Genomic DNA, 239,865 nt, shown 5'->3' on the forward strand with positions numbered 1-239,865 from the left:
ATCACCCCCAGGCGCTGATTCAGACCTGATTGGGGCAAAGCAGACTGCATGTGCTTATTTTTATCCACGTCATTTGGGACGTTATGTCGCCAAAGGAACCAAAAATGTGCGGCTCTGTTGCCAAATTATCACCTATCCTTTGATCAGACATCAACAAGTTGTGCGACCTTAGCGTAACAGCAATGTCAGGTCAACTTGAGAAAGTGAAGAGACAGCCCCAAACACAAATAAAAAGAAACAACCAACAATCCTTATAATTATCATCATCTGCTGCTTTTCCCTCTTTTGGCAAAGAAACACTCCATCCATTTGCAGAAATCGCCCGCGGAAACGTTACATCAAAACTAATCACAACGATTAAAATCAGCTTTTCTGTGCAAGAGGAGGGTAAAAAGCAAGTTGGAGGCTGGAATAAGATTGTTTTTCCACCCAAAAAAAAACTGGAAAAAAATTTCTTATATGTATATTTATCTATACGTATACGTAGAGCTTTATTTTTGAAGGAGATCAATTGTCTGCCCTGTGATCAGTTAATTTGATTTAAGTTTTATTTTGGAGATTGATTTAGACTGGAGGTAGAGGCATGAGCTAATTGTATCCTGATCCTTGCCTTGAGGGGTTTCAAAGCCCTGGAGCAACTCTTCTCTGTATTTTGTTCTGTCTACCTTAGCCAAGCTATTGCATTTCTCTCTGGTGTGGCGAGCCGAGCAGATCGCTGGGAGAGAAATCGGAAAAGGGGGGAGAGGAAAAGGAAAAGGGGACTTGGAGAGAGACTTTGTGCTTCAATGTTTCAGGTAAGATCTGACGGTTTGGGTTTGTTATTATTTGCTAAGGAGGGTATGGCTGGGACTTTGGGCGCAACTCGCTTTTACGCATGTGCCAGGCATGGGGCGAGAGCGCGGCACACTCGCACACACACAGCCCGCCGCGGCGCCTCGCGATCCGCTCTGGATCCGCTCGGGCCGGCGGCGGGGCCGCTGCTGCGGGCTCTCGGCTTTCTTCCTCGAGCAGGAGCGGGCGCGAGCGGGGCGGAGCGGGCGCGGCCGGCGGGGCCGGGGCCGGGGCGGCGGGAGCCCGCGCGCCCGGGCCCGGTTCCGGATCTGGGAGCGGAGACGCCGCGGCTCTCGGAGCCCGTGCCAGCGCCGCCCGCCCGCCGCTCGCGCGCCAGCCTCCCCGGCGGCCGCTTCGCCGCGGCTCTCCCCCGCCCTCCCCTCACCCCTCCCTCCTTGCCGAGCCGCGCGCGTTCCTTTCTTCCCGGCGCAGAGCTCCGCGCCCGCACAGCAGCCCCGCCGAGAGCCTCCCGGCGCCGCGGGCCCGACCCGCCGCCGCCACCGCTGCCGGCCGAGCGCAGCGCCCTGCGGGGTGCGCGGGGGCGGCGGCGCCCGGGGCTCGGGTCCTGCCTCCTGCCGGGGGTGGGGGCCCGCCGCCCCCTCCTCGCCCGTAGCCTCGGCGGCGCCCCCGGATGCCCCGTGAAAGACGCCATTGTGGCTGCGGAGCCGATCGGGCCCCGAGGCGGTTTGTCCTTCCCCTTTTGCCCGGGCCCGAGCGCGCCGCTCCCCTTTGTGAGCCGCGGCCGGTGCCCCAGCGCAGTCCGCCGTCCGTCTCCGGCCGGGCTGATCCGGATCCGTCGCCTCCGCCCACCCGGGCGCCTTTAAAGCCCCCTCCCACCACCCCCTCCTTTTTCCAGCCCCCCCAGCCCCCACCCCCGGGTGCAAACGTTTCATTTATTTTTAAAAAGCTCTCATTCCTCTTCCTCCCCACCTCCTCCCCGATAAAGGGCACGGCACATGCTCCGGATTAGAAGTCTCCTTGGGAGGCGGGGACGGGGGAGGGGGCGCTCGGGTGGGGGAAGGATGTGAGCGCTGCAGGTAATGGCTGTGGTTTTGCTGCGCTCGCCTCTGCTCCGCGGTGCCTGCAGCGCCCAGTCCGAGTCCGGAGCCCGCATCCTTCCCTCCCCTTCTGGCGGCCAAGGTTCCCTTAAAGGGACAGAGTTTCCTGGCCGCCTCCGGTCTCCGCCGCCCGAACCAGCGCTTGGGGCACAGAGGTGGGCGGGAGGGATGCAGTTTGGCTCCTTTCTGACCTCTTTCCGCCCCGCACCCCCCACCCCCGCCGCCCCTCTTTATGGAAATGTGAAGTGTGCTTCCTCTCCCGCCCCCCAGAGGGACCTGGCTGGAAAATAAGAGTCCGAGCCTCCAGGAAGAAAGAACGCGGGGGGGGGGGGGAGCGGGGGTGCGTTCTGGTGAATTGGCGTTAAAAGTGAGGTCGAGCCCCCAAAACATCCGGGAAGAGGCCACCAGACGTGCGATGCCGGAATCCCTTACCTGGACGCGTGCTCCACCCAGCCGCCCGAGTACCGAAACTTCCTAGCTAGAGCGGGTCGGCAGTGTCTGCCTTTGTGCTTTCGAACACTTGCACTGTCGTGGAAATGATTTTCTGGGATCAGAACGTTTTCACCGTGACCGCGCTTCGGGGGCTAGCTGGGCGGGCGCCAACTAAGTTAGCCAAGTTGCAAATGGGGCCGTCGGCTTTGTGCGTGGCGAACAGCACACAGGAACTGTCCAGTGTCCGCCTGGCACGGGCTTCCTCGCTAAGAGGGGCACCGCGGTAGGCAGCAGTAATTTGGTGTAAATGCTGCATTACCTTTTAGATCGTAGAGAACTGGCGGCTGCTTTCAAGCAAATCCTTGACACGTGTGTGTGTGTGTGTGTGTGTGTGTGTGTGTGTCCTTGCTGGAACTGGGAGAGACATAACAGTTTAACATACTCATTCTTTAAGAAACGTTTGCCTTCTGTTTTCAATCAACTAAGCTGGCAGCTAGAGATACAAGTTTATTTGAGAATACCCTCTGGGTACCAAGCATGCTTGGATTGTTTTAGCAAATTAAAAATGAGCAAAATGCTTTTACCTTCTCAGCAGTAGACTCCTTAAGAGACCTCCTGTTTTGTGTGTATGTGTGTTTTTTAGAGAAACATCTTCTGTGTTTATCTCAAATGTGTTTTTAATGTGGAAAAGGAGAAAATAAGGGATTTTTAAAAGGCTGAGGCTGATGCCATAGCCTGATTCATTAAATCTGATTTTGCATCAAGGAATTTTACCTGCATATGTGGGAAATCTGTGGCAACTAATAGCTAACATACTTGGTGAATGTGAAATAGTAGTGGATCAGTTTGTCTCCTGGATAATGGGCAATGTGTCGGTGTATCCCTTGTGTTTATTTTTGTGTGGCATTTGGCTTACCATGAGGGGCTGGCGTGCAGGAGGACCGCACACTGGCGGCCACAATTTGGCTCAGGAGTCCTGCTGCTGCTCCACGGCAAAGAGTTGTTAGCGACTGTTCTGATGACAGTAGGTTTCATGTTTACTGATGAGGCTGCAAAGGTGACCGCTGAATTTTAAAACTTTGCATCACGGAGAAAACGTCATTGGTTTAGGCACTATGTTGATAAAAAAAGAAAGTCACTAGGCAAACATAGCATACATTTGCTGGGAAGAAATGTTGAAATGAATTGAGCGTGAATGCGAGTTGGCAAAAACTCTGCCACCACAGTGTTCAAAATGACTGCAGTGATTTTGCTGTATTAATTATGCCTGAAGCACAATATAAAGTTCTCCAACACACACTAGAGGTCTCTCTTCTAGCTGTAAGATGTTCTTGTTTGTAATTCTTTGCCAGGGCTTGCGTAGTAGGGGTGCTTGGTGATAGCTCTGTTCATCCTTATTTAAGTAATAGTGATTTACTGACCACCCACATTACTCTGATGTGAGGTATTTATTTCAGAGAATATTCAGTAATTATGGTACGAATTATACTACCCAAGTACTAGGAAAGTAAATGCATTAGGACTTCTACTAGATGATGATGAAAATGTATTATTCCATTTGTTGAATAGCATTGTGGACCTTTCGGCATACAATTATTTATCCAAAGCAATTTGTTCTTAAATGTAAAAGTAATTAGCGAAAGATGTATTGTATCCAAGAACTTTCTGAAAATTAAACTTCCATGTAGCTCTGGGTTTAGCAATAAGTTACTTGCACAAATGCTTTCTTGTCTCCACATTTTAAAATCAGAATGATTGTTTCCTCATTCTGAAATGTGATGTTTTCTGCTAAGATCTTTTCCATTTACATCACATTTGAGACATCAGAGAATATTTATTTGTGAACCATCAACTCATCAGGCCTTTTATTTAGTTGGATCTTAAACTGTATTTCTGAACCTTCTTTGGGATTGCCATTTACAGTCTCCCAAGCGAGGAGGGCTCTTAGTCTCTCCATCTTTAGGATGAACCATCTTGGGAATGAAAATGAAAATTTCAGACGCAAGCACGTTTGCTTATTTTAATAGCTTACTCATGCAGAAGTGAGAAACAATTCAATTTTCTTAGTCACTCTGGCTTTTCATTCATAAGAATGTACTAGATGTAAATCATGTTAAGCGTGTTGATGAGTTTGATTTGAGATAACTGTGCAGAAAGCAACACCGAGAGATTATCCTTTAAGAATAACAAGGCAGTATTCATTCAGTTCATTCATTGATTTCAACAGCTATTGTTTTGTGCCTGCTGTATACAGAACCCTGTGCTGGATGCCAGAGACACGACGGCGAGAAAAAGGCATTCAGAGTCCCCGTCTCCCCGAGCTTGTGATTCACATAGAGAGACAGATGTTAATCAAACAGGTGAACAACAATTAGAGCTTTGAAGGAAAAGGGACATAATCAGGTCTGTGTCTTAAAAGGATAATTCTGATGTCACTGTGGGCAGTGAATTGTGGCACCAGGAGTGGGCGAGGCATAGTCTTTAGGAGGCTCTAACCATCATCAAGAGAAGACAGAGCCAAGGTTCAGGTAGTGACAGGGGAAACAGATGGATGGAAGGATTCAAGGTGTTTGTGGAAGATAAAACTTGACAGAATGTAGTAAAAGGATTGGTTTAGCGGTGCACAAGGAGTGAGACAGCAAGCGGATGCCTCGGTTTCTGACGTGGTAACTAGAAAGACGCTGGGATTCTGAAGACTGGGTAGGTTGTGTACCTTTCACGTCACTTGCGGTAGCCAGGATGAGGAGCGGTGGTGCAAAGGGAGCCTCATTCACATCCCGTGTAACTGATTTCATGAGGGAAACCTGCATCACTCCTGACTCCGCCGGTTGGGACAGCCGCGTACGAAGCCTCTGTTGCGGCGGGCACTGATCTCCCTGCTCTGAACCTCGTTATCCAGGGTGATCAAGGTGATGTCCCCCTTGATCCGACACCAGCTAAGTTGGAATTCATCATTGGAATAGGCTTATGTTTCACCTTCTGCAAGAAAATCAAGTCTGTGCCTTATAGTGCAAAGAATTAGGTTAAAAATGTCATAAGCATGTATTAAATGATTAGAAAACTCCTTTGACCATTGCTTTTTAAAAGCCCATTTACATACAAAGAGGTGGCACAAGGATCACAAATCGTTCACTGACAACCTTGAAGTACCTTAACACAGTGACGCATGTTGGGTCTGATTTTGAGTTGACTCTGCTCTGCTTTCTCCCCCTTAGATTTCAGGGCACGTGTCCCCCTCCCACGTCCCTAACTTTTCGTCCTGATCCTTGGCTAGTGTTGACCCAATACAACACTTTCATAGTGAAATGGGACACGCTCTGTGGTATTTCTAATACCTTGTCCATTCTTTCCATTCGTTTCTATTTCTCTAAAGCTCCTGGCCTCACATCACACTTCCCAAGCATGTACAACAACCAGGAAGTAACGTTTTACCCAGTATGGAATTCACCACCAAAATACCATTGGCTGATGAATAGTTAAGTTTAAAGTAATCTTAAAATTAGATATTCCGTTTCTCTTTCAACATCAGAACTTACAAGAAAGCAAATTTCAGCAAAAGAAACCTGCCATGAATGCTTAGAATAGCTTTCTTTTCTCCTTTCTGGTGGTTTTCCTTCCGGGACATCCCAGGCTGGAGCTCCTACCTAGAAATTCAGCTTTCATTTACTACCAGGAAACAATCTGAAAATCACTCTCAGCATAGGAGTTTGATACACAAATGCATTTGCATGGGATGCTCTTTGCAGAAGGGATTGGGGAGTTCTCATGTGGTTGGTCCTGAGGGCAGGCTCTGCTTGGAAAGACATCTTCATTTCAACCAAAACACCTGGAGATGCATCTCTTCTATAAATATGGGAATGATGATAACTGTCCAACCTGCCTTATAGGATTGTGGAGAGACAAAATATGAGTATGTACAGCAAACGGATGTGGAAATAAGTAGCATCAGGCAAGCCTAAAGGGCACATTTTTCTGAAGGATCTGTCCAAATTCTGGCCCCTTGCTGCAAGGAGCAGAGGGCAGTCTGGACTGCTTCACTAAACCTCCAGAACAACACCGTGAGGCAACCCCATCTTCCAGGGGAAAGAACTAAGGGACAGAAAGATGACGTGACCTGTCTGAGGTCAAAGGTTAAGTCTACTGGCGCTGCAGGGATTTTAACCCAGCAGGCTGATTACAAACCCCTACTCACCACTTGTCACTCAACTGTCTCACCTACACGTCTAGCCTTCCATCCAGTAGATGCTGTTCGAGCACTTTTCATAGGCACTGGCACAGAGTGCTTTTCTTCTCTGCCATCAGCTTCCGTTCATTCCCCCCCCTTCTTCTCCCTGCCCCACCTGCCCTGGTATCCCCCACCAGCACCTGCCCCTGCACCCCACTATTACATGTGAGAGAGAACAAATGAGTATTCTTCCTGCCCACCACGATGGGGATTCGTTTCCCAACTGGTGAGAACCAACTACAATTCAGGGCTTGCTGCCGACACCAAGCCTGCTCTTCAGAAGAGTTAAGAACTGAAGAGAATGTTAACTGGATAGATTTCAAATGCTTGCTAGAGGAAGGGATAGCCTTCCCGATCAATCTTTCCAAAGCTTCTGCTGCTACATTACTGAGTGTTGTGTAGCACTTTAACTTTGCTGGAAATCTGTAGCTAATGGAACAGAAAATGTGTGTGAAATGAAAGACCTAGACTCTCTACATGGGAGGAAAAAAAAATCTATATTGTTTTCATGTTGTCGGCCCTTCTCTCCACCCACCCACTCCCACTGCCCACAACCAAATCTTACTCCCGCTCTTTGTGACCGTATTGTTTCTTAATCTCCCTAAGCTTCAATTTTCTCAACTGTAAATGACACACGAGTAGTCACTAGAAATGGGTTAATAATATAAAATATTTATAAATGAAGTAAGATCATTGTCAATGAGGTAATAAATCCTAGGGTAGTTCTGAGGATGGGATGAGATGTAAAGGCATGCATATATACCTAGTGCATACTAAGCACTCAGAATATATAAATGTAATATCATTAATTAAACAGGGACCGCATTTATTCCACTTTGCTTCCTTAGTTCCGGATATGTGCCTGGCACACAGGCTAAGTGCTCAATAAGTCATTGTTGGATACATGAACAGGGAATTTCAGAGTACACAAGAATAAAGCCAGATGGTGATTTCACTTCCCTGTAAGTACTTTTTGCCATTGACACAAGGGTCCAAGTTCTGTCAGGCTCTTTTGCTGGATAGTTATGGGCTGATTCTACCAATTAAATCAGCCCTTTGGAAAGAGAAATTTGATCTGGGGGACTAGGCATTGCTTCAAAGATGTCATCGGTTTACCTTTCGATTATTCACATGATAATCCTGTGCACAGCTGTCATGAGATTTCCAAAATCTGCAGATATTTAGAACTGGCGCGATGAAATGATGAAACCACTAGGTTCTAAACTGTTAATGGGGATCTGTGACTTTGCTATTACATAGCAGAGAAACATCGGAACAGGTCTGATACCCATTCCATCCAGCAGATGGCAGTGGTACACACTCACAAGCAAATTCTTGGACTAGCCTCGGGTCTTTCTCTTCACTTTCTCACCATTGCCTCACCCTCGGTGGCAAAGAAAGTCTGAGCCAACTTGAAAAACCTCCCTTGGCTCTTTCGCAGGAACAACTGAGGCTCCGCGGGGGCGCGTGGAAGAATCCACGCCTCGGAGTCACCCATTTCCCCCTGTGCGGTTGTCCCGGGAGGGGAGAAAAGGCAGGCAGGGTGATCTGTTCGAAGCCACTCGTTGCCAGTTTCCCGGGGATCAGGAAGAGGTCTGTGCGCCTGTGCATTTAAGCAAAGCTGTACAAGAAAGTGCTGGCAACCTCTGGCATGTAGGATGCTAGCACATGCTGGGGGTCGAGAGCATCTGGGTTGCTGATTAGTAATCAGGAATACTAATGAAGATGACAAGCCATCTGAAGCAGGCATTGCCACCTGGGAGTGGAACCGTCACATGCAACTGGAGACCCACATCTACCTCTCTTACGGGGGCGGGGGGGGGTAGTCGCTTGGAACTGTGAACCCACTGTTAGCTGTTGGCTTCATTATCTGTGTAAATGGGGGTACTGACAACCAGCTCTGAGGACTGTTGCAAGAACTAAGTAACACCAGGACACCGCCTTCTCTGTGCCAGGCTGTTTTCCAAAGACTTCGTAATATAGTGTCAGATCAGATCTTCATTCATCACCCAAGTGGGTGGTACTTTGGTACTTTCCAATGAGGAAATCAAGGCCCAGAGTGATTAAGTAACTTGTCCAGGGTCACATTCAGGTAAGAAAGTCAGGATTTGGACGATGCTTCCGACTGCCACCACTAGCTGGTAACTGTGAAGCACTTTTCTTGTGCTGGAAACTTCGTTCAGGTATGTTAGTCTTCTAACCTTCTCAGCCACCTGTAAGGTGGGTGTCATTGATTCCCCCATCTTAGCAAGTGAAGAAAAAAATACTCTGTGTCCTGCTCTGTAAGAAGCACAGGAAAACAAATGGGGAGACTGTAAAGTACTATAGTGCTAGGTGGTGGGCCCTGCAGTAACTGCTAAAGGGATTCGGAGCTTATCTCTCAACCAACAGTGAAAACACACCGGGGTTTTGTTCAGTGGTTTGAGAGAAGGTACCTGGGGAAAAAAAGAAAAAACAAAAAACTAAAAAAACAAAAAAAGTTCAATGTCTTATTTTACCCTTCAAAATTTCCATCAGGGTTCTTAGATATTTATAACTCAGAACCATTTTGAGAAATGGTGAGTGGCCCACGAAGATGAGGGTTGGTCCCATTTCTGTTTAGCCCTGCTTTCCTCTCCGGAGCCATCGCTCCTTATTTTTTGGGGGGACGTAGGAAGAGCCACGGGCTTTGCCAGATGGCCATCACCCTCCTCTGCATGTGAGGGCCAGGCTCCTAGCTCAGCGCCGGTTGCCTGTGAGTTCCAAGAAGTCACAACGGTGAAAGAAATTCACCAGCTGTGTGAACTAAGCCTCTTGCTGATCAGAAATGCCATTCCAACTCTGGGAACAAAAGGCAGGTTTTAGAACCTGCAGTCTAATGACTTTGGACCCGACTTCTCAGCAGTATGCCCAAATGAAGTTTGGGAGAACAGACGGTTCTAAACGAGGGCCAAAATTTCAGAAAGAAGCCTTACTCAGTGCGGACAATACTACAGTTCAAAGGTCTAAAGTATCAAGAAATGGGTCATTCTGAGGTTGCACAAATTAAGCCAGCTAAGAGCTGTAGGGGGTTTTCTGTAGGAAACACAGATCCTAATTTAGACTGACCGACCTCTAGCGTAGCTCATCCCCACTTAGTCGAAGGTGCATGGGAGCCCACAACCAGTGGAGTCACGGGGACCCTGCCGGTCATGTCTATTGCCAGGGCAGTGAACCATGGCTGAGTAAGTTGAAGACAGAACAGAAGTTCTGCAAACTTCTACCTTAAAGAATCAGAGACATTTCTTACCATTTTTTCTTCCAATTAAGCCTTTGTGCTCATGCAGATTTTTGAACAATGTTATTCTTTCATTTCTGATATCTCTTTATGTCTAAATGCATTAGAAACCAAGACTATTTCCAGCTAAGGCACTTTAAAAAGCTCAATCATTTAGCTCTGTGTAATTGTTCAAGGGGTCTTCTTTGTTTCTTTTTCCCTCTCACGGAAAATTCCGAGTCAAAATGCATTTTAAGATGTAGACTCAGATTCAAATTTTACTTTGAAAACATGCACACAGATTGCTTTGAGTCACACTTTTTTTTTTCATTGTATCATTGAAGCATTCATACATCCTGAGTTATTTTTGACAGCTCTTTTGCAAATTACGAATGTATGGTAAACACCTTCCCAAATTGTTCTGATAAGGAATAGAACAGATATACTTTTTAACACTTGAAAATTATACCTTCTGATAAATTTGTGCTAACCCCATAACTGTTTATTATAGTAGATAAAGTGCTCCTGAGCTGACTGATTTATAAAGTTCTTTGTGAATAACTGCTTTTATTTTATTATTATTATTATTATTATTTTAATTTATTTATTTGTCAGAGAGAGAGGGCACACAAACAGGCAGAAGCAGAGAGAGAAGCAGGCTCCCTGCTGAGCAGGGACCCCCCCCCCACACACACACCCCCGATGCAGAACTCGATCCCAGGACACCGGGATCATGACCTGAGCCTAAGGCAGCAGCTTAACCAACTGAACCACCCAGGCATCCCGAATAACTACTTTTAAAATTGAGTTTAGATAACTAGACATATAATACAGATTCTTGTGGTCAGTTTTATGTGACTTAAGGAGTGATGGTATAGCTTCCATATGATCTATCTTCTCTTCTTTCCATTGCTCTCTGCCTTTTGGCCTCATAATTACTTTCCGTTTCAATGTCTGCCGTCATACAGTATGACCTCAGCATTAACATGAATGACTCAACTGACTCCTTAATGAATAGTCCCTCCCAGATTTGAGCATGCATCGGTCTTCTCTAAAGTACTGACTAGTTTGGTGGTTCGTATGTAGCAGCATTGCCTGGAGAGCTCATTCAGAGGCCTGCCTCCACCCAACTTTCTGATCAGACTGGTGTGGGATGGGAACTAAGGTTTCGCCTTTCTAACAGGTCCCCAGTGGTTGCTGATGCTGCTGTCCCAGGGACCCTCCTTTGAGATGCTCTGCTCTCAGGAAGAGTAGGCCCTCGGGATGTTCCTGGAGAGAAATAAGGATTCATCAGTCAAGCAGATTTGGGAAACACTGTACCTTTCTTTGACACATGCAGGGCATTTTCATCACAAGGCACCTTTCCAACTCAGCAAACTCTGGCTTTCCTACTCACTCCTACCAAACCTGCTTTTCGAGCCTTCCCTGGTTCCTCTCTGCTTACTGCTCTGAGCCTCCCTCCCGCCCGCCCTGCCTGCTTGTCATCTCTCCTCTTCAGCCTGGGCTCCGTGGACCACCATTTCTACAGCGCACTCACTAGCCCGCTCAATGTCTTTTTTGTGCAGCCCCTGTTACTCCCACCTTGCCAGGGCAAGTCCCAAGGAACCTTTCTCTTTCCACACTTCTGATCCTGGGAGCCTGAGGGACACAGGAGAAAGGTCACAGAATTCTTCTCACTGGTGCCATTGCATAGTCATTTCATCTTTGCAGCCTGTGGAGACTTCCTTGGTTTTTACTGTGCCAGGCACTACCCTAAGCCTTAGCAACAAGCAAGGCAAAAAAAAAAAAAAAAAATCCAGGGTCCCCTGGAGTTTACACCCTAGAGGGGGGGGGGATGAGAACTTCATCAGACACAGTTAAGTGCTATGCAAAAAAATTTAAAAAATTAAAACAGTGGGCAGATGAGACCTCCAGAAGGAGATGACATTGACCCTGATGTTTGCATAGCAATCATGGTAGCCCACCTTGTCGGGAACCCTGATACTGCATGACAGCCCCTGGTTTATTTCTTATCTCATATCCCCCCCCCCCCTCGACTGGAGGCTTTTCTGGATCTTTCTTACTGTTCTCAAATTCCAAACCCATTCCCACTTATCAGATAAACTGGTCTCATGATTTATTGAAAAGTCGTCCACTCTCTCCACTTCCCGGACACCAAAATTCCCATCCACGGCTCCACGAGTCCTCTCTGCCTTTCTTGCTCTCACTGGCCCCTTCCCCTTAGTCTTGCCAAACACTCCATCTGTTTTTGTCCCCCACACCCCGGACCCCAAATTCATGGGTTGAGCCCTAACTAACGCCTCGTGTGACTGAATTTGGAGTAGGGCTTTTATGGAAGTAACTAAGGGTAAATGAGGTCATAGAGATAAGGCCCTGATCCAGAAGATCCAACAAGATTAGTTTTCTCGGAAGAAGAGACGCCAGAGAGCTTGCTGTCGTAAAGCCATCCACGAGCCAGAAGAGAGCTCTACCCCAGAAGCCAAATCCCTCAGCCTCCAAAACTATGAGAAATAAGTTTAGCTCTTTTTCAAAACCACCCCATCTATGGTATTTTCTTAGGGCAGCCCAAGCCGACTAAGACACGAACCAGAAAACCCCTCGGCCTCATGCCCACTGGCTTTCCTCGCCGGCACAGTGGGCTGTCCCACTCCTCCCTGCCGCCCTCCTTCACGGGTCATCCTCCTTGAGTCACCTTTTATTTCAGAGTGTGTTCTAGTGCCTTTTCGAAATGGAACAGCACTGCAAGACCTAGGATGTTCTAAAAGCCTTTATTTTTAACTTCTCTTGGGATCGGGACCCGTGCAGTCGCCCAGCGTTTCATGCCATTTCACTGACCTTAAACACCGAATTCAGTATCTGCTCGTCCCCACATCCAGTCACGTCATTCGGTGAAGGTCCCCCCCCCCTCCTTTTTTTTTTTTTTTTAAGATTTTATTTATTTATCTGACAGACAGAGATCACAAGGAGGCAGAGAGGCAGGCAGAGAGAGAGGAGGAAGCAGACGCAGAGCAGAGAGCCCGACTCGGGACTCTATCCCAGAACCCTGGGATCATGACCTGAGCCAAAGGCAGAGGCTTTAACCCACTGAGCCACCCAGGTGCCCCCCTCTCCTTTTTTTTTATTTTCTTCAACTGGATGTTTTTTCAGACAATTTAGAGAAATAGGGAGATGTTCTGTTTTGTATTCCTCTACATCCACACCATTGGTTTCTACCTCTTCCCACTTAGAATGCTGATCGCCCTAAGCAGGAGTAGAAGTTTGAAAGGCAAAACTGGGAAAATCAATTCTTTTTAAGAAAACTTTCCTGCCTGGACTTTGTCTTCTCTAATTTAATTAGAATCCCATCGAGCATTGCTTATTTAGTAGCGTTGTGCCTCAGACCCATGCTCCACAGGCACAGCATCTCCAGGGGAAGGTCAAGTGTCATTGCTTCTCCAGATCGACTATAGCATCCAAACCCTAATCTGGCTCTGCCGAAGGAGGGGTGATAAGGGCTGGAGATGGGAGAAAATCAGGTCAACGCCCTTCATTGCTGCCATGGATTTCCTCCGAAGCTTCTGTGCTGATCATAGAAAACTTCTGGGTCTACCCCATCCCACCTGCACAGGGGAAGCCAAAAATTCCTAGCCAGCACCTCAGCGATCTAAGAGCAAGTCCAAGATTCCACAGCACGTGGAAGAGAGGCAGGCCGAGAAGGGAGAGCTGAAGGAAGCTGTGTCTCCAAGGCACTTTGCACAGGGCTTGCCGTGGAGTAAGTGCTCCAAAAATGGTTGTGATGATCCTCAACGCCATTGTCGTTGTAATCTCTGCTATCGGTCATCACACACACATACACACACATGCATACACACTAGTGTATGAGTGAGGATTCTTTCTGGTTCTACGTGGAACCCACAGGGGTCTGAAGAACTCAAGACGAAGTTGTGCAGCTCTTGGTGGAGATCTGACACCTGCCGTCAGAGCTGCCTAGAGGGCTGGGAGAGTCACCGAATTCATGCTGCAAAAAGGGCTTGGAGCAGACTATACCTGTTGTACTTACAGTTAAGTGTCGAGGCAAGCATGGGACGCCAGAAGGAAAGTACCGCAGGATCTAGGATGAGAACCAGTTTATGAGAACCATGAACTGAGAGTGAGAGACATCTGCTTTAGAGACCAGTGGGGAAGCGAGAAAAGACAAGGGAACAGAAGATGCATCTCAGAGCTCTGGCTGCCTGTCGAGCATTCGAGGAGCAAAATGCGAAGCCAGTAGGGAAGAAGATGCCATGGGAAGAATTCATAAAGCTGAGACTGAGCTGAAAAGGGCGAGGAGATCCTGGTGTAAGGGAAGTATATTTTAAAAAATCCAAACCATCCAAGTAAAATAATAGAGTCTATGTTATGGGTTATAAGCAACCAACATATCAGACACTGTGGGGCTCCAAGGCGGGCCAACCCCTGCCCCACAAGCTTGGACTCTTGGGAGAAAACAAGATAAGCGACTGGAGGGGGTGGGCAGGGGGTAGTAGACAGAGGGCTGGGAGCCTAGTAGTGAGCAGGTGGGAAAGCTTGCTGGAGGAGGTGGGGGTGTAAATCCGTCTCAGAGACCCAGAAGTACAGCACGCCGGGTTAGGACAATGAAGGGGACCAGGGAAGCGGGGTGGACATGCAAAAATGAACTTGAAAAGTTCGAAAATGAGAGATTAGTCGATTAGTCCATGGAAACAGGGGTTTGGGGAGGAGAGCATTTCGTCTGCTGGCCTCCTCCTCCTGATCGCATCCCTTCCAGCTCTCTGACCTCTCCGTGTTGGCCGCTCTCACATCCAGCCATCTGACTCCACCGTCCTGTCCAACGTGTCCCTGAGCTTCCTCTGCTGTTTCCTCTTTTAAATATTCCATCCGTTCTTCCCAGGGAAGCTCATGTTCCTAGACTTCAGTATGAGCAACGCAGCCAACACCACTGTTGTCCACCTGTGCATGTCTGTCTGTCTGCCCTAGGGAACGTGTACAGCTATCAGACAGCACTCTCTCATGAGGTCCCCGAGGAACTCGTCCCCTCCCGGGGAAAGGCAAAACTGGGCAAAACTCCTGACCTTCCTCCCTCCTGTGACAGCTTAGCCACCCACGCAGGTGTGCAGTAAAGAATCCTTAGGATTTCCCTCATTGCTTCTTCTTCTTTTTTTTTTTTTAAAGATTTTATTTATTTATTTAAGAGACATATCACAAGTAGGCAGAGAGGCAGGCAGAGAGAGAGAGGAGGAAGCAGGTTCCCCGCTCAGCAGAGAGCCTGATGGGGGGCTCGATCCCAGGACCCCGGGATCATGACCTGAGCCGAAGGCACTGAGCCACCCAGGCGCCCCCCTCATCGCTTTTTTTGCCTCAACTACCTCCTTGACACACACCCACACGCGTGCACACACTCACGGACACATGTTCTCAGGTGCACACCACTGAGTCGTCGTCTGTTCTTTCCACCTGGAGCAGGCCTCCAGACTCATCACCTCCACCCCACCCCTACACTCGCCGCCGACCCTCGTGCATCTCCTTCCTGTGGGCACCCCACTTGTCTTCCCCAGTACGCTTTCTGAATGACTCCCCACCTACACAGCTCCTTCATACACCCACCAAAATTCTTTTGAAAGATTTTATTTATTTATATGTCAGAGAGAGCGAGCGAGCATAAGCAGCGGGAGGAGAAGGCAGGAGGAGAAGCAGCTCTCCCTGGTGAGCAAAGAGCCCAACATGGGCTCATGACCTGAGCTGAAGGCAGATGCTTAACCGACCGAGTGACCCAGATGTCCCTCAAAATTCTTTTTAAAACCCCAGTTCAGAAAACTCCATTTTAAACAAAAACTTTACTTCTCTCTAAGTATATGTGCATCTGTGTTGACCGTGTGATCGCCAAGCAGCCCTGTGGCCTAGGGGTGCCCAGCCCGTTATCTTGTCCAAAGCCTAACCCTGCCACTTCTCACTTGCTGAACCCAGAGAAGCTTCGTATCACTTCCTCATCTGTAAATGCAAATAATTGTTTTGTCTACAACACAGGGCCATCATGAGGATTAAATGAGGAGCGCTCTTGTAACAATGCCTTGTACAGGACGCCTGGGTGGCTCAGTGGGTTAAGCCTCTGCCTTCAGCTCAGGTCATGATCTCAGAGTGCTGGGATTGAGCCCTGCATCGGGCTCTCTGCTTGGCAGGAAGTGTGCTTCTCCCCCTCTCTCTGCCTGCTGCTCTGCCTCTTGTGATCTCTCTCTCTCTCTCTCTCATGCTGTTAAATAAATAAATAAATAACATCTTGAAGAAAAAAAAACAATGCCTTGTACACAGTAAGCACTCACTACGTGGCACTCACACTGAGAGAGAAGGAAGGAAAGAATAAGAAGTAAATACAATAATGTTATCAATGTTTATCTCCAGGCCACAAGATTTTATTTTCTAATCTTTTTTTTTTAAGATTTTATTTATTTATTTGACACAGAGAGAGAGAGAAAGATCACAGGTAGGCAAAGAGGCAGGCAGAGAGAAAGGGGGAAACAGTCTCCCCCCTGAGCAGAGAGCCCGATGCGGGGCTCGTTCCCAGGACCCTGAGTCCATGATCGGAGCCGAAGGCAGAGGCTTAACCCACTGAGCCACCCAGGCGCCCCTATTTTCTAATCTTTACTTTTCTGTTTTTTCAATATTTTCTGTGTTTTTCCAGTTCTCTATAATAACCATGAAATCCTTTTATGACCATTCAACTGCTCCTTTCTTTAGAAATCACACGATATTACTCCACCACGTTCCAAAGCCTTGTGCTGGCCTAGGGGGCCCAGCACCACCTGCCCCTACCTCCCACCACCACACTTGGGCCCCAGACTTCAGCCTCCCCAGACCTCTTTGCCCCCGCACCGTGCGTCCTGCCATCATCTTCTCTTTTGTGTCCTTTCTTGCCGGAAACTCTCCTCTCCTCTGACTCGAACTTCCCCCCAAAGAAACCCCTGCTCACCCCGGGAGGCACAGTTCAGATCTCCACTTCCCTGGGGGCGTTCATTTCTCCCCAAAAGTCTGTGGGCTGGGTGGCGGGCCTGTTGGCGTCGCCAGATATTTGTAGAATCCTCAGATGTTTGAAGACAGGTGCAGGGACGTGGAGGCAGAGGAGGCTGAGAAAAGAGAGGGAGGGAATTGTGAGGCTACTGCACGCAAGGGCTCTAAACGCAAGCCTCGTCAAGGGGAAATTTTTGAAGGGTTTTTTTTTTTTTTTTTTTTGAGTAGAAGGACAGCATGATAAAAGTCACATTTTAGGAATAGAAGTTGGCAACAGCATGCAACATGGATAGTGTGGGAGACCAGAAAGTTGGTCAAGAGGAGGTTGGCAGGAGTTAGGCAAGAAGAAATGAGGCTCGTTCCAAAGTGGACTGGCCAGTGAACACGGCCACCATGGCTGCCTCGGCTCTCGGGCCTGGTCTTCCGGCCAAGCACTTCCGCCTCTGGGCCCCCTGATCTGCTCCAGCCTCGTGGCAGGTCCTGTCACACCCACCTGACACGGGACGGAGTCACACAGCTGACTGCCGCATGGTAGAGACACGAGTCAAGCCTAGATACGTCTGACCCCACAGTGAGGGCGGCTAACTACTGTTCCCTCAACAGCCCACAGTGCAGGGCCTTCCGAACAGAAACGCCAAGGAAGAGGAAGAAAACTGGAGGGCGTGCTCAGCCCTGGAATATTCTCACAGGTGTGCTTTAAGGAAGTCTTGAAGTTACCGCGCAAACACTCTGGTGAGTGAGAAACACAATGTTTAAAGAGGAGAAGGGAGATGTTCAAGTGTCAAGGAAATTAAGAAGGTCCGGCATAGAGTGAAATCTGAAAGGGAACCTTCTGGATGAGAGAAAGAAGCTTCCATGGCACCGAGCTTTTGAACTTCATTACGTGCAGGGATGGTAGAGGCTGAACATGGAAAATGGGCGCCAAGGCTTCGGACATATTAATGGAGGCTTCATTTGTAACTGATTTTTATTTTTATTTTTTATTTTATTCTATTTTTTAAAAAAGATTTTATTTATTTGACAGAGAGGGATCACAAGTAGGCGAAGAGAGAGGAGGAAGCAGGCTCCCTGCTGAGCAGAGAGCCCAATGTGGGACTCGATCCCAGGACCCTGGGCCGACTCAGATCATCATGACCTGAGCCGAAGGCAGAGGCTTAACGAGCCACCTAGGCACCCTGTAACTGATTTTTAAGAACAAACTGCATATAGGTGGGAGAGAGCTGTCTAAAGTATTGAAGTGACACCGGGGAGAGCCAGCCCATGGTCTCAGTCACCCCCAATAAGCCAGTCTCAGACAGAAAGGGTACAAGTACCCACAGCATAATCTGTACCAGACGCTCTACTGGCATCATCTCCTTCAGTCCTCACGATAGTCATCTGAGGAAGAAATTATCTCCACTCTTCAGATGAGGAAACCAAGGCACAGAGGGCTTGGGGAACTTCCACAGGGTCACACCCCTCCTGTACTAGGAAGGCTGGGATTCCAGCCCACAGCAGTAGACCCCAAAGTCCATGCGCTTTCCTTTATAGACACTGTCTCCAACGTGGACTGACTGCTGAACTCACACAGAGGAGTGTGAGTTCACCACTAACACTGTGGTGTTCTGGAATCTTCTCTGATGACATGAACCAGGTTCATCCGACCGGAGCAACAAGACCATCTCTCCCTGTGGTCTTGTGGAGAGGGCACTAGCCTCTTAGTCACGGCCCAACTTCCCTCAGGTTCTCGTTCTTGAAATCGGCGGTGGGGAGGGTGACCACACTGGGTGGGCTGACCCCATAATAGAAGACTTAACACATTTTGCTTCCCTGCCCACATGCCTGTGCCGCCTCCTCCTCACAGCTAACCTCAGCACCACCCCCAGCAATCTGGATAGTACCCGTGCCATTTGAGAGAACATTCTTAGTTGTTCACAGTCCCTAGTGTTCACATAAAGCCAAAGTTAATGCTCTGGAGTGTTTCCATCATCCTGTGACAAATCTGGACTGGGTATCAGTATCAGTCCAAAGGACATAGCGTCAGGAGGAGGCAGGAGAGAAAGTGCAAAATATGGGGGCACATGCGGATTTACAAGTACCATGCAGGGAAAAAAAAAATTAAAGACCATTTAAGTCATTTGAAAAGCAAGAGCCGTGTTCAGAATGTCAGCAGTGTATGGAGCACAGATGATGGGAGGGGGGTGCCATGCAGTCATCCAAGGTGCCCTTGGAGTTGGCCACATGGCCAAGGGAGCCCAGGGGTTAGAGCCACAGCCTCGGAACACAGCTCACTGGAGTCTGCGTCCCTGCCCCACCGTCCAGCAGCCGCGGAATCACGGGTGAGCTGATCGACCTCTGTGAACCGCTGCTTCCTCTTCTTTACAAGGAGGGGGACAATACTTGAAAAAGTGAAGAATGGCCGCCGCAGCCGCCGGCTAGGCTGTGATGGGTCCAGTCCTTGGATGGGAAGGGCCCTAGGCAAAGATCTTCTGTACAGAGATATCTGTTCTGAACAGATAAACAGCTTGAGTGGAATCTTTAAAAAAAAAAAAAAAAAAGTCAGCCTGAGAAACATTGTTGAAAGTGGTTGCCAGGGGCTCGGGAGGGTGGGGGCATTAGTGGAAGGGAGGTTAGTGGAAGGGGAAGACCTTCAGCTATAAGATGAGTAAGGTCTGGAGACAGAAGATATAACACACACTGTATTGTGTAATTGACATTTGCTAAGGGAGCAGAACTTAAATGTTCTCACCAAACAAAAAGAGATGCATATGTCAGGCGATGGGCATGTAATTAACTAGATGGGGGGGGGTGATGCGTTGACAATGTACACATCTATCAAATCATAACGTACACTTTCAATGTCTTACCGTTTTGTCAATGATACCTCAATAGAGCTGAAAAGAATGTTTAAATAAAAACAGGCATTATACAATAAATCAAACATGAAATATAGAATAAAACAAACAAAAACCAATCTGAGTCACTGTGGGTCAGCTAGCACCCTTCCAGCACCCCGTCTCACCCAGCTCTGCCAAAGAGACCCTGGGTCACTAGTGGGGGGAACATGTTGCTTGTCAGGACACCCTCCTGGGACAGGTGCCCAGGCACAGGGCCGAAGATGACCACACGCACCTGAGTCCTCCGGCTCCTCGGGGCATCAGCGTGACCCCACGGTCAGGGTAGAGACCCAGAGAGTGCTCTGAAGGGGAGAAACAGGACCCGGAGCCCACACGCGCTCCTGTCCAGGCTCAGGGTGCCCCAGCCTCATTGCAGGGCCAGCACCAGCCAGCATGGGCACTGGGGAGGGGCTTAGAAAATTCCAGACAAGTTGCTCCCGGGTGAGGGGCCCTCAGAGACACAGGGCCTGGATCAGGGGCCCAGTATCACCCAGGTCTAGATAGCACTGGCTGCAGTGTTCATCACTCACAGAATTAGAACAACAATCAGAAAAGGTCAGTCTTTAACTCTGTGGAAACAAATCAGCCACAAGGCAAGTCTGAGTATGTATGACCCAGAACAGAGAGAAGGACATTCGGCAACCATAGATGTAATTAATGTGCCCATCTCCCGACTGATTTGTGTGACTACTGCTGTTCTATGATGGCAGCTCGATGTACTTTAATCTTTCATCCTCCTGAAGGAAAAAAAGAAAGGAAAGAAGGGAGGGGGGAGGGAGGGAGGGAGGGAGGGAGGGAGGGAGGAAGGAAATGGTTTACCAAGGTGTCCAATCATCACAATCCTCTTGTGCCTGGGTGGCAAGCTGAATAAATCCAAGCTTGTGTGACTAGAGGTGTATTCCTGGTGGTCTCCAGTGGGCATCAGCCCACCTCCCAGGGCTCCTATAAGGATTAAAATGCTTGCACCATTGCTGCGGTGCGCTGCCCTAAGTTATTTCGGAGCACTTCAGCCTTGCAGACCCATTCACCTCATGTTCTGCTACTGCTCCTTGCTACTCAAACCAAGTGCGGTCTGTGGACCAGTCATATGGGCCTCCCTTGCGAGCTTGCTCCACATGCAGACTCTGGTGACCGCCCCCCCCAGGTTGACCAAGTGCAAATATGGTTTTTAACCAGATCCCCACACGATCCGTGTGCACATGCAAGGTAGAGGAGCACAGGTGTCGCTTAACAGGAACGAGCTAGTGCCACCTGTTCAGACATGGGGGACAGCGTGAGAGATGAAGGCTACTGCACCTGCCAACTAGCCACCCAAAGATTAGAATTACAGAGGACTTTCCAGCAGTGGGCGTAGGCCAGCCACCCCCACGACAGCCTGTCCGAGCCTGGGGGATTCAACTTGCTTATCCCTTTGTGAACCACTCCAGTAGCAAGAGTGGGTACATTTCACAAGCACTGGCTTATCCATGTCTTCTTCGTTTCTCACCACAACCCTGCAAAGTGCGGCAGGGAAACCATCATCCCCACTTTACAGATGAGAAAACAGTCTCGCATATACATGGTGCTTGGCTTAGTTTCACACAGTTGCCTAATGATGGAGACGGCTGAGGTTAGGGGGAGGCTGAGAGCAGGGGCACTACTTTTAAAGGGGTGCCCCAAAACTCAGTAAGCAAGATCGATAATGTTTTCATACAATATTTTTTTGAAATCAAAATTAATGTAAAATACTCTATGATGAACAAAATATCAGATTTTCAAGAAGAGCAAATCCAAGGGGTTTGGGGTTCAGGTGAGGCAAGTGAGATCTAGCCATGAACATGCAAGGTCAGATTCTATCTTTATTGAAATTGTTGATAATTTTGTTCAGGTGTGGGTTGTATGTGTGTGTGTTTTGTTTTGCTGCATTCTCTGGCTTTCTGAGTTTCTCAGCACTTCCTTAAGTTTTGAACCCAAGGCAAGTTTTTGACTTACCTCTGCTTAACCTATGAGAAGGCATTTAGCAAGTAGGTGTGTGTGGCTCATGGAGTTAGACCACCTGCTTCAAATCCGTGGTTTGCCACTTCCTCGCTGAGTTCATTGGGGCAAGTCGGTTAAGCTTTACGGCTTTAATTTCTTCTCTGTAAAATAGAAAGGGCTTTTAAAGTTCCATTCTGGACAAGTAAAGAAGAACCAATATGCAGTCCAAATACATAGTTGGAAGATCTAGTTTAACCCAAGGATCAAATTGAAAATATCAACAAGGGGCACCTGGGTGGCTCAGTGGGTTAAAGCCGCTGCCTTCGGCTCAGGTCATGATCCCAGGGTCCTGGGATCCAGTCTCGCATCGGGCTCTCTGCTCAGCAGGGAGCCTGCTTCCTCCTCTCTCTCTGCCTGTCTCTCTGCCTACTTGTGATCTCTGTCTGTCAAATAAATAAATAAAATTTTAAAAAAGAAAAGAAAATATCAACAAGACGGGCAACATTTTTTTGGAGAAATCCTCCATAAATTTTAAATGCACAAATGTAATCATTCCACATATACTGTTGTTTTTTGCTCACTCTTTTCTCTTTTAGCTTGCTGCCCCTTTCCCCATCTTCTCCTTCCATTCTGCTTCCTTTGTAATCCATATTAACATACCTAACATGTATGTTTCCGTGTTTGCCTCCATATCCCTATAATGAATTGCAGACCCAACATACACATGCATATACATGTATGTATGGACATTTGGATATGGGGGTGGGGTCATCATTTCACAAACATGGGATCACATCATTAATGCTTTTCTGTACCTCGTGCATAAACAATCCGTTGAAGAAATCCCTCCATGATGTTTGGTATACCTCTGTGCCTTCCTTTTTCATTGGCGGTACGCTAGTCCTTGGTATGGACTACAATCGCCTATTCTGTATTCATGAGCACTTATCTGGTTTCCAGGCTTTGCCTCTCTGAACCCTGCTATGAATAGACGTCCTGATACAGATGTCCTAATAGCATAGCTTGTTCTCAAGTTGGCATAAATGGGAACATACAGGTCTGGACTCTATTTCATATCTGGATTATTCTGTCAGCATACTGGTTTTGAAATTAAACCATGTTGTTGGAGCGCCCGGGTGGCCCAGTCATTAAGCATTTGCCTTCAGCTCAGGTCATGATCCCAGGGTCCTGGCATCAAGTGCTACATTGGGTTCCCTGCTCCCCTGCTCAGCAGGAAGCCTGCTGGTCCCTCTCCAACTCCCCCTGCTTGTGTTCTCTCTCTCACCCTCTCTCAAATAAATAAATAAAAATCTATAAGTAAATAAATAAATAAACAAACCAAGCATGTTGTTGCATGTCAAACAGTTCCTTTTTTACTTCTGAGTAGTATTCCACTGTATGCATATACCACAGTTTGACTGTGTAGTCTTCTGAGTATATATATATTTTCAATTTTAATAGACAATGTTCGGTTTCTTTCCTTAAATGCTGTAAAATTCACATATCCACCGATGGTGTATGTTTCAGTTGTGTTGATTTTGACTGGCCTGCTGATTATGAGGCAATGTCTTGTTATTACTTAATTTGTATTTCCTTATGGTAAATTCAAGCATCTTTTTGGACACTTTTTGGCATTCTGGATACATGTTTCTATAAATTGTTGTTTGAGCTCTTTGATCATTTTTCTACTGAGTTGCCAATTTAAAAAATATATTTATATAAATTAATTCCTATATTCTTATATACTTAATTCCTATATTATATAAATACTCACATACTTGACCCTACCGGTGTCTTTTTTCCCCCAAATCTGTCGTTCATATTTTGATTTTGTTTATATCTTTACCCGTACACATTTTTTTAAAGATTTTTTTAAAATTTTATTTATTTATTTGTCAGAGACAGAGGGAGAGAGAGCGAGTGAGCACAGGCAGACAGAGAGGCAGGCAGAGGCGGAGGGAGAAGCAGGCTCCCTGCCGAGCAAGGAGCCCGATGTGGGACTCGATCCCAGGACCCTGGGACCATGACCTGAGCCGAAGGCAGCCGAAGGCAGCCGAAGGCTTAACCCACTGAGCCACCCAGGCGTCCCATACCCGTACACATTTTTTTAATGTGGTCAGAGATATCTTTTCTTTTAGAGTCTCTGCGTTTTCCAATCTTCCTAAGGTTTCCCTGTCCACGGATTGTACACAAAGTCTCCTGGATATTGCTGCAATATTTTGTCTGGTTTTGTTGTTTACCATTAAGACCTTACTCTCTGGGGAATGTATTTTTGTATGTGGTGTAAAATAGGCATTTTATTTTATTTTATTTCAGATGGATAGATGGCTATACTGGAATCATTTTTTAAATAATTTATTATTTCCCCACTAAATTGAACCACCACATTTGATATACAATGTATATTAAGTTCTCCTACACAAGATTACTTCTGGATTCTTTTCTTTGCCATTGATCCACTTCTCATTCCCATACTACTATCGTATTTATTTTGTAATGGTTTTATAGTATAGCTACTCTGATGTACAGTAGGACAGTTCCCCTGTTGCTGTTCTTTTTTATTCTTTTCCTAGTTGTTCTTGAGCATTTATTTTCCCTTATGAAGTTTAAAATCATTTTATCCAGTCTCCACTCACCCTTACTAAAAAGACTACAATCCTAATTGTAATGGTATCATATTTGTGTATTTTGGGAGAGACTTAATAGTGTTGTGATATTCCACATTCCCATCCAAGGTTATGGTCTATCTTTCCATTTGTGCAGACTTTGTTTTGGGACCTGTAATAAGATTAGTTATATTCATATAAATGTGCCATTATTATTAACTGTATTCCTTGATATTTTTGCCCCCTACTTTGTAAATAGAATATTTTCCTTTTCCATTTCTATATCCTTATTTTCAGAATAAATAAAAGCTAGTAATTTATGTATATTGATCTTATAGCCTCAGATTCTTAACTTCTCATATTAATTATAATGTTTTTAAAAAGTACTAGGATCTCTTGAATTTTAGATCATCAGCAAAACTGCACAGTATTTATTTCTTTTTTCAAGTGTTTTTTGTTGTTGCTGTTGCTGTTGGTACTTGTTTTCTTTTTTTATTACCCTCACTAGCTCCCCCAAGACAAAGTCAAACTGCAATGGTCACAAAAGGCTTTCCTGTCTAGATCTTGATTTTAGAAGAAAGGGTTTTATTGTAGCCATGAAGACAATTAGTGGAGAGTTTTTTTGGAAATATTTTTACTCTATTTAAGTGTTTTCCTTGTAGTCATCTTTTCTTAGAGTTTAATTTAGGAATGTCTCCTATATTAAATGCCTTTTAAGCATCTATTGATAAGATCATATCAATGCTCTCCCTTAATTTAACTAATGATATGTTAACCAATTTCCTGATATGAAAATACTTTTACATTCCTGAATAAACTAATTGGTTTATTGATATGGTGTTTGATTGTATTCTAATTAGAATTTTTGCATCTACCTTTATAAATAAAATGCAGTTTTTCACCAAGGAGATGTTCATAAATTTCTGTGGAAGAATTATATTGTCCAACGACAACCTCAAATATTACCACCATCAATCTTAGGAGTCTTTGTTAAGTATTGGGAAAATACTCAGATCAAAGCAGCAGATACAAATTCTCCAAAATTCTAAAATTTTCGTTTGAAAGCTTGAATTTTATCATCGGCAACAAATAGCGTGGGTTGCTTGCCTTGAAGCGATAGGCATCTTTCATTCATTTTCTAGAAAATGTCTGCTGGTGACCCAAGGATTAATAACCTCAATGTGCCTGTCGATTGTTCTCTCATGTAAAAGTGGCGTTCCATGAAAAAGTGGCCGGTGCATCTCACAGCTGAGTCACACAGCTTTTCCTTGGGACAACCTTCATTCTTCAGTGTGCGGCAGAAGGGCTTTCCGCACACTCGGCCGCTAGCCGCACAGAATACTAAAGAGACGTGTACTCAAGGGTCGAGATTTCATAAAACTAATGATGTGGACTGCTTCATCAAGGGCGTTCTTCAGTGACCTGAGCGTGCAGCAGTGAGAGGCAGTGGCCGCTTGGACTTTTGGTGGCATTGCCTTTCTTCTCGGTCAGGCTCTGGCTCTGTCACCCATTGTTGCTTTTACACTGTCCGCGCAAATGTCAACACAGGGAAAGAAGCCGGTAACATCTCAGCGTTCTTTTGATTACAGTTTTGACCTTGCAGAACTCCTGAAAAGGTCACAGGGACCCCCAGAGTCCCGTGGACCATACTTTAGAAACCACTGCTCTAGCCAGACTGAGCTCCATTTCTGTTTTTTGGAGACAGCCGAACTCTGTCCCACCTCAGGGACTTACACACATGCTGGTCCCTCCAGCAGGAATGCTGATGGCACACTTGGTCCGGTCCACTTTCCTCCTCATTCTTGAGCCTCCAGTTCAAATGTCTCTTTAGTATTTTTTTTTTTTAAGATTTATTTATTGGACAGAGAGAGATCACAAGTAGGGAGAGAGGCAGGCGGCGGGGGGGGGGGGACAGGGTCCCTGCTGAGCAGAGAGCCCGATGCGGGGCTTGATCCTAGGACCCTGAGATCATGACCTGAGCCAAAGGCAGAGGCTTAACCCACTGAGCCACCCAGGCGCCAAATGTCTCTTTCACAGGGAAGCTACTTCTTGCCTACTGCTCGGTTAGGTTTCGTTCCCGTGTTCTGTACTTGCAGTTCTGTACCAGCATAGCTCTTATGCCAGCTTTAATTTCCTTTTACTCATGGGTTGATCCATCAACTCTGCTCTCCCAAGAATGTAAGCGTCCTGATCCCGTGCCCCTTTTCTGCTTCGATGTCCCCCTCCCCTAGCACAGTGCACTCAAGCAGTATCATTGAAAAATGCAGGATGGGATGATCTGGTTTGCCTAGGACTGGCTGGCTCAGGTGGTAAGCCTTGAAGGGCTGAGGCCAAGGTCACGGGTTGGACCACCTCACTCCAGCCGTCATTGGCTTTTACTTCCTGAGGCTGCATGGCCGGTGAACTGGGATAAGGGCTGCAGGTGAATGAAGGCCAGTGGGATCCTATTCATAGGAAAAGCACTCAAAGCTTCCTCCCGAATCATTTGTCGTGGATGTGTTGTCTTCTGCGAAGCCAGGAAGACAACTCCAGCACTTCTGGATCTTCGGAGACCTACTTAAACTTCCGGAGACTGTAAAAGCTTTCTTATTTGTTCATTTACAGAAAGTCCCCTGGTCCCCCAGCAAATACATGCGCCTTGCAGAACCTTGAAAAGTCATCAGAAACCATCCGGCAGTTATGAGCCATAGTTTAAAAACCTCTGAACTAACAAAATTATCATTCCGTCCCAGATTTAAACTGAATTGTGGTGATTATAGCGTATACTCTGCAGTTCTGCTTGAGAGGACAATTTAATTAGAAGCCTCTATCTGGCGGCTAACTCCACCCCAGAACCCCCCCACCCAAATAATTCTTTAGGATGAAATTTCTAATGCTGTCTCTCAGCCTAAAGGTATGTTTTCTTGTAGAAAGTTGAGTAAGATTCCATTTAGGCTATTTTTAAAACTCAAGAAAAAGGGCAAAAGGGAGGATTTCACCACTTAAGAAATCACTCAGATACTTTTTTGCTATTTTTTCCCCCAAATGCAAGCTGCTCTCTTTAGAACTTTCAAATTGTCCTCTATAGTGCCTTTGTCCTGTTCAAAGAAATTTGGTTAAGCTGTAATGAAGTCGTTGACAAAGTATGTATTTGCTCCTATGAAGATTTTCCACTCCTTTTAAAATTTTTTTAATTTTTTAAGAAGATTTTTATTTATTTATTTGACAGAGGGAGATCACAAGTAGGCAGAGAGGTGGGCAGAGAGAGAAGGGGAAGCAGACTCCGTGCTGAGCAGAGAGCCTGATGCGGGGACTCGATCCCAGGACCCTGAGATCATGACCTGAGCCGAAGGCAGAGGCTTAACCCACTGAGCCACCCAGGCACCCCTTATTTCCACTCTTTAGAAGACACTTGCATGCAGATGCTACATGGGGAATTAGGTTCAGAATCAAATCTACGAATAAACGTGTGTGTGTGTGTGTGTGTGTCTACAACAGACACATAACATCTTACCGATGAAACATCATTGGTTAACCACGGGGTGTTTGCTAGAAATGACCTTAGAGATCATTTGGCCTGAGTCTTTTTTTACAGGTAAGAAGACTGAGGCCCAGGGAGGTACAAAAATGTGTTAGCCAAGATGAAAAATAAACGAATAATCCTGAAACGTATGCCCTTTTACAGAGAACATAGACTAATAAAGCAGAAGTGACATCTACAGCCATTTACCATTCTAGAGGGAAAGGAGGGCCCGTAGCTCAGGAGGGTTGTAATTCTCACCACTCCTGGCAGAGCACAAGCGACGAGGTTGGTGGGAGAGCCAAGGGCGTCATCCTGGCAGCAAGAAGATCCCTGGGGGGGGAGGGGGTGGTATTGCTTCATCTTCTTTCAGTTGGGCACAGGAAAAGAATTCTGCCAGCAAGTTCTGGGGCCCAGAGAAAGGACCAAGGGCCTGCCTCCTTTATGGGTTCCTGAGTTCAGTCGTGGCTTCCTCAAAAGTGGCTGAGAATTTGGGGCCTAGATCTCACATGTACTAAAACGCACCACTCTTTTCAAATCACACCACTAAAAAGCAGTCACATACATAAAATTCAAACCCAGCATTCGAACCTAACTTCAACTAGATGTTAAGCTGCATTGTGTCTTTTTAAAAAAAAAATAATCTGCTGCCCACAACTAATGTAGGGGATGGTCAGGTAATCAAAGGTTCAGTTCCCTGCAAAGGGGCATTTCCTTGGAAGGCCCAGGTTCCACCAAGTGAATTCTTCTGGAATCATGACCAATGCATTTGAGTACGGATAGATAGCAAATGGTCAAGTTGGCCTAGGGTGTAATTAAAGATGGTATTATATGGGTTAAACCAGACAAAACAGCCAAAGTTGGATGGTTTTGATTGCCCCCAAAATTACTCCATCTGGTTCAGTCTCCTCTTACAAATGCTCCCTCGGAGGGAGGCTGTGAATCTAGAAGCATGGTGTATCTCCTAACAGTTAAAGTTGATGAGCATTAAGCTTTGTGACACACCAAAAACATAAGATGTCTCAAAGGCTAGAGTCAAATTAAGGAAAGTCAATAAAATCATAAAAAATCAGAGGGCCACAGAACACAGTACGATGGAGCTAATTTCCAAGTTCTAGTTTCCAAGTGCTCTAGAACTAGAACTCCAAGGGGAAGGGGTCCTTAGTTCAGTCAGGGAAAGTTCGAGAAGGGGGTGGGGCGTTAAGACAGGCCTTGAAATCTTCAAAAGATTCATAGAAAGAGGGAGAGGTAATTAAGGGAAGAGGAAGAAGCATCTGGATGTACTCCTCTACCCCAGCTGAGCCACAGCCCTCTGGCAAGCTTTCCCACTGGCTATTCCCTTCAGAATCTTCTTCCTCTTTGGCTACCCGTGGCTAACTCCTGTTTCTCATTGAATATTACGTGTTCCTTCCTCAGAGAAGACTTTCCTGACTACTCGATCTGAAACAGCCTTCCTCTGCTGGCCTTTCTGTATCCTTTCCTTTCCTTTTCTTTAGAGAACTTGCTAGTATATCAAATTACCTTGTTTATTTACTTCTTGGTTTCTGTTTGTTTGTTTTGGGGTTTGTTGCTGTTGTTTTGGTATAGGCAGCAGCTAGCCTCATGAGAGCAGGGCTTTGCTGGAACAGTGCCTGGTCTGTAACAGACTTCTGTGTTAGGATGCTCTCCACCACCGGGGACGGAAAGTCCTATCAAACTAGCGTAAGCGAAAAAGGGGTTTCATGGGCTCATGTACCTGTAAAGTCCAGTGTCCCAAGCCATCAAGGAAGGATCTCATTTTTTTTCTCGTCTCTGCACCCTGCTTTCCATGATACCAGCTTGACGTTCTGACGGCAGAAGGAGCTCCGCAGTTCCAGGCTTCACATTCGTGCCCACCTCCTCCGGGAGAGAGAGCAGCTCTGTCCCAGGAGGCAGGGATCCCAAATGCAGTCTGACTGGCTGGTCTGGGTCACTCCGCTGGTTCTCCCCAAAGCAATGATGGCAGCAGGAATGGAGACGTGCTGGGCAGGGTGGGGCGGTGGGGGGGACTATGTGAAGAAGTGGAAACCAAGCAGGACGTGCTGGATCCTGTCAGGAGGGAGAAATGGGGGGGGGTTGAAAGCGCCTGTACATCACCCCCAAGATGCACATGCATGAGGATGCCTGGCACTGAGAGGAGGCTTCTTAGAGTTGGGGGGCGGGGGGGTTGCAGTGTCATCAGGCACTAAGACAATGTGGAGAAAATGGGGTGGTGATGTTGAAGATCTTAAAGGAGAAGAATGTAATCATCATCCCAATAGGCCACAAGAAGCCACTGAAGATTTGAAGTAGGGGCGTAGCAGCATGGAGGAGGGTTGAGGAAGATTTGGTAGGCAGCGGTCTGCAGACACGGCGAGACAAACGTGGGGGTGGGGAGGTCCATGAAGAGACTGTCCAGGCACTCGGGAAAGGCCCAGGTCGGACTTGAAATATGGAAGAATGTCAGCAATAGAAAAGATGTTCAAAGCAGAGATGAGCCAGATTTGGTGACCGATGGGATAGAGCTGAGGGAAAGGTGGCCTGTCATCTCCCTTAGAACAAAACCAACCCTGGTAGGCCTGGAGGGTCCTGTGTGCCTCCTCCACGCCCGTCTTGCTTTCTCACTTGCTCACTACGCTGTGTCACACAGGCCTTCTTTCAACTCCCCTGCTTCTCAGGCGCACCCTTTCCAGCCCTCCCCACGCCCCTCCCAAAATCTTCCCAGCCCTGCTCTGCGCCCCTCCCCCTCTTTTCTTCACTGTAGAACTCACCAGCACTTAGAGTGGTCTGTGTATTTCTTACCTCCTTATTTCTTGCCCTCCCCACCAGACTGGCTCTGAGATCCATGGCCCGCCGGGCACCCGGGGCTGGGTTCGGAGGAAGGGTCCTTTTGAATGACCTGTCAGCAGGCAAGATGCTGGGAAGAGAGAGGTTTATGGGGGAAAGGCAACGCCTTTGAGGTGGGTCAGGCTGGGTCTCTAGGAGACACCCAAGTGAAAATATAAAGAATTAGAGTGTTAGAGATCTTAGTCCATTGTTTTTCCAAAATGAGGCCCATGTGCTTGGCTTAACCTCTCTTACCTCTGCCTCCACTCCTTTCACTCGTCCTGCTGGTTCATCTGCCTGCCCTCTTTCTTCTTCTTGCTAGTAGAAGATTACTAAAATCTAGTAGAGATTTTAGATGACTTGCTATTCATACTTTCATTGGATTGAGAAATGCTCAATCCCTTTATTTTGCAAATTAAATACATACATATATATGTATTCCAGAGATGCTAAATGACTTACTCAAAGCCACTCATCTAGAAGAGAGAAAACCTGAACTAGAATCCATGCTTTTTTTTTTTTTTTTTTAACTGCTGTTCATTAGCTCCTGTTCAGTACAGAAGCGTAAGTCCAGCCTTGGGAATGGGTTGCCTGAAATCCTGAACTTCTTGATTCCTTTCTGGAATCGATTTTATTCCTCCACAAAGAGGCCACAGAAAGTACACAAGAACCCGCGGATGCATATTTGGTTCCTTTTTAACCTGGATGAACATGTGCTTTGGGAAGTACATGATGACACTGTCAAAGAAGGATTTAGCGTTTTCAGTGAGAAAGTGTGCTTACACACCAATTCTGCAGTAACGGTGATTACTTTAAAAGACGTTACCCAGGGCGTCTGGGGGTGGCTCAGTGGGTTAAAGCCTCTGCCTTCGGCTGGGGTCATGATTCCAGGGTCTTGGGATCGAGCCCCACATCGGGCTCCCTGCTCGGCAGAAGCCTGCTTCCTCCTCTCTCTCTGCCTGCCTCTCTGCCTACTCGTGATCTCTGTCAATAAATAAATAATAATTTAAAAGTCTTTTAAAAATAAATAGATAAATAAATAAATAAAAGACATGGCCCAACATCGCAATAGCCAACAGGTTGGTGCTCCCAGCAGCTCTGGCCTGCCCCCTTGTGCATACTTCATATTAGTGCACTCTGTCAGGACAGCTTGGGGCGGGGGTCAAGGTCAGAGCCTTCCCTGGCTTTCACCTTTCTTCCTCTCCCTGCACATCACCCTTCCTTCTCTCCTTCCTCCCCACAGTCTAACTGACAGAATCCGCTCATGGACGGCTTGGATTTTGTGTGACCGTGAAATCCCCGCCACCCCACCCTCCTCAGTTTTTAGCCATTCATTCAACAAGTATTCAGTGAAACAACTAGAAAGTGCTGAATTCAGGAGTCAGGGCATCCCCTGTCCCTGACTTCAAAGAGTTCAAGAAGTAATTGCCACCGGCCACTGGGTGGCTTTTAGCCACAATAACCCCACCAACAGTTTCTTCATCCCCTCAAATCTTGGTGCCTACATTGTGCCAGATATTGTGCCAGGGTGTGAGCGTGAGGGAAAAACAGAACAAAAACACCTCATCAAACAAGAATCCCCAGAAACTCCAGTCTCCCCTCAGAGAGCTGAGAGCTCAGTGTACAAAGGGATGTAAGCAAACAGATCATCACAACCTTGTGGAGTTGCTTTTGAGGACCACTTTATGACAAGGACAGTGTACGCCATATTCCACAGAGAAATGGAAGCATGATGGGTGGGATGATTTGGACTACAAGTGACAGCAACACAGCTAAAAGTGACTTCAACAAGAAGGCCACCCTTACCTCACAGGACAGGAAGTCTAGACATGCACGCAGTAGCCGGTGAAGTTGGTGGTTCATCGAGAGTCGCTGTGTGCTTCCATTCTCTACGCCACCATTTTCAGAGTTTGGTGGTGCCTTCCCTATGATCCAGACAGCGCCTTGGCCATGAGGAAGGGATATTTCCTCCCAAGCTTCCTATTTTACGAGTCCCCACCCACCTGCAGCCATCTCCTCTGGTCCTGCTACCCGGAATTGGGTTCCATACCCTGGATACTGCCCCAGCAACACAACACCCGGAGAGTTGGCTCCAGCCAGCCTCCCTCAGGGGCAAGAGTTTGGGAAGCCTGAACACAAGCCGTTTCTAAGAGCCACGGAAATGGGGAGATACGGCTACTCTTAGACAACCTGCAGGATCAACCACATATCTGTGTCACCCTTTCCATTTTCTTTTTTTTGTTTTTCTATTTTCATTTTTTGTTTTTCTCGTTTCTCTTTTCATTTTCTTCTTTTTGATTTTCTATTTCCAAATCTTCAGAAGTTAGTATATAATCTTTTTTATAATCAGAAGTAAAGAAACAAGCACTACTTTGAAAAAATTGTTAGGAAAACACCCAACCAGGAAAAATGGGAGCAGGAACACAGGTAGTTATCTGGAAGAGCTTCTGCCCCAGATGAGCTTAGCATCTCCTTAGGACACACGAAACCATCTGTAAACAAGTATAAGGCTTCCAGTGTGTGGGTTTGGGAGAGTTTCCCACAACAACAAGCAACACCAGCGGGGTGTCCTACAATTCAGTACAATTCTCAAGCTACCTTCCTAGAGGTAGTGTCAGATCCCACAGGTTAAGAAATTGGTCCCATGAGACTGCCTCTTCCTTCAGACACCAGTCGCAAGCCTGGGTTGTCACCTGTGCTTCTGCCCCTCAGCTCTAAATTGGAGGTTCCCATGACCCCCTCCTCAGGTCCAGTCAGTTTGCTAGAGCAGCTCCCAGAGCTCAGAGGAACATTTTACGTAACAGATCGCCGGTTTATTGTAAAAGGATACAACTTACGAATAGTCAGACAGAAGAGATACACAGGGCAAGGTATGTGGGAAGGGGGGGGGCAGAGTTCCTATGCCTTCGGGGTGTGCGATTGTCCCCAACACCTGCATGCCTTCCCTACTTGGAAGCTCTCCAAACCACGTCCTTTTGGGGTTTTCTGGGGGGCTTCAATGATTAAATCGTGGACCCCTGGTGATAGATTCAACTTCCACCCCTTATACTGGGGGAGGGTAAGGAGCTGAAAGTTCCAGCTCTCTAAATAGGTGGTTGGTTCTCCTGGCAATCAGCCCCCATCCTTAGATAGAGTCCCGAGGCCATCTCATTAACATAACAGAAGACAACACCTTCGTTGTTCTCCTCGGAGGAAAGTCCAGGATTTCTAGCTGGGTGCCTGAAACTGGGGCAGGGTTGGTGCAAAGACCCAACATTTATTTCTTGTAAGTCACAATACCACAACAACGAAGGCATAGATACACAACATAGCTAGACTAAGGGTTTTTTCCCTACTACTGCAAATTAGATACCAGGACAGTATCAATTATGCTAATTATGCCAATTAGGCGTAATTTTGTGAGAATTTAAGGAGGACAGAGGACAAATGGAGTTTCCATCTATAGGCAAGAAGAAATAGGCACGGACTTTCCAAGGAGGACTCTAAAATGCTCATCTTCCTATTTTTTTTTTAAATGTTTTATTTATTTTTTTGACAGAGACACAGCGAGAGAGGGAACAGAAGCAGGGGAAGTTGGAGGGGGAGAAGCAGGCTTCCCGCTGAGCAAAGAGCCCAATGCTCATGACCCCAGCCGGGGGTGAGGGGCAGATGCTTAATGACTGAGCCACGCAGGCGCCCCTCTTCTTCCTAAAGAAACACCGGGAAGGATGGCATCTGAACAAAACCCCAGTTCTTCCACGTGTGACTTCCCAAATGTCAATAGGCTACAACTCCTTCAGTTCTAAATCCTAACAACCTGAATTGGGAAACAGCTGGAAGGGGACACTAATTGGATTTGCAGCCCAGCAAGTCCTGTACGGGACTGTAAATAAAATGGGCTACCGGGTCAGTCTTGAAACACTTTCTTGCCTTCAGGTCCTTCCGCATTCGTGTTTATCTCTGTCACAGGATCTGAGTGTCTGAGACAAAGAGGAAGATCAAGGCGTTGTCTATTCTGATAACCTGTTTCCTTGAGTCCTTGACCTGTGGTTTTCTAAAGATGGACTTAGAGGTGTGCGGTGGCCTGTGGGCTCTGGTCCTCTCCATGCGTTCAACTTCTCTGGAGGTACAGATTTCCTCCAGTATCTGGAAGTTGGCTTTTAGCCACCTCACTTTTACTAACAGAGAAAGGACCTACATTAGTAACTGAGTTCCCTAATAGAAGGAAACCCAAGTAGGATTTTTGCTTCTACGAAATGATACCTGCGTCTAGTTTAGGTCATTTCGTCTCCACGGCGGTTTCATAGGAACGCTCTACTTTCAGGTAGTGGGAGGAACCTATATATTTTCTTTTGGCCCCATGGGAATCTCTTAACTTTGTATAACACTTGATGATTTCCAAGGGCATTCCCACCTCCTCTACACAACCGCTTGCAAGAGAGCTGCCCCACTTCTTGTACAACTGAGAGAAAATAAGATTTAGAAAGATAAAATGATTTGGTCAAGATTACACAGCTTTAAGCGGCAGAATCTATTTTTTTTTCTTGACCTTGGCCTTCTTACTCATTCAAGTTCCTCATGAACACAGTCTTGATGCTCAGGCAGAGGAAGAGCCAGTCAACAAAGTAGCATTCAGTTTTTTTTTTTTTTTTTTTAAGATTTTATTTATTTACCCAACAGACAGAGATCACAAGTAGGCAGAGAGGCAGGTAGAGAGAGAGAGAGGGAAGTAAGCTCCCTGTTGAGCGGAAATCCTGATGTGGAGCTTGATCCCAGGACCCTGGGATCATGACCTGAGCTGAAGGCAGAGGTTTTAATCCACTGAGCCACCCAGGCGCCCCTCAGTATTTCTATTGTGTTGAGAAAGGTTAGATTTCAGAAGTTCACACGGACTTCCTGTCTTTCTTCCTTTTCTTTTTTTTTGATTTTCCCATTTTTCCTCCCTCCTACCTACCTGTGTCTCATTGCTTAAAAAGTGCCTAGCTGCGGTGCTTGGAATAAAAACAAACACATTAAACCAAGTTCTCTTCTTCCACCCACACCCGCTATTGCCTTACCCATTTTAGGTTCAATTATAACCAACATATGGGAGACACGGACACCGCATTCCAAATGCCAAAACCACTTTCTACCACATAGGAGACTGTGGCATAGTTTGAAAAATTAAATGCATTAAAATTATATTGTTGGCCACTTAAAATACCTCTCGTCATCTATAAAACATCATCCCCTTCAGTTTCCTCACGGTTTTAGTTCAATAAATTTCCAGTGGAACAGAAGACTTATTCACTGAACCTGGTTTTTTCCCATATCGCATTTTATAAGCTAAGTTGTTGGTAACCCCGCTTACTGACAGCCTCTGCTCCCCAAAGAGAGCATGGGAGAGAAGTGTGCTGAGAAGCTTGAGCTGGGATACGCATCTTTGTTTGGCCGGTTGGCAGAATACATTCCTCTTGGCTGACATCACTAGTGTCGTGGATTAGTCCAATGCCTGTTTCTTGACCCTGAATATAACAGTACTCAAGACATAACCTATTTTTCCAGCAGTGTTTTGGAATGGGCTCGGCCTAGAGACATGACCTTGAACGTTTATCTTGGAATGGCCAGTTTGTTTAAAACGCATGGCCCACCACTCAAAGGTGTTAAGTGAGCAGAGAAAGACAAACTGAGCCATTCCTATCCTCTTCCTTATCCTCACTCCACCGGATCGAGGTCAGACAGAGGCCACTTAGCAGTCTAATAATAACACGGACAAGTTTTTTGCTTGTTCCTCACGTTGATGAAACACAAAGAATTGAATTTATATATAAACTCTATTGGACTGGGTTGAGTATCCCATTCCCTGTGAAATCGCCTCCCCACCAGGCAATCTCTGTGCCATGATTGGGAGAATAGGTAACAGAACGTGGGGAGTTCAAGGTTGCACTAGAAGTAATGGGTTACATATAATGTAATGTAACGGATGGGACTGAAGAAATAGTACAAAGTAAAAAAAAAAAAAAAAAAAAAGGAAAGAAAGAAAAAAGGCATATGAAACAGCTGTCCACATCTGGCAAGAATACATACAGCAAAGAAGGGGGCTTGTGGAGGATGGGGTGTGAGGAGGGGCATGTGGGTAAAAGTAATCAATCTATTTTTTAAAGATTTAGAGATAAAAAAGATCTAAAGATAAAGAGAGCAAATGCGAGTGTGGGGAGGAGCAGAGGGAGAGGGAGAGAGAGAATCTGGAGCAAACTACCTGCTCAGTGCGGAGCCCGACTAGGAGCTCCGTCTCCGGACCCTGAGATCATGACCTGAGCTGAAACGAGACTCAGCCCCTCAACCACCTAAACCACTCAGGCGTCCCCTCAATCAATCTATTAATCCCTCAATCGAGAGAGGACCACGCACAGATCCAGGACGAAGAGCCATGAACTGAGGACCTTAGCGCCAGCAATTCAACTAGGAAAAGCAGGGGAAGAAAAGAAAAAAAAGAATTAAGAAGCACTGAGGATCTCAATTCCCACTTTAATGAGCTAGTTCTATAATATTTTCCCTAGAGTCCAGGTCATATCTTTGGGATTTTCTTTTGTTTCCATCCAACAAAAACACCTCCATTTTGAAACAAGTAAGTGTCCGTGTTCCAACCACAGTGGGGCAGACTACTGTATAACTAACTTTTTAGGTGACCAGTACATTATGGGGACAGGTATGCAACTGGAGGAGACATTCTCCAGACGTCTCCTGTTCCAGCTTTAAAACCAAAGTCGATTTTGCATTCTACTCACATTAGATCCTTGTTTGAACATTAAAATGCTCCAGACTTATGTCTTCAATTATTTTACTCTTCTCCTCTTCCACCAAGAGCCCTCTTCCCAAAAGTCCCGAGTAAAACTGCCAGACTGGCAAAGTGTCCACATCATTGCTGTGCTTTCTAGTAGCCCTGATGTAACCCACTTTGACCACATTGCTGAGAGAGGTTGGAAGGAATTCTGACCTAACTCAGGTCTGACCCCTTGACCCAGCCATTCCATGGGGCCGGGGCTCGGTTTTCTCACCTATAAAGTGGTGGGATTGGTTTGACCTGGATGGTGTGGGTTAGGAAATTGTTTACAAAGCTTTAATAGTCTCTAAGATTCCCAGCAGTCCCTGATATTTCCTGCCCAGGTGGGGAGAATATAATAATTTATGTCCCACTTCTCTGTTCTCCGTGATCCCATGGAATTTATTTGTCACATGGGATCAGATCCAGAGGTTTCCTTGTAGAAAATGCTGGGTTCATTTTTATACAGGAGCATAAATGAAGATCCCATATAAGGTAAGTTTATCATTAAGACAAAAAAAGTAAATGAATCAGTGAGCAAATTGTCAGTGAAAGCTCTTAATTACCTTACGGTGGTGCCATACTTTAATGGTGTAGAACTGCTAAGAGAAAAGGTGTCGGTACCTATATTTAGGGCAACAAGATAAGGGTAGTCACCACATTAATGAGTTCAATGGTGTGCTAATAGACATCCCGGTTTCCCTGGGTGGGAGCTGGACTAGCTAAAGACGGTTGTAAAATACTACCTCTCATAACTCCTTTAAGATCATTCTAAAAGCTCTACTGGCTTTCCAGGATCAGACCCCAAAACCTCCATTCTCACCTCTTCTCCTACATCCTCACAAACCCAGCCATACAGGTCTCCTCTTAGGTCCAAAACAGGCTTGCCCCACCAAGGGCTCCAAGCAGGGCTCACTCTGAGCCTTCCTACTCAATTCCCCAGTCTTTCCCTCTGTACCCATCAAACTTCTGTGGTAGGGGTCATCTCAAAGTCCACACTGCCTCTCTGCACCCCTTCTTCCTCTAGGCGCTCAAAATACGTGGTTTCATCCATTCGTTTGCTTTGTAGCATAGCCCTGGATTCTTGTGCCTGTCCCCCCTCCAAAAGAAGAGCTCCTTGAAAGGAGGGATTGGGGCGATTTATATCATAGTCCCTCTGGTGCTTTTGCACCAAGTAGAAAATCAGTAAATATTTGTTCATTCATTCAACAAATATTGATTGAATGCATACCATTTGCTGGATACCAGTCTGGGTGCTGAGAATATAGAAAAAATATATATAGTAGTAATATATATTACAGCATATATACTCTAGCCAGGGGATAGACAATAAATAAATTTGTATGTGTTGAATAAGTACGTATCAGAGTATGTATAGGTATGTGTTTTTTTGACTGTCAGATGGCAAGTGGTAAATGACATGAATAAAGCAGGGTAAGTGAAAAGAATGTCATATGGAGTGGGAGCAGGGGGCTGCAGTGCTCTTTTAGATAGGGTCTCAGGGAAAGTCTGTCTCTGAAGGTGACCTTTGAGCATAGGCTTGAATGAAGTGACAGAGTGAGCCTCGCAGATAGATATCTGAAAGAATAACAGGCCAGCAGGAAATGTGTGTGCAAAGGCCCTGAGGTGGGGACGTGCTAAATCATTGTTGAATGAAAGCATAAAATTATGTTATTAATACATTTAATCAGCAGTCTGGTCCTATGAAAATGCCTTTTTTTTTTGAGAGAAAGAAAGCAGAAGGCGCAGGGGCGGGTCGGGGGAGGCGGTGGTGGCAGAGGGAATAAGAGAATCTTAAGCTGTCTCCATGCCCAGCAGAGAGCCCACACGCAGCTTGATCTCATGACCCTGAGATCATGACCTAAGCTGAAAACAAGAGCCGGACGCTTAACCAACTGAGCCACCCAGGCACCATCGAAAGTGCTTTTTTATTGTTGTTGTTGTTGTTGTTCAGAGCAGGACAAAAATTTCTGCTTGCCTTGTAAATGATACAGGAAAGCCAAAAATCTATAGCTATACAACTCAAAGAGCTTACACTCCAAAACTCCTAGACCTGAGTTCCTGCTGTATCCTTTATGTCTCAGTGGACACTTCCCATTAGCAGTATAAGAAAAAACTGCGTGACTTTCAGTCTCCAGAATGAAACCAAAAAATGTGATTCTGTTATTCCTTTCATGCCCCTCTCAGGAAAAGCCCAGGTCCCACACAGTGTTAAATCTCTCTCTGAGAAGTGCTGAGAGACAAGCAGAAATGACAGGGAGGAAATCTAGATGAGCAGTGACAGGCTGTTCATTTTATTTCACAGTCTGAGTGGTTCGGGCCGAAGAGTTTCTTCCGCAGCTCGGTGCTGTAACGTCTGTGGCTGTTAATTTCAAAAGGAAGTAGTAGAGTGTCACTTCTTGGAAAACAAGATAGGAACAAAAATATTTTAGTTTCAGGCTATTTTTCACACACTAAAAATATCAAGTTGAATAAGAAATTTCACATCCATTGATTTTTCATCATGAGTCAATCCTCAGTGTGCTGAGTCCGAGGAACCAAAAATATGCTGGTTGCTGGTTTGCTGGTATGTGTAGCCCTCCGATTGTGTGCAGGTCGCTGGCCCAGGCTTTGTGGTTAGCCCAAAGACATATTAGACGTGGCCTCTGATCTCAAGGTTTATACTCCCATTGGCAGGCCAACGCACGACCGTAAAATATTAAACCGTGATAGTGGACACCGCGCAATTAAAAATCAAATGGATGAGGACTTCTCCTTCCAGCCAAGAAGGAGGAACAGGGGTCGGATTCTCCCTTCCACCTGAAATAACCACAAAAATCAATGACACTGGTTTTTAAGACGCTAGTTCTCGGACAACAAAGAACAATGATCCCGGAGAGATGAGAGACAAACTCCCAGTGAGCCCCGTGATTGTTCCAGCCTGCTGCCTGGAGAGAATCTCTAGACTAGAGCATCATGATAGTGACCTTGAAGACAGCAACAGAACCTACCCAAAATGAAACACACAGAAAAAGGAAAATTGATTTAAAAGATGCAGAGAACATCGTGAGATGTATGTGACAACTTCCAGCAGCCTAATCTACCTGTAATTAAGGTATCCAAAGAAGAGACAGGGCCAGAGGATACAAAAATATTTGGAGAAATAATGCCCCTAAACCTTCCAAACTTGATGAATACCATGAATCCATAGACCAAATTAGATCAATGAGCCCCAAACAGAAGAAACATGAACAAAACTGTATCAAGATATATCCTAATCAAGTCACTCAGAATCAGTTATAAAATCTTAAAAGCAGAGGAAAAAAAAAGAAATGTTATTTACAGAAGAACAAAGATAAAGATGACATAGACTTCTGGTCAGAGGGTCCAGAAATCGACCCAAATATGTATGTACACTGATCACTGACAAAAATACAAAGGCAATTCAGTAGGAAAAAGTGTTTTCAACAAACAGGGCTACAAAATTGTATATTCATATGGAAGGGGAAAAAAAGAACTTTGACCATACCTCACACTGTATACAAAAAGTAACTTGAAATGGACTATCCACCTCAACTGGAAACCCAAAACTATAAAACTTCTAGAAGACAACAGGAGAAAATCATAGTGACCTTGGATCAGGCATAGATTTCTTCAGTGCAACACCACAACCCCAGTTCATATAAGAACAAACTGATAAACTGAACTTGAAAAAAAAGTAAAGTTCCAATCTTCAAAATAATAGTTGAGATTTCTAAAACTGCCCATAGACTGTAAGATCATATTTGTGAAGCATATATCTACTAAAGTACCTGTAGTCAGAAAGTATAAAGAGCTCTCAAAACTCAAAATTAGGGCGAAATAACCCATAAAATGGGAAAAGATCTGAACAAATACTTCACCAAAAAAGATACTTAGATGACAGATAAGCACATGAAAAGATACTCAATGTCATTCATCATTAGGGAAATGCAAATTAAAACCATAATCAGATACTACTACACACCTACTATGATGATTAAAATTTAAAAGATTGATCACACCGAGTGTTGGTAAGGATGTGGAGGAACTGAAACTCATACAATGTTGGAAGAAATGTAAAACGGTACAGCCACTTTGAAAAATGGTTTGGCAATTTCTTTTTTTATTTTATTTTATTTTATTTATTTATTTGACAGAGATCACAAGTAGGCAGAGATGCAGGCAGAGAGAGAGAGGGAAGGATGCAGGCTCTTCTGCTCTGATGCAAGGCTCGATCCCAGGACCCTGAGATCAAAACCTGAGCTGAAGGCAGAGGCTTTAACCCACTGAGCCACGCAGGCGCCCCTGGGTTGGCAATTTCTTAGAAAGAAAGTTAAGCATACTTACCAGTGATCTAGCCATTCCATCCCTAGAGAACTACCAAAGAGAAAATAAAGCATACATCAATACAGAGACTTGCACATGAATACTGATAGCAGCTTTATTGATTAAAACCCCAAACTGAAAATTACCCAATGGCCATCAATACGTGAATGGATAAACAAATTTTGGTATTTCTATACAATGGAATACTACTGAGAAATAAATAAATAAATAAACAACTGATACAACAAATTGATGAATTTCAAAATAATTAAGCTGAGTGAAAGAAGCCAGACCCAAAAAGGTACATACTCTATGAGTCCATGTATATAAATTTCTAGAAAATACAAATCAATGTACAGGACAGAAAACAGTTCAGTGATTGCCTGGGGTAGGGGTTGGGAGATGAGTATGAAGAGATCACAAAGATTGGGAGGAAACTTTCTGAGGTGATGGATATACATTCATTATCTTGAGTGTGGTGATGATTTCACAAGCATATACATATGGAAAAACTCATTGAATTGTACACTCTAAATATGTACTGTTATTATATATCAATCATACCTCAATAAAGATTTAAAGAAAAAAATCAAGTGAATGATCCAGATGATGGCTTTTAGAAAGGGTCAGAAGGGGAGAGAATGCCGAGGACCAGAGTGAATGGGGAAGGTCTGCTTTGGAGACGAACGCTTACAGTGTAGGTGAGATCTGTATGGTCAGGAAGAGTGAAGGAGTTCCAGATGGGGAGCACAGCACAAGCAAAGATGGCGGAATGGAATTAAAGAGTATTTTTCGTTGTCTCTTTAAGGGACTCCAGTGAGGATGTAATATATATGTCCACATAGAAGATGAAGCCTGGCTCTACATTTTGTGGTGATTTATACCCCATATAAATATGATTGTTCTTTCTTCTGTTTGGGTTATCTATTGCTGTGTAACAACCCACCCCAAAACTTAACACATCTGTTGGTTATTGATTGTTCATGATTCTGTGTGTTGAGTGGGTGATTTCTTCTACCCTGTGTTCTGAGCTTTGGGAAGGCTGGAGGGTCCTTTGGGCTGGAACATCCAAGATGGTTCCTTCAGCTGGCGGGGAGTTCAGCTAGGGCTGGCTACTGCAGCACCTTCATATGGCTTGGGCTTTCCAGAGCAAGGCAGCTGAGTTCCAAGGGAGTGTCTCAAAAACAGGAGAGTCAAGAAGGGCAGGTAGAAACAGCAAGGCTTTTTATGATCTAGTTTCAGAAGTCCTGTAGTTCTTTTGGTCAAAGCTAGTCTCAGGCCCAGGCCAGACTCAAGGAGAAGGTAAATAGATCCCACCTGTCATGGGAAGATTGCTAAGGCACTCCTCACCATCTTAGATCTACTACGCTGTCCCTTTCCTGACACAATTTGCATTTATATTTACTTATACATAGGGTTACAAAGTCAATATGGAAAGGTACCCCATATGTCTTACATTATACCTCACTCTTGGCTTCCCCTCCAAAATTTTTAAATGAAGCCTTTTTTTAAATTTAGGCAACACACAGCATAGTCTTCGTTTCAGGAGTAGAATTTAACACCCAGAGCTCATTCCAACAAGTGCCCTCCTTAATGGCCATCACCCTAAATGAAACACTTTTGAATGAGTTGTTCAATGCTCAGTAGATAAATACCATGTGAGTGTAGTGCAGATATCCCCATTATGCAGATCACAGACCAAAATCAGCAAGTTGACATACTTTATATATTTTAGGTGGGAAATCTAGCTCACTTTTGGCAATTTCATTTTAGAAGTTTATCATTGGAGACTTTGGAATTAAAAGAACTATCCCAAATGAAATATAGTTGGTTTTATGTTTGTAGAAGTCACATGGTGAAGGCTTCTTCTAGAATTTGAAGGCTGGAGAGGGGGTGGGGAGATGGGGAAACTGAGGGATGGACATTAAGGAGGGCACATGATGTAATGAACACTGGGTATTATATAAGACTGCTGAATCACTGACCTCTACCTCTGAAACCAATAACACATTATATGTTAATTAATTGAGTTTAAATAAAAATTGAGAAAAATAAAAAAGAATTTGAAAGCTATAGTTTCAGCCATTGAAAGAACAGAAAATCCCATTGATTATTAGATTGATAGAAACATTGGAGTTGATCGAAACAACCCCAGAAGCAAATCTTCCATACCATTCTGAGAAACAGTCTTAATGGGGGTGGGGGAAATCAGTTAATACTTTTAAAAGTAAATTGTACCCAGAATTTTAAAGAGCAAAATATTTTACAGAAGACATCCCCGTTCCTTCAACTGTTAGCAAGATACCACTTGTAGGGACGGTGGTTCATCATCCGATAGTATGGCCCCATTAACCTCCTGAGGGCTGAACTTGGTGCTGAAGCAAGAAGGCTTTTGCCTCATCACAGCTGGCTTCATTTGCCCAGCATGGCAGTGTACTGTACCGTAGAGGCGAGAGCTGAATTCATTTTAAAATCTCAGCCCATTAGAGAGAATTAGGCCATGATGTGTTAGTGTGAGACACTTGAGATGTTTACTCTTTTCATTAAATTTTTTCTTCTTAAATATTTAATGCTTAGGGATTTTTACTTAAATGTCTCATACAAAAACTCAATGGCTGAAGGGGCAGGACTTCATCACATTATATGAAGTCTTGGTACTACTTTAAAAATTTATCTTGTGAATCCAGAGAGGTCTCGTGGTCAGGGCACAAGAATTATAACCCCAATTTTGACATCATCTTCTGCAGCCTTGGGCAAGTCACTCATCTCTTGTCTGTATTTCAATATCTATAAAACAAGCATCATAATTTACTGAGCCCCACCAGAATACAGCAAAATATAACTAATTAGTATTTACAATCTGGGTTGATGAAAGGCATTAAATGTTATTGTTGTTGTATTGCTATGTAAATGATTGTTAACTTTGACATCAGAAGCAAGTGGTTTGTGACAGCAAAGCTTTCTGATGAAATCCGATCTTACAAGAGGGACACAACACACTTCTTGCTAATAGAATTTCTTCTCCAAAATAATTAAATATACTGTGCTCAGTAGAAGGCCGATGAAGCATTACTGTGCACAATAAGATGAGGGCATGATTAATTACATATATTCCGATGTTTGGGGACTGACACATAAAATACAATAAAGGGTAATGAAGGGGCAGTGGGCCAGGGGGCAGCACAGAGGATTGGGAACTGCACCCAAAACCCTTCCGGAGTGTAGGTAGACTGCTTTCATTGCCCAGGCTCCTTCCAGGAATGCCATGGCGATCAGAAGGGTCATTGGTGCCTCTCTCCAGAACCATTCTGTGACAGCTTTATCATTTTGCACTAAGGAGTGGCAGTGAGTCGTGCCCAACTGGTCTATGACAAATGCAGCTCCGAGTGAATGGGGCATTTTTGAAAGAAGGATTTCGTGACCTAACCATAGGTCACAAAATCCTACCTAGTTGCCACTAAGTCCATGGTTAGAATGATTTACCCAGCAATCTCTACTCTCACTTAGAAGTGGAAAACTAGTGAGGTGAATAAGGTGAGAAATCAAACAGACAGGATGACTCTTAATCACTTTAAAGAAAGCTGATGGTAAGACATTAAAAGCAAATGGGTAGATTTTTTGACTGTGTACAAGGGTCGTGATGAATGGGATTAAAAATTAAATTGAGGGGCGCCTGGGTGGCTCAGTTGGTTGGACGACTGCCTTCGGCTCAGGTCATGATCCTGGAGTCCCGGGATCGAGTCCCATATCAGGCTCCCAGCTCCTCGAGGAGTCTGCTTCTCCCTCTGACTTTCTCCTCGCTCATGTTCTCTCTCATTGTCTCTCTCTTAAATAAATAAATAAAATCTTTAAAAAAAAAAAAAATTAAATTGAACAGGGGTGCGTGGGTGGCTCAGTGGGTTAAAGCCTCTGCCTTCGACTCAGGTCATGATCCTAGGGTCCTGGGATCGAGCCCTGCATTGGGCTGTCTGCTTGGCGGGGAGCTTGCTTCCCCCTCTCTCTCTTCCTGCCTCTCTGCCTACTTGTGATCTCTGTCTATCAAATAGATAAATAAAATATTTTTTAAAAAATTAAATTGAACAATCAGGCAACTTTTGAGAAATTGAAAATTTCAAAGTGTACTTGCAACTAACATGACTGTCCACTATGGGAAATTACCAGTCAAGGAAAATACGGCACTTCCTAGCCTTAAAAGAAAAGAGGCATAAACACAATGGCCCGTATGTACGAAATGACTGAAATCTGGGGGGAGGACCTAGGCATAAGTGAACGTATATTTACAATTTGGAAGAGACAGAAAAGAGGAAGGATGATATATTGTAAATAAGCCAGGGTTCCTTTATTCATTCCTGCAACAGATTTTGCTGGTGTACTTCATATAATGCATTATCCCTGCTTCAACTAGCTTGGCCTTAGGGACAAATGGAGGTGGGAGGAAAAAACCCCATGGTGCATGCTATAACAGAGGCATGAAGCTCATTAAAGAAAGTGGCTAGGTCTGCCCAGATAAGGACAAGAAGCTTTCTCAGTTAATATTATATTTGATCTGTGTCTTGAAAGATAAATTTAGAAAGTCACTAGATTTAAAAAAAAAAAAAAAAAGGCATTTCAAGGAAAAGGAATAGCACACATAAAAGCACTGTATCTTTGAGCTATTACCACAATGAACATTGCAAACAAGCCTCCCCAAAACATAGTGACTAAAACCAGAACCATTTATTATGTTTTCCCGAGTCTACAAATCAGTGAAGCCATTCTGCTGATATGCGTGTGGCTTGGCTGATCTTGGCTGGGCTGGCTCACAGTTCTGAGGTCAGGTGACACGTGAGCTGAGGGCTGGATGGCACAGTTGGCCTTGGCTGGGATGACTCAGCACCACTTAGCTTGGTCTCTCATTATACACCAGGCTAGGTCAGACTTGTTCTAATGGCAGAGACAGAGATCCAAGAGGCAGCTGTACACACAAGGCAGCTTTGCAGGCCGAGGCTCAAAACCCTCACATACGTATTTCAGATACATCCCACTGGCCTGCACAAGTCATGAGGCTGCCCAGAGTCAAGGACTAGAGGAATAGATTTCATCTCTTGATGGGAAGAACTACAAAGGCACATTGTAGACAAAGAGGGGTAAAACCTTGTTGTCATCAGTCTAGAACAGTTATACTAAGATGTAAAAGAATGTAGTATATTCAGGAAAAAGCCAGGATTTAGGTAGGTATGGCTTGAACAGACAGCTCCAGGAGAGCATGAGATGAACAGAAGATAAAGCTGTTATGCTGGAGTTGGTAGTTTAGTTGAGAATTGACTAGACTTTGTACAAGAGAAGGAGGAATGGAGAAGGAAATTGAGTGTCAAATTTGGAAACCTATTAGAACAGAATTGACAGATTGAATGCGTGGAAGTAACTACTTATGATCACTCCTCATTTCCCATGATAATAAACCCCCTAATTTTTGTAAGCATATGTTGACTCTAAGAATAAAGACCATACTCCCCAGCTTCCCTTGCAGCTAAAGAAGACCACATGAGTACCTCCTGGCCAGGAGATGGAAACAGGTACATCCTGTTGCAGTCTCCCAGAACCTTTGCTAAAAGCCAGCTGAGGCATGCCCTTGGCCTACCAATTGCCTGGAATGCACATACCCATTTTAGGGCCTGGAGGCTAAGCACTGTACCCTGGGGATGGCAGAAGAGTCAGCTGAAAGGAACTTGGGCTCCTGAAGAGTTCATAGAATGAAGCCACCATATCCACTCTGGTAGCCCGACAACATCCTGTTTTTTTAAATGAAGGAGAAATAAACCACGATCACATTTAGGCCTCTGTTATTAAGGGTCTGTGTTACGCACAACTGAACCTAATCTGAACTGATACAAATGTGGAAAGGAGAATTTAAGATTTGTTTGGATCATGAAGCCAGGAGGAAGAGCAAGTCTCCTAGGAAAATTCAGGAGCTGATATATTTGTAATGCCTAGGGGAAATAACAGATAAAGATTTTTACTTCTGGGGGAGGAATTGTAGGATGAGAGCCGCAGGGAGAATACCAAAAGACTTCTACTAAAACATTTTGGTGTCTTTAGAATGTATTTTGTACCATTCGCTTGTTTTACGTAAGCATAAAAAATACCAATATTTCACAAACACTTCACAGAAATAAAAGAGGAGAGAATCCTTCTAACTCATTCAATGAGGCTAGTATTATACTGATACCAAAACAAGGCAAAGGCATCATAAGAAAAGAAGACTATACCAATATTTCTAATAAATGTAAATGCAAAAATCCTCAACAAAATGCTAGCAAGCCAAATTCAGTAACATATAAAAGTATGATTAAGTGGGATATATTCCCATGAAATATGCTGGATTTAACATAAGAAAATCAATTGTGTAATATACCATATTAATAGAATAAAAGACAAAATTTGCATGACCACCTCAATCAGCACATAAAAATGATTTCACAAAATTCAACACTGTTCCATGATGACAACACTAAAAAGAACTTCTTCAACCTTATAAAAAGCATCCATGAAACACCCACAGTTAACATCATATTTAATGGTGAAACATGGATGCTTTCTCACTAAACTCATTAACAAAACAAGAAGTGTGTGTCCTCACCACTTTGATTTAATATTATACTGGAAGTTCTAGCAAGGGCAATTAGACAAGAAAAAAATAATAAAAGCATCCAGACTGGAAAGAAGGAAAACTCTTTCTCAGATGACTTGATTTTTTACATAAAAAATACCAAGTAACCCACCAAAAATTATAAAAATAAATAAGTTCTGCAAAGTTGCAAGACAATTACAAAAATCAATTGCATGCGCCAACAATGAATGATCTGAAAATGAAATTAAGAAAATTTCCATTTACAATAGCCTCAGAAAGAATAATATACTTAGAGGGCACCCAGCTGCCTCAGTCAGTAGAGCACGCAACTCTTGATCATGAGTTTGAGCCCCATGTTGGGGGGTAGAGTTTATTTAAAAAAAAAAAAAAGAAGAAGATGAAGAAAAGAATAAAATATTTAGGAATAAACTTAACAAAGGAAGTGTAAGACTTGTAATCGAAACACTTCTGTGCAAGAAAATAGGAGATTTTTTTCCCATTGTAATAACACCTCATGTTTATAGACTGAAAAACATAATTCTGTTAAGATTGAGATTTTTTCCCCCAGTTGATCTGCAGACACAGTGCAATCTCTACCAAAATCACAGCTGTGTGTGTTGCAGAAATTCACAAGTTCATCCTGAAATTCATGTGAAACTGCAAAGAACTCAGAATAGCGAAAACAATCTTGGGGGGTGGGGAGAGGAATAAAGTTGGAAGACACACTTCTCCATTTCAAAACTTAATTCAAGTCTCCAGTAATCAAGACAGTGTGGTACTGGCATAAGGAAAAGGTAAAGATCAATGGAATAGAATTGAGGGTTCATAAATAAACCTTTACGTTTATGGTCAGCTGAATTTCAGTGAGTCAAGACAATTCAACAGGAAAAGAATAGTCTTCTCCACAGATGATCCTGGGACAACTAGATACCCACATGCAAAGAATGTGACAAAATTAAATAAAAGGGGCACTTGGGTGGCTCAGTAGGCTAAGCAGTTAAATGTCTGCCTTTAGCTCAGGTCATGATCCCAGAGTCCTGGGATCAAGCCTCACATTGGCTCCCTGCTCAGCAGGGAGCCTGCTTCTCCCTCTCTGTTGTTCCTGTCTTCTCTCTATCTCTCTAAAATAAATAAATAAATCTTAAAAAATAAATAAATAAAAGGTATCCTACCTCATACCATATACAAAATTATACACATACCATGTACAAAAGAACCATAAATACAAGTTAACCCTGACACCAAAATGTAAAAACTAAAACAGTTAAACTCTAAGAAGAAAATATAAAAGTAAATCTTTGTGTTCTTGAATTTGGCAGTGGTTTTTTGATATGACACCAAAAGCACAAGAAACGAAAGAAAAGACAGATACATTGGGCTTGTTCAAAATGAAAAACGTTTTTGCTTCAAAGGACATCATCAAGAAAGTGAAAAAACAACACACAAAATAGGAAAAAATGTTTATAAATCATGAACTGATAAGGGACTTATATTCGGAATATATAAAGAACTCTTACAACTCAACGATAAAAAGACAAACCGATCAAAAAATGGGCAAAGAATTTTAATAGACATTCTTCAAAGAACATATATAAGTGGCCAATAAGCATGTGGAAAGATGTGCAACGCCATCGGTCATTAGGGAAATGCAAGTGAGAAATACAAAGAGATATGATTTCACACCTAGAAAAATCCCACAGACAATAGCAAGTGTTGACGAGGATGTGAAGAAATTGGAAGCCTCAGACACTGCTGGTAGGAATTTTAAATAATGTAGCTGCTTTGGAAAGAGTTTGACAGTTCCTCAAAACGTTAAACAGAGAATTAATGTACAGCTTTGTAATTCCACTCCTGGGTGTTTACCTCCCCCAAATTGAAAACAAATACACAAAAGACTTGTACACAAATGTTCATACCAATCTCATTCGTATTGCCTAAACACAGTGGAAACAATGCAAACGCCCATCAGCTAGTGCATAGATCAACAAAATGTGGTATATCCATGCAATGGAATATTACTCCACCATAAGAATAAGTGAAATTCTGATACTTGCTGTAATATAGATGAACCTTGTAAACATTGCATTAAATGAAAGAAGCCAGACACAAAAGGCCATATATCGGGTGATTTCATTATATATATTTTCAGGATAGGCAAATCCACAGAGACAGAAAGAAGATTCTTGGGTGCCTGGAGCTGGGGGGTGGAATAGAGAATGGGGAGTGACTACTAATGGTGTCTTGGAATCAACCTTTTGTCCAGTGAGTCCTAGTTTCTCGCATCTGAGGAGTATTTAGAAGCCAAGATTTCAGTGCTTGGAGTGCTTGGTGTGCTCACTGCTACTGGGTTGGTGTCACTCCCAGACCTTCTCAGTAGAAAAAGAATAGGGAGCTTATACATTATATACATATGTTTGCATCTGTATTTATTTTAGTATCTTACTATATTGAAAAATTTGAGGTCATACCAATACCTACATTCCAGTCCCCCATTAGAGGGTACTTCTTTCCCTTCCCATATTCATAAACTCCCTTTTTTGACAGTGAGAATCAGCTCCTACTGTCCTCAGTATATTTACTTATTTGATCCATCCCCTGCATGTAATCAGTGTCCTGTCACCACTACTGCCTATCCCTGAATGGATGCCCTTCTCCTGGTTTCTAGCACCACAAGGCAGTCCACCCTTGCTTCCACTCTGACAGCCTACACTGGTCACTGTTTTGCAGGGCTGCTCTCCTGCCCTCCCCCCAGGCTCTGACTTTATCTCCGGCTTCCTCTCTCTAGGAGTGCCCTCCTCAACCTTGCTTAGGTTCCAACAGCCAGCACCAGTCTGCCTACCTCGCTCAGCCAGTGTTCTACTTCCTCTGATAGGCAACCATCCCAGGCATTTATCCTCTCTAACCCTGGGGCTCTGGTGCTGTGCTCCGGGCCACCATAGCTGTCCCCAGGTGGGCTCAGATGCCCACTGTACTCTGCCCTAATGGCTTTACAACCACATTTTTCAGGAAGGAGAATCACTGAGAAAGAGGAAAGCAAAGAGCCATTTGTGATTTTAAGAGGTATTTCATCAGTAATCCCACCAATATCTCTGTTCTCTGTGAACTAGTTCGTGAGTTTCCTCCTGAGAGTAAGGATGACGGAGATGGAGCTGGAGGCTGGAAGCAAGAAGTATGTTTAAAATAACTATCATGGGGTACCTGGGTGGCTCGGTTAAGTGTCAGACTCTTGGTTTGGGCTCAGGTCACGATCTCACGGTCCTAAGATAGAGCCCTGTGCCAGGTGTCAGGGGTCAGGCTTGGTGCTCAGCAGAATCTGCTTGAGATTCTCTCTCTCCCTCTGCCCCTCCCCCTGCTCATGCTCTCTAAGTAAATAAATAAATAGATAAATAAAATAAAATCTTAAAAAAAATTATGGGGGAAACAGGAATAGTAAAAACAATAGTGATGGCCACTTGTCATTCATTAAACCATTATTGTGTGCTGGGCACTTTGATTTAATTTAATCCTCACAACAACCTTGTGAATTAGATATTAATTATTACCTCCATTTTGCACAAGAAGAACCTGATGTTTAGGAGAGTAAAACAACTCAGTCAATGTCACTCAACTCTTACGGGCAAAGTAGAATCCAAATGTAGATCTGATTTCAAAGCACAAGCTGTTTAATCGACAGACCATGAGCCCTCCCAAGATTGGGAGGACACACTGGCAGGATTGAAATACTGCCCCCATACCACTTGCACCGCCGTCCATCCACATCACATTGTGCTTTTTGTTTCCGTTTCTCTATCATACAAGTAGCACAATCATAGCACACTGTTTCTAACATTAAAAGCCTAAGATGTTAAAAATAAATTTCAAGATTTTTAAAAATTTTTAATTTTTTTTTTCAGGATTTTTTTTTTAAGATTTTATTTATTTATTTAACAGACAGAGATCACAAGTATGCAGAGAGGCAGGCAGAGAGAGAGGGAAGCAGGCTCCCTGCTGAGCAAGAGAGCCTGATGTGGGGCTCGATCCCAGTACCCTGGGATCATGACCTGAGCTGAAGGCAGAGGCTTTAACCCACGGAGCCACCCAGGCGCCCCTCGGGATCTTTTTTTAAAAGAATATTTATTTATTTGAGAGAGAGAGAGCAGAGGGAGGAGCAGACGGAGAGCGAGTAGCAGGCTTCCTGCTGAGCCCAGAGTCCAACATGGGGCTGGACACAGGGTTCCATCCCAGGACCCTGAGATCATGACCTGAGCTGAAATCAAGAGTCAGATGCTTAACCAACTAAGCCACCCAGGCACCCCTAAGCTTTAGGATTTTTAAGGGAACTCAGTAAGAATCACTTCTCTTCCCCTGACTTCTAAACACTGGGTAAGAAATAAGAGTCAGCATATGGATGCTAAAATTTTCTCTTTACTACTAAAGAAGCTTCTATTGGGGAATGCGGTGTGCAGCCACAGGTAAATGAGCTTCCTGAAGTTGATTTAGGCAAACTTACCCCACCCTGTCACTGGCAGCACTTAACCCCAGCCTTCCCAGCCTGAGGGGAAGGAAGCTACCCCTTGGAAACTGTGGTGTAGACCAGCGCCGGGAGCACAGATGCCTGATTCACAGAACAGGAGCTGTCAGTGCCCACTTTCTGCTCAGAATCCACCACGCTGATAAATGGCCACTTGTTATGCTAATGGATTTTCATGGCCCCGGATTGGGTATTTCCATTATATAAATATAAAATGTTCCATAAATATAAATATTTAAATAGTCCAGTTTGGGGGTGGTTTTTGTTTTTGTTTTTTTATTTTGTCTCGTCCTCCTCTCCTTCCCCTTCTTCCGCCACCTCTTTTCCCCTCCCTTCCTCGCTCGAAGTTTCCCATGTATTTATTACATGGGAAACTTCAAAAATAAAAATGCCCAGAGCCTCCTGGCCAAGCTGAAGGCCTTCAGCAGTTTGGGAGACAGGGTGAGCCACAGAACTGTCCTACTGGTCCAGGGTTGAGTGGGAACCTGGACTGTGGGTGGGACATCAGAAATGGGACATCTGCTGTAGGGATGAATCAGTGCATGACCTTGAAGCCCAGAGGGCATGAGACACTGGGAGGTTCGCAAGACCAGACTTTGCTATGAGGCCTAAGAAGGAAGTTCGTGGGAGTGGGAACCAGGAAGAGCCAACGGAAGGGGAGAAACTAGCATTGCTGAGTATCAGCTAAGTGGGGTGTTTTGTGTTCTCAGTCCCAGGTGTGTACCCCACATCGAAATCCTGAAACATAGGTGATGTTATCCCTCTTTCACAGATAAGGCAGATGAGGCTCAGAAATATAGTCATTTGCCTGAGATTATTCAACTAGCCAAGTGGCAGAGACCCTGTTCAAACCCTCAGGTTCCAGAACCTGTGTTTTATTTGCCCGTGAGATCAGCTCCCGCCAGGGACATGAGAATACTGGAAAATGGGAAGTTGCAGAGAAAAGCGAATTGTGTGGAAGCCTGCCATGCTGGAACAGTTTCCAGTCAAGGGTGTAGCCGTGGGGTTGGCATGCTGAAACGGTGTGCCGGTGAAGATCTTTGGAGCAGAGAAGGTCAAGAGACTATGACACTCGTGTTGAATGAACCGTCAGTGTAGACACTGAGTTTATCCGAAAGGCTTGTCTGAGTGGAGGCAGAGTAAGCAAGTTAGGTCTGAGTCGAGGCAGAGTAAGCAGGTTAGGTAGAAACCCTGAGTGGAGGTTGGGGACAAAAAGTACTGCAAATGCACAATCCCAAGATAACTGCAGAATTCTGTTTTTATCCTTTTCATGTTTCTCTTTTTTTGGTGGTGGTGGGGTGGGTGGCGACTGCCTACAGGGGGTAAAGTTCTTGTTTGAATGTCTAAAGAGAGGAACCCATCTGAAATCTTAACTGTGTCTAAGCATGCCTGTCTGTGGCTGCTCCTGGGGACCACGGCGGGGGTGGAGGGGGGGTGTCTGAGGCAATCAGAGACGGGCAACGTATCAAGAAGTGCCTTCACGAGAAGGCAAAAAAGGGGGTGAGTAACAGTCACTGTTCTTTAAGAGCTCATGGTGGTGTGAGAGCAAATGCCTGCTGGTCTTGGTCCATGGGGACCAGATTTGGGGAACCTGGGAGAGCATCCAGACTCCCTCTTAATGGCTATGCAAGTTTCCTCAAGTTACTACTGACAAGTCACTGTGTTTATCTCTGCAAAGGATATGGTACAGTTTAACAGGAGCACAGAGCATCTTCCTATACTTCAGGGCAGAAGAATAAAACAGTTTTGAAGGATTATTTCAATTCTTTTTCCAGCAAAGGCAAAAAAAAAAGTTTCTAAGTTTTTGTAATATAAGGGATTTTTAAAAAGATGGCTTTTAAGAATGGAGACAATTCTACTTTTCATAGATGGAAACTGAGAGCTTAATCCTTTGTTGGTAGAGTAACAAGGTAACCAGTAGTTATGGTTACTATATGTTAGTGGGTGACTTTAGGCTCCAGTATTAAAATAATTCATTATCCGGAGATTTTTGTTTCATTGCTTTCCATAGGGTTTAAGAGTTACTGGAGAATGTGTACAGCTAGCTGATGACCAGGCATGGAGATTAGGAAGGTGTTTTGCTAGTATCCCTCCTTCTGTGCAACTCCTGATCAGTTTCCTACTTGTTACAGTTTCTGCAGGTGAAGCAAAGGGGACATTCCGTATCTTGGACAGAGTTTCGGGTGCTTTTGAGTTCTGCAGTCAGGTGGACCCAGGATTCAGTCCTAGTCCAGGGTCTCCTTTTTACTAGCTGGGTGACTTTGGCCAATACACCTTCTCTTTCATCTTCTGTTACCTTCTCTGAAAGAGGCTAAAGTAACCTTCAAAAATGGGTAAAATAGGCTGAAAATAATTTAGTTTCTCCAAATATTTTCATATATATTCTCTATGAACCACTGATCTTTATATTACCTTCAGTGTGGCTCATCAGTGATTAGTTCCCCCGCTCTGTCAAATAAAAAGCACTGATTTGGACATTACCATCGGGACTGCTGAGCATGGGAATTTTAAAAAATCGTTATTTACATAGCTTTCATTTAAAATTAGTTCCCATAAGAGGGACGAAATGGTACCTAGCCAAAATCGACTATACACATGATAAAATGCTATACTTGTGTGTAACAGATCCAGATTTCTGGAATCAGGAATACCAAAAATGCGTATAGGCAATTTCTACCCATTATGGACTACAAACCATAACCTGAATAAATGAATATCTGCGACTGCATCATGAGACCTTTTAACATCTGTTCTGCAAATAGTTGTCCATTCTTCAGCAGGTACAGTAGTGCCAGGCAAGCAGAAAAGAAGGGCTGATTGAGTTTATAGTTTGTAAGTGAAGCCTTGTTAAAACAAAACAACTAGGACATTGGAAGGTATTGCTTGATTGGCTACTTTTCTAAGCAGAGTAATATAAGTCACAATGTCATTTAGGATGCTTGGGCTAAAATAATGAGACTGAAAAATAGTCTAATATATTTCTAATAAATAAGAAGAATATGCTGTCACTTAAGAAGTACAGAGACTGGGTTTTTCCAGGGCTTGCTAATTGAGCAGGTCCACAGCAAAAGCTTTGCTTCCCTTCATTTCTGCCTTCTCAGACTGGTGTCCCTCATGCTCACAAGATGGCTGCCACAGATCCAGGTATCACATGTAGAAAGATGACATGAAGGAGCTGTTTTCTTCCCAGGCAAATCTTTATCAGCAGGAGCACATAACGATTTCCTAGTGAACTTCTTATCTCTCACTGGGTGGAATGGCTAACCCAGCTAGGGGATGGAATCATTCTGTTAAGCTTAAACCAATCAAGATCGATGTTCTAGGGCTGGGGAGGAGCTCGACCTCTTTTCATATAGATGGCCACCAGATATTTGAATAAAATTGGGACTCTGTTAGCAAGCAAGAAAGAGACTGGCCAGTAGGTAGGCCATTAGTAATAACTGGCTGCTGGCCCAGGGTCCAAGATTCAAACTCCCCACGTCCAGGTCCCATCTCCTCCGTTGCCATCCTGTCCTTCCCCAGCTCTAATCCCACAGCGACAGGTCTAGTCTGAGCTTTTAATTCTGCTATAGCCACACACCCCTTCCCAGGCTGCCCATCCCCATCTCCCCACACATGGGCCCAGGATGGGAACTTAGGACCACACACTGTTCTGCGGATTGTTGACTGCTACAGTGAGTGGTTTCTTTTCCACTTTTCCCGGAAGTCTGGGGATAGGAGGCCACGTCTCAGGGTTGACTGTGAGAGCGGGAAGAGGAATACGTAATCCAGGCCACATGGTTGCCTTCCCCTACTTCAACCAGACTGTTCGATACTTTGTGTTTTAGAATCTCATGTTAGATTCTCCTGAAAAAAGGAGTTCCACTCCTTGTAGAAAATCCAAAAACCAATGCGCTGGATGGATGATCTCTCCAGCAGGCTATCAGGAACCTTACAGAACCTCTCTACAGTCCAGTTAAGAAAATGCAACAGCCCCCAGACCCCTGTTTCCAGCTCTTTGATGATGGGTTTTATAAACCTCTGCTAGCTTGCTTCTAACATCAGCTGCCCCCTGAGCCATTCCATCCTTCAGTGCCGCACCCAGCTCGTCTGCGGCTGTCCCCCAGGACCAATGTCTCAGCCATTCTTTATTACTTATCCCACACTTATTGATAAGCTTCATCTATGTTCAAAAGTTTTCCACAAGGTACAAATTCTTTTGAGTTCATCTCTATGCCAGAAGTTCTCAAAATGTGATCAAGGGATTCCAGGTGTTCCTCAAAAAAAAATATCCAGGGGGCCTGTGAGTCAAACTATGTTCACAATCATACTAGACACCATTTGCCTCTTACTCTTATTCTCCCACACTTGTTGAGAGTGGGGTTCCAGAGACCACCTGACACGGGATATGGCAACAGACCGAATACAGAAGCAGAGCTGAGAACCCAGCTGTCTTTTATGAAGCCAGACATGAAAGAGTTTTGCAAAAATGTAACATAATACCACATTTCTCACAAAATTTGTGTTTTGAAAAATATAGCTATTATCCAAAAAATACTGTATATGATAACATGTAATCATTTCGTTGTTTCCTTAAATGAGTTTATAATAAATGTTTAAATGTTTTTTCCATTACATTTCTTAGATAATCAACACTGAAGATATAACTCACATAGACAAAAGTTTCGGGGGTTCTTCAATGACTTTTGAGAACATAAAGGCATCCTGATCCCCAAAAGTTTAAGAACTACTATTCTACGCTATGCTGTGTTATTTCCCAGCACAGTGCACTCTATTCCACAGTGGAATCTGCAAAGTTCCACACAAGAGGTCCACGGTGGCTGCTGACCATTGAGTTGGGCTGCAAAAACCTCCACAGCTTCTGTAAACTCTTTTGGATCAAAACTGTGCTAGTTTTCTTAACTTATTTAATGTTTTTATAACATATTTTTATTGGATTATAACATTTTTTAAGTTTTAACCACAGTTAAACAAATTTGGGAGATTTAAAAATTATCAGGAATCCCACGTCCAACAAGTTTTTATTGCTCTCGTTTTGCCAATTTTGTCTAAAAAAAAAAAAAACAAAACAGCAATAATCAGATACCTCCCCTAGCATCTTTCAATCAAATGTGACACTTTGAATCATAGTTGTAAAATATGTCATTAGTTCTCGGACTCGAATAATTAAACTGAATGAAATCCCACTGTGGTCTTCTTGCCACGATCCCTGGGTTTTTCCTAGTTAGAGAAGTCTTTGTGGGTTTGCATACCATGTACCAGGCTCCATGAAAGTTAGAACAGAAAAGAAAAGAGAGGTCATCGAGTTGAAACTCCTCATTAGGCAATGAACAGTGGCCCTCGCCTGTTGACCGACTCGTTGAAGGTCACTCAGTAAATAGCAGAGCACAACTTCTGGCCCTGGTGTGTACTGCAGGGCCCTGGTCAAACATTTCATTCTTTGTACAGGTAAAGAGTTCCATTTGAACTTGTCCTTTAAAAAGTTGTCAGGATGAATAGCGATCTTACCCTCACTAAAAAGGTGTTTGTTAAAAAGTACCGCTTCCCATAAGCAGGCCAGAAACCAGCAAGAGCATGGGGCGAAATCTTCCAGCTTGCGGGGCGGGGACAGGGGCGAGGGCGGGGGCAGGGCGGGGGCGAGGGCGGGGGCGGGGCGGGGGCGGGGCCGGTCCCGCGGGGGCGGATCCCACGGGGGCGGGTCCCAGCTGCACAGGCTCCCGCCCAGTTCACCTTGCTCCTCACCTCCCCGAAGACCATCCTCCAGCCTAGTATGGGGGACAGAGTCAGATGAGGGGAAGGAGGGAGTCACCAAAAATCAGAAGAGAAGACACTTGGAAGCAGAGGTCCTGGTCCTCTGAAGCTGCCTGCGTCTTCCACAGCCCCTTCCCTCCACCCCCACATCCTAGCCGTGCCCCTGATGTTCCTCCAAGGAAGTCACCTTTCTCTGCCTCCACGCTTGCTCCTACCTGAGGCCGCCCCATGCCTGCAACCCCTTCACCCGTGCTCCTCCTTTGGCCCGTCTGGCTAAGCCCTGCCACTTCTTCAGCATTCGATGCGTATTTTGTCTACCCTGGGAGCCCTCTCTCCCCCAGGCTTCCCCAGCACGCCTCGTCCATTGCACTCCCAAACCGCTGGTGAATTAAGGGCCTGGCACTTCTCTCCTGCATTCTTACCTTCTCTGTTCTGACACTAAAGCTCCTTGAAGCCGGGAGCTGAGTCCTGTTTCTCATGGTGTCCCCTGGGCCCAGCACCATGCCCAGCCTATGGTCATCTCTTTGGGAATAATTGCTGAATGGCCAAGTGCCTGAGTCATGAATGCTCTAACCCCGTGCGATATGATAGAATAGAAGGCAAGCCGCCTACACAGGTGTTTATCTTCTAGCGGACCCATGGGGGGAAATTTGTTTAAGAGAAAAGAAACCGATGAAACTAATGTTAATAATACATTTTGTGTAACCCAGTATACCCAAAATATTATTTTTCAGCATGTACTCAATATAAAACATTATTAATGAGATGTTTCACTTTTTTTTTTTTGTATGGCTTCAATCCTCAAAATTCAATGTGTGTTTTAGACACAGAACACATCTCGGGCTGTGCTAGCTGCGTTTCAAAGCTAGTGCTACTGTCCTGGCTATGTACAGGTAAACTCTAGGAACTTCCGCCCAAGGGGTTGTCCAAGCCACCCAGGGTGCACCAGAGGCTCTTGTCAATCCCAGTGCTGCTGAGAATCTTGTCTTCCAGGCCAGGAATGACGTCAAGTTTGATGAAACATTTCTGGGTTGGCACCAAACCTGAGGGGCATCGGCAAATACAGAGAGGCCCCCGTGTGGGCAGTTGTCCCTTGACCTTTGGATTGATGTTAACTGAGGATTTAAAACCACAAGCCAGACTCAAAATTGGGGTAAGGCTGGCATTCATTTGGAGGAAAAACTGGACGCTGTCCTATGCAGTGAGAAACTAGATGCCATTACTGAGCTCTCTTACGCTTCCTCCAGAGTCCTGAGGAGCTGATCTTGCATTTTAATAGACTGAGAAGTCTTTTCTTAAACAACTTTTTTTTTAAAAAACAACTTCTTTTAAACTGAAGTATAGGGGATATACAATATTATATTAGTTGCAGATGTAGAGCATACTGATCTGACAATTTTCTATATTCTATGCTCACAACAAGGTGGGTAGTTACCATCTGTCACCACACGAAGCTATTACAATGTTATTTACAATGTTATTGACTATATTCCCGGTGCTATACTTTTCGTCCCCACGACTTATTTATTTTATAACTGCACATTTCTACCACCTAATCCCCTTCACCTATTTCACTCATTCCCTATCCCCTCTTCCCTCTGGCAATCGTTGGCTAGCTCTTTATGAGTCTGTTTTGGTTTTTTAAGTTTATTTTATTTTGTTTTTTAAGATTTCACATGTAAGTGAAATCGTATGGTATTTGTCTTTCTCTGACTTATTTCATTTAGCATACATAATATGCTCTAGGTCCATCTTGTTATCACAAATGACAAATTTCCATTCTTTTTTTACAGCTAAGTAATATTCCAGAGTGTGTGTGTGTGTGTGTGTGTGTGACATCTTCTTTTTTTTTTTTATTTTTTTTAATTTTTTTTTTTAATTTTTTTTAACATCTTCTTTATTCATTCATCTGTCAATAGACACAGGTTGTTTCCGTAACTTGGCTTTTGTAAATAATGCTACAATGAATATAGGGATGCATATGTATTTTTGTTTTCTTTGCATAAATACCCAGTAGTGATCATCTGAGATTTCTCTTTTAAATTTTTTAAGGAACCTCCATACTGTTTTCCATCATAAGTTGGCTGCAACCAACTTATGTTCCCACCAACTGTGCATAAGTGTTCCCCTTTCTCCAAATCCTCACCGATATGTGTTATTTCTTGTTGAAGTAGCTTTCTTAAACAGAAAAGATATTTTTTAATTTCCTAAAACAACTGTTAAGAAAATATGTAATCAGAATGATAGTGACCTTGCTGTATCTTTGTTGTGCTAAAGATACACACGATGACTGGATCAAGAGGAAAGAGTGTTAGGGCGCCTGGTGGCTCAGTCGGTTAAGCATCTGCTTTCAGCTCTGGTCTTGATCCTGGGATCCTGGGATCCTGTGGCAGGATCACTGCTCAGCGGGGAGCCTGCTTCTTCCTCTTCTTCTGCCCCTCCATGCTCGCTTGCTCTCTCTCTAATAAATAAATAAATAAATAAATAAAATCTTTTTTTAAAAAAGTAACCATAGGGAAGGGCCATTTGCATTCCTTTTCTGGGAACTGCCTTTTGATATCCTTTGCCCTCTTTTCTATTTCATTGCTGTTATTAGTCTTGATTTATCTGAGCTTATTAAGGAATAGGCTCTTGAATTTTTTTTTTTTTTTTTGAGGTTTATCATTAGCCTGTTGACTTTGCTCATGGTGATTTTCAGCATGCCAAAAAAAATGTTTTTTTTATTTTTTAAGTTTTTGTGTAGCTAGATTTATAAATCATTTCGTTTATCGTTCCCTAGACGTTGTGTGATAGTCATTCACTTATTTATTCGACAAATATTTACTAAGAGTGTATCATGGGTCGCAAAGCTCTAGGTGTAACAGTGAAGAACACAGACCAAGGGCTGCACTAATGGAACTTACATCCTTGGGGAATATTTGGAGCAGCTCAATCTATCACACTCACATTGCTTTTGTTTGTTTTACTTAACACATTGCAAACATCTTCCTGTCGCAATTACAGAGATTTATCTAAATCTTTTTCATGCCTGTAGTATTCTTTTCTCAGCACATATCATCAGTGTTGTAGGGCGCCTGGGTGGCTCAGTTGGTCAAGCAGCCCACTCTTGATTTGGGCTCAGGTCATGATCTCAGGGTCCATAGATGGAGCCCTGCGGCGGACTCACGCTTGGAGGGGAGTTTGCTTATGGACTCGCTTTCTCCCTCTCCCTCTGCCCCTCTCCTCTCTCTCTCTCAAATGGATAGATAAATAAATATCTACCAAGATAGATCAATAGGTAAACATTTTTAAAGTACTTTTAAAAAAAAAACAATAACAATAAAAATTAAATGTTGTTGCCAGTTCCTTGCAGAGCCCATAATCCTAATCAAGGGTCAGCTGACTCTTTAGGGCCAAATCGTAAGTATTCTAGGCTTCATGAACCGTACTGTTGTAACACATCAATAATACCGAAAAAAGTGAGCCGAGCTGTCTTCCAGCAAAACTTTATTTATGGACACTAAAATTTGAATCTCACATTATTGGCACGTGTCACGCAAAATATTGTATTTACTTTTCTTTTTTTAACCAGTCACTTAAAAATATTAAAAAAAAATGGAAAAGAAACGAAAAAGAAAAAGTAACAGAACAAATACACAGCCTTCTAAAACAGACACTGGGCTGGGTAAAAACAGAAACTGGGCTGGATTGGGCCTGTGGACCACAGCTTACTGACCTGGGCTCTCAACCATTGTGTTGCATGGCCTCCCAAATGTCCTCTGAGCTATGAATTTCAATGGCCTCTTTTAGATTCAGATTATGAAATAACGGAGAATTCACCTCGGTGATAACAATAGTCACAGTAATAACAATAATAATAAATCACACCCTCAGTTGCAGTAAAGAAAGGCCTGATCCCAGTCTCTGCTTGTCCAGCACTGGGCTTGACGGTGTGTCCTGTCCTTACCACAGCAGAGTTCTAGTTGAATGACTAAGGTGCCAGGTTTATGCCGGAATCACACAACACTGGTCCCTGAGCCCTGGCACCACTGGGTGTCCCAGATGCCTTTCACTCATCCGTCTGTCCACTAGTGCTGTTTCCTTTCTTCGCAATCCACTCAGGACACCTGACGTTACGTTATATATTCACATGTTTCTTGTCTGTCCCCCCACGCCAGAATGGGGGTAGGAACGTTGTCTGCCCTACTCATTGTTTACTCCCAGAGCCTAGAACGGGCTTGGCATAGGGTGGGTGTTCAATATCCCTAAGTATCAATGATGAACTAGTCCAGAAATGGCCAAACCAGAGCCAGAGAACAATAGGTAGGCACCGAAGTGCTTTGCTTTTGACTCTTAAACTAAAAGAAGCAATTTCTCTGCTTGCGTGCCCAAAGCAATGTTATTTACTTTGACCCAAAGTCAAAAACAAAGCACTTGGGTGCCTACTTATTGTTCTCAGGGTCTGGTTTGGCTATTTCTAGAGGTTTCTACATGCTAATGAAGAATGAGAATATGACATTTTCATGGTGGGAAATAACTTCCGGTTTTTGCATGTAATTTATGGAAAACCAACTTTTTTCCCCCAAAGATATTTCTATGTAATATTTATATTTTAAATAGGACACAACTAAAATTTAAGAAGAAAATTAAGCCTCCTCAAGGAAGCAGCGCAGAAAATCCTAAGTCAACTTTATCTTTATCAGGTGGGAACTCCAGATGGTGGCTACTGAAACTGCTACAGTTTTGTTTTCTCTAGAGTCATCTGCAAAATAGTCGGCTAATTTAATTAGTTCCTAAGGTCACACACAAAATAAAACAATACCATTCTCCAGATACGTTGTGATTGCCCAGTGTGTAAGACCGCAATTTTAGACACTACCTGGGGGGTACATATGGGTTCAGGGCACCCACAAGAGGAATGTCTGACAAAGTGTTCCCTTGCAGAGCCATTCCAGTCAAGTAGAGATTGTAGGAATCTAGGAAAAAGGTTTTTTGTTCTTACCGTCACACTGTCACATGGAGTGTCATTTATACCCATTGTGAAACTGGGCGGGGAGGGGGGGGACCGGTGGAGGAGATTATTAATCACTCAAGTAATTTCCAGGTCTAACACATTTTCTAAATTTAAACAGCACCCTAGCACCTCCAGGCCTTTCAAAGCCTGTTCTGTGATGGCAAGAAAAAGCCCCTCGTTGTAAAAAATAAACTTCCGTTCTACTACAGGTATTGAAAAGACCCATTAAGTGTGTTTAGAGCACCTGCCGTGCTCACTGCTGGGTCCTGAAGATACAGTGCAGTAGGACAAATAAGGAATTTGTCTTCTAGTACATCTACCACGTTTTACATCTTTGTCTTCCATATGTATTCAGTATCCGGTGGAGTAAAAAAAACAGGTAAGAACAGATCCTGCGGGAGCTATATGGGACATATAAAATAAGCCTGGCTTTGTTGAAAAGCACTCTTATTTCCTATGCAGTTGGCATGTGGTAATTATATTTGCTTTCTAATTCCTAATGAGCACTTCTTAAGTAATTGGCACCCTGTTCGTGCTCCCTACTACTAAGAATTATGCTGGATAACCTCCACGGAAGTGGTGTGTGTGTATGTGTGTGTGTAATTTGATGCACTGGGAGGGGGAAGGCATCCACTATAATTGAAATCAGTTTCCCTGTTGCATTTAATATTGGTATCCTAAGAAGGGGGAAAGAAGCCACGTATAATTGTGATTAAAAGGGAGTTTCTCAGGCATTTCAAGGGCTCCTTCCTACAATGACCTAGGGACGAACTGGGTAAAGTCATGCTATTCCCATGGCGTGGAGCCCAGAAGTCTGCAATAGAGAACCAACCGCGGAGGGCAGTTCACTTAAATTCACCGAACCTAATCAAATGCCAGCTATATGACATGCACTTGGCGAGGCACGAATTTTTAAAAGAAGAAAAAAAAATGCAGCCTCAGAAACTCTTGGTGATTTTTTTCAGAGTTTACTATTTACTTGGGAAGGTAGGACACAAGAACAAATGGTGACAGCCGTCGATGGATACAAGCAATTTCAGTTCCTTGATTATGGGAAAGCAAAAATAAATCACTATTTGTAGAAGAACTTTGCTATTACTGCGTATGAGGAAGCATGCAGAAGTGGTGAATAGGAAAAACCGCAGTGAGTTACAGTGAAGGCATGGAAATAACAATCTTGATTGACATGTTCCTAAATCCTTAAATTCCTTCAAACACAATCCAAATCACAGTCACAATTGTACTTCTGGGCTCTCAGAATTAAGAAATGCTAATACATTTGTTTGAAAGAAATAACCAGCTTCAAAAGAAGCAGGAGAGCCCCAGCCCCAATTCAAGATGACAGGCTAAGTGTGTATCTCTACTACCGCCCCAAACCCCACTGAGATAATAAAAAAGATATCCTAAAAAGAATTGGTTTATAACAACTGTAATAACAAGATAGGTGTTATTGACCAACAAGACATCTCATCTGATTTCTGGACACCAAACGCAGAAGCTTTGCAGGGGAGAAGTGGAAACTGCTAAGGCCCAGATGTCAATATCATAAACCCGGAGAGCGACAGTGTAACTGAGACAAGGTGGGGGTACGGGGGAAGGGAAGATGCTAGAGGATCTGCAAAGCGCACAGCAGGCCGAGGTTTTCCAAGAGCGAGACAGAGTTGTAAGGACTTGATACAAGGTTATCAGTGCAACCACTAGAACAACTAAACATAAAGACAGAAAATCAGGAGCTGAGGGGAGGTGAGAAAAAGCGCTGAAGTCTTCATCTTTCTTATCAAGTTGACAGATAGAATCTCATGTTAAGAAATTAAGAAGTAATTTGGAATTGTTGGGATAACCACCCAAAGTAGTAAAACTAGGTGTGATTACAGCAGTTTACCTCTGAGATACGGACTGCCCAAGAGGAGCATCGAACATTTTTATGACGAGTAAATAAGAAGAGGAATGCCAGAACAAATAAACACTCTGGACTTATAAACAAGAATGAGATACTTTATATATTAGGTGGGGGGAAAAAACAAGACCAGAACAATAAAATATAAGCCTGTCGTGTTTTTCAAAACATTTTTGTTGATGTATTAAGTGTATGTTTATAAATGCAAAGAAAGGACTTGAACAGCGGTTCCGTCTGGAGGAGTGCAGCAGGACTGATGAGAAAGAATGCCAGAAGATTCATGTTTTTCCTCTTTCTGTACTTCTGAATTATTTGAAATGGCCACCAACAGCTTCTATGACTCTCAAAAGCTTAAAAACAATTTATGAAAACCAAGAATTATAGAAATCAAGAGGATGGGAAAAATACAGTAAAATCCTAAAATTGTTCTACACACATAGGTATCCATTTCACAAACATATTCCTGATTTCCTATTATGGCGTGGCATGGTATTAATCATAGGGCAATAAACACTAACCTCTGCCTTCAAAGAATTCACAGACAAATGGCTCAATGGCCAATTAACACACAGTTCTACTACAGGGCCATCAGTGCTCTGATAGATGTGGGCTTGGACTGCTGGAGAAGGGTAACAAAAAGACTCCTACCCCAAATGAGGCTTGTGGGGGCAGTGTTGGTAAGGCTTCCAGGAAGCAATGGTGTGCAAGGGAAGGACAGCTAGATGGGTGTATGTGTCTGCAAGTATTCGTAGGTGTGAGTATTTGTAGGAAGCAAAAGCAAGCAAGCTGCAGTAATAACAAAACGACAGCGAACCTTGCTGTAGCTGATGAGAGCCTCCAACCTTGGCTCTGTTTCAGGAGCTCCAATAAGGGAAAAATAGGTGTATTAATGAGGCTTTGCGGAGGGTACAGGGAGTAAAGGAAGGCAACGCTCTCCCACTCCCGAGATCCCAGCTGTCTGAGAATTTGGGGACGCACTGGAAGGTGGGAAGGGCATAGCCTAAAAGAGATGCTAATATGTTAATAATGGGTGCACATCTCAGCTTTGAAGATCCTGAAGCTCTTTTGCAAATAAAGACTCTCCTTACAGAGGGTGAGCCTGGGGCTAAGACAGCCACTTCCCAAGCCCCACAGACAGGGACATGCAGAAACAAAGCAGACACACCGTTCCTGGCTTTGCCCCTTTGTCCTGATGGGCAGGGGTGGGGTAGGGTTTGGGGGAGGGGAGCTCCACCCCTACCGAGGCTAAGCCAACTCTGGAGAGGAATTTTAAAAAGGGTTCTGTTCCCGGGGTTTGGGGGTTCCGGGTTCACAAGCTTTGTTCCTGGGCCGGTGCGCGCGCACACACACACACACACACACACAAACACACACACGCACACCCACTGTGTGCTTCGCGAGCCACCGCATGTGGTTTCCGAGGAAGGCAGGTTTTGGCCTCCTGCTCCTTGTTTTCGAGTCTGCACGTGTCTCCCAGTTGCCACGACTGGGCAACGCTTCGCTGGTAGGTCAGTTGTGCCCGGCAGTACTTTCGGTTGGTTTTTATGGTCTTTAAAGCCACCATGAAAGTCAATGGGCCCGGCCTTCCCACTTCTGAAATTACGGTGACCCTGTTGCTTGGATTTCGGGTTTTAGGCCTGTTGCTGTTTGCAACAGGAGGCCTCAGCGTTTAAGACAAGATAAAGGTGATAAGACAATGGCAGAGGAAATTGTGGGTTTATGTCTCCAGGTGGGCTAATTTCCAAATTACACTAGAGAAAATTGCTTAGGATAATTTCACAGGTTTCCTCCGTGGTTCACCGAGCAGGATTGTTGCACCTGCAAAATTTAATTACACGTTTATTTTCTTTTCTTTTCTTTCTTTTTTTTTTTTTTCCACAGCAAAGTTATCATTATAATTGGGGGTTGCTTGCCTTAGCCAAACTTGTTTCTTGCAGGGCCCAGGAGAAACAGTTTTATCCTGGGAATGAATAAATGATGACGTGAGGCTATCTGACATAATTACCGGGCAGATTTAAGGTTATTTCATTTTATCTGCAATGAAATCACTGGAAGAATAAGCTACATGGAGAGTTTTGATCTTCACGATGACTGACTCACATGTGTCTCCATGGATTGTGAGATGATGACAGAGTTGAAGGTGAAATACTCAACATTAAAATTCGTGTATCTGAAGGGATTGAAGCTGGGGGGGCACTTGATTAATTTGGTATGGGTAGTTACTAGAAATATCTTACGCGGACACATTCAGTTCATTTTGACAGATATTTGAGGGCCTGCTGTGCTCGAGACGACGTGAGAGGTGTGTGAGAAATGGAAAACCGAAAAGGCCTGCCTTCAAAGCTCTTGCTTTCTTGAGAATTACACATTTTTTAGCGAAAAGAACACAGTAAAAGTACCTATTAACTTGGACCCATTTGGAATGGGAGTTAGTCTTCCTTAATGATTGCAAGCAACTCAGGACACTGTACTCGCCTCAAGGGCCGTGGTGTGGAATCCATGGCAGTACCCACCAAGCATCAATTTTTAGAACCAACCTTGGACGTAAGCTACTTTGTCCTCTTTTCTAAAAGTAGAGAGGAAAACGTGTTCAAGATTCTTGGTTATTTGGTTTTCAGCTAATTGGGCAACACTCTTAAGAGTCCTTTTTTGACTTACTAATTATGATCGATAAAAGACCATTGAACCATGAGCTCCAGAAAGAAGGGAACCATAGTGAAGTGACCCGCATGACACAAGGCCATGAAAAAGGGGCTGGATCTGCAGCACCTCAAGTGTGGGCAGCCTTCATCACTGGATCTCAAGAAGGGGACTTCTGGGGCTCAAAAGGACTGTATGGGGGTACTACTGGTATTTGGTGAGCAGGGCCCAGGGATGGGAGGTGACCTGTAGAGCTAGGAACAGTTTCCAGTAGCAAACACCCGACCTGGGTTCTTCATGACGTTCCAGTACAACCCAATATATAGGTGAAAAACTTGCTCCTGTTTATCTAAGAATCCAGCTTACTTTACATAGAAGCTCACTGTATCTTTTGCACAATTTTAAATATGCTGAATTTTCCCACCGTGCACCTACCATAGACATTAAGAGAAAACTCTGCCTCATTTTGTGCAGAACTTCCCAAGCAAGAGTCATTTGCCATTTGCCACAGACGTCCTCCCCAGGAGCACTGCTCTGGAAACACACATATCAGGCCACATACAATTCGCTCCCATGCATGATGATTCCACAGATAGGTGGCTTCTAACCAATTCCTTAGGTCTTCTAGCATAATTGCGCCCAGGCATTAACGATTTGTTTAAAAATAAATGACTTTCCCTTTATCTCTCATATCACATGTAAGCCAACACAGTGATTTTTTAAAAATTGTGGCAGGAGGGGCGCCTGGGTGGCTCAGTGGGTTTAGCCGCTGCCTTCGGCTCAGGTCATGATCTCAGGGTCCTGGGATCGAGTCCCGCATCGGGCTCTCTGCTCAGCAGGGAGCCTGCTTCCCTCTCTCTCTCTGCCTGCCTCTCCATCTACTTGTGATTTCTCTCTGTCAAATAAATAAAAATAAAATCTTTAAAAAAAAATTGTGGCAGGATACATGTAATATTTACCATCTTAACCAATTTTAAGTGTACAGTTTAGTATTTTTTTTTAAGATTTTGCTTATTTATTTGATGAGAGAGAGAGCACAAGCAGGGGGAGCAGCAGAAGGAGAAGGAGAAGGAGAAGCAGGCTCCCCGCCAAGCAGGGAGCCTGATGCGGGACTCAAGCCCAGGGTCCTGGGTTCATGACCTGGGCCAAGGGCAGATGCTTAACCCACTAAGCCACTCAGGTGCCCCTGTACCATCGTCTATCCATAGAAATCTTTTCATCTTGCACAACTGAAACTCTGTCCCCATTAAATAGTAACTTCCCATTCCCTCTTCCCCTAGCCTTTGGCAACCACTGTTCTCCTTTCTGTCTGTCTGGTTATGACTAGTTTTTTTTTTTTTTTTTTTTTTTAAGATTTTATTTATTTATTTGACAGAGATCACAAGTAGGCAGAGAAGCAGACAGAGAGAGAGAGGAAGCAGGCTGATGCGGGGCTCGATCCCAGGACCCTGAGATCATGACCTGAGCCGAAGGCAGAGGCTTTAACCCACCGAGCCACCCAGGCACCACTGATTATGACTAGTTTAGTACTCACAATGTAATGATTCTTGAGAATCTGTGTGTGGATAGGGCTGTATTATCTGTAAATTGCGTTGCAGGACAGCAAGGAGGTATTTCCTACTTTTACAAAAAAGGACTGAGTCTAACAGGGCTACTGCTATCTACGAATTGGCTAAGACTACGTTTGCATGGTCTGTATCTTAGAATCAGCCTTTAATTTAGTAACATATTTAAGATAAAATAAACTCATATCCTTCAAACCTAAGCTGTTCTGAGGAGAGCCTTTGTGGACTTGAGTTTCTCCGTATTATTTCGACTCCTCCACAAGTTTGACCTGATCTGAGGAACATGACAGCCATCTTGAAATTGAATTGACTCTAGTCAACAAAAATGGAAGCTCCTCACTTAGACTGGGATACACCTTATCCACTGTGACAGGGCTCGCCACCACGCTTGGCAATTCCTGAATAAATAACTGCTGGCCAGTTGATTGAAAGACATTTTAAAGAGAAGAAAACTGGAGTGTTTGGCAGCCCTACCCCAAGGGGCTCGTCGGGATCCTCCCGTGTGTCCCACTTTGCAGTTCCTGCTTCTGGAAGCAGCCGAGCACTTCACCTGGTGTCATGACCCCGCATACTGACCAGTTTTAATAGGAGCACGGTACCGTCACAGTTATCCTGAGTTGACATCCATTAGCCCTTCTCATAACTTTAGCCCCAGTAAAATGCCATCCAAAACCAATAAAAAAAAGAACTTTCTATAATCTGATGCATGTCCTTGTTTGTGACTGTGACTTCACTTTCCTTGAATTACCTGAGGTAATTTTTTCACACCAAGAGCGATCTCATTTGTCATTCGTTAATGGTGCTACCACTAGCAGGAGGTTTCAGCATTTTTAAACGGATACAGAATTAAGTACCATCTACCATTTGGCATTCAGAGTCAACTCACTCAGTGAGTTAATTTGTTCTTCTTGGCTGCCACACCAAACACTTCCTGCCCTCATTTAAAAAGGCGTTATGAAACAGTATATAGGAGGTACATTTTAGCAAACTTTACATATGCTACCCTGTGATTATTTTTAAGGAAGGTCTGTTTGAAACGGGTCTCACCAGGACTGCCAGTTAATATGCACAATCACCATACATGAGTCCAGAATACCTATGTATAGTTAATCGTCCAGATGTGGGTGTTTTTTAAAAAACTACGATAGGAAGTATTCTTGATTAATGCTTCTTTTTCTGGTTAAGGTTATGGCAGTTTCCCCACCGTTTGAAGGCCTGGAACTCTGTCATTCTTGTAATTATTAATTCATTCATTCATTTGTGCAACATGTATTAGATTCACTGGCCAGATGTACACAAGGAACAACACTGGTTCCTGTTATGCAAAGATGAATGAGACTCAGTCCTTGCCCTCTAACTAGTGAAAGAATTGTGTATATATATCTTTTTCATATTCAGTGATTTACTTAGAAATTTACTCTTGAGCCCGTATATTCTGTAAAAGAAAGCTGAGGAATTTTAGATGCGATGGCTATTTACCAGTAGAAGTATTTTGTGATTAGTAGCAATGGAAGTAAAGAATTTCATAATTTCGTCTGGCAGAAATATCCTTAGAACCATGGACGTGCCTGGAGCACACTCAGGGAGGAGCGATGGTGTTACACCTGGAATGGGACTAGCATCTTCACAGGGTGATGGAGTTCTACTCAGGAAGTGGTGGAGATGTTCTCCCAGAGTAGTGGCGCTATCTTCAGACTACACTGGGGCAGCCTCAGAATGGAGTCACACAGTCCCCTGATGAGAAGCCTTTATCTGAATTTCCTCATTTCCGTCAACTGAAGCACCATTTTCCCCTCTCCCTGAGGTACAACCACTGGACGCAGAATTCTTTCATGTTAGAGAAAGAAGCCAACTCCAGCATTTTCAGGAGAAGGAACTAAAGCCCAGAAAGGCTTGGTGATTGGCCTCAGGTCAGAGGTCTCATAATAAATTAGGAGAAACACTCAAGCTGGAGTGCAGTTCCCTGATGAGGATGTCCTCACTGGATTCCTTCCAATTAATTGTCCATTCTGGTAACTGTTCCTTGCAAAGTTTGTCAGATTTTACCCTTCCTCTTTTCTGGTTCTTCTAAGCATCTTTTTCCTCCAAATTCCTCTACACATTCTTGCAAAATTAATATACTCTGAACACAGCTTTTTCAGTGTCACTCCCTAGTTGGAGATCAGACACTTCCCAAAGGGTAACACAATGGCCCGCTTCCTCCATGGAGCCCTCCCATGTTGTTCCAAAGTGCATTTAGCTTGCTTCATTTGGAACTTAGTTGTTTTACTACCTAGCATGTGAGGACAGCCTGAGTATATAGCCTGATTAGTATTGCTGGACAATGATTTTACCAATATGTCTTCTCTCAATATTGTAGTCAAGGATCTTTGGTTGCCAAGAAGTTAAGTTCTTCCTGCACATGGGTTGTCTGTCCTCATCCTGGGCCCCTGGCTACCCTGTACCTTTGGCTTGCACTTGATTTTGGCCTTGGTGCCAAATCTACATGATCTTTTCGTTAATTCAGTGCTGACACCTAATTAATTCTGTTCCTCGGACAATATATTACTTTTGATTATCTGGAAGTGTATAACTTTATGAGCTATGTGTCTCTCTGCCTAAAACTTAGTTCCAGTCGGTGATTTGAGGTCTGAGCCAGGAGAAGGTTAAGATCAAGTTAGGGAAAGTATTTCATAACTAGAGGTGAGATGGGAATTATCTGTTCTCTGTGAATAATCTGTGCCCCTACTTCCCCCTCAACAATTAATGTAACAGTTTGGTTGTCATTGCCATGAGAATCAAGGCAAGGTGCCTCCCCCCTTCCCTGATTTGAGTCCCAAATGCCTTGCAAGAAAAATCTGACAGCCTGAATAGAAGAGAAGAGTGTTGTCGGGGGCGGGAGAAAGGCGAGAGAGGTAGGAAGTGTTTCTTTTCCGTGACATTTGAGCTGTGAGTTGTCAGGAAAGGAGAGATCTGAGTGGGTTTTTATCAGTTACAGAGTGAAGCTCTGCTCAGAGCGCCGAGCTTATTTCTCAGAGCCCCCTTGGGGTTCTACAACTTTCAGGTGGTAGCTCAGTGTAGTGAAGGAATACAGGCTTTGGGGATCTAAGTACTGGGTTCAGTTCTTGACCCCACATCTTAAGACCCGGGTGAGATAATTTGGGAGCAAATTGTTTAAATGCTCGCTGTCTCAATTTTCTTATCTGCCAAATGGGGAATAATCATAGCACTTCTTGGCCGTGAAGTTTAGATGAGATGAGACAGACAAACCTGCTTTGTAAGCTTTAACTCACCATCCAAAGCGCATAGCATGAAAGATGCCTCAACTCAGTCCTTGCCTGTGCAATGCAGATGGGGTTAATGGGCTAATTGTCTTTCTAAAGTGGGTTAAAGCCTTTGCTTTGGTTCAGGTCCTGATCCCAGGGTGCATGGATCTAGCCCTCTGCTCAGTGGGGAGCCTGCTTCCCCCACCCCCTCTCTCTCCACCTGCCTCTCTGCCTACTTGTGATCTCTGTCTGTCAAATAAATAAATAAAATCTAAAAAAAAAAAAAAATTTAAATTAAATGTTAAATAGTAAATTCTCTTCCTTCCCCCAACCCAAACCAAAGTTTTTACCTCAACAGAAAAAGGGGTGGGGCAGCGGGAGAAGAAGGACGGACATTTCATTTTCCCAAAGAAGATACATTTGGAATGCAACTTTGGCTTTTTCAACAGTACCAACATGAAGGTCAGCTTAGCTCCAGAAGGTGTCAGGGCTCTGTGCTGAAGTTTCCAGGATCCACCTCCATTCTATATTGTTCAGTCTCAAAGTGTATCAACGGCAGCAAATTAGTTACAAATTAACAGGCAGCAAACAGTGTTGGCCTTGATTAAGCTCTCAATGGATCATGCTAATTACTCTATTTTTTTTTTACTTCTTTTATTCTATGGTGTAACGGTTTTAGATGCAATGATTATATAAATGACTGCCTTTACACCTTACCTACCTCCTTGTTTTTGTTTCATGTTGAAGAAACGAAATCATTAAAAATGCATGAGCTGCTCCATTTATATTGAACTCCTCCACTCACTCAATCCCCCTTGATAATTCCACTTACATTACTTTTGCTGTATTTGGGGTTTCACTTAGCATCACCTTGTGGACTCTGTTAATCATGTCTTATTTTAAATCGAGAGGAAGCAGGGAATGAATTTTCAAGTGGTCACAGAAGAAAATAATCTAAAAAAGTCCTAACTTAAAATCCTACAGATGTTTAAGAAAGTAAGGTTTTGATTATCTTGGCTTTGATTTCATAAACAGTATTTTTCTGAAAATACATCATTTCTTTGTTGGTTTTCTTCTAATGGGATCACATTCAGAGACAACGGCTTTTTTTGACATGGATTAGAGGAAATCACAGTCATCATCTTCAAAGTGTGTATTCCATTCCATTCTGCTATGGTGGGAGTTTTAAAAGGAAAAGTACTGGACCAAATGTCCAGAACAACAGCAGTTCCCTCTCATTCCCACATCAGCCCTAAGATGGGTCTTCCTTTGGAGCCGTAACAGTTTACTCTCAAGAAAGCATGTTGGGGTTGCAAATAAATTCCAGGATGGTTTCATATAATTTCTATGCAAATAATTTTCCAATATCCACATCTTAGAATTAGTAACACATTTCTGGAAACATTGACAAATGCCTGGAGATTTCTTATCCTAACATAGAGATGAGCAGAAGCCATCCAGTGCCCTGTCCTGGGAGATGTACCAAAAGATAGAGATGTCAGTGTTGTGCGGATATATCTTCTTAAAAAAGTAATTTGTGTTGGGGCGCCCGGGTGGCTCAGTGGGTTGGGTCTCTGCCTTCAGCTCAGATCATGGTCTCAGGGTCCTGGGATCGAGCCCCGCATCGGCTTCTCTGTTCTGCAGGGAGCCTGCTTCCTTCTCTCTCTCTCTCTCTCTCTGTCTGCCTCTCTGCCTACTTGTGATCTCTCTCTCTCTCTGTCAAATATATAAATAAAATCTTAAAAAAAAAAAATAATTTGTGGAATAATAGGCAACTAGTATCACAGGAAGCCCGATGAGTATTTGAGAACCCCTGGGAGAGGGAGGGCTGCAGGGGACTCTCAGAGTCCTTTTCCTTCTTCCCTAGCTCCCAGAGAGCTTTCTGCAGCAGGGAAGGAAATCTTCCCTTGTTCTCTTGTCTCAGGAAGCAGCCTTTTGTGGCACCATCCTCGAAGCTGAGGCCCGAAGTGGCCTGAGGACAGAAGGGCAGAGATTCCTGGGTGCAAAGAAACAGTTGGCTTCATGACTGCCCTTCCCTCTCCCCTTCAAAATCTGGCCTCCGAAACAGAGCTTGGGGATTCTTGTCTGAGGTTCTCCAAGCCACCAGGGGAAATGCCAGTTGTGTGGGCTGTGACTTTGGGATGAGACCACAGAGCCTGCAGAGTCAAGCTGAACCGCCAAGTGCCGGCCTCGTGAATTCAGCACGCAGGCTGCTCCAGCAGAATGTTCACGCAGACGGTCCCTGAACAAGCTCGCTCCCCAAACTGCAAATTCAGACTTCCCAAACAGATTCATCAAGTTGGAAATCTCTATATATACCCGCCCTCCCCCTCTGTAGGCAGCAGCAATTTCAGAGCTGTCTTCTCAGTGAATTGTTAAGCACCTCGGAGCCTGGCGGTGCCCCACGCCGGGAGTGGCAAGCTTTTGTTGGTTTGTTTTAGGAGAGCCAGAAGGAGCTCGGTGGAACTGGTCTGGTGCCTCTGCAGTGCAGGTGTGGACCTGGTGGGGTAGGAAGCGCAGCCAGGGAAAACATAGGGCAGGAGGAAGCCCGGCGGACTCGGCTGTCCTTCTGGAATCCAGCTTCCTGCTGCCCTGCTCAGACCACAGACACCCCGCTCAGATCTTGGGACAGATGCCTTTAGCCTGGAAAACCAGATCCTTGAGAAGAAGAGTGGTTAAAATTGCCAAAAAGCCTGCGTTTTTATTGAAGAAGACACAGTATTTAATTATAGCTGTTTGATCCCATTTCAGAATGGCAAGCCATCAGATTCCATTCCGTTCAACCGGTGGTGGTTGGTCCCTACTATGACCTTGGGTTTGTGTTAGGCATGAAGTATAGGGTGAAGGAACAGATGGACGGTATCCCATAGGCTTCAGACCCTACGAAGCTAAAAAGCTACTTTCAGTGAGAAATCTAAGGAATGCCTATGAAAGAACCATATTTTTCCTAAATAAAACTGAAGATATCATAAATTCAGAAAGAAAATTATTCAGTAAGAAAATACTCTTTGAATGGCAGATTCCCACAATAATAACAAAAACAGTGATGATATGTATACTTAGTACAGATTTATTTTTGCCTTTCATCTAATGATTTCAAAGAGTTTAGCAAGCACTGCTGAGTTAATGCTTAGTACCAAACCTGATTCTTCCATCTCCTTTTGGGGAAAAAAGAAATTGGCACTAACACTTCAACATCCCACAGGGAAGAAGTTCTGGAAGCGAAGTACGCTCACCCCCACAGAAGCATCAAGCAGCAAATTAGAGACAGTTTAATTTATTCAAAAAAGTGAGTTGGGACTCACAAGAATCAAAATGATGCCCACAAAATGAAAGTCCTCTGATAAAGACATGTGCATTTATTTCTTGCAGGTGGGCAGGAAAAACTCTCGAATGCACCTTCTGGTGTTCTTGTTGGGCTTTCTCAGAGACCTAAGGCGCAGAGTCCATTCTGGGAAGGTCCCTTCGTTTTCTTTTTTCTGGTTTTTTTTTTTTTTTTTTTTTAGGTTTTTAAAATTATTTATTTATTTGACAGACAGAGATCACAAGTAGGCAGAGAAGCAGGCAGAGAGAGAGGAGGAAGCAGGCTCCCTGCTGAGCAGAGAGCCCGATGCCGGGCTCAATCCCAGGACCCTGGGATCAGGACCCCAGCGGAAGGCAGAGGCTTTAACCCACTGAGCCACCCAGGCGCCCCTCCCTTCGTTTTCAAAGAGAGAATGGCTTCCTCCCGTTTGGAAAACAGAAAGGAAGATAAGGATTTCATTTTCACCACCTCATATATAAAGACAACCTGATTCAAATGATGATCTCCAAGCCCTTTGATGTGTCCCCTAAGAGCCATAATCAAATGAAGGGAAAGGTTATGAATGAAAGAATTCAGTTGTTTGCAAAAATAAAGTGAGGCTGTGCCAGAGATGGAGCTGATCTGGAATAGACCGGATCCCTAATTACACAGAAATCTGATACTTAATACTCTTGCCTGGCTGTCTTCATCTTCAAAGGACCTTACCGGTATTAATGAATTCTTCGCCTCCTTTCCTCTCATTGACTCCCAGAATAGCTACTCTTTAAAGAAAAGTTGGTCTGACTTTTTTGAAGACTGAGCCCCCATTATCATATCAATCTACAATATAGCCATAAGTATCTTTTTCCTTTGAATGTTTCCTCTGGCTTGTTTTAAATAGATACTGTATGTTCTACAACCCTGCAAACTGATCTTTAGGAACATATGCACACATACAGGTACATCAGAGCCTCTCAGTGGAGATACTATCATAATAAAAGAATACAGAAATGGGGCGCCTGTGTGGCTCAGTGGGCTAAAGCCTCTGCCTTCAGCTCAGGTCATGGTCCCAGGGTCCTGGGATCGAGTCCCACATCGGGCTCTCTGCTCAGCAGGGAGCCTGCTTCCTCCTCTCTCTCTGCCTGCCTCTCTGTCTACTTGTGATTTCTCTCTCTGTCAAATAAATAAATAAAACATTTTTTAAAAAAAGAATACAGAAGTATTAGCATAGGACAAAGAGCGGGGATGGCTTCATGAAAGCCTCGAAGACCCGTGAGCTGGGTCCTACAGTTAAGCGGGAATGGATCAAATGCATAAGAGGGAAAGACACCTGAGGCAGTGGGAAACTGCATAGACAAAGGCCCGGGGCGTGAATGGTCACTGATGGTCCAGACATAAGGCACGATGCAGTGAACTAGAATCCATGCTGGGGGTAAGGGTCAAGTTCATTGGAATGAGGCTGGAAAAGTGGCTGGTTCATGATTGCACAGGTAGGAAGTGGCACAGCCTTGATTTAAAGCAGGATGTCTGGCTCTGAGCCCATGCTCAGTCTAACTTACCACCACTGCCTCTCCCTATACAAAGCATAAGATGGATACAAGGACATTGCTGACTAATAGATGATACAGACAAGTAAATTTGAAGTTGTAGCACAGGCAACAGACATCTGCTGAGTATTTTCTGGGTACCAGTAACTATACTGGGCAAAGTGAGTACTAATACTAGTATTAATACTAATAATAATAATCATGATCATCTCCTGTCTTTTAATGAAGTCCAAGGAGTCTGGTTAAGGAGAGACCAGCAATTATAATACATGCAACTGCTAAAACAGGGGTCTGCCCAGAATGGCAGGAAGCATAGGGAAGACTGGCCAGAGACAATCAGTTCTAGAAGGTGCCTCAGAGGACTTGAGTTGAGACCAAAAGTCTCACCATCCAGTGGTGGGTGTGACACGTATTGCACAAGATCATGACGACTGCTAGCATTTATTAAGCACCTACAGTGTGCCAGGCACTGTTCTAAGCTTTTCCTCTGTATTAACTCATTTAATCCTCACAGCAGCCACCGATGCTATCAACAAAGACACAAATATAAAGAGGCAAAAAATTTTGCCTAAAAATAAAGAACACGTAAGTGGCAGAACCAGAATCTGAATCCAGGTTTCCTGCCACCACTACGATAGACTCTCTTATTACAGAGAAAGAGCCCCCGTGAGTCCGCTGAAGGCGGGGAAGGCTTCCAAACGGAGGTAACATGTGGAATCATTCCAAAAAGTTCAACCATTTAAGCAAGGGGATGAAGAGAATGTCAGGCTGAGGGTGTACGAGCCAAGGTATACAGGAGAGAAAAGCGTTTTTAAGGAAGAGCGATTACTTTTGTTAGCTAGATAACAAGGTGGGTGGTAGGGGGTGGTGGGCACCACTAAAGGAGTTGGCAGCGAGCATGTTTTCGTCTGTGTTTGTTGTTTCCAAGAAAGAGGAGCCTGCACAAAATAGGCCAAGTTAAGGGACCTGAAGGCATCACGTGGACCTCCAAGGACAGGAAACTAATCACAGCCAGGACACCTGTGGAGGCTGTTCCTTCGACCGTGGGTGGCACTGCCTCAGCCTTGGCTTCTCCTCTGTTCCCTGAGTCACAGAACAGCAGGGTTGGTGTGGATTGGGACTGGAGAGCCCTGGCTGAATGGGACAGGTGGGACCTGAACCTGAGGGAACAGTCATGGTGACTCCTGGGCTCCTCGGTTGAGTACACTGCAGAGACGGGAAATAAGGGAGGATGAGCAGGTTTGGAGGGAATTATGGACTCAAGTGTGTACCCCCAAAATTCATATGTGAAGCCCTAACTCCCAAGGTAGCTGTGTTTGAAGATGGGGACTTTAAGGAGGTAGTCAGTTGAGCTGAAAAGGGTGGGGTCTTGATCCTGTAGGACTGGAGTCCTTTCGAGAAGAGAGAGACACCAGAGATCTGTATCTGTCTCTCTCCGCACATGCACAGGGAAGGCGCTGTGTGAGGACTCAGGGAAAAGGCAGCTCTCGACGAGCCAGGAGGAGAGGTCTCACCAGAACCCTGACAGCACCATGGTCTTGGACTTCCAGCTTCCAGAATTGTGAGAAAACACATTTCTGTTGTTTCATCCACCCAGTTTGTGATACTTTGCTACTACAGCCCAAGATGACTAATACAGAGGGAAAGACAATTAATCCACATTTGGATGAAAGACAATTGATGGATTCAAAGGCATCGTGAGGGGCACCTGGGTTGCTCAGTCGGTTAAACGTCTAACATCAAACTCTTGATCTCAGCTCAGGTCTTGATCTCATGGTTGTGAGTTCAACCCTGGGCTTGAAAGTAAGTAAGTAAGTTGAACTTACTTAAAAGTAAGTAAAGTAAGCTAAATAAAAGAATAAATAAATGCAAGCAAGTCGTGAGAATTGGCAGGGCTTTTAGGGCTTTAGGAGAAATGGAGCATGAGAGAGAGCATGACAGAGGAGGAAGAAGAAGGGATGTTGTCCAAGTTTCAGTTTTGGATAGAGGGTGAATTTTGGTGACTGTCACTAAGTCTGAGATTTGGGAGATGGACCCAGGCTAAGAGTGAAGGCACAGTTAGGATTTTCTGGTTATAAGCAAGGGGTTAAGTGTAGGGATAGAGGGGGACTATCATGGAAGTGGAACCTCACTAGAAACCAAGGTCAGGATTCTAGGAGAGTAGGACCCCCTGGGGGCCAGACTGGAAGGGAAGTCTGGGTACAGGGCAGCTCCCTGCCCTTCACTCCCAGGGTTCTCAGCCCGAACAAGCTCTCAGAGCAGGTCTGGGCTGACTCAGTGGCTCTGCTGCCTTTTCTTCTCACTCTTGTCCTGTTTCCTATAGAGAGAGAGAGAGACTGTTTGGCTCAAGAGTTTTAATCCAGGGTTCTAGTTAGCCTAGAGATTGCTTGTCCCAAGGACGTATCCTTGATCCAACCCATCAGGGCTGGTGGTCCTATGAGAGAATACTTGGCTTAGCAAATCTGTCCCTTCATCAGTGGCGTGAGCAAGGCAGCATCCCTTAGAAAGATCTGGGGTATGCCAGGCAGTGTGATGGAAACATCTAGAATGGAGGGTGGGGAGGGTAGGATCATTGTTGTGATTTTAGACTTGCTAGACTCATTTGTAAAATGTGCACATATGATTTTAGTTCCGTTTTTTTCAACAAATGAACTCATACTTTGCATTTTTTGCCAAAAGTCTACTGATTACAATATTTTGAATTACGTCATACTTTAACAGTTAACCAGTGGTACTGAGTTCATGGAAATATACCCGAGTAGAAAGAGTGTTTTTCCTCTGAGCACCGGAAGTAGTACTTCCAGTCTGGTGGATTGTTAAGAAAGTGTAGGTGCTTCGGAGTGACCCTCATTAGCTATGTGATGTTGGGTGGGTTATTTAAGTCCTCTGGGTACCTACTCATCTGGAAAATAGGAACAGCCTTCACATATATTCACGAGAACAACCCGAGAGAGTGCTAACCCAAAAAACCAGACCCACAGCAAGAATTTACCAAATGTTAAAGAAGAAATATGGCACATATATATTTTTCCAGAGTTCTGTACTTTCTGAATCTTCTCCAATGAAGACTCACTGCTTTTATAATCTGAAAAGAAGGACAGACCCAGTTTTGCCCAATTGTTGTTGTTGTTGTGTGTGTGTGTTTTTTTTTTTTTTTAAGAGAATGAGCCATAAAGAGAGAAAAGATGGTAAAACAGATGCAATCATGGACAGAGGAGTCTGCTTTTATTTGGAATAATGACAACATGTGGCCCTTGGGGTATCCTAATCAAAGCAGAGACTGTAGGAAGAGTAAACACGAAGAATTACAAGTTCTGTACTGGTATCATCTGTGTTCAGGCCCTACAAACTTAGATTCCCAAAATAGAGCGGTCATAAGGTTTCCTGTTTTCCCACCCCTCTCCAAGGCTGTTCTCTTCCATCAGGTGCAAAGCCTGGATCTCCAGCAACAAATTAAAGAAATAGAACACCCCCCCCATCCCAGGGCCTCTTTAAAAATTCAGATAAACCCATGTGCCCCTATCACTTAAATTAAGCTTTCCTAAGAAAAAGTAAGTCAATTAGTTCAAAATGTGGGTTAGTGCTTCTGGGTATTTAAAAGGGGATTTTTTTTTTCTTTTTTAGTTCATTTAGAAACATAGCCACGGGGCAGGTATATACCCACACCTCCACACGTCCTGTGAATTGCCAGGATATGTCTAGATACCAATTTCTGGTATCTAGAGCTTCAAAATCCAGTCCTTAAACTTCTCAAAGTTGTGAAGGTATTGAAATGTGAGCTTTAGATTTTATTTTGCTTTATCCTATCTTATATCCTTTACCGTCACCATCATTATCCATATTCATCCAAGGGCGCTTGACATTGCTATAGAACATTGAGAAGACATGATTTTTACCCTAATTGAACTTTTTCCTTCCTTCATTCAACAAATAATTACTCTCTAAACTTTGTAAACAAAAGCAGCCTCCAGGACATTAGGAAATGTTGTTCTAGAGCAAACTGTGTGACAGCTTCCGCGAAATTCATTTGTCCAAGTGGGCCACATGCAAGAAAGCAGACTTCATCAAAATGCAAAGAAAATGAGGTATTTCTGAAGAAGACAATTTCCAGAAGTAATTTCTGGGTCATAGAACATGAACATTTTTATGGCTTTTGAGACATTGCCTCATTGCTTTCTTAAAAGGCCATGTTTCTTGATATTAACAATTTAAAGATATGAGAATAACATTTTCATACCAACATTTAGGTATAAAGTGGGTTTTTACATTGTTGTTGTTGGTTTTGCTTTGCGTTTACTGAATAGGCTACTATTTTGAATGGTAGCAAGTAGTTTCAGGAATATTTTATGTTCCAAGACAACTGTAAATAGCTCCTCCACTATTTAATATATATGTTTCTGTGACATAACACTAACACATATCTTTACTTCTTTTTCTACCTTCGCTAGTATTGGAATGCATAGAAATACATTTTATTAACAAGAGGACTAACACCCACTTCAAACGCACTTATCCTTTAAAGAGATGTGAGTAGAAGAGAAGAAACAATATCACTGATTTTATGTGTAACTTTGACAGCCTTTACATTTGATTTTTTATTAACCAAGTGGTTTCATTATCCCATTATTATAACAAAGAGCACACTTTTAAGCTCCACAAAAAAAATACAATTTACTTATGGAAAACTACATTCCCCTCATACATTGCTTGTTTTAAAAACAGCCCAGGGACTGGTAGGTGATTATTAGGTAGAAAGATCAAGAATTGTAGTTACCAGGTGGCAATTAGAAACTAAAAATTCTACTCCTGTCACTCACTATGTTAAGTTCACGCTGACCTGTTTTGTGACAAAGCACCAATGATAAAAATAGGTAGTACCCTCCTTGTTCCCAGGAGATTTAGGCAGAGCAGCTCAGAATTTCAATAGAAAACACCTCATTCTAGTCTAGTTGGGTTTGTGGGCATTCCTTTGGCCTCAAACATTCTTGACTGTCATTTCTTCTAAGACACAGATGAGTCCTTATTTCTAACAGACCAGGAAAATAGTACTAGTGTTTTAGGTACCGAGTGACAAAGACGACAGTTTCCTAGGGCATCTCTGCTCTGTTCACAATCCAAGCTTAGGACTCAGCTTAGTACTATGTTGGCTTTGCAAAAATTGATTCCCAAATCAAATGACACACAGAAGTATTTTAACGGTAGGTGATTGCTCCCTCGAAGACTTCTTCTCTTTCATTCTTTGGTTCCCAGAAAGCTGTATGTAGTCAGGTGGCTAAGGGGTGGCCTATGAAGCCAAGCTTCCCTGCCCTACCAAGGTCTGGGAGACCTTGGGCCACTGGGTTAATCTTTGTGAACCCTCCTGGCCTTGCTTTTCTTTTTGATAAGCAAGCCTGGAAAATAGAGCTTTCATAAATAAAGAGCTAACAATTGAATGTTTACTAATGTTCCAGACGCTGTATTATATAGTGCTTTATTCTTATTAACTCATTCAATTCTTTTTAAAGATTTTATTTATTTATTTATTTGACAGATAGGGATCACAAGTAGATGGAGAGGCAGGCAGAGAGAGAGAGAGAGAGAGAGAGATGGAAGCAGGCTCCCTGCTGAGCAGAGAGCCCGATGCGGGACTCGATCCCAGGACCCTGAGATCACGACCTGAGCCGAAGGCAGAGGCTTAACCCACTGAGCCACCCAGGCGCCCCAACTCATTCAATTCTTGAAGTAATCCTATGGGTAGTAGCTAGTAACTACAGATAATAAAATAATGAGAGAATCAACACATTAAAAAAAGAAACTAGATGAGGCACCTGGCTGGGACAGTGGGTAGAGGACGTGACTGTTGGTCTCGGGTTGTAAGTTTGAGCCCCCTGTTACATGTAGAGATTACGTCAACAGATAAGATCTTAAAAAATAATTAAAAAATTAAAAAGGCAACTGGTAAAGCCAAATTAGGATTCAAATCCATGCAGTCCTTTTTCAATGATGACGTTTTAACCAATCTGCTATACATCCTTTATTGAGGTTAGCTCTCCCCCCACATACAAATATTTTGTGTTTACTGAGTGCCTACTATGTGCCAACCACTCTGCTAAAATATGCTAAGGAATTTGTTGAAAAGGAACCAGAAATGCCATAATATATAAGACACAGTTTCCACTCTTCTGGAGTTATTTTTCTTTGCTTCCACTTTACATGGGTTCTGTTTTTCATCGGAGTTCCAAACATACTACTCAAGATGATCTTCAAGTGAATTCAACAGACTTTCATAGTGAAACTTGGAAACAAATATATATCAGAATAATTTTAAATTTGAAATACGATTTAACCTCCATTGTACATTATGACTTTTTTAGTCATAATGTAAAAAGAAATAATGTAAAATTATTTCTAAATTTCTAAAAAAAACATTTCATAATGTAAAAAAGAAAGCATGACTTGAACGTGATGAACCAAATGCTTTTTCTGGTCTCTGGCCCCAAGAGCCCACAAGATTTCTTGAATTTATCAATTTAAATCCTTTCCAAACGATCTCTTTTAATACACTGATGTGTCCATTTCTCTGTCCCTCAATCTACTTCTGCCGTCACTTCCTAGAGTATGGTCTACCAGAGAGACGATTATGGTAGGGAAATAGCAAACCAAAGCAGTCGTTACAGTTATTTTAAGTTGCAAACAATAACGTCTTGCAGTTGCTTTTTGTCCTGATTTTTAAATGTAGAAATCCAGACCCATGATATTTTATGATTTTTTTTATCAAGAAGTTTCTTGCTAAATATAGATCTAACTAAACACAGATCTGTCCATTCATTCATTTAATGTAAATGACTGGAGTGCTCATCATGATCCAGGCTCTAACCTATACTACAAAGGTATATTGATGTAGCAGAGGAAATGGGCAGATAAAAAGCAACTACACCAATGATCTAACAGATGTTGCTCTGTAGATTGGAAGCAAAAAGGGAAAAGAGCTGAATATGTATCTGTGTGGTATAACCTCTCATAACATGTGAATATGAAACCGGAGTAGATGGGTTATAAAATGAGGGTGAAATATTTGGAGTTTTTCCTCCCAAAATAACCATATCTCTACTTTCAAGTAATCTAAGAAATGGAGCAGCACACATACACCGATGGTACTTTTTAATCATTAGGAAAGAGCTAAAAAAATGGGGAACATCTTGCTGAAGATACAAACATCTCGGCACAGCTTTTATAATAATGAGTTGTGACAGTGAAATAATTATTATAAATGTTTCCTACAGGACTGCAATCAGTTTATGTAAAGAAGCTATTCATTCTGCACAAGAAATAAAGAAATCATCCTTACAAAAGAGCCATCAGTCATAAGTGGTGGGGGAGTTCAGGGGACTTCATGATAGGGCAGAGTCAAAGTGGATGATCCCAGCGGGGCTGATAGAAGACAACCACTACAGCCTCCTTACCAGATAAGAAGAAGAAAGCCTTTATGATGCTCGCAGTTTGGTACCAAGTGTATGGTACCACAGGATATTTTTAAGGAATCATTTCCTAAAGCTGGGATTGAACTCCTTTATGAATTCAACTGTAATTTTGCATCACCCGGTTTTAAAAATTAAGCAACTTATTTATTTATTTGTCTTTGGTTGTGTCAGGAAGGGCTTTTCTGGGTGTTCTTCCTGATAGCTACTGTAGGTTCTAACCTGAAGAGGTCTTTTCCCATATTTGATGAAGAATCATTAATGGGCAAGGACTTTTGGTAGCTGTTCAGGAGCTGCTGCCACGAAGGGGATTCATAGCTGCCAGAAAATCAGTCCAAGGCGTACTTTCCAAGGTGCGTTTTTCCTGATGCCTGCGAGGGTCCTGCCCATTGTTTGCCAACTGTCCAGGCAGCATCTGAAGCAGTTGTTTTGCTACATCCGTTAAAAATTTATTTGCACTTGGGGTTTTTTGGTTCTGCCATTGCCCATCACCCCCCTCTCCCCTTTGGCTTTTGCCGGTAGAGACCTGCCCTGGGGGGTATTTTGTCCTGGGAGCACAAAACTATTTTCTTTTCTGGAAATAAGTTGACGTCAACTGGGAGCTGTTTTTGGTTGCTTTGTTTCCCGGAGCGTCCAACCCAGCACACCGCCTCCGGCAAATTGCAAGCAATTCAAAGCAGCTCGCCCAGCAGGGAGGGGAGCTGGGCTGGGGGCGGGAGTGGGGCTCACCCGTTTAAGCTGGGAGACCTGGGGAGCACGGCTCTGGGGCTGGAGCGTGGGCCGGTATCCCCCGGCCCCTCCGGGAGCGCGGCCCCTCCGGGAGCGCAGCCCCTCGGTGCACTGCGCTGCCCGTGAGGGCCGCGGGAGAGCAGCCCCTGGTAGGTAACTTTCTGGGTGCCCACCTGAGGGTTCAACACTGCTGCAATTCCCTTCCCGGATACTCGGGCGTCCAGAAAACCTGGGAGCATCCTGGGACAAAGGGCCAGCCCTCCGGAAGTAGCCCAGTGCGACTGGTGTGGTGTGCGCGGGTTCGCGTGTGCAACTAACTTAGCTATTGCCCTGAGCTCCGGGAAACAAACGCCTTCCTACATATTACTGGGGGCACAGTGCATTTTGGACAAAGCCTGCAGCACCTCGAGGATGTTTCCGGAAGAGTGCAACCTACCTAATTTCTCACCTCCCCGGACTGTTCTCTGCGGACTGCAGGGCGGATGAAAGCGTGTGTCGTGTGTGTACGGTGTGTGTGTATATGTGTGCGTGCGCGCCCGAGGAGCGGGAGGGGGCCCAAAAGGCACCGACTTGCTGCAACTTGTTCACACCTGGCGCGGTTTCCCCAACGCTCTGCCGCGTCCAGGGCCGAGGAAACACGCGTAGGGCCAGCACTGATTGCTGAAGACACCGTCAACTCCCACTTAGGCACCCACACGGCCCAGAGCCCTAGTCTACCCGCCCCTTACTTTTTATTTTTTTTCTTTTGTTTTTAAATTACAAATTGACGGATGGGTTTCTATTGATGCATAAAACTATAAACTGCCCTGAAAGCAAGACGGGGAATCCGGAAGGGAGCGGGGGACAGGCAATTGACAAGACTTCTACAACCGAAGTGCCTAGAATTAGGACTCGGGGGCAAATCCGAGGACCCCCTGGAGAAGCTGGCGAGGCTGATTTCACTGCAGGGTCGGCACGCCCCGGGGTCGCGCTGCTAGGACTTGGCTAAGTTGGTTCCCCCTAGCCCCTGGAATTCGAAGCTGGCGGGAGCGCTAAGGGACATTCGGGCTGCCCGAGGAGGAGAAAATTAGGATGCACCGCGAGCTCCGGAGGTGGCCAGTGCTGTGCAGCCAAAGAAAACAGCCGAGGTCTCGGGCGGCTCTGGGGGCGCTGCCCCTGGGTCCGGAGAGCGCGGGAGGCGGCGACGCGAGGACGCGCCCAGAGTCTGGGCGCGCCGGGGGCGGGCGTTGGGCTGGAAGTGGGACAGTGTCTCCTATGGGAAAGCGGGACCCGGCGAGCTCTTTGGCCGCCTTTCCAGTTTCGGAGGTATCCGCCCCCGTGCGCCGGAGGCAGCGCAGCCCCGAGGGCGAAAGAATGGCGGTTGGCAAACTTGGAACGAGTGCGCCCGGGATCCGAATTGCCGGAATTGTGGCGGTGGCGGGGGCGGCCGAGACCCAAGTTCACTTTTTCCGCCCGCTCGCCCGCCGACGGGCCTTAGGAACGGGCATTGCTCTAGCTCCAACCAGGTGGAGCGCCTCGCCAGAGGGAGTTGTGTCAGAGTGCTCCGAGGCACGGAGGGCGGCGGCCAGCGCGAGTGGGGAGGGGTCCCTCGGGTCCGGAGCGCCTCTCCCGGTGTCTCCCCTCCCACCCGCCCCTCCCAGTCTTTCTTTCTTGCTCCTTCCCCAGGCTGGCGGGACCCGCGCGGACTTGCCCTAGACCTACGGGGAGCGCCCCAGGTCTTTAATGACAGCTTAAGAGGCTGTTGGAAAATTCGAAAGGGATGAGGCTGACGTGGGGCGTGTTTCGCTCCTTTGCAAGAGTCGGAAAGGGAGCTGGGAGCCGTGCGGCTGGCCCCAGGCCCCCGCGCCTCGCCGCCAGCAAGTAGGTGGGGGAGCAGCCGCCGCCAGCCCCATCCCGCTCCCAAGCCTCGCCCGCTGCGCCCTGGCCGCGGGCGCAGAGAGGGTGCGGGGCCTCGCCGTGCCTCCTCCACCCTGCTCATTAACCTGCCTGCTCCGCTCCGCTCCGGGCGGCCCCAGACACGGGCTTCTCCGAGCAGCACCCGCGGCCGGCCCGGCGCTGCCGCCTCCCGGAACCCCCGGCTCCGGGGGGCAATGAGGGGGCGGTGGAAGGGGCACTGCTCCTCGGGCATTACTTAGAGAAGCGAGACCGCCCCGCCCTCCCGCCTGCCCTCCCTCTCTCCCGCCCGGGCCCGCGCGCCACTCCGCCAGAGGGTAAGTTGGGAGTGTTTCACCCCCACCGACAGCTCTCCCTCCCCTTTCTCCCCCCCCTTCAAAGTTTTCTTAGGAGTGAGGAGAGGGGTTGGGGAGGAAGAGGGTCCAGCCATCCCCCGTCCTTACCCTTCTCCCTGTCTAACTTACCCCCGCCTCCCTTCCCCTCCATCCCCTGCGCGCCGCTGCCCCTCCGGAGCTGCGCTCCAAACTGACAATTGGAGCGCGGCTCCTTTAAGAGCCCGGCTTTGCCTCCCGGTAGCTGAAGGTCATTAAACACAAAAGCTCTCAGCGCTGCGGTCCAATATAGCGCATGCGCCCTGCCCGAGGACTGGCAGAGAGACGGCAATATGGCGAGAATGCCTGGCAGCGGGGACTGTAACACCAGCGCGGGCGGCAGCGCCAGCGCCGCCGCCGCCGCCGCCGAGAACAATGGGGAGCGGGGCGAGGGCGAGCGCGGTGCGGGGGGCCGCGGCCGCCGCCACGGCCGCCCGCACTACTGCAGCGCGGGCGAGGAGGAGGAGGAAGAGGAGGAGGACGACGAGATCCAGGAGGTGCAGATAACGGGGGACGAGGAGGAGGAGGAGGAGGACGGAGGTGGGGGGCTGGAGGAGGACGAGGAGGAGGAAGAGGAGGAGGAGGAGATGGGGCTGGACTGGGATGAGCCCCTGGAGCCCGAGGACTCGGCCGGGGAGGAGCTGGAACCCGAGCCGGTCCATATGATCAATATGGACCAGAGCGCCGCGCTGGAGCCCGAGGCGCCGCCGCGATTGCTGGCGCCCCGGGCCCGCGGCGGGCCGCCCGGGGACAGCGCCGAGCTGGACCCCGACGTGCTGCAGCGCCCCGAGCGGGCCCGGCTGAGCGAGAACACCCGGCTGGCCACCCGCTACGCCGTGCGCATCTTCCGGGAGTACCTGAGCGAGAAGGCGCAGAGCCCGGACTTCGAGACCATGGACAAGGGGGCGCTGTGCCGCGTGCTGCGCTCTTTCTACGCCGAGGCCCGCTCCAAGAGCGGCCAGCTCTACAGCAAGTCGTCGCTCATCAGCATCCGCAGCTCCCTCAACCGCTACCTCAACGAGCCCCCGTACTGCCGCACGCTCGACCTCACCAAGGACCCCGAGCTGCGCAGCGCCAACCTGACGCTGGCCGCGGTCATCCGCAAGCTCGAGGAGCAGGGCGCCGGGCCGGTGGTGCAGAAGCAAGCCATCACGCGTGCCGACCTGCGCAAGCTCTACACCTCCAGCGTCTTCAGCACCAACACGCCCTTCGGGCTGCTCAACAAGGTCTGGTTCGAGACGTGCATGTACTTCTGCACGCGCGGCCGCGAGAACCAGCGCGAGCTGGAGGAGGACTCCTTTGGGCTGGCTATGGACGAGGACGGCCGCAAGTTCGTCTACTTTAAGTCCCTCGGGCCCTACCACAAGTCGCGCTCGTCGTCGTGGAGCAAGAAGCGTGCAGAGAGCAGCGACGAGGAGAACTTGCCCCGCATGTACGAGACGGGCACCGAGTTCTGCCCCTACGCCAGCTTCGTGAAGTACCTGTCGAAGCGCAACCCACTCTGCAAGGCGTTCTTCCAGCGGCCCCGGGACCACTGCAGCGAGGGCGATGTGACCTGGTACGAGAACAAAGCCATCGGCAAGAACTTGCTGGGCACCAGGATGCAGATGCTCTCGAAGGCGGCCAAGCTCTCCAAGACCTACACCAACCACTGCATCGGCGCGGTCTCCATCGCCACGCTCAACAGCATCGCTGGCATCGGCACCAAACTGGGCTCGCCCGCCCCGCAGGGCTGCTACGCGGAGGCTCTGAACGGGGCGGCTCGGCACCACTCCCACCACCCCCCCACCCATCCCTCCCACCACCACCGCCCCCAGCCGCCCTCGCTGGGGAACACCTATATCCTCCCCAAAGACAGCCAGGTCGGGCCCGACGTGAAATCCGAGGCTGCGCCCAAGCGCGCTCTGTACGAGTCCGTGTTCGGGTCGGGGGATATCTGCGGCCCCTCTTCCCCCAAAAGACTTTGTATCCGCCCCTCGGAGCCTGTGGATGCGGTGGTGGTGGTTTCCGTGAAACACGACCCCCTGCCTCTTCTTCCAGAAGCCAATGGGCACAGAAGCACCAATTCTCCCACAGTAGTTTCACCTGCTCTTGTTTCCCCCACCCAGGTAACCAAACCAAACTCTATGCATGAAATGTTTCTGCGGTACCATTTGGGACTAACTTTTGCTAATGCAGGTCTGGGTTGGGGGCGGGAGGACTTTTAAAAAGTACTAAATATACTGAATCAGATTGGAGCTCACTCTTAGAAGCTTAACTCTTGGAGCTTTTCAGGAAAGTTTACATGTAATCTTAAAATATGTGAGAAGGCACGCTCCCTAAATCCCTGCTGTGCAGTAAGGCTAAAACTTCAAAGTTTGCAGAACAAAAGGGTTGGAGGCAGCCGGCCTCTCCGTTGAACGCTGGAGTTTTCTAAGGCAGGGTGGAGGAATACCATGCATATAAAGGAAGCAGTTACTTAAAATATATTTGAATAAAGCAACCATTAAAATACTCTTTTGCATATTACCCATAACTTAGGAAGATTAAAAAAAAAAAACAACAAAAAACGGTTCCTTACTGAAAAAGAAAACATGCCAAGCCCACTTCCTGTATGTGGGTGGGGAGTGGAGAGATTGGCAGTCCAGTGCCAGTTTATGCTGTAACAGGTAGCTGAATGTAAAGTGATGTTTGGGGTGTAGTTTCCAGAAACTGAAGTCACTTGTTAATAGAACAGGTATCTGCACTACCAGCGAGACTCTGTGCTCTGTGGTGCCCAGCACCGCGGTTACCAAACCTTGCTGCCCGTGTCTTGCCCCATGAGGCTCACCATCTAGAGGGCAGATAAGACTCAAGAATGGAGATATTTAATTAAGACCCAACAGCACAGTAGTGTGGCAAGAACACCCACAGTGACAAGCTGTACATAGCCCAGAAGCTGAGCCACCTTGGGGCAAATCAGTTCACTTCTCTGGGCTTCAGAGTCCTCATCAAGGATTAGGGAACTGTTTTAATATTAAAATTATTTAATTCTAAGCAGTACCAAATTATAGGTGGAGATTGAGGGCTTCCCTGGATGCCTCTGGTCTTATTATTTAGAGGAATAGGTTCATATTCTTAAAATTGTGTTCCTCTTTTAGAGACTTCTCTAGGATCCAGAAACCAGAGGTCTGTGGGGACTGTGCTCTATTCTTTTTTTTTTTTTTTTTAAGATTTTTATCTATTTATTTGATAGACAGACAGAGATCACAAGTAGGCAGAAGGCAGGCAGAGAGAGAGGGGGAAGCAGGCTCCCCGTTGAGCAGAGAGCCTGATGTGGGGCTCGATCCCAGGACCCTGAGATCATGACCTGAGCTGAAGGCAGAGGCTTAAACCACTGAGCCACCCAGGCGCCCCTGTGCTCTATTCTGTAGGCAGCGTAGCCCCTGGAGGTTTTACAACTTTGACCTCCCTGCCATCAAGCAGAAGTAGGAATTTACCCTGAAAGTCTGGAGGTTGTAGTGCAGGCCTTCAAGGAACAGATGTCAGGTACCTCTGTGCTTTTTCCGAAGTGGAAATTCCAGTTCTGGACAGACTGACCCGTTCAGAGGTTTACCAGCTAATCAGCAAGCCCCAAGGCCAGCAGAGAAAGGGGCTGTGAATGGTAATATAAACACCAAAGTTCTCTAAAATACACAAGACCTGCAGGCTATGTGTCTTTCTCTACTTCCAGTGTGCATGGTACATTTCCGATAGATCAGGGGGTGGCTTTCTGCAGCTGTGAGGGTCTGGAGAGGAGAGTTCTTCTTTGGAGAATGTGGATTTGCTTTTTCTCTGAAAGCAAAAATAAATGTTCACATTCTTCTGATCAAGTAAAACCCTTAAAACTTCCTGGTTTAGAGTAGCACCTGATGATTAAGAGTTAAACGCCTGAGAAAGTTTATTAAAGTCTGTGTCTGGTTGGAATAATAATGAAACAGTTTGTCTGCTGGCATCTGTCTGGTATATAGTGTCCTATAGATTCATGACTTAAGATTCACAGAAGATGGAGGAGGGAGTTGCTCAGTGGGTTTTGTTTTGGTCTAAGGAATGCACTTGCCCCGTCATAGTCTTGTTTCCACTGAGTGAGATAAATCAGTTCTCTAAACCTGACTACGGATTCTTTTCTTTTTCTGAGTTAGAGTCAGATAAATATAGATTAAACTTAAATATAGATTTGAGTGTCCATATGTTGGCTAGATTGTTATTATGCAAACATTTTTGCACAAGTTTCTTGTAGTTAAAACACTACGAAAAGTTGTTCTTTTTGCACATATTTAAGTCAGCTTTTTATTTATGTTTAAGTTTTTTTAATCAGCTTTAAGAAGTTTTAAGGAAACTCTTTAGTTAACCCCTGCAGAGCTTGCTTTCTAAAGTCTGAGTATTCTAAGAATGAAACGAATGTTTAGTTTTATAGAAAGCCGATATTAAACCTTTTCCTCTTGTATTTATTAAAATCACAGAACCATTTGAGGTCCAGGGCATTTCCTGGGTATTGTGGACCGGCTGGGGTTACTGGCCCAAGGCACTGCCTTAGGAGGCCAACTCCTCTTGCCGGTCAGTAATCTTCAGGAAATGCTGTGTATAGCTTGAGCTTCAGTCATTATTACTTAATTATAAACATAAGCCATCTGACCTTAGTATCAGCTAAGCCCATCAAGTGGCATTGCACGGAATTCCACTGTTGGCCATATTTTTCTCGACTTCTTGACAATACTCACACCCTGATGCTCTGATCTCTTCTAACAGTGCAAGTTTCTCAAAAAGGAATAGCCTATTCCTTTAAGTGCATTTACTCTTTACGTTTTGAGACTTGACTTTTTGAGAGGGTTACTAGGTGTGTCATTTGTGCGACTGGTTGAAAAACGAATGCATTCAAGGGTTAATGATTATGGAATTTGTGATTTTTATTCCTGTGAATTTCCTGGCTTTTGTTGGTTTTGGGGAGAGGGTGGCAAGGAGGAGTTGTGATAGTTGTGATGGTTGCTTTAAGGAGTTCACTCTTTAATTCTCTGGAGTGGCTGTTAAAAGCAAAGGGCAATTCTTGTCTCCCCGCCTCCTGCATAGCTGTTGTGACCTAAGATGATCCAGTTACGGTGCAGCTTCCTAGCAATCTTGGGAGATCACATGGTACATTTAAAAAGGTTTAGCATAGCCCATCCTACATTTTTCAGAGCTGTTCTCCTTGCACGAAAATACAGCATTTTTCCTGCCTCAGAGAACAATACTTCAGCTTAGATATCCTGGCACAGAGATTTCTAACTTTAGTCTTTAATACCTACTTGAAAAGAATATAGTAAGAATTTAAATTCTCTAAATATCATAGTTTTGTTGCTAAAGCTTTTATAGACCGTGCCTCTCTCCAGCACCAAACAAAAATGTGAAAATCAGCTCCCTAAAATAGACTTAGACACATTTGTAAGCTCGTGCCAAAGGTGTCTTCAGTTCTTATTTGACTTTAACCCAGATTATTTCCAGAAATACTTTTAAGGAATTCTGCAGGTAGGGAATAAGTAGTGGGGAGATTCTAGGGTTGGTGGAGCACATGGTCTGTGTCTTAGGGTCCTGAGTCGGTCTGTACAGTTTCCCAAATGAAAATTGGAGCAGCCTCTCTGTGGGGCACATGCGGTCTTTAGTGGCATTGCCTTTGAGAAGTCGGATGTTGATTGCGCTGGGGAAGCAGTTTTCCTTCAGGTGCTTAGTGTGGGAAGGAATAATCTGTCTCTCTGCTTAATAGGAAAAAACCCCGAACAAACAGACATGCATTTTATGTATTACTGAAATAGTCACCAAAGTCTTATTTTTAATTTGGGAGGGCTACTCTCTTTCTTAAAGAGGGAATCAGACTTCTATAAACGTGAAGGGAGTGTAGTGGGTTTAACAGCCAAAGCAATTGTAACAGAACTTTCTTATGATGGTTATCTGGAGCTGTTAGGATTAGCTACCTTATTTTAAAAAGGCATTTTCCTGATTTTTACTGTTAGTTTATGGCTATTTTCCTTTTCCTGCTACAGGAATATTTGCTCTCCCATTCAAATTGGTGGAGAAGCTAGGTGTCAGTTACATAACTATGTAACTTTTTTTCACTCATGCAGGAAACAGTTATGGAGCATCTCCTACTGTGGCTTTTGTACCAGGAATCTCTATAAATTAATCCATTTTCCACTTGGCAAGTAGTAGCATTGGCAGGATTTTGGCCTCATTAACTATTAAAACCAGATCAGAATAAAGAAAGTTAAAAGGTGAAGAACTTACTGTTTTGCAGCAGTCGTTTTGGGAAAGAAATCTATATTTTTAACTCCTGTATTATTACTGCAGTCATGATATAAGTGAATTACTCTAAATTGCTATGAACCCGTATGTATGTCAGCTCACTGTTAAAGCTAGTCCAGGAAACAGAGAAAGAAGTATTTGCTGCGGAATGAGAAAGTGGCTCGCATTCATTGAACGCTTAAATCTTGGTGTCCCCCTGATTTTAAAACCTGGCTCCCCCAAACAAATGAAAACAGTCCTCTTGTCACTGCACATGAGAGCCCATCTGCAGGTAGGACTGCTCCTTGCACATGGGACTGTGGAAGCAGGTTCGGCCTTGGTCTAGGCCAGTTAAATCCCCACTTCAGTTATTTAATAAAAAGTTGTTTCAAGTTCACCTTTGGTATCCTAGATGCCATTTGCAAAGCAAAATTGATGTAGAAATTGCGGTGCAGTTGCCCGTGTTGATAATCTTGGAAACAAACATGTAACGTGAATCTGTCATGTGCTAGACCTTTATTTCTAGGACCTGTTCTTTCTTCTCTTGATTGACCCTTCACTGCATAATACCAGTTAGTCATGAGCCTTTTTATTTTTATTTATTTATTTTTTTATTTATTTGACAGAGAGAGATCACAAGCAGGCAGAGAGAGAGAGGAGAAAGCAGGCTCCCTGCTGAGCAGAGAGCCCGATGCGGGCCTCGATCCCAGGACCCTGAGATCATGACCTGAGCCGAAGGCAGCGGCTTAACCCACTGAGCCACCCAGACGCCTAGTCATGAGCCTTTTTAAAGACTTCTTTGGACAATTTAGAAAGAGGAGAAGGTAGGGGTTGGTCCAAAGGGGGCTGTCGATTGACCTTGAGGAACCCAAAATGAAAGAAAACGTAGCTTTCAGATTTGAAACCTTGCAGGGGCACCTTTTTTTTTTTTTTACTGAGTTCTAGTGGTGGTGTAAGGACACCGAATTCAAGTCAACCGTTGTTGATCAAGCTCTGTCCACTTGCTAAGTGCTTGTCTAAAGGGGCAGGATTTGGCTCTTGTCCTCAGCGGGAGATCACAGAGAATGAACAAGTTAGTGGACTTCAAGCTGGAGGGATTGTCCACTTGATATGCACACATCACCATGGAAACAGATGAACTTTTAAAGTTTTAGGTTCTGTAAGATTTGAGGCCAGTTGGGTTTTCAGATTTGTAAAAGTGTCTCTTTGTCTTCTGTTCTCCGAGAGAGGACGGGCTCGGAAAGGTGTCAAGTCTTTACAATGGGGAATGAGTTTCTGCATAGTCTGGAAATAAATGAGTGTTTAAGCCGGTCAAGATACCTCACCATCGCCAGGGCTGTGTTTCCAAATGTGCGTGGCTTTAAACTAGACAGCTGACCACAGTATAGCCTCTTTACTGCAGGAGACCAAGCCTCATTAGACGTGGTTCAGGTTTTCAGTAATTCTCCCCATCCTCCTCTTCAGCTTTCTTTACAGCCAGACTTCGTTTCATCTTCTATACTTTAACAGCGAACAGAGCCTGTTCTTTCTCCCTGAAAAAGATACATTTATATATGACCGTCAACTTTTACTCATCACTCATTTTTTAAATTCACATCCTATCCTGAACTTGGCCCATGCAGGGGATTTTTCAGAAACAAAAAAGTAGGCGATCTCGTATAGGACTGTAAACAGTCAGGAGTGTCTGACCTTTTGATCACAGCGGTTTGGTCACAGAGCTTTGCCCTGGGGCTGCTTTGGGGACCCCCGTGGGAACTTCCTTCTGGAAACCCACTGCATTCTGAGAGCTGTGATTCCTGTTGAGTGCCTGCAAATACTTGAGCCCCTGCTGGCTGTCCAGGCAGTGAGTTTGGGTGTGTTGACTGTGCAGGGTGCAGGGAAGTCACAAGCCGCTCCTCATACTGGAAGAGAAGTATGAGGATGACGCAGGGCTCCTGTGTTGATTGAGTCCGTGTATGCAACCCAGGAAAGCTGACGGACTCAGAGCAGCCTTGAAGGGAGAGGATTGGGAGGCTGCCAGAGCAGCTCCGTTTTTTCACACGTCACCAGCCCATTCTGTGCCTCCCACTCTTCCAGGTAGGCATTTGAAAATCACCTTTCTCATGCAAACCTTTCTAGCAGCATTCACACCTCCGATCAGCTGCTTGCCCCTGATCACCTGGCAGCAAGCCCTCGGCAGATGGGCGTGTTGATCCCGTCCTGGAGGAAGGAGGTAAAAATGTGCTACCCAAAAGGGCTGACAGATTTTAAGAGAACGTTAGGTTGTGGGCTTCTAGGAAAAAGGGGGAGAAATTCAGAGAGGAATGCTGAAGGATGGCAGAGATCAATGGTGCTTCCTTTGTGAGTAATGATGGTCACCAGATTAGAACATCAGGACTAGTTTGGAAGCTTTTAATCATCATTTTCTAGTTTTACTCTGCGTCTCCACTGCTGGTTTACCCGGTTCAGTCAGGTGTCTCACCATTCAGCCCCTACCCTTCCTCTTAACCCTAGAAAAAGGGAACTGTTGTTTATAGCAACTGTCCCGCGTGGTTGCTTTCCGCCACATGCTAGGGACCAAGCTAGTTTGAGACACTATATATGTACAGATATATTTTTTGGTATTTGTCATTTCTCTACCCGCCCCCCCCCCCCGCTTTAGACAACATGGTCATGGATAGTAACACTCATACAGATAGAGATGCCCACATATGTGTTATATAAACTTGATACATGAGAAAATGAGCTTACAGATAAGTTAGGAGACTTGAACTTGCTATATTGGTTTTTGTGTTTTTTTTGTCTCTTTGGTTTTTTTGCCCGGTAGTTTGAAGGAATATAGCTTAGACATGAGAGCTGTTCCAGCATTCCCAGCTTCCCAGCTGTTCAAGGTGAGCCATTGGCCCCGGTCCAGGAAGGAGGGAAAGAGAAGTGTGCTCTGGCCACAGAGTTCTCACCCTGTTGGGCTGCAGTCTTCGGGGATGAACAGGACCCCCTCTTGCAGAGTTGTGATGTCCGCTGTCACAACCTCTGACCGATTCTGTAATTAGGAAGCGAAGTGTAATCATGAATAATGACCAAGACATTCCAGGGTGGTTTTTTGTTTTTTTCTGTGGTCTTCTGACTGGCTGCCTCTACATCCCTGGGGAACTTGTCAGAAATGCAGATCTCTCCATGCCGCGCCCCTGAATCAGCTCCTGAGCACAAGGTCTAACAACGGATCAGTAGCTATCCCTAGATTCAGATCCAGACCTGGTTGATTCTGAGCATCTGCTTTTAAATCATAGTCTGTTTTCTCCAAAATTCTTACCAAGCGTTCAGATGGAAAAATCCAATAAAGAGAAGGTGATATAACATTGGATTCATATTACTACTACCCGAGGTGCTTTCCTGGAGCAACCTAAGAAGAGAGAACTTGTTTCCGTCAAGCAAAAATAAGTAAATAAATAAATAGCAGGGAACCCAAAAGAGTATTTGCCATGAGTCTGTGCTTCTGTGTTGCTGTGTGTGGTCCCCCAGCCCACGGTGGATCTGGGGACCCAGCAACCTCTTGAGAAGCCCTGTCACACAGCAGGTAAGAAGATGCTGGTGCCAGCCCCCCCCCACCCCCCATGCCCGTGGTTCAGTTTCCTCCTAGGTCAATAGGGAAGGCAGTCACACCCACCTGGCAGGGTCACCTCTTCTTCAGGAGTCTACCCAGACTTGGGCCCATAGCAATTCCTCTTGTCTCCTAGCAGCTAGGAAGTCTCCAGGCATCCCTTCTGCTCTGGCTCTCCAGGACCTGCCTGTCTCTCCCTTACCTCAGAAAGCTTTTAGGATGCCTGGCTGGTTCAGTCGGAAGAGAATGTGACTCTTGATCTTAGGGTCATGCGTTCGAGCCCCATATGGGGTGTAGAGATTACTTAGATAAATAGAACTGTAAAAAAAAAAAAAGAAAAGAAAAGAAAAAGCAAGCCATCTCCTCCCCATGGATGCTTTACCCCAAAGCTTGTTTATTTTCTCTCCCGTGCTTTTTCCTTAAGATTTGCACATGCTGTGGCCCCAGGCAGGTTTGATCTCTATACCTTGTAGGTTTATTCTGCAAACTGCTCCCCTTTCTCTTTCAAAAACCTTGGAAGTTTTCAAGTGCTAAAGGGGTAGGGAGAGTTCCTGATGGCCATATGCCCTGACTCCATCAGATTTGCAAAAGTTGGCTTAGAAGGAGATCAACAACTTATTATAATATATGGAATTTTATTTGGAATGGTTTGGGATTCTGGGAGTGATCATAACACTGGAGTTTTGACAGCATTAAAAAGGTCATTATGGTAATAACTTCTAGTATTCTAGAAGTAGGGCCTGTGGTTGGCTAGATCCTGTGTTGTGGTATTTGTATTTCCTTAATGCATAATTGGACGATAATTTTCTAAAACTCAACTTCTGTCTTGGGGGGTATATAAATCAATAGACATTCCACTTAAAGTTGAGGTATAATAATAAATATATTTATTAGTTTTTTTTAAGACTTTATCTATTTATTTGACAGAGATCACAAGTAGGCAGAGAGGCAGGCAAGGGTGGTGGTGGGGGGGAGCTGGGCGGGAAGCAGGCTCCCTGCTGAGCAGAGAGCCCATGTGAAACTCCATCCCAGGACCCCGGGATCATGACCTGAGCCAAAGACAGGGGCTTTAACCCATTGAGCCACCCAGGCGCCCCAAATATATATTTTTTAAAGATTTTATTTATTTTTTTATTTGACAGAGACAGAGAGAGCAAGAGAGGGGACACAAGCAGAGGGGGCAGGGGTGGGAGTGGGAGAGGGAGAAGCAGGCCTCCCGTTGGGCAGGGAGCCTGATGCGTGGCTGGATCCCAGAACCCTGGGATCCTGACCGAAGCCAAAGGCAGAGGCCTAACGACTGAGCCACCCAGTTGCCCCTCATAATACATGTTTTGAACAGCCTGCAGAATCAGGGTAATTTTGGTGGTGTTCTGATGCAGTATTGCTGACCAGTTAATGACCTCTTGTGATTTAAGTTTGACAAAGTGCTCTTATAAAATAGAGATGATTGACACAGCGACGCCGGGATTCATTACCCCTAATTTAGTTTGCCCTTCAGTTATTCACAGCCGTCAGCCACATGGTCCTTTCAAGAGGATAACTTTGTGCGCTTTTAGAATTGTATTAATTCTGTTAGTTAATAAATATAATTATATATCTGTTAATTTTATTAAGCCAGCTCATTTGGAGTGTTGGCTTCTATTTTATGATAATTCTGACAAAACTATATCTAAATTGATTTTAGATATTTTTTTTCCTTTGTGAACAAATACCTCCTTTTTTTTAACTCCAGAAAAAAAAAAAAAGAAAAGACATGCAGGATGTTTATTTTTCACTGGATTGAGGTAGCAGTTTAAAATCATGTTGCTATAAAGACACATGGTTTCTTGTTATAAAAGTATAACAAGAATATTAGAAAGCTGATGGAGGTAGCTTCATTTTCTTTGCCTTAAAATTCTGTGTTCGTTCATGTGCTGATTTTTTTTTTGTAATTAACAATAGGATATTCATAATGCTGGTGATTTTGCTGTTTTCTGGATCATTTCATAAGAGGAAGGAGGAGTGATGAGGTTCTAAGTGTGTCTCTTGAATTGCTTTTATTTTAACTTACAGAGAGGGTCATGGGGATCATAGATCCTATCCCTGAATTTAACTACCATCTCAAGTGATATGTTTTAGAACCACCTCTTGGGAGATGAGTGATGGTCTAAGAAGAGAAAAGTCAAGGTGAAGAATGTTATACAGGAAAACTCTCAGAATAGGGTTTATTCATAAAACACATTTATTGAGCACCTGCTGTGTACAAGATGGGAATTTGGAGGTAAGGAATAACTTAGAAATAGGCAAGAGAAGACACTGGAGAAAACAGAATGGCAATACCTAGGTAAAGTCAAAAGAAGGAGTAGGTGGGAGAGAAAGCAGAGGGTCCTGCCTCCCTTAATGACTATCCACAAGTAAACCTTGGAGAGTAAATGGTATGTATCACTGTCTAAGAAATGGGACTGAAGGTGGCCTAACGAAACTGAAAGACTAAACACTGAAATCTTAAGTGTATAAGGAGAATGTGAAAACTTGGAAAAAATAAAATCTTGCCTTTGTCAAAATTTAAGCCTTTTCTTTGCTATCACATTGAGAACATGGCTATTTCCAGTGTCCTAGCACAAAGCGAGGTGCCACGTTTCACTACCTGTCAGCTCCTCCAAATGTACACCCAGTTGTCAAAGCATGTATTTAAGGTGGAATATCCGTGTAGTAACCCAAAAATTCCGAAGTGCTCTGTCACCATTTACATTCTAATTACCATTTCTGCAATCACGAAAAGCCCTGCTCCTTTGGTGCCCAGCTTTATTTCCTTCCCATCTTGGGACCGTGGGACCGTACTGTGAATCCTTGGTTATACTCAGGTACTTGTAAATAGTGCTTTGTGGATTGTGAAAAGGGCTCTCTTGTGTGTGACTTCATCATAAGGAAGCCATATAGGGCACTTTCTAGTTTCGGGTACTGGGTTAGCTAGACAGTGGGGACACAGATCAAGTCCTTGTCCTTGGAGGACTCACTCACTGTCTCCTGGAGGAGGCAGACAAGGAACCTGAACATAAACCCTGCCGTGGGATGTGTCCTGTGACAGTCTCTACACACAAGCAAAAGAGGGGCAGGGTGGATAGGAACTGTCATTATACCCATGCTGTAGGTGAGGAAAAGGGACCCTCCAAAAGGTTAACTTCACCTCGCTAGGAACGATCAGAGTTAAAAAGTTCCAGTTCCAACCCCAGGTCCAGGCCTCTTATACACTGGTACTTTTCTGGCTGTGATTTATAACTAACGTTAAAAAAGTAGTGCAGTTACGGGGTGCCTGGGTGGCTCAGTGGGTTAAGCCTCTGCCTTCAGCTCCGGTCATGATTGGGACGGAGCCCAGCATCCTGCTTTCTGCTCAGCAGGGGGCCTGCTTCCTCCTCTCTGTCTGCTTCTCTGCCTACTTGTAATCTCTGTGAACTAAATAAATAAAACTTAAAAAAAAAAGTAGTGCAGTTACATAGCACTAAAGGAAAGAAAAAGGACACTGAACCACAAGTGTCCACATGGATGTGTCTTTTTTTTAAGACCATTATAATTTGAGAGAGAGAGCATGGGCAGTAAAGGAGAGAACGAAGGGGGCGAGGCTCAATCCTGGGATCATGACCTGAGCCCCCAAACCAGACACTTAACCACGGAGCCACCCAGGCATTCCTGGAGCAGGCATTCCACAAGCAGGCGGAGCCGGAGAGGGAGAAGCAGGTTTCCTGCGGAGCAGGGAGCCTGATGTGAGGCTCACCTGAGTGGAAGGCAGATGCTTAATGACTCACCCAGGTACCCCACCATGGGTCTTTTAAAAACTAAAATGATCTCAGTGTGATTCCTGTGCTTTTGGAGTTTCAGGAAAACAAAAGGCTTAGGGTGAAATGGAACGGCCCAGTCTTCCAGATGCCAGCATGCAGTCAAGACAACAGGGGCTGAAAGCTGCAGTTGGATTGATTTAGGGACCTTCCGTGGGGGCCTCTGCTGTGGTTGAGGGCTGGCGGCTCCCCAAGGGGTCCCGCGCTGGGGCAGGTCGCAGGGATGGGAGTGGGGGGGGGGTCTCCACCCGTCTCTGCCGGCCTCTCGCTGTTGGCTGCCGCAGAGGCTGAAGGCGTGCTCCCCAAGGCCTCCACGCTTTCCCACTTCACTCAGAGCACTTAATTAAAAGAAAAAGTGAGCCCCGTTCTGATGCAGAGTTATGACTAGTAAAAAGAACCAATAAAAATGACTATAAAGTGCCTGACAAATAGAAACTGTTTAATAATACCAAGGCGCTTTATGGGGCCAGGCTTTACCTCTTGGCGCAGGATGACAGACCTTCCCGCAGAGGGGCCTTTCCCTTGCTGCTGCTCTTGGCAAGGCCGTTCCTGCTCCGCCAGAACCAGCCCGCAAGAAAGACTCTGTTGGCCTCAGGTCACCTGACTTTATTCCTGAAAGGCGATCGAAGGGAAGGGACAGCCACTGACATGTGGCCCTTTTGTGGGTAACAGCAGATAACAGGAGGGATAAAGGACGCTTGGGTGACCCAAGAGCAAAAGGGAAAACAAGGAAGAGATGCAGGAAAGAAAGGGAGGAAAGGCTTACAGAAAGTTTGGAGCAAAACAGCACTCTCCACCAGTTCTAATTAGACCTATTGAAGGACAGACCAAGTTAGGGTTAGGAGAATTATTACCGTGAATGGCCTTGGGCAGCTGACTTAGTTTCTCATCTGTTAGAGGAGGACGATGGGAATACTGGAGTGAGTAGTAAAAGCCCAGAGGACAGGCGCAGTAACAGTGACTTTGTTAAATATTCTGTTGGTTAGAGATTATTGACAAGCTAGAGGAAAAGTAGAGGAATGGTTATCATTTACAGCTGATCCTCAGGAAGCTCTTTCATTTTTTAAGATTTTTTTTTTTAAGTAGGCGCCACACTCAGCATGGAGCCTAGCACGGGACTTGAACTTACAACTCTAAGACTGAGACCCGAGCTGAAATCAAGAGCAGGACATTTAACTGAGTCACCCAGTGCCCCAAGATATTGTTTTTTTACATAACCTCCACACCCGTTTGGGGGCTCGAACTTATAACCCCAAGATCGAGAGCCCCTGCTCTACCAACTAAGCCTTGCAAATATACTTTATATCATATGTTTAAAGGATTAATTTTGGACTAACTTTATTTTTTTTTAAGATACTATTTATTTATTTGACAGAAATCACAAGCAGGCAGAGAGGCAGGCAGAGAGAGAGGAGGAAGCAGGCTCCCCACTGAGCAGAGAGCCCGACGTGGGGCTCGATCCCAGGACACCAAGATCATGACCCGAGCTGAAGGCAGAGGCTTTAACCCACTGAGCCACCCAGGTGCCCCAATTTTGGACTAACTTTTTTTTTTTTTTTTTAAGATTTTATTTATTTATTTGACAGAGAGAGAGAGAGAGAGATCACAAGGAGGCAGAGAGAGAGGCAGAGAGAGAGGAAGGGAAGTAGGCTCCCCGCCTAGCAGAGAGCCCGATGTGGGGCTCGATCCCAGGACCCTGGGATCATGCCCTGAGCTGAAGGCAGAGGCTTTAACCCACTGAGCCACCCAGGTGCCCCTGGACTAACTTTTTAAGTAGGTTTTAAACAGCAGAGTTGAAATGATTTATAAATATTGTCAATATAAGTAAGTCTTCAGTGTTCAGTGAAATTATCCATCTCATTGAAAAATACACCATTTGATTTTTCCTAATCAAAAGCATTGATTTTCTAGAAACTGATCTCTCTTTATTTATAGTTTTCATCAGAGCATACTGATACCAGTAAAGCATATTGTAAATTTGTTTGAATAAACAAATATCTTAATCCTACAGAATATATAACTAGGATCGTCTAAACCTCTATCATTAAAAGCAGTACATATGACAAGATGCTAAACTGCAGCATCTTTTTTCTTTTACTAATTTAAAAAAACATTCTCATGGCTGCTTTACAACCCCAAAGGATCTCATCCAGATGCAATAAAGAATATGAAACTTTCTGGCAATGTATTGCATAGAACAGTGGCACTCTGTGTTAAAGTGCTAATTTGAGAGAGATTATGTCACTCTCTTAACTCTCTTTTCCTGCCTGACAAATAAAATACTTGCATAGCTGTCATAAATCATGAAATAATTCACATTTTACTCTTAATTTAGCTATACCAACTTGTTTAGCAATGAAGTCAGTAAACATTGTCTACATCATGAACTATGTATTAATTGTAAGTGTTGGGTGCATCATTTGGTGGTAGGGCTACACCGCTCATTCCTGCAGAATTCATCCCCATGGGCATTCGAATTGCTAACATACATGAACAACATGTTCCTGGAAATACTGAGTGCACATTATTCTATCTAATCCCCATGACAGTCTTTGAGTCTAGAGAGATGAATAGCCTGCCCCAAGAAGGACAGGCAGTACGTGGCAAACTCAGGACTGGATTCTGGGTCTCTTACTTGATATATTTATTGAGCATCTAGTATTTGCTAGTCTGTGACAACAAATAAAAAGCAAGACAGAAGGTCTCATTTTTCATGGACTTGACTTTCCAGTAGGCGTGACATTAAAACTAATGAAACTATTTTTAACAGATTAAATTGACTGGGTGGCCATTCCCTCCTTCTGATGTGCACTGCCTCCCGCACCCCTCCTCCATCACTTGGGTCCCCCTTCCTACAGAAGCAGGCCACACACACTGGCCACTTGTGTGTCCTAATCGCAGGTGGGCTCTGCATGAACCCAGGGCAGACGGAGCTAGCTGTTACTGGCTGCGTCCACTCTTCTAGATAAAGAGGCTCACTCTTGGGTGAGCCACAGTGGACGTCAAGTTTTCCTAACAAGATAGTAGGGGAAGGACAGTAAACGATAGCATGGGGGTTAGTGTGAGGTGTTTTTTTTTTAGATTTTATTTATTTATTTGACAGAGATCACAAGTCGGCAGAGAGGCAGGCAGAGAGAGAGCAGGGGAAGCAGGTGCCCTGCGGAGCAGAGAGCCTGACAGGGGACTCAGTCCCAGCACTCCAGGATCATGACCTGAGCCGAAGGAAGAGGCTTTAACCCACTGAGCCACCCAGGCGCCCCTAATATGGCTTTCTTAAAAACTCAAGTGCATAACATCTCTGACCATCTCAATTTGTTAGGTGGGACGAGGAAATGGAGGCTCAGGGAGCTTGAATAGCAAAATCTGGTCTAGAGTCAGGAATTAGTCCTGATTTACAGGCTCAGAATCTCTCTCTTGGGCGACAAAGCCCCTCTCTCCTCACCTGCTAGCTTACCCATAACCTTTACGATATGATTGCTTCAGCCTTGACTCAGTTAATACTTGTGCTGGGCACGGTTCTCTCCTGCCGCCCCCGTGCAGCATGAGCCGCTGAGGAACTGAGGTCGGTCTTCTCTGGGGTGCCCACTCACCCCTGGACTGCCTCTCTGAATGGGTCTGTCGGAAATCCTGCTTTTCTCCCCATCCCATGAAAGGAAGCAGCTAAGGTGTTACTGTTGGACTCAAAAGAAAGTATCAGACAGGCGGGCCCTTGTTTGGGAAACCTTTAGTCCATGTTGGCGATGCTGAGGAGTCCTGGGATTAGCACCCGAGAAGGAGAGAGGAGCTGGCGCAGCGGCTGGTTAAACTCAGCCGAACCCTAAGCTCACCTAAACCAATTTACGAGAAGCCCTTCTCAGTAAAACGGCTATGACAGGAATACCTGGTCAGGCGACCTTTCCGGCTTCCTTCTCCTTAATCCTCCTGTGATCCTGTCCTGGCAAGAAGGTCTGCACACCAGATTTTTACAAATCAAATGTTTATAAATTAGATCACATGAAATGCGCTGAACGAAATTCTGTTTTAGAGCCTTCACTGCTCCTTGACGTAAATTCCAATGTCACGTGGGTCTGTTGAACCACATGCTGGCATGCTGATAGCCTGCTACCATTTCTCTTTGGGGCATTCGTGTGTTTTAAGGATGTGTATACCTATATATTTTTTTAAATCAACCTAATGTGCTGTATCAAGTCATATGTCTGACTTAATTTATGTCAACCTGTGGTTGAAATTTTCTAACTGATTTAGGGTCATTTTATTTCTTACTTGCCATAGGCAGAGTACCCCTTCAGAAAATAATGGCTGGATATTTTTAAGAGTGAGAGTTAATATTTTCATGATTTTTATTTGTTTTATTCTTTAAATAACATCCATGCCTAGGACATCGCCTCTTTTGCTCGCTCCTTTATTCCCCATGCCTGGTACAGTGGTTGGCACATTTGAGGTGCTCAAAAATATTCATAGACATGAATAAAATTATTTTATGTTAACATTTTAAGGTTAATTGATAATCTTTGCCCTCTTAGCTTTGAGCAGAGAGGAGTTAGCTGTTTCACCTTCATTTGAAGGAATGGAAACGAATTCTCTGGCTGTGAAGATTAGAAACAAAAAGTTCCTCCAGTCACACTAAAAACAAAACAAAACAAAAAACAACTTTCCTTAAACTTTTGTTGCACACCTATGTGTGTCTCACTGTTCTGAGCATCAGATGGTTAAGACTATGCGCTGGAGATTAAGTCAAGTTCTGTTGCTTGTATTCCACATTTAATTTGCTCTCTTCTGTTGATCCCTCCTCCTTCTCCTTCTCTTCCTCCTCCTCCTTTTCCTCCTCTTATTGTTATTATTTTATTTATTTTTTAGAGAGAGCACACAAGCAGGGGGAGTGGCAGGCAGAGGGAGAAGCGGGCTCCTCACTAAGGAGAAAGCCCAACGCGGGGCTCCATCCCAGAACCCTGGGATCATGACCTGAGGTGAAGGCAGACGCTTAACTGACTGAGCCACCCAGGCGTCCCCCTTCTCTTAATTTCTTAGCACACATGGGAAGCACATATACCCAAATGAATCACCACCTGGTGATAACTGGTGATGGGAGCAGTGCTGGCCTCATCGATGTGTGAGTCTGGTTGGCAAGGTTGTGCACTCTGGGGATGAGGGAGGGGTAGGAGTAAGATGGACTTTGCCAGGGTCACCAGACCTGGACTTCAGTCTCTTCCTCTGTGTTGTAGGTGGGGACCAGTGTTCACCTCTCCACCGCAGACCCAATCAGACTGTCTTCTCTTTCCTTTTTTCCTTTCCCCATCTCCCTCATTTCCCCTTCTGTCTCTCCTAGTCTCAACCGCCAACCTCATAAAACCCTTTTACGAAGGCACGCATTTAATGTCACAGAACCATGTGGTCTATAGTATTTGCTCACATTATAGAGTTGAGAGTATAAAAATGAGAATTTCCCAGGGAACTCCAACTTTAGGGGTCAAGAGTTACAATTTGGATTCAGGAAGAAGAGTTCCATTCACTTTGTGTCTGTCTGGCTGGCTTGCTACCTTGGGTTTTGTGGTGGTTTAGTCTCTTTTTGCTTTCCCAGTGTTAATTCTATTAATATTAAGAGATGTCAAACATACACTGTGTTAGGAAATCTCAATGACTATTGTCACTAACCCCATTTTACTTTTATGAGATATGTTCATGGATTCCAGATGCCTTTCATTGTCCACAGCTACAGAAAATAAAATCAGTCCTCTCAAGGTTCTTGAATATCATTTGGGAATTTATGTCTGTTCTGGTTTTAGGCATAACCTCCTTGGGTTATAGTTTCTTTTAAATATAAAGGATGGTCTAAGAGGATCAAGTACAGTTCATAAAAGGATACAAACCTATTTTTCCTTTTCCTTGGTACTTTTTTTCCCCACATGTCTGTTACTCTTGGTTTTTCTTTGGGCTTTACTCTTTGTTTTCACTTCAAGGGGAAGCAGAGAGAACAGAGAAGGGAAGAAGGATTTTGATCTAAGAGACATGGTAGACAGAGGGAAGTGAATGCACAAAGGCCTGAGGCAGGAAAAAGCATGGAACATTCTAGAATATCCCAGGACTGAAAGGAAATCTGAGCTTTGAGCATAGAGAGTGATGGGGGGGGATGGTGAGAGAGAAAGCTACATCATTCTCAGCAAGGACTTTATCCTGTTTAGGCCATGTTAAAGGTTTCAGACCTCATCCTATGACCTGGGAAGTTATCGAAGGGTTTTAAGCAAAAAAGAACAGGGTCCAGCTTACTTTAAAAAACAAAAAAACAAAAAAACAAGTTCTCTTCAATTAAGATGTGGACCATGAATTGCAGAGAAAGCAGAACAAGGGTGGACAGAGGTGATGGTACCTAAGGGCTGTAAGGTGGTTGTAGAGGGGGAGAAGAGAAGCAGTGGATGGTTTTGAGATATCCGAAACGTAAAATCCACAGGGCGTGGAGACTAATCCTGGGTTGCTGGGGGTTCGCAGAAGTAGTTCAAGGCAAACAGTGGTGCTGTGTATTAGAAAAGGGTCTGCTAGAGGGAGAGCCCTGGGGAATAGGGGAAGTTCTGCTTTGGAGATGTTGAAGTTGAGAGGCTCATGGGACAGCCAGCTGGAAATGTTGGATAAGCAGGTCTGGCAGAAGTCTGGGCTAGAGTGTAAAGCTTGGAAGTTCATCAGCTTATTGATGATACTTGAAGCCCATCAGGGTGGATTATTTTCCTTAGAAAGAAATGGTACTGAGAGAAGAGGGCCCCAAGACACTTAAATATTCCCAGGCAGAGCAGAGAAGGGGTAGCCGGCATGGAGCCACAAGGAATTTGCGGGGTAAGGTGTATCAGGAGCCAAGGGACTGGTGGTTTTGTTAATACAGCTGGGATTTCAAGTAGGATGGGACCTCAGTCTTTGTCTCTGGCTTGCCTACAGGGGGGCTGTTAGTGGTCTTTGCAGAGTAGCTTTGTAAACCGTGAGCAGAAGTCATGCTGGAGTGATCTGAGGGTCCCCTGAGAGGCGGTGAGGGAGACGCTGCTGCTTCCAGGTTTGACCTGCAGGAGAGGGAGGGAGCAGGAGAGTCCGCGCTGGAGATGAGGGAGAGGATTTTGTAGGTTTTTAAGATAGAAGAGCCCCAGACATGTTTACCTGTTGCTGGAAAGGAAAGTCCATCGAGAGCAAGAGGGATGGTGGGTTAGCGGGATCCAGAGGATGGGTGCAGTGACTGGCTTTGGGTTGTTTTGTTAATACTTTCATGTACTTTTCTCAAATTCCCGACTGACCCAGGTTAGACTACTAGGACGCTGTAACCTCACCTCCCTCCCACAGTGCTCAGAACCCCCTTGCCTGCCAGCCTCCCAGGGTGCCTCCCCGGGAAGGCTGAGTTCCTGGTCAGTGAAGGATTCCAGCTTCCCATTTGAAGGACAGTCCTCCATCACAGGGTCCTCCCCATTTAGGAGGAGAACATGCATATCCTTTATCCTTCCTATTTGAATGGAGTAATTGACAAAGCAGAGGATGGAGTTCAAGATAGAGCCCCAGTGTATTGAAAGAAAAACTTGATTAAATAGGAGCACTGTAGGGGTGCCTGGGTGCCTCAGTCCGTTAAGCATCTGTCTTCAGCTGGGTCATGATCCCAGGGTCCCGGGACCAAGCCCCATGTTAGGCTCCCTGCTCGGCAGGGAGTCTGCTTCCTCCCCTCCCTCTGCCACTCCCCCTTCTTGTGCTCTCTGTCTCTCAGATAAATAAATTTTAAAAATCTTTAAAAAAAAAAAAAAAAAGGAACATTGTATGAAAATAGCTCTCAGACCAGGGAGGCAATGGACAAGTTACATTGTGTATAGCCAGCTTGCTGGGTCTTGAGTTTCCTGGAATTCTGCTAGCTCTTGCTGGTACCACTTTACGGGGTTGTAAGTATATTGCAGGTATGCAGAGAGAGATAATTTTTAGACTCCAGTCTGAATGAAGCCTGAATGAAGTAGATGCTTCTATTTGCTGGCTTTTTCTGGGGGAAAAGATTATTGTTATTTGCAGCAAGTACACATTTTTAAACTTATTTTTTTTCCTAAATAACCTTTATTTTTTAAGAGCAGTTTTGGCTTCCCCGCTGAATTAAATGGAAAATCCAGAAACTGGCCACTATAGTCTGTCCCCAAGTAGTGTACCCTTCCCCCGCTGTCAGCCTTCTGAGGCCCAGTGATAGATTGTTACAGTTGATGACCCCCATCTGACGCCTCCTTAGCACCCAGTTCCCTCCCTATGTTACCTTTGTGTTCCTGCTTGGGGCTGCACGTTCTGTGGGTTTGGAGGAGTGATTGCAGTATCAGGGGCAGAGTAGTTTCACTGCCCTGAAAATCCTCTGTGCCCCACCTGTTCATCTTTCCCTGTGCTCTGTTTCTGTACTTGGTTGCTTGCAGTAATTCTCTAACATGGAAACATACAAATTTAGTTTTCAGATGTCTCCTTTCTGACGATCTTGATAGAACCCTAATCGTAGCTTCGTTTTGGTTTGAGTACTTTTGTACAAAACAGAAGAATTCAGCCATTGACCTGGAATCATAACTTTAAAGTAATAAGGCATCTCTAATTCCAGCTTTTTTCTTCTCTAAGTATTCCTGCCCCCCACCCTTGGTAGTTAACATTTCAACGGAAGCTTTTTTTCCTTTCCTTTGTGGGAGGGATGGAGAAGGCAGACCTGCCCTTGACTGTTGCCTCCCAAATCCCGAAGGGCAGTCAGCTGAGCTGGTGTGCTTTGTAGTGTTGCGGAGTAGACTTCTGTTCCTAAAGAGCCTAGAAGAAGCTGTGGTCCTTCAAGTTACTAACCACAGTGTTCTCATCAGGGACTTTAAAAGAAAGAGGGGGAAAGGTAGTTTGGGGATTAAGGGGTTAAATCATTAGCATTCTGGGCTCTGCTGTTTACTCACTGCTACTTTATGCAGAAAATATGTTGCTTTGAAGCCTGGGGAAACTGCGGTTGTAAATTCTGCTGTGTGAGAGTCCTTGGGAAAGACCCCCAAATGTGCGGGGTGGTTTGGACTGAAAAGACTAGTTCTTCAGGGAAGGGGAGCTCTCCACATCGGCTTTACCGGCGCACAGTGTTCCCCATTACCAAGCCTTTACCAGCGTCTCCTCCTTTCCTGTGTCCTTCTGGGTGCCTCGGAGGAGACAGGAGTAAAGCAGGCATCCCTTTTCAGATTCTGCCCTGCACCATTGTCCTGACTTTGTCCCCCTCTTTTCACCCGTATTCATATTTGCCTAGTATTTTTCCGTTGACTGTTTTACACTCGTCCCAGGTGATAGCAGGCATGGACTCACAGGTTTGATGTGCTAGCTATATTTTCTAATACTTAAGAAAACACACTTCTGAATATTTAGGAACAAGAAAGTAGTCACCTGGGTACCGCGTGGACTAACCCGGCATCTCCACAGTGATGCTATCTGTTCCACTGTTTGGAACACAGCATCACACAGCTGGAGGGACCCCCACATTTCCTGAAGCTCATGGATTGAGGTCTAGGGAGGTTTGTTGCACATTTGAGACACCATCCCCTTCATTCCTGGGTACAGGGAACCATTGAGGCCGAGTTAGTTGCTCTATTGCTGGTCTCTTCTCAGGAGTGTGCATTTTCGGGTCTCCCCCTCCCCCGCTTTCAGGGCAAAATGCTGGTAAAGACTGGTCTCCTGCTCTGCCTGCAGGGTTGTGTAAACTGAGGCCAGAGCTCTGGGGGTGAGGGCTTAGAGATACCTAAATAATTTGCATATCTGTGCATTACGCTTCCTTAAACGCCCACCCCAGGTGCTGTGTCTACCCTGGAAATTGCTGCTGTCTCCCAGACTGACGGGGGCCTGGCCCTTCTGGAGTTTACACTCCAGGGAGAATGAATGAGAGGGACGAAACAGGGAAATGATGTCAACAAGGAAATTCTGGATAGTGGTCAGTGTTCTACAGGAAATGGAAACACAGGGACATGGCACATGGTTTGGAGGGAGTGGGGCTGCTGATGAGATGTGGCCTTCTGGAAAGAAGTCTTAGGGCATAACGGGTCCTACCCTCTGGGAAGAGCAGTTCAGCCAGAGGGACAAGCTCAGGCAAAAGTTTTGGGAAATCTTTGGGAAAGACCAAGCCACTTCGGTTTAACTCTGGGCGGCAAAGAAGGGAATGAGGTAGACCAGCCGGTCGGATGTCACCGAGGGCAGTGGGGAGTTAGGGCATTGGCTCACGCCGCCGAATCATACCCCAGAATTCAGACACAAAGCACATTACAGAGCAAACCAGACCAAGGGTGTCGTTAGACTTTGTCCGAGGCCTCAAGTAGGTTAAGGACATTTCATCAGGGAGACAGCAGTACTGGCTGTCCTGTCTCACAGAGGGACAGGTGCACCATACTTGGCACAGACGTGCCGAAGCACCCAGGACAGGTGCCTTCCACTTTGCCCCTTGGGCCTTCTGGGAAGTCCTTACTGCTAGAAAAAGAGTTCCATTACCAGAAATAAGCCAAGAGTTGTTTTTGGTTTTTTTTTAAGTTTGATTTATTTCATTCATTCATTCATTTCAGAGAGAGCATGCGAGACAGCGTGTGCACATGCACCTGGAGAAGTAGGGAAAGAGGGAGGAGCAGGCTTCACACTAGTGTGAGCCCGTATGGGGCTGGATCTCAGGACCTTGAGATCAAGGCCTGAGCTGAGATCAGGTGTCAGGTGCTTAACCAACTGAGCCACCCAGGTGTCCCCAGAAATAAGCCAAGATTTTAAAAGTTGGTGTTTGGGTAATTCTGACCTTTGCTTACCAGGTGTGAGATCAGGATCTGGAGCGCCTGAGTGGCTCGTTCTGTTGGGTGTCCAACTCTTGGTTTTGGCTTGGGTTGTGCTCTCGAGGCCCCCGATGGGGTCCCAGCTGGGCATGGAGCCTGCTGCTTAAGGTTCTCCTCCTCTTTCTCCCTTCCCCATCTCCTCCCAGCTCCTGGATGTGAGCTCTCTAGGGGAATCTTCTGGAAATTCAGAAAAAATTGAAAGGCGCAAAACCAAATATGCTCTTCCAGGGTTATTTGTCATAACCACCATTTCTACTCCTCTTCCACGCAATGTCTTGATCTTTTCTTCTTTTTGAGAGAGAACGTTGTTAAGAATGAGTACTTCACGCCCAGGTAGGTTCCTGGGTGCTCCTCCTGAATGGGCAGGGGCTGGATGCCTAAGCAGGTGGTCCCAGGACATTTGGATTAGAAGCCATAGGTCACAGCTGAGAAGCTCCTTGGTTACCACCTCCCAGTCCCACCCCAGAGCCACTCCTGAATTCAGGGTGTTCCTAAACTGCAGAGTGGGGTCTGTTCTCTGCTGGAACCACTGCTGCTGGCTGGGTGAATATTGTAGGATGAAAACATGATTTATCCATATTTTTGGTGGGGCGCCTGGGTGGCTCAGTCAGTTAAGGTTCTAGTTCTTGACTTTGACCCAGGGCATGATCTCAGGGTCATGAGATCAAGCCTCACTTTGGGCTCTGTGCTGGCCATGGAGCCTGCTTCAGATTCCCTCTCCCTCTCCCTCTGCCCCTCCCCCCTCTTAAAAAATAAATAAAAATAAAAACATTGGGGCAATGGGTGGCTCAGTCGGTTAAGCATCCGACTCTTGATTTTGGCCCAGGTCACAATCTCAGAGGCGCGGGATCAAGCCTCGTGTTGGGCTCTGTGCTCAGTGGAGAATCTGCTTGAGATTCTCTCTCTCCCTCTGCCCCTCCCCTTGCTCTCACTGATACTCTCTCTCTAAAATAAATAAATCTCTTAAAAGATAAAAAAATATATATATAAAAACTTAAGGTTCCCAATGAGGTAAGTTTAGGGTACAGTCTCATCAACTTGGAAGCCCAAATAATGAAACCTGTTTATTGGCGTTTCTCAAATTCATTTGCTCATTAACTTGCCATCTTCTCCCACCTGATAATGTCTCTCACTACCATTTCTCACAATACTTTAGGAAACACAAGACTCCAACACGACTAGGAAAAAAAATGTAATTTTTGAGGCGTTTTAAAAGAAATACATGTCCGTAAGTTGACTTGTTCTCTTTTTAGCTCTAATACAGAGACTGCGAAAGTGAGCCACATGGCCATCAGCCACTAATGCTATTTTCAGATTCATGGAGCTGCGTGCATGGCCCTGGGAGATGCTTGAAATCTACTTTAGGTTAGCTCTTGGCAACTTACCGGCGTTGTGACGTGACCAAATTAGTTAACCTCTATAAACCTCAGTTTCTCTCTCTGAAGATGATGTTATATTAATTCTTTACAGTCATGGCAGAGGTTAAATGAGTTGACTCTTGTAAAGCACTTGGCACAGTGTCTGGCATGTAGTAAGTGTTTGGAAAATACAGTCTGTGGTTCATCCACGAGCTTGACGCAGGTTTGCTGTTCAGCAGGGTTTGGTGGACTCTGTCTTAGGGATAGATGTCCTCAGGTATGGATTAATGAGAAAGTTGAGAAAATTAGAGTGGGCTAAAGTGTCCGATCCTAATGTCACTGAAGAAAAAAAGATGGGGGTGCCGCCTGGGTGGCTCGGTGGGTTAAGCCTCTGCCTTCAGCTCAGGTCATGATCCGAGGGTCCTGGGATCAAGCCCCACATTGGGCTGTCTGCTCAGTAGGGAGCCTGCTTCCCCCTCTCTCTGCCTGCTCTGCCTACTTGTGATCTCTGTCTGTCAAATAAATAAATAAAATCTTTAAAAAGAAAAAAAGGTGGAACCTTATTGGATTAGGTTCCTAGGTCTGCCCATAACAAAGTACCGCAGACTATGTGGCATGAATGACAGAAGTAATATTGGGTCACAACCCCAGAGGCCAGAAGTCCAAGATCAAGGTTTCTGCTGATTTGGCTCCCTCTGAGAGCTGTGCAGGGTATCTGTTCCGTGCCTGTCCTTGCTGCTGCTGGTCTACTGGCCATCTCTGGCATTCCTTGGCTTGTGGTGCGTCACCCTGATCTCTGCCCCTTGGTGCTCACAGCACATTCTCCCTGTGTGCACGTTTCTCCTTTTTATAAGGACACCAGTCATATCGGGTTAAGGCCCAGCTACCCTGCTCCATTATAACCTCATCGTGGCAAATTACGTATGCAATGATCCTTTCTCCAAATAAGGTCACATTCTGAGGTACCAGAGGTTAGGACGTCGGCAAATGAGTTTTGTGGGGACCCAGTTCAACCCACAATAATGATACAGAAAAAGTCAGTCCCAGGGAGAACATGCAAGAGAAAAGAGATTTGTAAACATCCAGTTGTAAAATTTTTTCTTGCTTTTTTCTCCTTGGAACTATCTTTTTTAAAAAATCACTTTTATTGAGATTATGTACATATAACAAAATGAATCAATTTTATGTGTACAATTCAGTGAATTTTGACAAGTGTATATACCTGTGTATCCACCCCCTCAGTCAAGATACAGATTATCTCCTGGGGGCCTGGGTGGTACCACCAGTTAAGAGATGGACTGTTAGTTTCAGCTCCAGTCATGATCTCAGGGTCATGACATCCAGCCCCACTTCAGGGTCCTGGGCTCCCTGCTTCCGGATTCCTGGGCTCCCGCACTCAGCAGGGAATCTGCTTGAATTTCTCTGGCCCTTTCCCTTTGCTCTTCGCCCATCCCTGCCATGTGCTCCCTCTGTAAATAAACATATATTAAAAAAAAGATACAGGGGCGCCTGGGTGGCTTGGTGGGTTAAAGCCTCTGCCTTCGGCTCAGGTTATGATCCCAGGGTCCTGAGATCAAGCCCTGCATCAGGCTCTCTGCTCAGCGGGGAGCCTGCTTCCTCCTCTCTCTCTCTGCCTGCCTCTCTGCCTACTTGTGATCTCTGTCTGTCAAATTAAAAAATAAAATCTTCAAAAAAAATAAGAAGATACAGATTATTTCCATCATTTTGGAAAGTTTCCTCCTGTCTTCTCCCCCATTCACCACCCTTGTCTTCATCTCCAGCCCACTGGCTGGTACTGGCCTGCTTCCTATACCTGTAGATCAGTCATAATGTGCCTTTGCTAGCATTTCATAGAAATGACATTATACATAGTACATGTGGTCTTCTGTGCTTGCTTTTTTGCTTGTGTCTGCTTTTAAAGTGAACCATTAATCCACAGGAATCTAGTATAGAAGTGTTTAATATTACAGAATTAAGAATATTATCCATATAATTATAATAACTAATATTATCCAGCCTTTAAAATTCTGTAGCTAGATGGAACACAATCATGATGGATTAAAAAATTATTTCCTTACTATGCCCATGGCCCTGTTTATTAAGTAACCTGTATTAGAGGAAGTTCTTTCAGGTGTTTTTTTGTTTGTTTGTTTGTTTTTTGTTTTTAAGTCATTGATTACCGCTACCAGGAAAATGGGTTTAGTTGAGGGAAGGTGAGCTTTTGCCAAGATCAGAGCTTCAGGATATTGGCGGGTGCCTGTTACGGTATTTTTGGTGCAGTGTTTTGCAGTTCATTGTAAAGATTAAATGAGATGGTGCATTTCAAGAGTTGAATATGACTGGGGCCCAGCACACCAGAAGGGCCCCCAAAATGTTACCTGTCACTGCTGTTACTAGTGGACTCAGAGGCTAGAGCCCCAGGGTGATGATCCAGGTCCGAGCTTGTTAACCCTTCAGCGTCCTGGGTGGCCCCACCCTCCTCTAGGTGGGGAATGGGCCTGTCCCCTTCCTTCACCCCCTCCACAGTACACTGCCATGAAAGTGCTAAGCTTTCCTCTGAAAAGAAAAAGGTCCCCTGTGACCGGATGTGGGCCCTCTCCCGAAAAAGTTCCTCCTCCTCATTTTAAGGTGGAGGAAAGTTTTTAGCAACATGGGGCAGCCGGCCTATGCAGGAACGCTCTAGTGCAGCTGCCCACACTTCCAGCCTTTGGGAAATTAAAACAGTGCCAGCCGGACACTGAGATGTTGAAATGTCGTGCTAGTTCAAAGTGGGGACTGTTGTCACCCATCTCAGTATTTAGTGCCAGCCAGGGTGGAGTCGATGTTTGTAGGCATCAACGGAAAGTTAATCATCTTACAGTTTCTTGTTCAAGACATACTAAACACTTGAGAGCTAAAGTAGGGAAGTGGCTGACACCATCTTTCCGGCAGTGACTTTTTAGTTTTCAGTTGTTTGGGTTCTAATTTGTCATATTTTTCTCATCCCTTATCCTTCATATCATTTTTGAAATATGTGTGAATTAAGGTCAATGAGCATCTGTGTCAACTCTCACCCCAAACAGAATCTCTGAGTTATCTTCATATAGATTTTGAAGAGGTAGTAATTTTAGCCTAAGTGGCAATTAAAAAAGCGAGGTTATACTTAATAACCTCCACGGGGGTACCTGAGGTCTTCTGTTTGGGAATCTTCACAAATGCTGTTCATCATCAATAATTTAGGTGGGATATCGTCTGACTTCCGTTTAGTTTTTACAAGGTGACAGAGGACTCCAGGTGTCTCTCGGGAGACGGCAGGGAGAAAATAGCTGGGCACATACAACCACTGAAGCCATGCTTTCCAGATGTTTCTCAGCTGTGAGCCCCTCATCCCGAGCCTCAGTTTCCCTTTTGGGAGAAACAGCCACAGTACAGTTCTTTTCCAGCTCTGGGTTCAGTTTGTTATCGAAATATTAATATGCAGGGTCTGTCTTAGAGCTGCTAACTCAAATATGATCCTGTGTTATGGGATTAACATTAATTTAGTTAAGTGTATTGTCAGATTTGACATGGAGGACATATTCATGCTAATTAGAACAGGTACAGTGAATAGGCTGCTGCTGGAGCTGTCTCATTAAGACTGAATTGAATTGATTTTGATGCCTTTTTACAGATTTTTAAATTAAGAGGACTAAATGACAGCAGTTGGCTCCGAATCTATAGACTTTTGCCTGGAACCACTGTAGTCCCTTTCCACGATTGTTTTTTACACTTCAAGTATGCTAATTTCTTGCCACCTACTATCTCCTTCTTTATTATCATCCACCTAAATTACATTAGTGCAACCGAATATAGCTTAATACAGCTTTGGAGTCAGTGCTTAATTTGTTTAACATTTTGATTTCCATATACCAACTGTATAAACAGGATATCAAGTACATTATTAGCAGATAAAATAATTCCAGTGATAGGATTTATTTTGAGTCTTTGTGTATATAAATGGTTGAGTAAATATTAATACCTAAGTCATCTCCTCTAACTAGGACTAGTCAGGCCAGGACGCTAAGGGTAGTTTTTGTTGACTTCAGTTGATTTACCTTCTAGTGTAGGCTTTCCAGGAGAAAGCCAGCACATTTCAAATGTAAAGTTTCAGAATTCTTTCTGTTTGTTTCCTCAAAAAACACTTTTCCAAGTAATACTGGACTGCACTAGAAATTAGGAATTAGTAATATGTTAATTACTCACGTACCAGAGTCTTGTCTGGCTTATTTGTCGTGCATCAGAGCTACAGGAAGGAGTCTCCAAGGGCACTTACACTCAGATGGGGGAATCTTTATGCAGTCGCTCTCCAAGGCCATGGTCAGAGTCAGGAGCTTCTGGAGACAGGAGAAAAGGAGTACTCCTGAGATTCAATATCATTGTCAGGCAAATTTTTATTCATCAAGTGTCTTCATCAAGATAGACGTTGTACTTCAAGAGATTTGAGAAGTAAAAGGAATAACTGCTTATTCTTTTTTTTTTTTTAAAGATTTTATTTATTTATTTGACAGACAGAGATCACAAGTAGGCAGAGAGGCAGGCAGAGAGAGAGAGGAGGAAGCAGGCTCCCCGCTGAGCAGAGAGCCGAATGTGGGGCTCGATCCCAGGACTCTGAGATCATGACCTGAGCTGAAGGCAGAGGCTTTAATCCACTGAGCCACCCAGGCGCCCCATAACTGCTTATTCTTGATGCTTGGTAATAGCAGAAGTTCCTTGATACACATTATGTATATCACGTCATGTGTATTATCTTTTTTATTTATTTATTTATTTATTTGTCAGAGAGAGAGAGGGAGAGAGAGCGAGCACAGGCAGACAGAGAGGCAGGCAGAGGCAGAGGGAGAAGCAGGCTCCCTGCCGAGCAAGGAGCCCGATGTGGGACTCGATCCCAGGACGCTGAGATCATGACCTGAGCCGAAGGCAGCTGCTTAACCAACTGAGCCACCCAGGCGTCCCCATGTGTATTATCTTTGCTGAGTTTCTGACTCTGGGTATTTGTGCGGCACTGCCCACCGCCTCGTGTAAAGTCAGCTGCGATTTCACAGTGAGTTCAGAACCAGTGGGAAATAGCAAATAAGAAGCGTTAGATGAGCAGTGTATTTTGTAAGTATCCCTTAAACATGATCGATTTAAAAAGAACAGTTGTCACTTGTAACATCTTTAAAACTATCTTAAAAACAATAGCTTACATATTTTTTTTGGTTGTATTCCAGGAACTAGGCAAGTACGTGTCATTAACATTCTACTTTTTATGTGAATTGTGGATTTTTCACAGTAACGATGATGTTAATACCATCTGAAAGATGGAGAAACTGAGGCACCAAGGCCTGAAGGCGTGTGGCGTCTCCGGGACTGAAGCCCAGCCCTTAGGCATGGAGCTCATGACTCTGTTCTCCCTCCATATCCCACTGGTAAAATGTTAGGGATGTTTTTCTACGTAGAATTTAGAAGGAGTAGCTGTGAGTTCCTTTTTTTTTTTTTTTTCTTTTTTTTTAGGAGTTTATTTATTTATTTGACAGAGAGAGAGAGATCACAAGTAGGCAGAGAGGCAGGCAGAGAGAGAAGGGGAAGCAGGCTCCCCGCCAAGCAGAGAGCCTGATGCAGGGCTCGATCCCAGGATCTGGAGATCGTGACCTGAGCCAAAGGCAGAGGCTTAACCCACTGAGCCACCCAGGCGCCCCTAGCTGTCAGTTCTTGAGATTATACCGTAAAATAGTTTACTTCACTTAAAAACGCTGTTGCTTCTATTACAGAATAAATGTCCACCTAGGTTATGCTTAACGCCTCTGTAGTCTCGGTGTCGAAAAGACGTGTGGTTGCATTGCTATGCTCTGTTACTTCAAGCGTTCCACCTGCTCCAACGCCAAGTTCATTTTCTGTTTCCCCTTCTGCTCCTGTTCGCTCTTTGAAAGTGGTTTCAAAGGAGAGCAGAGAAAAAAGTCTGTGTGAACAAAGGAGAAAGATGGGGGGGGGCTGTGGTGTCCCCACCTTTTTTTTTGCATTTTCTCCTTGGAATTCAGTATTCCGTTCTTCAGCAGATGTTTATTTAGTGCCTGCTGAATGCCCCGCTCTGTGCTCGAGACTGACATAAAGTACATACAAGCCAGTTCTTGTCCCCCAGCCTGCAATCTGGTGGATTCCCAAGGGGGATTCCGAGCACATTTCATTTGTGGAAAGTGCTTGATGGGACTTGCTGGGCTTTGGCTCTGGGGTCCTGGTCTGCCCCACCCCACCTGCCCCAGTGTGTCCCTCAGAGCTGATCCAGAGTCAGGCAGCCCCACGGAACTGGCCGGCCACCTTCTTACCATTTTGCAAACCTCGAGAAACAACCGCCAACCCTGAGCTGCCTCTGTTCTTCACTGGGCCGGGGCGGGGGGTGGCGGTGTGTGTGGGGGGTTCCTGTATGGTGTGACAGCATCAGGCTTCTGTATTGGGAAGTAATGTGCATTTATTTGCACAAAATTCCTATCACCTCATTAGTGCTCCGTGTTGCCTTAATGAAAATGTGTGCCTACTGAAGCCATGAGATTGTGGGTTTTGTTTATTTTTTCTGGGAGGGGTGGGAGGGGTAGGTAACAAATCAGAAAGTGTTTGAGGGCCACGGCCCCAAAGGAAAAACCACGGAGGTCGTTTACTGGAAGATCAGAGCACTCAATTATAACTTGCTCTGTCATCATCAGGACTGTTGATTCCTTTTCTACTATGTGCAAAAAAAAAAGAGTATTCCATTTAGTACTGTGAGGAGTTGATTGGAAAAATAACCGAGTAGTGCTTACCCCATTTCATTTTGACGAGATCTGAAGGCTCTCAGCTGACGGCTGTGATCCTCCAGAGCGTGTATGGGCCAGAACCATTTATCTGTGAGCCCATATATCCGTGCACTTTCTCTCCAGGTGAAGGATCTACATGGTTCTCTAAAACTTGGGCTTCAGCCCCACAATCTTTGCAAGGAAGCAATACAGAGAGGGATGCTGTGGGTGTGTTCTAGAGAAGAGCCAAGCAAATTGCAAGGCCTGGAGAACCTTTAAACTCCTCTTCCCAAAAAAACAAACAAAAACAAAAACAAAACCCTCTTCCCAAATCTCCGTCACAGCTATCTACATAGAGGGACCGGTTAAGATCCTAGTTGGAATAAACAAGAGAATAAACAAGATGGACAAGCATCAGAGACTGACCTCCTGAGTAGATAAGTGGGGCTGGGAAAAGAGGGAAAACCAGTCTGGTCCCATCCCCTGAGGACACAGGCTTTTCCTTTTCCTCCCTCTTCTTGGCACTGTCCTTTCTATCCCTTTCTTTCCCATCTCCCTCCCGCATCCCTGTGTCCCTTTCTCACTTTCTGCCCCTTTTTCTGTTCCTTCCTACTCTCTTGTATCTTCTCAGTCTGTCCTCTGTCCCTGTCCGGCTTCTCTACCCCTGACTGCTTTTCTTGCTACATGAAACTCCCATTTACCCACCTCGCTCTGCCACCTCCGTGGTTGTCCGGGCATTCCGTACTGTGTCTTGTGGTTAAATAAGCATCTAATAAAATTAAGCTGGGGCTCTTAAGAATACCAAAGGCATTCTGCTACGTGGTTTCCTTCCCACTGGCGGATATGCTCGGTGGAGTGCCGTCTGCTGCCACAGGCAAATGAAGGGCCTGTTTTCAGAGTCTGATCCAAGTCCTGGTGGGTCAGACACTACCAGATTGCCCCAGACGGGGAGACAGCACATTCGAGATGAGAGAACGTAGGCTGAGCTCCCAGAACATTTTGCTTCTAACTTTAAATCAGCTGCTTTTTTTTTTTTTTTTTTTAACCTCGGGCAGTTCATCTACATAGTCCTGCCTCAGTTTTCCTTCTTTGCAGAAGACAGTATTGGCCTTACCCTCCTCTGTCGCTGGACCTCTTGGAAGGCTGTGAGTTATGACTGTCCCTAAGGCCTTCGGAGTTCTGGGATCTAGTAGGTAATTTCTGTGTATACATAGGGCAGCATGTGAATTCCAGGTGTGATTTTTTTTTTTCTAATGCATTTCTATTTTTGTACCAAACTTTTCTTGCCAGTCAGGTTGATCTTTTAAAAAGTTGGGTTGTTGTTGTTGGTACTTTTTTCTTTTTTTTTTTTTTACTCTTGTTGGTATTTATTTTAAGATACTTCTCCAAGAACACAGATGTCTCCTTTACGGCGTGAAAATTGTAAAGAATAGCTCATTGCAGTAAAGTAGCGAGAAGGATGACTGTTTGGCTGCTGTCTTTACTGCTCATTCGCCTCCTTGCTCATCTGTGTTTTCAGTGCTATCTTCTCTCCCATCTGCTCCTGAGCAGGAAGTTTCATCAGCCGAGGTACCCTCAGAAATAACCCGAGATAGGAGTGCGCTGTGCTCATTCCAGGCCTGGTGTCAGCTGTGGGAGCTTTCGGCCCCCCCTCCGCCCTGCTTGGCTGCCAGCAGACCCAGCATCAGCCAGGTCCCCAAGGAGCAGAACCAGAGTACCCCACTGTGTCACCCGGGCTCCCACTAGCCGCTCAGAGTCATGTGATAAGCACCCGGACGACCGAGGCACCCTCAGGAGAGTCTGCATCTTTTTACTGCGGAGATTGCACCCAGCCCCAGATCTCACCCGGAAGCAGCCTTTTGGGCAAAGGGCTAGGTCTCTGGCATGCCTGTCGGCGCCACACCCCACCTGTTGGTTGTGGCGTGGGAAGACCAAGACTGCTTCCCTCCATCGCCCCCTACTTGTTTTTTTTAATCACCCGATACGTCTTTTTTGAACTGATACTGCCTCTAAGAGGCTGTTACTTTATTAAAAAGCATCCATTTTATATCACTAACACAAGTTTTTTTCTATTCTGCAGGGGGATCTCAAGCTGCTTTGTGACAGCTCTCGTAATTTAGAACAATGCAAGATATAAATAAATAAACAGAATTCCCATTACATGGTGTCGAGTGAACAATGTCTGAAGTAGGCATTCTGTTCATTAAGCACCCCGTTTTATTATTTCCTCCTGTCGGTGAGGCAAATAAAAAACTGTACTGATTAAAATTTAATCTTCCGGGGGCGCCTGGGTGGCTCAGTCGGTTAAGTGTCTGGCTTCAGCTCAGGTCATGATCTCAGGGTCCTGGGATTGAGTCCCACATCAGGCTCTCTACTGGGCCTTCTCTCTCTCTGCCTACTTGTGAGTTCTATCTGTCAAATAAATAAATAAAATCTTTTAAAATAAATAAATTTTAAAAAATAAACTTTCATCTTCCTCGTCAGCTAGAGAAAATGCTGTGACTGTGAAGGAACCTCTCTGTGCTGGCTTCTTTTTTTTTTTTTTTTTTTCTTTTTCTTTTGCATTCATGCCTTTGGAATCCCTTTTATTTCACGGCCAGTTCTTGATTTCAGAAAAGATTGGAATTCCAATTCCGACCTCCTAAAATGCCAGTAGCTTCCATTAGGGATTGGAATCTCTGTAGTCGATATATATTCTTTTTAAGTTACAGAATAGTCAAAAAATCAAGACTGGAAAAAGCATTATACACCACCTGGTCCAACGGTGTACACTGTCAGTGGGAAGACTGAGGCGACATGATGCGGCTTGCCAACGCCTCAGAACTTGGCAGTGACTGGCTCCGGCTGTAGCTGAAGCCGCACCTTTGTCCCCTCTTCTGAAGAATGCTGGGTTTAGAAACCGCAGTCAGTGTCAGTACTGCCAGACGTCCTACAGGAGTTCCCGCTTTTAAAAAATAATTGGGTCAAAAGTTGCTCTGATCCTTGTCACGTGGCATGGCTAAGCATTTGTATGTGTTATTTAACAGTAATGTATTCTGGGTTCATATCATCAAGAGAAGTGCAGTCCTTGCTGTCCCAAAGCATCACTTGCCCTTAAAAGGGTTTGCTTAAGAGTGTCAGTAAGTACTTCTTAGAGGATTTACTGTTTTTTAAATATTTATTTATTTATTTATTTGAAAGATAGAGCAAGAGGGGCGCCTGGGGGGTTCAGTCAGTTAAGTGTCTGCTCAGGTAATGATTCCAGGGTCCTGGAATCAAGCCCCGGGTCAGGCTCCCTGCTCAGCGGAGAGCCTGCTTCTCCCTCTTCCTGCGCCACTCCCCCTGCTTGTGCTTTTTTTTTTTAAGATTTTATTTATTTATTTATGTATTTGACACAGAAAGAGGGAGGGAGGGAGAGAGACAAAGAGCAGGCACAAGCAGGGGGAATGGCAAGGGAAGAAGCAGGCTCCCCACCCAGCAGGGAGCCTGATGCGGGGCTCCATCCCAGGACCCTGGGATCATGACCTGAGCTGAAGGCAGAGGCTTAACCCACTGAGCCACCCAGGTGCCCTGCTTGCTCACTCATTCTCCCTCTACCTCAAATAAAGACATAAAATCTTCAAAAATAATAAAATAAAATAAATATTGAAAGATAGAGTGAAGATGGAGAGTGAACACAAGCAGGAGGAGTAGCAGAGGCAGAGGGAGAAGCACACTCTCCACTGAACATGGAGCCTCACATGGGGTTTGATCCCAGGACCCCAAGATCATGACCTGAGCCGAAGGCAGATGCTCAGCTGACCGAGCCACCTCAGTGCCCCTGTTTTTTAAAGATAATCCATTTATTGGAGAGAGAGCGAGAGAGAGCAAGCGAGCGAGTGCAGGCGAATGAGGGGAGGGGCAAAGGCGGAGAATCTGAGGAGACTTCCACTGCGCATAGAGCCAGCCGTACAGGGGGCTTGATCTCACAACCCATGAGATCATGACCTGAGCCAAAACCCAGAGTTGGATGTTTAACTTACTGAGCTACCCAGGTGCCCCTCTTCTGCCCACTGCTCCCCCCCCCACCCCGCAATTCTGAGAGCATTTAAAGCATGATTTGATTTAAATTTTTTATTCACCTGCAGAACTCTTGTCTTTAGGAACTCCCTGTGCATGTGGCTAGTTCCCAAGGAAGACTGCCAACTCCCTGGGAAATTCAGTCCCACCTTGCCCTAGCCACACTCCAAACAGAACAGCCCCCCAACATTTTCTGTATGAATGAGCGTGTGAGCAAATGAACCTTTTGTACGTTAGAGAGTTAGAGTAGGCTAGTATATTTGAAAGCTGTGTATAATTTTTTATTTTTTAGCACACAGAGCTCAAGCAAATAGCCATCTAAGAATCTTAAGAGGAGGTTCTCAGGGATGCAGTTAAGGTTCGAAGGAACAGATTTAGCTTTTGACACTGCCAGACAGGGAATTTTTATGACCACATCCAAGAAGTCAGTAAGTGAAGTTTACTGTCTGTTTAGAGGCAGAGGTGTCCCGTAGTCAAGATCTAGGACTAGCAGTTAGAGGAGTAAATAAAATGCCGATTCCCTGTGGTGGGGAAATACAGTATCTGTGGGGCTGGGGGAAGGAGTCCACACGCCGGGCCAGCTGGCTCCTGCCTTCTGCATGACCACTGACGGTCCTCCTAACCCTCCAGCCAGTTGTGTTCATTTCAGAACAGGCCAAGTGGAAGGACGTGGATGGAGCAGGGTAAATCTGTCCCTTCTCTCGCAAACGCCAGACTCTGGAGAGCCTAGTAACAGAGAGTGGGAACCTTATCTTGCTACACAGTGGCTAGTGTGTAAAATACCGCCGTAAATTCATTACTAGATAATTATAGGCTAAACCACTTGACCCCACAGTCAACTTCCTTCTTTGTGAAATGGTGATAATACTTAACATTGTGCAGAGGTTTCTGATTTCGGACCAGAAGGCCGTCCATGAGCATTAGATACAGTGTCATTGCCAACCTCTGCTGCTGTCTGTGTTCTCCTTCCAAGAGAGCGCGTGCAGGACACCAATCTGGAAACAGGGAGGTGTGCCTGCACAGCTTTTATCGTCTTGCCTTTGCTGCGTTTTAGATCTGGGAATGGAGGGGACCGGGGAAGGGTACAGATGACCTGATAGTTCCCGAGAGTGTGGCAACCATACGCTCTTGCCCCGTTCTTTCAGGATCCAACTAAATAGACTTCTGTGTCAGCTAAATATGAGCTTACCATGACCTGAGGCCCATTTAATTTTCTGTTCCGCACATTTCCTCCTGGCAAGAAAATAAAGGGAAAGGAAGCATTATCCCAAACTTCAGTTCCATTTCTGTATTTCTTCATTCAGTCGTTTTTCAAAAATGTCAAAAGAATAAGAATCCTGATTATGAAGGTAAAATATAGCAGTATGCCAAGAGTATGTACTAATTGATTTAATTTGACATTTTTTTCTTTTTAAAAATAGCTTTTTTAAAAAATGCCAGGAGTAATAAATGTTCAATGCCACAAAGCACAAGAGAATAAAAACAAACATAAAATTTGCCTGTCACATCATCAGCTAGTCCTGACCCCTACTAATATTTTGATGTGTTTAATTCCAGAGTTTTTTATTGCATATACAAATATCTTTGAAAAAACCTTTCCCTGTAGAACTGTTCTGTAACCTGCTTTTCACTTTAATGCTATATTTTATTTTTTTTAATTAGTAACATCCATAGTTGAGCTGTAGTGTGTCTTCTAAAATAACGCTGATGTCTTAAGTATATTTAAAAATATCTCAGAGGTCCTCTCTGCCTGCCTTCTCTGCCTACTTGTGATCTCTCTCTCTCTCTGTGTCAAATAAATAAGTAAAATATTTTATTTTAAAAAAGGGGAGGGCACCTGGGTGGCTCAGTGGGTTAAGTCTCAGTGGGTTGAATCTCTTCAGCTCAGGTCATATCTCAGGGTCTTGGGATCAAGCCCCATATAGGACTCTTTGCTCAGTGGAGAGCCTCCTTCCCTCTCTCTCTGCCTGCCTCTCTGCCGTCTTGTGATCTCTCTCGCTCAAATAAATAAATAAATGTTTTTGTTTTTTTTTAAATCCAAGAGATCTAATTTAACAAGTAGTCCAACTCTTTTTGCACAGCAAAATTCTGTCAAAATGGTCTCTTTTTTCTAGTCACTTTCCTTTTGGGGGGAAAAGGAAGTGGGGAAATTTTGGCAAATAGTTTGTTCTTTTTGTGGTCCCAGTTTGGTAATCTAATAAGGGAGCTTCTCAGATACCTATTCTATTTGAAAAAGAAAAATAACAAAAAGGCACGTTGAGGGTACACACTGCATCTTGGGCCGACAGGATGCGCTGAAATAGAGAAACATTAGTAGCCTCTCCCCTTGGCCAGCAGCAAGGAGAGTAACATTTTGCTATTTCAGATTAAGAAGCAACTGCAGATTAGTTTAACACAGTTGCTAATCATTTTGAAACAACTTGGAAGCCTCCTATGTTTGCTTTCTAAGTTTTGTTTGTTTGTTTTTTTAGATTTTATTTAAATCACAAGTAGGCAGAGAGAGAAAGGGGAAGCAGGCTCCCCGCTGAGCAGAGAGTCCCATGTGGGGCTCAGTCCCAGCACCCTGAGACCATGACCTGAGCCGAAGGCAGAAGCTTAACCCACTGAGGCACCCAGGTGCCCCTGTTTTTGTTTTTGTTTTTAAACTGTGAAATTAAGATTTTAATCTGAAAAGGAAAATCCATACAATTCAAGTGCCATTTCATTTTGCGGACATGTTACAATGACTTCGTTCTCGACTTCCTTTCACACGCCTGTCCAAAGCACATAGCTGGCATTTCTGTTTTGTTCTTCTCTATTTTCCTTCTTTCTTGTCTGCACCTCACCAGGTAATCCTTCTATCAATGCAAAATGCTGTCTTTTTCACCCACAGAGCTTACCTCTTCAGCTATTTTTTAAAGTTCTCCATAGTTCTCAGTAGGTCCATAGCTGTCTTCTCTGTACATCTGGTTTACTGCTCTGTGAGATTTTATTTTTCATGTGCAGAAGGAAAGAAATGTCCTTCGTCCTTCTCTGTACCAAGCACTGTATTGTACACCTTCACAAACAAGTCTCATGTGCTGCAGGCTTGATCTTTCTGTAGGGTGGGAAGATTCAACCCTGTTCTAGAGATGAGGAAACTGGCGTCTGATAGGTTTGGAAACTTCTCCAAGATCACACAGAGGGAAAGGCTGAGTTCATAGCAGGTTCGAAAACCAGGGCTCCTGCTCCTGTACCCATAGGGTGTCCTGTGTAGGAAACTTTTCCAGCTATACAAAGTTTTGAAAGTTGTCTTACCTTAAGAACATGTTTTCCTTTACTACTTTTGGGCAGAAATCTTTCTTCAGCATATTATACATACTTTCTACTCTAAGCTAGAATGGCATTTGATTTGGGGGTGATACAATATTGGATGACTTTTATAAGTACATATTGTCCCATGGGCTAGAAAACCAGTGACCATACACACGTGTTTTAAATGCCTGGATTAAGGGGCGCCTGGGTGGCTCAGTGGGATAAAGCCTCTGCCTTCAGCTCGGGTCATGATCCCAGAGTTCTGGGATGGAGCCCCGCTTCAGGCTCTCTGCTTAGCAGGGAGCCTTCTTCCCCCTCTCTCTGCCTGCCTCTCTGCCTACTTGTGATCTCTGTCTGTCAGATAAATAAATAAAATCTTTAAATGCATGGATTAAGACTTAAGTAGGTACTATGAGTGTGAAGGGGGCTCCTGCGATAAAGTGAATGGAAGATTTGATGTCAAATTTGGATGCCCTGAAGGCTTTGGTGCCTAATTCTCAGGTGTCTTCAGAGACTGACAGAAACTGTCCCCTGCATAAGGTATATGTACAATACTCATTGATTTTAAAGCACTGCTGGGCCTTTTTTATTTTATTTATTTACTTAAACTCGTGAAATTGTAAGGTTTTTTTCTCTCTCTCTTCAGTGTCATTCTGCTATTTAGTTAAAGTCTCTAGAAACCACAAGCTTGATACATGGTCAGAGCCCAGTTGAGTATTACCTGAATGAATGAAGAAACAATGAGCTCTCTCACAAAAAAATATGTTGGCATTATGGTTAGGAAGGAGTCTTTTTATACAATTAAGTAACTGTGGTCAGTATAGTCATGTTTTCCCACAGGAACCCTTACTGTGAGTCCAATGGGACTGTCTCATTTCTAAAGTAACATTCCCAAGGCAACCATAGATTTCTATCCAAGGAACTGTTAGGGTCCATGCCTAAGATACTGTGATCACAGTTCACATACCCTAAACAGTTGGCCAACTGTCAGAAAACAGAATTAATGGGAACACTCCAGTCTCTGGGAATTCCATACAGTATAGATGCTCCTTGAGTCTGTGTGTGTATATGTGATATAAATACATATATTTTAAACCCAGGTCGAAATTTGTGGAAAAGCTATGATTTATATTATATTCCTTCGTCCCTCTATTAAATGCTATGAATTACAACATCAGATAATAAAAGTAAGTATTTTACTATCGACATGCTTTTCTAGAAACATCCCCCAAGAAACCCGTTTCTTTCCCCAGTGAAAGAGGCAATGTAGTCCAACTTGGTAGTGAAACGTGACCTAAGACAGGAGCATACATTTTTAACAAATAAAGTCATTCAAACTTTCAGTTTAAACTTCAGCTCATTTGTTCTAGGCAGTGCCCCTGGGGCTCCTGTTTGAACAGCGCTCAGCTAGGTTAGATTTAGAAGGCAAATTTTTCATTAGCTTCTTTTGAAAGATGCCTGAAGTCAAATCCCTTGAAGGACTCTCCTACCGAAAAATCATTGCTGCTCTGCTGGGTAGGTGAGGTGGATGATTAAGCTGAGGAATCCTCATACTGAAAGCAGCCAGGAAATGGAAATTTTAAAGGTAAACTGATCAACGTACCTGGAAAATCCATATGGGATAGAAATGGGGGAAAGAGGAATTTGAAAGAAAATTTCAGATGGCTCTTCCCTGTCTGAGTACTGGAGTTAGACTGATGTATCCTGTGTGAAGAAATAATGAACATGTTTTTAGCTTTTAAAAAAAAGGCGATATTGGGCACTGGGTGGCTCAGTTGGTTAAGCGACTGCCTTCGGCTCAGGTCATGATCCCAGAGTCCGGGTATCAAGTCCCACATTGGGCTCCCTGTTCAGTAGGAAGTCTGCTTCCCCCTCTGACCCTCTCCCCTCTCCTGCTCTCTTTCTTTCTCTCTCACTCTCTCTGTAATAAAAAAAAATAAAATTAAAAAGGCAGTATTTCACAGAAATTTACACGAGCATTTGAACAGTAAGTTGTTCTGATTGAAGTTTTTCCAGGATTATTTTTGGTTTATTCTCTTTCTGAATGAAACTGAGAATAAAGTGAATAAATCGTAAGTGTCCACATGTGTACAACTATGGGACCTCCCAGATAAAGATGTAGAACTTGTCTAGTAGTCCCAAAGGCTCCTTCTTACCCCTCTCAGTCAGTAAGCCTCCCCCCGCCCTGCCGGCACACCCAGGTGGCCAGTGTTCTGAGCTGTGTCTTCACGGATTCACTTTGTGGTCTGTAGCTTCGTGTGAGTGGAATCCTACAGAGCGAGCCCTGGTGCCTTTTCTCCATGCACTCTCCGAGAGAGCTGTAAATGTTGCGTTTTCCTCACTGCATGGCTGTTAATTTCATTAATTTTCATAAAATCAGCCAAAAGAGAGAAATAGTGCTGTGAGGTCCTAAGCTGTACTATATTCCCTAGTGCAGTAACTGCCTCTCCATGTAAACATGGGGGGAGGGCGGTGCCACGCTGGCTAAGTCTGTGGGACATGCGACTCCATCTTGGGGTTGTAAGTTTGAGCCCCACGTTGGGTGTAGATATTACTTAAAAATACAATCTTTAAAGACTTACTTTCTTTTTTTCTTTTTTAGATTTTATTTATTTATTTGACAGAGAGAGATCACAAGCAGGCAGAGAGGCAGGCAGAGAGAGAGAGAGGACGAAGCAGGCTTCCGGCTGAGCAGAGAGCCTGATGCGGGGCTCGATCTCAGGAACCTGGGATCATGACCTGAACCGAAGGCAGAGGCTTAACCCACTGAGCCACCCAGGCACCCCAAAGACTTACTTTCTTAAATAAATAAACATACTTGATAAGTTCAAGTCTGTTGTGATTTGGGCTTCCACATATTAAGAAAAATTCAAGCGAGATTTACTGTGCTGTCTGGTGGGGTGTGGCTATGTGGCTATGTCCGTTACAATTTAAATTAATACAATTTAAAATTCAGTTCTTCAGTTCTGTTAGCCACACTCAAATGCTCAAAATAGTCACATGTCACTAGTGGCCACCTTACTGAATGGAGCAAATCTAGAACATTTCCATTGTGGTAGAAAACCCTTTTGGATGGCGCTGTTGAGAAAGCTGGCTGTTAGCTGTCTTCCTCTGCCCTTTTCCCCTTTGCAGATATAAGGATGTTGTAGTGACTCTAATTTTTCTCACTTTAGTTAACATTTAATTCTGTGGTTCTCAGACTATCATCTTACAAGCTTCTGTTTACGGGATTGTCCCTCCAGACCTTGGGGGAAAAAATAAATGGGAGAATTGTTAAACATGCTGCACTTTTAATTTCTAGAAGGTTCCATGCTCCGACATTGGGGCCTTGGCCGTATCGCTTGAAAACCTCCTCCTAGCATCCCACTGTGGGTTGATTTCTCATTTGTCAGATCTTAGCTTAGACTGGCTTTGGCTTCAGGAGATCTTCCCCAACTGTCCTCCCAGCCCCCAAGCCTGGGTTACATGTCTCCTCAATTCAGCTTTCATACTGACCTGTCCGTGCCTCACTTCTGGTAGCAGCTTCTTGGGTCTTCTGGTAGCAGCTGCTTGGGTCTTGGCTTCCGTCCACACTGAACAAGCCCGGTGAGGTCAGGCAGCATCCTGTCATGTTCAGTGTTGCATATCTGTCTCTGGTACAGTGCCTGGCTCTTGGGAGAGGGTAGCAAATACTGTGGAAGGAGAGAACAATGGGCTGCACACCGAAGGGCCTGAAACCATGTAGCTTCATGGTAGGGTTCCTCTCTCCCAGGTAGAGAGAAGGGTCTATTCCATATGGGAGTTGCTCTGAGACAGCTTTCTGTCCGGGCCTCTTACAGAATACGCATCAGTACCCACATTTGCGCCCTTCCCGGTTGAAGTGTTTGGTTTGCCTTTCATCGGAAATCACAGTAAAAAGACATCCAGACTGAGAGGATGCTGGGTGAGCAATCAGAGAGAAAGGCAGATGGGGAAGTGGAGCTGCAAAATGGTCATAATACGGTAGAAAATTCTGCATCTGTCAGCGGGCAGCTGTTCTTGGCATCACAGGCCACGTCTCTCCAAGCCAGATGATCTCACGGGGAGGCAGCGGGGTAAGGAAAGGAAGGGTATCCTGTCAGGATAGGGGACAGAAAACTCTAGCTTGAAATATGAGGAACTTGGTTTTCCCCCGTAACGAGACATCTCGAGAGAGGCTCAGGGTTGGTTGAGTGGGTGCGTCAACAACGTCCCCGAGAACCTGGGTTTTTTCCAGCTCCGCTTGGGCTCCGGCTTCCTCCCGAGGCTTCCTCCCTTCTGGAAGCTCGGGGTCGAAAGAAAGAATAGAAAGCCATAGGCGAGGAAGGGGGTTGTCAGAATGTGTATGATGAAGCATCGGAGTAGAGGCTGGGTATCTGCTGTCAAGGCCGAGACGGCTCAGCCCCAGATACCCTCCCTCCATCCCAGCCTACGGATTTTCCAAGTTCTTTCCGTCTCCCTTAGACTGAAAAGTGCCTTAGAAGCCATCTAACTAAGGGGGCACACACAGATCAGGGAAGGCTCCCAGAGTGAGAAAGAGGATGAAGGGGAGGATGAAACGGCTAACAGTCCTGCCAGAATCTGGCCTGAGCCCCCTTCCTGGCCCTTAAGGGTTCATTCCCCTCCCCAATCCCCGCTGCCCCGCCGCTGAAGAAAACACTGGCTTAATTTTAAATTTAGCAATATCCATACATTCATGATTTACAGTGTAAATGCTATATATTCTGGGAAATCTGGAATCCTTCAACCGATCAGTTACGCTTTCATTTTTTTTCTCCTTCTATATAGACCTGGCAGTATTGGAGCTGTGCTGAATGAGGTCACAGTCTAACTACAGTATTAACCCTGCAAATCTGTTCGTTTTCGCCTGAGCACCCTCAGGCGGGATACAGAATGTGTCCAATTGAAAAACTATTACAGACACTGCAGTGCCGTGATGGGATAGATTGTAACGGGGCGGGGGACACGGAGTGGGGGAGGGGGTGTCTTTAGCCAGGTAGGGAGAAGCTCTTAGAAGTAGACGCTATGGGATTGCATTTTTAAAGGAAGAATGTTGCTCTTTGTCATTTGAATTCTAAAGTGCTAACTTTTAGTGTTTTCAAACCCGAACTGTTTGATATTTTCTACCAACCATGTCTTTGTTTCTTGTTTTTTTTCCCCCCATCCAGTGCCTCTTCACATTCCCTCCTCGGTGTGCTACAAACATCTGTTTATGCGTTTTTTTAATATCCCTTTGCATTATTAAAAATACGTAGGAACGTGTAAAGAATAGTATAGTCAACACCCACAAATCGACCACCCCATTTAAGAAGTAAAACATAATCTCTTGTCCTATGATTGTTTCTGGACCCTGTTTAATCCAGCGTGGAGCAGAGCACAACACAGATGGTCAGAGTTGTGTGTGAAGGCCCCGTCCCGCCCCATTCACGGTAGCTCAGGGTTTCAGGAAGCTCGTGCATTCAGTCTTGCCTGGACATGTGGTTAATGCTAAGTAGTCTAACAGTTGTGCCCCAGGTAACTCCTAGAGCTGTTTCAGGTCATAAAATCTGATGTTTTGCAAATTTATATTTTGTCGTGCTGGGTTTTATACACAAAAACTAGATGACTTCCCTTTTATAATCTCCATCAAAGGCCTTTTTCAAAACCCCATTAGCATGCCTTCTCACTGACTTCGTCATGCATTGTTTGCATGTTTGAGAACAGTTTTGGGCCAAATGATAAATCTGAGAGTATTGTTGTGGCACTCGTCTTGCAGAACTCGGACGTAAATGCTAGTTTAGCTTTCTCCTCAATTGCGGGCTGGAAATATTTGACCCCTTCCTGGAGTGCCAGGGACTGGACTTGACTTGTCTGTGGTTTGGTCTCTTATTTAAAAGCAATTGACCATGTTTGGATAGTAATTGAAACATTTATATTGTATCCATGGAAAGGATGTGATATTTTATTTCCTCAAGAGGATGCTTCCTTCGGCATGCTCTTGCGCCCACCCCGGGATGTCCTCTCTGCGCTCTTCTCCTTACCCCGCACCCCTGCCCGTGGGACGGCTCCATTGGCACCTGCCCCAGGAGCTTGATCTCTTCAAGAAGTCGGGCGTAGAGAAGAGCACCTTGCTCGTGGCTCCCAAGCACGTATTTAACCACTGAAGGGTACAGTCTTTCCAGAGTGTCCCCAGACCCACGGTGTCATGCATTGTTTGCATTCTCTCACAGAGAGAGAAGCAGAGAACAAATGGGTAGCGTGTGTGGGTTGTTTTTTTTTTTTTAATCTCTTGACGGATGAACTCGTGGTGCCTGTGTACAAGGTTGCTTTCAGAATATGTGCCGATGGCCAAGCTAGTCCTAGCTGCCTCTTCCTGGTTGGAAAAATAGAAATCAAGGAAAATGTTTTGCAGAACACAAGTGCTGAAAGGTCTGTATTTATCCCAACTGCCTAGCAGTAAGTTTCCAGAGAGAAAGATAAAGCATCTGTATTTTATTTAGGCGTGGGTTGTTTCCAGCATTGATTGTCTTTTCATTTGGAGTGAGTCGTAGCTCTCCACGTGCCATTTACCAGTTGTTAAATGCGAGAATTCATTAGTGAGATAAGCCATCATAGAGCTCAGGATGATTGGAAATGAACATTAGTTCCCCTCCTTGACTCTGAGCGTGGGAAGTTGTCCTTTTCTTCGTTGCAGATTTTGTTTTCCTGATACTCCTTACAAAAAGAATGAGAGCCCGCTGGTTTGGGGAGATGTTACTGCGGGATGAGCGTCGGCGCTAGTCGCTGGCTCGTTCTTGATGATGCATGTGTTTCCTTTCTCTCCACTGAAAAGATGAAAATGTGTCTAAACTTGCTTATCTCTCTGTAGGACAGTCGACCCAATATGTCAAGACCTCTGATCACTAGATCTCCTGCATCTCCACTGAACAACCAAGGCATTCCTACTCCAGCGCAACTCACAAAATCCAATGCGCCCGTCCACATTGATGTGGGCGGTCACATGTACACCAGCAGCCTGGCCACCCTCACCAAATACCCCGAATCAAGGTAATCCGGAAAAAAAAAAAAAAAAGGAAAAGTCACGCTTGGAAGTGATTGTGTTTGATGATATGTTTTTCCTTTGACCCCCACAGCAGCAGCATGACCTCCCCGGGCGGGGGCGGGTCCGAACGTGAGCGCCCAGCTCCTGCGGCTGCTCTGGGATGTGGCGGTGGGGGCCTGACCCACAGCTTAGGGGCATACGAGTAGACCTGTCACAGGGGAATGGAGTTTTGGGGTATTTCGTCCTGCTGCGATTTTTGCGTTTCTCCATGTAGCGCAAAAAGAAGGATGATTTCTACCTACCACAGACTTTTCTTCTGTCCTCTTCTTCTAAAACACACATTCTTATCAGTTCTTAGAATTTTCTAGGAGATCATGTGGCCCACCAACTTGTGAGCTAGAGAAAAAGAAAAAAAGAGAGAGAGAGAGAGAGATACTCTTATCGGTGAGTGTGTCAGTATATTTAGAACAGTATGCAAAAGTCCAGGAAGCCAAGATAGTTTTGCCCTAAAAAAAAAAAAAAAAGAGCAGTGGGATTTCTGAGCATGCAAGGCAGATAAGTAAATATAGAAAGTGTCTGAAGAGGGGAGAGTGTTTTACAAATAGGCATTATACACTTGATGCTTATGAGACACCCTGTCCCCTGTCCCCTCCACCCACGTCTAGAGGAGCTCCAAGGAAACAGTTTGCTTTGTTATTGTTGCTGGGACACCCCTCCTGGCTCTGCCTGGATTTGGGGGCTATGCCCAGATCCTCTAAGGGAGCTGATCTTCCCAGCTGTGCTGGTGGGTAGAGGAGGAGGCAAGAGCCTGTGTGGGCTCTAGTCAGGAAAAAGGGAGTTTTTCTGCGTGGTGTTGATCGTCTGAACTGGAAACCCGCTGTTTGGGCTTTGGGAAGGAACCAGTTGCTTTTTCAAGAACTTCGGACAGTGACAGATAGCGGATAGCAGCACTACCAGGCAGGACTGACGTAGAAATCGCTGGCGTCTTGATCACTGCGTGAAGACCCATTTTTTTGTTTGTGTTTTTTAAATTCTCACCCTGCTGCTTATTATTTTATGAAAGAAGGGGAACGTTGAGAAGAAAAAGGAAATATTTTCTCTCTCTCGATTTCCAAATTCAGTTTCCGCAAAGTGAAATGATTTTTTAAAACACAAATGACTGTTAATTCAATTATCAAAAAAACTATGTCTTTTTAAATGAAATGGTCCCATCAGTCAGTTATTCCCGTCACTGAGTCCCCACTTTCCCTAAGCGCATTGTAATAGGTGCTCCAAAGTCATGCTACATGATGGCTGTATTTCCCAAGAATATCATGATATAAGCAAGTAACGTTTCTTTTAAAAAATACTTATTTCCATTTTCTCTAAACTAATATCAACATCAGCAAAAGAAAATCACTGTGCCTCTTTCAGATGAGCACTGAGTTCTGGGGGGCAAGCCACAAAACTACAGGAGTCCAAAACCAAATCTTTAGCTGTAGCAAAATTCACCGATCTGATCTGATGGCCTTTGGCTTCAGTCCAATTTTTTTTTTTTTAAAGATTTTATTTATTTATTTGACAGAGAGAAATCACAAGTAGATGGAGAGGCAGGCAGAGAGAGAGAGGGAAGCAGGCTCCCTGCTGAGCAGAGAGCCCGATGCGGGACTCGATCCCAGGACCCTGAGATCATGACCTGAGCCGAAGGCAGCGGCTTAACCCACTGAGCCACCCAATGCTACTCCAGGAGGGAAGTCAGTAATGACCCCTTGTGCATTTGACATTAACTAGGAGGTTTTCTTTGAATGCTCATTGCACCTAGGGGCATCCTCTTACAGATTAAAGCCCCTCGCCTCAGACCCCCATCCCTCCCCCGCCCCCCCCCGGGGGGGTTTGGGCTTCTCTGAAGCTCTGTCTCACTTAGCCTGTTGCAGTGATAGGACATAGCAATTCATTGGAGGCTCTGTTTATTCAGTTCCTCTCTCAAATAGTTTGCCACTTTTCAAGGCCTCAAACAGTGTCTCATTGGGAAAGTCTCCCTCTGGCCACCTGTGCATGGGCATTTCTAAGAGTCTACTTTTGGTTCCTCATTCTCCACACCCTGAGGCATGCATCGCATTACGTGGTCTCTGGACTCTGGATATCCGCACTGGCTCGAATGGCAGCCCCTTGCCCTGTGCAGCCTTTGAGCACTGGAAACATAGCTGGTCCAAATCAAAATGTCCTCGATTGATTGTAAAGAATTAGGACCCCACCTCCCAAAAGTAAAGTATCTCAATGGTTTTTTTATTATTGATTTCATGTTGGAATGAGAATATACTGAATTAAATAAAATGTGTCATTAAAATTAATTTCACCTTTTTCCTTTTACTCTTTTAATGTGGCTCCCAGAAAACCCCAAATTACACGTATCTTGCTTTTTTTTTTTTTTTTTCCTATTGGGCAGCACCAATCTAGGCACAGATTTTTTAAAAAAATCTCATCCAACCTACTTGTCCTCCAACCTGATACTTCCAGGCATTATAACTTAAATTTCTCTTTCACCAACTTAATTAGAGAAGGTGAAATGGCTTATCTGCCTTTCCCCATCTTTCCCTGCACTTCCTTGTCACCACCGGGCCACAGTATCATGGGAGTGACATCAGAAATAATTCATGGTTTTTCAGTCCCACGTTTGAATGCTGACTCTGCCATTTAGTGGTTGTTTGGCCAAGGACAAGTCCAGTTTCTAAGCCCTATCTTCTCTCTTGTAAAATAGACACAGATATGTCTTCTCACAAGGTTATTGAGAGGATTAAATGTGATTAGGAAAAGCACGCCATGGCCCGGTGCCCAACACATACTATTGCCTTTATGCTTAATCTTCTGCCAAACCCAGCAATTGTTTCTTTTCGGACTGCCTTCCAAATACCAAATATATCCCATTCCTTCATTTCCTAGACCGTGAAAACAGGCTCACTTTTGGATTCTTGCCTGAATTACTTGTAGGCTCGAGGGACTCCTAGCTGGCACCTTCTGGTCCTTAATCTTGATGCCCCTACCCTACCTGTCCCAGAACTGCTCAGCTGTTCCAAGATCATCTTTATTGTCAGGGAGATATTTTTAAGCCTGTGTCAGACTCTGAAACAAGCCTTAGAAAGTGACTTCTCTTTCTTTTGCTTTCCCCTAAAGCAGAGGACAGTGGTTTAGATGTTGAATTGACCATTCTGCTCCCTCTTGGATTGTGTGTGTGTGTGTGTGTGTGTGTGTGTGTGTTTGTGTGTGGGGGTGGGGGGAGGGTGTGTGTGGGAGGGTGTGTTTTGTAACTCACCCCATGTTCATTTCAAGGCAACAGTCAGTTGAGTGGGACCCATACATAAATGTTCATAGTCAAAGATACAGGGAAGAAAGTTTCATGCTTTTCTTATATATGTCAGCGGCTCCTTCCAACTTCTGAGAAAATCTCTTTGGGGATAAATCCTGGGAGATTAGGTTGCCCATAACCTGGAATTACAAATAGCCCTAGCTGCAGTTCACTTTGAACGCTTCCCACCCTGTGGGACCATTCCCTGCCCCGTCCCCTCCTCAGCGTACCTGGTTCTTCTCTCATTTGCCTTTCCCTTGGTGTAGCCCAGAGGGGAGGAGGGCTTTTTCCTTGGTTTCATTTCTAGGATTTCAAGGGGAAACTTGTAGTGTAAAAGTCCTAATTTGTTTGTAGTTAGGGATCATAAAAGATGTCATGTTTTTCTACAATTTCAAAGGTCCTGCAAAGAGCCTTTATTCCACTTTGAAATATTTCAGGTGACTTTTTATTCTGTCTCTGTATATCGCCTTCTTGGCTAAAGACTACCCTTAGAACCCCAGAAAGTGGTACAATGGACCACACAGCGGAACATGAGAAGCACCTGGGAAGCATTAAAAGGCCATGCACAGTCCTGCCCCAGACCAATAAAAGAGGATTCTCTTCGATTTGCCCAAGAGATCCTGATATTCACCATCTGGCTTTGAACAACACTGAGACGTATGGTCCCTCCCAGTGAATATAGGCTTCTTCCTCAATGAATGGTTCGTGCTGTATCATAATGGCCATCCCGCCAAGAGAAAATGCCTTTTGATCTTTATTTCCCTGATGACCAAGATCACCTGGTTCCATTGTGTGTGGGTACCCTCGTGCTTTTATTTGGGGTGGGGGGGGGTGTTGTAAGCCCTGAGTAGGGATTCAAGGAGCAAGCTGACTTCTGCATCTTACAGCAGGGTTCACCACTCAAATTACTCACGTCCACCATCAAGTGCTTTCTAGCTGAAGGGACTGCACGTTTCAGAGTAACTGCCGTAGCGCGTATAGCAGTGATGTGCTCCGTGTTACTGATGTTTTGTGTAAGATGCAGAACTGCTCTTAGTGGGTATTTCTGAGGCCGTGGTTGATCCACACCACCTCGGGGATCAAGGAGATTCCTGACCGGTCCCCTGTTCCAGTTGGCCATTCGGAATTGGAATCACCCAGGAAAACAGCCGGTTCAGGTCTGCAGTAATTTTCCATTAAATAAGTAAAACAAAACAAAAGTCAGAAAAACATATCACCATTATGAAAAGATTTGTAATGGCTTTACCAAGAAGACAGAACATTTTTTATGTGACGGTTTGCCAGCTTGATTGAGAAGTTGTAAGGATCTAGACATGAGAGGTGGGCCTCACTAGGACTCTTGCCTGGGGCCCTGCACATTTAAACGACAGACCTGGTTATATCTGATTTAAAAATCTTAGGCCTCCATTATTAACATCATTGATAACAACAAAATCTAGATAGCTAAGTCATTTGTCATAAGGAATTAAGATTGGTACCAATGGCATGGCCTCTTTAAAGTCTCCCACTGTTGCCCTTGAAATACCTCTCTAGACACCCGTGTGTGTGTGTGTGTGTGTGTGAGATACGAAAGCAGCATCCTGTTCAAGGCATCTGGGAGGCTCAGTCGGTTAAGCGTCTGGCTCAGTGTCAACTCAGGTCTTGGATCTCAGGGTCATGAGTTCAAGCCCTGAACTGGGCTCCACGCTGGGTGCAGAGCCTACTGGAGACAAAACCAAAACGTTCTGTGCTTTAAAAGAAGACATGTGTCTGAGTCCAAAGTTAGGTCCGTTTCATCCTTTACCACCATCTCCAACAAAGCCAGCACTACTAGAGGCTGTACTGACGGTTATTCACACATGGGATTTTTAAAACCGGCAAGTGGGCTGTTAGGGTAATGAGTGAAGCCTCTGGGGCGGTCATAAGGCAGGGGTCTTGACCGAAAGAGCTGGTCAGCCGGCGACCTAGAGGTGAAAGACAAGGTCTTGTGTTACAGTCCCCTGAGCCATCCGATCTGACTGCTTGACAGCACTTTTGTGTATTTTAAACACAGTACATGAGTTAACTCCCACATAAGTGGATTATGCTGGATTGATCGCCCCTAAACAGCAGCGAGTCAGGAAGCACGCTGGCGTACGTAGGTAATTGCAAAACTCAAGACGCTGGGTTTTCAGCCTTGCAGTCAACCCCCATGGCCACCCAAGGGCTGTGTGTATTTGGAGCTTTAGGACAGAGATGCCAAACGTGTGTGCCTTTGCCAGCAGAGATCCAACTCCTGGCGCGACTTCACTCTCTGCTGCGTGAGCCATTAAGGCATGGTACGTGGGGAGCTGCCCTGGGAGGGAAGTTGGATGAGCGTACACTCAAGGGATTGGTGCACACGCTCGCGGGACGACTGCGTGCGCTTGTCTGGAGTTCCCTGTCATTGTGCGAGGCCAGACCGGGAGGTGTTCTGTAATCCTGGGTCAGGGCTGGGGATTCTGTGCCATGATTCTGTGACTTCGCGGTTTCAGTTTCATATGACAGGCCCTAGACACAGGTCCAGTCCTGTTGGCATGCAAGCCCGCATTTTAGGATCCCAACAAAAATGTCCCAAAACATAAACGCATCCTTCTTGCCACACAGTTCACTGAGTTGTCTTGCAGAATTATTGCAGGGCACTGAACAGGGGGCTTTTGATTATAACCCACTCTTTAGATCAGCATGAGTTATAATGCAGTATCTGTGGGGGCAGTCGGTGTCCGGACTCTTGGTTTCAGCTCAGGTTGTGAGCTGGTGAGATTGAGCCCTTATGGGGCTTCGCACTCCGTGTGGAATCTGGTTAAAACGTCTCTTCCTCTCCCTCTGTCCCTCCCCGCTGTGCTGCTTTCTCTCTCTCTCTCTCTCTCAAATAAATAAATCTTACAATGCGATGTCTATCTCAAGTCAAATATATATATATATATATATATATATATATATCTCACAGAACAGATTATTGGGGAAGTAGAAGTCATCCTGAGATGTGAACTCTCAGATGGAAGGAAGGCACATATCCTTGCTGCTTTGAAAACGCCCATGGAAATGCATAAAATGAGGACAAGCTAACCTAATGGTGAACAGTTGTGATTGCTAAGATGGGTTGATCTTTTAAAAAAGAAAATTAGTTTATGGGGGGAAGGGGAGTTGAAAAGGAGGTAAAGCACCTGGCAAATGAAAAATGGAAAGTTTCTCCAGGGTAATCGGGGCAATTTTCCTCTTCTCTGTCTCTTCTTGTCATCTTACAATATTGCTTTTCCAAAATTGCTCCTCAGTTATATAGGCAAAGAATAAATGAAACCAGCTTCAAAAAGCTTTTTTTTTTTTTTTTTAAATGATGAAACTGGACTTTTCTCTTCTGTACTGAAAAGCCAGGAACTTAAACTACGCTACTGGTGGATTCAGCAAACTTCCCTTTGCCCCTTGGGAAAAAGCTGACCTCACTTTTAGAGTAATTTAACTTATCAAGTCTTGTCTTAGAGAGGACTTCAGAGAAAAATGTACCCATGCTATAGCCTGTAGTTTTCCCTGTCCTGTTCTTCCATCCACTGGATTTCTTCTGTGCTCCCCAACAGCCAGGGCGGATACTGGCCAACCAAAGTCCTTGCTCTTCTGTGGTTTACGTGGGGAGCGGGGAGGACAGACGATGAGTAAACAGTCAGTTAATGGTATTTCAGTTAGGACCAAGTGAAGTAGTAAGAATAACACGGAGAATAAATATGCCCACTTTGGGATAAAGTTTGCCCTTGTATTAAGCCAAAAGATCATTTTATTCCTACCTATTTGCTCATCTAAACTTTCCAAGACAAAATCTGGTCGACGTGCTAGTGCAGATTTAGAAGCAGACTTCTGCCACTTGGGTGTAACACCTCAGGTCACCTTGCTGGGGTACGGACCCCAGTACCGTTCCTGATCCGTTTTCTTGTAATTTTTGCATTCGTTGGTCACGGAAGTGATCCTTGGTTTTGATCAAAAGAGTTAAAAAATAAATAAATGTGGGCAGAAGCCCCTTGGTGGCAGATAACGAAGCTGGCTTATCCCGTGGCCAGCTCCTGACTCAGGCTCAGAAGAGGGTGAAGGCCACGTGCCGGCCTGGGCCTCCCAATGACCAAGCCGGGAGGGTGAAGAGGAGCACTGGGTGTCCAGCGTGAAGCAGGTCAGGGCTGGACTGTGGGTCGTTTTCTCGATCTTTCTGAACTTCTCCCTCGCCGGGAGCTCTGCCTCATTTTCAGTAGAAACACTGTTCCAAGAGAGCTCTTTCTTCCTCAGTCTCTGTCCTGTATTTTTCGTGCTTAGCGTTGTGCCTGCCGCTGAGTAGACTTTTAGAAGTTGGCTTGATACGTGAATTAGTTCTTGGGTAAAATATTGTGCATGGGGGGCCAGGTCCTCAAAACAGTGGAAGGCAAGAAATGAGTAATGGTGTTCCAAGGCTAGGCTGGGCTCATTACCGGTGTTTCTTATCTAACGTGCCGCTGATATTAGAAGTAGGGACTGTCATTTACCCTCGCGCACAGCTAAAACACCACCCCTCTGAGACGGGGTAGGAGTCTCACTTCCACTCCACTCCAGGCCCTCTGTGGTTTCGTTTTCTCTAGCTGCGCTTCTCAACCCTGGGGGCAGGTGAGAATCTGTAGGAGCCCAAAGCAGGCCACCAACCTGGACCTCCCCACCTTCTGGTTTCATTGGTCTGGAGCAGGGCACAGAGTATTCTCATGTTTCTCATGGCCAGCTACATAGTCCTCCTTACCACGTTCTGGAACTATGTTCTAAAGGTGGTCGTAAGCCAAGAAGGCTGTTCATCCACAGTAAGTTCAAGGCACTTGTTTCTTAAGGTGGCCTTCACCTAGTTCTTTAGGTGCTAGGTTAATGTTGAGGACCTAATGAACCTTGAGGACCTCATCTGATTGGAGCGGCAAAGAAGTACCTGCTTTTTCCTTCGAGGCAGAGCCCAGAAAGGGATTTCCTAGTCTAGTTACCTGAAGGGAAGGAGTCAAGACAAGGGAATAAATCAACCAGGCAACAACCCAGATACCAGTGAACCAGATGAACGGAGAGGGGGACACCTGTCTTCTGAATGTTTTCCTCCACCAGAGTCAAAAGATCCCTGGGCCGCACCCACCGTTGGCGTGACCAGCAGGTCAGGATCCGAGACGAGTCTGTGGTATCCATTAGCATCAGGCCATCCACCTGACGCTCAAGAGTTTGGGCAAAGGTCTGAAGAGGGGGGTGTAGGAGAGAAACGTGTCAACATCCCCAGCAGGGTGGACACACGGTGGCTTGACAAGAGACAGGTCATTAAAGTGAGACTTTTCTGTCTGATTCTGGCTTGATTCCTGTCACTTGGGACAATAGTACTGACGGGACTCCTTTTGATGTATCATAATGAAGAGTGTCATTGAGCAATGCAAAGGTCATTTTTACTCTGTGTTTTTTATTGTATTTTCATGTTGCCCCTCATCATACAAGAAAGTACTTTATAATAATAAACTCTATGTTCTGTTTACTTGTTTAAAAAGTTAATTTATAGGTAATTCGTAGAAGATTCTGGTAATCTTTCACAAAGTTAATAATGTAAAAAATACACTTCCCTTTGTTGTGTCTTAAGGACAATTCCATTAAAAGGACTTAGAATTGACAGTGTTATTTCACACAACCCAGCTCGTGGATCTCATGTGACTTTTTGGCTCCTCAAATCGTGTAGTTTCTTCAAAACAAAACCAAGTGTAGCTTCTGTCAGCCGCATAACCGATTCTGGCGGAGTGCTTCCTATGAGACCTACTTTATCGCAAACGAGGACCAACACTGAAACATATTAGGCAAATTTCCAAAAGATTGAACTGCACTTTTGGTCATGGAGAGAGTTGTGTGGGCAGCAGTATTACACCCCACAGTGGTGTTCTCCTCTCTGCCGTGTAATTGTGGCTAGCCTCTTCCCAGGCCGCCATGATCCACTCTAAAAAGAGACGTGAACTCTCTTTGTATCAGAAGGGAAGACACCGTGAGGTGTCCATGCTGTGTGTGTTTGTGGCTGCAGTAAAACAATGCAGATTATTCTCAAGTTGGGGAAGTCTTCTGTATTAAGCCATTGCAAAAAATAAACATTCCCGTCCACCTTAAATTCCAAACAGAACCATTTATCATTCAAAAAACCCAAACACATGACATTGTAATTGGCATTTGAATTTTGAGAATTTAAAAAATAATAAATAGTACAGCCAAAAAAAGGGGCACCTGGGTGGCTTAGTCATTCAACGTCTGCCTTTGGCTTAGGTTATGATCCCAGGGTCCTGGGATGGAGCCCCGGGTCAGGCTTTCTGCTCGGTGGGAAGCCTGCTTCTCCCTCTCCCACTCCCCCTGCTTGTGTTCCCTCTCACTGTGGCTCTCTATGTCAAATAAATAAATAAAACCTTTTTTTATAAAAATAAATACCCCCCAAAATAAATAAATAATAGTAAACCTCAGAAAGTCACACTGAGGGATCCCTGATGGGCCCACTGTGCACACAGATGCCCTCTCTGAAAGCTGAGGTATGTCCATAGAAAAATCCGGTTCACTATATCTGCCAGACCATTTGCTCTATTATCATTATGGAAGTAACCCATTAAAATGCCATTTCTTTTCAGTAAAAATGCGGGATTTATGTCTTCAACTAGATTGATTATTCATATTCTTCCTCTGAAAGATTATTCTCAGGATGCCTGGAGATAGGAAGTAGAACAGTTGGGGGCATCTGGGTGGCTCAGTCGGTTAAGTGTCTGACTTCGGCTGAGGTCATGATCTTGGGGTCCTGGAATCAAGCCCTGTGTTGGGCTCTGTGCTCAGTGGGGAGTCTGCTTGTCTGTCTCTAATAAATCAAATCTTAAAAAAAAAAAAAAAAAAAAAGCAACAGTTGGTTCCTAAAAACAGTTGGTCCTGGAGAAAGAAGGAACGAAGTAGGAGAGGTAGAGGGGTTGAGAAAGGAGTTGTACTTTACAACTGTATACATATATTCATGTTCCAAAGGCAGGCATCCAGAAGCTCCAATCTGGTGGCAATCCCATTTGCAAAAGAATTTTTTTTTTTTTTAGTTTTATTTATTTGACAGAGAGAGCGAACACAAGCAAGGGGAGTGGGAGAGGGAGAAGCAGGTTTTCTGCGGTGTGGGGAGCCTAATGTGGGGCTCGATCCCAGGACCCTGGAATCATGACCTGAGCCGAAGGCAGACACTTACAGACTGAGCCACCAGGCGCCTCGCAGAAGAAATTGTTAAAGGAAAAAAAAAATCGGTGTCTCCGTCCCCCAGTGATACCAGCTATTTGCTGGGCCATCTGAATCTAATCAAGATCCTGTGTCGGTGGAAATGACGCTGTCACTGGGTAATGGCTTCCTGCTGCTACATAAATGCCATGTGTCAGTTTGCTTAGTAATGACATTGCCGCTTATCTTTTTCGGTGGTAACGATTATTTCTACTTCTGCGCTCTTTTTCTTACTGTGCTCCCATATTCAGAAGATAAATTACGACTGTGCATTCCAGTAAGCACCGCTTTCAGACAGCGGCGAACCTTGCCAAGCCAAGGGCTTCGTCACTGGGAGGTGGATCTGAGCGCGCCCAGACTTGCTTTCGTGCTCTGAGCCCGATGTGTTCCAGAACTCCTGCCCAGCTTCGTTAGACTTGTCAAGGCTGCTGCCATCCCTCCGAAAATTGATTTTTTTTAAGAAACAGTTTAGGAGGCCCTGAGGGCTTGAGAGCTTACCTAAAAAATGAAAACTCCTCCAGTCTCAAAGCAGTGAGAACAGTCAATAGCAAAGCAGAGAAGAAGGATCTTTTGAGTGTATCCCACTGATCTGTAATCTGAGGGACCCTAAGGAAGGTTCTTTATCAGCATGTCACCCTTTTGACAAGACATTGCAGAAGGAACAAGACGGCACGGAGGGTGGGATTCGAGAGCGTTGTGGCACACATTACAACAGACTGGAATAAAGGTTGAAACAACCAAGTGAATCTAGAGAACCGTGTTGAATATGGATGAAGCTCTGGTCTTCACCATGGCTACGTGTCTAGGCTGGTTACAAACACCAAACAGTGACAGTACAGTTTATATTCCAAGTGCACCTTCTGTGGGGCTCTTAAAGAACCCATTTGTAATCCTTTATGTAGATTTCAGAACTTCGCAAAAGCACTTCTAGTCAAATGAGCTCTGGCTTCAGTGTGCTTTGCCCCAAGGACTTTGAAGTGGAGCAGCAAGTAAGAGAAGCAGTGGCCTCCAATGATGACTGTAACTTGTCACCTTCTGTTTAATGATCATCTGAAAAGGAAGAGAAAAAAGAAGAAATTCCTGTTGTTAGCCAGAACATTCACTTCTTTAAAGTTTTGCAGGCTAGGGCTTGGTTCTGAGTTTTGTTGGAAGGGGCAGGGAGAAATTCAGACAGCTAACACCTACTGCTAAGGTGTGTATGGACCGGCTTGGGGCCCAGGGGTAAATTCTTGCACTGCGATAAACCCCAGCAGGGCGGAGATGGTTACACCAGACGCACACCTACAACAGCGCATTGTTGACCGTGGCATAGCCAAAGGCAGGATGCTGTCAGCTGTGTTCCCTGTTTCCCAACCACACACACCCAAGAATGTTGTCTTTGAATCAGGAGCTGATAGAAACAGTATTTTTCATATGTCATTTTGACGGTGATTATTTAAGTACTCTTGTGACATAATTTCAGAATCTTAATCTTCTCAGAATAAAAGGTCTACCAGACACATTGTCCATCATGATTTGAGGAAGCAGTTGGAATTTAAAAATTTAAATTTAAATTTAAATATTAAATTTAAAAAAAAAAGGCAGTCCGTCTTATGTGTTATTTACAATGTTGATCTACTTTTGAAGCTGTGTAAATGGGACTCTTGCCCAATTTGCAACTTGCTTTCCTTCTATAGAGGGGTAGCTTGCAGAGCTAGATCTCCTCCCTTTGGCTTTGTCTGTGAAAGCCTAGTTTCAAATCAGGAGAAAAAAGGAGTGTCAGAAACTTTCAAACTTCCTAGTCACTCCGAAGTGAGGCAGGGATGGAGAAATTCAGTAATTTTCATTCATCCAACCACTTCCTTACTCTTGAGCACTTGAACTGTTCTCTGTTTCTCCTGTAAGACCTTTGAATGATGTCAGCACTGGCTGTGTGTGTGTGTGTGTGTGTGTGTGTGTGTGTGTGTAGAAGCGGGCTGGGGGTGTTACAAAGGACACTAGGTAGATTCACTCACTTTCTTCCGTACATCTTCTGTTCAGTTTTGAAAAAGCCATTTACCTCATTTTTAGGTAAACTGTATTTTTTTCTCGTTCTTTCTGTTTCTGTTAAGCACCATGTTAAGTCCCTGGTTTTTCACTTATGAGTACTCAGCAAAATATTGAAGTACTTTATTGTACACTGCCGTTTTGCTGGCCCCCAAGACAAGCAGGCAAAAATTGTCAGGTTCAAAATAGAAACAGCTGGCTTCACCATAGTCCTCTCCTAGTGGCATATAATGAATACAGCGCTTTTATTTGACGTGACTATGATGATATGCTGTGAGCCAGCTCCTAGAGTCTGGGACAGTAAAACAGCAGAGGAGATGAGGACATGTTCCCTTCCACAGGCTGTTGTTACTGACAATCTCAAAGTGCCCCGGAGAGAGTGGCCACCAGCACCCCCCCCCCCGCCCTTCACCCAGACCACAATCCCAGGGGGCGGGGCTGAGTCCATTCTGTTCCTTAAGAGCCTGGTAACCAGACAGACGAATCAGGACCCGTGTCCACGTAGGAGAGCCCTCGGTCAGTCGTAAAGTCTGCTAATATTCAGAAGCCCAGGAGCACAGTCCCTCAAAAAAGGGATTAAAATCAGTGTCGGGGGGGCACCTGGGTGGCTCAGTGGGTTTAAAGCCTCTGCCTTCGGCTCAGGTCATGATCCCAGGGTCCTGGGATTGAGCCCCGCATCGGGCTCTGCTCTGCAGAGAGCCTGCTTCCTCCTCTCTCTCTGCCTGCCTCTCTGCCTACTTGTGATCTCTGTCTGTCAAATAAATAAATAAAATCTAATAATAATAATAATAATAATAAATCAGTGGGAACACATTGGGAAGAGTTTGCTTGTGTAACAAGAAACTAGAAACAGGAATGGCACTGCAAGGTGCATGAAGGCTCGTGGGAGGGGCCAGAGCAGGAAGGGGAAGGGGGGCAGAATGTTCTGGGACAGACAGCCACTGAGGGCTGGGACAGCACGGAGCATGTGGGCTGGCTCTCACTCCACAGGGAAAAGAGCCTGCAGAGCTCAGCGCCCCTTGGTGAGTTATCTGATGGTTCTGGCCTCCGTTTCTCCACCAGTTGAATTAAAATACTACTTCATGGAGTTGTGAGGTATGACTCCAATAATCTATAAAGTTGTTGTTTTAAAGATTTTATTTATTTACTTATTCGACAGAGAGAGAGATCACAAGCAGGCAGAAAGACAGTCAGAGAGAGAGGGTGAAGCGAGCTCCCTGGTGAGCAGAGAGCCCAATGCGGGGCTTGATCCCAGGGCCCTGAGATCATGACCTGAGCAGAAGGCAGAGGCTTAACCCACTGAGCCATCCAAGCGCCCCAGTTTTTAACATTGTGTCTAACAGGCTCAAAAAATGTTAGCTATTATAACTTTTTTTCTCTGAAGAGTAATTATTATTGTAGAATGGAAAACATATTCTAGAGTTTCAAATCAAGAGAAAAAAGGAGTGTCAGAAATCCCTCCCAATATAGAACAGACTGTTGGGAGGAGGGCGGGGTGGGCGATGGGGCAGGCTCGTGTGCACCTGTGCACGGCGTGCATGCCTGCCCAAATAAAAAGCAACAGCGAACCTAAACAGGAACTGCTTGAGCCCAAAATACCCATGTGGGCTCCCAGGGGAGGATACCATGATCTGATCCTGGACTGATCTTAGAAAAATAGCTCTAGAAAGCAGGCATTTGCTCAAACCAGAGAATAGGACCACGTGACTGTGAAGGTTTTCTTTCAATTCCAGATGCGTAACAGGATTTCATATACAGTCAGAATTCCGTCTTGGCATAGCCCACCATCGCCGAAGGACGAAAATCTGTCAGCATCTCCTGAGCCCGTGCCAGGCAGGCTCAGTGCTCTGCCAAGGAGCAGAGCGAGCGCCGGGCGGTCAGGGAGCGGCTCGGAGCTGGGGTCCACAGTCCAGCTGCTGGAGTGTCCGTTCTGGCCTCAGGGCTGAGAAGCTGGCCACGGCAACCCCACAAAACGGAGCTGATAGTGTCCCCCTCACAGGCGTGTTGTGAGCACTCAGTGCTATGACCTGCACAGAGTGAACTCTCAGGAAATGTAGTTCTTCCTGGACATCCATTTATTCGCCTAAGAATTCTTCGGGTTAAGTAGTATCCCGTTTCTCAGATGAGGAAATCAAAATTCATTGATTTGGTCTGAAAGATGATAGTCAGGAATCAAACCCAGGTCTATGAGTTTTCGGGCTGAATGTGCTGGGGCCTCCTAAGATACTCCAGAAAGCACCGTGCTCAAGCTCTTGGGAATAACAGTGCCCTTACATGCTCCCCGAGCTCCGCACTTTGAGAGAGCTTGCTGTGTTCCCATCGTTATGTTCCTTCTTGCCTGAAATCCCTTTTCCGAGCCCCTGTGCCCATCTCCTTATACTTCATGATCCCTACAACCCTGCACAGACATTGCCTCCTGCAGGAAGCCTTCCCTGCCTGCCCTGGGCTAGCTAGGTCCCCCTCTGTCCGTCCTTGAGTCCCAATGGGACTTAATCATGCTCATTTGAAAAGGCCTGGCAGAGCAGCAGGAACACGATCGGCACTCAGTAAATGCAGAAAGAAAAAGCCTGCTTAACATAAATTCTGGTGGTTAAAAAAAGAAATCATATTAATTGTAATAATACATTTTTCAAAGTTAATAGTTAATGTAACTCTCTGAATTTAAAAAAAAAAAAAAAGGTTCTAATCAGAGTCCTAGCTGGGGGCACTCATGAGATTCCTAGGGGATTAGCAGGCCCCTGAGTGGCCCCGAACTCCCCCTCAGCCGTCAGTAGTCCCAGCAGTGATCGGTTCTCCAAAATGCCAAGTTCCAGAGTTGTTTTGCTCTCATAGTTCTTCTTATATTTTAGACTTGCCTTTCCTTTTCCCCCTGGTTTCTTCAGTTCTATGTATCATTTAAGAAAATGATGCTGCCTCAGGGAACAGTACTGGAAACATTACTTCCCCATAAGTAGACACAATTTGTTTTGTTTGTTCTTACCAAGAAGGTATTTTCCCCCTTTTCTTAAATTACTTCTGTCCATTTCTATAACAAGCTTTGAATTAATTTGTATCTGTGTTCATGAAATACAGAGGGAATTTCCCACGTGTGGGAACTATAAAGAACTCTTCCTAGAATTGTTCTGTTACAACAACTTGAAGCATATTAAACACTGTTTATGATAGTTCAGGCTTCTAAAACAGGAAGTGGACCGGTGATTTCTTTCTTTTTAAACATTATAATCATACCCAGCATCACCCCCCCTTTTTTTTTAAAGAAAACATTTTTATTATGGAGAGACTATAATATTGAACTTCCAAGGATCTAAATTTCAGGTATCAATTTAGCATGTCTCCTTCCACCGTTTCCCTCCTTTCCCATCACAGCGGAAAAGGGGAAGAGGCGCCCCACTGATTGCAGGACTGCCTCCTCTCTCCGTGTCTGCTGTCCTGAGTCTGGTTTTCCTGTAGTGACAGCTGTCCACACACCTCTCACGTGCAGACATACCCCCACACCCTCAAGATTGTGGGGGCATGAACACATGCACCTTCACCCAGCTCTGTATCCCATTTGCTGTCTTTCTCACATCTCAAATACTAGGACAGAAACTTGGTTGGGAATGTAACTTGGACCAGTAGACATCACTTACTAACATAACAGTCCAACTTGGAATAGTAGACATAAAGTATAAAGGTCCAAGTGCTTCTGAAAACAAAATTATTCAAAGAAAAACACTCTTCAGATGGGATTTTTTAAAAGTAATGTCCTAATGGGGGGACTAATGGCAGATTGTTTTTCTGTTCTGCTGCTTCTGTGTCCTCTACTCTACACTTTTCCAATTTTCAACATGGAGTGGGTCTTACTTTTATAATTTAAAAATATCTCCCAGATGCTAAAAGGGGTAATTTGTCAGTTGCCTCTGAATCTCTTCCCCAGCAAAATAAATCTGGACCAGAAACTAAATGAGAGCTTTTCTTTGAGTCCAAACCATATTTTCCATGGCTTGGAAGCCCAGGAGTGGAGAAAAGGCGTTTCTTGGCAAAGGGAAGCTAAGTGGGTGACAGCCCAACCACCTCTCTCCTGCCCTTTTCTCGCCAGCTTTACCCCTTGGTCTGTCTGTGGCACTTGGTTCTCAGCCCTGGGCCACTGCAGATTTCTCCTACTGCCTCCCTCACTGTATGATCACCATGTGCATTCTGGCTCTGGAGAACAGAAAGGATTAACCCGCTTGCCTTGGTAAAACAGGGCCCAGTGTCATATTACGCGCCATGGTGCTTGATGTCACGTGGGTGTTCACCAGGCGGCAGGAGGAGGATGCGGTGTGTGGAGGCTTGGAAGTGTTGGAAACCTCTCCTTAGCTGTAAAGTGCCAAATCCCACAGGGGTGTGTCAGAATTAAATTAGGGTCATAGCACATAAGGGAACACAAGAGCAGCAAGGTAAATGGAGTTGGAACCTCATGTGTCATTCTTCTCCCCAGAAATTTTCATGGCCCTAAGAATGCTCACTTCTCCATCCCATTTTATGCCCCTTCACCTTGTACCAACAGTTTGGAAGTAACCTCTGAAGTCTCCGAGTGTTTTGATTGGGTTCCATTGAGTTTAGGGGACCTACTCAGTACACCTGCAATCAGCCCCTGAGTCTCAACTTTTTGTTTCACAGCTATTAAATAGATAGTTTGTCTATAAAGTTGATAATCATCAAATTTTCATGGGATAACATTCAACATTAGCAAACTCCAGTGAACTATGAAAATTACGTATTCCTCAAGGAAAGTTGTTAAGTTGTCATTTTCTTTGTTGGAAATTGCTCATGAAAAGGCATTGTAAATTAATGGTCAAGGACAGAGGCTTTTGAATCAGACCCAGGTTGTAACTTGAGCCAAGTGACAACCATTCTGGGCTTCAGATTCCTCATCTGTGAAATGAGAATAATATGGCCACCTCATAGGATCATTGTAAAACCAAATGAGATCAAGCCTATAAAACAGCCAGCTCACTCTTTGGCACATAATACAATTCAATAAATAGTAACTAGCATTAGAGCAGTTGGCCTCCATGGGCTTGAACGTGACCTCTGCCCATCACCCCAGGGACAGTATGGTGGGTTCAGGGCCAGCTCTGTTGTCTAGCCAGCTGTGCATCCTTGAGCATTACGTGTATGGGACTCCCATTTCTCCATTTGTAAAATGGTACGTTGACCTAGGTCATTCTGGAGATCTTTGGCTTCTACAAGTTTGGTTGGCAGTTTCAGAAGAGGTGCTCTGACAGCTCAAAGCGACTGAATGACTGAAAACCTCTCAAGTCCATGATGTTGACTCGTTCTTCTTTAATCTATGCTCATCCTCCTTCGCACTGGTTCTCAGCTCAGCTGTTCATCAGACTTACTCGGGGAGATGCCTGGGCCCCAACCCTAAGCGGTAATTACATCAGACTATCTGGTGGTATTTTTAAAAAGCCCCTTGGTGATTCCATGTGCCACCAGGTTTAAGAACCATTGCTGTATGCAGACAACACAGTCAAAAACAAGGCAGAGGAGAAGGGATGTGGATAAGCCACAAACTGCATCTTCAAGATGTGATTTCAGATTGGTGTTTTCATTCAGTCTCACTTCTAAATTGCTCTTTTCCTTAACATGACTGGAGAGCATAGCCTGACATCAGCCCCCATCAGCCTCAAAACCGAATCCAAACTTCTTGACGTGGCTTATGCAGCCTTTCATGATCTGACTCTGTTGCTCAAGCCTCATTTTTCAGGTGGCCTGACTGTGCCCCAGTAGGGAGTAATCACATGCCAGGTTTCTTCTAGCTTCAAGACTTTCTATCTTTCCTGTCCCTCTCCTTCCTTACCTGACCTTACCTGCCACCCTGGCACGTGCCAACTTTTGCTTGTCCTTCAGGTCTCCACTGAACTTTCTCCTTCTCCCATGCCTCCCCAAAGTTCAGTTGGGTGCACCCCCTACGTACTCCCATAACCCACTCTACGTACCCAGTGACACACTGCGCTCGATCTGTGTTCCCAACCCCACAGACTGGAAAATTCCACGAAAGCAAGGAATGTGTGGTTTATTCACCACTGCATTCCCTGTATTTCACATGATCAAGCTCAGTGAATATGGGTAGAATAAATAATTGAATGACTGCACAATAAAGGGAAATTCTTAAAGAACTGAGTCACAGTAAATTAAAGAAACCAGATCCTATGAATGAATGCACAAGAAAAAATAAATTCTTGATGACAGAGTCACACTAAGGTATATCAGGCCCTATCCTTATCCTCTTTTTCATTTAAGACCATTCTTTAATACCAGAGAGAGGGGGAGCCATAGTGGGAAACCAGACTTAACTTTCCATAAGAAGGAGCTTAATTTCCTTGGAGACTTGATCCTGTATTATTTGTTCCATAAACAATAATCAATAGTGTTAATATTAAAAAGCCAGAGAAATATATTTCAGTATCTTTTAGTGCACATTTTTAATGAAACTTTATAATCTTACTAGTTAATGAAATATTTACAGATAAAATGACAGGATGTTTGGGGTTTACTATAAAAATTCAACTAGGAGAGAGGGAGCAATAGAAGTATCCGTGAAACAGGCTTGGCCAAGAGTTGATAGCTTTTGAAGCTAGATGGACAACTGGGGGTTTATTATATCATTTTCTCTGCCTTGGTCTAACTTTGAAATTGTCCAAAACGTTAAAAAATAAATGTAAAAAATTACAACCGTGGAAGGACGTTTTTCTCAGCATTGCTCTTTGATTCAGTGAGTGTCAAAAACAAAACAACACGCCAAAAACCAAGGCGGCCGTACATCATCCGGAGCCAGCTTGGTCTTGGTCAGTTGGAAAACAGGAATGTTCTCCAAGGTTAGTAAACTGTAATCAGTTCCACATAGTTTTCAGGCACCGGAGTTTACTAATCACTGCGGTGTGATTTGTAACTCCATTCATATGTCCAGGAGAAATACAGCCCATGCCGATGTTCCCCCCCTTGTTTGCTTAGCCAAACAATACTTTGCCACGGCGCATTCAGGACAGACCCCAGGACGCCATTTTACGATCCCTGGCACCGCCCTGTCCTTCCGCATTGTTTTCACAGCTCGGAACGTGCTTCCTTTTAAAAAGTAGAAAAAATCAGCAGCTTAACATTGCCCTTTACTACTCCTGACATTTGGTGTCTCAAATATGGGGCCACCTCCTCCTCGGAGAGGCCCTCCTCCGATGGGAATGTGCCTTGGCGAGGCCCGCGGGCTCTCCTTTCCCAAGCCTTGCCCTTCTCTCCACAGCGTTTTCCCTCTCAGCTCCGACCCAGACCACTCGGCTTGGGCCCGGATAGGGGGGAAGTGCTGCCATCTTGGGGTCTCTCCCTTCCTGGTCCTCCAGGCACAGCCTCCCGGGCCCAGTGTGAGCTGGAGACGAAGGTTCCGGGAGCGAGGAAGGTTCCGGGTCCACAGCCCCGTTCCTGGTTGTGCACCTCGCTGGGGCGCCTCACCAGTGGGGTGGTCACCAGCCCTCTCTCCTTAGCTTCCGTCCTCTTTGAGCCTGAGCGATTCTGACTGGAGACCCAGCTTTCCCCCAGTGCCTCACCCAGGGATGGCAGCCACCTCCCAGGCCCTCGCTGGGCCTCCTCTCAGACTTCCCTCCAGCTCTTCCCTTGTGCCTGCCATTTCGGCCGTGTGGGCTGCGAAGGTGCTTCTCATTGCAAGGAGGCCGGGTTTCCCGAATCTGCCAGAGGTGGGGTTTGCTGGGGGGGGGGGGGGCGGGAAGCAGGCTCCCTGCTGAGCAGAGAGCCCCATGCGGGGCTCGATCCCAGGACCCTGGGACCATGACCTGGGCTGAGGGCATAGGCCTTAACCCACTGAGCCACCCAGCCGCCCCCCAAAAGCCTTTTAAATGGCACGTCTCTCCTACCTCACTGAGGTCTTTCACAAGACACCAAGGCCCAGATAGTTCCTAGTGCCTGCTGTCTTCTGAGATGCCCCTCCACAGAAATCGTTGCTCGCGAGCTGGGGACACCTTCTCTTGTTGCCCTGTTGGTGAGCTCGTCATGACCCCCTTTGCTTTTTCTCATCAACCCCGAGGAAAAGGGCAATTTTATAAAAGAAACTTTTTTTTTTTTTTTAAGATTTTACTTACTTTGTGAGAGAGAGATCATGAGCGGGGCTGGGGGAGGGGGTGTGGAAGCGGGCTTGCGGCTGAGCAGGGAGCCCAACGTGGGCCTCCATCCCAGGAAGCAGGGGTCATGACCTGAGCGGAAGGCAGAGGCTTAGCAGAGTGAGCCACCCAGGCGCCCAGAAAGACATCATTTTATAAGAGAGACGGAGATACAGAGAAGTCCATTGCCCCAGATCACAGCTGGGAAAGGGCCCAGCCACACTGCCCTCACTGCTCAGTCACTCCCTTACTATTGGACTCCGTAGAGATTCACCAGTCACTCATGCCGTACCAGAGCGCATCCAGGGCTAGATTTTGAAATTGAGCTTCTAAGAAAATAAGCATAGGACTTATTTAAGAATAAAATACTTGATTTTCATCTCGTGACTAAAGTGACTTGCAGTCACCGGTACTCGTATATTAGAGGCCACAGAAGTCATCGATACACACGCTTGGATTTCATGGCAAAGCTCTTGCTAAACAAACAGAAGACAGAAAGTAAAAACTCTAGATCAGAAGCTTTCCTTGGATAGTGGCAATTCTTTTCATTCCATTCGTTGTAGGGAGGCCCCTTTAAGATCAAACAGACTGTGCACAAATCCTCCAATGCTACTTAACTAGTTGGGCAAGTTACTCATCCTTTTGAGCCAGTTTCTTCATCTTTAAAAGGAGGATAATGGATCCTTTACATCCATGAAGTGCTGAGGATAGGGCATGTTATCTGGATAGCACTTAGTAAATAGAACTCCCTTTTCTTCCCCTGTCCACCGTAAGTATCATGTTAACAATGAAGAGTAAAATGTCTCAGTAATAAGCAAACAAGTCTCGTTCTTTCCCATCCTACACCAAACTGTGCTGGAAACACTATAAATAAGTGACTGAGTGTGTTTTAGTTTCACTGCTTCTTTCTGTAGCCTGTTTGATTGATGTGTTAATGGGAAATGAATGACAAGGTTGCTTGCGGTGAAGGAGTCCTAGGATGGTTGGGAGCCACACCCTGCATAAAACTGGAAGGAAGGAATTGTGAATCACCCTCCATTCATGGAAAGTTGGACGAAAACATCAGTTGAGAAAAATACTGAGTTTTAGAAATATGATCTGTCATGATCTCGGGGACCTGGGATCGAGCCCTGCATCTGGCTCTCTGCTCAGCGGGGAGCGGGGAGCTTGCTACCCCCTCTATCTCTGCCTGCCTCTCTGCCTACTTGTGATCTTTCTCTCTTTCTCTCTCTGTCAAAAAAAGAAATATGACCTGACTATAATTAGTTGCTCTCTTCTTTGCACTTACTACCTTCAGGTAGGACATGAGTTTTCTAATTATCCTTGAAAAATTTTTATTGAAACAAATTCCCAAGCTTTTCTTTTGGGGAAAGGAGGGAAAACAGCTTCTCTGTCGGTTTGTTTGTTGTATTTTAGAAGGGGTAAAAGTATCGATTTAACATTACCTCTGTCACATTTCAGCATGTGATTTTAAAATTGTCTTCAAAGCAATAAAATGATGTTCCAAATCAGAGATAGACTGTATGAGTTCCAAAAAAGCTTTTCATGGGACGCCTGGGTGGCTCAGTTGGTTGGACGACTGCCTTCGGCTCAGGTCATGCTCCTGGAGTCCTGGGATCGAGTCCCGCATCGGGCTCCCAGCTCCATGGGGAGTCTGCTTCTCCCTCTCACCTTCTCCTCGCCCATGCTCTTTCTCACTGTCTCTCTCTCAAATAAATAAATAAAATCTTTAAAAAAAAAAAAAAACTTTTCATGAAAAAATAGAGCCATTTGCCCACCTACACTGTTAGTGAAAAGTGCAATGCACCTTTTGGTCAAGGAAGTGATTTTTAGTGTGTCAGTTCTGTTTTCTGATATACAATATTTGTTGTCAGCCGGCTGTCTACTTGTTTATGGTACAATGTGAGCGCTTTGTATTAACTGAATATATACTGAAATATGTAGGCTCAGCTCTCCTTAAAGGGATAAATGATAATGAATGAATGCAGAATACTTTAACTGTAGTACATTGTTCAACTGTTAACTCTATAAATGGGAAAAACATATCGTGGATTCCTGTTTTTAAAAATGACCCGTAGCCACTCGTGTTTCCAGTGTTAGAACATATTTTGGGGGTGGTCAAGTATTTATTTTTTTATAATGATGCCTGGCTGTGACAGATGGTTTTTGCTGAGACCTAAGAAACTAGACTGTATATTGTTAATGGAAAAACATATTCTCTTAGACGAGTGATATTTTCAATGATTCCTTTCTATAATTAAATATAGATGTTAGCATATAGGCATTGCTTTATTTTTGGAAAGTTTGTGATTCATGGGTGGGGAAAGCTCAGAAAACAGATTTCTTAAAAACTAAATTGCTTTCTCTGTAGAATCTGTTAAAAAGACACTTTGGAGCAATAACATTTTTTTTTTTTTTTAAGTAGCGGAGAAGTTGGTTTTAAGTAACCCAGGGGAAAGGGTTGTCCATCACAGTGACAGCATTTAGCCGTAATCACCATGTCAGGGACATTTTCTTTACAGGTTCCAGACAGTGAATGAAAGGATTTGCTTGGAAAAGCCCGAGACTATTTTGAATTGTCTGGTCCTGAAATATTTATCAAGCAAGTACCAGTACTTCTCCAAGAAGCGTAACTATGTAGCAGGTGGTGTTTCCTGACCGCCATCTTTGAAACTGCTGCCTTTGACCGTGACACAGAGCCATAGCGCTTAGTTTTAGCAGCCAGTCGTTTCTAATTGTTTTCACTGTTCCCTCTTTTCTATCACAGAATCGGAAGACTTTTTGATGGTACAGAGCCCATTGTTTTGGACAGTCTCAAACAGCATTATTTCATTGACAGAGATGGACAGATGTTCAGATATATCTTGAATTTTCTACGAACATCAAAACTCCTCATTCCTGATGATTTCAAGGTGAGGGATTCACGTTAAATTACCAATAGCATTAAATATGTGATTTGTTTTGATGCGCTCCCCCAAGACATTTCAAGCTCTACATTTTTAATGTATTACCAATTCTCACGGCATCAGAGGTCGCTGACATGGTTGCACTGTCTTCCTGAAATAGAGGATATGGTCCTTAATGTTTTATGTGACCAGATGAGGACTGATTTTATTTAAAGACTGAATTATAATTTATTTGAGCACATTGAAAATAAGTTGATGAAATCCAAAGCTTACTCCTGCTAAGTCTTAATAAGGTAGGAAATACAAGGAAACCTCCTTAGCTTAATAGACTTATTCTCCCAGCTATTTAAAGCAAGTATTACACTTGACAGTAAAATTTTAGATTGTTCCCTTTGAAGTTAGTAACAAAGGTTAGACAAGAGGAACAAATAGAAAGTGTTAATATTAGAAGGAAATATACACAAATGTAATTTTTGCAGCTGTTAATATTCTTTAAGTGGGTCCTAAAGAACCAACTAAATACTGTTAGAACTAATGAAGAACTCATTAAGGCATCTATGTTCAGGATCAATATATCACACTCAATAGCTTTCCTACAGAATAACAAGAGCCAATCATAAGATGTAATAGAAAGATATATCACTCATAGTAACAACAAAGTTTATAATACCTAGGAACAAACCTAACAAGAAATGGGCAAAGGCTGATTAAGAAAGTGCAGATCTCTACCTAAAATATAAAAGAGAAGTTGTATACTTAAGGGAAATTCTGTGTTTTGGGATGGGACGCCTCCATATTTTAAAGATGTCACCTGTCCCCAGATGATAAATTCAGAACACACCCATTTAAGTCGCAGGTTTTTTTTTAATGAAATTTGATCCATTTATAAAGTGTATGTAGAAGAAACAGAGCTTAAGAATAGCTAAATAATTAATTATGGATGGTAATATTGGTGGTCGTGGCAGGCTGTGGCAGATGTATCCTACCAGACATCAGAACATACTAGAGAGCTAGAGTAATTAAGAAATGTCAGGGTCTGGAGACCTGTATGTGTATAAAGAAATTTGGTATATTGAAAAGGTGGTAATGCAATCAGTGGGAAAACAAAGGAATAATGAGTGATTGGCACTGAGATAGTTGGCACAGAGATATTTGGAAAAAGTGTAAAGCCAAAGCCATATCTCATGTCAAATTCACAGATACTTCAGAAATAAACATAAAAATTAAAACTGTAAAAAATATCAGAAAAAAATAAAGGAATTTCTGAAAGCATAATTTTGAGGCAGAGAGGGCCTACCCAAGGAAGACTTAATACCCAGAACATAGCCTTTAAAAAAAAAGTAGAATTAAAGACACCAAATATGAAAAAATAAAAAATAATACATAAATAAACCACATACAAATAAAAGACATGTGTTAGACTACAAGAAATATTTACAATAAAAGATTAATATCATTAATAAGAGAGGTTCCTAAAATCTATAAGAAACCTATAGACAATCCAACGGAGAACATTTTTAGATAAAAACAAATCTCCCAAAGAAAAAAATAGAAATTGCCTACAAACATTGGAAAAGATAATTTAATCTCTGTAGACTCAAACAAAAATTGAGATACCCCTTTTTATTTATTGGATTGGCAGAAATGTAAAAAATTATTAATATACAGTGTTGGGGATATACATTGTGGTTGGGAATAAACATTTTTGGAGGGCAGTTCAACAGTTCTTAAGTTTTCAACCATACATACTCTTTGATCGAGCAGTTTGGAGTCTGTTAGTTTATTTTCTAGAAATAGTTGCATAAATATGCAAAGATATATGTATGTGTGATGTCTATTTTGGTTATATTATTTGTAATAGCAAAAACTTGATACAACTAAAAAAAATGTTCAGCGATGGCACATACTCACCAATAGCTCTATTATCTGATGTGGGGTGGGGGGTGGGGAAATCGCCAAGATTTTTGTCATTCAGTGAAACTACTAAGTTTCAAAAGATGCATAGCCATATTCGTGTTTATGTAAAAAATATGTGTGCGTAACTACACAAAAAAGATCAGAAGATTAGATCCCAAATAGTAGGGCCTCGGGAGGGCCTCCGTCCATCCTGTCCTTCAGGATTTTGAGCCATGGGGCACCTGCCAAGTATACATTTGGTGTGGAAATGGAAGAGAAAGAGTCAGAACCGCAGCTAGCGTGCGTGGCCACTTCCGGCAGCTGTGAAATCAGCCTGAGGCAGCACGTGACCCTACGGCTCCCCCACCAGGGGCGGCTCCCCCCACCAGGGGCGGCTCCCCCCACCAGGGGCCTTCCAGAGTGCGCCTGTGACGGTGCTGAGTGCCATTCCGGCTTGAAAGACAGACGAAGTTGGTTTGTGCAACACGGCTCCTTATGAAAGCAAGCTCCTTTATCAGTGCTGATCTCTTCCAATTCCAGAAGGAAAACATATTGGGAATCTGTTTCTCAGATGGCACCATCCTGGAGGGTTTTCAGGGGTAATTTTGAATGTGGGTTTTTTGTTTTGTTTTTTTTTTCCTTTCTGTGCCAACTTTTGAACCTCTTTCCTGCCTTCCCTTCATGCCACCTCACTCACTGGCGAGCATCTCACGCAGAGGCCAGAGGGAGGTCTCCCACCTCAGTGTAAGCCTGGGGACACACCTGCTTAGACACAAGCAGAGAGAGCTGGCGGGGGGTGGGTGCGGGCCTCACACCAGACGCAGGCGGAGCAGAGAGCTGGGAAGAAAGTCAGCACTGCTTCTAGAAAGCAGGCTCTGGCCCCACATGGAGACAGAATGTGGGGCTGAGTTCTGCACTGGACACAGGGCGTGAGGGGAGGGAGGAGAAGGAGGGGGCCTGCTGTACGGGGGCACGGACTTCAGCAGTGGCCCCCGCCAGTAATGGGACCTGGCGCCTCGAATGTCAGGTGTTCGCCAATCAGGTCTAGGCTTCTCCCGTCGGAGAGCAAGGAAGCAAGTAGAAAAGGAAGGGCTGAAAGTGTCATATGGCAACAGTCGGGGGAGGGGGGCAGGGTTTTCCTCTCCTGTGTTCCTAGAAGGAATGCAGTGGACTTAGGGGAAGGGGTGAAGGAAGGACATTTCACTTTTAGTTCTGTTTGAGGGTGATTGCATTTCCAAATGACCACTCAGAATCTCTATGTGGAGAGTTCATTGGCTCCTCAAGCTGCTCTGTCATAAGCTGGCCATGTACGCCCTCCCAACCCCCGCTACCACTGTGAGACCTGCTCCCTTGCTTTGTGTCCTATCTCTGTAAAACATGTCAGAATCCACCTGCCTGCTCTAGGCAGGAACCTGGAAGTCATTCTGCACTTTGTCCCCGTCTTCACCCCCCAAATACAATCCGTCAGTGAGCCAGTCTGTACTACTTTCCAGATACTTCTCGAATCAGTTCCTTCTTCTCATCCCACCTCCCTATCCAAAGCTCAGCTCTCTGGATGACTTGGAGTAGCTTCCTAATCGATTTCCCTCTCCCACGGTTTCCCCCTCACGTCTTCTCTCCATGTTGAAACCGGGAGACATTTCCTCATTAGACTTTTAATTTCAAGATCATTGTAGACTCTCATGTAGTTATAAGAAGAAATAGTAGATCTTATGTTATGCAGTTCCCACCAGTAGTAACAACTTGCAAAATGATAGTACAGTGGCACAACTAGGATGTTGACCTTGATATAGTCAAAGCACAGAACATTGCTGTCATGGCAGGGATCCCTCCCATTGCCCTTTTATAGCCACACCCTTCTCCCTCTCCCCCTCCTCTGCCACCTTCCACCCCATCCCTCACCAAGGGACACTTTCTGAAAAAAGTAGAGTTATCATGACTTGCTCCTGCTTATAACTCTACAGAGGTGTCCCATTCATTTTTCATAGAGCAAAGCAGCATATCCTTGCCAGAACCCACAAGACCCAGAATACTCCAACCCGTGTTCTCTCCCTGTACCCCCCGCACCCAGCTCTTACCTACACATATGCCTTATAGGAATTTCCTTAGTTCCACAAGGATGCCATGTTCTTGCCCCCTTCAAAGAGACCATTCTGTCTGCCGAATGCTCTTTTCCTGGCCTTCTTTATGTTATCCGGGCTCATTGTATTCATCACTAAGCCATCCCTGCCTAGTCCAGCTTAGGTTTGCCTGTACCCTGCGATTCTCCCCGTGGTCACACATGTGCATTGTGATTATTTGTCTTCACTGTCTGGCTCTGTGTACCCAGCTATAAGTTACACACGCTTTTGGCTACAGGTGTTCGAATAGCCAATCAGCAGTGCCTTAAACTAACGGAGATTTGTTTTTTTCTCACATAAGAAATCAGAGGTCCATGGTTTTGACAGTGGTGTCTGCTCAGTGGTGTCATATGGACGAGGACTCTGTTTTTTTGTTTTACCATCTTCAGTGTTGATATTTTGGCCTCACACTTGTCACCTCAAGGTCATAAGGTGCCTGCCGCAGCTCCAGGCATCACATCCTCATTCCAGGCAGGAAAATGGGCCAAAAGCCTTTTTAACTCACAAAATTTCTGTCCTTGTCAGAAGATTCCCCAGTAGACTTTCCCTTTATCGGTCAGTGGCTAGAACTGAGCCTCCCTGACAGGCAGAGGAGGCTGAGAAAGGGGTGTTTTTCTTTTTTAGCTTTTGTAGTCAGAGAAATGAGCAAGGGCTAGGGGCTGGGAATAGACTGTTCCACTAGCTCAACCCTGGCACATAGGAAGCACATGAAGGTTTATGACATGAGTGAATGAATGCACGGATGGATACATAAACGAATGACATGAGACCCACATTCAAACCAAATTTGGTTCCTACCCCATAGCTGCTCATATACTTTCTTACATCCAAACTCTGGAGATCTTATATATATATCCGGACTCTCTTCCTTGTAAGGGTCTCCCAGGCATGGACTTTTTATGTTTTCTAAAGGACAGTGTGCGCTGGGCACATAATAATTACTTAGTATTAATTAAATACAGCAGGAGTGACAGGAGACCAGAAGCAACACACTAATTTATAGGACTAATTTATTGGACGAAAGGGCAGATTTTAAAAAAGTGTGTATAATACCATCATCCTAAGCAACTTACGTGGGTAAAATATTAATTTATAATTCCATGATTAAGAAAGATGCAGACTCCAGGAAATACAGAGCAGCGAATGGGGAATTATAGTTAGAACATGACGACAGCCATTTGTCGTGAGTCGCAGCGTGTCCCAGAAATGGAGCTAGGTATTGTGAACCCATTCAGGGTATTATTTTGTTCTTGGAGAGCGTTGAAGTTAGATGTGGAGAGACAGACTTCCTCATGGGAGTTAGGCTGCGGCGGATCCCTGACCACAGTCCCTTGAGGGTTCACCCAGTGGGCTAGGATGGGCAAGGTGACAGCTCTGTACCTTTCGAGCTCCCTGAGGATTCCAGAACCCTGCTGTCCATCAATTCTAAGTGCAAAACATAGCCATTAATTGCCCAAGGATTTAGCTATAGCGCTATAAATTACGGGGCATTCTGGAACCTGGAGGAGCAGCAGAAGGAGAGTGGAAGCTAAGGCGGCCATTCAGCTCCTTGGCTGATGGTGGAATTGAAGCAGCTTGTGCCGACCACAAACGCAGACGTATGCACAAATGAGCTCTCAGTCTGCCCGTCCCTGAACAGCACAACAGGTGTTTTCTTCCTCACCGGAGTCCATTTCCTGACCTGGGAGAAGGGACGTGGCATGAGGAGAGAATCTGTCTTAACTAGGTTTGGTAGGAAAAGCATTCCTTGATTTCTGGCTCCCCTCTCCAGCTCTTGAATGGTGGATTGGAGTGAATGTGTGCAATGCTGATATCACGGCATCCTACCTCCCCCCTAAAATGCCACTGTGCACATATGCTGTATGCACTAGATCCCCACTTACCAATTTAGGTCATCGTTGAAGTGGCAGCTGCTTGTGCCCTGCTTCCGCTGGAAGGCACTGGAATCTCTTCTCTAGTAGAACTTCCCTGCACTGTTTTATTATGAAGGTGACTGTCCTTTGTTTCCCCTCCTCCCAGTGATAAGGACTTGTTCATCGTTGCTTCTTTTTCTGCTTACCTACATGTGTTGTCTAGGCAGACACACACATTTGTAATTCCCAGTACACCAGGGGTCTGGAATTTTGTTCCCTTTTCGATGGGGAATCACAAAAAATTACCTCTTTCTAGCCTTGTGTTCTGAACATCCTTGGTAAGTGTCCCCCACATTGCTAGCATCTTTTATGGTCACAGCTGAATGTCCACAGATAAGATAAAGAAAAATTTGCTTATAGACAGTCCACAACTTACCTATCCCTGGCTTAAGTTTAAAAAAAAAAAAGAATCTGTTCTTTCTAATAAGCTGTTAGTATTATAGAAAAGGATATGCACATTGTAGAAAATTAGAAAAACGTCTAAGCCCCATATTCCCATCTCTCGGAGATTGCCAGTATTAAAATCTTAGTGCATGCATGGCCTTCTGCTCTTTTCCTGTCCTTACTTCTGACAGTAATCTCTGTCTTCCTATTTCAATAAAATCAGACTTTCTCTAATACTGGAACCATATTCAGATTTCCCAGCTTGACCCCAGACTGTCTTTGTGGGCAGGTTCTCCAAGATGTGTCTGATGTGAGACTGCATATCGAATCCAGTTATGTTCCTTCCTTTCATTACCTAGCACAGTCTGTCACTTTTTATATGATGCTGACTCGCTGAAGAAACCGGGTCAGGTGCCCCACAGAGAGCCCCTCTTCTGGATTTGTCTGGCTGCCTTGTCATAGGTAGTTTGGTTCGTTACTGTAACTTCTGATTCCCTATAAACTGCAAATTATATCTGAAGGCCTGACAGGTTTAGGGTGAACATTTTGGTGAGAATACATCTCTGGTGATATTGTGGACCTCATATTACATGGCATTAGTAACTATATGTGTTTGAAGGCTAGCACATTTGTTAACAATCTCGGTCAAGTTTCTCCTCTTGCGCTATTAGCATTTTGAGCCAGATGGTTCTCCGTGGCGGGGCTGTCCTGTGTCACAGGATGTTGAGCAGGATCCCTGGCTTCCACCCACCACATGCCAGCAGCACACACCCAGCTAGGACAACCCAGAACGTCTCTAGACTTGGCTAAATGTCCTCTAGGGTCAAAACCAGCCCCAGCTGAGAACCAGGAAGAAAGAGAGGAAGGAAGTTTTTATGGGAAGCTTATCATGTAGAATTAGCGGGAGCATTCTCTGTCAGGGCAACTCTGAGGCCCTCAGACTTTGGAGACCACCAACTCCCTTCTAGAGGGCCATCTGTGGCTCTACCGAACAGTGCCGGGGGTTTCTTTCCCCGACCTTGGTTCTGCAGAGACCATCTGATTGGCTCTAGGGGCTCCAGTGCTTAGGCATTGGCCAGTCTGCTGTGGCAAGCACACGTGGCTTCTAGGCGCTCACTCTTGAGGGTCGGACTTTCTTGGAGAAGGTCAGCTGGGTAGACCTCCAAGAATTCTCTTCTCCAGTATCTAAGAGAGTGCCCCCTTAGGATGGTTGCCCCAGCCCATAGTCTCAGCTGCCATCCCCTAGTACTTGCGTCCCTGGGGCAGAGACTATGACTTGTAGGACCCCTGCCCAGAGCCACTTCTCTCCCTCTCCCGAGCACACTCCCTCAGAGGCAAGGCCAGCTGCAGCACGCAGAGAGGAGGGTTGGGAGGCAGGCAGAACAGCCAGCCAGCAGCCCCGGCACCATCTCAGATGGCATCTCTAGCCCCTGCCCTCACCCCGCCCCACACACCAGGTCTCACCCCTGCAGTTAGTATCCCGGTGAATTGCCAAGCCAGGGTGTGGCTTGAGAATGCAGATGGATCTGCCCTCAGCTCCACCACAAACACCCCATCATTATCCCCTGTGTCTACCCTACCTTTCTCTAGGAGATTGACAGGTGCTGGGGAGGGAGACAGTGGTCAGGTGGAGAGGGGACGCCTTGCCGCTGCTTCTGTTTCCTTTACTAGCTGAAATCCATTCAGGCTGGATATCCTGCCCCCCCGCCCCCGCCCCTGCGGAAAATCAAGAGTAGTCAGGAGAAGCTGGAAGTTGGCGCTGCTGGATGGGAAGGAAGCCTCCTGGCCAGAAGTCTCATATTGGTAGCAGGGGGAAAAGGATCAAGTGGGCCAGGCTTCCAGGGCTTTGAAGAAAGGAAAGGGGGTTGCAGGGGGTGGGAGGGATGAACAGGTAGAGCACAGAGAGGTTAGGGTAGTGCACCTACTCTGTATGGTGCCATTCGTGGTGGGTACATGTCATTATATGTGCGTCCAAACCCATAGACTGAACAGTGGCAAAAGTGAGTCCTAGTATGAACTGTGGACTTCAGGTGATCATGTAGGCTCATTGGTTGTAACAAATGCACCACTCTGGTGGGAGATGGGTGTATGGGAAATCTTTGTACTTGCCCTTCAGTTTTATGTATGTATGTGTGTACGTACTTACAGATTTTATTTTAAAGAGGGAGAGAGCAGGGGGAGGGGTAGAGGCACCAGGAAAAGAGAAGCAGACTCTGTGCTGAGCATGGAACCCCAAGCAGGGCTCGATCTCACGACCCTGAGATCAGGACCTGAGCAGAAACCAAGGAGTCAGACGCTTAACAGACTGAGCCAACCAGGCGCCTATTGCCCCTCAGGTTTTTTTGGTTTTTTGTTTTTTGTTTTTTTTGCCCCTCAGTTTGAACTGTGAACCTAAAATTGCTGTAAAAATATTAAGTCCTTTTAAAGAAAAAAGGAAGAAAGAAGGGAAGAAAAGAGAGAGAGAGAGGGAGGGAAGGAAGGAAGGAAGGAAGGAGAGAAGGAAGATTGCAGAGCCAGGGAAATTAAGAATTTTAGACACCCCAAATCTGAAATACTGGAAAATCTATGGTGGCCCACCTCCCACCAAAAAACAAAAACAAACAAAATAACAACCAAAAAAATTAAAACTAAAGGAAGTTAAGTCCCACAGAGATTTTTTTTTTCCCTATGACTACTACCTGGATTCTATTTTTGAAATGTAAAATATAGAATCCTTCATTTCTCTCATTTTCTTGGTGCCCCTGCTTTGCAGGCGCCCTGATATGTACACCTCTGCCCTCTGGGGAGCCAAGCCTGGGAGGCTTGGGATGGACTGGACGTGTTCCCCAGAGGAAAACCCTTTTCATACCTCCAGCATCTAGCATGGCATCTGGCACACGAACAGATTTTAAAATGAATAAGTGGCTGAGTTGCTTTTTGAGTAGAAGGATGTGCCAACTACTGTGTGTAAAACTTCCAAGGCCATCAGGAGTTAAATAAATCTCTGTTGGGTGGAACCAGTAAATGTGTGCGGCAAGCTGAGTAATGACCCACAAGGGGGTCCACGTCCTAATCCCCGGAATGGATGACCTTAAGTGGCCAAAAGGACTTTGCAGCTGTGATTAAGAGTCTTGAAATGGGGAGATTATCCTGGATAATCCAGGTGGGCCCAGTGGAATCACAAAGGTCCTTAACAAGGGAGAGAGGGAGGGAAGAGGGTCAGAGTCAGAAGAGGTGATGAAGGAAGTAATGTGATTGTTGGCCAGGAGCCAAGGAATGCAGGCAGCCCCTGGATGGCTGGAAAGGGACTGAAAGCCATTGTCCCCTAGAGCCTTCTGAAGGAAGGCGGTCCTGCCTACCGGGAGCCCAACTAACTAGCCCTAAGCCCCATCTCAGACTTCGGACCCCCTGAACTGTACAAGAGTGAATCTGTGTTGTTTTAAGCCACCAAATTTGTGGTCATTTCTTACAGCAGCAGTTGGAAACGAATGCACGGTGTATATCCCTTTCCTCCCTCTGGGGAGAATGTTTTCTGAATTCCAAATATTTAATCAAGAAGTCAGCTTTCAAAACTTGGTCTGTTTGCATTTTGGAGTCCACACGTATTTACCTTCTTGTTCCATGTACCTCTCTCCAGGGTCTTGGCAAAGCTCAATTTGTTTGTCTGTAAAATGGGATCTTGATCTTTCTTCCTTTCTTTTTTTTTTTAAGATTTTACTTATTTATTTGACAGAGATCACAAGTAGACAGAGAGGCAGGCAGAGAGAGGAGGAAGCAGGCTCCCTGCGGAGCAGAGAGCCAGATGCGGGGCTCAATCCCAGGATTCTGGGATCATGACCTGAGCCGAAGGCAGCGGCTTTATCCCACTGAGCCCCCCAGGTGCCCCGGGATCTTGATCTTTCTGTGCCTCAAAAAAATCACTGTAAACCTCAAAAAGATTTATTTTAAAAACACGTATTCTAGGATTTTAAAGTTATTTAAACATGATAATAGGTTTTCCTTTATCTGGATATGAGGCTAAGCAAGAAATTTGAATGACGCTTCCTAAATGAAAGAAGATAAAATTGGCACACAAGCAGGGCAGAGGAATGATGGCAGCTAGTACATTCTGGAGTTGCTTTGTTGAAATCAGATATGGTTGCTTTGGATTCATTTCCCTCAAAAGAAAATCTGGGCTCAGGGGCGCTTGAGTGGCTCAGCTGGTTGAGCGTCCGACTCTCGGTCTTGGCCCGGGTCGTGGTCTCAGGGTCATGAGATGGAGCCTTCCATGGGGCTCTGTACTCAACTTAGAGTCCGCTTGAAATTCTCTCTCCCTTTCCCTCCCCCCTCCGCCCTCCTCCCCCTGCTCATACTCTCTCTCTAAGATAAACAAAATCTTAAAAAAAAAAAAAAAGAAAAAGGAAGAAAGAAAGAAAGAAAAGAAAGGAAATCTGGGGCCAAACTTGCTACTGCTCTATAAAATCCTGCTCAATCCCATCTCGTACCTCGAGGATGAAAGACTGAGTTGTCTAGAGGTTGTAAAAGCCAAAGAAGGGAATGGAGGGTGTTGCCACATAGGGACCAAGGCGTAAGGAAAGAAGATTTCAAAAGATTCAGAGAGCAGAAGGAAATGAGCATGAGGTCAGAGAGTCCAAAGGGAAGCTTGATAAAACAATAAAATACAGGGATGCCTGGGTGGCTCAGTTGGTTAAGCAGCTGCCTTCGGCTCAGGTCATGGTCCCAGGGTCCTGGGATCGAGTCCCACATTGGGCTCCTTGCTCGGCAGGGAGCCTGCTTCTCCCTCTGACTCTGCCTGCCTCTCTGTCTGCCTGTGCTCACTTGCTCTCTCTCCCTCTGTCTCTGACAAATAAATAAATAAAATCTTTAAAAAAATAAAATACAGGGGACGTAGACAATACAATTAACTGATCCTGACTGAGGAAGGAAAGGAGGACAAGCTGCCTAAGGAAAGCCGCAGTGGACACCGAGCCTGCTCTGCAGGGAGTTCTCCCATGAGCTGAGGCTGGAAGCATGCGCTAGGAAGCAAAGAAAGACGAATCAAAAGGAGCCTGCCAAGAAAACAAATGGCCAGTGTGAGCTTAACTATGCAGAAAATGGTAAGGACAAGAATGGCCTTTTTAGTTCTTGAGCTGGGAGACACTTGGAGGCAAGTGAACGTTGTGGGGCTGATGGTCAAACAGAGCCTGCGTGCTCAGCTGCTTTCTAGCCCCTGCTGGCCCAGCGCAGACGGCATCTGCCCCAGAGACCCAAAGGAACAATGTGGTAAGGGAGCGATGGAACCGGATGGTCAAGTAGAGATGGTCAGGCACACCTGGTTGTCTGAGATGGTTTAAGGCCAGGCCCATGAGTTAACATCCCAGGGTACAGGATGACCTTCAGGGGACCTCTTAAGCTACACTTTAAAAACTACTGGCAGAATCCTTGAGAAATCACTGAGTGGGGCCAAAAGTCTACTAAGGGCCAATGTTCCTCTCATTTTCCAGGAGCAGAGAACGATGAACATGGGCAACATGGTGTAGGGAGCACTCTGTCAGTCCACGGCCAGACCTCGGAGCGGATTGCCCATGTGGCTTCTGAATTCAAAGGGAAAAAGAAAGGGGTGAGGATTCAGAGTGAGCATAGAGGATTTGTCACCCCAGGCCCTGCCAGCCTTATTACCTTCAGATTATGGTGGACAGACCGGTGGATCAGGACATTGTCATGGATATAGACTCAGAGTATCAGGCCTGATAGCACCTGCACTATGACTTATTCCTCTCATTTTATAGATAAGGAGAATCTCTGGGTGGTTTGGAGACTAGGGCCCCTCCCGTATGTCCAGCCTTCCCCTGGGAGGCCATCCGAACACATAGTATTTCAACCAGACACCCAGCAAATGCCACAACTGGGGGCTGGCTGATCTCAGAATTACAGGTTTTATAACTGTTTGAATAGCCAGAGTCCAGAGTCTTAATTTATTACCCAAGCATCAGCCTGAACCAAGGCCTGCAAGTAGCTCACTCGTGTCATTGCTTTTAAGAAATGATTCACATACAGAAACAGAACACTCGGTTCAGAATGACCAAAATAACGAGAGCAGGAGCAGAATGTTGGATGAAAGAATGGACACTTCTCAGTGTGTTGGAACAAATTCCAGAACCTACAGTAGGCAGTCTGAAGAGGGGTAACTAATGGAGGATTTTAAATTTTTCACAAATGTTGCAAGAGGACCTCGCTCAGTAGCAGCTCTTCTAGAAAGTTCTGGAGACTTCACTGTAAGTGAAACATAAACCGATAGGGTAATAGACACCAAGAAGATTAATACAACCTTATGCCATGTGGTATGCAGAATGATGGCCCCCCAAAGACGTCCACATCGTAATTCCAGGAAGCCAGGAATATGTCATCTTCTATGGCAGAGGGAACTTTACAAATGTGATTAAGTGAAGGGTCTTGAGGTGGGGAAATGATTGTGGATAATGCAGATGGACCCAGCGTGCTCACAAGGGTCCTTCTGAGTGAAAGGGGGAAGCGGGTGGGTCAGAGTTGGAGAAGATGTGACAATAGTAGAGGCAGGAGTGATGCGGGACCCCAGGCCAAGGAGTGCAGGCCTTCTGTGCAACTGAAAAAGGCAAGGATGTGGATTCCCCTCTAGAGTTTCCGTAAGAAATACCACCTTAATGACTCATTGTAGGCTTCCAGCTCCCAGGACTGTAAGAGAATAAATGTGTGTGGTTTTAAGCCACTCGGTGTGTGGTAATTGTTGCAGCAGCCATAGGAAGTGAATGCAGGCTGCTTTAAGACTGGTTAGAATGTCCAGCCAAAATAATAATAACAACAACAATAATAATAAAGAATGCCCAGCCAAGCAAAGGTTCTACAGTGAACTCATTAGATCACATCTGAAATGTCAGGTTCAGTTCCAGTTTGGGTTTTCAGAAGTATGTTGATAAAGTCAGGCACATTCCAGATGTCGGAGGACCTCTAAGTCATAACAAATAAGAAAGAGCTGAAAGATTATCAGCCTGAATGATATTAAGCCATAACTATTGTCTTCAAATGTGTGAAGGGTTCACATGTCAAAGAAAATTTAGGATCACTGTAACCCCTGATGAGTTTGAATTAAGTTGGAATTACAGGGGAATTCAGGTCATTCTAACCAAGAAATTTCCAGAAGTGTAGTAAGAGTGGCCAACAAAGTAAATGCTATGCCCTGTTAGATAGTAAGCTTCCCATCACTGGAAGCATTTAATCAGAGGCTAATGGCCACTATTCAGCAGTGTTTGAAAGAATTCCTCCGTAAGGTCAAGGTTGGTTGATAAGACTGCTCTAAGCAGTCTCAGATTGTAGACTTGATGACATACTTTCACTGGAGTCCAGGTTCTTCCTTGTGCTGTAATTTTTAATTCTCATAGGAAAATAAAAAGCAGTAACAGAAATTCTCACTTCTGTTGCTTGTGTAATCGTCAATGCTGTTTTTAAGTCTCTTTGAGAGCTGTCATCTTGATAAGTAAAGATCAAGGTCACTGTCTCACAGTCAGTATACTTTCTAGTCGGCAAGCGTCCCCCCCCCCACCCCGCCCCAGGGTCCCAGATACCCTGGAGGAACCAGCAGTCTCTCCACTCCTGCCCTCAAGCTGGTGGGGGCGGGCGCTCTGTTCTGTCCTATGTTAAGAGTGGCCACACCTCAGCTTAGTTCTCACCCCTCAAAGTACCTCTTGTGGGTCCAGAGGCAAAGCAGGTGCCAGAGTGTGAAAGGAAGATGATCTCCAGCAGGGAACCAAGACTCCCCTAAGAATGGGGTTGCCAGGAGAAGGCAGAATACAGGAGCGGTCCATTCTGCTGAGAAGGGTCTGGGACAGACAGCACCCTCCTTGGCCCAAATGTCTCAACACAGAAAGTGGAAGGTCCTGCTGGAGATCCACTGGCATTTTTCTCACCTCCCCACATTTTTCTCTGGAAACCACAAAAAACTGCTGGCTGCTGCTTTTCCTGCTTAATTTGCAAGAAAAAGAGCAAAGTGCCACATAAAACCCGCTCTCCTGTGGTCATCGCCTCCATACTCCATCCCATCCAGATGGCAGAGGCCGGGCCAGTTCCCAGGCGCCGGGCTCTCAGTGTCTGCTCGGCTGCGTGCTCCACGCACCGCCTGCCAGCTTCGGCCCGGGGAAGGACCGAGACACAGGACCCAGGCCTATGCCTGGACAGGTGTCCACTTGCCTCACACCCACTGATGATTGTGGTCATAGCTACGTGTAGACATAATACTGAGCCGCCTGATAACATCATTCCTCTGTCGCTGCCTCCCCCTCAGCTTCCCTCGTCCTTCCATTCAGTGACTTGTGCGTTTTCATACCTGCTTGCCAGATTGCTGGTTTAATTCTGTAGATTTGTTTTTAAGGTAAGAGAAAAAGAAACCGTGCTCAGAGAGTGGTGGTTAATTGCTGTGCTTTCAGAAAGGGACCGGTTTCCTTTCTGGCCCCTCCGTCCTGCAGGGATCATGGGCTGGTTGGCCTCCCTCACTGTAGGATGGCAGCGCGGATAGCTGGCCAGGTGCGTCAGCCTCTGCCAGATCGTCGGAGATGGGGACCCAGGCTTAGGTAGCAGCAGCGGGCCCATCCATCAGGCGCCCACTCGCCAACATCTGCAGCTCCGCCCCCAGCTGGCGCCGCCCCCTGCCTCCCACGGGGCGTTCTGAGCTGCCGAGGAAAGGGACAGGGGCGTGGGCTCCCAGTGGATAGTGCGCCTGCGCCTCCCGCACCCGCTCCCGCACCTGCAGCCTGTGCCTGGCTTCATCAGGCGGGCTTAGAATGGGTTCTCACCGCACCAATTTTAAATACCCAGAGGCTCTCTTCTGCTGAAAGAGAAAAGTTGTGGGTTCAGACTTTCTCATCTTGTTTGCACAATGGGAATAATAATGGTTGCAAAATCACAGGGCAGTTGTGGAGGTTACAGGACTTAATTTATGGGGCGCATTTAGAAGAGGGCCTGCCTGGTGCTTCATACCCTTACGCGGAATGGATGCACACACAAATGAGTGGTGAGGAAAGAACCTACACGCAGTTTTGATGACTGGAAAAACAGAGGTGGAAGAAAATCACCCCTTATCTGTGGACATTCTCAGTGCTTCCTGTTTGTATTTTGCACTGTGAAATAACCCTCCTCCCCCCTTTTTTTTCCCCAGGACTATACTTTGTTATATGAAGAAGCAAAATATTTTCAGCTTCAGCCCATGTTGTTGGAGATGGAAAGGTGGAAGCAGGACAGAGAAAGTGGTCGCTTTTCAAGGCCCTGTGAGTGCTTAGTGGTGCGTGTTGCCCCAGACCTTGGAGAAAGGATCACGCTCAGCGGTGACAAATCCTTGATAGAAGAAGTATTTCCAGAGATTGGCGACGTGATGTGTAACTCCGTAAATGCAGGCTGGAATCACGACTCAACGCATGTCATTAGGTTTCCACTGAATGGCTACTGTCACCTCAACTCGGTCCAGGTATAGTCTTGTCATACACTGTGTGGCATCCAATGTCCCTCTTACTGCTGTCACTTAACCTTGCCTTCACCCAGTGCCTTCCCTCCAGGGAGCTGGGAAACTCTCAGGTGGCATCACTTCTGTTGGGTAGGTAAGCATAGGCACCCCTTCTGTTGGGTAGGTAAGCATAGGCACCCGCTCATTCAGTTATTCTGTAGGTATTTGTCGAACATCTACTGTGTGCCTCGTGCTAGTATGAGCGCTGAGGATCTGGAAGAGGAAGAAAGAGACAATAGCTCTATTTTCCCAGAATTTACATTCTGAGAAGGACGGGGAGGGGCGGCAAACCGTAACCAACAGAAATGTTGAGACCCTTAAAAACAAACGTGTAATGAGAAGAAAAAGAAAAAGAGGTGTTGGTTAGCTGAAGAGAAGAGAACAGCTGGGATGAGATACCCCAAGCAGAGGGAATGGCGAGTTGGGACGACCGTGAGGTAGGAGTCTGCTTGGCATGTTGAGCCGTATCAGGAGAGCCCATGGGGCTTGACCGAAGTGTCAGGGATAGGAAGTGCTGAGACAGGAGGCTAGCAGATAGCTAGGGACAGATCACCCATGATTATCTCTTAGGTGGTGGTAAGCATTCTGGGATTTTTTGTTTGTTTGTTTCGGTTTCTTTTGGTTTGGGATCATTTGCTTGTGTGAGTAAAATGGAAAGCCATTTGAAGATTATGAACAAAGGTGTGGCATGATGTAGCTCAGATTTGAAAACGAATACTCCAGCAGCAGATGGAAAATGGTGGAAGCAAGGGAACCAGTTAGCAATGTTGGAGAAGTGTCCGGTTCTGAGTATCTTGAGTGTTATAGAGCTAACAAGGTTCTCTGACAATGGCTTTGGGGTCTAAGAAGCCAAGGATGGCTAAGATTTTTGACAGGGGAACTGGATGAATGGAAAAGCTGTTTTCTGAGGCAGAGAATTCTATGGGAGAAGGAGACTTGGGGTTGGAATTCGGAAGTTTGGTTCACATGTGGTGTGGGGTTCCCTGTCCCTTAGACGCTGGTAAGTGTGTTCTTCATCTTAACTAATGTGTGGCAGCTCTGGGCCAAGGGTGGTACATGCCTTGTCTTCTTAGAACAACCCTAACAGGTAAGCACTGTGAACCCCCCATCTTGCTGAGGAGAAAGTAGAGGCATACTTATGCCTCTGCTCCAGGTCTCTATAACTCAAAATGACTTGAGGTCAGCGGAGTAAGGGCTTAGGGCTCCCCCCTTGCTCTTTCTAATTGGAATGGGCCCATGACTTTGTTCAGGATTGACCCAACAAAACCTATCCACAGCTCAAAGACAAGAAGCACCCACTCTTCCATTCCTCTTGAGGATTGTTCCACAACTATTTGTATCTTTAAAATTTGTGAACAGTATCTGAGAACAGAAGAGCAGGAGACACTGGCAGAAGCAGTGTCCCAGGAGCACCTGCCAGAGACTCGTGCTATCAGGCAGCATGGCGGCCGCTGGGTTGGATGGGGCCAGAGGTGCACCCCAAACCACTTCGTGTTCCTCAGTGGGGTCTCTGCTATTTATCACAGCCTCCAAAACTCTGAAAGCTTTTCACCTCCCACACACACAAGCTGCCCCAGCTTCCCTCCAGAGGGAGGCTGGAGATCAGAGCTCTGATGGCATTGCTTCCCTAGGGTTCCATCCCTCAGATGAAAGCCCAGCCCCACCGCTTAGGCCAGGGAATAAATGCATATGCCTGACAAGTATCCCAGTCTAATCAGATGAGGACATTTTCATCTGGATTAGCATCGTCGGTGACACAGCCATGACATGACCATGACACAATTGATGACTCTAGCTTCCTGCTCCACCGACCAAGAAAATAGGCACTGTGCACTAGGCATCCAGAAGTTTTAGGCTAAGATGCACAAGACCTGACACTCCAGCCCACCCCTGGAGTGATTTAATATTGTCAAGTGATCACTAATTTTAAGGGATTTTGCTTTTAACAAATTGATGTTTAATAAAAAGAAATGGCCAGGAGCATAGGTTGTTTGGATGACATTGAAATGAGCTTTGACCACATCCAGCATAACACTGGGTCTATGGAATGATGATCGTATCAGTTGGGGAGACGCCTTCAGGATTTCCGTATTTAACAGTTTAACAACCTAACAGTTCTGCAGAATAAATAGTACGAGTTACATGTGCCATTGTTCACGGCTTCTTCTACCTTTGTAATTCTTCTCCCAGTCAAGACAAAGAGTCCTTTCCAGTGCAGTGGTTTGGCCGAGCTTTGCCGACAGGGTACGTCCCTGCCTCTGCCAAGGACATCTTGGAGTGGGCTCTTGGGTCTTCACCTTTTTATTGACTTGGCATCAAAGCACTTCTTGATTTTGAACTTAGGAATTGTTTTCTTCATCCTGTCCCTTTGCGGACTGGTATGCATCTGCCTGGTAAATATAGCTACAGAAATGGAGCTGTCCTTAGGGTAGAATTTTCATTTTGTTCTCTTAAGGAATTTTTTTTTTTAATTTGCCAGCATGCAAAGTTTGAGTTTTTAGAAAGCATACTGTATTGTTTTCCAGTCTCTAGTTAGCCATTTGGCAAACTCAGAAATTATATTCCACATAGAAGAAGGGGACCAAAAAATAATTTAAGAGAAATAGGAAGGGTTCACCTTACATTGAGTAAATTTTGAAAGTTACTTAATAACATTTCACTTCATTCCCCATGTAAAGTTTTGAGCCAGACTTTTATTTTAAAGCTGTGATGGAGTTGTCTTCCCTTTGGAGTGGTAGAGAAGGAATTTAATCATAACCAGAAGCCCAGGGAACATTTGCACATCCAGTGTCTGTTGGATTTTTAGGGAAACAATGCTCTATATTAATTTTCTGTGTTTTCGCCTGAGAATGTAGGAGTTGTTTCTGCATTTAAGGCCATCAGACATGTAGGTGACCAACCCAGGGATCTTTCTGGTGTTCAGTATTTGATTTCAAAATTGAAGAGATTATTAAAAGTGATTATTATCTGAGAAGTGATTATATGAGAAGTTTAGAATATATTTATTTTAGACATGTCTTCTAATATGCAACTGTTCTAATATGCAACTCTTCTAAAATGCAACAACTAAAATGCAAAATCTTCTAATATGCAACTCTTCTAAAATGCAACAACTGTTGCATTGCCTCCCTGAATGCACACAGGGCAGTAAATCTATTTCAGATGCCATAAACTTGAAAACCTGTAGATAAACCTCAACTGTCTTCAGTAGTCCATTTGTTCTGCTATTGAAATGATACCGTCTTCTAAGCTGAAATATATTAAGTCTGTACTGGCAGCCTTCAACAGTGGCAGAGCTGAGGGTGAATGAGTTGAGAGTGAATCACTGGCTGAGTAAATTCAGATAAAGTCAGCGTCTGGCCATATCATCTATCATCTCCTGGACGATATTTTAGTGATAAATGATATTTGAAATGCGAGCTCTCTCTTTCTGGAGAGAAGGTAGTGTTGCACATTCCAAGAAATGTGGCATCTGAGGCCAAACAGACCTGAGTTGGAAACCCAGTCTCATCACTTACATGCTGGGAGCCTCAGTTTTCCCATGTGTGAAATGGGCTGACCAACCGTGCTGCCGGGTGGTTGTAACCATTAAATGAACTGGCCCGTGTGCAGCAGGCACAGAAGGGTACATCTGAGGTCTTAGCAATGATGCTCCCTCCCTCCTGCCCGTCCGTCCAGGGTCTTCCACTGAAAGCAGCAATTCGTGAGACCCAGGGGTGGGGTAAGAGTGACCCGGGCTGCACAGGGGCTCAGACTTCAGGACACTTCTTTGGGCTGTTTGTGTGGCCAGAGTGCTCATCTCCCCGCTAACCGGATGCTTGTCTTGGCCCCGTGCAGGTCCTCGAGAGGTTGCAGCAGAGAGGATTTGAAATCGTGGGCTCCTGTGGAGGAGGAGTGGACTCGTCTCAGTTCAGCGAGTACGTCCTGCGACGGGAGCTGAGGCGGACGCCCCGCGTACCCTCTGTCATCCGGATAAAGCAGGAGCCTCTGGACTAAATGGACCGATTTCTTATGCAAAGAGGAAAAAAAGAAAACCGTACACAACAAACAAATAAACAAACAAAAGGGACATTTATGTGCAGTTGGGACAGCAAACCAAGTCCTGGACCTAAAATTGAATAAAAAGACACATTTATATCCAATAGAGACCACACCTGTATTCATATGGGAACAATTGGAATAGTGATATCCTCAAGGTGTAAAAAAATATATAAATATATATATATGTCAAAAGGTAGGAAATGCAAAAAAAAGGAAAAAAAAAAAGTTTTAAAAGGTGGTAGCTACAGTTGGTGCTGTGATGGCCGTGAGGTGTCCTGGGCCTCCCGAGGCCCCCCGACCAATAGAGAAGCCATGAGCAGTGAGGACGCATCTCCTTACGGTTTCCATTGCCAACAGCCATCCGTTGTTTCCTTTTCCTCTGTCTTTCTTTTTCCTTTTTTTTTTTTAAAAAAAAAAAACAAAAAAAAACCAAAACACCTTGACTCGAGTTTATTTGCATATGGAGGTTTCATGTCCTCTCTTTTAGGCGGCACCAGGCAGGACTTCAGAAAAACTCTCGTGAGCACACCGCAACCGAAAGACATTAGACATGAAATTTTAAATGTAGTTTGTACAGAAGTCACACTTTTTTGTCCGCCTTCACAGATGTGAACATTACTTTGTTTTTAAACTGATCAGTTTTGCAAAGGGGCCAGAATTATTACTTGTTAGAGTTGCTCCAGTTTGAGTCTGCTGCTTTCCTACAATTTTTCAAATTTTATAATGTATTAAATACAATAAACTCTGTTTAAAAAATAAGGTCTGTGTGAAACACCCGTGTGGGGATGAGGCTGTATTAAAATGAGATTTTTTTTTTTCTTTTTCTAAATCTTTTGTGTTAAACATCAGAAAGAGGCCCTCAAAGCTGACGCCAGTGTTGAGGTCAAACCCGCTGAAGGACAGCGATGTGATCATGGTTCTGTGCCTACTCAGCACGTGTCCCGACACGTGCTTTGCTACTTTGTGCTGGTTAGCAAGATAGTCTTCCTCCTCGTGAACGTTTTGTTTATAAATTGTAGTTATCTCTGGCTGCCCGGCAAACCACGCCAAAACTTAGCAGCTTCAGACGCCATTTTATTCTCTCTCGTGATTCTGTGGCATCTTCTGAGTGGCCTGGACTTTGCTGGCCTGCTTCTGTGGTGAGGTTGGGCTATGATGTCCTACATGGCTTTCCCATGGGCTGCCAGTCCGTGCTGGCTTCAAGCCTCTCTGTGTGGCTCAGGCCTGTCCCAGCTCCGGAGCTGTGTTGTAAGGGAGAGTGTCCCTGTCACAAGGGTTACAAGAGGTAGGAAGCGGAAGCCGCCATGCTCTGAAGGGCCAGGCAGGGAACTGGTAGTGGGCTTCTGGGGCAGTCTGTTGGCTCAGTAGATACAGAGCCAGCTCAGACTCAAAGGGAGGGGAAATAAAATCTCCCTCCTGCTGGGGAGAGTGACAGAATTTGTAGCCAACTAAAATCTACCGTGACATCTGTCCAAAAAACCCAAAAAGTAGGGCATTATGGCGTTGGAAGAAGTAGAGAAAATCTAAGAGCTGGAATGGTCGCTTTCTAACGAGCCCCAGAGGTAAGAAACTTGAAGTCTCAGTACCACGTTGGAATTAAGCCCTCAGCTTTTCTGAAGTATTAGTGATTCCAGGCGTTCCTCTCTGAACCCTACCATCACTTCCCTTCCCTACTTCCTCTTCCTCATTCCAGACACTCATAATAAACCCGACATGATGGTAAGATTGACAGGTAAACTGTAAGGTGTTTCTGCTGCAGAGACATTCCCGTAGTGATAGGTGATTTCCATCCTGAACTTACTTTCTTTTTTTAAATTAAAAAGTCTATGCCTGAGGACACTAGTAATGAAAATATCTCTGGCTTCTGAAACTAAAAGTAAGCTGTTAATGGCTCCGATCACCACCTGAAACACAGAGGCCCAAACACGGAACGACTCTAATGACTGCCAGCCAGTCTTACCCATGGTTGTTTGATTTCCCCGTAGTTGAGACTAATACAGCATAGTCTCAGACGAGACAGCCAGATCTGCTCTCACCGGCCTCCTGCTCATCCCTGCTGGACTGAGAGGACAATGAAATTGCGCTCCAACTTTCCTAGTAATCCGTTCTCACGAAGCAAAAGTTTCTAGAAGCTTGAGATAAAGAAAGCCTGCTTGGGGACTTACAGGCAGTTGTCATCCTAACATTTGCTCAGCAGTCTCTGGGCAATTGGCATTGTCCCCCCACACACTGCATTATTAGCATCCCCTCTTTTTTTCAAGTTCCTATGCCTGTTTATACAACTACAACCCGTTGCCCATTCTTTGTATAAAACCTCCAATCCGATCAAATGCAGCAAACTTATCGCATGTAATTTTCACACTGTGAGGTCTTCTAGCATAGATTCCCAGAACCTTCAGGAAAGAGCTGGTCGTCCAAAATACAAATTTTTTTAAAGACTTTATTTATTTGGCACAGAGAGAGAGAGATCACAAGTAGGCAGAGAGGCAGAGAGAGAGGGGGAAGCAGGCTCCCCGCAGCTGTCTGAGCAGAGAGCCCAGCAGATGCTGGGCTTGATCCCAGGACCCTGAGATCATGACCTGAGCAAAAGGCAGAGGCTTAGCTAACCGAGCCACCCAGACACTTCAGGTCATTCAAAATATAATTGAGTCACAATGGTATTTTGTCCTGTTTTTATAATCGAATATGCAGTGCATATTCAAACTTCACTTGTCAGCCCATTAAGAGCCTATGATCAAGGCCTATGTGCTCTGTTTATTACTGTCTCTGGATTTTTCTGGTTTCTCACTTGTAGCATCAGGTTAATTTTTTTTTTCTTTGAAAGAATATAGGTGATGTTACGTCCTTATTATATCACTTCACAAGGATCCATTTGGCCCATAATGACAGTAATTTTTTAAAATTTCTAGTTCTTGTTTTTATTTTTATTTCTGGCTTTTATAAATCTTAATGCATGTGGGTTATGCTTTTTCTTTTGTGGTGATAATTTTGATCATTCGTTGAAGTGACATTCACCAAATTTCTCCAATGTGAAAGTAGCTTTCTCCCTTTCGGATTAATAAGTAATCAATGGGATGAAATTGTGAGACTGTAAATACCCTGTTCAACACCCATTGGTCATCTTTTCCCAAATCAATCGTTATCTTCATGGTTATAAAAGTGAACTTTAGGGGCGCCTGGGTGGCTCAGTGGGTTAAAGCCTCTGCCTTCGGCTCAGGTCATGATCTCAGGGTCCTGGGATCGAGCCCCACATTGGGCTCTCTGCTCAGCAGGGAACCTGCTTCCCCTTCTCTCTCTGCCTGCCTCTCTGCCTATTTGTGATCTCTGTCTGTCAAATAAATAAAATCTTTGGGGGAAAAAAAAAGTGAACTTTAAAAAAAAAATCTACTATTTCCTGATCCGCTGGCATTTTAAATAACATTTTAATTTTTGTTGACCAAAATACATTTCTTTAGTCAAGCACACGGACTCTATTCTCTGACCTGCTCTTTTCTAAGAAGTATTCTAGAAAAATGGAATGAAGTGAGCTACTTCCAAACTGGCTCTTAAATATTAGGTGAGTATCTACAGAGTAAGAATCACAGCCATGCCCTCAGTGTGTGCTTGATGCCAGGCCCTGCGCAAAGCACTTTTTCTGCATTTAACCCATTGAATCCTTAGGACCACACTGAAGGCTATATCATCCCCATTTCTCATTAAAGAAATTAATACTCTCAGACATCAAGTAAATGGTACGAAAAGGTCAATGTCCAGTTAAGATTTATAAGGAGGGCCGAAACCAATTGAGAGAAGATAAGCTTTTGTGTTGTGGTAGGATGAGGAAGAAAGTAGATGATTAATTAGCATTTTCTTCTTAAAGTGGAAATGTGTTCCTGTATTTAGATATTGTGAGCCTCCCTTACGGCACGTTGGGGGCTCCATGCTGGTGGTGCTAGAATGACTGTGACATGGTTTCTGCCCTGGGGTCCTGGAGGGTGGCAGATGTCTGCACGTCCAACCGCAGAATTCGGACATACACTTAGCTCACGACGAGGCATGGTGTCACTTCATATTTACAAAACAACGACTACCAATGTGGCACTTGGAAGCTGGGGAGGCTTTTGCAAAGAAGGGGTATAGAGGAGGGCAGAGGCCCCGAGCTGCGGAGGCATAAGGCATGTTCAGAGAATGGTGGGGGAAGCCGCTGGGTTAGCCGGGGAAGAAACATGGCTGGAAAAGGAAGGTGCCATTGGGCAGGAGTGGGGGTTGATCCTGGAGGCCAGGCTGGGGGAGGGACTGTGTTCAGGAGCTCTTGGGCAATCCTGGAGACTGGGCTCTGTGGATATTTAGCGGGGGGTCCGCAGGCTGGACAGGCTGAAACAGTCTGTTGGTGTAAGGGGCAGTTCAGTTGCTGTTTTTCCCACTCATCCATTCCTGACCTACTAACCAGGCAAAGAACTGACAATCCACAGATGGATGAGAAGTAAGACATCATCCTGGGTGTGGGGGTGAAGACTCAGCTGCCTCGGGTGCCTGGGTGACTCAGACATTAAGCGTCTGCCTTCAGCTCAGGTCATGATCTCAGGGTCCTGGGATGGCGTCCCGCATCGGGCTCCCTGCTTGATGGGAAGCCTCCTTCTCCCTCTGCCTCTCTCCCTGTTTGTGTTCCCTCTCTTGCTGTATCACTGTCAAATAAATAAATAAAATCTTTGGGAAAATAAAAAAAGCTCAGCTGCCTACAAAGGCCAGGTGAGTCACATAAATTAGGAGACAGGCAGGAGCATGTGTGCCCCATTCAAAAGGGGCAGCCCCTACCTCAATGCGAACAGGCTTCTCCAACAGGAGAACAGGGTCCTGAATACTGAAATGTCTCATTTTTCCTAGAAAACCTTGAAATCTAGATTTTTGTGTCTCTAGATGTGTGAATGTTAGAACTGACTCATTTTCTTCAAGTGCACAGATAAGACATCTGCAGAGTTTGTAGCTCTGAGAATTACGAAATAATAAACCAGTTTTAGACATTCTAGAAAAATTTCATCTGGGTAAGACCATGTGATGGCACCAGAACTGCGTTGTTTGAGGATGTAACATTCATATGAAGATTTAAGGCAAACTTGCAGTCATACTATCATTTGATCACAAAGATTGAAATCCTAGCATACAACTGACAGTAGCAATAATAAGCTTACGAATGCCCTTCCCTTCAATCCTCATAGAAACCCTATGAAGTTGGCATTATTATCCCAGTTTTGCAGTTGAGAATATTGGTACGTCAAAAAAATTTGCCAAAGTTCCCTACACACACACACACACACACACACACACACGTTTAATGCCTTCGGCTCAACTCTTTCTGGTTTTCTAACTTATGCAAAAAATAATTTGCTCTGCTCTTGGCAAGTTCAGTGTGCTTCATTATAAAGCCATGAGACAAAAAATGTTGCTGTGGTGATTTACTGGTTATCAATTAGGAATTACTAAACCCTAGATAAACCCTATACAGTAGGAATTAGCTAAACAGAAGACACACTGTCTCTGACTTTGTAACCACCAAGCCGCTCTTCTCGGTAAAAGTTTACATTGGCTATATCAGGGTTCCCCAAACTTACCCATTTTTTAATAAAGATTTTATTTATTTATTTATTTGAGGCAGAGAAAGAGCATGAGCAGGGGAGGGGCAAAGGGAGAGGGAGAAGCAAACCCCCCAACACACACCGCTGAGCAGAGACCCTGGGATCATAACCTGAGCCTGAGGCAGAGGTTTCATGGCCTGAGCCACCCAGGCACCCCCAAACTTGCCCATTCTTAAGGCATTTGTTCAAGTCATAGGTTCCAGGCTACTCCCTCCTGCCTCACCCCAGGTCCCTACAGATGTCCTGAATCTCAATCTCTAAAAGCCTGGGAGTTTGTATTTTAACAGTGCCCACTACAGGTGATGCCTTGGTCAGGCAAGTCCGGAAACTGCTCGGCAATGTCACTCGCTGGGCTCCCTCTATCCAGGCTAAGATTAGTAGATGAGAATCCTCCAGGGGTGCTTTTGTGATGTGCCTTTTCATTACTTCGCTGATGTTTATTAAACAATAGTTGGCTTCTATTCTTTGGAAAGCCAGGTTGAAGACTTCAAATGGAGGGGGAGGGAACGGAGAAATACCAGCTGAAGTTTAACCCGAGGGCCCTCATCCTTTCCTAATTAGTTAGAGAACTGCCTGATCCTATGGAAATCGTCTACCAGCGACAGATTCTTCCACCGCCTCTTAAAAAGCTATCAGAGGCTTGAATGAACAGATAAGTTACAACACAGGAAATCATTAGAGTAGCGTCTACCACCTGTAATAATAGCCTTCTACAGGTGTGCAGGAATCTACTTTTCCCCATACATTTTATTTTTTTCCCATAAATTTTAATGAGTATGAGTTTCTTCGAAATTGAAATGATGATCTTAGCCTTTAATTTGGAAAGTATGTAAATCTACAACCCCATTTACCACAAAACTCCTTTGCACATTCTTTGACCTATGTTAGATTCAGAGGGCTCGATCCCACTGTAGTTCACATGACTCCAAGTTCATCCTCTCTCTCTCTCTCCCGCCCTCTCCCTCCCCACCCCTGGTTTCTCTTTCTCCTTCACTCTGAGCATGAAACCTAGTATTTCATCACTCCTCTCAATCCATCTATCAGATTGTGCTTGTCAGAATAAGGAACAGACAGTACAGGTATTAAATTATCCTGTTGACCAACAGGACTGAAAAAAGCCAGAGAAACACTGCTTGTGCATTCCATTCAAACCCTGAAACTTCACTCAAAAAGCCTGTTCTGGAAGTTTAAAGACCAAATACTTGTCAAAAACACTTCACATTAGATGGAAAAGAGGGAAGACCAGTAAGGACAGTTAAGTAAATCCCGCCTGAAGAGGCCTTAAAGGATCATGTAAAGGTCTGCAATTTGAGTGATCTATTTGATGCATCTGTTTTGTTTATTAATAGTAATGGGCAACTGGATTGGCAAGAGGAAATGGTGTGTTGCTTGTGGCCCTAAAATTTAAATATTTCATCCATTATTGCTTTTTATTTGAAATGACATTGTATTATTTAAAATACTGTCCTAAAGTCATTCTCAAATATGTGGTCTCTTAATACATAGGAATACCAGAAAATTTGAAATTCTGTTAAGTAGATTGCGTATTCATGAAAATAATTCAGTTGTAGCTCTTACTTTAAGCAGAGTAGATGTATTTCTACAATAGAACATTGACCTATATAATCTTTTCCCTACAGTCACTGTTATTTCAAAATCTGACTTAGTTCCCATTGCCCCAGAAGGTAGTACTATATCCACACTCCCAAACCCTTCCAATGGCTTTCTGCCTCTGTGTTAACCATGCTCCACCCCCTATCCACACCCACACCCACCTCTTGGAACTTTACTTCCCAGCAAAGTTAGTCATGTGATGGACTAAAATGATTTCGGCACACTCACTAAGAACATTTGTGTTAATATGAAAAATACATAAAGGCAGTGACTTACCAAAAATCCAAACCACCGACAGAACGGTAGGATGGCATCTAGATGGTACTTCATGGGGCCCGTGGACCAGCCCCATGACCATGGAGGCCACCAGATCACTCGTTTCTCAAATTCTCACCCCAAAGCGTAAACATTTTTTCTTACGTGTCACTGTTCTCAGTATATGCTGTATCTCCCTGTGTGATCTCGTCCACTGATGGCTTTCCCACCGCCTTCAGGGCCGTCTTCTCCCAGAGCCCCAAGCAGGGCAGCCAGCTCTGAGGACACAGGAACAAGTAAGACATGATCCTGCCATCTGACTTGAAGTTAAGCAAGTGAGTAAGATGTAATCTTAATTTTAAGTAATCTTACTGAAATGATTTATTTTAGTCTATTCGGTCATAAGCAAGGATAGATGCAGAGTCTGCAAAATATTTCCATTGGACCATACAGAATTATTTTTTTGACCTCTAGCCCTTTCTTTCTTTAAATTTCCTATCTCAGTTCAGGATGCTACCTCCAGTCCAAACAAGGAATCCACTTCCCACCTCCATCCCCCACTTGGGCTGGTTACCAAATTCGACATAAAGTATATTTTAAATGTTTCTCAACCCAGCCTCTTCCTCTCCATCCCTACTACCACTTCTCAGTGTCATATTAGCAACTCTTCCCTCCTATGTGGACTCTTTCCATAAGATCTTAATTGGGTTTTCTGCTGGGAATTGGAAGTGTTGTTCCTGCAATGCACCTCCCTCCCCTGCCCAGGTGCAGCCTGCTCACGCGCCTGTTAAAAGCATCCCCATGATTTCTCATTGCTTTCAGAATCATCTCACCGCCTAAGCGTGGCATCCAAGGCCCTCCCTGATCTAACTCTGCCTACCTCGCCACCTCATTTGTGACCGTCTCCAGCTTCCTGCATAATGCTCTCAACTCCCCTATGTGTCGTGTTGTCTTAAGTCTCCCTGCTTTGGAACATGTTTGTCCTCTTATTTTCATAATGACCTGCCACTCATCCTTTAAGACATCCTTTATCTATCACTGTTTTCCCATATACCCCTTAGCTGGGTGAAACTTCTCTGTGGTCCTAAAGCACCCTGTTTGTACCTTTATTATTGCATTTACCATAGGATATTGAAAAATCAATTTTATAGGGCACCTGGGTGACTCAGTCAGTTAAGTGGCTGTCTCTAGATTTCAGCTCAGGTCGTGATCTCGGGGTCCTGCAATTGAGCCCCACTTTGGGCTCCATGCTCGGCTGGCAGTCTGCTTGAGAATTCTCTCTCTCTCTCTCCCCCTCTGCCTCTCCCCCTGCTCTTACTCTATCCCTAAAGTAAATAAGTAAATCTTAAGAAAAAGAAAAATCTATTTACATGTCTACCTCAAATGGGCAAACTTAAGATCTTTGGTGGGGGGAATTCTGACTTATTTATATTTACGTCACCCCCAGTAGGTGCTAAAAAAATGCTTGCTGATGACAGATAAAGTAAACAAATGAAATCTATTATTCCTAGAACAAGGCAGTGTATGGGTTTTATGTTACTAACTCCATCATTTGGAGAGCTTATTAGTACTCATAAACACTAGATTAAATGAAAATATATGTGAAGTAACGGACATATGATAGAAAATTGATTATGAGTAATATTAAATGAAATTAAATATTAGTAATATTAAATCCCTCAAGCACTAGGGGTTATTAAATGTTTATTTGCTCCATTAAAAGTCCTGGTGGACTTCCACATTTGACCGATATGGAATGATGGATTTACTTTCCCACCTGAAACAACTGAAAAACTAAAAAAAAATATATATGAAACAATGGCTTTCAAGAGATTGGACATCAGGCAAGAGAGGACAGTTATTCCGTAAAGTTGCCCTGGCTAGCTACCTTGAGGAAGTTTCCAGACATGGTGCAGGGAAGAGTCATCCAGGCAGAAGCCAGGGCTTCCTTTAGTTAGAGAGACAGAGCTGACAGACAGTCTGTGGAAGCAAAGGCAGGGAGGGGAGGGTAATGGAGAAGAGAGTTGCATATGCAAGAAGAGTAATGAGTTGAAGAGGGTCTTCCTAGAGTCTTCATCTCAGTACTGATCAGTGCATGTGTCTGAGGAATTTCCAAGGCTAGGCAAAGAACTATGGAGAAAGACAGAAAAATGTTGCTCAGACAGAGTCAGTTACAACTCTTGCTCCCATCAGCCAGAGTGGAAAACTTTATAATTAAAGGAGCATTGGCTAGAACACTGAGAACGCCTCAATGGTAGGGAAATATTAGCCCTAGACTAAACATAGCTCTGATCTCACCTAACAAAGCTTAAAAGCAAATCCCGAAGGGATCAAACTATTTCCGAGTAACTCAACCTCAAGCTAAAATAAAGTTCAAGAATATTTATAGAAATACAAATATAACCATCACCCAACAAGGTAAAATTCACCATATCTGACATCTAATATAAAATTACCAGGCATGCAAAGAAGCAGGAAAATATGACCCACAGTAAGAAGAAAAATAAACCAATCTAGAAATTAATAGAGTCTACAGAATTAGTTGACAAAGACATGAAAACAGTTATTTATTTATTTTTTAAAGTTATCAGTCTTTGCCCCATACATTCAAGGAGCTAAAGACGGAACATGTTATCTTGCAACATGAAAAATATGAAAAAGAACAACATAAAATTTCTAGAAATGAAAATTGTAATGTCTGAAAAATATTCCTGTCAGGATTGACAACAGATTACACATTAGAGAAGAAAAAATTAGTGAACTTGAAGATATAGCAATAGAAACTACCCAAAATGAAACACAGATTTCTTTAAAAGGCTGAAACAACATGAACAGAGCATCACTGAGCTAGGGGACAACTGCATGTAATTGACATCTCTCTCAAGGAGGGTGTGTGTGTGTTGCTGGGGGAGAGAGGGGGACCGCAAAATATCTGAATAAATAATGGTTGAATATTTTCCAAACTTGAAGATGACCATCAACCCACACATCCAAGGAGCTCAATGAACTCTGAGCAGAAGAAACTTGAAGAAAAACATACCAAAGCACATCACAATCAAAGTGCTTAAAAACTGTGATAGAGAAAACACATTTCAAAAGTAGCCTTGGGGGGAAAGAGCCGATATAAACGGAGGAAGAAAGATAAAGATGCTAGAAAATGTCTTGTCAGAAACAGTACAAGCCAGAAGGCACTGAAGCAACAACTTTAAAATACTGAGAGACAAAAACTCAACTTGCATTTCTATACCCAATAAAAATATCTTTCAAAAACAATGGCAAAACAAAGCCTTTTCCCAACATACAAGGCTGAAAGATTCCATCACCCACAGATCTCTCTGAAAATGTTGAAGAAAGTCCTTCAGGTAGACAGAAAATGATACCAGAGGGAAACGTGAGTCTGTACAAAGAATGAAGACCACTAGAAATGACAACTACACCAGTAAACATAAAAGGCTTTATTCCCTATTAGTTAAATATTTTAAAAGGATAATTAATTGTTTAAAGCCACCAATAACACTACATTGTGGGATTATAGTATATGTAAAGTAAAATGTATGACAACAATAGCACAAGGAAGGGAAGGCATAAGGTTCTCAGACTCTACATCAAGTGATACGATGTCACTCGAAGGCAGGCTGTGATATGTTAAGAAGATACTATATCCACTCAAGCAGCCACTAAAATAATGTGATGGAGTTACAGCTGAAAAGCCATCAGGGATAAAATGAAATCATAAAAAACCTCATTTGATCCAAATGAAGGCAAAAAAAAAGAAGAAAAGTAAACAAAGTAGATGAAATAAGTAAAAAATAGCACTCAACTAAAAATAAACCAAGCCATATCAATAATCACATTTAATGTAAATGGCCTAACACCTCAATTAAGAGACAAATGTCAGATCAGAGAAATATGCAACACTTTATAACATATACTGCCTACAAAAAACCCACTTTGGGGACAGCTGGGTAGCTCAGTCAGTAAAGCGTCTGTCTTTGGCTCAAGTCATGATCCCAGGGTCCAGGGATCAAGTCCCTTGTTGGACTCTTTGCTCAGTAGGGAGCCTGCTTCTCCTTCCTACTGCTCCCCCTGCTTGTGCTCTCTCTCGCTCTCTCTCAGACAAATAAAATCTTTAAAAAAATTAAGGGCAGCCCCTTTAGGTCCTCTCCCTCCTTGGGAGCTTTGAACTATCACTTCGCTATCACTCAATAAACCTTGCTTTGCTGCCTGCAAAACAAAACAAAACAAAAAACCCCACTTTCTATTAAAAAAATAGGTCAAAAGTAAAAGAATGGAAAAAGATACACTATAGTAATGCCTACCAGCTAATATACCGATAGATAGAGTTGCTATATTAATATTGGGCAAAGTAGATTTGGAGGCAAAGAATACACCCATGATAAAAAGTTGATTTCATAATTATAAAGTGGTCAAGAAGACATACTCCTAGACTTTTTTTTTTTTTTGGCACATAATAACAGAGCAATAGAATAGTATAGAATAGAATCAAGTGGAATAGAATAGAGGAACTATGAACTGATAGAATGACAAAGAGAGAGAGGCAAATGGCAATTATTGTCAGAGATTTCAACACGGCTCTCTCAAGAATTGATAGAGAAAGTACATTGAAAATCAGTAAAGGCGTAGATCACTCGAACAACCTTAATAACATGAAATGGAAATGAGTTAGGTCACACAAAGGATGTTCTCTAATCATAATGGAATTAAATTAGAAATCAACAACAGAAAGATCTCTAGAAAATCCCCAAATATTTGAAAACTAAACATACATATCTAAAATCACAAGAACCTAAGAAGAAATCAAAAGGGCAATTTGAAAGTATTTTGAACTGAATTAATATGAAAATACAACATATCAAAATGTGTGGCATTCTGCTAAAATAGTACTCAGGAGGTAACCAGGACACTAAACATCTATATGAGAAAAGAAGGAAGTTTTCCAGTCTACTACCCCAACTTCCACCTTAAAAAACTAGAAAAAAGAAGAGCAAATGAAATCCAAAGGAAGCAGAAGAACAAAAATAATAAAGATCAGGATGGAAGACAATAAAACAGAAACAGAAAACACAATAGAGAAAAACAATGAAATCAAAAGTGGCTCTTTGAGAAAATCAATAATACTGATGAAGCTAGCCCGACTGATTGGGGGAGAAAAAGCAAGAAGACACAAATAGTTAATATTAGGGATGAGCCAAAGAATAAATCAATGAAGGAGTCCAAATTCTAAGTCAGATCTGGTCAACCACTGTGCCCATGCCCCCATGGATTCCTTGGGGTTCCGAGACGCATACCAGATTGACAAACAGGTTGGGCCTGCCTTGTGTAAAATTTTCCTGGGTCCATCAAAGTGTCTCCAGTAAGTTTAATAACTTTCCAAATGACACATTTGCAACGCAGACACTTCCCAGCAACACTTTTATGTAAAAAACACATTTTGTTAGCATCTAAATGTATTTGTAATGAATTATTTGAAATGTATTTGTAATGAGTTATTTGAAACACTTCCTTCCTTTGGCAAATTATCTGATTTTCAACATTAAATTAATTTTAAAAATAAAAAAATTCTTAATTCTGTCCTTTCTTCAAATTAAGCGTATTTGCCAGAAAAGCAAAAGTAATTATGGCTTATATTTCAAAGATGCTTTATGCGTGGCAACGTGCTAGAATCCTGGCTATATTCGAGTTTTAGGTGGGGCTGCCTCCTCTTCTTATAAACATCAGGAAGTAAGTATAGAGTTAACTAGAGCCACAGACTAGGGGTGGAGAAAAGAAACTTAAACAGCCAGATCTTTCCCTCTGCCCCTCCAGTCTGAATGCGGCTGATAAATGAGTTCATCTACCACACAAAACAGCCTTTGTTCTATTCTGTAGCTTACTGGCTTTACCCGGCTGAGAAAAGACAAGAGGTAACTGGTTTGCCTCGACTTGCCTGCTTACCACCCACTGGAGCTTTTCATTTTTAGGCTCACAGGACAGTAGGAGCATTCCCTGAAATTTGCCTTTATTTCAGGCTTAACGACTTTGGGCCCAAATTGCATCTGAACATACTCAAACCTTCAGAAAAGTTGCAGCAATAGTATGAATGCCGTCTGTGAGACACTTCACAGAGATACATCAGTTGTTAACATTTTTGCCACATTTGCTCTCACACTTCTCTCTGTGCCGTTTTTGCTGAGCCATCTGAAAAGAAAGTGTGACCATCACGGCAGTTCACCCCTAAGGGCTTCGGCATGAAATCCCCGAAGAAAAACAACGCACTCCTACAGGACTCTCAAGAAATTTAACACTGATTCGATAATCTCCCTCCTCCGCCCTCTCTTCCTCCCTCCCCCTCTCTCCTTCTCTCTCTCTCTCTCTCTCTCTCTGACACACACACACACACACACACACACACAGAGTCAATATTCAAATTTGCCCAACGGTCCCAATAACTTTTAGAACTGTTTAGTTTTGTTTGCTAATTCTGGTATGATTCAAGATTTGTATTTAATTGTCAGGTTGCCCACCGCTTTTTAACCCACACTAAATGTGTCTGTCTGATTGCCACTCCCACCAACTAGGAAGTCTCAGATAAATGAAAAGCTTGATTTTTTGCAATTAATTCAGAAGCCGTAACCCTTGAGTAAAGCCCTGAGTACTAGACACATGGTTCCAAAAGGCAGAAGCACCTATTCCTGCAATCACCCTTTTGCACAGATGATGTCACTCATTTTAAAATGGTGGAGGGCACACAAGTCAGGCAGAGCACGGTCTCAGCCCTTACGCTTAGCGCTCCCCTCACGATCCACGCTGGTGTTTGCCTGATGGCTGATGGGGAGGCCCCAGAATGCTGATCGCTTGCAACCTCTCATCTGAGGTGACAGACACAGTCACTACGCCGCAGAATCTGCCACCCTTCACGGGGCAACCTCGCCGTCACAGACACTCAGAACTGGGGTTGTAAAGGCAGGCTTTCCCCCTCCTTCGGAAGAGTTCACCTCTGCGGCATCCCTGCTGTGATCTTCTGGCTTCTGCTTCAACACTCTGGCCACCAGAAGCTTAAAGAGTCTACCATGCTGGGGACGCCTGGTTGGCTCAGTTGGTTAAGCAGCTGCCTTCGGCTCAGGTCATGATCCCAGCGTCCTGGGATCGAGTCCCACATCGGGCTCCTTGCTTGGCAGGGAGCCTGCTCCTCCCTCTGCCTCTGCCTGCCATTCTGTCTGCCTGTGCTCGCTCGCTCTCCCTCTCTCTCTCTGACAAATAAATAAAATCTTTAAAAAAAAAAAAAAAAGAGTCTACCATGCTGAAAGCCAGAAAACATCAGGGGGCCAGCCTTAGCTTTTGGCATTTGGAAACCTTGGGGTGGTCACTTAAACATTCTTTCTTTAGCCGTACAGTTTCTCCAGCTATAATGAGATCACGTCATCCTCTGCTGAAGGCTGTGTGGGGAACCGATAAGAAAGAATGGGGAATGGTGAAGCCCTGTACAGACGGAGCCCATTACTATCATTATGGGGAGCCCACTGCCTTCAGCGGCGAGAGGACTTTGTTACCCTCTCTCTTCCCCTTGGTCCACTGGCCTCCAAGGAAGGTCCACCTTCCTCCTTGGAATCAAGGAGGATGCCCTTGGAGGGCATCAGCCCTCCACACTTTCTTCACCAGATTAAACAGCCCCATTCTCTTCAACCAAAATGCCCTGATCTTGGTATTAAACCCAGCTTAGTGCAGCCCAAGAAGCAGATACCACCCTGAGTTTGACCTCCATCAAGGCAAAGTATCCTGTCTCTCTTGAGTAACTATCATTTTTAATCACATGAAGAACTTGCCCTCAGTCCTGGCAAAATGACAGAGACTTGATTTTTCCTTCATTCCTGCATCTTTGGTGCTTCGGGACTCCTGCATCTGCCCTCAGGAGGCTATTTCACTCTCCTGGCTTCAAGTCACCAGAGAGTTCTGTGAGCATGGCCCGTCCCTCTTCCCCCAAATCACTGATGTAATTGTCCCACCAAAGCTCACCTTCAAAGTTCTCTCTCTCCAGGATGACCCTGGTCCATTGATCAGTGTTCTGTGGGTGCAGGTGTTCTCAACAGCCATGACCGCATAGAACTGTGCTGTCATGAAACACGGTTCATTCATTACTTCATTCATTCATTTTTTCAGCTATTGAGCTCCTACTGTGCACCAGCACTGCTTTATGCACCAGCCACTCAAAGCCAAAGAAGATGACGGTGGTGCCCTTACAGCTTTCCCAAGATCACCATGATTATTATGTCTATTAAGTCTATCAAAAGGAAAATGGCATCTTTTAAGGGGTTCAGAGGAGTCTGTTTCCTTGGAAAACTTATAAACCCTAGTCCCAGAATTTGGTAAGAAATTTCGGTATGAGCTTAGACATCCCCTCCTATCTAAACACAGTTCCCTGCCCCTCTTTGTGAACTGGCCACCATACACAACCCCTCTGCCATTGTTGTAAGAAGAGCAGCTCTTGGGTACCTGGGTAGCTCAGTGGGTTAAGCCTCTGCCTTCGGCTCAGGTCATGATCTCAGGGTCCTGGGATCGAGCTCCACATCGGGCTCTCTGCTCAGCAGGGAGTCAGCTTCCCCCTCTCTCTCTACCTGCCTCTCTGCGTACTTGTGATCTCTCTCTCTCTCTGTCAAATACATAAATAAAATCTTAAAAAAAAAATAAAAAAGAGCAGCTCTCTTTACCCAGGCCCCCTCCCCACCACCCATCAGTCCAGAATCCTTTGCCTGGGAATATATCACGGGGTCGCAGAGACTCTGTCTCAGGCTGGCTGGCTCTTCAGAACAAGAATCACATCAACCTAGACTCTAGTTCACAGCCACGGAAAAATTCAGAGGCAAATGTACAGTGGAAGTATCTGATTCTATTCTGGTTCAGTGCTGAGGCCTGGCAGTTCCCTGTCTTGGCTTCTAGAACACAGCTCTGTGTCCAAAAGCTCTACTTTATTTAAGCTGTTTACATTGGCTTATGTTATTTACAACTTTGTTTTTAAAATTTTTTTTAAGATTTAAAATATATATATATATATATTTTTAAGATTTAAAAAAAAATTTTTTTTAAGATTTTTAAGTAATCTCTATTCCCAACACAGGGCTCGAACTCACAACCCCAAGATCAAGAGGTACATGCTCTACCGACTGAGCCAGCCAGGAGCCCTGTTGGTTGCAATTTTAAAATCATAATACAGAATAAAGAAAAGATGCCCTTAATAGTCTGTTTTGGGAGTCTTTTTGATAACGGCAACGCGTACTTTCAGTTTTTGACAATTCTCTACTCTCTCTAGGAAATGTACCAGTCTTTTCCTTATCTGGGATTGTAGTTCATCAAGGGACTTCAGTTCCTGCCAGCTCACACTCTGCACTCATTTTGAAGCCTAGTTCCTTCCTTATTGGGTCTGTTTTCCTCCTTGCAATTTAAAGTCCATTCTCGGAGATCAGGAAGGCAGAAATAAAACAGCGGCAAAGTAGCTCTACCTTCTCTCGGCCGCAGTCGGCACCAGGTTCTCTCTCCTTTCTGCCTTGAGCAACGCTGTGGCATGATGGATACCCATGTGGCTTCAGAACCTGCTCACTGGCTGTGTGACCTTGGGAAAATTAGGCAACCTCTCTGTCTCAGAGTTCTCATCTAAGAACTAGGGGCAATGGCAGTGGCTTATGTATAGGGCTTTTTTTTAGAATTTGAATACATGAATAAACAGAGGACTATAACAAGGCTCAATACATGTTCACCAATCTTTTTTTCTCTTCTTATTGTGACTAAAACTCAAAGAGCTTTCTTTTGTATGTACATTCAAAGTCCCTACATATAAGTTTCACGTTTACTCCTGCTTTTCATGGATCTTATTTTTCCTTGGGATTTTCTTGTTTTCTTGTGAAAATAGAAAAGAAAATCAAGGCTGACTACTAATTGAAGGGGCCCAGTCTACCAATAGGAAAAATTCACTCCCAGAACGTGCCCGTGCACCCTCCCGACAAGTGCTCGGCCCTACATTTGTCTCTGTGGGGGGCTCTTCTTTGCCAGATGTCACCCTCACAAGCCTCAGACCCAGCCTCTGCGCCTTCCCTGGTCTCTGAGGCTTCCCCTGGTTGCACAAGTTAGGCAAGAAGGCAGTGCCCCAGGGACACCTGGGTGGCTCAGTATGTGTCCTCAGCTCAGGTCGTGATCTCAGGATCCTGCCAGTTGGGAGCCTGCTTCTCCCTCTCCGTCTGCCTGTCCCCCCTGCTTATGTGCACTCTCTCTCTCAAGTAAATAAATAAAATCTTGAAAGAAAGAAAGAGAAAAAGGAAGAAAGAGAGAAAGAAAAACAAGGCAGTGCTCTATTGCTTTAAGAAATGGATGTTGTGGGGCGCCTGGGTGGCTCAGTGGTTAAAGCCTCTGCCTTCGGCTCAGGTCATGATCCCAGGGTCCTGGGATCGAGCCCCACATCGGGCTCTCTGCTCAGCAGGGAGCCTGCCTCCTCCTCCTCTCTCTCTGCCTTCCTCTCTGCCTACTTGTGATCTGTCTGTCAAATAAATAAAAATCTTAAAAAAAAAAAAAGAAAAAGAAATGGATGTTGTGTGTAAACCTGGCGATTCACAGACCTGTATCCCGGGGATAAAAATACATTATATGTTTATAAGAAAAAAAATAATAAAATTTAAAAAATTTAAAAAGAAATAAAATAAAATGAATATTGAAAGTTAAAAAAAAAGTATATATTCTGGAATAGTAGTTACATAAGATGCTCTTGAAATAAGAGGTCAATAAGTCTGAAAAAAAAAAAAAAGAAAGAAAAGAAAAGAAATGGATGTTACCTCCCAAGAAGCAGGAAACCCACCCTAGTGGGGCTCTACAGCTCGGAAATTCTTTACAATGAAAGAGGGGAGTCTCTTATTATACCCAAATCTGTCAGACGTCAGAGTTGAGAAGGCTCGGGTGGGAGGCTCCGAGTTCTCCTTCCTGCTGTCCCCTCTTCTGATACAAAAGGAATCAGTGCAATAAATGTACCCAAGCTGACTCCGAGTCCTAACTGAGGCAACATCTACAAAACCACACTGAGTTTCTGTCAGCGGCTAGCGTTGCCGATGGCACCATCTGACAAGCAGCGCTTGAATCAAGAGAAGGAAGGAAGAAGAGACGCTCATCCATTTACTCATGGGCCAAGCACCGGGTGGGGCTGGAGTGCCAGGCGTGCTGGCCACCAACCATACGGCCAGGAGGAAATGGCTTCTTGCCTGGGAGGGAGCTCCCAACAAGGCGAGGCAGGCAGGCTTGCCCTAGGTGAGCCGGGTCAAGCAACACCCTGACGGGGCTGTGCTGACAGCCCTGGGAACGTGGAGGAAGGAACAAGAAATTCATCTCATCTTAGGGAAGCCAGAGAAGGCCTCTCAGGGCTGGGGGTGGTGGGGGTTGGGGGAGAATCTGGTAGGGTGACTCCACCAGGAAGACAAAGGAAGGGAACGAGAAGCAGGGAGGGTTCCGCATAGGGACAGCAGCCCCGGCAAAGCCAGAGGCCACATAGCACAGAGGCAGCGAAGGGAACTCTTTCTGTTGCAGAAATCGAGGCCCCCAAACTCATTCGGAATCCTCGAGGTGGGGCCCCAGGAATCTACCTCCAAGTTGACCCTGAGGCCAGGCAGGCCCAGTGCGGGGAACCAGCCATAGCCGACAAGTCGTTATATTTTTAAGCAGAAGGATGATGTAACTGGATTTGTTTTTACGAATGTTTGCGGCAGGATGGAGAAGGAAGCAGAGCAGACAGAGACTGAAGAGATAAATCAGGAGATTATTCCAGCTGTCTCACTGAGCTCTTATGATAAATGGAAGCAATTGGGAGGGAGAAGAGGGGGTGAATTCATGAGATATTTCCAAGGTAGAAACAACAGAACTTGATGAGCCGTTGGATGTGGGTGGCGAAGGAGAGAAAAGAACCAAGAATGATTCTAAACTTCCTACCTCAAGCTCCCAGATGGTTGGGGAGCCCCTAAGAGAACGAGGGAATGGGGGCCGGGAAGGCGCTTGCCTCAGCGGGGCGCGAGAAGAGAACTCTCAACAGAGTTTGGTTTTGAGACTGTGGCAGGGGAGGCAGCTATGGGCAACCAGATGTCCAGAGACAGGGGTCAGTCAGAGTGGACAGTGGCGGGGATGCTGAGCTTACACATGTGGCTTTGGAATGATGACTGACAGGAAATTGCCCTGAAGCTCAGGGAGTGTATTGGGGGGAGGGGATGTGCACATGGAAAGGCAACCAACTCTCAGGTGTGAGTGGAGACCCAGAATGTACAGCCCTGGGGGAGGAGTAAAATGGGGTGGGAAACAGGTGGAGGGAGTGTTTCAGAGAGAGCATGAGAGGGACTGATACCTGAGACAACAGGTCAAACCGGGACAGGACCGAAACCTGTTCATCAGGTATGGCAATTACAAGGCCATGGCTGACCGAGGGGAAGCCATTGTGAAGAGCTCAGGTCCGGAGCCAGACCACAGCAGGCTCAGAAGGGAATCAGAGACGAGGAAGTAAAGACAGTGATTGTAGACGGTCCTTTTAAGTACTTACGGAGGAAAAGAGAGCCAGCCAGCAGCTAGAAAGAAACAGCAGAGGGAAATACACAATTCCTCTTCAAAAAAAACTTTTTACTTTATCAAAGTGGCATGCCTTATCTTGAATTATTGGATAGAGTTATTGTCTTCTATATCCTATAAACCAAGAATAATGCGAAATATTTTCTACTCCAGCAATTCCTAATAATGTAATTGGTGAAGGGTACAGGCTCAGCAAGTTAGGGCGATAGTATTTTTTCAGTTTGAATATTTGAAAACCATATCTATGTCATGTCATCTAATATTCTTGTAGTAAAAAAAAAAATTAATACCAGGGTTACAAGTGAGCTTACATGATGTTTGTACGGAGGGATGCAAGTGACAAAAATGGGGTTCAAAATGCATACTCCTCACATAACGCTGGCATCACAGATATGTTGCCAAGGGTGGGGGGGACTCCTTTATCCTCATGACAGCTCAATAATAATACAAATAATAGCAAACATTTATGCAGTGTTTACCCTATTCCAGGAGATATCCAAAGTACTTCTAGAGATGAACCTAAATGTTGTAATTTGGTTATATATTTTTATGAATATATCAAATATTTTCTTCTTGCTTTTTTTTTTACTGTTTTGTTAATAGAAATTGAAAGAAGAAATATTAATACCACATGCAGAGAAACTCAACCAAAGAAATCTGAAATATGTAGTAAATGCTTTTTTCTTCCCTTTTTTGTTCATTTTGGATACTGGTGCTAAACTTCCAAGTACTATGATTTAAAAAAAAAAATTATGTCCTTCTTTATTTCTAGAACGAAGGAAAGATACATTTTTGCTTTCTTACATGACTGTCTTTGAAAACGCTCAGTGTGAAGTTCTTCAAATATAAAATTTTTACCCTTGAAAGGAAAAAAAATACCCAAAACAATTTTATGAAAAATATATTATTATTATCCATCTTACAGATAAGGAGACTAACTCAGAGCATCTAAGTAACCCACTCCAGGTCACCTAGCTGGTAAGTGGGGAGGTAAATTTTTTTAAATAGTTTTACCATATCTAGAAATGAAAGGGAAATGGTCAAATATAAAATAAGTTAAAAACACAAAAAGACCAAAACCAGAAATGATCCAAATATCCTCCAACAAGAGAGAATTGGTAAACAAATTGTGGTTTATTCAAACAAAGAAAATATTACTCAGTGATTAAAAAGAATGAACTACTGGGAGCCTGGGGGGCTTAGATGGTGAAGCATCTGTCTTCGTCAAAGGTCATGTGGCCAATGTCCTGGGCTGGAGTCCTACATGGGGCTCCCTGCTCAGCTGGGAGCCTGCTTCTCCCTCTTCCTGCCGCTACCCCTGCTTGGTGCTCTCTCATTCTCTCTTTCTCTCTCTCTCTCTCTGTCTAATAAATAAAATCTTTAAAAGATAAAAAGAATGAACCACTGACCCTTCCACACATGAATGAATCTCAAGAAAGTTATGTGGAATGAAGTATCAAGGAACCAAAGGAATAATGGCTACATAGTTCCCGTTTCTAGGATGTTCCAGAGCCAGTGGAACTGGAGCTGGGGTTACCTCTAAGGCAGAGGTGAGGGAGTGGAGGCCAGTGGCTGGAAAGGGGATCAAGGGAATTTTGGGGGGTATGAGAATGTTTTCTATGAGGGTGACCGTCCCAATAGCAGTCCTACCTAAATACTTAAGAAAACAGTGAAGGATCCAGAGATGATTGCTGGAGCAAGGCTGAGGAGCGGGCTGAGCTCCAGACAAGCCTCTGAGGTGTGAGAAGGACGAGTCAGCCCCGCCATCTGGGTGGGCAGGGAGGGCGCGGAGGGAGTCAGCACCAGAAAGCTTGTGTGTTCCTTGGTGGGACCAGAGAGCCCTGGGGAAGGTTCTGAGGGTTCTCTTCCCAAGGGCAGAGGTTCTTGGGGTTGAGGACATGAGGGCTGGAGGAGAAGCCCCCCTTTATAGATAAGGACTCAGTGTTGGGGACTTCTTCGTGGTGACACAGCTAATTAGCTGCAGAGCTGGGATGAGCACTTAGTTCTTCGACATCAACAGGATAAGTCAACGGGCGGAGTGTCAGGCCCACGTCCCCTCCCACAGCTAATGAGGGCTTTTGCCCTTGCTTACACACGGTGAGGAACGACTTCCAGCTGGCTGCTGGGTTTTGGTTTTTTGTTTTGTTTTCTAATGACCTTCATTAATTACCTACCACTGGCCAGGTGCTGTTAGGTGCTGAAAATTCAAAAATAAAACGTCACTTCCCCTGCCCTCAGAGAGCTAAAGGCAGGTGAGGGGAGACGCATGTGAGCAGACAACACACGTATGTGAAGAGCATCACAGAACGGGGGTGGGGGGCGGGCAGGGGGACCCCACAAGCAATTCCGCTGCGATGGGGAGCTGAGAAGGCATCCTGGAGAGACGGGGCAGGCTGAAGGGAGGGAACCAAGGAAAGGAGTCTTGGCTAAAACAACTTCATGACAAGCACAGAGATGGACACGTCACGACGCAGGAAGCCTCTGTCCCTCAGGCGGAGACCCGAGGTCCTACAGGCGTGAAGCCGGCCACCGGCAGCCACGCGCACCAGCCGGACGGACCCGTCCGGTCCATCAACACTGAGCATCCGAGAAGAAACTGACTCAGACACATCCCTGAGAAGAAACGCAACACAGGTCAGCACGGGCTCATGTGACACATGCCAACTTCCACAGCAGAGTTAGGACCGAGTTTTGGCGAGAGGAAGCAGGATGGTTTTAAGCACAGTTTAAGCAACAGGATGGTGATAAAACAGCCCCTGAAACCCGTGGCACAGGCAGGAGTCCTGGGTAACTCTTGCATCCGAGAAGGGCGCGCACTCATGGACGCAGGCTGCGGCTCCCCCGGTGATGGATGGCAGGACAAAGGCAGCACTCATGAAAAATTAATGGAAATGGTTACTTCTGTAAGAAAAATGATCTGCTCTCTCCCACTTTTGTATTGATTTTTGGCCAGCCCTGTAATTGGAAATGTATAATTTTATCCGAAGGCAAAGGCAGACGGAGGGGCAGAGCGTGGCGTCTAGTCAGATGTGGGCAGGCTTCCAGCCGCATGGCTGAGCAGTACCCTGGGACCTGGAGCCTCTACCCTGATCACTTCTCTTCGCACCTGAAACCTGTTCCTCCCAAGCTCCGAAACCTGGGTCACAGGAGGGTTACTGCTAACAAGGCCACCCTGATGTCTGTCTGTCCACCAGCCCTTTGGGATGACTCTTTCTTAGAGCATTTGGTTAGAATAAATACAACTTCAACTCCACAATGCAGGAAGTCTCACCTCTCGCCCAGCTCTTGAGGAATTCTGCGGAAAGGTATTTCTTCTTCTAGCCAGTAATAGTCACCGGTCATCATGTGTCACTCACCTTCAGCCTTAACACCCCCACCCCCCCAGTCTCTGCTCGTCCCACCTGCCGGGTCTTCTACACTAGGCCACCGGCTTGGACATAGCCCACCCCCACCCCCTCCCCACCCCCCCACAAGCCCATCCCTCCAAAGATGCTAACCGAAATGGGGGCTAGGTTAGGTTCGTTCAGTTAAGGAAAGCAGACTTTCCTGGAGGTTGGAGGCTGGGAATTTCGTTTGCCTCACTTACCACTGAGCCCCATATGCCAGACAACCCCCTGAGTTAGTATAGGAGCTTAAAAATGACTTGGAGTAGTCAAATTCATAAAGGTAGAATGGAGAATGGCAATAACTAGGTCTAGGGCCTGGGGAATAGGAATTATTGTTTAATGGGGACAGAATTTCAGTGGGGGGTGACAGAAAAGCTCTAGAGATGAACATTCTTTAATTTTTTTTTTAAATTTGGGAATAGATTTAAATATCATTCATACATACATACAATATAATATGGAATAGTACTGAAAGTCAGGTCTATAAGTTATAAATAGGCTTCTACAGAAGGCATATTATCATTAAAATTTTGTCCTCCCGGGCTGCATGGTCGACAAACTTTGAAGACACAGACTTATTTTGTATTCTCTGGTTCACCCCGCTAAGTGAGTTCCAAGACGGAAGCAGTGTTTGTGTTTGGTTCACGCATGTATCACGCACCCCTGGAGAGTGCCTGGCACGTGGTAAGTTCTCATTGTATAGTCCCTGGATGAGGTGAGGGGCAGGGGGGTGGACAGGGGGGTGGGCGGGGGGGGGAGTGGGAGGCGTGGCTGCATTTGCCAGCGAGGCCCCAAATGCCCGCTGCCCCTGCCCCGTGTCCTTCCCTTCCTCCCTTTTGGTCACTCCCTCCTCCCATTGTCTCATCTGTCAAATGGGGACTTCAGATCTGACACTCCCAAGGCACTCAGCCTTCTATGACGCCACGTTCCCTGCCCAAGTGCCAAACGCCACATAGAAGTCATTCTAAGAGACCACGCAACTCTGTGTCGGGGTTGGAGGCCCTTCAGCTCCACTGGCCCAGCTTCAGGGCGACTTTGGAGACGTGGCCTCACTTTTTTCTCAGTCGCAGACAAACCGCCAACCCCTCCTCTAGGACACCAAAGCCACAAGTCAGTGGGGGCCCTTCCACCATTCAAAGTAGGCATCAAGAAAGGTGGCCCTTGGGGCGCCTGGGTGGCTCAGTGGGTTAAGCCGCTGCCTTCGGCTCAGGTCATGATCTCAGGGTCCTGGGATCGAGTCCTGCATCGGGCTCTCTGCTCAGCAGGGAGCCTGCTTCCCTCTCTCTCTCTGCCTGCCTCTCCATCTACTTGTGATTTCTCTCTGTCAAATAAATACATAAAATCTTTAAAATGCAAACTATTAAAAAAAAAAAAAGAAAGGTGGCCCTTTGAGGGATAGAAAAGCAAATCTACATCGAGTTTCCAATAAGGTCTCATTCCTACAGAGTATGTGTCTAGTGGGAAATCTGTGTTTTGGGGACTTAGCCCAGTGCTGGCTTTGCCACCAGACAGTCCTGGATGCTAGTCCCTCATCCCTCCACATATTTCTTAAGTGACTTCGGGCAAGTGGCTTAATCATCCTGTGTCTCAAGTTTCTGTTCTGATAATCCAGGAAATTAACACCCCTCTCTTGTGGAGCTGTTGGGAGAATAAAAAGACAAGTATAATGTAGGACCACAGTAAAATATAGTCACCATGACTTCCATTCTGTCCAGTGTCCCCTTAGGTAAAGAAGGAGACTAGGTTAGAATTCCAGAATTTCCAATGGCTGCCAGAGCTATGACGGCAAGGGGCCTTAGGTAGTTCAGGCTCCAAGATGCCTCCTTTTTCTAGCTCTGCTTTTCTCCAATTTAAGGATTTTATTTCATCGGAACAAAGGAGCCTGCAGATTTTTAAAAAGTTCTTTTAAAAAAATACCACACTAGAGCACCAGACAATTTTTAATCTTATGACTCTAACTGAAAGATAGTAAGACCACGAACTCCAATGAGTAGGGCAGGGGATTTCTCCTGACAGCAAGAGTAGGATAGCTTGACCCAGAATTCCAGACCCCAGACTCCCCAGTGTCCTTCACCAGGCTGTGTAAGGGCTAGTTCTCTGTTAGAGAAACCTCTAGGACGAATTGCACATCTCCTAGACGGGCCACTGAATGCCTCCTCCATGACATAACTCCGCCTATGACTTCCCCTATCTTTTTTTTTTTAAGATTTGATATATTTATTTAAGAGGGAGAGCGAGAGGGAGAAAGCATGAGCAGGGCGAGGGGCAGAGGGAGAAGCAGGCTCCCCGCTGAGCAAGGAACCCAACGCAGGGCTCAATCCCAGGACCGTGGGATCATGACCTGAGCCGAAGGCAGACACTTAACCTGAGCCACCAGGCTTCCCTCAACCACTCATTTCCTAATTTCTCGCATTTAAGGTAAGGAGGAGGGGAAAGAGAATTTGTTATTAGGAAATACTTCTGATGGGGCACCTGGGTGGCTCAGTCGGTTAAGCATCTGAATTCGGCTTAGGTCATGATTTCGGGGTCCTGGGATTGAGCCCTGAGACGGGCTCCCTCTGCATCTCCCACCCCCACTAGTGTTTTCTCTCTTGCTCTCTCGAATAAATAAAATTTTTTTTTTCTTAAAGATTTTATTTATTTACTTGACAGAGAGAGAGAAAGTGAGAGACAGAACACAAGCAGTGGGAGTGGGAGAAGCAGGCTTCCCGCTGAGCAGAGAGCCTGATACGGGGCTCCATCCCAGGACTCCGGGATCATGACCTGAGCCGAAGGCAGAGGCTTAACCACTGAGCCACCCAGGCGCCCCCCCCCGCCTTTTTTTTTTTTTCTTTTTTTAAAGGAAATACTTCTGAACACACACAAGATTGCCATCTCTCACAGCTTTTCAGTGTCATTTCAGAGGTGGGCAGGGATTTAAAACACAGCTATCCTGGCGGTGATCTTCAAGTGCAACGGATAATACTATGTGTGCTCACGCTGTCCTTGGGGGCCATGGGCAACTTTTCTACTGCTCTCCATCACCGCTGCCGGTCTGAGCTCTGAACCTGGCGGAGATAGCCTGGTCTGGAAGTGTGGAGCAGAGCCAGCTCCTTCACTGTTGGCTTAAAAACCCTGAGCAAGTAACTTGCGTTCAGAAGCGTTGCTTTCCACATCTGCAGCACGAAGGTAACTAATGCTCTGCTTGCCCACCTCACAGGACTTTGTCCATGAAAGAACAGAGGCAAGAGCCATTTAGAACCAGACAGAAGGGAGGCCCCCAGGTTACCAGGGATCCTCTAAGACTGTCCCTGGCTGAAAAGGTCCAGCTTGGCAGGGAGGGGCCACATTCGCTCCCGGATTTCCGGGCATGAGGTCACCTGGAGAAAGCGAGGTCACGGGGCCTGCAGGTTACTACACGATCTGTCCTCAGGTCGGATCCCAGGAGTTCACTTTCACGGCTTGCCCAACTCTGGGCAGGGGAGGATGAAAGTGTGCTGGCTGCGATTCCATCCAGATACCACTGGCTCCTCCGTGATAAAACAGATAGCGGCTCCTACTCCCACAGCCTCTTGAAGGCAGAGCTGGCCTTTAGCTCAGTGGGGCTCAAGGCAAGAAGGGGTGGAGCCCCTCCCCCTCCTGCCACTCCCACCTGGCCCCTGTGGAAAGTGGGGATGAGGTATCCGCAGACGTAGCCCCTTGCTTTGGAGACATCTGGGGTGGGGAAAGCCAGAGAGAGCCAAGGGAAAGGGGACAATGATGCGGACCCGGGAACATGGGTGACTAAGCCAACTTGGTAAGCAAATGATTTAGGAGGTGAAATAAGGCAAATGCGAGTTCAGTGCAAAGCACATTTGGAGGCTGACCCTGTCGTCCTAAACTGGGACACAGGAAATTTGGCTCTGCGGCTGACTTGGGGTGGCCTGGGGCAAATCACATCTTATCTCAGGTTTCTAAAAAACGATTCTATTAATGGGGTTGGACTAGAGTCTCCATGCTCAGCGGGGTGCATTTAACCCCGATTTACTCGGGGGTGAAAAGCCACACGTCACACTCATCTTCCCAGGAAGCCAGTTTCACTGGGAGACTGGGGGGGACGATTTCGTTTTTTAATAGTTTCATGAGAGAAAAGTCACATCCCATACAATCCACCGATTTAAAGCATACAATTCGATGTTTTTTTTAGTATATTTGCAGATTGTACAACAATCACACAATCAATTTGAGATCTTCCCATCACCCCCAAAACAAACCCTGTGCACCTGAGTCATCACTGTCCCGGCCCCCAGCCTTCCCAGCCCTGGGAGACTGCTAATCTTCTGTCCGTCTCTATGGATCTGTCTGTTCTGGGCATTTCGTATAAAGGGAGTCATGGAGTATGTGGTCTTGGGAGGATAATTTTTATATTAAAACAAACAGCTATGTTATGAGAAGCATGAAAGAAGCACATTAATTTTTAAATCACAAAGGATATTTCCAAGACATTTCCTGCGTGTCTGGTGGCTCCATGCTGAGTCCAAGCCTCGTTCAGGGACAGAGATTCATGCTGCCCTGCCCCTACGGCCACTTTGTGACAAGTCTAAGGGGTCCTGCACTTAATGATCTGTTGTCCCCACCACAGCTCCAACCTTTAGAAGATGTCGAGGCTCAGCGTGATAAAGCTACAGAGAGACTTCCAGGGAGAAACTGGTCGTGACCGTCTGTCACCATTTTTTCCCTTCATCTCCACCAGAGGTTTATATTCAGAATGACTGAAATAAAAATCACAAGATTACATCAATATTTCAGCTTCCCTTTGTTTTTTTAAAGATTCATTTATTTATTAGATGGAGTGTGCGTGTCTGTGGGGGGGGGAGGGGCAGCGGGTGAGAGAGAGAGAGAGAGAGAATATCTTAAGCAGACTCCGTGCCCAGTGTGGAGCCCACATGGGGCTTCATCTCACGATCCTGAGATCCCGACCTGAGCCGAAATCAAGAATCAGACGCTAAACCGAGTTCAGCATCTGCCACCCAGATGCCCTGATACTTCAGCTTTCTCTATAAAAGAATAAGAGGTTGGGAGGGCTACCCTACCCACTCATACCATTCCCCTAGCTTTTGGGAGGAGCTTCTTGATCTGTTTTATTCCTCACCGCCCCTCCATTGCTCAGCACAGTGACATGGAGGGTCATAGGGGCTCAATAAATATTTGCTGGAAGAAAGAAATGAAAGAAAGTCTGAAGGGAAAAAAAAGAAGGGATGGAAGGCAAGAAGAAAAAAGGAGGGAGGGAGGGTAGGAGGGAAGCAAGGAGAGAGGCAAAGTGGGCCTCGGTTAGTCTAATCCTGCATTAGTAAAATCGTATGTGGAAGTTAGGCTGTAAGAAGCATTCACTATTAGCCCAAGTAGGCTTGTTTGTCTTCCAGATTTTACAGTGTGAAAGAATTGACTCTGTCCCTTCAGTTTCCTCAAATAGGCAGAGAAAAAGTAACCATGGATAAAGAAAAAAGAAGTTGGAAGATGAGACCCAAGGCACTCAGGGATATCCTGCAGAGAAGGACTCTGCTAGGTCATTTGGGAGAAAAGTCCACAAGCAGAAAGCTAGGACACACCCAATTCAGGATTGTGTAATAGAAAAATTTTCTTTCCAATGTAAAGTCTTCACCTGACTGGAGTGACAAACATCCCCAGGACCCTACCTTACAAATGTGTGTAGAAAAGCAGCTCAGGGCAATTTCAACACAATGAACCAGCCCCTTGCCAGAAACAGTGGCAAAGAAACATTCAAGCCTGCGACCCAAGGGCCACCAAGGCAGAGGCAAGGGTGCAGCCAACTTGTTTTGTGGATTTGGCGCTGTCCTGGCTCCCTAGAACCAAATGCTCTGAAGACAACAAATGAATGAAATGAATTTTTAAGCCACATGAAATCTATTAATTTGACATGAGGATTACCGTTCTTATCTCCAAACTAAGGCAAAGGAATAGAAAAACAAAGCCCACTTTTTCCCTTCTGTGGCACTCAGCTTTTGCTAGGTTTGGCTGCATAACCATTGTCCCTCCAAATCTGAGTCTTTTTTTTTAGGTGTTTTCTTTCTTTTTTTTTTTTAATTTTAAATTTTTTTATTTTTTATAATCATATAATATATTTTTATCCCCCAGGGTACAGGTCTGTGAATTGCCAGGTTTACACACTTCAGAGCACTCACCATAGCACATACCCTCCCCAATGTCCATAACCCCCCCCATTCTCCCAACTTCCCTCCCCCCAGCAACCCTCATTATTTTTTTGTGAGATTAAGAGTCACTTATGGTCTGTCTCCCTCCCAATCCCATCTTGTTCAAATCTGAGTCTTTTTTATAAAAAAGATTTTATTTATTTGTCAGAGAGAGAGAGAACACAAGCAGGGGGAGCAGCAGGCAGAGGGAGAAGCAGGCTCCTCACTGAGCAGGGAGCCAAATGTGGGACTGGATTCCAGGACCCTGGGATCATGACCTGAGCCAAAGGCAGAACTTTCACCAAGTAGGGGACCCCAGGCGTCCCCTAAATCTGAATCTTACAACCACAACAATAAAAGGTTTATTACTTGGTCATGTTTCACATCTTCTGTGGGTCAAGTGTAGCTTTTCTTTCACTCTAGAACCGAGGGTGGAGGTATAGCCTGTCTCTGGGGCAAGCTGGTCTTGTTGCAGGGAAGGAAAAGCAAGAGAGCCGGGAGAGACGCGTCCCGGGCCAGAAGTGTCATAGATCGCTTGGACGTGCACTCATTGGCCAGTGTTAAGTCATGGCCCAAGCCAGTGTCAATGAGGGAGAGAAAAGCAATCCTCTCACAGAAAACGCAGCAAATAGTTGCAGAAAGTATGGGCTACCACATTTTTCCAAATACTGCCAGAAAGACAAGGCTATACTTTTTGAAGGCAAGAATTTTCCTGCATGCCCATTGCCTAGCAAGAATCTGGTGATACTGGACGGTGCCTACATTTACCAGTTAAAAATAAGGGCAGCGACATTGCTAGGACTAGAAGTCAGATGTCCCGATGTCAGCCCTCTTTGTTCTGATCACTACACGATGATGAAATGCAGTCATCTAAAGGGCTATGACCTCACGCATATCAGTAATTTTGCCTTTCAGAAATTCTTAGGGCCCCAAATCAAGAACAAAATCAACTGCTGACTAAGGGATTTGAAGAAGAAGAAGAGGGATAAGTGGATTGGAGGGAGTGGGTGGGCATTAAACTAAGAAGCACAGAATTCTGAACTTATGAAGGCCTTTTGCATTCGGTGTCTCATTTGGCCTTCCCAGAAACCCAGCAGGAAAGCCAGGGCACAGATTAATTAGGCTTATTTTTGTTTTTGTTTATTTTAGGCTGTTTTTGATGAAGAAACAGCACTTACATAGAATGTCGTGGTTTAGAACACAGGTTCTAGAATCACCTGACCTGACTTAAGTCATGGCTCTGTCCCTATGTGACCTTGGGAACACTGCCTGACCTTAGTTATGCTAATGAACATAGGCAACCACACAGTGCTGTGGAGCGGGGTGGGGGCAGGCGGGAGCTCCCAGGGAAAAGGGTCAGCTGGTCCCCAAGGATGGGAGCTGCATTCGCTCAGCACAGTGGACCGGTAGAGGAAACTCTCCCTTTCTACGGGGCATGAAGGCAGTTCGGGAGGGTAAGGGACAAGTCATGCTGGGGTACGAGGAAGTCTGAGTGCAAACAGGGGCTGTTCAAGGAGGTGCTAGGAAGGCCGGTGTCCAGCATCTGGAGACCATGGGCAAGATAAGACCGTGCACAACCCCTTCCACCTCAGTGCCAGAGACCCTGTTGCCAGGCAACTGGAGGGTGAGCCATTGAACCATTCATCCAGTCTCTCTGCATTCTCTCTCCCTCTTGGTTTCCTCGTCTGTAAAATGGGCACAAATGGCACCTCCCAGAGAGGACTGTGGTCTTTTTCCCAGAGCCTGGTCATTCTGCCAGTGCATCAAAAGGGCACTGCCCTGCCCACATCGGGCAGCCCTGGAGCTGGCACCTGGATGTAGATTGCCTACACGCTCAGCTCTGTGCACCTGACCTTGGGGGAGCTTCCTGACTTACCCCGTGAGCACGTGTCTCCAAGGCTCCTGCTGCCCAAGGACAGCAGAGTTAATGGAGAACTGTCACTGTTCCTCACATGCTTTTCACTCCACAGATCCAGGAGTTAAAAGGAATGTTCCTTAAAAAACAACAACAACAAATGTACGAACGAGGCTTTCATAATGGGCATTTACTCCAGCGATGATTCCTGGGGGCCGCCGAGGTCCCCAGGAGCCCAGAGGGCACTGAGCCACGGAAGGAGAGCTGGCAGTGCGTGCCCTGCTCCGCACCTCACCGGGAGGGTGTTTACCCTGAGGAAGTGGTGGCCAGCCCCGGCCTCGGCGCGGAGTCAGCTCGGTGCCCTTGACAGGAAAGACAGGCCTGGCAGCCCGAAAGCCAGGATCACAGGCCGGGTTTTCTTAGGGCTGCGCTGGGACCGTGGGGGGGGCTACAGCATGCTTGTCCCACCTACCCTTACCAAACTCTCAGAAGGGCCTGGCTCACCGGCCTGCTGCTCATAGAACCCAAAGGCAGAAGTTTCGAGGTGGCCAGCAACCCAGGGAATGAAACACGTGTAGGCCCGAAGCACCTTCAGCCTCTGTGGGCCCCTTCCTCATAAAAAAAATTCAAAAATTAAATTTGATGACTGCACTGGTGCGAAGAAAAATATAGTCCAGACCGGATTTACGGGTTACACATTATGTATTTATTATCATTACTATCATCATCATCATTATTATTATTATTTCTTCTGATTTTAAAAGAAACGAGGACATTTTTGTGGGTCCCAGGCTCTGAGTGTGCTACCCTGGGGGGAGCTGACCCTGAAAGGGGACAAGAGTCAAGAGCCTGGCCTCCCCGGGCTGCAGCCCGATGCCGTCCTCCTGACACTGCGCCAACCACCCCGCGGGTTAAGTGAGTTGCATAAAAGAACCCTCCGTGTAAAAGACTACGTGTGCTAAAATAAGAAACTAGAGACAGGCTCCTTTTAACAAAAACAGAAACTGCACTGTATGAATAATACCCAAAGAAATGAAAGAAGAAAGTAGGTTTAAATGAAGTGTTTTTAAATCTATTGGTCGCCTTATTACACACACACACACACACACACACACACACCCCTCTAATGGGTGAGCCCCCCGTGTTTGACATTGGTTTTCAGCTAGCAAATGAGTTTGGTTTGAAAAAGGGATATTTGGGCAGATAGAAAGAGCTTCCCTCTTGTCTGGAGAGCTGGCCCCTCTGTGATGTCTCCTAAGAGTGCCCCCCACAGTACGAAGCTTCCTTAGTCTGTCCTGTCCATGCTGGCGGACTCCCTCTGTGTATCAGGCCCAGTGTCTGACCCTGGGCTGGGGACAGACAGCCGGGCCCAGCAGCAGCTCTGGCCTGGAGGGGCGAGCATGTTGGTGCAGCGCCATCCGTGAGCTGTGAGGTTGCCCGAGGATGTGAGTGCTGAAGCCCGGCCAGCAGTAGGGAGGAGGCTGCCAGGAAGGAGGAGGAGGAGGAGGAGGAGGAAGAGAAGGAGAGCAGCTCCCAGGCCAGGGGTGGCAGCCGCAAAGCCAGAGGCCAGAATCCGCAGCCCAGGGAGCACTGGAGCGCTGCTGTGCAGGGCAGAGTCCCGGAGCCCTGCTGCTTCAGATGGTGAGGAGAGGAGGGAGGGGCTGCCTGCGGGGCTGGGCCCAGAGGGCTCTAACAGGCCCCGACTTCATTCTGCAGGGATGGGGAACCAGTGAGGCAGGACTGGCTGCATAGTTCACGGGGCCCAGTGCAAAAGGAAAACGTGGGCCCCCCTCCTGTTCAAAGAGGCCTCAGAATTTCAAGACAGGGGCAAGAGGAGAGGGAAGGTGGGGGAGTGGCTGTGTGACTGCCCAGGCCACACACCTGGGAACCAGGCCCTGGGTGTGGTTTGTGGCGGGGGAGGAATCCAGCCCCAGGAGATTTCCAGTCCCTGCCAGGAAAGGCTTTCTACTTGTTTTCTCTTTGTATGGTTGCTATTTCACTTTTCCTTTCAAATACAGGATTTAAAAACACATTATTTTAATCCTTTATGGGATGTTGATGGTGTTTTTAAATATTATATACCATTATATATATAAATTATTCTAATCATAGAAACTTATTTCAGAGACAACTTTTCCAGAATATCTCTTCTCCAATAGTAAGGCCCACTGTGGAGGCTCAAGAAAATTATTGCGTGCTCCCCCACCCACACCCCACGGCTGGCGTGCCCCTAAGTCCCTGCTAGGGTCAGGAGCCAATGCAGCCTTATTAACTGTAGTGACAACCGAGGTTTAACTTCAGGCCACAGCAGAATTTTGAAACCCGCCCTCTACATATTTTACAGATAAGCCAGCCAGATTCATCCTGAAACTCCCTAAGAATTTCTCTCCCTACATCCCTAGGAGAAGGCAGATTGGAGAGAAAGACAGGAAGTGCATTTTAAAGAGCAGGTGAAATGAGAGACTATGGACTCTGAAAAACAATCTGAGGGGTTTGAAGTGGCGGGGGGGTGGGAGGTTGGGGTACCAGGTGGTGGGTATTATAGAGGGCACGGCTTGCATGGAGCACTGGGTGTGGTGAAAAAATAATGAATACTGTTTTTCTGAAAATAAATAAATAAATAAATAAATAATAAATAAATAAAGAGCAGGTGAAGCCTCCTCTTGGAAGCACTCACACCTCGCCTTCCCGCTGAGCCGTGGGCCTGCCTAGCTCTGTGGGGCCCCACGGGATCCACAGAATTCCATCAGGATTCAAGGTTGGACTCCATAGCCATGGGAGGGCCAAGGCCATGACAGTCTCCCCTTCCCCACCCAGAGAACCCTGCAGAGAGAAGGCTCTGCTTGCTGCCCCACCACAAGACCTGAGCCCAGGCCTCTCCAGGTGGGCAATGTGTGAGGCAGCATTTAGAAGATGTGATTTCTTTCCTTTTTTTATAAAGATTTTATTTATTTATTTGAGAGAGAGTGAGAGCATGAGAAGGGAGAGGGACAGAAGGCGAAGCAGACTCCCCGCCGAACTGGGAGCCCAGTGCAAGACTCAGATCCTGGGTCTCCAGGATCCTGACCCAAGCTGAAGGCAGTCGCTTAATCAGCTGAGCCACCCAGATGCCCCTAGATGCAACTTCTTAAGCTCTTATTTCTCTGGGGCTTAAATTCCTTCCTGGAATGTGAGGAAGTGTCCACAGGAGACTCCAAACTATCCTGAAGCAAAAACGTGCGGAGGGGTGAGCCTGGGCTGCCCACCCAGCTTCACAGAGGGTCACTTAGCCCCACTACACCTCACTTCCCTCATCTATAAAATGGGTGTAATTAATCAAAGTCTGTTGCCACGAATCACAGCAATGCCATAAGCATGAAATGGGAAGATGGACCTTGGACCTGAAACAGTTTTGAAACCTATGTCTGGCACACAGTGAGAGTCTAATAAATGTTGTCTAGGGGTTATGATTTCTGTCCAGTTCCCTAAGGCAAATATCCTCAATCTGGAAGGTTCATAGCAGTCAGGTGGTTAGAAATACTGGGTGGTAGGCTGATTTTTCATAAAATTACTATCTTTACCTAACTACCCCCCCCCAATCCTCACCATCACTTCTCTGGAATGCCTGCCCAGTAGCACCCGTTTTCCCTTACAGACCCACTCTCCTGGGTTTTATCTGTGGGCTTCGGCCTCTAGTAAAGGCCGTGGACATGACTCTTGGTCACTCTGAGTTTATCTACCATCCCTCGCTACTCCAAGGCCGCTGCACACCAGCAAATGGCTTTAGTTCCATAACAATGCAAACTGCTCTCCAAAAACACTGCTTCAAGTTTTCACATCCTGAAATCATACTTGTATATGTTTAAACTAGCAACAGAATACCTATTAGCACAGAAAAGAGGATTTCCCCCCTTTCTACTGAGAGAGGAACGAATGGGGAAGAAAATTATTTAAAATTATTTAAATTATTATTTAAGGAACTCCTGGTCTTGTGCAGGCTGGAAAGTGAGACTCCGTTCACCCTTCTACAGTGTGTTCTGACCAGCGGGCTAGTGAGTCACTGCCAAAAAATAAAGAAAACAGTGGAAATTTCTGGAGGTATGAGTTTCTGTAATACCTTAAGCTTCATTCTTACAGGGCACGACTCGGGCCCTGGGAACAACCCAAGACCTATAACCCTGGCTCTGAGGGCCATCAGCTAAAAAACAGAGTCTTAATTATTACTGATAATGTTCACTGTGGCTCTCCAGGAGAGGAAAATAACATGCAGCATTTCTCAAACAGAATTCACCACAAAACACTTTTATTGGAGGAGTTCTGAATGAGTAGTTCCCTCAAGTCATTGATTTAGAGAAATGAGGCAAAAGGAGAAGACACAGCATCCGGGCACAAGGAGAGGGCAAGCAAGTCAAGGCCATGCTCCTGCCATATTGAAGAAACAGGAGGCACAACCCAAACTACAAGCAAAGGATGGGTTGTCATGGACTGAGGTGCGTTCCCCTTACTTTTGCTTTTCCCCCTCCCTCCTTTTGTTCTTCCACCACAGTATCATCAGAGAAGCTCCCATGGAGGAGGCTCCAGGTGTTACATGCCTGACCCCAGCCCACAACCAGGACCGAGGCAGAAGTGAGGTTCTGCATCTTGTTTTGGTATTTTCTATGACTGTACTTTCCATCATCAAATGGCATTTTCAAAGCAGTCATTCTCATTGTTTTAAAGGATGAAATGTATGGTTTGAAAGTAATGGCCACCAACCTCATAAAATGGCCACCAGCCTCATAAAATGAGCTTTAATATTACCACAGACATTCTCACAATTGGCCAAATCCCCAAGACCCCTATGAAGAGTGAAGTGCCCTAGGCAGAAAAGGATTGAATTTACATCATAAAAATACAACATCATAAAAATACACAATGACCTTTCTCATTTTCCAGCAACAGCCATGCTGGGCAGGGCTTCTTTGGACATGAACTTCTCTCACCTCACCGTGTCTACTTCCCAGCATCCACATGCATTGGCCTCCACGCTAACCCCACGTGGCCTAGTCTCCCATCCCTGGCCTCAACCTCTGATGTCAACCTGGACCTGCTCCAGCCCTGACAGAGCCAGTGTCTTCTTAGATTCTGAAGAACCAGATGAATCCAGAATTTGTTTCCAGACATTAGGAATATGAACTCATTGATTAATATAGAACAATTAAAAGCTTATATTCACCTTGACCTGTGAGATGTGTGAAAAATCTCTTTATAAACTGCATTCTGCCTCATAGACTATGACCTTGGAAAAAGTACTTAATTGCTCTGAAACTGTTTATTTCTCTGTTAAAAATTTTAAAAATAGGACGCCTGGGTGGCTCAGTTGGTTAAATTTTTAAAATAGGACGCCTCAGTGACTCAGCTGAAGCCACTGCCTTTGGCTCAGGTCATGAGCCTGGAGTCTCAGGATCGAGTCCCATATCGGGCTCCCAGCTCTGTGGAGAGTCTGCTTCTCCCTCTGACCTTCTCCCCTTTCGTGCTCTCTCTCTCTCTCTCTCAAATAAATAAATAAAATCTTCTAAAAAAAATTTTAAATATGGAAATGTAACTTAATTGTATCATCTCACTCAATGCTCACAAAAATCCTGTGCAATGAGTGGTATTACCCTCACAGAAATTGAGGAACTGACACTCCCCAGCCAGTAGAGAGTAGACTTAGGATTCCAATCCTGAGTTTGTCTGATTCTAAAACCTGTACTAGTCTTTTTGGAGCACCTGGCTGGCTCAGTCAGTGGAGTATGTGACTCTTGATCTCAGGGTTGCACGTTCGAGCCCCATGTAGGCTGTAGGGATTACTTAAAAATAAAATCTTAAAAAAAAGAAAACCAAAACAAATGCATACTACTCTTTTTCTATAGACCTCCACCATAACGTGGGGGAGGAGGGTAGTTTTTGGAATACTAGGCAATGAGGTGCACAGTGGCTGAGGAAGGAGAGAGACTGACATTAGCAGGGAGCTGCACAACCATCCGGAGGATCAGGTCCTCATCCAGAGAAAAGGCAACCAGAAGGGAAAGAGATACTGTGAAGGCTAAACCCACTTGATAGGCGGTGAGAGACAGAGGAATAAGAAAGTAGGAGGGATCAAACTAAACAGATTTAGAACCTACACGACCCAAGAGGTGTTGAAAGAGATGAATGCAAAATAATTTAGGAAAGAGAGCCATTTTGAGCATCAGGACACTTAAGTGAAAATGTCTGGGAAGAATACAGGGCCATGGGATTTTAGATTGGAAAGAGATTAACAACAGAGAATCAAAATGTGACAAGCAGCCACGTTAACAAGACCTGAAGTCATAAAGGCAGTGGGCTTACCCCATACAAAGAGAAAAGCTGTGACATGAGAACAGGCTTGAATGGAAGGCTGGGTAGGAAAGACAGTCAAAGGGCAGGGGGAATAGGCATCGCAGGGTAACCTGGGGCAGAGAACACTTTCCCAGCAGGAATGTTCGAATTCATGTACAAAAAGCAGAGGAGAGGTCTTGTTAATAGAAGGAAAGCTTTCATTTTTAAGAGTGGAATCTCAACAAATTCTAAGTGTGGAGGTCACACTACAGATGGCTAAAGACTGACTCAGGGCAAAGAGAGAAGACAGAAGTCATATACCATATGTTTAAGATATTTAGAAGAAAAAAGATTAAAAAAGGGAACAGCAGGACCAAGTAAAGATATTTTTCTTTCCCTTCCATGTCAAATACTCGAGTGTGTCTGACCATAGAAGGGAAAGATCTAGTGAAGATGAAGATTGAGTATGGAAAAGAGATCACTGAAAAAGTGATTTCAACAGAAGATAAGAAGGGATTCAGTTGTTACCTCAACAGCATTTACAGTGAGCCACTATATGCAAAAGAGTGTGCTCAGCACAGTAAGAAATAGGAGGAGAAAACAAAAACCAGTGCCTTCTCTAAGTAGCTTACAACTTAGCGGGAGAATTGAGTTTTGTGAATAGTAATGTTGCACAGCAGTGTAAGCCCTGTGTTCATGTTAACAATAAAGTGCTATTGGAGAGGAATTTTGTGATTAAGGGGGAAGGGACATCTAAATAAATATTGCAGGGCACCTGGGTAGCTCAGTTGATTAAGCATCTGCCTTTGGCTCAGGTCATGATCCCAGGGTCCTGGGATGGAGCCCCACATCAGTCTGCCTGTTCAGCAGGGAGTCTGCTTCTCCCTCTACACTTCCCCCCTGCTTGTGATCTGTCTCTGTCTCTGTCTCTCTCTCATAAATAAATAAATAAATAAAATACTTAAAAAAAAGTTATCACAGAAGAGAAGTACTAAACTCAGTCTTGGAAGATTGATTGGCAAAAGATGCAGTGGAAGAGTGTGGAAAAGGAGGAATTCCAGCTGCAAGGGCAGAGTTGGGCTTGAAAGGAAGGGGCAGTTCTGTAAGTGGTACTTAAGGGAAGAATAAATAGGATAAAGAGGTACTGTACAGCAGAGAGAACAGAGTACGAGAGAACTCATACCTGATGATCTCACTGTACTATGTAATATAGACAAGCTGAGGAGCCTCTGAAATTAGGGTTTAGGGTTCAAAGACAAGAAAAAAATGTGAATCTGAAAAAGATGGAGACAGAAATGGCAAAGCAGCCAGATGGAGTTGCTCTATTGATGTTAGAAACGTCTAAAATTTAAAAGTTTCAAAAATTAGCACTCTGGAAACAGGGATTGGAACAGTAACTGTTGGGAGCACTTTTCTATCTGGAAGTATGATGAGAAAGATGCCCTGGCCTATCCTCTTAGGGAGGATGGGATATATATATATATATATATATATATATATATGGCATATATATTATATATAGATAGATACATATATGATATATTTTAAATTTTATTTAATTGTGTTATAATTTATTATAATACATATAACAAATATTTTTTAAAATTATACACACACACAGACACATATACATAAAAAGCATTGCTGAGTTTGACCAGAAAAATGGCAAGAGATTGAAAACTAAGTGAAAGTAAAAAACCAGAGATAAGCAGACTTCCAAAGCCAGCTTACACCTTGATAACATTCACTGAAATAGTGAATTTGGATTTTTATTTTCATAATCTTGTTGGGTGAAGGAAACAGGGCCCAGTCAAGGTGGGGAGTCTAATAAAAGAGTCCTTTACATAAAGCTAGAACCCTAGATAGGGGTTATATCTTCCAAGTAAGAGTGAACTGAGAAATAGACCTGTCTATTCCCTCCTCTGAGGATGCAGAGGGAAGTGGTGCAAAGAATTTTCTTCCTTGAGCCTTGAACTGACGAGGAAGGAAAACCTTCAAATTGATTATCTAGTTCAAAAATGCCCAGAACTGAGGGTGCTCCCAGATGCCTGAAAGAGGCAAATATAAATCTCAAGAGAAACTCAACAACAAAGCCTCAAATAATTTCCACAAATATAAGATCACCGTAAAGAAATCATAAAGGGGGCGCCTGGGTGGCTCAGTGGGTTAAGCCGCTGCCTTCGGCTCAGGTCATGATCTCAGGGTCCTGGGATCGAGGCCCGCATCGGGCTCTCTGCTCAGCAGGGAGCCTGCTTCCTCCTCTCTCTCTGCCTGCCTCTCTGCCTGCTTGTGATCTCTCTCTGTCAAATAAATAAATAAAATCTTAAAAAAAAAAAAAGAAATCATAAAGGAAGTCACAAGGAAACGATGCATGAGTAAGTAAAAGCAGGAGGAAAAACACAGACAGAAGAATTAGAATTAGAAGAATTAGACTCATAGAATTGTTAGATACAAAATATAAAACAAATGCATAATATATTTTAAAAGATAAAATAAGGAATTTTAAATATGAGTAAGAGAACATACAAATAAAATGTCATGAAGTTAAATGATAAAATTGAAACTCAGTAGTTGAATTTAATAGCAGATTAGAGATCCAGTTGAAGAAAGAATTAGTGAACTAGAAGATAGAAACTTTTAAAAATATATATATTTATTTATTTGAGAGAGAGAAGGAATATCTGAAGCAGACTCCATGCTGAGTGCAGAGCCCAACTCGGGGCTTGATCCTGTGACTAGGACATGAGCCAAAACCAAGAGTCAGACACTCAAATGACTGAGCCACCTTAGGCACCCCTAGAAGATAGTTCTGAAGAAATTAGATATAATGTATCACAGAGGGTCAAAGAAATAGGAAATATGAAGGAATGTTTAAATGATATGAAAGAAAGCATGAGAAAGTTTAATATATTTCTAGTTGGCATTCCAGAAAGAGAAGAAAAAAATGTTTTATTTGAAGAGATGGAAAATTCCCAGAACTAATATAAGACAACAATTCATAGATTCAGGAAGCCAAAATAATCCCAACCAGTATAAATAAAAGTTGAAATCATCAACATCATCATCATCATTATTGTCATCACCACCCAACATCATCATCATCATTATTGTCATCACCACCCAGATGCATCACAATAAAACTATTTTAACACCCCCTCCCAAAAAAGTGGTGGAATGATCTTAAAAGCAGCAAAAGAGAAAAGACAAATTCCCTAAAAGAACAGTATTTAGACTAGTTGGACTCTTATCTGACAGCAACCCAGGAAACTGGACTGATATCTTTAACATCCTGAAGGAAAATAATCATCTAGTTAATAATGCATATCCACTGAAAAATGTTTCCAGGTTGAGAGCAAACTAAGACATTTTCAGATAAGGAAAAACCGAGTGACTTTCCTTTAAAAGACACACACACACACACACACACACACAACTAAAGATTATACTTTAGGCTGAAGGAATGTGATTTCATATGGAAGATCTAAGATGCAACAAGAAATGGTGAGCAAAACGAATGATAAGTATGTGAGTAAATCTAAACAAATGTTGATGGCACGAGATATTGATAATGCCTTATAGAGTTAAAAATTAGAACCAAAACAAAAGACAACAGTAGCCCATAATCTGAGATTAGAGGAGGGGTTTGTTGGTAGGAATTAAAGTGTGCCAAAGGTCATATGTTGTTGTTCAAAAAGAGGGGAAAAAATACTGATTAACTTCAGACTTGGTAAGTTAGAATTTATAGAATAATAAGAAAAATGGCAAAAAAGTGCATAATTTCCAAGCTAGTTAAGGACAAATGAGTTAAGAAAAATAGTGCTTATTCTAAAAGAAGAAAGAAATGGGTGCACCTTACTGGATACAATTTAAACAAATCTACAATAAAAATAAATTTTTTGCATGTGAGATAATTAGGAAAATTTGAACACCAACTGGATATTTAATGATATGAAACAGTTACTTTTTTTAAAGATGTAATCATGGTAATTTTGATTTGTTTTGTAAAAGACCTTTTAAAATTATAGATACACACTGAAGAATTTGTGAGTGAAGTTAGATGATGCCTTGGTTTTTGCTTAAAAACAATCCAGTGTTGGATTGTGATAGATAAATTGTGGTAGAGAGCAGATAAATTGTGGTAAAGAGCAGATACATTTTTTTGATCTTTGGTGAAGCTGAGAGATGATTTCTTTGCTTTTATGTGTTTAAAACTTTCTGCGATGGAAAATTAAAATAAGAAAATAAATGTTAAAAAATAAAAGACAAGAAAGGAAAGAAAAAGAAACAAAGAAGCTAAGATAAATAGAAAGCTTTTAATAAAATGACAAATATATCAGTAATTACCATCAATATAAATTGAGAATGTTTCCACTTAAAAAGTCCATTCAATTATGCCTGGGTGGCTCAGTCAGTTAAGCATCTGCCTTCTGCTCAGGGCATGATCCCAGGGTCCAGGGATGGAGCCCCGAGCCTGGCTCCGAGCCTGGCTCCCCGAGCAGCAGGAGCCTGCTTCTCCCTCTCCCTCTGTCTCTCTCCCCTGCTTATGCTCCCTCTCTCTCTGTCTGTCTCAAATGAATAAATAAAAAAATCTTAAAAAATTAATAGTCCATCTATATGCTACTTATAGATAATGAGCTTAAAACATAGGAACTTAAAATGTTGAATATAAAAAGAACTGAAAATGATATTTCAGGGAGACGCTAGTTAAAGAAGCTGATGTCCCCGCCAAAGACAAGGGAAGCAAGGGCAAAAATGAACTTTGGAACTTCATTAAGATCAAAAGCTTTTGCATAGCAAAGGAAACAGTCAACAAAACCAAAAGACAACTGACAGAATGGGAGAAGATATTTGCAAACGACATACCAGATAAAGGGCTAGTATCCAAAATCTATAAAGAACTTATCAAACTCAACATCCAAAGAACAAATAATCCAATCAAGAAATGGACAGAGGACATGAACAGACATTTCTGCAAAGAAGACATCCAGATTGCCAAGAGACACATGAAAAAGTGCTCCACCTCACTCAGCATCAGGGAAATACAAATCAAAACCACAATGAGATACCACCTCACACCAGTCAGAATGGCTAAAATTAAACAAGTCAGGAAATGACAGATGCGGGCGAGAATGCGGAGAGAGGGGAACCCTCCTACACTGTTAGTGGGAATGCAAGCTGGTGTAGCCACTCTGGAAAACACCATGGAGGTTCTTCAAAAAGTTGAAAATAGAGCTACCCTACGACCCACAACTGCACTACTGGGTATTTAACCTGAAGATACAAATGTAGTGATCCAAAGAGGCACGTGCACCCAAATGTTTATAGCAGCAATGTCCACAATAGCAAAACTATGGAAAGAACCTAGATGTCCATCATCAGATGAATGGATAAAGAAGAGGCGGTATACATATACAACGGAATACTATGCAACCATCAAAAGAAATGAAATCTTGCCATTTGCAATGACATGGATGGAACTAGAGGGTATTATGCTGAACGAAATAAGTCAATCAGAGAAAGACAATTTTCATATGATCTCCCTGATAGGAGGAATTTGAGAGGCAAAGTGGGGGGTTTGGGGGCCAGGGAAGGAAAAAATGAAACAAGATGGGATTGGGAGGGAGACAAACTATAAGAGACTCTTAATCTCACAAAACAAACTGAGGGTTGCTGGTGGGGAGTAGGAAGAGGGTGGTTGGGTTATGGACACTGGGGAGGGTATGTGCTACGGTGAGTGCTGTAAAGTGTGTAAGCCTGACGATTCACAGACCTGTACCCCTGGGGCTAATAATACATTATATGTTAATTTAAAAAAAGAAAAAAAAAGAGAAGCTGATGTCCCTAAATTAATAGCAGACAAAACAGACTGTAAGGCAAGAAGTTCTACTAGAAATAAATAAAACTACTAAATAATAATTAGAGTTTGAGTTCATTGGGAAAATATATTAGTTTTAACATGTGTAACAATAATTTAGCCTCTAAATATATAAAGCAAAAATATACACAATTACAAAGGTAAATAAATAAATATTTTCTTATACACTTACAGTATTCTACTTGTCCCAGCAAATGAAGTATCAAGAAGGCCAAAACACAAAAAAGTATGAATATAGATTTAACAGCATAAGATTGATCTAATATATCTTTATAGAAAACTGTACCCATCAACTACAGAATATAAATTGTTTTTAGCAACAACACACTGAGCCAAAAAAATTTAAAAAGACCCAACAGATTTTAAAGTATCAGTATGAGACAGATTATATTGTCTGGCTACACTACAGTTAAATAAGAAATCGGTAACAAAAGGATAATTTCCCAAAGACTGAAAATTTTAAAATATGCTAATAACCATAAGGGTCAAGAAACGAAAGTATGTAACTTATACTAGAAATAATGAGCTTAGCATACAACACAAGATCGAAAAAAAAAAATAGAATGAATGCAAAGAAAGAGGAGAAATTAATGAAATAAGGGACAAAAATAAAATAGAACCAATATAGCCAAAAGTTACTTCTTTGGCAAAATCAATGAAATTGATAAATTTCTGGAAAGACCGATTAAGAAAAAGAGAAGACACCAATAACAAAATCAGAAATGAAAAAAGAGACATAATTACAGATGCTATTGACACTACAAAGATGTAAGAGCATATTATAAGCAAACTTTTGCCAATAAGTTTGAAAGTGTAGATGAAATGTAGATAAATATAATTTTCCATTACTGGCTCAAGAAAAAAATAGAAAATTCGAATAGTCTTTACCATTCAATTGAAACAATAGTTTAAAATCATTCTACCGCGGATATACGAGACGTGGTGATTTTACCAACAAGTTCTACCAACATTCAAGAAATAAAACTAGACTTAACTTATTTTAAAATAGAGAAAAACAGGTAAGATGCAGTAACTTATTTAATGAGGCTAGCATATCTTTGGTATCAAAACCAGGACAGAAAGGAAAGTCTCAATCTCGCTTAGGAAATGTAGATATAAAAATCATAAACTACTGGCTAACAGAAGGCAGATGAAAACTGACTGCACATTCTTTGCTACTCCTCCTCTACATTAGGTAGAGTCTAATCGCTTCCCCCCGAATCCAGGTTGGCTCTAGAAGAGTGTTTCTTAGAATAGAATAGAATGTGGTAGAGGTGTCACCGCATGACTTCCCAGGGTAATGAGAAGAAGCTTGTAGTTTCCTCCATAAACTCTGAGAGCACTCTAGGAGCCCTGGCTGCTAAGTGAGAAGGAAGACTACCCTGGGCGGGGAGATGGGATGGAGGCAACAAGAAGGCACTGCAGTGGACAATCTCAGGAGAATCCACTTTTTCACCCATCTGTACCAAGGTGACCGACACATGCATGAGTCTGTCTTAGACCAGCAAGACCAACCCACCAGCCAACGTAATTCCACCAGATGACTTCAAGGAGTCCCTTGAGAAAGGCAAGTCCCTTCAGGAGCTGGAAAAGCCCTGAGTGGAGTTCTCTCCAGATTCCCGATTTGAAAAATTATAGGTAAATAAAATAGATGTTGTTTTAATCAAGTTGTGAGTGTAGTTGGTTGTGCAATCAGAGAGAAGGGGCACCTGGGTGGCACAGCAGGTTACGTGTCTGACGCTTGGCTTTGGTTCAGGTCATGATCACAGGGTGGTGAGATCAAACCCCACACTGGGCTTCGTGCTGAGTGCAGAGTCTGCTTGAGACTCTCTCTACCTCTGTACCCCCCAAGCGCACCCAGGTGCTCTCTCCCTCCCTCCCTCTTAAATGAATGAATGAATGAATGAATGAATGAATAATTTTGAAAAGAGAGATAACAAGAACACTAATAAACTCGAGCATTGTTTAAAATCATTAGAAACTATTTGGTTATAAACATTAGAAAATCAATTCATGCAATTTACTCCATTAAGAGATTTAATAGAGAAAAGTCATATTATCCTCTCAATTAAAGCAAAAAACAGTACCTGTTAAAATACTACCTCACATGATTTAAAACCAAAACAAAACAGGGGCGCCTGAGTGGCTCCGTCAGTTGGTCTCAGTCTGACTCAGGTCATGATCTCAGGGTCCTGGAATTGAGCTCTGTTCAGCTCCCCACTTAGCGAGGAGGCTGCTTGTCTCTCTCCCTCTGTCCCTCCCTTCACTCATGCTCTCTCTGTCTCTCTCTAAAATAACTTTAAAAATCTTTTGAAAATAAATACATAGGGGCAACTGGATGGCACAGCTGGTTAAGCATCTGACTCTTGGTTAGTCTCAGGCAGTGACCCGAGGGTCATGAGATCGAGTCCCACATCAGGCTCCCAGCTCAGCACAGAGTCTGCTTAGGTTTCTCTCTCCCTCTCTCTACCCCCTCCCCCCACTGCTCACTTACTTGTCCTCTCTCTAAAATAAATAAAATAAAATTTTTTTTAATGAGTAAATAAATAAAACAAACAAAACAACTCATAACAACCTAAGGATGTAAAAGATTTTCTTCGACACCATTCTATAGACATCATCATTAATGGTGAAACATCGTATGTATTCCCTTTAATAACAGGTATAAGGTGAATCATCCACTCTCACTATATCAATCCATTTTGAGGATTCACACCAATAATGGGGGGGAGGGGAAGGAAGGAAAGAAAAAGTGCAAAGATTGCAAAGGAAAAAAATCAAGCTGTTGTTATTTGCAGATGATACAATTGTTTCAAACCCAATCCTAAAAAACCTACAGAAAGTAATATTAGTACTGATGGGATTCTAGTAGGGTACTAATATAAAATAAAGCTCAGTTGTATTTTCATCTGTCAAAAACAAATGCTAGAAAATTCATTTCAGAAATATTAAATGGGGCTCCTGGGTGGCTCAGCGAGTTAAACCTCTGCCTTCGGCTTAGGTCATGATCTTAGGGTCCTGGGATCGAGTCCCGCATCAGGTCTCTGCTCAGCGGGGAGCCTGCTTCCTCCTCTCTCTCTGCCTGCCTTTTGGCCTACTTGTGATCTCTGCCTGTCATATACATAAATAAATAAAATTATCTATCTTAATTAAGCCATTGTAAATGAAACAGTGCAGTACTAGAGCAGGCAAAGAGACCTCGAGAACTGAGAGCCTCAAAGAAACCAATACATATCTGAAATTGGTAGCATTACCAATCATGGGAAAAAACAAATTATTCAATAAATTGGTAGAACAATTGTTTATCCATATGGAGGAAAAATTAAAATTGGACCGTAAACTCACACCATTAAAAAAAAATCAATTTCATGGGCACCTGGGTGGCTCAGTGGGTTAAGCATCTGCCTTCAGCTCAGGTCATGATCCCAGGGTCCTGAAATGGAGGCCCACATGGGGCTCTCTACTCAGCAGGGAACCTGCTTCCCCCTCTCTCTCTCTCTCTCTCTCTCTGCCAGTCCCCCTTGCTCATGCTCTCTCTCTGTGTCTCAAATAAAGAAATAATGTCTTTAAAAAAAATCAATTTCAGGGACGCCTGGGTGGCTCAGTTGGTTGGACGACTGCCTTCGGCTCAGGGCGTGATCCTGGAGTCCCGGGATCGAGTCCCACATCGGGCTCCCAGCTCCATGGGGAGTCTGCTTCGCTCTCTGACCTTCTCCTCGCTCATGCTCTCTCTCACTGTCTCTCTCTCTCAAATAAATAAATAAAATCTTTAAAAAAAAAAAATCAATTTCAGGTGGGCTAAACAGCTGAATGCAAAGATAAAATGATAAAACTTTCAGAAGACAAAATAGATGACTATCTTTATGAACTTGTATGTAGTAGAGAAGGAGGATTCTGAAATCACACACGCCAGCAGGGTGGGGAGAGCAGAGGGAGAGAGGGAATCTCAGATTCCCCACTGAGCACAGGCCCAACTCAGGGCTCCATCTCCAGACCCTGAGATCATGACCTGAGCCAAAATCAAGAGTCCGCCGCTTAACCAACCAAGCCACCCAGGCTCCCCACAATTATACAATTTCTAAAGGGAAAGATTTAAGAATTGCATTCTAAAAATTAACAACTTCTGTTCATCGAAACACACCATAGAGTGAAATAATAAGCCAAAAATGGGAGTACATATTTACAACATACATAGTTGCTTAAAGATTGGCCTCTAAAATATATAAAGAACACCTATCAACCCATTAAGAAAAAATGGGCAGAATATTTGCAGATGTGTGGCACAAAGGCTAATTCGCATATTAAAAGGAACCCATCTTCATTAGCCAACAGGAGAATTCAAATCAAAACCACAGTAAGCCATCACTTCCTGCCCACCAGATTGGCAGACATTAAAAACAGTATCAAGTGTTGGTAAGGAAACAAATAGTACTCTTAACTCCGTACACTCCAGGGCAGACTGAGGACTGACCAAGCCACTTTAGAAAATTGAAGATGTACATAGCCTGGATCTCAGCAGTTTCACTTCTAGAGAAAATTTTGACTAAGGAGACATGTCTCGGATGTATGCAGCAGAGCAGAGAAGTCTGGAAAACCAGGGTCTTGACGTTGGAAGAAAGAAGTGAGTAGCAGAAGAACATCATGTAAGGTCCTGAAACATACAAATGGCATCTTCCCGTTAGAAATATCAGGATACGTGAAAATATTCAGAAAAGCAAGGTAATGATGAACACACAACCCAGGATGATTAATCACGTCTGAGAGGAGAGAGGGGGTGGAACATGAAGGGTACCCAGGGGACCCCAGAGGTAAGGGCGATGGTCTTGTGTTTTAAAGTAGGTGCTGAATCATTAGTCTTTTTAGTCTACTCCGTCTTGTTAAAAAGTCAGTGCGAGTTACCCAGGATAGCAATACCCAGGACAGCTAAGCCCAAGCCTTAAGTCCCACGGGCCTTGGGAAGAACATGTCCTAATGTTCTTTGGTCACCCCTCAGGAATAAGCAAATGTTTTTGTTTTTATTTTTATTTGTAAAACAGGTTTTCCAGCTGAGCTAGAGGCAGGGTCCCCTCTGACCCTGGTGGACTGAGGATTGTGAATGTGTGAAGGTGTGTGTGTGTGTGTGTGTGTGTGTGTGTGTGTGTGTGCGCGTGCATGTGCGCCAGGGGAGGCAAGAAAAGGGAACGGGGTGTGGTGGGAGGGTTTAGGGCCCCGAAGACAAGGAAGTCTCCACGTGGGAGAGGCTAATGGGAACGCTCATCATAGCACCCAAAGAAAATGAGGATTCACACTGAAAACACCGGTTCATAAATACTGCGTCTACTCTCATGGCCTGATGAAACCAGTTTGATTCTGGCCAATAGCCAAGGGGGAAAAAACCAGGGCCCGATTTCACAGCGCCCTTGAGGATGTGCCTGGTAAATGGGCACCTGGGAAGGAATTATGTCAGCCCCTGCCAACTTCTCATCCTTGTACGGTTCTCCCATCCACCAAAAGTGCCTCCGTCCTGTTTGGCCTGTCTTTCAGGGGACAGGGTGGAATAGGTCGACCTCGCCTAATACCGGGATTGCTCTGCCTTAGTTTTTCCTGGAGCAGAACTTGGCACTGACCTCCGGCATGGCAGAAAGACAAGCCCATCCCTCCCAGGCCATTCATTCTTTGCCTCGGCTTGGGGCGGGAAGGTAGGTGATGCATGAAGCTAACTGGGAAGGGGCCCCGTGGAGCTGGTCTGGCTTCTCCAGGCTCAGGGTTTGAATCAAAGGTTGGGGGGGGTTGCGGGGGAGGGCCGGGAGTCTCCGTGGCTCCAGTTGGACTGTCTTCAGATCTCCAGCTGTTGGGTCTTTTTGGTTTTTATTACATTAGCCTTAAAAAAAGTTTTTAATCAGCAAGAATCAGTGAAGCAGGCTTTATGGTGCAATAATTCTGCATGTTTTGTTATAAATATCCCCAGGCAAAGTTAAGGTTATTTCATACCATTATCAAAGTAACACGCCCGCTTCGGTTGCAACAAGGAATCTTGCGAGGGCTCGCAAGCAGGAAGCATACCATCTGCATTTTAAGAGACTTTTGTTTTAATAAAATGGGCACATATTTACCCATAAAAGAGATTGACCAGCTTGGCAAATTCAGAACCCAGGAGAAGTCAAGATACAGAGACAAGCCACATTATTTGCTGAATTTAAAAAAAAAAATCACCCATCCACCCACTTCCCAATAACAGCACTCAGTTGTGGGTTTTGGCGATACTGATGTTTACAATAAACTCTCGGAGCTCAAAGGCTCCAGGTCCAGCACCAGAGGCCTCGGCTCTATAGAAGACGCCGAGATCTGTTTTTTTATTAAGAACTAAGACTTTCCCCCTTCCACTCCCTTAAAAAAAAACACCAGATGAAAGTTCGAAATTGTTAAATCCAGGATGAAAAGACACTCCCCTGGTTCTGTTTCATAGATTGCATTCGCTCTTGTTTATTTAGACCCTGAAGAGTTTTGGCCCGGGGGCACCGGGAACTTGCAGAGGGGCCGGGCGGAGGCAGCGAACCCCCGCGTTCTGCTCTTTCCTGCGCCGGCTCACCGACTGGCCTCTCAAGACACATTTCCAAACTCCAGACTCCCTGCCAGGGAAGATTTCACAATCCTCTCCCACCAAACTTCCCTAAAGCTGCAAGTCTTTTTTTTTAATTTCAATTTCAGTTAGTTACCATACAGTGTTCTGTTAGTTTAGGAGGACACTATAGTGATTGGACACTTTCATAGGAACCCCGGTGCTGGTCACAAGTACTCTCCCTGATCCCCGTCACATATCTGATGCATCCCTCTCCCCACCTCCCTTCCGGTAACCAGCAGTTGGTTCTCTATCATGCAGAGTCTGTTTCTTGGTTTGGCTCTCTCTCTCTCTCTCTCTCTCTCTCTCTCTCTTTTTTTCCCCCGTGTTTGTTTTCTTAAATTCCACATATGAGTGAAATCATATAGTGTTTGTCCTTCTCTGACTTATTTCCTTTAGCATTAATACTCTCTAGCTCCATCCATGTTACTGCAATGGCAAGATTTCATTCTTTTTATGACTCAGTAATATTCCGTTGCATATATACCGCTCTTCTTTATCCACTCATCAATCGATGGGCACTTGGGCTGTTACCCATAATTCGGCTATTGTGGATAATGTTGCTGTAAACATCAGGATGCATGTGTGCCTTTTGAATTAGTGTATTTATATTACTTGGGTAAATACCTCGTAATACAATTGCTGGACTCTAGGGTAGTTTTATTTTTACCTTGTTGAGGAACCTCCATACAGTTTCCCAGAGTGGCTGCACCAGCTTGCATTCCCAACAGTATAAGAGGCTTCCCCTTTCTCCACATCCTCGCCAACACCTGTTCTTTCTTGCGTTGTTGATTTTAACCATTCTGACAGGTGTGAGGTGATAGCTCATTATGGTTTTGATTTTCATTTCCTTCATGATGAGTAATGTTGAGCATCTTTTCATATGTCTGTTGGCCATCTGGATGTCCTCTTTGGAAAAATGTCTATGCATGTCTTCTGCCCATTTTTAAATTGGATTATTCATTTTTTGGGTGTTGAGTTTTATAAGTTCTTTATATATTTTGAATACTAACCTTTTATCAGATATGTCATTTGCAAATATCTTCTCCCATTTGGTAAGTTGCCTTTTTGTTTTGTGGAATTGTTTCCTTCATGCTGCAAAGCTTTTTACTTTGATGTAGTCCCAATAGTTTATTATTATTATTTTAAGATTTTATTTATTGGACAGAGAGTGAGAGAGGGAACACAAACAGGGGGAGTGGAAGAGAGAGTGAGAGAGGGAGAAGTAGGCTTCCCACTGAGCAGGGAGCCAGATGCAGGACTCGATCCCAGGACCCTGGGAATCATGATCTGAGCTGAAGGCAGACGTTTAATGACTAAGCCACCCAGGCGCCCCTTATTATTTTTTTAAAGTAGGCTTCATATCCAGCCTGGGGCTTGAACTCAGGGTCCTGAGATCAAGAGTTTCAGGCGGTACCGACTGAGCCAGCCAGGCGCTCCCCATAGTTTATTTTTGCTTTTGTTTCCCTTGCCTCAGGAGACATATCTAGAAAGAAATTGCTATGGCCGATGTCAGAGAAGTTACTGCCTGTGTTCTCCTCTGGGATTTGTATGGTTTTATGTCTCACATTTAGGTCCTTAATCCATTTTGAATTTGTTTTTGTGTGTGGTGTAAGAAAGTGGTCCACTTTCATTCTTCTGCATGTGGCTGTCCAGTTTTCCCAACACCATTTGTTGAAGAGCCTGTCTGTTTCCTATTCATATTCTTTCCTGTTTCATCAAGAATAATTGACCATATAGCTAATGGTTCACTTCTGGATTTTCTATTCTGTTTCAATGATCTATGTGTCTGTTTCGGTGCCAGTACCATACTGTCTTGATGACTACTGCTTTGTCATAGAGCTTGAAGTCCAGAATTGTGATGCCTCCAGCTTTGCTTTTCTTTTTCAAGGTTCTTTGGCTATTCGGGGTCTTTTGTGATTCCATCCAAATTTTAGGATTGTTGGCTCTAGCTCTGCGAAAAATGCTGGTGGTATTTTGATAGGGATTGCATTAAATGTGAAGATTGCTTTAGATAGCATAGACATTTTAATTATATTTATTCTTCTAATCCAGGAGCATGGACTGTCCTTCCATTTCTTTGTCTCATCTTCAATTCCTTTCATGAGCCTTCTATGATTTTCACCTATGGTTGGGTTTACTCCTAGGAGTCTTACTGGTTTTGGTGCAATTATAAATGGATTGATTCCTGAAGTTCTCTTTTCTGCCACTTCCTTATTGGTGTACAGAAATGCAACAGATTTCTGTACATTGATTTTATATTCTGTGACTTTACTGAATTCGTTTATCAGTTCTAGCAGTTGTTTGGTGGTCTTATGACATAATATGTCATCTGCAAATAATGGAAGTTTTACTTTTTCCTTGCTGTTTTGGATGCTTTTTATTTCTTCTTGACTGATTGCTAAGCCTAGGACTTCCAGGACTATGTTGAAGAAGACTGATGAGAGTGGACATCCCTGTCTTTCTCTTGACCAGAGAGGAAAAGTTCTCCGTTTTTCCCCATTGAGGATGTTAGCTGTGGGTTTTTCACATGTGACCTTTATTATATAGAAGTATGTTCCCTCTCAACCTACTTGGCTGGGCATTTTTGTCATGAATGGATATTATACTTTGTCAGATTAAATCTGCAATTCTTGAAGCAGAGGTTGTCCTAGATTGGAAGGCAATATCTACAGGGTGTCAGAATTAGTAGGAAGGCTGTTTGTTCGCTTACCTTTTCATTTGCTAAGCAACTCATCCGCCCCAGCCAGGGCCCTGGCCATTTGCATACTGAGTCATGCAATGATCCCACAAGGCAGGCATCCCTCCCCTGGCACAGATGACTCGCAGAGGCGGGAGAGGAGAGGAAGGTGCACAGGAGGGCAGGCTCCTTGGTCACGTGGGGGGCAGAGCAGCCCGCTGTGCCCTCCTCACTCTTTCCTGCCATCCCCCTTTCTGCTGTCCTCCCATGGCTTCCCTCCGCCATCCAGGTGGGTGAGTCGTGAGAAACATGGGCAGCCTGAAATGCCCCAGGAACCCGGCCTTGGAGGCCGACAGTGTGACAAGAGCTGTAGTATGGAGACAGTAGAGGGAGGTCCTTGATGTCAAAGCACGCATTCGGATTTTGAGTTGGAAGCATTGGCCCTGAGTATAGGGCCACGGTGACCCTCCCTCTGCCCTGAGCTATACCCTCTCCTTCAAGTTCTTCCTGGGGGTGCATCTCAGGGGCACTGTTGGCCTCCTGTCCCACACTGAGGTGCAAAATAAATGTCTTGATCGTCCTGAACTCCAGCCCCACATTTCTGGGCTGTGCAGTGACGAGGCCTCTGACAATGTGGTTTGTGAGCTGGGGGCAGTGGGGAGCCTCTACCCAAATCTCAAGTAATATCCCCTGGCCCTGTTGTAACTTGGGGCTTCCCTTTGAGCCTGGGTGGTGAGAGCCACAAGGGTGGGGCTTCTCCCTCGCAGCCATAAATCCAGGCATAACCCCTTGGGGCTGACCTATGGTGTTAGCTTGGAAGGGCTTTCTTCTCTTGAACCCCTTCCCGTAATGGACAGGCTAGGCTACTAGTCAGTAAACTAGTTCCCCTGGCCAAATGACTAGGAAGCCCATTGGTTAACAGGCCTTTGGATGGTGCTACAGTGGACGAGGCGGGGCTCCAGTCAGGGGTAGAAGGGTCTCTCTTTGTGGGTCCCAGGGCTTCACTCCCAGAACAATAGGTTGTTGGGAAAGGCAATGGCCAAGCTTCTCCCTTGAGCTTTCTGGTTGATGTGGTGAGACAGCATCCAGTCCAGTGGCAGAGAAATGGTTGGGATCCCACTGGAGCCCAAGGCTGGAAGGAGAGGGGGCTATGGCAGGAGGTACAGGTGCTTTCCAGGTCAGAGCTGCATGTGGGAAAGAATGGCTTTGGTGAGGCTCCTGGACCCATGCAGGGGTGCCTAGGAAGCCACAGGAGTCTTAATTATAGAACATGTTTGAAAAGGCTTTGCCAAGTTCACGGTTCACATGGCACAAGCAAAGCTTCTGGCTCCGACTCCTTCAAAGGGCTCTGCACTTGGAGGATCCACCTAAGTAAGCCCTCTGGGAAGAGCCCGGGACCATGCCTGGGACTGAGAGGCAGCCTGTGCTGCCACCAACAGTCAGAACCACCACCAGGCCCTGCCCAGCCGGTTTGGCTCCTGCTGACTTCCAGAATTTCCATTCCAGAGGAGCTTAAAAACGATGATAAAAGCCCTAATTACGGCTTCTGTGGGCACTTCCTCCCTCAGGCTCCAGCTACCTGGCAGGCAGCTGAGAAGCTTACCAGGTGCCAAGTGCCTGGGGAGGGGACCCCTGCTGGCACTGACCACCGCCCCCACTCCCAGCAGGGTCCACAAACACCCCCTCCACCTTCAGACCTCTAACCTAATGTGGACTTTACCTGAAGCAAGGTTGCAGCGAATGGGGAACTTCTCGTTAGCACAAAGCAAGTCAAGTGGGGCCTCAGGGGACCCGTCCCAACCTGGAGTTGTGTCCTTAGCCTTAACCCACCGCCACCAGTCCCGGCGCTCAACAGGGGTCCCCTTCAAATGCTGGCTCAGGCAGCAGGACAGTGACCCACCCACTGGCTGTTCTCTCAGGGATGGTGCCTGGCAGGCAGGTAGGGCCATCGTGAGATGTCCTGTCATTAATCCTGCCACGCAGGAAAGACCAAAGCCAACAAATGGAGGCGGGCTGGTGTGTGTGACCTGCGGGCCAAAGCGGAGACTGTCAAAGCGGAGGACCTCTAGCACCTACGTTCAAGTGGCTCTTACCTCTCATGTGCCGTGTGCGTACCATCACAGGGCTTTGAGTCTGGATACAGGCCCTATGCCACCACCAGTGGAATCTGACAAGAGAGTCCGGCAAACTCCCGGACTCCTTGAACGTGGCTTATGAACACTGTCATTCTGTCCTTTGCACTTGACATGCTCCGGCCTTAGTGACTGAAGTATTCCCCAAGTAAGACACATAACAGTGCCTTTGCCTTCTGCCTGCACAACCTTTTTCCTTGAAGCAGAAAGGGTCCCCAGGCCCCATCTCGTGAAGAGCAGGCCCTCCTGTGTACCCCACGGAGCCTCACACGTCCTCTGTCCCAGCACTCAGCACACACCACAGTTATTTGGTGACAGGTTTGTCTCCCCCATGTGGCTCATCTCTGTCTACCTGTCACAGTGTTTGGAGTACAATGGACATGTGATAAAATAAAAGTTCTATCCTTAAGCTATCTGGTATTTATCTTTTTTCAAAAAGAAAAGGAAACTGAATGCATAAAAGGGGAGAAAAACAGGTGGATGCTAACAGCAACTGACACCCTCCCACAGCACCCAGTTCACCCTTCACCCTTGGCACACTGTGTTCCAATCACCTGCTATGCAGGGAGCTGCTAGAGGTAGGGCACGTGCACTCTCTACCCGAGCACACCCCTGTAGGAGATGTACTGCTTGGTATACAGCAGGCACCAAATAAATGTCTGTTGGGCACATGGCAAAACCAATGAACACAAGAAATTTAGAGACAAGAGCAGCATTACCGCACACGGAGGGACAATGGGAGAGTGAATTGAAGTGTATCCAACCTACGAAGCAGAACCTTCCTATCGGGAAGGAAGAGCCAAAGGTAGGAAGACCTGTCCCTGGTGAACGGGTGCAAATATTTGGCCACGGTGCCCAAGCAAACGCCCAGATGTCAGACTGTCGGGCCACTCCCTCCTGCAGGCTCACAGCTCAGGTGACACTCGACTGGCCTTTGGACTGTCCCCCCCTCACTGGGCTCCAGCTCCTGCTTTGCCACCGACATTTCACGGGCATTAGTTTTCTCTTCTGTAAAATGATGTGCTTGTTCCAAGCTTCCTGAAGTTCTTTCAAGTATTCATGTGTCTAATTCCACCCCCTCAAAACTCTGTAAAGGGTTATTTTATAGGTAAATCTCGGATGAATGATGACCCTTACAGAGCCCAAGAAAGATATTTTAAAGTATAAGATGGATTTATGAATCAAATGGGAAATTCATGGGGGTCAGCCCCCAAGATTGTAATTGTACACTTTTTTCAGACTCATAGTCAATGTAACCTACACAGCTCATCTACGCAGTTGGCCTCAAGTGCCGCAGTTATCTGTTAGTGCTGACAGTGCTGCAATTACTTTTATCATCATGGATGAAAAACTTGGGGGGCCCAAGGCATTCTGATGCAAGTCAAAATGGAAATTTAAAATGTCAAAGATGGGGGAGAATTTTCTTACAAATGCAACAAGTTTTACTACCCTCTCCTAAGAGAGGAAGGCCAGATAGAGAAAACTGCCAAGTGTTGGCCCCTCTCTCTGGAAGAGTGGTGGTGTTTCTCTTTGGCAGACAATCCTTGTAACTTTTCTCCAACCCTCCATGGCACCGGCCGGTTTGGATACAGTTAATAGATGTAGCTAGCTAAGTCACTCGTTACTACTTTAGACCCAGTATTTGCCTCAGAAACTGACACAGCACTGCCAGCTTGCATAAGAAAATATATTTTTATATTACCAGTGTCCCTAGAAAATGCTGCATAATTAAGTGCATTCAAGTGTCAAGGTTTTCAGGCAAATCACCTCATCTCTCTGGGCTTCCCTGTCTTATTCTGAAATCTGACTGTATGGCTAAGGTTCAGTACAGCCTTAAAATTCCTAAGCCTGGATCTGATCTGACCCACAGGGGTATGAAGTTTTAAGCAAACCTAATAGAGAAGACCAGATTTACTAAAAATATCAATTAGAGGGTTGGTAGTGTCGTGAGATGTGATGTATTGTACGATCCCAAGTCTCCCGGGCATCTGGTAAAGTGCAGATTCTGACCCAGCAGCTCTGGGGGAGGGGCCAAGGTTCTGCATCCAACAAGTTCCTGGTGATGCCCATGCTGCTGCTGGTTCACCCGCCACACTTTGAGCGACAAGGGTGTAGCATACCTGCAGTGCCGAAGCCTCCCTCTAACAAGACCGCCAAGGGCACTTTCTTGCACAAGATTTGTCTTGTTTTCTACCTGTGACGCTGGCCATGCCAGCCACAGCTGTCTGCATTAGCCCCTGACACTGGAGCAGCCATCTATAGACTGACCAGAACCTATGAGGTAGTTCAGCACAAAACTCACATCCAATAAGGATGTATATCCAAGAGGAGGAACATTTAATAAACCTAACCATTTCCTCTCTCAGGTTTGAATGTGATGCACAGAGAATTGTGCCAGATGCAAACATGTCCAAGAAGGCAGTATAAAGAGAGAACAAAAACAGTAGCAGAAACGTTAGTAGGAGAAGCAGGGGTGGCGTGGCTGGGGCACTGCCCCATCGGAAGCACTGGAGTTGAGAGAAGGGGATTCTGACATCGAGAAGACAAGATGACAAGGATGCAGAGTTTGTGCTGAATGGTGAATCATTTTTTCAGTTCTCCTAGCAGCGTGGTTCAGGGGTGCTGTATACGGACTTTTCCTGTCAGCTTTGATTAAATCTCATGAATGCAGACACCTTGAACATTCCTATGTAGCTTGTGACCCTCGTGGTGATTCTTCTTTTAAGATTTTTATCTATTTATTTGACAGAGAGAGATAGGACACGAGCAGGGGGAGCAACAGGTGAGGCAGAGGGAGAAGTAGGCTCTCCCCTGAGCAGGGAGCCTAATGTGGGGCTAGATCTCAGGACCCTAGGATCAAGACCGGAGCCGAAGGCAGATGCTTAATTAAGCCACCCAGTCGACTGATTCTTCCCTTCAAAGCCATCCTTTACTTCACCTAGGACTTTACTGCAGCAAACACCCTGAGGCATTATTAATTTATCATTTATGCCCACATTTCTCATACCGTTAAGGTTCCACCTCAGCTCATCCTGCTAGAGCCAGATGACAAACTGCCAAAAAGTAATGGCAGAAGAGGGGAGGGAAGGGTGTACTAGTTAGCCTGACTGCCATAACAAAGTATCACAAAATGGGGGGCTGAAGCAACAGAAATCTATTTTTTCATGATCCTGGGGCCAAGTCCAAGATCGAGATGGCAGCAGGACTGGGTTCTTCTGAGGCCCTCTCCTTAGCTTGTAGATGATGTAGATGGTGCCTTCTTGCTGTGTCCTCACATGGTTTTCTTGCTGTACTCATACAGGGTCCTATTCTTCTCCTCTAAGGACAGCAGTCATATTGGACTAGGGCCACTCCAAAGACTTCATTTTAGTTTAACTACATCTTTAAAGACCCTGTATTCAAATACAGCTACATTCTGAAGTACTTTGGGTGGGGGAACACCCCCAAAATAGATTTCTGTTGTTTCCACCTCCCGTTGTGTGGATCTTCCAAACCATTATCAGGCTCTTCTTCTGAGAAGGCGGCTGGGCTGGCTAAGCACAGGCTAGGTGGTGAGTAACACCGAGCGCAGTCTCCGGAGTTGCTCATGGAAACACTATGAACTCGGCAGTGGCGTGATCGATCTGATACAGGCACAGCTGGCTGTGGAGTGCTATCAGAGCAGGTTAATGGGCTGATGTTGGAGGAAGCAACATGCTTCACAGTTTTATAGTGGTTCCTATCCTGGTCAGCACAGGGTGGGCAACTCGAATGAATGCAGAAAGTGTGCTTAGGAAACGAGTGGGTGACACAGGCTGAGAGGGATAATGATATCGTTGATTTATTAACTTGAACTCAAATGTCCTCCGTACATCACAGAATCAAAATTTAAATGACTGTGGCTAGAACCAACAGGCCAAAACAGAAGGAAGCATGGCAGAACATATGAGGTTTTCTCTTCAGGATGATAAAGGCAATCAGAGCAGTGCTTCTCCAGCTTTAGGGAGCAGAGGAATCATCTGGGGAATCTTGCTAAAATACAGGTTCTGATTCAGTAGGTCAGGATGGGCCTTGACATACCAAGTTCCTAACTAATTCCTAGGTAAGGAGAAGCTGCTGGCCCCCTGGCTCCTCTCGGAATCGTGAGCATGAAAAAGCCCTGGGGTGAGTCGTTAGCCACAACCTTCATACTTCCACAATTTGACTTTGCACCAATAGCACTATGGACTTCTGCCCTAAATAGCAAAGGGGCTTGCAACCCTCCCAACTCTCTAAGCCCTGTGGGCTGTGTTGCGTGTAGCATGGCAACCACATTTTAATGTGGCCTTTCGTGTGGTGGAATACAGCCAAAGGAACAATTAAAATACTGAGAAATCTAGGTGACCATCGTGAGAATTGAACTGGGTCCCTTCAGTTGCTGACATGAAACATAGGAAAGGAAAGGAAAGGGAGTTATCCTCACACAGTTAAAGTTCTATCACATGGATCAGAGATTAGCTCTGAAGCATTAACAAACAAATAAAACAACAAATCCATGCCCTTCTCCCCCACCCTGCCCTGGATCAGTGTAGGAATCAAGAGTGGAGTTGCTGGGGTTGGAGAGACCTAGGTTCAAATCCCAATTCAACTCTTTTCTCTGTGACTTCCGCTAAATCATTTCCTCTCTTGCCACACCAGTGTCCTTATCTGTGAAGCAGAAATCCTACAAGCAGCAGCTATCTGGAGTGTTAATTCAGCTGTATGAACTGCGAGAATAGATACACTGTTAGTTGTTTACATACGAGATGTTTATTTCCTGCTTGCATGTAGGCCAAAATGGTGCTCTTGGTCAACAGGCAGTTTTGCTCCAAGCCACAACTCAGTGAGCCAAGGTTCATTGTATCTGGTGGCTCTGCCATCTTCAGGCGGGTGGTCTTGAGCCAGATTGGAAATGTTGCACATCACTTCTCCCTACGGGTCTTTGGTCAGACTTCAGACACATGGCCACATTTAACTAAAGGAGACTCATGGTCTAGCTGTGCATGCAGGAGGAAATGGGTCCCTGCCACTCTCTCATGAGGCTGTGTGTGTTGGGGGGTGTGGAGGGGCAGGGTTTAGATAGCACAGATGGAATGCTTAGTATGGCCCCATACCTGAAAGTCAGTACTTGAGAAATTGCTACTGTTATGTAATTTAACAGTATAGAAGTGGACCCCAAATACTAAATTACAGGGAGGCAGATTTCAAATTAAAACAAGGCAGAATATAAAATAACAGGATAATTCAAGTATGGCTCGTGTAAGATACTAAGGTCATCACCAAGGGCACTATTCAAGTAGAGGACCTGTTTCAGGGATGATGAAGGAGTTCTTTTATTAGATGGGGTTAGATAACCTTTAATAGCCTCAGAAATATCCAGAACTTTGGGCTGCAAACGCATGGCTTGATTTTAAGTGGATTTATGCTTAAATGTGGTGGACTAGACCACATAAACATCTTGTTCAACAGACAAGTTCATCTTGGTAACCTAGTCTGTGCCTTAGCAACTGTCACTCGGTAACCTTGCAACAGCTTTAACTGGATAGAGGATGCAACATCTTATTGTCTTGCTTGATTGGTATCTTTCTCTCCTACTCCCCATGCCTGCCTCTGCATCTTTCAAAAAGATAGATTAAAACTCGATCTTAGAAACCTGAGATTTCAGTCTTCCCTTGAGATAACTGAAGACACTTCGCCATGAAAACAAGTTTTGAGAATCTGCTCAATGATTGTTCCTATGCTAATATTTTAGGCAAAAGCTGCTGTTTTCTGACCTTTACAGACTGCATTCAATAGACTTTCCTGTGGGGCTCTCCCTGGAGTATATGCAGACTTCTAAAGGCCTTTCCCCAAAAGCACTGCCAACCGTCTGCCTGGTTATTTAGTAAATTTGTAAGAAAAAAGAGAGGGTGGCTTCTTAAAGCTGTAATAGGCAAAATATACATTCTTTTAAAATTAGTTAGGATCTTTTAAATATTCTATCTCAGAAGAAATCTGATAAAAACCTGAACTGCCTATAGTGACCCAAGATGTAAAGATTTTTTTATTTATTGAAAGACAGACATCACAAGTAGGCAGAGAGGCAGCAGGCTCCCTGCCAAGCAGAGAGCCCGATGTGGGGCTTGATCCCAGAACCCTGAGATCTTGACCTGAGCCGCAGGCTTGACCCTCTGAGCCACCCAGATACCCCCTAACCCAAGATTTAGAACTCAATACTAACTCCCAGTTTCAGAGGCTAATGCCCTGTCTGTGATTAGTCAATGAAGCTATTCTTGATGTTTCTCCAATTTCCAAGTCCCTCCTTGGTGATGGGTCTCTCCCCAGGAATTCTGG

The 239,865-nt window shown here is 44.8% G+C and overlaps 1 protein-coding gene and 1 long non-coding RNA gene across 4 annotated transcripts; both read left to right on the forward strand.

Moving 5' to 3' along the window:
- The first annotated feature begins 535 nt into the window (after positions 1-535).
- Positions 536-179,238, forward strand: KCTD1 (potassium channel tetramerization domain containing 1). Of its 3 annotated transcripts, none has more exons than XM_044243241.1 (5): positions 536-794; positions 134,850-135,028; positions 158,503-158,647; positions 174,097-174,402; positions 178,276-179,238. In XM_044243241.1, exons 1-5 carry the CDS (start codon positions 786-788, stop codon positions 178,432-178,434), a joined length of 798 nt encoding a protein of 265 aa, XP_044099176.1. In that variant the 5' UTR covers positions 536-785; the 3' UTR covers positions 178,435-179,238. The 3 variants fall into 3 exon arrangements, with proteins under 3 accessions (XP_044099176.1, XP_044099177.1, XP_044099175.1); XM_044243242.1 differs by lacking the exon at positions 536-794 and adding an exon at positions 87,771-88,084; XM_044243240.1 differs by lacking the exon at positions 536-794 and adding an exon at positions 88,100-90,246.
- A 32,217-nt stretch (positions 179,239-211,455) lies between these two features.
- On the forward strand, positions 211,456-215,077 carry LOC122901942. The gene is made up of 3 exons (XR_006383713.1): positions 211,456-211,591; positions 214,214-214,419; positions 214,865-215,077. It is a non-coding gene; the product is annotated as an uncharacterized LOC122901942 (long non-coding RNA).
- The last annotated feature ends 24,788 nt before the right edge of the window (positions 215,078-239,865 follow it).

The sequence above is a fragment of the Neovison vison genome, chromosome 3, assembly GCF_020171115.1.
Source record: "Neovison vison isolate M4711 chromosome 3, ASM_NN_V1, whole genome shotgun sequence".
Taxonomy (NCBI): domain Eukaryota; kingdom Metazoa; phylum Chordata; class Mammalia; order Carnivora; family Mustelidae; genus Neogale; species Neogale vison.

What these genes read in the sequence shown, in the direction of transcription:
- KCTD1 (XM_044243240.1), top strand. Translation starts at nt 88,432, where the DNA reads ATGGCGAGAATGCCTGGCAGCGGGGACTGTAACACCAGCGCGGGCGGC. An exon ending in CTCTTGTTTCCCCCACCCAG is followed by an intron (nt 90,247 to 134,849) that starts GTAACCAAACCA and finishes ATCTCTCTGTAG; the next exon opens with GACAGTCGACCCAATATGTC. An exon ending in ACCAAATACCCCGAATCAAG is followed by an intron (nt 135,029 to 158,502) that starts GTAATCCGGAAA and finishes TTTCTATCACAG; the next exon opens with AATCGGAAGACTTTTTGATG.